Source organism: Accipiter gentilis, chromosome 4, assembly GCF_929443795.1.
Source record: "Accipiter gentilis chromosome 4, bAccGen1.1, whole genome shotgun sequence".
In the NCBI taxonomy this organism is placed as follows: Eukaryota; Metazoa; Chordata; class Aves; order Accipitriformes; family Accipitridae; genus Astur; species Astur gentilis.
The window spans coordinates 18,776,233-19,047,382 of record NC_064883.1 but is presented as its reverse complement, the minus strand read 5'-3'; the positions used below and the strand labels follow the sequence as shown (position 1 = coordinate 19,047,382).

The 271,150-nt window shown below is 39.4% G+C and overlaps 1 protein-coding gene across 4 annotated transcripts; it reads left to right on the top strand.

Annotated features, from left to right (window-relative positions):
• The first annotated feature begins 61,712 nt into the window (after positions 1 to 61,712).
• On the top strand, positions 61,713 to 225,912 carry NXPH1 (neurexophilin 1). 4 transcript variants are annotated; one of them, XR_007505899.1, is made up of 7 exons: positions 61,713 to 62,177; positions 63,135 to 63,296; positions 207,041 to 208,615; positions 213,007 to 213,056; positions 222,166 to 222,444; positions 224,029 to 224,144; positions 225,600 to 225,912. XR_007505899.1 is itself a non-coding variant. In XM_049799253.1 (3 exons), the coding sequence occupies exons 2-3, from the start codon at positions 63,243 to 63,245 to the stop codon at positions 207,800 to 207,802; spliced, it is 816 nt and encodes a 271-aa protein (XP_049655210.1). In that variant the 5' UTR covers positions 61,713 to 62,177; positions 63,135 to 63,242; the 3' UTR covers positions 207,803 to 208,895. The 4 variants fall into 4 exon arrangements, 1 of the variants encoding a protein (XP_049655210.1); XR_007505898.1 differs by having other exon boundaries at positions 224,026 to 224,144; XR_007505900.1 differs by lacking the exon at positions 61,713 to 62,177 and adding an exon at positions 62,206 to 62,429 and having other exon boundaries at positions 224,026 to 224,144.
• The last annotated feature ends 45,238 nt before the right edge of the window (positions 225,913 to 271,150 follow it).

Sequence of the window (271,150 nt, the reverse complement as noted above, 5' to 3'; positions counted from 1 at the left end):
TCTTCCTCCCAATGTTTTCAGAGGCTAGAAATTCATAAGATGTGCTTGCGTTTTCCACAAGGTTGGGGATGAGAAGGGAGCAGGGTACAAACAGAAACTATGCTTAATAAATAAAACTTCTTGGGAAGAGGTTTTATCAATAAAATAGTTCTTCACTGATTACACTTTCATGGTGGTAATATCAACCAATGACACTTTTTCTATTAAGTACAATTATTTAGAAGACAGAATAGTAAATACAAGCTGAAGCTCCCAGATGTTTCCATGTTCTCTTTGATGTGTTCATGAGAGTTGTTCCATCTAAAAAAGAAAATCTTGAAACAGTTATTAAAATATTCTTGCCCATTAAAAATATGAGTCACCTAATTTTTAAAGCTCTCCTGGAGATGTTTCATATGTTAGGAGGATAAAAGTCTATTAAGAAAAAATCTAACAGCTGTTATGCTATGAACTGTAGATGCTGCTTATTCTCAGAAGCGTGAGAATAATTCTACTACATCACAAAATAAATCTTGTAGTACCTTAACTATTGCAAGCAACTACAGAGATTGATTTACTTTCAGCCACTCATGTATTGTATAAACACTTCTATATTAAAATGCATACTTACTGAATTTTCTGAAGGTATGATCCTTAGTAGATATTTGTTACCAAGTAATGCTATGGCTTGGTATCTCAGGTTCCTGCTGAGCACACTCAACTATCCAAACTGCAGATAATTTAAAATATTTTCTTTTTTTTTCTAAAGCATGTTAATGTTCAATTTTGTAAAGTATTCTGATATTTGCTTGCAAAAAACTAAAATGAAGTAATTGTGCTTGATAAACCTTTGTAACATGTGCCAAAGAATTCTTAGTGATACAATGGAAGTAAATCAAGCATCATGGTTTAAATAATCTCTGAGATTTTGACAGGTTGAATCAGATCCTCCAGTGCTGTACAATCTCTTTGCTCTCCAAACAAGGTTATCTTGGCTGTCCCAAGATAATCACGTTGAGACAAGATATTTTTCAGTTCCTTATGACATAAGGACTTAATGTTATTTTTACAGTCCAATAGAAAAAATGTGGCATTGCTTGAAATTGAGGAAGAGAACACTGGTGAAATTTCATCTTCCAATATCCTGAGACCTCCTATCTGAGGGAAATACCTTTACCAATAAATTTTATTTATTTTTTTTTTGTTGCCCCAACAAGACTCATGGAGGCTGCTATTCTGAAAATATTCTTTAGTCCAACTTCAGTACATCTTTGCATTTGAAAAACAAACCACTTTATTTTCTAAAGTGTAAGACAGTTGGGGTTTTTTTTGTTTGTTTTTTTGTTTGTTTGTTTTTTTTTTTTTTTTTTTTTTTTTTTTAAAGTGGTGGGAAATACCAATTATTATTGAAAATTCTATTTTCCAACCCTTTTCATACTAAACTTTTCAAAAGCATTTCACCTCACCATAGGAATATTATTGAGCTGAACTGAGGAGAAAAGGTTGAAGTGTTCTTTTAAATAGAGAAAGTATTTGTTCATCAAAATGCTGCTGCATCTCTCATTCAGCAATGATTTTTCCCCCCTCCTCTTTTGGGAACAGCATGGATCATTTGTCCCAGGAGACAAGCTGTACTCTCAGAGATTCAGTATTTTCTGTTTGTGCTGTTCCTTTTTTATATCACATATATGTGTATTCCACATAACTAAGGATGAGTAGATTTCTTGCATGTTGCTCGTAAGATTATCTTCAGTCTGATTCTTGAGAAGTGGTTTGTTACCCTCAGAATATTTAACAAAGGTGAAAATGTTGTGGACAATTAAACCATTTTGCTCACTAGGTTGATGTGCTGTAGCTCAGCTCATTCCTGCTGAAGAGATCAATGTTTACTTGGAATATACATTAAAAAAATCTTGAGATTCAGCTTCTCTCCTGATGCAGAGTTTGAAAAAAGCTCTTAAACCCCACAGATACTATTATCTCCTGGTTTCAGCTGGGATAGAGTTAACTGTCTTCCTAGTAGCTGGTACAGCGCTATGTTTTGAGTTCAGCATGTGAAGAATGTTGATAACACCGATGTTTCAGTTGTTGTTCAGTAGTATTTAGACTATAGCCAAGGATTTTTCAGCTTCTCATGCCCAGCCAGGGCACAAGAAGTTGGCACAGGACACAACCAAGGCACCTGACCCAAACTGGCCAACGGTGTATTCCATACCATGGGACGTCCCATCTAGTATAGGAACAGGGAAGTGGGGGCGGGGAATCACTGCTCGGGGACTAGTTGGATGTCGATCGGCGGGTGGTGAGCTATTGCCCTGCGCATCATTTGTACATTCCAATCCTTTTATTATTGCTGTTGTCATTTTATTAGTGTTATCATTATCATTATTAGTTTCTTCTTTTCTGTTCTATTAAACCATTCTTATCTCAACCCAGGAGTTTTACTTCTTTTTCCCGATTTTCTCCCCCATCCCACTGGATGGGGGGGAATGAGTGAGCTGCTGCGTGGTGCTTAGTTGCTGGCTGGGGTTAAACCATGACATATTAATAGGAAGAATTAAAATATCCATGTAATTTTGGAGAAATCATATTATTTTGTTTATTGTGAAAGCACAGTAGATTGATTATTTGTCATTTTGAGTTATCAAAAACATGGATCATCTTAATAATTTTAGATATAAAGCCTGCTAAAATTTGCTGGTTTCCCATGATCACTGCTCACTGATTGGTACCACAATAGTTTAATGTGCTGAGCTGCTGCAGTAAAAGATCTGTCAGCTTTTCCATTATCATGTCCTTTTTGGAGAGGATCCTAATTCATTCATTTCAATTCCCATCAGGATAAAACTTGGCTTATAATACATATTATTGGTAGTTTTAAATTCATTTGCATTTGGAAATGCAAAATAAGTCATATTCTCACAGCTCTATTTCTAATCTGTTGCCTCTACAGCAAAAGAATTCATTAGACTGAACTCTGGAAAATAAAATATTCAGGGCTAGACTGTTCCTTTCAGCACAACCTTGATCTGTGAATGATGTGCAATCTGTGCAGCTCGAAGACATTGTGCCTTTAGAGACACTCTCCTCTGGTATATTACGGTCTTGCTTTCCTCTGGTCTGCACCAACAGCTCATTTTAACTTCCTCTATAAGAGGTGGTTCCTGTGCAATGTAAGGAAGAGAGAACCCTGTCTATTCTCCCACCCAATCAATCTGAGTGGTGAAAAATGTGGTATTTACTATTTCTGCATACCAGAATACAAGATCTAAGTAGCCTGCTCATTGGTACAAAGGCAAACCTTTTACACACCTAGCTGGTCTGATAGAGGAACGCAACCCTAATTATCTTTCCTTTTTGAAAATGCAATTAATAATTTTTTCAGCTAGCTATATATTTTTTGTATTTGATGGTGTATGTTATAGGGATGAACAAGTGATAACGGTGCAAAATTTCACTGAATGGATTCCCTGCATTTCACACAATGGATTCACTGTGGCTAAGTGAAAATTTAGAATTTGAGCCCCTTAAGCATTGTTTTCAGGCACTACAGGTCCAATCCAAAGTCTTGATGACTCCAGTGACTGCTAGTTCAAGCTCCTGCTTATGTAATTTTAGAATCTGAGGCCCAGCGAGCTCAGTTCAGTTCTTTAGCAATGTTTTTTTTCATGAGTTCCTTAAAACCGAAGTGAATGCAATCTAAACAATCTAAACCAACATTAATAATGTAACTCAGACTAAACCAAGATACATTTATGATGCCTATAACCTCATCTGTCTGGTTAACATTTCTTTTTTGAACCAGAAAAAACAATGCAGAACCAAATATTTAAATTGAGTAATGTTGAAGACATCAAGCTATTTAGCCATACGAAACATGAAGTATTTAGCCATACCAAACGAGAACTACAATAAAAAATAAATCAATTAAAACCCTCCTCCCTTTGTATTGGTTTTATACCTACCTTTATAAAGCTTTTTTTGTGAGCTACAGAAGAATGTGTACAATCATAAGTATCTTTAGTGGTATTTTTTGGCAAGATCTGCCGACAAGCCCCCCAAGTACCTGTGCCTTGCGGCAGAATCGCGGGGAGGGAATTGCTACCCCTGGTAGAGAAAGGCTGGGTTAAGGACCACTTAGGCATGCTGAACATACACCAGTTCATTACACAGGCTGGGATGCTGGGTGGTGTCAGGGAGAGGGTGTTGTCTATCATCCTGGAGAAGCTGTGATGACTAGGGGAGATTTGTGATGGCTGGAAAAAGGCAAACATCACACCTGTGTTTAAGAAGGGCCATGAAGGTGATGAGGAAGCTGCAGCCTGCTCAGCCTGGCCTCAGCCTCTAGGATGATTGTGGAGCGAATCCCTCTGGAGGCCATTTCCAGGCACTTGGAGGGAAAGAACATAATTAGGAACAACCAGCATGGATTTGACAGGGATAAATCATCCCTGAGCAATTTGATAGCTTTCTGTGATGAACTACCTGGCCCTGTTAGTCACTGGGAGAGAACAGTGGATGATACATGCCTTTACTTCAGTAAGTTTATGTCAAAGTCTGCCATAGCATCCTTATAGCCAAATTAGAGAGATGGGTGGATTACAAGGTGGCTGGAAAACTGGCTTAATCACTAGGCTCAAAGATTCAATGGCTTAAAGGTCAGGTAGCCACTAGTGTACCTCTTCTGAGCTTGATCTTGGTTTGACATTGTTTAATGTCTTCATTAATAGCCTGGATGATGGGGTGGAACACCCTCGGTGAGTTCATGGCTGCCACCAGGTTGGAGGAAACGGCTGATCCACCCGAGGACAAAGCTGCCATATAGGGGCATCTTGAAAGACTGGAGAAAGAGGCTGCCATGCTGCTTAACATGTGTGTGTCTTAACTAGTAGATGCATACACACAGACTTACCTCTGGACACATATTATACAGGAAATGTCTATTATCTATTCTGCAGTATGACTTAATTATGATGAAGTGCTTTAAGTGTAGGAACATTATTCCTGTTGAATAGCACTATTAATTGGTGACATGGTTCAAATCACTGAACACCGCTATGGCCTGCCTGGCACTCAAGATACGAAGTGGAACACCTACCACATAATGCATCCTAAAATGGCTGTGCTGCACCCAGATATAGTCAGATTTGATAGACAGGTTTCCAAAGAGCAGTAATGTAAATGTCTTTCCACCAACTTCAGTCATGCCAGGATTTTACTTCTAATGGTACAATCATGTCAACTGGGTAGAACCTTCGGAGAAAATAGCACAAATTTACATTACATCATGTTGCTCAAAAGCACAGAACAAACTTTATCATAACTAATAAATATATTTCAGTCCTCTAGAACTGACACTACATCAAAGCCATATTCTTCTATTACATTGCTATAAATGTAAATGAATGTACTTAATTTTTTCAGGTATGTGTTTCTAACTGAAGCCAGAATTGACAAAACAGTCAAAAGACATTCTGTGATCCTTAACGTGTCAAGCAAGTGTGGCTGTTATGTGGAGAATCACAAAGAGGGCAGTAGGTCTTTCTTTTATAAAGCTTATACTCAAGTTCAGTAGGAATTGATTGAAAGAAGTCTTAATATGTGGCATGGATGGGAGGCAAGATTAGGTGCTCTGTTGTGGTGTTACAGCCAGTATATCCTTGTAACGTGAATTTTCATTTGTTCCAAATTAACTTCAGTGACTGAGGAAGGAAACTGCATAAGGGCCTTGTTGCCAAGAAGATATAATACTGTTCTGTGGTGAGGAAATGTTCTCTCCACTTCTTCTGAAAAAAATGGCTTATTTAATTGCAACATATAAAACTGCTCCTTTCTATTTCAGCTTACAAGTATGAACTTACCATTCTGGCCTTGTTTAAACTTATTATGTTGTATACTTTTCCAGAAAGATATCATTCTCTAACCCTATCACTAGAAAGCAATAGTATATCAGTGTGAGAAGAATTATTCTATTTTCTGCATATTGGCTCTTTGAACAAAAGTAGGCTGTAAGTATTTTGCATTAACATAGACTTACATTATAGTAAACCTTTACCTGTAATGACAAACATCTCATCTTAGGTGTTTTCAACTGAGATTTAATCAGTTATAACCATTTTTTTCTGTGGTTGGTATTCATTAGTGGAGCTCATAATTTCTAAACTCCAGTCTGCTGAAAATAATTAAATTAGATCAATGGAGTTGTGTTTAATGGCTTGTGTTATGCAGCTCATCTGAAAGGGCTCTAAACATATATTTTCATAAGGTCTGCATTACTCAACTCATTGACCAGAGTGTGGTGATGAGCTAATGCTGTTATTTTTAGTTCCTGCAGGTTTTATCCAAGGCATTTTGGAGATAAAAAGCTAGAAGGAATGACTACACTGAACGGAGAAGTAGGATGCATTACGAATGACTTTTAAGTTCTGTTTTTCAGGAATGAAAGTTAGTCAGACTTGAGTAGTGTTGTAATTTCCTCATTTTAACAACTCCAGTTTATAGCCTTGGGAATATGCCCATTTTCACATTTTCATAGTCTGTGTCCATTGGCTAAAGGAGCAAAGAAATTGCACTACTAGATGAGACCTGTATGCTGTCCTGTGTGGAACTGTGGCTGGCACTAGGGGAAGATGCAAAAAGCTGTACCAGGAGCTAGTTGCAGGTCACATAGATTTCGGCTTGACCCCTAACCCCTCAATTTAAGACCATAACTGTGAAGTTTCCTTATTTCTACCTGTTTGTTACTCATATTGACCATTATAACTCTGATATCACTAGTATGTAGACATGGTTAGGATTACTAGGAGGTAGAATTGAAGTGCCTTTACTGTAACTCTTTTGTTCATTTTCTTTCAAAGAAAAGCAGTGTCAGTATTTTCAGTCTCCCTTTGTAAAACTCCTTCTCTCTTTTATTTCTTTCAGTCTTCTCTGAATCCCCTGTAATTCTGCAATGGTCTTCTTGAGACACTGTGTATGATCAGATGCACACCTGACACGGAAAGAGGGCTATTTCTGTGGCTTATCTAACAGCCTTCTGATATGTTTGGTGATTTTCTCTAGCCCTTTCCTCACACCACCTGACAGTTTGTCTGTTTTTGTGAGAAGAGGTGCACAGTGAACAGAAATTTGCCTTTTTTTCTCCTTACTGTAAAAGTCACTTTTGCCTTTATTACCTTTATTAACATTGTGCTGTAAGAGTACCCATTCACCTACTTTGTTCAGAATTCCTTAAACTTCCCCATCACCTTCTCTGGACTTCATTTATTATAACTGTGTTTCCAAAATGTAAAACCCATATAATTTTTAGATTGACTGCAGAGTCACAGAGGAATGCTGAGTTTTAGGACAGTGCTTTGGATTCTCACATGCAAGGTACCACACAGAAAATGGAAAATGATAACGTTATAAAAATAATTAGCTGTGTTCCATTTCTGGTTGGAATTTTTTAATTCAGAGGAGACTGCGACTGGTCCAAAGGAAACCTGGTTTCCTGACATTGTCTTTGCTCTTGCTAGCCTTGTGTTTTTAAAGATGTTTGAAATTTACATGAAGAACCTGGTTGAGTACCTCTTAATGAACCTTGTTGGCTCAGGTCCAAACTGTTTTAAATAATTAGAAAAGTAAATATGGGGCCCCACAGGATATTTTCAAAGGCACAAAGGACAGTTAAGTAACCAGCTCCCAGGACAAATCTGAGGCTCTTTGCAATTTGAGCCGTTATAAAAACCCCATACCTACACAACTTTACACAAGCAGGAGATTGTGGTCCATCGATACTGGCATATTTCTGTAAACTAAATCTTGAAAGACATCTAATTAAAAAAAAAAAAGAGTGAAGAGAGGGCTGGATCAGTAGATTGTATCAAGATATAAGATTCATAATTACAGCACAGGAAATGGCAGCAGATTATGAAAGATCTTTGGCCTGAAATGATGTAGCAAAAATCTCTAAGCAGCTGGTTAAAGAGGCCTATTAGCAAGTGCCTGAATTTCACCAGACCTTCTGTGTTGACTTATGGTGAACATTTTCGGCTGATGAGAACAAGCGAGTGTAAGGTGGCGACTTTGATTTTTCTTTTGATAAACAGCAGGAAGTGCTAGTAATTGTCAGTTTATATTTGTTAAGCTGGTACTCCATAGCATCAGCCCAGCAAAACCAGTTTCTTTGGATATGTCTAGAAAGCAGAGTGGAGCTTACTAGAAATGCCCAGTCTTGTGCTGGTCTGTGCTTGTGTGCAAACTCTGTATAGTGCACCAAGTTGAGAGATATTTGGTGATGTCTGACTGTGCTGTCATCCTGTAGGCACGGCCTTGCTTCCAAGCTAATAAAAGGAGACAAGTTAACACAGAGCCAGCATTTTGACAGCATCTTGGTACTGCTCTGGTTCCCTTGCTACTTAGTTGTGCTGCTGCTTCTGTGTTCACAGTCTTCGGACTGCATGGTGTAAATATGCCCAAAGAGTAGTTGGAATTTATCCATTTATCCTCTAATTCATTAGTATCGTTGCCAACATGATAGAAAAATATTTTATCTTTGCCAGAATCACCTATTTGATTTGATTCAATTTCTATTCTGGTCTTATATCACGTGCAATTCCAAACCAAATTACATGTGTTCATAATAACCTGCATAATAAGAAACCCACGTGTGTTTTACTGTCATTGAAATCAACGTCTTTCACTTCTAAGGTCCATAAATTTAGATGTGGTGAAACTGTATTGGTGTTAAAATATGACAATTAGTTAACTCCTTTGTTGCATCCTAATGTATATAGAGCAATTCTGTGCAGAAAATCCCAATATAACTAGATTTTGAAATTATTTCTTTAAAAATTAAACATATTGTTACCTAGTTCTTTCATTACATAAAGGCAACTGAAAAGGAAACTTGGACAGAAATTGTCTGATTTCAGGAAATGTTTAATGTAATATTGTAAAAAAATTAATTAAACGATCAATAAAGCATGAGATGGATGGCCTTACTTATATGAGCAAAATTGTAAAGCTATTTTCAGTGAGTTGACATTTGCCATGGTATCTATGATTTATTAATAACGTTGTTGTAATTGTTAGCAGAATAACTGCATTGCTTGAGCACTTAAGACAGCATGACAATATATGGTCTCTTCTGTGTAAACATGGTGTAAATAAAATGGAAGGCAATCTCTGTCTCTAAATAATCTTAGCAGGCAAGACAGAAAAAGGATAGCAGAAAATAAACAGAATTATAGTGTGAGGAAGTGACATATCTGTGGTCCCATCATACATAAGTGAGAAGGCTGAAAATAGAAGGTAAGTCTCTTGAGCCTCAGCCAGCTGAGTCTCAGTCCAGTGGCTTGTTTGTTAGTCTAATCTGTCTCTCACATATCTCTTGATCCCACCTAACTGCAATATCCACCGATCAAAATTTAACAGATCAGTTTTAAAGGCTATTTTTAATACTTGTGGTTGCACAGAAAACCTTCCAAATTCCCAAAACTGTGGTACTAAGGAGGAACTCATACACAGGCTCAAGAAAAACACATTTTTCAGAGGTCATATCCTGACACTGATTTACTCTTGACAGTATCAAGCTTCATGTTGAGTATATGCTTACTATGAACATCTATCTACTTTGACCATATCCTGTGTGACACAGGGTATTGCTCTTCTTGGCTGTGGTGCTTGTTGGCTGACCTCAAAAGTATTGTTGGTTGTGTATTACTACATTACTTCTGCTTTATTCTAAATGAGGAAGCCATTGAATTTCTGTCTTTTTAATGATAAACAAAGCAGTAGAAACTAGTGTTACCCTGGACAAGGCCCAACCAGATTTTTAGCTGGGCAGCCAAAAGGACTTGCTTCAAAATTGACCACAAATTCAAGGACTGATGCATCAATTTGGTGCAGTTGTCTGCTTAAAGATGAATAGGAATGGAAAATAAAAATAACTAGAGAACAAGGGAAACTGTGAATGTACTCATGGGTGGAATTCCTATGAGAGGGAGGGAAGCTTATTTTGAGCAGATGATTAGGTGGAAATCCAGACTTGAAAATTTGTAAGAGGGAAACCCTTCATACTGGCTTCTGAGAAATTTGTGTATGTTCTTTGTTCGCACTTATTATAAAAGAGTATGAGACCATGGAAATAATCTGAGTCACGTATTACATTTCTTTTTCAAATGGAAACAAGATGGCTTGGGGTTGACTAACATTTGAAGGTTTTTGTGGTTGAAGCAGATTAAAGGGTTTTAAAGTATGGGACCCAAAGGACACTTGCATATGAGGATAGGCCAAAAAATTATTTGGGGATCTCAGAAGAAAGGACACAAGTCCTTACGTCAAATTATGGCGTCACTTAAAGCAGATAAGAAAATTAAGAGTCAGGACTCTTCCATAGACACATTTTTGCTCTCTGCCTTACAGGTGCTTCCTGAGGGTTAGATTGTACTGGGGTGTGGGGAGTGGGTTTAAAAGATCGTCAGAAAAGAACACCAGAAATAAGCAAGTTTGGGTGCTGCACCCATCAGAGTGACTGACAGCATCCCTGGGAATTCAGAGTGCTGTGGAAATTGCAGCGTAGCAGCATGTAAGGAGCCTTTCAGAAACTAAATTGCACAAGGACTGGGCTTTTTTCACCCTTAGCATACAGACTGTGTTACAGCACTTTGTCTTTATAAAGCCGTATCTTAAAAGTTATATTCCATGCATTTTTAATGAAGAAAACACTATATTTTGTTTGCATGTTGTGACACAGCAGTGATCACTGGCATTGCAAAACTCTACCTGTGTGATGTGGATGTGCTGAAAGAAAGCCTACACATCATTTCACCACTTAGAATTCGGTATGAGGAAAATAAATGTGTTGCTCAAGTTAATGCCTTGAAAACAGGCATACATATAAATGTGAAGCAAGCATAAAAGTACTATGGACACCATTTCCATTTTGGAGAAAAACGTCACACGTAAAATATGACTGCCAACTCAGAGGAATTGCTATTTAGCTTCTGCCTACAAATACTAACATATTAATTGAATTTCTCATCAGGAAGTTGTTCCTGTCTCCTCATTCACCTAGTGATAATCCATCTGATGTAGCAGTTGCTATGGTAACAGCTGTTTCAACATTTTAACCTATATAAATAATGCTGGATATAGACTTCTTTGCTAACAGAGTTAACTTGTGTAACTGTTAGTCCTCAGAAGAAAATTACTGTCAATATTAATAATAAGATCAAACAAATTTGCAAGAATTTCCTTGCAAACCGGGGAGAGGCTGGTTGTATAAAGCAAGGCTGACACCTGCCGGCTCTTTCTCTTGGACACAAGTGTATTTTCTACATGCAGGACACGTCCAGCTTTATTTAAAATAGTCTTTTTAATTCTCTCTGCATCAGGAGAGTTTTGGTTTTCTAGCATCATCCCCTATTTCTTATTTTATCCTTTTTTTTCTGCAGGTTATGAACAGTTCTTCTATAGGGCTTATAGCTCATATTATAAAACATAAGCATATCCTTAGTAAAAACATGCTCAGAATTGGAGCTTCCAATTCTAACTTCCCAGATTGCTCATTCATAAAGTTTGACATTCAGGACAAATTCAGTGGTGCAAATTGGCTAGTTAGGCATGCTGATGGACTCTCTGCTTCGAGAGTGAATAAGGCTTTTTATATTCCTTTTAAGATACCCTTTGCGATTTTTTGAGGCAGAGAATGAATGAATATGTAACAAATAATCTCTTCCAGGCAGAGCTTATGTCTTATTAAGCATCATGCATATGGCCAGTGCTTAAAAATACCATAAATAAATCCAGCAATAGGACACGCATAAATCCTGTATGATGCCTATTCTCCCGACACTTGCAAGGGCACAGCAAAATCATGGGGGAACTGCAGGTGCACTGCAGCGCTGGTAATTCCTGAAAGCGTTGTGCCTGTCAGCTCTCAAGGGCAGACGGAAAGTCTCAGTGTCATGGAAAGGATTTCTCCAATGACAAGTAGTTTGTACGTCTCCTTTGTGGGGGTATAGCACAAACTCCCTCTGTTTAGTTTTGTAGCTAATGTGAGAGAAAGAGAGCAGAGCTTTAACTGCCCTCCCTTCTGCTCCACTTTCCTTTGAAAAGTGTTCTGCTGCTGGCATTATTAACTCTGAAACTCCCTATACAGCTGTGGACTGCGAGGACTGGCTCTCCTATGCAACCGTGGAAGAGGCACAAAGGTTTCCTTGTGACCACTCGTTCTTTTTGTGTCCCCACAAAAGGCCAGTCACAATGTAGTATGCTGTTAATAGCTGAAGCGCAAGATGTGGTAATGTAAATGAAGCCTGAGCAGCTGAAGCTAAGGTTTGAGGGAAACTGGGGCCTAAATGACTGTGCTTTATCTTTCTTATTGAGTCACTGCCACACGTCTCTTTTGGCTTAATCCCTTCATAGCATTTTATGCAGAGGCACTCCGATCAGATGTTTAAACACAAATTCATTATATGCCATGTATGCTCAGATGTCCTTGCACGTGAATATGACTTTGTTATTACTCTGTCCTCAAGTGTATATTTCACTATGTCACCTGGCCATGTGAATACCGAGGTGTTTTGGTAAAGTGCTTCATTGCAGGGCTGTACTTCCCACTCCTTGAGCTAACAGTATGCTCTTCTCATTAGCATGTATGAAACCGCACTTTTTGGTTTAATAAGGGGTTATTAAGAATCTGCGAAATATCAGTGTAGAAGCAAAGAAGCTGAGCATCATTGAAGCTGTGCGTGCAGTAGAGATGCAAAGAGCTCTGGCTTTTCAAAGAGAGGAGAGGCACCAAAGAGGTGGGGGGGGGGGGGGGGGGGGGGGGGCGGGCCTGAGAAATGTGTGCATGCCATGAATGTCCCCTCTGTTTGTTAGCTCTGCAGCGGTGTCAGAGAAGCTCCTATCTGTGACAGGCAGACCTGACAGACAGCATTGTTTTTGCTGGTTTTATTCCTGCCTCATCTTCCATTTGAGGTTCATAGCTCCCAGTGTCAGGATAAAGTAGGACTAAGTAAGTGGTCTCATGGGTCCTGCTCTTCCAGGGCTCAGGAGTCCAGGATGTGGGTACTACCTGTAATTCACATTTTGCTGGCAGGGACTCAGATGAAAGTGAAAGGCGAGATATTTTTGCTATGATGGTGGCAAGCCACTGTGAAGATTTGTACCTATTTCTAGATACAAAATATGTGGCCCTCCATAGAGTTCCTAATTTGTGTACTTTTCTGTGGCAGCTTGCCAAGGTGAGGGAACAGTAGTGGTACAGGCTGATGCTATAGAGGCTGTGGAAAAAGAAGGTAAGTAGAAAGTCAGTCTTGTTGGTGCTGTGCAAAAATCCCAGTAAGTTCATCATCTGCCATTGCAGAACCGTACCGTTTTAGGACACCTGGCAACCTCACCATGTTGGTTATTATTTTCTGGCAGAGAATTTCTGTTCCTTACCTGACACATGCTGCTAGCCTGGATGTCTGTGACCCTAAAGTGGAGAGCTACTGGACAGAAGCATCTGGGATGACAAGAACCACAGTAGGTTATTATTATTATTATTACAGGAGTGTGAGCATGTGAGGCTAACATGGTCTTACATCACTGAAATTGTAGTTCTCATTGCAAGGAATCGTATACAGCAAGGAATAAATATGGTGGGAAGCATTTTCATCACCAGCCAAAGAAAAGGATGTTCCAAATCTCAATTTCTAGTGTAAATTAGTTTTCTAAATCTCTCACATGCCCTTGAAAACCCCACACCACAAGTTGTCCCCGCCCCCCTTTTCCCCCCCCCCCCCCCCCCCCCGAAGAATGTCTCTTGAGAGCAATTTCCTGAGAAAGCCTGTATATAACTACGTGCAAAGCTGGAGGATCACTAAAGACACAGGAGCATATGGGAGTTCTCTTGTTCCAAGTTTCTGCAGCCTTTCTTCCACTCAGTGACCCTTGAGAATTGGGCTAGAGCAGGCAGAAATATTAACTTTGAAGAAATTCATCCAGCACTGTGTTCTGCATTAGCAGTTCATAATTAATAGTTTTGAATTCTGTATCCCAGAGCAGTTCATAGTTGCATTTTTCTGTTTGCACCTCCATGTCAGCACATCCTGTGTTCCTTCAGAAAAGCAAATATTTTGAAGCAAGCATTACGGATGCTGATACCTCTCAGTTACTCACAGAAAAGTAGCCATCAAGTTACTGTCCACAGGGGTTCCTGAACTCACAGCATCACAGAGTGGCTGAGCTTGGGAGGAACCTCTGGACACTGTCGTGTCCAAGCCACTGCTCAAAGCAGGGTCAGCTGGAGCAGGTTGCTCAGGCTGTGTCCACTCAGGTTTTGAATATCTCCAAGGATGGACTCCATGACCTCTCTGTTCCAGTGTTTGACAACCCTCACCATAAAAAAAAGGTTTTCTTTGTGTTAAAAATGCAAATTTTTGCATTTCAGTTTGTGCCTCACTGCCTCTTATCCTGCCACTGGGCACTAAAGAGAAGAGTCTGGCTCTTTCTTCTTTACTCACCCCTGTCAGGTATTTATACACATTGATAAGATCCCAATGAGCCATCTCTCTAGGCTGAGGAGCCCCAGTTCTTGCAGTGTAAAGCAGGCAGACTAGGAAATCAGGACATCTGAAATCAGTTCTGGAACTGACAATTTTGAGCAAATCGGAGTGAAATTCTGTGTCCTGTCTCTAGAGTAGAAGCACAGAAATCATGACCCAGAAGGAAGATAGGCTAAAGTAGCTTCAAGATACTTTTGTACTCCTTTAACCTTGGATTGCCCTGGGGTCTGGTAAAAGCTCTAGTGTAATCTATTCAGCTCAAACTGTGGTTCCTCTGCAGTGTCCTATGGGGATGTGGAATAGGATTGCATGAAATAGAAATGTCATGGCTGAAATAGCCACAATGCTGTTCCTCTTGTCCCTGCTCCAAACTGTAGCATGCTCCTTACACAAGACCTTGAGAAAGGGTGTTAGGAACAAGGCTTATTGTGTCCTTTCATAGTGCCTCTCCTAAAGAAACCTTTCTGAGTGTGAGGGATTTTTAGGGCCCCTTTAGGCCTCCACTTTGCTTTTGCATGGGTAAGAGTGAGGATTAAGTTTTCTATTTAATCCCTGTAAGTCTCAGGTATAAGAGAGAGACTTGTCCCTAAATTGTAAGCTTTTTGGATCGAGTTTGGATTTTGGGTTGGGTTTGGACTTTATTCCATGCATTGAGCCTAGCAGACAGGAGCCCAGATTTTTTCTGGGGATTCCTATCAGTGCTGGAGAGTAAATAATTAGGACAAATGATTCAAAATCACAGCACCTGACATTGTATTAGGTTGTTTTACTTTTCCAGAGTGGAAAGGGCAGGGGACCAGCAAATGACTCATTTTCGCTATGGTGACTTCTGGTCGTGAGGACACCTTCCAGAAATGTCACTGCAGTGGCAATGTAAGTCCAGACTTCTGGAAACTTTCCCTTAAGAGCTCTCGATTCTTGACAAAGTGGTAACGCTTCCCTCCCCACGCTCCTTGTTCCAAGCTGGAGTTGCATCTCATCATCCTGGTAATTTTGATGCAAGTCATCTTAGCAGCTGCTGAGTTAAGGAGTAGTAAGAGAGTTACATAGTCTTTTAGCTTCTTCTTGTTGGGATACTTTTTGGTCTTTTTACTAAATGACTGTTCCTGAAGTTGGTTTACTTTACACAGAACAGCACAATACCAAGGGCCTTTAAAACTTTTGTAAAGCGGTACACTTCAGCACCTGGAGTTTGATTGTATGAGAACTAATTAAAGATCAGTATACAGGTGGTGACAAAATCAGGCTTTGTCCTTGACCTAGTGACATGTCTGTTCCCCTTCACTTTTTAACAATAATACAGCTACCATATTAAACGTTACACTTTCATACAGTTACTCAATATTTGTCAATATTCCCATTGTTATTCAAATCATATGTCCTACTCATGTATTCATGCAGCAGTTAAAATTGTGATTGCTGGATTATAGCAGCTTTTATCATCATAACTGAATTTTTTACTTTGATTTAACTCAAAAACTTTAATGCTCCATTAATGTATGGTACATTGGATATAAGACAGCTGATGAGATTTGAATGAGCTCGTATCTCTTGATCTTTTCATCTCTATGCGTATGCATAGGATAGAGATATGGTCTTGAAGGCAACAAAAGTTGGAAAGATAATGGAGAGTAAAAGAGTATTTGGAACTATTGATTTAAATATTGGGGAAGGAAAATACTTATAAATGAAAGTATCCTTAAAACCCGATGGTATTGAAAAGACAATAAACACTGACAGCAAAAAAAGAAATAATCGATAATACAACAATTTTGGAGTTGGGATTTTGTTCTTGCAACAAATAATTTCATTCATTTCCAGTTTAATCAGAAGAAATAATTTTCTTAATTGACACTGCAGATAGGTCTTGGTTCTCCATCTGTGAAGGAATTCTCTGCCTTCCCTGAGGATGGAGAAAAAATTCAAATGGTAAATTAGTATCTATGTGAACTAAGACCACTTTGGATTTTTTTTTTTTTTTGAGCCTAACAAATCGTGGACAGAATGGGAGAATCTGTAAATGCTAGTAAAAATACTTCAGCTCTGCAAATCAGAGATGACAAGTGCTGTCTCATCTCTCCATCACAATTATGAGCTACACTAAAAATGATCAAACTGTAATTATATTACCTGTCTGAAAAATTGTCAGAATTGTCATACAGGAAAATAAGATTGCTTTACATCTTTCCTCACTAAGATTTTTCACTAGCCTGTAACAATTTGGAAGGGCAACTTTACCCATGTTCTCTCTCCTTTCTCAGATTTCATGTTTTACACTTTTATACTTTTTTTATAAAGCTTTTATACTTTTAACTCTTGGGATGAAATCAAGTGACCCTCCTGCACTTTGCTTAAGTCCTCCTCTCCACTGGACAGTGACTAGACTGAGTTTAGTGACTAGATCCCTTCTAATACAAGGTAGCAGTAAGAATACAGCAGTTATGGAAAAAGGTTTTAAAACAGGCCACTTAGTCTCCCCTAAATAATGTTTCCTTTTCCTAAAGGCAGGAAGACCTACCTTCTTCAACCCCCACCAGCCAATATCTGCTTAAACGTACCTACATATTTCTAGCTGCCTTTTCCTGGTAAAGAGTTATTAACTTTTTATGTGTTCAGAATTGCTTTATCTCCTGCATTCACGGAGGACAATTTGTGGGCTCACTGGCAGGCTGAGACAGTCCTCCTAGGACTAGTGAACCTCCCGTCACCCAAGTGTTTACCAGGAGGTGCCTTGTCTTCTCACTGACTGTCTGCCTTGCTTGTTGTCCAAACACCATACTGTTTAACCCCCCATAATCACAGAGGAAGTGTCTTGTACTTAATGCCCATATTAAATGTGTATGAATCAGGGCAGTATTAACAGTTTATTGCAGTGCGTTGTCAGTTTGGTCAATACAAGTCATTCAGATAAACCAGATTTTTCTAAAAGATCAGGCTTACCCACCCCAAAGTCTACTGATTTTTTTTTTTTCCAAAACATGCCATAAGAGTCTGTTTTAAAATTCAAGGGGTAAAAATGACTCCTCATTTAATTTGTCCTCTTCCGGTGAGCCAGTGTGTAGTACCCAGCTGGCACACCTATAAGCAATTTCTTCAGTGCTCTCGTTCTGATTTTTTTCAGGCTTCTCTCAGCGGTATTAGGACAGTCTTCATTTCCAGGTTATTCTTTTGGGGTTTTGTACTGAGCTCATGACCAAAGCACCAGAGTGACATGCAGTAGAGCACGGAGCAGCACGAGGAACAGCTGGTGCATGTTTGCTCTCTCACCCTCTCCTCGGGGGGATGAGTGTGCACAGCCGAATGTTTTCTTTGGAATTATTTTTAATACTGTGCTAATAAGAGAGAAGTGAGGGTAAAAGCGATGTGCTTGGTGTTCAGAGTATGGGCAATGAGACTGGTTATGTTCTTATTTTCTTGCTCACCCCAAGCACTGAAAAAACCTCCAGGAAATACCTGTCTACTTCACAGACAGGCTTTACTCTTTGTAGAGAATACGTTATGGATATTATCTCTTTGCTGCTCTAGGGAGAAAAAAGCTGTTGTTTGTTTGGGGTTTTTTAGTAGAAAAATCTGAAGGAAAGCTCAAAAAAAATTGAATTTCTCTGTCTCCAGATCCATAGATGGCTATTTTTTCCAAGGAAAGTGGATGCTCCTAAATACAGAGAGATAGCGCTGCTATTTCAGTGAAGCCAATGACAATTAGGCTTATCTATAGTACAGCCTCTGTGTCTGGAACAAGATGAAAATGGGACAGGAAGCAGCAGTGAGAATTGTGCTTTTGGAAATGAACTTTGGAGCCATTACGTATTGTCCATGGCATCCTGTTTGGAGCAGTAGAAATGAACCAGAATGAGATTACTGTCATTTTATTCTCAGATACTTCTTTCTGTCAAAGGATATTTTCTAAGCTAAACCTTGTCTTTAATCAGGCAAAATTTGATTCCATTGTCCTTACATTTTATCACTATGACAACACAACATGAAATGGCTTTTGGGGCTGGCTATCACCAGCTGCTTCCCCCATCATGTCCAGCGACCAGCCTCCGTTACGGACGCGGCACTCCCCTGAGTGCAGGGTCCAGTGCCTCCCATTGCCTCCAGCAATGCTAGCGTAGCTCTGTGAAGGAGTCTGTGATGAGTCAGAATAATACCATGGACATTTTGACATGTTTATACTTCCACAGCTACTGGGGCACACCAAAGGACTTGCCGGTCTAGAGTATGAGCGTGGGACACATATCTCCAGGAGCTGTGTCACTCCTCACGCCATGAAGGCTCCCGGCTCACAGGGGCCGGGGTGTTACACTAGCCAGCTCGAGTATGAGGAGCAGCCCCTCCACGGCAGCTGAGGCTTCGCAGCTCGGCACTTACCTACAGTTTTGGGCAAGGCGGTGCAGTCCGAGAGAAGCTGCGCCGCTGCAGACGTGCTGCTGTCATCGCCAGTGATAGGCAGGTGGTGCCCACCCGAGCTGCAGTCCTGCCTCCGTGCTGACTTACCCCTCGAGTCTTCAGTTTTCCCAAGGCCGCTGCGCTCCGGGTGCGCAGCGCTGGGCCGACGCAGCCTGACCTCATTTTACTTACTCCTTAACGAATCTGCTAGTAAGCTGATGTTTCTATTCTAGAAGGGTAATAATGATTCTTTCTGGAGTGAAACTTTATCCGTAGCAGCATAATTACAGTGAATTATCTGGGGGTACCGTTCCAAGGCAGCAGTTCCCAGGCACTTGCTTTGAAGAATGTACCTCTGCAAATGTGAGAAGGACGGTTTCTGACAATCCGCTATTGATTACAGAAAATTGTTGAGTTCTAGTTTCACCCTCAAACATTTGTCTCTCTGCTGTCTTGTTTTGGAAGATGAAGCTTCACCGAAACCAAACAGTAGGTCTTATTGATATCGACTCTATTTTACCTAACAGCTCATTTACCCCCTTCCTCTCTGACTGCCTCCCTCCCTTTCCTTTCCTTGCTGCTGCTGGCAAGCTAATTAGGCTGCTCCCTCAAGAAAAATTCATCCAAGGCCATAATAGCCATATCAGATGGAAGCTAGGATAAAACTCTCCACAGTATAGCCTTATAAGTGCCTCTCAGCTTGTCATAATGTTTCCCTGCCTGCTTTCATTTTATTCCTTACTTTGTAGGGAGAATTCTCTCATCCTGTGTTCTATGCAAGTATTAAGTAAATTAATTAAAAGAAATTATGATGTGTGTTTCCTGAAATATGCTCTTTTATTTCCTTTTATCCCTTTTATTTTTATGTTTTAGGTGCTGAATCTCAAGCTTTGTCCAAAAAACCCCACATTGTATATTTCTATATCTTTCCTTTTGTAAATCCTTAACCTTCTGTTAGACTAATATATTAAAATTCTTCAGACACAGGGTAGCAATGTTCATAATCTCCAGTTCATTATCTTAATTAGATCTGTTTTATATTATCCCACAGTTTATTCTCATTACTTTAAAGGTGATCAGCCTTAGAAGGGAATGTGAGCAGAATTTAGTGAATTCTATTGTGGCAACATTTCTATGATCTGGCTTTGGATCTTTCAGGTGCAATAATGATAATGCTGCTGGTGCAGTTAATTAAAAATTGCATTTGAATGGTATGAATATTCATTTTGGGGAATGAACACAGGATTAACTCAAGGGGGGGTAAAATGTCTGCAATGGCCCAAGGATGTGAAGTGAACCTGGATCCCCATTAAAACACAAATGAATAATTAAAAATTATGGAAATTCAAAATCCTCCCACCCTGCAAACTATTAGCAAAGTATTGCCTGGGTCGAGCCTGTCTCCTAAGATGGCAACAGACATTAATGTTCATCCTTCAGTAACAAATTATATGACATATACTTGACATACCGCTCTGCCCAGGAGGTAATACACAGTGCTAAATCTTCATTAAATAATTAAGAAGGGCTACTGGCTTTTTAAAATTCTCAGGTTAAAGTGCTATACCTGCAAGATCTAGGTTACTTTTAATAGCTTTCTGTGGAAGATCAAAATTGCTTTCCCAGAAAGTGATTGTGACATCCAGGATGCTGTTGGGGAGGATACAGACAAGAAGAACTGCTGGGACCTTTGATAATGAAGCTCTCTATACCCAAATCGTCTCTCTGGCAAAACCCAGGACTTTAATATTCTGGACAAGAATGTTGAAAATGTATCTTTCCTTTGTCTTGTGAACAGCACCACTGAAAATATCAAAGTGGTGCCTGGGTTTTTTTTTCCCCCCAAATTTATATGTTGTCATTTTTTCTGAACAAAGGAAACATCAAATAATGAACAGCTTTTTTTAAAAGCTTATCTGGTACTGCAGGATGCTTAAAAAAAATGAGACTACAAACTAGAGATAAAGCCTCTTTGGTGTAGGAACGTTATGTGAAGTTTAATGGGCATTTGCCAGAGAATATTTTGCCGGCTGTTAGCTAGTTGCCAAGGGGATTCACAGGATGCATGTTCTAGAATAAAATGCTGTGCGAATAAACTGGGGTCAGTTAAGGTAATTTGCATGGTGCTTTGGACTGGAGCACCGGGGGCCAGGCTTGCTGTGCAGTCAGAGATAAGTGCACTGATGTGTGTCCTCTCTTTCCTGCATGTAAGCCCTTCTCATGCAAGACACTTCTAGTTTCGGGTCTGCACTAGACATCTGCCTGGGAAAGGTCAAATCCGCTCATTGCTTATCCCATGCAACACAGAATTTGGCCTTCCTTGTGCAAGGGAGAAACAGAAACGTTGTGTCTTAGCGGGGCAAGCTGTATCACCAAATAAAGGAAAAGGGGCTTTTCACAGTGAGAACCCCTTCCTCCTGTCCTCCTAAGTGAGGAAAGATAAAAGTAGAAGGATTCTGCTGACTCTCATGTTTTCTTGTTTATGCTGAAGAGGAGATATGGTTAGCCTTTCTCTAGGGAGGATGTAGCAGGGACATGGATAGTCTTTGAGTCAGATTCTTCTTCTAGTGGAGATCTCCCAACTAAGCTGCTCCTCTTTGACCCAGTGGGGTAGGAGAAGGGAGTTCTGTACTTGGCCTTACAGTTGTTTGTATTCAAGAGGGCATCTTTTTGCTAGTCCCGTGTGGATCCTTTGGAATTGAGCTATAATTTGAAAATAGTATCATAAGAATTAATAAAGGAAAGATTGAAAAGTAACAAAAAGCTAGTATCAATATTTAATTGGATTTTTATTAGCAGCGTTATTTTCTGTATATTAGGCTGGAGAAATGTAATAAATAACTCAGGGTCATTGTGTCTGGATACAGCGTACATAAAAGCCCCAAATCTCTTCGTTTAACTTATGGGACACATTAAGTTTCCTAACCATTAGTGGCTAGTGTCATTGAAGATGCTGGAGGGTCTGTGTGCCTGATAGGTCTGATACGGGTACCACAGTGGATCTACCCCCTCTAGAGCTGCAACTGATTGATTCACTCTGGATTGTCTTTGACATCTTAGTCCTTATACAGAGAAACTATCTGGGTGTTAGGACGCTCAGCCCTTTCTGAAATCAGAGTCTTCAACATCTAAATACTAGCAGAGAGTCACTTAAGAAAATCTCTACCATAGCACATTAGTGCAAATGTATGCCACATGCAAACTCCACTGAGCAGAGTAACATAAGGGCTTAATTTGGCCTGCTAATTAGACTTGAGAAGGAGATTGTGGCCAGGCAGCAGCTGTGGGAGGAAAGAATGAACAAACTTAGACTTTTTTTGTTCATCTGGTCGTGCTTTTCATCCTTGTTTAGCTATCTGGCAATTACTGTGCATATGCTTGTGTTGTTCTTTATCCTGCAAGTGAATGCAGATAGTGAGGAATCGCTGTTTCTTTCCTCCCCCATGGTTTCACCCCACTGTGAAGGCCAGGCTTAAGGTGATAGGGTACCTGGCCTTGCACTAGTGCCAACTGTTTACCTTGGGCTTTCTTTGGAGGAGTAATCGCATTAATTTATTCATGAAATGCCACAGTGCTTAGTTCTGAGAAGAGGCGTGTGCTTGCCTTTTGTACTGTGCTTCTGTTTTGTATATTTTTGTGGAGTTCATGTGTCTACTGCCTGATAGTTAATCCCACTGATAGTGTGGTTTAATAAGAGGAAAGAATGATATGGCTGCATCCTGCCCATTATGCCCTTAGGAAGGAGATTTTTATTTGCTGTCAGATGTCACTGATGGAGCATTTGGCTTCCTTTCATCAAGTGACAATTGCAGTTTTAAGAGTACAGTACAGAGTGCCACTTTAAAGCCAAACATCTCAATTCACAAGTGAGGGAAGGATAAAGTTGTGCAGCTGGAGGATGCTATTTCTTCTCAGCAGCTGTCATTGAAAAGGCATGTGAATTCTCTAGATGTCAGGTGTCATAAATGCTCCATCCAGAGTTTGTCATGTGCCTCATAATATCATGTGAAGTGTTGGATAGAAGTTTCTGTACACATTAAAATTTTTCTCTAGACAAGCTTGCCCTGGGATTTGCTATACTGAAGTTTTAGGAAATGAGGAATTAATATAAGAGAGATCTGCAGCGAACTCTCCATGTTTTACCGGAGTCACACAGCCTTTTTATGTCACTCGGATCAAAATGTGTGACTTTGGTAGGAAAAATGTCCATGACAAGTCCTCTGGCGTTGCCACAACTCCCAAATCCTTAGATATACTTAGAAGGCAACACCTGCACCTTCTAAGGACAGATGCATGTATGCAGCGTTGGCCATGAATTCAAATGGAGAAAAAGCAGTATTCCAAAATAAGACAAGACTTTACACTAGGAAAATGTTATATTGTATACCCTCTGTATACTCTACTAAGAGTTCTCAAAGTTTTCCTCATACACCCCTTTCCCTTTTCTTCCCCTTCTTCACTGGGAGCAACTTCATCACTGGGATAGAAGAAAAGAACAGCTGAAGCCATGAAGGGCATCCAGATCTTTTCACCTGATTTACACTCCTGTCTTCTTCTACCAGGTCCTTGCTTGGAGGACTGCAACGGTTCAGAGAGCTGATGTGTGGATGTGGCTGGGAACTTTAGCTATATGAAGGATCCCAAGTCTCAGGTGTGTGATTGGTACTTTACCCCACTGTGGAGTGGTTCCCAAGTTTGCATATAGTTTGGTCTTCAGAAAGTAGATGGGTGCCGAGTTGCACTCATTTTGCCCCTCTCTTTCTAGAACGTATTCAATGTGATCTGTGCTTGACAGCCACTGCACTATCCACATATAGGAGTACTTACTGTGAGTCAGTGAAGAAAAACATTAATTTAGGAATTGTTAGGTCTGATGCCTAGTGACAGCTGGGGCCAGGAAAAGGTGAGGTTTGAATCTTACTTAGTGATCTGTTTGGCCTTGGACTCTGGTGTTAACATACAAGTTTTCTGTAATGTCCTGTTCCTTTTTGGTTGTCACTGGTTGCCTTTCTCTGCCTATCAGTTATGTCAACTATTGAAATTAGAGCGTCTTTTCCTGTTCCAGCTGGCAGTTGCCAAAGCTATGCGAAACAGAACTGGATATACGGAAGAACACTTTCATTTGTTGTTATGTCAAGTGAAGATGTGACACTAGAAACATAGGGGTGTTTATTGATGCAGGGGCCACTAGGCACTGAGGGCTGGAATTCTGGTCAAAGGAAGCAAACCAGATGGGAAGAGAAGAGAAATCCCCACCTGCCAAGTGTCTCATCATTATACGTGAGTCTAAAGAATAAGAAGTAGTATCTTCTTCCAGTCCATTAGTACCGCTGCACAGGACATTGTTTGATAACATGTGCCTGTGGTTCATTTAATTGAGTTTTAGATGAAGATTATGAAAAAGTTACATACGATGTACCTCACTGCATTGAGTTCATATCAGATTTTATGAGGTAAGGAGTACTGGGCTCCAGTACACTGGTATCCCTTCTGTGCTCATGATCATGGGAGATTTAAAGGGTTTAGATCAAGGCCCACAAGGAGAGTGAGCTATGGAAGTACCAGTAACATCTTACTCATTTTGCAATGCAGATGGCAAGTCTGTGCATATTGTGGATGACTGGAGTAATCATCTGCATGGAAGTCTCCTGAGGAAAACTCGTTATTTCATTTCATGTCTCAACAGGATACAACTGGTTCATGGTTGCACATAGAGACTTATTTTGGATGTTTCCAAAGGCTGTTCTATACCTTATAAATCTTAATATAGTTGTAATGCTTAATAAATACTGCATTTAGATTTGAGCATAAGATTTGTTTCCCAATTTGTATGAACGGTAAAGAAATACTCTGACCACTTGACCACATATCTGGTCTTACAACTTTCTGTGATACATTTCTATTGCATGCTGAGCAAAACGTGACTTTTAAGATGAAAGCATGGTTTGATTTTCATACAAGAGTGACAACGACAGATAGAAAGGGATACAGAAATGTCAATCTTTAGAATATAATGAGAACAGGCTACATTTGTATTATTTCCTGTGCTTAAGTTTCATTACAGTAATTTTCCCGATGAATACATTGCATAGTATGCTATTTCCTTTTCTCATTACCATCTTTGTCATGGAGAGGAGGTTATAGAATCTTAATGATTCAGTTATTTAAGCCTTTTTGATAGTCTCTGTATTTTGAATGACCTATCTGTTTCACCTCTTCCCTAAGGTTACTGAACGTGAGAATAGGAGTTGCTTTCAAAATCAAATTACTCAACAAGGAAAAGGGCAAGGTAGTTCAGATCGTTATTATCACAATTACAGAGATTACAGCAAGGATGAGGAAAAAGAAAGAAGAAAAAGCACAATCTGAATCTTCACTAGCTTTCCACTACAAAGCAGAGCAAACAATAGTAATTATTGTATGTGAGTCTGATGCAAAGCTCACTGGAAATCACAGATCCCCACATACCAGTGCTAAGAGATTGTTCAGGCTTCAGACACTGTCGAATCAGGTGTAGTTCTGGATTTGGGGTGAAAAATCACAGTCTAAACCATGGATAATCACTGACACTGTGATCTTTAAAAGTTTTGCCATCTTGAAAAATGTACAAATGTGATTGGTCATGTCCCTTTGAAATATTTCAGGAATGATAATTTATGAGACTTCTTTTTTTATTCAAATGAGGAGAGAAGAACAGATCCCTCTACATTAGGATCCAAGGTGCTGGCCAGTGACATGGATTGAAATGGGCTGCAGACTGCTTGGGATCCATAGTCCTGGAGGAGGAAAATTTGTATGTGAAAAATACTTAGTGAAAAACAAACATTTGTGTCAAGATGCAATGTTGCCACACAGTGTGACTGAATGGACTCTGCCAGCCAAGTAACTCTCACCATTTAAAGGCATGACTGAGTACTCTGTGGTGCTTCACAGACATCTGAGATACTCAACAAGAACATTAAATGATAAAAACAGAGATTAAGGATTCAGTACTTTCCAGTATCATTAAGACGCTGAATGTGTTCACTGACCATTCTAAATGGTAAATACACTTCACAGGCATATGACCTGTACTTTCTATAAAGCTTGTTTTCCTACAGTGGGCAGGAAGATTGCATGAAAAGACTCATGGAAAGTGCACAAAGAACAAATATAGGCAAAGGATTTACCTGCAAAGAATTTTTAGAGTGCAGGGATGCTGTATTTACTCACATTCTCCAATTTTCATCTGAATAAATAAAGTGGTGTCATGGGACATGCTGCAATACTGATAATGAGTTTTATACTCATTCACCCTGAGCAGTTTCAACAGATATAGTTTGCCTATCAAATGGATTTAAAATTGTATTGCCACCGCCTTGCTTTCTGCACTGATTACTTTTGTATTGCAGCTCCATGCCTCAATAGACACTTTGATTTTCTATATCTGCCACTTTGTTCATGAGTCTCCCTATAATCTGTAATATGAAACCCTTCTTTTTAATACTAAAACTCAACATGTGCTCCTACAATGATTATTAACTTAGGGATATGGCAGCCAAAATGATATTTTGCTTTTTGTTCTGTGGTTTTTTTTGTGTATGTTGGGTGGTAGGCAACAATCCACTTAGTTCAAGAGCCCAGCTTAGTGAAGGAAGCATTTCAGATGTTGTGGGTACAGCTGCAGACATTTCCATGGGTTTGATTACCGTGCTGCACACAGCTATAATAATAAACCTCAGCTACCCTTGGCTTAGCTATTATTTTAAATTCGTAAGATCTGAATCCTAACTTTCAGCATAAAGTATGGCTGCAATTTAACAAGTCTTTTAAGCATGTAGTCCATTTTAAACACATTACCTTAAGAATGAGTGTTAAATGTTTTGCAGGACTGAGGTTTTAAGACTTGGTCCAGTACACTATAGTCTGATTTTTATCAGAAGTGAGTCAACCTCCCTACAATTCTGGATGTTTATTCTTCTTTTTCTTACACTATTTGATGTTATTTCAAACAGGTTCGGTGCAGTTTCCTAAAGAAAGGAGGCTAATGAAATAATTGCTGGATTAATATGTGTGTGGATACATGTGTATTTTACCGTTCCCTTCTCTCATCTCCTTATAACCACTGAATTTTTTGGCCTAGTCCAGCCAGTCTGAAAGAAAAACAGTAGTCTCAAAGATAAATTTCCAAACACTTTATGAAATATGTAGCTGGGCGGAGGCAGAAAGAAGTGGCCCAAGGAAGGGCTGCAGTGTGAGCATAGCCCTGATGCTGGAAAACATACCAAAGAACCCAATTATAGGACCCAAATCTGCAGGACATTGCCTCTACTGTTGCTTTTTTCTGTTGTTTAGTTGGGTTCTAGGGATGACTACAGTTTCTTTTGGAAGGTGTTGGGGTGGTGATGGTAGGTATTTTCCATTTAGAGACTCCTAATAAAAACAAGACTATTTGAAGTTATTTCAGTCCAGTATGAAGAAATATATCAGTGGACTGTGCCTACAATATTCTAATTTCTGGAAATAAATACTTTTACGGGGATGAGAAGTGATAGGGACAAGGAATAAAAAGAGGCAAAGGTAAAATTTGGCTAGGAGAGTTAATTCACAGAATGAAGTTTGGGGTTTGTTTCTTGCGTGTCGGTTTGTTACTTAGTTTTTTTCATTTAAGAATTTCATAATACTTTATAAACGTTAATTATACCTCTTATCTTATGCCACAATTCTGAATTCCAGCCTGTCTTCTACTCTGTCAATAAGAAAACTAAAGTACAGGGAGATTAAGTAGATGATTGAGGGCTCGGCTGCACGTCTCTGGTTATACGTGCAGAGCACAGTGCTCTGAACAAGCCTACTTGGGTACCAGAAGCACCACAGTCATTCTAATAAAATGGTCTTTCTGAGATGAAATTACCCTCAGCAAGTGACTTGAAAGTGTAGAATATATTATAGATATATCCTCAGTCAGGATGAGGATAAAGTCTCTGATTCCAGTATTTATACCTTAGGTGACACCCTGGAATTTTGCCATTTATCTAAAAGAAGACCAAATTTCACTTTTAATCTATCAGAATACACTGGTTTATTGTGCTGGCCCCTGGATATAGGCTTTTAAATATGTACAGTATAAGAAACCTAACACAACCCTAACTCTTCCTTTACAGAAATGTGATATGTGAAGAAAGAATCCCATACACTGAAATGGAAACATAAAACAGAAACCATATATTTCACATTTTAATTCTTTTTGGGGTGTGCTAGCACCACAATAACCTAATACAAATTTTAAAACTAAGTAGAGCATATTGTTTATTTGTAGGCAGAAGAACCATTCACATTTCTCTTTGAGTTCACTCGGTCTTCTGATTTCCATATGCTTCTGAGCATCTACTGAAACACCAGAGAATTAAGTTTTAATATCAGGCAAACATATTCATGTCCATTAAAGCAAAACTGTATACAGTAGTCCTCTTTATGGATTCCTTTAAAGTGGGAGATTTAAAAATTCCTAACAAGAAGACTAGAAAACAAGAAGGATATCAAAGTATCACTTAGAAGAAAGATTTTCTTTTCCAAATTCATATAAGGAAGGGGCATTTATAATTGTTAATCCTTTATTTCCCTTCCCCCTAACTAAATTCAGCCATCTATTTAACTCACACTTCAGGATTTGCATTTAAGCTTGATGGTAATAATAATCAAGCGAGATAGATTAAATTAATATCCTTGCAGATACAATTAGTTTAATAACTGCTATTTCCATTCCCTCTTCATCTGCATTATCACAATTCGATAACATACTACAGTAAACCAGTGCCTCAATGAACTTCCCTCTGTGCCCAGCATGGAGACATTAGGATTTCTAATTTTATTGCTCAGATTGTCATATCTTGCCTTATATAGCACCTTTTATTGCCAAAGGAAACCAGATGCTTTGATATAAAAAGGAATGGCATTTCTCAGAGTTGATATGTATGTACTTCTGGCGTGGACCAGAGACCTTTACCACAGCCACCAGCAATATCATACAACCATTAAAACAGAATGGCCAGAGAAACTGGATCAGGATGTAATAGATTTGCTGGGATCTCGGGGCTTCCAGGACACACAGGACGTACTCAAGTGCAGGTACATGAATACTCATGTATATTCAGGGGTTTTGATACTTACACACCCTCACTGTGAGCTGCTCTGCTTTTATAGCCTGAGTATTTGGGCTTTAGGTGGATAGAATACAGATGGTATGCAGAGGACAAATCTATTTTTTAACCTAGGGCCACTGAGCAGGACCATGAGGCTCCTATTGCAACCATTGCCAACAAACTGCAGCCTCCATGCATTCTCTGTGCTGGAGTTACTGGATTCAAGTGAGGACATGTCCCACACTCTTCAGGATGATCTGTATTAGGTGTCATAAAGAGCTTTTCTGTGATATCTTTTGTATTTCTCAGTGCAAACCAAACACCAGTTATATACATATGTATATACCCTTATCTTGGGTTTCTTTGTGTGTGTGTTTGGGTTGGGGTTTTTTCCCCTTGGATAACTGATTTCTATCTTTCCCATCCAGTTTCTGCAGGATGTGAGGACCCATCTAGGATGTCCTTCTCAGCAGAAAGGACAGATATCTGTGGGAGTTGTGCAGTAGTAATTGTGTTGGGTCAGCAATTTATTAACACTGGCAGTTTAAGCCACCGTGTCCGCAATTGTCCTCTGTATGTTTACAGAAAAGATTAATATATACACATACAAACCTTTCAAGCCCATGTGTGGGCTGGTTAATAGTTTACCAAGTGTTATCAGCTAGCTTAGTCCTCCCACTTAGCCTTGCTCCTGCTGCCGAGTGTGCCTGGAGCCATTTTTAGTGGAAGGGTTATTCATTATGTGAATAGCTAGTGCTTTGGTCCTCGGGGCCTTTCCAGGTGCACTAGAAGGGAACAAGCCGTTTGAGGGTAAGAATTTCAATCCCTCACTCCATCCCAGACTTCTGCATGACCGTGGTCAAATCTTTTATACCTGGCTTTTCATGTATAGTCAGGCTCAGATCTGAAGACTGGCTCTGGGAGCGGAGTTGACAAATCTGAGTTAGGCACCAAATGTATGGGGAAAGTTAAGCCCCTCAGACAGGAATTCCTTTTGTTTATGCCTCCATGTCAACTCATTAGAACAGATAATTAAATCCTTTTCTTCTTTGAAGGTACAGAGAAAGGATAGGGAGAGCAATAGTGCCCATCTTTTATATAGTAGTTGAGAGGTAAGAGCTTTCCATCAGGGAGTAGAAGGCCAGGGTAAACACATTTTGTAGGTGTTTATAACTCTTTGGCTTGACAAAGCATAGCCAAGACCCAAAATAAGTGGGAAAGTAAAATTCATATAGAAGGCTGAACACACTGTGGTTTTCTTGTCATTAATTTCAATAGTTTTTCGTATGAGCACAATGTCACAATTTATTACTTTTGGTGTAAATAGGCTTTTTTTATTCAGCAGTAAGAGGGAGGGGGCATACAAAAATTACATACAAAAGCATTACTTTTTCTACTAATATGATTCCAAAAACATTTGAATGTTGCTGTGCTCGTACACTCTTCTGAAATAGCTTTTGTTTCATCAAGGCCCAGAAGAAGAGCTCTCCTGAGGTAGCTCTGACAGGCTATTTAACTCTGCAGAGCTCTGTGACAGCTGAAGCTAAACACATTCAGCCTTTGCAAAAGAGCTTGAGCATACCAATAATGAAAGAAATGGAAAACAAAGAAGATTTGTAGATCTAAAAAAAAATAAATCCACCCTTTAGGATTTTTTTAAAGGATCATTAATATCATGATTAAGGTTTCTCAGGACTTCTCAGTCTTTCTCTGCCAGACCCTCTTTCCTGTTTTAGGGGTTTTTTTTGCTCCTTTTGTTAGAATGTTGCTTGTAAAATCCATTTTTAAGTGTCTCCTCCTCCTGTCCTTCCTCTGTGTTTCTATTCTCCATCCCTTCTTTAATTTGATGCTTGAAATTATTAAGAGTTAATGGCTCAGGCAGTGACTTCCATTATTTTGCTGGGGAGAACTCATAGAAGGCCCTGAGGACTCATTTCTATCTCTCAGGCAGGGTCTCTTTTTGCATAAATTTATTTCATGTTGAAAATAACAGCCATAAACAGAGTTCATAAATTAATGAGAATTCATAAGTCTACTGAAAAATATTCTCTAGGCCATCACACAAGACGAAAAATTAGAATATGAAGAGTTTTCAAATCTCTCTGCAAATTGGTGATTGACCCCAGAATAAACACCAGGAATATCTATTACTGGCTCCCTTCAGGATCAAATACCACATCTATTTGCTAAAATAAGTTCTATGAATACATCTTGACTTTACATGTGTTTCAAAACTTTAAGAAATAAAAATATTCAAGCTTGAGAGAAAAAAATAATATAACAGAATTACATTGGGCACTGAATTTCTGTTGTCCCAACAGTGCGTGGCTTAGACAAGTTACACTGTCCCCAAAAGGTAATAATTTAATATATATCCGTTGCTTCAGAATGTGTGATCATTCAAGGTAATACAAGTTCACAAAATGAGGAATGGCTTGATTCGTAGCTCAAATTTTTCCTGTAGAGGTTTAAAACCATATGCTACTCTCATTTGACCCCATGTGAACCTATTGATCTATATATAGCCTTCTTTGAGCCTTAGTGGCCTGAGAACATCAAGTGATTCAATATGAAATTTATTTTGATTTGGATGACACTCTTTGGGGACTTGGCTAAATGAATTTCCTATGTATTTGAGATAGCCTGAGAGGAAGAATATTTGGACACTTATTGTGGATCATCTAGTGCGAGGTAACTACTTACATGTCATAACTTGATCGTAGACCTGAGCTTTTTGATTTGGAAACAATCACAGACCTCACTGAAATTACTGGGCGTGACAATCACTGTCTCTTAAGGTAAATGAGAACAGTTACGTGACAGCAGGTATTAAGCAGCAACTGACACAATGGGATTGCTACTACGAACACTGACAGCAGATCCCAGCAGCCCCAAATTTCTAGAAAGCAGTCTCAAGAGCCTAAGGATCTAATGAATAGAGCAGACAATCAGCAGCCAGGAGAAAAACAAGCAGAAAGGACCAGAAAAACAGGAGACAGATATGTGTGGCATGACTGAAGGAAAGCCAAAGGGGAAAAAAGCAGCTTTGGGGGCAGAATGATTGTTAAAAAGACAGATTTAGAATGCTGAAAGAAAAAAAAATAATTACATTCTATTGCTTGTTCCTGCTGTATCAGAGATTTATGCTTGTTCCTGGTAAAGAAAATGGGTTGTACCAGAGCAATCACAGACTCTGTCATCAATTTATCCCCCTAACGAAACAATTGAGAAAACCCCAAATATCTGGTTAACTACTTGGATAAGAAGAATAAGGATATAAAAGAGAGAACAATATTTCCAGCTGTGGAATTTGCTAGATAGGCAGTGAAGTGTGTTGTTGAGCTGAGTTTTGCATAAGAAATACATTTATGTTGCATTTCTAATGCAAATTGCCTGTATTTTACATGGACAGAATGAATTCTTGCTGGCTTGATCTTCAGCTTTTCAAATCAATAGAAAGACTCTAATGTATTTTCAATAGACTTTGGAGCAGGCCCTTCCTCCCATGCACTCAAAATGACTTACAATCAATTTATGGCAAGAATCCACTTCAGAAAGCCTGAAAACTACGAATATGCAGTTTCGTGGGGAAGCTAGCATCAGTCGCCTAAAAATAGACTCAATTTCAATATACTGATCCAGATGCCCGCCTGTGAAGAATTTACTCCCTGTGCATATGCTATCTAGCTTTTAGTGGTTTGAACAAAAGAGGCAGAAGACTATGTTTAAGGAAGAGATGACAAGTGCCTCTTTTTATCAAATGTTCTCTGCACCAAAATGGAAATACTCGAGTTCATTTTGATGACATGTTATTTCTTCCCCCCCAGTAACTTGTCAGGCGACTGATACCAGAATTGTTATAGAGAAATGGATCAGCCACTTACATTCATCCAGATGGGTCTGTAAAGAAACTTTTTATATGGTCTGTTCTAATGCAGTGGCGCTTTTTTTTTTTTTTTTTTTTTTTTCCCTGGCTATATCTGTCCTTTAGGATTTGGGAGTATTTTGCAGCTCCTGGCTGTGGAGGCACCCATCAGCAGTGTCCCAGCTCCTTGTTGAGCTAAAACTTAGAAGAAATACCCACCTCCCTTTGTGACCTCAGTGTCCATGCAAAAAAAAATATTCACGTGCACTGTCTGGAAGGGGGGGACACAGTTTACACCAGGAGGTCTGCCAGTCTCAACAAGCAGGGGATGAGGAGAAATGTTTTTCAGAGTTCCCGTCGCCAGTAATATATAGACTCATAACACTAAATTGGGGGATAGACCATATATGCTAAAACCCTCAGCATTCCTGGTATTTATAAAGAGGGGAAGTACCTGAAAGAGTCAGTGAACAGGGTGGACTAATAGAAAAAGATGGACTAGCAAATCCAAAGAGGCACAGAATATTTTGGAGTTCAAAAGTAGGATAGGAAAAGCTGATTAGGAGAAGAGGTGATGTATTGCTCTGAGGAGGCAGATGGGGGAGTAGAGGAAGAACAATGGGCTGTTCAGTGTAGAAAACTACCTGGAGCAGTTTGTGAACAGAAGAGGAGAAAATGAGTGAGGATGAAGGATTAGTATTCTGTTTTAGGAGCTGATAACTTACTGTTGTGCGTCTGACTCCTTGCAATGTGAAATAAGGGACTTTTGGGAGTCCTGATTGGGGTTGAGAGGGGTCATGGGAGTCTTACGTTCTAACAATGCTTTTCTGTGCTGTGTCAGTTAAAACACATCGTATCAAAGCCATGCTATGAGCAGCTTGATGGGACATCAGGAAAATTGGTAGAGATACTGATTAAAAGGTCCCTGGCAGATTTAACTATTCCATTTTTAGCATTGTAAGAAAATTACAATCAACCTCATAATGCTTTACAAAGACCTCAGTTCAGGGATGAACAGGCAAAAGGACAAAAGTCTTGGTGCACAACTAACAAGCTGTGTTAGTCAGACAGTTAATCCTAAAGCTGTCATGAGACAGAGCAATGCTGGGAATCCTAACCCCGCCAAAGCAAACAGCAAAACTCTGGACAGGGTCACCCCCACCATGACTGTCAGAGAGAGTGATGAATTTCATTGTGAAATGCCTGCCATGGGGACTTGGCACCACAGGTACTTTACCAGATTCCCTAGTATCAGTCCTTTAGGAGGCAACTCTGCCCAGCGAGGACGATGTCCAGAATGATGATGAGAGAGCTGTGAAGGTACCATACACTCACTTGGGTAGCTGACAGTGCACCAGTGAGAAAGCTGTACTCTGGAAGCCAATACAGAGACGATTTTATCCCTTGCAGATGATAGGAAGACATTTCTCACCGCCTTTTGTTTTGTTGATGGAAACCCAAGATTTCTTAAAAGTATCAACCCAACAAATATAAATCTGAAATATACCCAAACATTTGTATACCACTGCAGAAACTGCCAGCATCCTACTGCTATAGACAGGGATTTCATTGAGTCAGTGGAGAAGAGAGCCAGCACCTGGCGTGAATGCACCTGCTAGCAGGGGCTGCCTAGCATGACTTCCTTCCTTTTCTCTCCCTCTGTCTCTGTTTTTAAACCAATCCCCACCATCTCCATCAACTGTTGATGAAGTATGTTCACTGTTTACATCCTTGTCCCTCCAGACTGTGGGAGAGGTGCATGAGGAGATTGCTCCCAGCCCACAGACTGGGTGCTCCCTGACATTTGCAAAATCCTGCTGTAGAATGGCAACCTGCAAAGGATAGAAAATGTTGCACCGAGCCGGGGTTTTAGTGGGATTACATCAAAGTGGCAGCTTGGTCTGTGAAAGGAATGGAGACAGATAGAAAAGAAAATAATGTTGAGGAAATAACTGTGCATTTATACAAAGTGAGGCTTATTCTGAGTATCCTCTCTTTCATCAGAGTAGAAGAATTTTAACAGTGCCGTTTTTAAGTCAGCAAGAGCATAACTGCTAGAGAAGAAATATATTGGAAAAGGAGTGTTCTCCCTATTATTTTTACTCTTCTTTTTACATCCCATTGCATCCCTAAATCTGTTGCTTCTAGCCAGTGAATCTTGGCGTATGCTGCCCCACATGTGCATGCTTTGATGCTGATAGTTCAGCTCTGGCCCCCTCTTTTCTTCCAGACCAGATGTTCTACTTCTCCGTGGTAATGGTTAACATGGCGCTACCTCATTATACACCTCTCTCTGGAAATTATGCCAGTGCTACTTCAGCATCAGCCAAGAGCCATGTAGAATCAATGAGACAGCTGGCGCCCTCCCTGGGGACAGAGTGCTTTACCTTTTGGATTCAAGCAGTCACTGTGAGCTGAGATTCAGGATGCCATGAATGATTTTTCGTAGACAGGTGAGAACAAAAGAGCTTTGAAAACCTACTTCAATAGAATCTGGAGACATGGGGCTCTATTGATTAAAAAAAACAACCCACATACACAGTCCAGTTGCATTTTCATCTTAATTGATTTTTGTAGGAGATGGAGGGGTAAATTCTGTCGAACAGAAGTGTTCATAGAAACCTTTTCTTTACATACCATTAAGTAAGTAGATTTTTGCATGCACAACAGCTGTGTTGTGTTTGCAAAAATCAAATAATTCCCTTATAAAGCTCACAAACTGTAAATTGATCTCTTTGATCTTGTCCACAACATATGCTAATCCTCAAATATCCAGGGAAGAAGAGGATGAGATAATGCAAACAAAATAAACACCTGGTTAATATAAAACATTTGTAAATTAGGATTTGAGGCCAGCCCGCGGTTAGTATATTTACTTTTTTTGGTGGGAAGAAAAAAAGTGTTTGTTAAGACTTTAAAAGGAGAGTTTAAATAGGAAGAATTTGGGTTTGTTCTGTGAAGTCTCATTAAACTTCAAGTTGGAAAATTCTCCTGAAAATAAATGAGAATAGGCCGCACTTAATTTTCTCCCTATGGTGTGTATACCTACTTTCACAGGAGGTACTTGACAAAACCCATCAAGAATAAAGCAGTCAGTTTCTACAAACACTGTATGACTCAAATAGACTGGAGGATTCTCAAAGTAATCCCTAACCTTACTTATGAGACTGCCTGGCTGATTTACAGCATCTAGTTCAGATCATCCTAAGGAGCACTCTGTACATTGTACTACTTTCCCTTACTTCTGACACTGTATTTAATTTAGGACGATAAGGTTAGGGACTGCTCTTTCTTGGTACTTGAAAGTCTCTCAGTCATGTTGGATGCAGCCAGAAACAAGGATTAATAACAGCAATTATCCTTCCAAGGCAGATGAACCTCCAGTGTAATAACTAGAGATGTACCTGATGTCTCCCTCTGCCAGGATTCCATGGAATAACATCTAACCATGCCCATGTCTTTGCTAAGTTTGTTGAAATCAATGTTAACACCCAATTTTAAGCATATTCCCTGGTTTCACTGCAAGGGGTTAATTTTTCTTGGATGGCAAGTCTCCAGGTCTGCAAAACTCAATGAAATAGGAATGAAAGTGCAAGGTACCAATGAAAACTAGGCATCTGCCATCATTTTCATGAGGAATTGCACTGGCTGTGGGACTGCTGACAGAGATCTCTCTGTTTCTTTTTTTCCTTCCTTTGGTATTCAAAGCAAGCACTAGTTTTGCTGAATAGAAAGAAATACAGCTGCGTCACATGTCTTCAAAGTGGCTGCAGGAAAAGACCTGAAAATGCATTAATATGACAACCATCCTTCATGATCGTTTTTATATATCCTGTAGAGATCATGCCTGGCATAGAACGCTATTTCCTTTGAAGAAAAGCACCATGGTTGGTTTTTCTTTCCTGTCTGGATTATCTTTCAACTGCTTTTATTTTGCTTAATCAAAACCAACTTTCCCCTCTCAAAAAATGATGAAGGAAACTGAAACCTCAGAAAACGATGATCTTAATTAATTGCATTTGAAATTTGTCAATTCCTTGTAAATACGCAGGTCATCTGTATACCCACGGTGCTTTTTATCTCAATCCTCTTTAAAAAAAACAGAAAAAAAAAAGGCTTAAACTTCACAACATTCCTGTGAGGCAGGTAATTCTTTTCATAAAAGGATTATTTCACCCTTTACTGAGATACAGGCACCTCCAGGATGAAAACTGTGGTTGTTTAACTGCCTGTAGCCACACAACACAAGAAGTGATGGGACAGGAAATGAAAACCATCCTATCCAATTTAATTTTAAGGAGAAAATAGATAGGCAGAATGTAAGGTTCACAGCTGTGATTTCACCGGAGTGGAGGAAATAATACACCTTAGAGAAAAGTGGCACAGTATCTTTAGTGACTGCAAGTAGCTGACTCTTGGTTTTACACCTTATCTGAAAGACAGAACCCTCTGCAGGTCATTGCTCCTCACACCGTCCTGCAATATCAACCTGAGAATTAGTGTTAGAGGGGAAAATGCAAGCTACAAAATTACCATTTTCCCTTCCTGAGGAATCTAGACATTCCTTAGAGGTTTGCTATGCAAATACCACCTGAGCATCACTGATGAGTTATGATGGTATCACAGTGCAAGGTGTCAAGATGCAGCAGATGTTTAAAAGTGCCATGGCAGAAAAATGCCAGAGGAAATGTTATCTGCCAAAAATGTGTATTCCTTTTCCCTAGAGTCTCACAACCCATACCTGCCTGTTTATCCATAGTTCTGTAGTGATTGGAAAGGTTTAGATGCCTTAGGATCATCTGGATAATTCTCCCCATCTGGGAATGGGCTTTTGCACTCAAGGTACCACCTGAGGATGGAGAAATGAGAAATTACACTTTACAGCCCCAAAGAGGCCCGAAGGTGTAAGCAAAAGTAAAAGTAGTAGCCATGAGGACAAAAATATATAGTTTGGTCATGTTTGATAGGAATAGAAGAAACTGGAAGGAAGGAATATGAGGACAAAGAGTAAACACTTGCTGCATTCAGGCTGTGCTTGTCTTTTTTGACAGTTACTGTGAAGGTGTGGCTGCAGAGCAATTACTTGGTGTGGCTAAAGAGAGAAATAGCTGTGGCCATGAGCAGAGCCTGTCTGATGAGGAGGGCCAGATTGGTGGCAATGGGGTGGGATGAGGCAGGGGAGCAGAAGCAACCTGTCCTTATTACAGCCAGAGGTGTTTGATTTCAAGAAATCGGGATTGCACTCAAGATGTATTTTTGTGAAGGGGAAATGAGGAGGCAGGATATCTTATTCTTATTTGTATACTTGCATCCTTTTCTTCCACTAGATGTGCATGTGACTTCTTCAGCTTTGAATGGTATAGTCCTTCGGTAAGTGGTTAAAGCAGTGTTTTGGACACATAAAAAGAAGCATGAAACCCATTTATGGAAACTCGGCTTTGTACTTTTTTCTTTATTAATAAGTTTGAAAGAAAACCAAGTGTCTTTTTCTGTAAATTATTTGTCAGGAGCCACAACAGCTACATTCAGAGCTTGAATGACCTCTTTTTCTGCACACCTCTTCTATAAATGGTGCATTTATTTCTGACTTCCATGGGTAAACCCAAGCAATCTGCTGTACTGTTTATGGGTGGTCTTCATGCCCCCCACATCAAGTTAGAGCTATTTCCAAGCATCCCCAGGACATTCTTCTTAGATCAGGAAGTCTGTTGGGCTGTGGGGGACAATGGCAAGGTGTGTGTTGTATCACACATGCAGCTTCTACGTGTTCCCAGTGAGAGAAAATGATTTTAAACAGCACAGACTGCCTTGCTTTGTGTTGCTAGGGCATAAAGCTGTCAAATGTTCTGCAGTTTAAGGAGGACAACAGCACTGATAACTGTGGAGATTTCAAATAGATATTGATTTCTGAGTTACATAGAGAAGAGCCAGTGTTATTTATTTCCTGGTCAAAAGAGGTGGGAGCTGAAATACCCATTGGGTGATGAAAATAAAGACCCCTGAGGATCCAGGCACAAAAACGTTGACCAAGTCAGTCTCTGTGCTGTGGAGGAACATTCAGCTGGAAGCCATGGCAGCAGTGTCCACGGCAGCACCATCAGCTGCCTTAACCAGGGTCAGTCCTGCAGCAACAGAAAGTGGGGAGGGCTAGATTTGACCCCACTTCAGTGAAGCAAACACAGCTGGGAGAAGCAACGGCAAACTTGCTTTCCAGTGGTCAGCAGTGAAGGCCTTCCTCTTGCCTACGAGGTGAGAAGCAGATAAAGATGTACCAGGAGAAGGGGAAGAAAGGGAATGGTTCTGCTAATCTCTGCACAAGAAGGAACAGAGATGTGGCCCTGAAGCAGAAACGATACCATGTTTAAAATGGTGGAGAGTCCAAGTTGTACAGTTTTCACAGGACTGCCAAGAGATGAAAGCTAAAGATGTGGAAAATGATGTGTGTTATCCGTAATTCAATTTCAGTATTATGTACTGGAAAGTAGTGATGATACAGTAACCATGGAAAGGTCTCCGGCAACTGATGGTGTAAAAGAATTAGCTTAGCTGTCTTTCCTTTTATTTCATAAATGCCAAGGTCTATCATACCATTCTCTAATACATAGAATACTTGTTTTGAGTCCATGATCCCCTTGGAGGAGATACTCAGAATCCAGCAGCTGAGAGAGTGAGGAGGAGTCAGTTTGCATGAGGAACCTGAAATGATTTCAATGGAGTTTTGCACAATAGACCAAACTAGTGCCTCTTACAGATTAGTCAAGTGATGCCTGGACCCAGAGTGAATCAAATCTCACAATTTCTTTGATGTATAGTCCCATCTCCTTCTCTGCTTTCCTACTATGTGAGCTTCTTTATCTTCTACTCTGTCTGGTACTTTGTTTGCTTTCTCTTTAGAGAGAGAGAGAGAGAGGAAAATGGTCTGAGGACTCATTATCCCCAAGGCAACATTGGAATGAAGACAAGGGACATCATTGTTGAAAGACAGTAAAATGATGGGATGTAATGAGAAATACACTCAGGGAATGCCAGCTAATGCTCACAGCCCTCTCAAGATAGTTGCAGCACAGAGCATCTTGCATTTGTCACAACCAATCATCCTGAAATCATTATGGTACTTAACAAACAAAGATTTTATAGCCATGCCTATTTTATTATATGCAAAATAAAGAATGCAGAAAGAAGTACTGCAAAGGCAAAAGAAATTTCTGATTAAGATCAATAAAAAAATTGAAAAGTTAAAATAGAACTGTGGATAACCTGAGATGTCATTTCATGTGAGTGTCACTTACTTGAGATAACTAGGACTCCCTTTTAAAACAGGTCTTTTGAAGCATATTAACCAAATATTAGCTTATTTTGGAGTTTTACAGGTCACTTGTTGCTACTTAGTTGTTTCCAGGTGATTGCACACCTACTCAGGGAAGCCAAACAGGCACCATCATCAGAAGGTGTAATATGGAAAGATGCTGTGATGTGGTAGCCTGAACCCAAAGGGAAAAGACTCAGAAGAGGCACACTCAGTGTGTTCAGGACAGCACATCTTACATCTATGCGAAGATAACCAAGGGATATTTCAGATCATTTCTGAATTGGAAGCACCATGGGAAGCAAAGGAATGAAAAGCAAAGCACAGAGGTTTCAGTCCTGTGAAGGACAGAGAAGGTCTCACCACCCTTTCAGTACAGCACAGAAGTAGCTAGCTGACACAATTAATACATTTTCTATAAGGTGCAAATACTAGTGACATTTCTGTGTTTTCTTCCTATTATTATTCAGAGCCACACTACCCAGCAGCTGCAGCTTCCAGAGAGTCCAGCTGAGGCTCAGCACTATGAACTAATCTCACTGTACCTTCAGGCATCATTTTAGCTAGCATCACTTAGCTAAGACAAAAGACTGTCTTCGGAGTCTGTCTCCCCTATTTTATGTGGGCAGGAACATGCAGGCAAACTTAGACTCACGAAGAGCTACATGACTAAAGGACAGGATCTGCACACATTGAATGAAGCACCTGCTGTTCTGGCAGCCTCTCCTGCGGGATGAAAAAGGAGAGGGGATTGTTTTGGTCAGACTTTGCAGGTCTGTGGTATGAGTAGAGGGAGGCAAGAGAAGAAGGCAATCTGCAGGCTCCCCTAGACGGTCTGTGTATCCTCTCCCCCAGTCAACATTTTGCTTGCTGGCAGTTCCTCTCCCTTGTCCCTTCCCCACTCATCCGCTCACACAGCTGCTTGGTTGAGCTAACCTACCAATGCCTCACATTTTTACCACTGAGGTATCTAGGAGGCAATACTGCCTTTTGCACAACTTTGCTTATTCCAAACACATTTACAGTGTTTTTCTCTTAGTACTTACTACTCTTTTTTACTCTTTTACTCTCTTACTCTTACTGTCTTACTGCTTACTACTCTTGCTCTTCTCTTTGATTAGAATTGAAGAGAAATTCAGGCAGGCACCTCCGTAGCAGCCCCTGTAACAAGATTTTGGACTACATCTGAACTCATGCAGTCACCTGCCAGCTCCCTGAGACTTTCTTCATTAACCTGGCATACCTTCCTTCCATGGTTTCGCAGAATGATCCACTCCAAGCCAACATCTCTCCTCACTACTAGCATCATTGGAGACATACTGCACACTCAGCCACATCTTTTGCTAAGCCACACACCCCCTCTCACAGGCTGGCCTACCAGCAGTGGTGGGCAAATAACTTGTGTTCTTGGGAACGTTGAACAAACTCTTGCCCCTTGATTTCTTGCAGCTCTTTCCTGATGGCTGCTTTTGCAATGTGCTCTGATGAACAGGTAACATTTTTATAAGGCCATACAGTGGCAGACACTTTCCTACCACTCAGTAGTTCTTTAAGCAGTTTGGCAGCAATTCCATACATGCTCTAGTCTTTTAATGCACTCTTTTTTCCCCTGTTTCTCCTTGAGTAATGTCACTTTCATACAGTCTTTCACTAGCAGCTCATCTAGCATCAGCTGATACACAGTAGTACAGTATTTCCATTTTCAAGAACCTGTTGCTGCACATAATAGGAATCCTTTCATCACACAGCATTCTCTTTCATCTTTGTCAGTCACTGATTCCAGTCCAGTGACCTTTTCACTTCCCTTTACAATGAGCCTGTTTACAATCATTAACCATTTCTTGCTTTCATCTCACTTGCCTCGTCCATTTCCAATCTCTTCCCTTGAAAGGACAGTGTCACATCACATCTCATCGCTGTGTTGTTATCTCTTTATTTGGAACTGGTCTTGTATCTCTTTTTTTTCTTTTCCTTTCACCCCTACACAGTGGTACCTACAGCAGGATCACTGGGAAATTCAGAATTTTGGCACTTCATCTCCCAGTGGAAGAAAGCACAAAGTTAAGACAAGTGAAGCTCAGCCAACATCATGCTGCCACTGCAGATTATTGTTACAGTATTTGATCCAGTGAGATTCTTACAAATTCTTTTGCAATGGTCTCTGAAACATGTAAGTTCAATTTTATGTAAGTAGTGCTAAATACAGCTGTGACTTCTTACTTTTCCTTTCAGTCATAAGCTGTATGTCACACATTCTTGTGTGGCAAAAAGGAGATTTCTGATTGAAGAGCAGCTCAGCATGTTGTTCCTGTAATTAACACAGGAGAAAACTCAAATCTTGGTTCAGAAATGCTTGAATGCCTTCAAACACAGGGATGTTCTGACAGCTGGGTATCCAGTGGGAATTTTGGTTAAGAAATAGATACAAATGGAGTCATTTTTCTTCAGGCCTTTGCTAATGAGGGCAATGGGTGAGTGAAGCGGGCAGCATATAACTCAGCCAAATGGTACACAGTTCTTTTATTTATAATTTTGCTTATTGGCAGCAGTAAAACTTGGAGGGAATGTTGCCAGCAAAGCTACACAGTGAATGTTAATCTATTAATCTATTGATCTATTATTCCTCTTCTAGAAGAGGCCAAATGCTACATAAATTTGAGTTGCTGCTCCACCACACTCGTTTTTGCCATATTCAGACTGTTTGTCATGGTATCCATTTATTTTGATGCCTACTAGGGCATCTCAGTCTAAGAGAGTGATGAAGGACCCAAGACAGAAATCCAGAAGTTGGGGACTTCCAGGTACTGGTTTTCTGCACAGTCAAAGGTGGCATCTAGAGTAGGTCTATGACTACACTACTCATCCACTTAAATCTTTGTGTGGAACACCAAATGGGAAATTGTTTTGCCTGGAATTAGAATGGCAAAGGTATTCCTGAAGTCTTTGTGCATTGTATTATTAACTTATTTTTAACCGGGTGGCTGGGGTGTGCTTCTCAGCAGAATAGATCACTATCCCAGGGAGCTTATAAAAAAGCTGCTTGTTTACATAAAGCAGCATGTGAACAATTCCTCTACGGAAAGCACCTCGGCTGTGTTTGAAAATAACTCCTTCTCCCTGACAGTAAATGTTCCTCGTTCATTCCATATATACATGTGGTGATATTATGTAGATGCCTGTATCTGAGCAAGAGCTTTACATTATCCCTTAGCTGGTGACTGCTTAACATTCATATTGGAGAAAAAGCAAAAGACTTTGAAGTTTGACCTTCAAAGTGATTTTAGATTGGAATTTCAGGCCTTTTTTTTTTTTTTTTTTTTACAAAACAGCTTCTGATTTTGACCATTAAGTAATTTGGACTTTAAGGTTAGGATTCTGGTGTCTGGATGATGTATCTGGAAGGAAAGTCAGGCAAGGGGTTGCCTAGGTATCGTCATTTAAAATCCATGATTAATGATTCCAGCAAGTTAGAGGACACAAGAAATGGGTTTCATTCTCTCTAACTTTAGTTGTGTGAAAAATAGGATCTAACCTCTGTTGGCCCCCCTTCTTCACCCAATGGAGAAAGATAGCATCTTCAAAATGTAATATGCTCTGACTAAAGTAGGTGCCTAATTAGTGCCAAGAAGCTAAATCAAATATCAAAGTGCTCTGAAGCGTCATGTTTGAGTTAGGCGAGATGAATTGCCCTCTGGAGTTTCCTGCCCTGGTCCTTTGACTGTGAAGCCTAGATGGCTAGCTAAGCCCATGTTACGGATGCACGCACACTCAAATCCAACAGGTGTTAAAACTCAGATTTATTCTTCAGTAAAAAGTTAGTTAGAACTCCAGTAACAACAGTGAACTACAGGCTCAATGGTGTAAGGGGAATTAGTACTACACAGGAGACTTAAGAATCCTTGAGATTTAAAAGTGATGGTTTGAAATGCGCATACCACTCCCCTAAAAGCTGTGGGCTATCTCCCCTGAGGAGTTACCTCAGGCGGTGCCCCGACCCGAGAGGGAGTCCCCGACTGCAGACCCGCTGCTCCGAGGAGGACTGGTTCCAACATGTCCTCTGGCAGGACCCCGTTTATACCCCTGTCCAATCTGATCTGTGGTCATTTAATCCCTATTGGCCAAGAAGGTCACCGCAGTGTACCTGACACATCTCGATTGGCCAGTTCAAATTTCAGCCTGCGGCCTCCAGGGTTTAGGGTTTTTTTCCTTCCCCTTCTCCCTGCCTGGAGAAGTTTCATTTCAAGCTGGAGGGATGGGGGGGATGGGGGGGCGAGTGTACTGCCACAGTCCACAGGCCAAAGTTTGGTGGTTACACTTAAGTGCGTAGAGAAGAATCCCTGTCAGAAATGATAGCTATGAAAATACTACCAAACTAGATCAATTTTGTATGTTTGGCTCTCTGTACTGATAACAGTATTTAAGAGTGAGGGATCAACTAAACAGTCCCTCTGAGAGTAAGTGCTCCCGGTTCATGCCCAAAGTGCACAGGGGGATGTGAAGTACATGAAGCATTTTACTTTGTGTCAAAAGCTCAGCAAAACCTTTGGAAATTTCATCCATAGCAGCCTTCTGTTGGCATAATGATGCACCAGGTTAGTTGCTGTCAACAAGTACAAACCACGGTTTAACCTTAAGGCTGGAGCTAGTCATAGCTTCATGTTGAATAAACTAGAGTTTGTTTTTCTATTGAGGTTAGAGTATATTCAAGCCCTTACATTTTCCAGCTTGCAATTCCCTTGTATAACAAAACTTCTCTGCTTCAGTTATTGTTGTGAGAATGAGTTATTTAATATTTGTGAATCTCTGTACATGCTGAATATTAAAATATATGAATACCTCACACAGTTGAGAGTGAAGCACTGTGCATTATATAATTCTGTATTTAAGATCTGTTAAAGTACTGTCATATCACAGACATAAACAGGCTGAAAAGTCTGTCAGTTGTGGCTGCAGCTACGTCCTGAAGGCTACATTTTTCAGCAAATTGCTTCTGCAGATGATTCCATGTTTTCCATAAATAGGTAAATAAATAAAACCCTTAATCCAAAGTCTAGGTTCAATTTTGTTCATAGCACATTTGCCCAGTCAGCAGGGTTCTAGAAGGATGCCCAGCCTTCCTTTGGTGAGGACACACCAGAGACAATCTGAGATATGAAAGAATCCCTTTTGGGTTTACAGAGTGGTCCATGCAGTGTCATGAAGAGACAAAAATATTCACTGCAGAAACTACAGCACCTGGGTAGAGCAAGTAATGTGAAACCAATTTTGGTTGGGAATCATGTTTTACAGCTCCTCAGGAAAAGTTGATGTAATTTGTCCACACATGGACCGTTTTGTAGTGAAGATGTCTGCAGACACACAGTTTCAGGTATCAGTCCTCTTGCAGGAATACAAGCTGTGACTCTGAAAACATTTAATTGTGTGCCTAACGTAGAGTGTTAATAATACCATAGATGCATGGTACTGCTTAAGTGAACAGAATTAAAGCAGGTGCTTAAAGCCCCTAGATTAAATAGGGATCTAAAAAACTTATCTCTTCACACACAGTTGTACTAAAGAATTATATGTTCTGAGTGAGTCTGCAGAAACATCCCAGAACTGCCCACCAGCATTGCCCGCAGGGTCACAACAAACCCCACAGGGACAGCGAGCAACTTTTAGGTAGAAATCTTCAAAACCAAAGTGCTGCTATCAGCCTGTCTCCCCAGATAGATTATCACTAATTTTAAAATTAATTATATTACTTTTCCAGCTCTCCATAAATGGACTGATACGGTTTTGGTTCTGGGGAGCTGAGCTGTGTGTCAGCTGCGTACAGTACTGAAGACTAATTGCTGCACACAAAATTATAACACACAATTAAACTTTGAATGCGGTAGTAAAATGATTAGGTTAGTTTGGGGTTTTGTCTGTTTTTGAATGCTGTTTTATTTTCATAGTGCTCTCCTCTGCTCCTGTATTTCTTCTTTTCTTTGCAACAGTGCCTTTTGGGATAAGGCCTGAATCCTGTTGTAGTGGATCTTCTCTTACACACTTTGCATTACCAATTTCCTGCTTCACTGCTCCTCCACTATGAGACAAGTTTTAAGATTTAGTGATCATATAGCAGAGTTGAATAACAGCACTTCCATTTCCTTTTGCAAAAATTGGCATCTCTCTTGCCTTTGGAGAGCCTTAGTCACTGAAATGCACCTAAACAAAAACTGTAACAGAGAAGGGAAAAAGTGGCATCAGAGTTTTTAACAGTGGCTCTTAGGCATCTGTATTTGTAGGAATATAAGAACAAACAAATTGATGCATTTGCATTCAAAGGGGATTTTTTCAGCTGCAGCAGTTCAGCAGAAATCACTGGGTTTTTTGCTCTCCTCTGCTGGGTAGGTGTCATCTGCTTTTTGCAATTCTACTTTACTAGGAGAGGGATGTAGGAGAGTGGTGGTGCCCTTCATATCTCCTGTTCTCTTCTGGTAATTCACTGCAGTTTTGTCTTTTTGCCTTTTACTTAGGTTTTAAGCATGGGGAAGCTTTTTATGGCTCCTGGAGACTACTGGTTCAATAGATAACTTTCTGAGCCAGGCAGCTGCCGTTGGAAACCTGTCCTTCTGAGGACTGGACTCAGTGATTTAAATGGTTTCTTCTAGTCATGTCTCGTGTGTTTTGTGCACCTGTGCTACTGTAATATAAGGATGACTGGACAGATAAGAGATCTGTTTAGCCTGAAAGTCTGCTTCTGACAGTAAATACTGAAGGAAAGTGTATAAGAGCAAAGTTCTCAGTTTCATGTAACTAGCAATTTAAACACTGACCGACCTAGAAGGGTGCAGCTGGGCTATTGTCACTATTTATATAACACCTGATGGCTCTATCTTTCATTAAGCTGTCTCTTTTTCAGTCCTTTCAGATGAGTGACCTGCACATCCTTTGGGCATGAGCTCCAAAATTCACTTACATCCTGACCTTCACTTGCCTTTAAAAATACTACCTTCTCAGTTCACTGGGTGAGCATTTCTTCTTGTACTGAGAGGAGGAATGCAAAATCATTGCCCGCTTACCTTCTCCACATCATTTTGTGCCTTTGCCATTGGTTTTACTAGCAGAGGAGGTGGTTTGTAGAGGTTTTCCTTATGTGGAAGCTGTAACACAGTGGTGATCTTATCTTTCTCTGCAGCTTTCCTACTTCTGTTAAAGCACTTTGCAGATAGAGTGAGCAGACCAGTGCACAGTCAACAATGGGTATGTAGTAACCATTTGTGAGTGATGTACTCAGGTTTTCTGACCTCTTTGCTCTTTATTTTTTTTTTAAATGCTTAAGATCTATTTGTCTACATAATTTCCACTGACTGTTAAGCTGAAGTTTCCTCATACCTCTTTCCTGAGTGGCAACAGCTAGTTTAGAGCACATGTTTAAATAAGGGTCTACCATTTAATTTACTGACATTGAGCGTCACTTTACATTTTATTACCACTTTATATGCAAGCTACTTTGTAAGTTAGATCCCTTTACAACTCTTCACTGCCATCTTCATTTTTTCCTATCCTGAATAATTCTGTATCATCATGGTGTGGAAATCTCGGCACATCACTATGATGATCCTTCCAGACCATTTGCAAATCTGTTGTGCACTGAAAATGCTGGCACAGATCCCTATGAGCCCCATGGCTAAATCCCTCCATTGTGAAAATTTTGAATTCATAGCAGGACCTCCACCTTCCTCCAGGCAAGCTTTGTATTTTTAAAGCCCTTACAAAGAGAGTTTGACAAAACTTCTTAAGAAATCCACTTACCCCTACTGCACTGCGGTATCCTTGTTTACATGTTAAAGGACTCTTCAAAGAAATGTAGTGGATTTATGAAGCATGGCTTCCCACCAAAAAAGTCACACTGGCCCCTCTCCCACATACCATGTTTATTTCTGTGTCTATATATTCTGTCTGTTACTATAGTTTCTACCAATTTGCCCATGATGAAAAACAGATTTCCTAGGTTCATGTCGACAACTATTTAAAAAAAAATTGTCAGCATACTTAACATCTCTGGCCCTGAGAGCAGTGTGTGTTTTAAGTTATGAAATGGAGTTGGCTTTTCAGCAGTTTTATACAGGAATTCCTTTAGGAGTCTTGAGTGAACGTTATTTAGTCCTGAAACCTGATTTGTTACAACTTATTTTATAATTTGTTCTGAAATCTTCTCTTCTAACATTTCAATTTGAGACAGATCATCATATTCTTCCTCCATATAAAGCACTCTGGTGCCTGAACGTCCCTCTGATCCTCCACCATGAACAACAGTGGAAAAATTCAATAAACATTTTCAGCCTTATCATCTATGAGCATTCCTTTTACATCTTGATCATATATCTGCCTGACTAACTAGCTGGCAGGCTTCCTACTTCTGAGGTGTTTAAAAAAAGCTTTTTATGAAACATTTTTATGCCTTCAACAAATTGCTCCTAAAAATATTTTGGGCTTCCTTGTGGTTTTCTTTAAACTTGCCAGTTTTTATGATCTTCTTCTCTTTTCCTCACTTGGATGAAACTTCTTTTTTGTTCTTTTTACTTTTAAAATCTTTCTTCACCCTGTTGTTTACTATAACTGGCTTGTGATTTTGTTCCTTTTAAAGTTTTTTTGGTAGTTGTTACCAGCTTATTAAGAGCCTTTAACATGACATCTTAAAATAATTTCCACACCATACAAAATTTTTTACCCTTTTGCCTGTAACATTTACATTCTTCTTCCATAGCTTTCTCTTTTTTAGGTAGTTCCCTTTTTGAAGTCAAACACCATTCATGTTAATTCTTTCAACTCCTTTGCTCCTGTGGGCATAGTCACTGTGCATGTAATATAAGGATATATTGTGGCCCTTTTTCAAGCCACTTTGAAGCAAGCCACTGCTTGGAGCTGAGTCAGTAATGGCTTTTTCTTGTGTGGGCTTTCCAAGCTGTTATGCTATGCAATCATAAGTGGGCAATGCCTACGCTGTTTTCTGAGGCGGTCCTGAGGATAGGACAGAGTAGATACCTCTGACACCCTTCTGCACAGCAGCGGTCCCCCAGGACCTTTGAGCACCTCTAGGAAGGTTCTTCAAACTCTTAACAGCTCACTGACCTTGCTTTATCACATGTATTATATGATCTCATCCTGCCACTGTAGTGGAAGGGTCCTGCTTAATTTATCCACCAGTAACCTACAGCAGAAGGAGGGAATGTCTAAAGTGAATGGAAATTCAGGAGAGGAAGTCTTTCCCCAGGGTATTTAGTCCAATGAGGAGAGAGTTTTCATCAAATGCCACACATTTATTCCTTATGACTCCTTACTAAGAAGGCATCCTTGGTTTTTATTTCCCTAGCTATGGCCATGAGCAAAGAACAGGCCCTCCAAGTTAGTCCTCGAGAACACTGTGCTTATCAAGAATATCCCAAAGCTTTGGATGCTCCAGCTCCCAGACCATCTGAGGATACTTTGACACCAGGCACTTAGCCGTTTGCTCTCAGCTGTCAGTTCTGGAGCTGGGCCTCATGTCGTGGACAGGGATATCTGCTGCCTATGAAAGGACCAGGAAATTACAGGTACTCTGGGTGTTTGAATCACCTTGGCATGTCACCATGGAGGTGAGGCAGCTCTGCCTCAAGGGGTTGTTATGCATATAGTCCTTTCTTAAAGAGAATTTGAGTCCTCTGAGGAACAGAGGGGAGAGAGCATCCCTTCAAATAGCATGGCAGTCAGATACCCCATGCAGTTGAGAGGCTCAGATGCCTTGCCAGAGCTGTGGACTTGGTGAAGAGGAATGCCATTTGTTTGGACAGAGAGAGGTATAACATTACAGAGCATTGGAAAGAATATGTGGTTTTTTACAAGTGCTGACTTTCCTTGAGTTTTATTTTAAAAGTTCTCTGTAACTGTTTAGATGAATCAATGACTTGGTTCTAGTTTGGTTTTGCTTTCTTTCTTATATAGATTTCACCTATTCCAAAGAGTTCCAAAAATTAACCTTTTTGCCTTTGCTGTTTTCTCAGCCATGCTTTTAAGTGTATCTTTTCTCTGGCTCTGAGCATGGTACTTGGGGGTATTTCAGAGTACGCTTTAGTCCCCAGCCTAAAAGATTATGTTTTCTGCCTGTGATATTGATACTGTCATGGTCCACAGCTACCATATCCTCTTTGATATTGTATAAGAAACTGTCCAGAAGTCTTCAGATGTCCAGTGCTGTTACATGTGGCGTACAAACCAATGACCAGTTTTCCATGGCATCAAAAACTGGATTAACTGTGTGCCTGACAACTGAATCTTTCCATAGTGTATCTTCTTCGCAATGTAAGCTAGGTTCCTTGTCCTCTGATATCCTTGGTGCAAAAGAATATAGGGACATCCTACGGTTCAGGGAACCCATTTACTGGAGATGTTCACTCCTCTTCAGATGGATGCTGCCCTGCCGTAGGACTATTTAGTAGCACAGGTGCTGTTAGTCCGCTCCTGAGACTGTGCTGTGATGCCTCTGTGAGTATTGGTAGTGCTCTTCTGTCTCCCTAAGTTCCTTCAATTTGTCACATTTACCAGGGCCATGAGCTTGGTTGCTGTGAGTGCACCCCATCTGCTCAGAGGACAGATAATTGTACAGATGATACCTGTGCATTAAGTGAATCAAGTAGCTTCCGCTCTCCTTCTGGTCTCATTAGATAGTTTGCTCCAAGCTTCTACAAAGGAGAGCGTTAATTAAGGGTAATTAATCTACTGTTGCAGTGCCCAGCACTCAAATGGAAAACAAACCACTACCTATTTATCATTATCTCAGACCAGCTTTATACTGGATCCAGGTAAACATTGTTAAAATGGTGGATTTAATTCAAACTAGGAATTTAAACTACCATGCTCAGGGTTTTGCTAAATTTTAGTCAGCAAGAGCTTAAAGTGAACAAGTTCTAAAACTGTAAGTCTGTTTTATGTAAGTACACTCTACCATGCTGGCCACATTTTAAATTTAGCAGAACTTAAAACCTAATTGAAGCATGCAGTCCCCACCCCACCTTAAATTTTAATGTAATGGCCCCTTAAGACACCCACGTTCTGATGTGTACATAGATGACTATTTAGTTAGTATGTGCTTGGCTAAGAAAAGTATCATCATTCATCTTGAGACTGTCCTCCAGATCCGTAAAAGCAAAATGAGATCTGCAAGCCTCAATTTACCTGGGGAGCTGGAGTGATCATGGCCACCTTGCTAGATTTAAACACCATTGCTGTTTAAATCAGGCCTCTGTCAGCATCTGATAGTCTCCTTAAATCTATGTGTGGATATAAAACCATGGACACATCTTATGTCCTCAAGAGGAAGATGAATCTTCTGAAAATGTGCTTCTTACAATTATGTTTTATGATCCTATTACCTTATGAGTGGTACACTACATAAGCTCAGCACCTTTGAAAATGGCATAATATATACTATCGACAGATGACATGAAACAACAGATTTGTCAGCACAGATCTGTAAGGAGCATAGGCTGAAAAGTAAAAGATGGATCTGTCAGTAGGGTAAATGGTTGATTCTCCAAAACAAGAACTGCAATTTAAGGCCTGCTGTATAACGCTTGACTGGCACTGCATGTTCATCTGAGACATAATTATCCAGGATTGATTTTGATCATATTAGTAAATTTTGCCTTAGCAACCTGAAGATTATTTTCATACATGTCTCATATGTGGTTTCTTGGATTATCCAGATTCATGGAAATCAAGCCACTTGATTCCCCTCAGTTTAATTTTTGATGTCCTCCAAACGTCTTTGCCACCGCTGCAGGTCTTGTATAGCTGAGACTGGCAGTTTCACAGTAGGATGTGGGGTGAGCCAGCCTGGTGAACTGGACTGTCTCATCCATGAATCACAGTTCACAGTACCAGTCTGAGCGTGAGCTGGTCTGCACCTATTGCTGGTGTCACTGCCATTGCTGCTGACATCCTTTTGTCCTGTACACTTTTCCTTCTCAAAGACATGCCTTTCTGTCATGGTTTAAGCCCAGCCAGCAACAAAGCACCATGAGGCTGCTCACTCGCTCCTCCCCCTGTGGTGGGATGAGGAGGAGAAAATACAAAGAAAAGCTCGTCTGTTGAGACAAGGACAGGGAGGGATCACTCACCAATTATGGCCACAGGCAAAAACCAGACTCAACTTGGGGAAAAAACCCAATCAATTTAATTTACTACAAATCAAATCAAAACAAGGATAATAGGAAGTAAAAACAATTCTTAAAACACCTTCCCTCTCACTGCTCCCTTCTTCTTGGGTTCAACTTTACTCCCAATTTTCTCTACCTCCCCCCTCTGAGTGGCACAGGGGATGGGGAACGGGCGTTGCGGTCAGTTCATCACACACTGTCTCTGCCGCTCCTTCCTTCTCAGGGGGAGGAGGACTCCTCACGCTCTTCCCCTGCTCCAGTGTGGGGTCCCTCCCACAGGAGACAGTCCTCCATGGACTTCTCCGGCATGGGTCCTTCCCATGGGCTGCAGTTCTTCAGGCACAGACTGCTCCACCCAGGCTTTCCCATGGAGTCACGTCCTCGTTGGGGGCATCCCCCTGCTCTGGTAGGCTCCTTCCTGGGCTGCAGGTGGGCATCTGCTTCCCCATTCACCTCCAGGGGCTGCAGGAGAACAGCCTGCCATCTCACCACGGGCTGCAGGGGCATCACCTCTTCCGGCGCACCTCCTCCTTCCCTGATCTTGCTGTCTGCAGAGGGGCTTCTCTCACAGCCCACTTCCCGATCTGCTGCAGGTTCCCTTCTTAAATCTGTTCTCCCAGAGGCACTACCACCATCACTGATGGGCTCATCCTTGGCCAGAGGCGCGTCCTACTTGGAGCGAGAGAAGCTTCTTGCAGCTTCTCGCAGGACCCACCCCTGTAGCCCCTCCCTGCTACCAAAACATTTGCCACACAAACCCCAAATACTTTCCTGTTCAAAAAGGTTATGACCTCTGTCAACAAAATGGATCAGGATTGTTTCTGGATGATATATACTTCTTAACTTGCAGCTTTAAGACGTCCACTTACTGTTAGTGGAAAGTGCTTACCACCAAAGTACTATGTATATGAGTGCAAGGTGTTGTTGTTGTTGTAGCAATATGGAAGGGAACCATGTCCCATTGCTGTGAGTGTGATGTGGTAACATAGCCTCACATTGCAGCAAGGGAAATAGTGGTAGGCTTGGGAAAGCAGTCTTCACATGAAAGTGGTCAAGAACTGGAATAGGTGCCCGCATGTGGTAATGCCTGCCTATGGTGATGTACTCAGTTACGTTGTGAAATAAGAACAGTGGTTTAAACCAAAAAGTATATCCTTGGTGCTAAATTATATGGTGTAGACATAGAGCAATGCTAAAGTACTTTGACATGACCTGTTACAAAGCCTCTCTGGGAGTCTTTCTGTGTACTGCTTTGGGGCACATCTTTTGAGTAACACCCAAATACTAGCATTAGGTGCGATGGGTGCAACTCCGTACCGGCAAAAGCTGGCATTTTGTTGTGGCAGGGGCAGAAGATTGTTCAATATATAAGATGAAAAACCCTCTTCCTGCTCTCAGTTTGTTATCTTAACTTTATGGACTGCTGCATGCATAATTGGCTGCATATGCTTAGCGATTGGGAAGTTGAATGTTGGATGTGGTTTGCAGTATTATGCTAAGCCACAAGGTGGCACTGGAAGATTGTAATAATCCAGCGTAATTAAGCGCCTTCCCCCCCCCCCCCCCCCCCCATCTTTGACAGAGAAAGCATGAATTTTTACATTAAATGATGTAAACCATGGGAATTGGATATTTCTCTTTCTTCTGATTTTTGGCTTCACTTCCCAGCAATTTTTAGTAAAGTTTTCTCAAGAGTAAAATGGAAATGCATCTGTGTGCAGTACAGCTATTGCAACGGCACAACAAAGTAACTCGACGAATCAACGTCCCTTTGTTTTTAAACATGTATTCATTAATGCTGGTGATCCTGACAGCTGTCTCTCTTTTTGTAGCCAAGTATTCATACCTCAGCAGCAACTGCATGCAAAAGTAGGAATTTCATTTCCTCTGTAATTTCTTTGATATGTTGCCTGAAGCTTTCTCTTCCCTTGTAAAGTAAAGATGAAAACCTATTTCAGGTTTTCATCAAAGGTGAAAGTTCTTCCAAGATTTGTCCATTTCTAACAAAGATTTCACAATATTCTAGTCCATAATATCACTTTGTTTTAATGCCAAATGTAGATTTGGGTATGCAAAAGCAGTTAATTATCATATTGCTATTGCAGGTGAAATTTGACACACTTTCACATAGTTTTACAAAGTATATAGCTCCTTCCCATATTGTTACATTTCTTTTTTATCCCCTAAATACCAAAAATATTGAAGCTGGTTCGTAGTTGAGTAAAGTAACAAGATGCAGTCCATTTGAGTGGGCTGATGTCTGACTGAAGATTGCACTTTACACCTATGACTAAGGGAACCCCCTCTAGATAATAGAAAAATAAATCCTGTTGGGGTCTTTTTAGCCCTAATTACTGTAGTTACAATGTAAAATCCTGATAATGAAGTGCAAACAGCCTTGAATGGTTTTAAAGATATTCCTTGCTGGCCTTAACACCTGGCCACAGGAAATCATTTACTAGGTGAGGGACTTGGACAAAACTTGCCCTTAAAAATTCTTGTCATTGCAAGAGGGATCCAAATGAGACTTGTCACAAAAGCTCAACTCCACCTTGTTTGAAGGAAGTCTCAAGACTTTCAGTTATCTGAAGAAGAACAGACTGGCCACCTAAATTTACGGGCTTAAAACACGAAAGGCAGTGTTGTTTCTGAGTTGTTTCCTGATAGCTCGTTTTGCCTTGTAGGAAAAACAATACTAAGTTATGTCATTACAAAAGGTAAAATATCCCCCTCACTCAGGTTCTGCTACTCACTGAGCTCCTAGCAAAATCAGTGTGGTAGGTAGTTTACAAACCTGCTATGAAGTGAAGGCAATCTGAAAGGGTGTAGAGCTCCACGTATCACACTTAAGATTCGCCCAGGAGCCTGTTTCTTCCTAGCTAAAGGCAGTGGGCAACAGTATTTGGCATGAAGATGCCAGTGTCTGAGCTCAGCTGTCAGGCTCTTCTAACGGAAATAATTTATCCCCTTATCAGCTGCTTTCTTAAAAGAGAATAAGCTTTCTTTTGGACACCAGCAATTCCAGTCATTCACTACCTGTACTTCCCTTCCTGATGTCAGCAGAGCTCTGAGGCTTTTTATTGCAGTGCATAAAAGCTGTAGCCCCTGCCTGGCTCCCCGTGGATGGGTGAGCGCGTAGCAGAAGACCCAGCACTGCTGCTTCTCGGCTTTGCTCTAATGTGCTTGGCACAAAACCCAAGGGATGGAGGGGTGTGTGGAAGGAGCTGCCCTCAGAGCCTTCGATGTGACTGCTCCAGCAGCAAGGAGAGCCGAGCGGCAGTGCAACCTGCCCTCCTGCCCTACCTGGCTTCGGCTGCAGCCACTCCGCAGAGTGACGAGCAAGTTCTCTCTTCAGGACTGTCAGCCCAGCACTGCTGTTGAGCGTACACAACCAATACAGTATGAATGAGAAAAAACGGCAGAGGAAAAGACACTAGGAGATCTCCTTTCAGTGACAGTAATGCTGTGTCATGGAGTTTATTCCTGCTTACAAGACAGTGAATGGAGGACAGTTGACTATGCTGCTTCAGAAGGTGCAGCTACATGATGTCATTTTACCGAGCCAGGATGTCCTACCCTGGCAGGCTTTCAGGGAGAAGTTTTGCCATTCTTCCTCATTCTCCATGGGGTGGCCTTCTGCCCTGAATGCTCAAGGTTTGTGCAGCTTTCCGGCCCAAGCCTTAGGAGCAATGTGCTCCCAGGAGCCCAAGAGCAGCTGCTTCAATGGTGCCCTGGGCTGGGAGCATCCCTCCTTCCTTTGGCTCTGCAGGCAGTCCAAGAAGCCTTCGGGGACTTCCTTGCTTTCTTCTTCACCATCACACAGAAATAAGAGACAACTGCTCTTGCAGACTCACTCCCACATCAATTCCTACTTCAAGACAATTTAACTCTCGTATTTTAGCTCTCTTGCATAAAGCCTTCCCAGCTGACATTATATACATTGTGTTACTTTGTGATTAAAAACTATACACATAGAGATTTTAATAAAACTTTTGTTATCAAGTTTTATTATTTCAACAAGTGTTGCTGTCAGCTAATAATCCCTAGAGTGGCCATCATGAAGTATTCCAATAATTGGATTTTAATTAAGAAATTCACTTAGTCCTACACTGTTTTCGAAATCTAATTATGTATTCAGGAAACTCACCCAAGTTGTGGTATTTTCTGGACAGTGTACAGACTCCTTCCATTACTTTACGTTCTTTTTCTTTTCTTTTTTCTTCTTTTCTTTTCTTTTCTTTTCTTTTCTTTTCTTTTCTTTTCTTTTCTTTTCTTTCTTTTCTTTTTCCTTTCCTTTCCTTTCCTTTCCTTTCCTTTCCTTTCCTTTCCTTTCCTTTCCTTTCCTTTCCTTTCCTTTCCTTTCCTTTCCTTTCCTTTCCTTTCCTTTCCTTTCCTTTCCTTTCCTTTCCTTTCCTTTCCTTTCCTTTCTTTCCTTTCCTTTCCTTTCCTTTCCTTTCCTTTCCTTTCCTTTCCCCTTTCCTTTCCCTTTCCCTTTCCTTTCCTTTCCTTTCCTTTCCTTTCCTTTCCTTTCCTTTCCTTTCCTTTCCTTTCCTTTCCTTTCCTTTCCTTTCCTTTCCCCTTTCCTTTCCTTTCCCTTTCCTTTCCTTTCTTTCCTTTCCTTTCCTTTCCTTTCCTTTCCTTTCCTTTCCTTTCCTTTCCTTTCCTTTCCCTTTCCCCTTTCCTTTCCTTTCCTTTCCTTTCCTTTCCTTTCCTTTCCTTTCCTTTCCTTTCCTTTCCTTTCCTTTCCTTTCCTTTCCTTTCCTTTCCTTCCTTTCCTTTCCCCTTTCCTTTCTTTTCCCCTTTCCTTTCCTTTCCTTTCCTTTCCTTTCCTTTCCTTTCCTTTCCTTTCCTTTCCTTTCCTTTCCTTTCCTTTCCTTTCCTTTCCTTTCCTTTCCTTTCCTTTCCTTTCCTTTCCTTTCCTTTCCTTTCCTTTCCTTTCCTTTCCTTTCCTTTCCTTTCCCTTTCCCTTTCCCTTTCCCCTTTCCTTTCCTTTCCTTTCCTTTCCTTTCCTTTCCTTTCCTTTCCTTTTCTTTTCCTTTTCCTTTTCCTTTTCCTTTTCCTTTTCCTTTTCCTTTCCTTTCCTTTCCTTTCCTTTTATATTTCCTGTACTGCCACTGTAGAAAATTGTCAAGAACTAATGGATGAAATAAATGTGGAATGCAAATACAAATCTCTGTTATACACATTATGTTAGAAAAGAAGCTCCCTATGCAAAGAAGGTTAGAAAGCTTTTTTACTTATTATACTCATGATCTTGAGATCCCCACCCCACCCCCACCCCCCCCTTGGATTTAAAGGCATTATTAATGAGAAAATCCCATAGATAAACTTGGCTGTAAATTTTATTCATATAAACAATAATTTACGTCTCACCTCACCTCAAGTATTTTGGGAAAAATCCTGAGTACGTATGTGCACACTGAGTGCCACCTGGAATAAGTCTCGTGAAGCCTATAGGCTTGCTCATATTTATATCACAGAAGCACTGAGTGATCCAGACACTGCTGTTTGTACATTACCTTTTAGTCTTCTTTGATGCTGAATGTCACATCTCACTCCAACATTGTGTGAGTCCTCATGACATAGCGACAGGAGAAATAATTAAGAACACCATGGATTCAGAGCATTTCTCTTGAAGTGGTTGGAGTATTCCTGTATTTTTCCATATAGAATACAGAGTAACACCACTTCGTGGTATGTCTTCGACTGTAAGTAGGCAGAAATCAGTGTAATAAAAAAAAAAGTCTCGCAGAGATATTTTTATATTTAGAAATATGAATGGTACATACAGTCATATTCTGACCTTGAAAGAATGGAAATAAAATGTGACAAGGGACTCTCTAGTATTTATACTAACCATAAAAATACTCTGTTCAAACATGAAGATTTCCTTGAAACAAAAGAAATCTATTTGAAATGTGAAGAAGGGAAAGGATAAGAAGAAAAGGTCTGATGAATTAATGGTTGACAATATGAAGAACATTTCAGTAAGATTATTTACATGAGTGATATGAGGCATCTGGCCTGTACACTGCATAGTACAAATATAGAAAAGCTGTGGAGGCCATAATCTGTCATTGTAGTGCATATGCAACTCCAGTTGAATTCAATAGTACTTCAACATGCATATAGATGAGATGATACTTGCTTATAGCACAGGCTGATTTTTTTGTTTCAAGACAGCCATTGTTAACACTTTAATATATCCTTTACAGAGATGGGGCAAAACTTCATTGACTTTAACAGAGATAAAATTCCCAGTGGAGGCATTGGCTGTAACCCTGAAACACTGGGGAAAAAATCTGATTAAGAGCAGACCGAAAAATGGTGGTTAAGCTACATCGGTTTTTCACCTTCTTAGACTTGTTTTAGCCCTTAGTACTCTGGCCCACCTTTGCCTTCTTTGCTTTACTTTCTTTTTTCTAGGCAGTAGTTCCAAAATAAGAAACATGGCCTATATGAATAGTATTGCATGGGATTCAGTTCCTTTTACTATTTTTATTTTGTACATAACTGTCCATGTTTAGGCAGTTTAACTACATTGTGCAGTAAGTTCAGCACAGCCATTTGATATTTATCATTACAGCACGGTATTTTCTTCTGGTGCCTCAAGCAATTAAACCACATGCCCATCTTCCATTGGAACCTGTGGCAATTATTAATCACTTGCCATTGTCTTCGGATTTTCTGCTTGTGACCCTTTCAGCTCTGCAAGCCAGGAAGCTATCTTTGCAGTTAACAGGGAAGATGTCTAAAGGTTAGAATGTATTTCAAAGCTTTTAGAATAGTCCAATTACATTTTAAAGTCTAACTGGTCTTCTTTAAAGTCCGTTAGTAAAGCTGGAATTTGTGATTCTTTAAAACCTTGTTACCTGACACTACCTTGCTGGGGACCTTATTGCTAAGATGACAAACAGCATCCAGACGGTTGAAATTAAAATTCAGTTCAAAAAAATCTCATATTCTGCTTAAGCTGCTGTACCAATATTGCAGAATCAGATAAAAGTCAAAAGACTGTGTCCAAAAATCCTAAATGTCAGATTTTCATAAGCATTGCATTCCCTTTGAAAAAGTATCACATGTTCACAGCTGGAATATTTTGAAGCCTGCTTCCCCCCCTCCCCCCTCCCCCCCCGCCCCCCCAAAAAACAAAAAAGATCAATCCAGGCTCCCATATGCTCCTTGCTCCTTTCTTCTGGAGTGACAATGGAGAGAAGGAGCAGTCCAAACAGCATTTCTGAAGAAAAGCTCAGTTCCACTGTAGTTAAAGAATTTGTCCCAGTGGCCTTTGGCTGAGGAGGTCAGCTGAAGAGCGAAGAAACCCTCAGTGAAGCCAATGGGATGTTGGATCAGTCCAACCTGACAGCAAACAGGTTTGTCCATCCTTAAGAACTTCGACTCAAGAGCCTGCTGACAACTCAAGTAGATACTGTACAGACTTCTTGGTCATATAAGACCTTGCTGAATTCACAGGGGGGAGGAAATTTTATCGGGTCAAAGTAAAGAGAAGCCATGCTTGTGAGTCCAACAAAGCCAGGAGTTCCTCCGCAGTGCTCCCCTACATGAGACATAAGGATCTGAATGAGAACTTTCTTCTATTTGGCCAGCTGAAGGAATAATTATTCTCCAAGGACTACTTCCCTGTCGCCTCCAATATGAAGACATTAATGATCAGACCTTGGAGCAGCTGAATCAAGTTACACAGACTGTAGAGTTGAATTGTTCTCCCTTGAAGAGGGGATTGTTCCTTCCCGAAGAAATGATGTCTTCCTCAGGAACATGACCCACTGAAATCTGTTAGACTTTGCTTTTGCTTTTCTACTCCATATTAACCTGGCAATCTCATATCTAAGGTAAGAGTAACAAACCATGCTGCGTCTAAATATTTAGCAGGAGCTTATTGCAAAGATCAGCAGTATGCTCCATGCAGCTTATGGCAAGTTTGTTCTATGCGAAGAGAGAAAATCTCTCTCTCTCTCTCTCTGTCTATCTATGCATCTATCTATCTATCTATCTGTCTATCTATCCCTAGATTGATTGTTAAGTGTGGACAAAGCCCCTCGCTTCTGGGGAAGTAAGAGTGGCATAGATAGGAAGGAGGGAGTTGAGAGGGAAAAGTCAGCTGTGATTTTTTATTTGTTACCCATTTGAAACAAGAAGTCCCTAGGCAGCTTTAGCCTGTACTGTAACGCAGAAGCTGTCTGGAGGGGCAGGGTGACGGTATGATTCCTTGCAGGCTGCACGCTTCTGTGCAAAGCCGTGACGTGAGCATCCCACATGCCTAGCAGAGCGCTGGTGCTGGAGACATATGGAGGTGTCCATCTTCCAGGTGTTTGGAGCAGAAATGGCCATGGGGGAGGCTCTGGTGCAGCTCTTTCAAAGAGTGCTCATTGCCTTCCCCCTCCTTTCCCCGTTCCCCTTTTGCTACAGCGTTCCGAACCGAGACCCCCAAATTAAACCGGTATTTTACAGCTTGGTACCGAAGCCTCAGATTGCAGATGTTAATTACCAGGACATGCTCTGAGGGAAGCAAGGATTTGGCAGGACAACTGAAGTCCTCTTTTTCTCTCTCATTTGCCACTCCGTACAGCATGCTGGCTTGCTTCTTGGTTCCCCTCTGGGAGGTGATAAATCTGAGTTTTGCTGTCGAGGCTGGGCATCTGGTAAGGCTACCCCGTGCTGTTGGTATCCTCCCCTTCACCCCGTCCCAATGTCGCCCCGGTAATGGTACGGTTTGGGGACTGTAAGAGGGCAAGGAAAAACCCCGTAGGACTCCTTGCAAAGAAGAAGAAAAACAAGGTCGATGAGACCTTTCCCTTTGCGTGACAGCTGGCGGGATTAGCCACAGCGCGGGGCAGGGATGAGCTTTCCAGCTTCACTCCGAGGGGCTGTCCAGCTACAGGTTCTCGCTTGCGGGGGAGAAGCAACCCTTTAATCCGAGAGCTTGGCTCCCGCAGCCGTCACCCAGCTCCGCTCCAAGATCCCGCCACCTCAGCGCCTGCCTGCTCGGCGGGCGCCCGCTGCCTTCCCAAGCTAAGCAGCGCTGTCGTTCCACGGGACCCCCCCCCCGCCCCGAGGGAGGTGGAAAAAACTAAAATGGAAGGAAGGGAAGAGGAAAGAGGTGCTCTCCCGGGCTCCGTCCAGGCGCTGGGCAGCGACCCGGCTCCCGCGGGCTGGCGGAGAGGGAAACGGGCTGCGTCCCAGGCGGCAGCGCGGGCAGCAGGGCGGGCAGCGCGGGCAGCAGGACGGGCAGCGCGGGCAGCGCCGGCACCCCGGCGGAGGCGGGCAGCGGCCCGGGCGGGGCGGGCAGGACGAGCGGCCCGGGCAGGGCGGGCAGCGCGGGCAGCCCGGGCAGGGAGGCAGCGCGTACCGGGCGGGCAACAAGGCAGGCAGCGCGGGCAGGGCGGGCAAGGCAGGCAGCGCAAGGCAGCTCGCGCCGCCCGGGGAGGGCTCTGATTCATCACCCCGTTCAGAGCAGAGGATGGGACGCCGCTGAACTCCCCTTTCTCCCTCCTCCCTTCCCCCCTCGCCAAGCGAGCCCCCCCCCTCCTCCCCCCTCCGCCGCTCTTTCTCTCTCCCCAAGCAGTGAGGCTCGGACAGTGCTCGGCTCCGGCGCTTTCTTTTAAGATGATCGGCCAAGGTCTTTGCAGATAGATTTTATCTGAAGTTAAATAGCAGGCGCTCGCCGCTCGCTCGCCACTAAGTCATTTTTAATAGAGACAAATCGCCCTGGACGCCCCGGAGCGCCTGTGCCGCCGCTCCTGCCCGCGCCCCCCGCCGAAGGCGAGCGGGCAGCCCGGGCAGCTCCCTCCTCCCGTAAGTGTCCTGCTCGGCGGAGCCGGAGCGCGGCCGGGTGCGGAGAAGGGGAGGCGAGGGGGGGAAGCCTGCCAGCCGCCCCGCCGCCCTGCCAGCGCCCGCGCCGGATGCACGGAGGCCGCGGGACACCTCGGTGCGGAGCGCGGCCAGGAGACGCGCGGGGGCGGCGGGCTGCGCCGCGGCGCTCGGCCCCTCTAGGCTCGCCCATGGAGCGCCCCGCGGAGCCCCGGCCGCCGTCGGACCCCCCACGCCGTACGTATCCCCGCCGCGGCCCCCCCGCGGCGGCGGGGCTGTCCGCAGGGCGCGGGGGCGGAGGAGGGCTGGGGCCGGGGCCGGGGCCGGGGGTCCGCGCCCGTCGGGGCGCCCCGGGGCGCGATGCCGGCCCGGGGCGAGGCACGGCGCGCCGTAGGAGCGGCGGAGGGAGGTGGGCGCGGGGGGGTGGGGGTACGCAGAGCCTGCTCGGGCGTCCCGGGGGCGAAGCTCGTCGCCTCGGCTTTAAGCGCCCGCCCGGGAGCCCCGGAGCGCCGCTCCCAGCGCCTCCTGCCCCTTCTCGCCTCTCCGGCGCGCTGCCGGGGCTCCGCGGCCAAGGGCCGGGCGGCTGCCGCCCGCTCCCCGCCGAGGACGCGCAGGCAGGCAGGCAGGGCAGGGCTGGCGGTGGCACCCCCGGGCCGTCCCAGCCCACACCACGGGGCTCTCCCGCCCAGTAAAAGGGCTGAGCGCCGGGGAGCGCTGCCTACAGGCGCTCCGCAGCCAGCCCGGACCGTGCAATCACTTTGCTCTGACGCTGGATGAACTCGATTTTAATCGTTTTTTGTTTCCCCCACCCCCATCCACGCACCCCATCTCCTCCTTCTCTCCCGCCCCCCCCCCCCCTTCCCTACACACCTCTCTTCCCCCCTTGTCTCAAGCCTAACCTTGTCTCGTGGTCATGGGGTCTATAATTTCATTTTTGTCTAGGCTGGTGAGAGCTCTGCTTGTTCTGTAAAGTGGATGTCAGGTGGATCTATGTTCTGGAAGGAACAAAGAGGCAGCGAAGGCAGCGCGGGGGAAGTTTGAGCGGCGAGGATGCAGGCTGTGTACTGGTACGCGGTCCTTCTGCTGCAGCCCACCCTCTACCTGGTGAGTGTCCCCGGCCCCTCGCACGGGTCGGGGAGGGGGGAGCTCGGCGGGAAGGAGGCCACCAGCCTGGCGGAGGACGAACAAACTCACGGCAACTACCGGCGCCCCTCAGCCAGCCCTGCCCCGTCCTCCCGGGGTCTGGCCGGGCCGGGCCGGGCCGGGCCGGGCAGGCGCGGGGCTCGGCCGGGGGCTCTCGGCGGGGCGCGGGGCGGGGGGCAGACCGGTAACTTCTCCTCCGCGGGGAAGGGGCTAGCCGCCGGGCGAGAGCAGGGTCGAGGGCTCCCGGGCCGGGTCCCCCGGTGCCACCTGCCGGGCCGGGGCCATCGGTTCCTGCGGGGGCACCGGAGCGCCGCCGCGGGGGCGCCCGCCCAGGCTGTGGGCTGGAGGCAACTTCTTGCCTTCTGGTCCCTCTTGAGGGTGCGAGCCCCTCCGAAAGGGACGCCCCCCCCCCCCCACCCCCCGAGTGCCACCGCGGGCGGCGCGGCACAGGCGTGCAGGCACTCGGTGACGAGCACGGCTAGTATTTTCCGGGTGAAATGTCATTGACTTTCGTCGCAAATCTCCTTTAAGATTACGGGGGAGCACGAGTAAACAGCGGCGTTATCTGCTTTAACACACACTCGATTCCCTCTGCGACCGCAAGGAAGAAAACCGAGGCAGGCTGCTCCTTCGCAGCCCGTGCCCTCGCTCGCCTGCCGTGCATTAAGCCGGCAAACGCTTGGCGGGCGCTCGTCCCCGTGGCGGCGGAGGAGGGAAAAGCTCCTTTTCCAGGAGGCCTGCCGAGAGAAGCACCTCGGCGCCCGTGCCGAGGGAGGCGACGGCCCGGCTCGGGCTCGGGCTCCGGCTCTGGCTCCGGCTCCGGCTCCGGCTCCGTTCCGGCTCGGGCTCCGCGGCCGGCGGGCGCTGCCTGCGCCGCGGCTCCCTGCGCTGGCGCGGCCGCGCCGCCTGGGGGCGCTGCGGGGCAGCGCGGCGCGGCTGAGCGCGGCGGAGCGCGGGGCAGCCAATCCCGAGCGGGCCCGGGCCGGGGCGGGGGCGGGGGCCTGTGTGTGTGTGGGTGTGTGTGTGGGGGTGTGTGTGGGGGGGGGGGGGGGGGGGTGTGGGGGGGGTGTGTAGGTGGGGGGCAGGCCGGGCTCGCGCTCCTCCCGCGGCCGCGCAGTGCCCTGAGCGGCCGCGCAGCGCCGGGGGTCGCGCCCGTCCCGTCCCGTCCCGTCCCGTCCCGTGCCCGCCCGACGCGGCTCCCGCCCGGGGGCCCCTGCCCTCGCCGGGTGGTGCCACGTCTGCCGCGGGCGTCTCTCCTCCCCGCGAATTTTATAGCCTGGGGGGGGGGGAGGGTGCGGGGGGGGGGGGGGGAAGCGGAGAGAAAAGTGCGTGGCAAATAATCTATCAAAAAGCCGGAGCGAGATCGATACGTCGTGTTAAATTTTAAATGTGTTTGCAGGCAGTTAAACTGCTCTCGACTCATTACAACAACAGTGCTGGATTTATTCTAATGCGCTGCAGTCTGAACAACAAGCGCATTAATTCTCCTTTAATTGTAAACTGGGAGCATTTGAAAACCATTCAGTGTGCAAATTATGCTGATTCAATTACCGTTTAGTTACAGACTTCATTACCTGAATGCTGCTTTTTTTTTTTTTTTTTTCTTTTCCGAGGGCTTGGCATTGCAGAGTAAAGGAGACGATTTTCCAGTTTCCCTCGAAACAATGCGAAATATGATTAAAAAAACCACAACGATCGGGAATAAAAGACAAGCTAGGGGGAGGGGATGCGCTCTTCGGCTGGGCTGCGTCTTCTGCCAAAACACTCGGGGGGGAACCACAGGATTTCCCTGTCTAACCCGATTCTTCTTTGAGTCGATACTTCCAGTTTTATGCCAATCTCTCCCTATTCTCTGTATTTCGTGAGTGACTCTGAAAGTTTGCATTAGGCCATCGCGTGATAATAAACTGTTTATTAGCATCGAAGCATGAAGTTTTCATTAAAGCTTTCATGCGGTGCCACAAACCAGCAAGGTGCAGCACTTCGTTGTGCCTATCTGTGTGTGCGCATCGCTCTGGGTGGACTAGAGCAGTTTCAATTAGGAATTAAATTTTCAGTACCCGACCTGTTAGGAAGGGTAAATGAAATGGCAGCACAACCAGCTTCCTATCCAGATTGTTAAAAAATCCTTTTGAGTGGGGTTAATAATATAGGGAAGAGGGAAAATAGCATGTTTCCCCTGAACTAGGCGGTGTTCAGTGATAGGGAACAGCCGCAGCGAGGCTGGGCTGCCTCGAAGTTACTCATTTACAGACACTCGCTGGCTTGTAATTTCTCTTCGCCCAGCAAACACTGGTGGTTTGGGGTTTTTCCCCCCCACCGTTAAACCTCTTGCTAATGAAATCTTGGGGAAAAAAAAGAAGTGCTTCTGCTTTTCTCCCCTCTTTTAATAGAGCCATATGCCATCCAGCCTTATTGCCTGAAATTTATAGAGGTCACGGCCGACCAGAATGAGGAGGAATTTTGCTGGGGTAGAGACGGTTTGCCGTATTATTTTTATTGATAAGAACATTAGTTAGCCTCTGTGAGACATGCGTTTTCTCCTTGTTTTGAACTGTGCAGTGTACTGAAAATGTTAGATTTGATTTGCAGTGGAAGTGCATTTCCTTTGGCCTAAACGGATAACTTAGTACTTATTTGGTAGAATTAGAAGTTAACCTTTCAAGGCTTGCAATTATTTTCTTTCTTTATGTTTAGAGAGCTGCAGAAAGTGTTCAAACAGCTACAGTCGGTCTTCTTTACCAGGAGACTCCACCGCTGTTCTTTCGAAAGCATCTTGGTCCTATTCTAACGGATAATGTTTTCTTAGCTAACAGTGCTCTGCCGAGCTCAAAATCGTCATTAAGGAAGCACGTAAATGTTAAGAAAGAAAAAGCCACCCGGAGATCGTAGACTCTTTCAGGTCTGAGCTCTGTCTGTTTATAAGGACACGGGGGTTTTAGACCTTTCCCTTCATGGAAACCTTCTCGTTTAATTCCCGCCTAGTTGCCGGTGAATTTCCAGTCCGACACCGCAGGACGTTAAAACACCAGGCTGTTTCTTTTAATTTCTTTTTTTTTTTTTTTTTTTTTTTTTTCCGGGTGGTAGCAACATGCTCTGGAAGCCACTACAAAACGCGCGGGCTGCTGGCAAAGACGGCAAGGATCCTAACTAGTTATTTCCCACTAGGACAGGTCAAGCATGGCCCCAAAGGAGAAGGCAGATCGTTTCCTTACCGGCTGCTAAGGAGACCGACCCTTCGGGCGGGTGGGCACCGGCGGGCTGCCGGCCGGCAGCTGCCGGCGGCGCCGGGCGCTCGCCCCGTCCTGCCGCTCCCCGGCCGCCGGCCAGATCCCGCGCTAGATCCCTCCGGCAAAACCGGAGCGCCGGGCGGCAAAATGCCTTGCAGGTTGCAGGATTTTAGCCCCCCAACATGTTCCCAGGGTCTGCCTTCGCATGCTCTGGGGGAGCTGCCCGCACGGTACAAGCGGGGAATGAGAACGTGCGCCTGTTTTGCTGGGATCACCCCGGCTCGAAGAGACTTCGGCTCACTACTTAGGTCCTCCTTACCCCGAGTAGCGGGTAGGGAGCTAAAACCAGCTGGAGTTTTGCGTTGCAGGCTGCTAGGGTAAGGATCCCTCCCCCCTCAGTACCCCCCACCCCCCCCAACCCCCCCCCGGTCTTTCCCAGCAAAGTGTTTCTTCACCGGTGGGTTTGTAAATTAGGATACACACCAGAGCTGACTGGCAGAGCGTTCTAACTCCGTGCAGAATTTAAGCAGCGCAAGAGCAAATGGAGGGGTGCTTTTTTCACCCCCCCGGCGAGGGCTGAGAGCAGGTTGTTTGGGGAGGCGAGGGGGGGACTTCTCTGCCCGGCGCTTTGTGAGATAAGTACAACTGCGGGGCTCCCGGGGCACCTTGTTTTACAGGGGGATGGCACTGGCAGAGGGTCTTGGAAACAGCCCGCTAACCTCCTCCCCGTGCCGGGCTGGGATTTTAAGGTCTGTTCCACACCGTCACTGTAGTTTGGAGGCCTTCTGAGAGCCGAGCTGGGCTTTCCTGAAAAAAATGTCGTGAATAATAGAGGTTTAAAATTGCCCTCGGCGGTGGCACACTTGGTACGATATTTGCTGAGGGAGTAAACTGGGGTTAGTGGCTCCAGAGTTTGTGTACATTTAATTTCGCTCTGTGTCGCACTGTTTGCGGTCATTTCACCCCGGTTAATGAAAGCTATGGAGAACGTGAAGAGATATCACGTGCCGGCGAAGATAAGTTGATTTTTTTTTTTCTTCTGTCTTTTTTTAAAGATAGTTGCTGATTGTGTCCTACTTTGTCGTGGGAGGAAAAAAACCCCAACCCTCTATAGGCAGCGAAGATAAAAGAAAACAAAAAACAAAAGAGGGAGAAGGCATTGTCCTGTCATAATCACCACCCACAGCATTTTCTCAGAGGCTTTTGGTGTTGAAAGCATTCGGGTATTGCTTCCCCCCACCCCCCCCCAAATAAGCGATTTCTTGCAATTTTCAATTTGACGTCGAAGGCGGAGAGGGGGGGAAGAGCGCTTGGCACGGAGGGAGAGAAGTGGCTTTTTGTGCGAGAGAGTTTACGTAGCCTTGAGACGATCCCGCTCCCTCTTTCTAAAGGAGTTTGAGAGACGCTTTCGCAGTGGTGTAGGGGGAATAATTACCCTTTCGGAAGGTAAGGCACGGGAATAGCAAGCGGACTCGGATCTCGTGTAGGCGAAACAAACTTATCTGCTCTCTAGGTTTTTTTTTTTTTTGCTAAGCGGAGGATGGTGCATTCTTTTCCGGGCTTCCTTCCTTCCTAACCACCAGGGACCTCTGCTAGGAGTTTAAGAAGGGGTTTCCCCGCACTGAAATGTCTTTTTCCTGGTGCTTAGTACACACTATTTTCATTTCTTAAATAGCTGGAGAAAGGAGTCTGGAACAGATTTCACCTTTTAAGGAGGCACCTAAATATAATCCAATATCCCCGCCTCTCTTTGACTAGCCAAATCTACCAAGTCGGTACCTAGAGGTATCCATTTTAAGCTCTTTAATATTTCCCTGCATCTCTAAACCGCCATTTTAATTAACAAAAAGCCAATTTCCCAGTCGTCTTGGAAAGTGCGGTGAAGCAGGTTGAAAAACCAATTGCTCGGAATAGCCAGCACTTGGAGAAAATGAATGTGTGAGCCATCTTTCCCTCCCTAGAACTGTCTTCTGTTCTCCCGATTGGGTTTGGGTAAAGTTATGCTGTGATTTATCAGATAGTTTAACACCCAGCTCGCTCTTCTTGTAAGTCAGCATTAAACCACCTCCTGGGTGCTTTGTAAATACAGCTTTAGCATTTTTTTCATGCAGCAGATTGACATGTTGACGATTCTGCTTTAAGGAATGTGACAATAAAGTGGAAAACCAAAGGCTGGCAAGCACTTCATCAAGGATAAAAAGGTTCTGCTGTAAGGATGTCACTCAATTTATTGTGAAAGTCGAATGAATTACGTTTAATGAAAGTGCTCCCCAGATGAATATTACCAGCAATTTCCTGAGTTGGCTCTGTCAGATTGATATGAGGAAATGCCAACCCATATCAGAAAAGATCTCCAATCTCAATTACTATGCAAGCTTTCGAAGAGCTCCTTTTTATTGATATGATATATATTGGCGGATTCTCAATGCTGTGGAAACTGCTCAGTGTTCAACAGGACAGCACATTTCCTAGTTATTGTTTAACCCTACGTTTTTCTGGCTGTTGTTTAAACTTCTGTGAGTGCCCTTCTTTTGGAGGCGAAACCACCTCCCATCCACTTTCCCTTTCCGTGACCTAGTGAGCCCAAAGTTGTTTGTCTGGCAGAGAGCAGGGGTGATGCTCATTGCGGGAAGTTTATTCAGCCTGGATGGACAAAGCCGAAGGTCAAGAGAAATAACTCGGCTGAGACAATGGCGTTGGATCCCTTCATTTTCAGTGTATTTCTAGGCGACAACCCAGAGCATGGTAATATTTGTTACGACTAGCAGTCCCAATATTCCCGCCCTTTCTTCCTCATTCCTCTAGAGGTTCTTCGGGCAAATTAGAAATTCACTAATCCCGCGAAGAGAGAGAAAAGCTCTTATGTCGCCTCATCTACATAAGAATTGACTTTGTGAGAGGCTTTTCTGTTCTATTTTAACTACTGTGACACCGGTCGCTGCTTAGGAGTACAGCTTCTCTTCCCAGAATCCATCTTGCTGGGCTTGCTTGTCATTAAGGGAGGGATTCAGTCAGCTTTCTTCTACCACTTCTCCGTTCTCTTTCCATTTTTAAATCGAAGAGGAGAGAGAGACGGTATCAAAGGACAACTGGGAGGTGCTCGGTGCTCTGCAGCAGGACGGGGACACGGGCACCTTCACACGTGGAGCTGAGCTCCCTGCACGCAGCATTAAAGACGAAGCAGAAAGAGCTTGTCCTTATCGCAGGTCGGGTTAGTTTGGGTTCCCGTTTGCCTGTTACTTACCGGATCCACGTCTAAAACTTTCTGCAGTGCACGATTAGTCCACGTGATTTCTATTTTACTTTTTTTTTTTTTTTTAAAGCGTGTTTTCTCCCCGCTCTGTCGGAGACGCCGAACGTTTCGAGCGGCGGAAGGCTAGTGCGAGCGCTGCGGGGACAGCGGACGAGGGCTTGCAGACGGACCGGGACGAGGCTGACGCTGAGGTGCCCTGCTCCGCGGCTGCCGCGCCGGGCCCAGCCGCCGCGGTCCCGGGCTGCGGCTCCCCCTTGGGCGGCCCCCGGCGGCGCCGCCCCTGCGCCAGCGGCCTGCAGCACCTGGGAGAGCTGCCGGGACGGAGGGGCGGTGGCGCCCCCCCCCCCGGGGGCAGCGCCAGCACCGCGGACAGCGCCCGCCCCGCCCCGCCGTCGCCGCTCGCTGTGCGCTGCCGGGGTCGGCGGCGGCCCTTGGAAACTCCGCTGCCCTCGGCGCCCTGCCGCGGGGTAGTCGGTGTTTCGGGCCGCTGCTGCTCAGACCTCACCCGCAACCCGCTCTGGACTCGGGGGTTTGGCTGCCTGCGGTTTTTTTCCTGAAGGAAGAAGTAGACGGGCGGACCAGCAGATCGATGTATTTACTGTTGCTGCTGACTGGCTTCCTCTTAATGGTGAAGCAGCTGCTTTCTTTTCTGGGGAAAGACTGACCAGAGGGGCGATACGTGAGTGTGGAGGGGAACAGGGATGGGATCTTGGATTTAATCATCTAAGATCCGTGGCAGGGTGAGTCTGGGCATCAGAAAGGCTGTTTTGGGATGCTCGGGTTTGTCTCATTCTATCCCAGGACCACAGCATCCTCTCCTTTTGGAGAGACACCAGAGACACCTGAGAGCATTGGAGTCAAAATGGCCTGTGGGACACGGCTGACACTGAGATGTGAGAGCAGGGAGAAATTAATTAATGACACTTCCTATCCCATGGGTCATGGCAGGAGTGGCTCTCAGACATAGATGATGTCATTTTTGGGGTAGTGGCATTCTGAAAGACCTGTGAAGGGCAGCCAGATCTTGCGCCCTCCACTTGCTTGTGTCCTGGCAGCTGGTGCTCGGGGTATCTCCCAGCTCCCTCTTTGCTTTCAAGAGGAGATAATCGCAGGCAAGTGCCTCCACCCCTGTAAATCCCCACTCACTATTGACAGAGCTGTCTTCTAGAGGTCTGCTGCCTGAAAAGCACTTGTCAATGAAACACTGACTTTTGACAAGGCAGGTGTAAGTGGATGACTGACAGAGAGTCCTTCAATAAAGGAATGTGATGGGAATTGACTAGGCTGAGGGCAAAACCAACCCACGATCCTCACCAACCCTCCAGACAAAACCATAAGCCATTTATTCCTGATCCATACTCTCCTGTGAATATCGGTAGCAATTGTGATGCTTTTGCTAGACATGAACATTTTCCAGTCCCTTTTGATTACACCATGTCCCCATGTGTGGTGCCTGGAAACTGTATTGTCTGCTTCAGAGCTATTGCTTTTATCTTCCAAATGCCACCCTCATTAATGTCAGTGTCTTGCAGTCCAACTAGTGACAAATGTCTCAGGGACGTTCATCTGCCGTGCAGACTGCATCCATCTCTCCAGGTGCCCTGTCTTTTCCTCTCCAAGGAGTGGTTTAGTAATATTTTCTTCCTTGCCCCTGTGTCTGCTGTGAAATGATTTGTCCACTAGTTGGTCTCTGTCCTGTCCTTTCCCATGTTAGTTTTGCCAGTGCCCTCTGGGGTATCACCTCTCCTGTTAATCTGTTTCATCACTTCGATGACAGATTGACCAGTGCATGGAAAGATAATCTGCTCTTTCCACATCTGCAGATTGTCGAAGGGGGACAAATCAGGCTTCTTTGCCTTCTGGGAGCCTACCAAATGATAGTCATACCAGTGCCCTGTTTTCCTCAAATTTCATTTTCTAATCCAGACTTGATGCAAAAACTAAAGAACGAAGAGCTTCGTTGTTTCTTTGTGTGTGTAGCCTGGTTGTTTCTTATTGTGTGCACTTGTGATTGTTCTTTCTTTTTTCTTTTTTTTTTTTTTTTTTTTTTTTCTGAACTTTTGAAAAACTGGTAAGTAAAATAAGCCTATGTTATGCCTTTGTATATTTCCTGAAACTTTGGTGATAGCTGGACAGGATCCCTAGGCTCAACAGACTCCTTTTAGCAGCAGAGCTGACAGCCAAAATAATACCAGGAAAGAAGTGATCTTGTAGCCTCAGTTCTTGGAACCACCTGTGATTAAACTATGCTATCTAGATATATAAAAGATATATTAAAATTACAGTATTTATTTAGAACAAAAAATAAAGTGAAGAGTCACTTAAAATCTAGCCAATACAGCATCCTCAGTTGAAAAACGGAAGATGCTACTTACCTTCCTAGTTAGAACATCTGATGCTTTCATCCAGAAATCCCTGAACTCAGTGATGATTTCTAAACATTCCAGTAGTTTTGCATCTGGCCCTATGAGTGTAGTGCTTCTGCCTGATACTGCATACCTAAGTCAGAAATAACATAAGTAACATTACAAATGATTACTGACTAGCGTGTCTTATGCCCCACAGTATTTCCTGCATTTGTCTTAGAGGTGCATATGAGCCACTGGGTAAAAGGGAAAAGAAAAAAAGAAGACATACTCTAGCCATATATTGAGACCACTATTGAAAGACAAAAGCTTCTGTACAGCAGATCCTATGGCCTGATCCTGCAGTGTTATACAGGATAGGATTCGTATGCAAATCAATGGTTTACTGGTTTGAGAAGGACAGATTCTGTGTCCTGTTGAAGATTAAGTAGACCGTTTCTATCACCGAGAATTGCTTGTCATTATTCAGCTGCCACTTCAAATTGAAAGAGTAATTGGCAGCTCTTAAAAAATTTTAACTAATGAAATTTCTGTTATGGATAGTTCAGACCACCTGTACCATAATATTTATCTGCACAGTCATTTTTATAAGCCATTCTTGACTGAACTTTAGAAAAACAGTTCTTCTGCTAGACTATTTTGTCAAGAAATGTTGTCATAGGTCTTCAGGTATATAAAACTGCTTATATAAAATTAATGGACTGCTTTTTATATTTACAATCTCATCTATAGCATTTGAGGTCTTGCAAAAGAAGGTGTGGACTTAAAATAGGAATAATATTAAAGCTGTTGCACAGTTGTTGCACTGTCAATAGCAATATTGTAAAATATTGGTCTGTTTAAAATCAGAATGTTAGTCTGTAATTTGACACTAGTTTAGAGTAATTTCTGTGGTCACCTTCTGCAGCTACTCTGTATTACTATATACAGAACTTTTTCTTAATGTTTATGTGGGGAATGCTTTGCACCTTGAGAAGATTTTGTAAGCAATGTTGCTAGGTAAAACATAGCAATAGTACTGTAACTTTATGGAGGACAATTGCTGAGTGAACAGATCTTTAAAGAGTGGGGAAATAAGAAGGAGTACAAATACAGTGTTGTGACATAAAAGATGTGCATAATAAATAGTACATCAAAACCTTCACCATTAAAAAAGATGGGCTCCATCCTCTTGCCTTCATCTGCAATGGATATTACCTGAACAAGGCCCACAGTTTTATATTCCTACTTATTTCTTCTCCCTGCTTTCACAAACAGTCCCATTTGCTTAATTGGCTTGCTTGTAGTAAATGGTACTGTAGTACATGTTGCAAACAGAGGTGCAAGAGTATGACTCTTCAGTAACACTACTTTCTAATATGTCAATTATAAAACATTGGGATTTTGAGTAGTTACTACTTGCACAAAGGTTATCCTTAACTTCAGTGGAACCACTTCTGTTAGTGGTCACTTGGAGTGAGTAAGGAGCGACATTGTCTGGCCCTTGATAAGACAGTGCTCTGTGTGAATCATCTCCTGTATCTTCAGCTTCTTTCTACTAAATCAAATAGTGGTACCTCTTGCTGGGTACCTCTTTCCTCTGTGAGCAGCTCTGCTGGCTCTGCTAGCACTAGTCATTGCAATAAGATACTATTCCACAGAATTCTATCAGAATGTAATTTGTGTTTGCATCTTAAATGCACAGAATATTTGCTAGCTAGAGCAGAGTGTGAGTCTTGGAAGAGTTACTGGGTAGATTAGCAGATTGTAATGATATGGTTCAGTCTTTCAGTGTAATGCAATCCAAATAAATATGGAAATCTATGATTAAGTACATTAGAGGAGGTGCGAGTGCCCCTTTTATTCTTCACAATTTATAGAATATTCTGAAATTGTGGGGTTGTAGCAGACACTTCAGAGTACATGCCAATGGTTTGTAACTACTTTTTAGAAGCAAAACACAAGCTTAACTGAAGTCAGGAGACTGAGTCACATATGCTTCAGTGCTTTACTGAACTAGGACCATAAGAAAGTAAATGCAGTATGGTTTTTGCATTTCTGTTTTTAGGATATGAAACTTTCTTCTTCCATGCCAGGAAAGATCACACATCTATATCTTTATAAATGTTACAAAGTAATATTTTTGCCAAGAACTTGCAGAATTTACCTCTGGGCTACTTAGGATCTATTACAGTATTATGCTTATAACCAAACACTACACTACCTGCTGTCCCTTATCCTAAACATATCTTCTTTATTATTATTGGATAATAATTAATTGGATAAAAAATCCATTAATTATTGGATAATAATTATTTTTTTTCTTAATTCTGAATCTTTGGAATCATGACTTGTAACTTATTCTGACTACTGATTCAGCTTCTGAAGAAATAGTCCGCAAAATGTCTTGATCTTTGAAACTAAAATTAGGCTTTTCAAATAGATAATTTGTCCTTTTTTTTTTTTTTTTTTTTGTAAATGTGTTTTTGAAGTATTCAGGCACCACCAATTACTGTTTTCTAGAATTACAAAGAGATGCAAATGGTGGCATATCTGAGAAAGCCATGTGTGGACTGAATGCAGTATTATATCTGTGCTCTAGATTTGAAGTCTAACTGCAACTGATGTACATTTTTTGCAGACCACTGCAGATTTTTTTTCTTTTCAGAAGAAAAACGTACTTGAATGATGACCATGTATGGCAAAAAATGTACCCTTATTTGTTCTTCCACAAGAAACTTGCACGCTGATTCAAGACCATTCAAGACTCATGAGAACTTTGCCATTGATTTCTTAGGTCATAAAATGGTGTCCTTAGCTTGATAACTATTTCTGTTTTTATAAGGTGGTTTGGAATGATATTTCATTACATTTTAGCTTGAGTTGCCTTGTGTGAATTGGCTATTCATAGCTAGAACAAGAAGGAAGAAGTAAGCATTTCTAATAAACATGAAAGAATATGTATGTATGGCTGTGATATTCCTAGCCTTTGGTCCGAGCAACTTAGTCTCCTGTGAGGTAAAAAAGAGCTGGGTGGGCTCTATATGCTTTCATTTCTAGCATTTCTTCTGCCATTGTGCTATGCTTTAGTAAATTTACCCAGAAGAATGCCATCCTGTCTTTGGTCTGCCATGTAGACCTTTCCTTTAGATCCAAGTCCTTTTGTTCTCTGGCAGAATGGCTCACTGGCTACAGTAGTCCTTCATCTAGAGTAATGACTACATGATTTGTCCCTAAACTTTTATGTTTTGCTTTATCCAAGTGGCACAGTGTTAGTCATCTATGTCTGGCAAAAAAATGAATCTGTGCTGCCAGCCGTTATAGGTGGATGATTTGCTTTAGCTCAACAGGTGGAGCTGTGACTTCGCTAGCCTGTTGATTCAGGCTAAAATTCATCTAGCTGGACAGGTACCTGTACGTATTTTACATTACCTAAATTTGCACCTACATTTCCATGGTTTATGGAAAGTCTTTAATCTCCTGACCTGTAAAACACTTCAGGTAATGAGAGGCATATGTGCTTACGTATTTATCAGGAAAAGTTGTTCATTGGTGGGAATGTGATGGTTCTAGGGGCTGCTATGGAAGTTTTTTTCTACCTCAGCTTTGCATATTAATGGGGACGTTAGACTGAGTCTAAGACACTATTTCCACTTAGCCCTCTTTGAGCATGGTCCACTCTGCATGATTGATTTAAGATTAATCCCTGAATTCTAGGAATTTTCTGTGCCTCGCCTTTTTGTTAGGACCTCAAAGACTGTATAAATGTTTGGAATAATCCTTTCTTCAGCATGTTTAGAAAAGTCTAGTTGCATTGGATTTATGTTAATAACTTATCCAAAAATAGCAAACTCATTTCTTGCACATCCTGTAATTCCCATTTCATAGATTACTTGCAACTCCTATGGGCCATAGTCCATGTTGTCTTTTTTTCCTTGATTTAGCTGCAACTGATCATGTGGTGCTTGGAGTAATGGATGAAGGATCATTCTGTGTCGGGAAAACTTATCACAGAAAAACACAGGAGTGGCTTAAAATGAGTGGGGATAATAGTACAATTATCCCCTATAAAAGTTCTCACTCTTCAGGAGCTTTCAATTTACCTGTATTCTCATCCTTTTATATTCATTTTTTGACATACACCTGTGTAAACTTGTGTTGTCTGATGAATGTTTAGAGAGGGATTGTTTCCATACGGATTTGTGCAGCCCTTGGTGAGTCAGTGCTTCAGTCATAATACTAGATGTTCACTAATCCCATCGGAAGTGTTCCTGATACTACACTTAGAGTGGCAAAGTCAATTAGGGGAACAAAGACAATACTAACTGAAGATTTCAAGTCACATCATCTCCAGTAAAGAGATAATAATTGTGATTAGATGAAACAAAGAGCTCCCAGCCAAACTCCAAGGTAAAATATGCTGAAAATATTCACTGAATACTTATGAATAAAAAAAGCAGAAATCAAAATGGGAGAGGCTATTTCATGAACAGAAATGTAGGCTAAATTAATCAAATAAATTGTTTGCCATTAATAATGTGACCAGCTACAGTCAGATTCCAATAAATATGCCCAGTGGGGATGGAAAATCTACCCAACTGAAATTACATTGATAAATTTATCCTAGTTTCCAATGCCTTCTGAGTATGTATTCAGGAAACAAAAGCTGTCATAAAGGTAGCCTGACAGAAAATGGACTCAACTATTTTTTTTAATTGAGATAGTTGTTTTCTTTGACAATGGAAGTAATTTTCAGGTTACTTAAGAATGTTAAATGTATCACTGCTTAGGTATAGAATTCTTAGCAGAAATGTCAGCATAAAAGTGACCTCCAATGGTTATAAAAATAAACCTAAGGTTACGCTCTTTTGTTTGTTTTCATGATAAGCGAACATGATATTGGAGCTACCTTTTTTAAAAATCACATGGTTTGACCTGTTTAGTACCTAAGAAAAGTTTGCTAAGGTGTTGTGGTTTAACCCCAGCTGGCAATTAAGTACCACAGAGCTGCTCGCTCACTTCCCCCCCCCCCCCCCCCCCCCCCAGTGGGATGAGGGAGAGAATTGGGGGTGTGGAAGTAACACTCATGCATTGAGATAAAGACAGTTTAATAGGACAGAAAAGGAAGGGAAAATAATAGCAACAACAGCAGCAGCAGCAACAATAATAATGCTGCTGCTGCTAATAGAATATACAAAACAAGTGATGTGCAACGCAGTTGCTCACCACCCACTGACTGATGCCCAGCCAATCCCCAAGCCTCAGTGTCCCCTGGCCAACTCCCCCCAGTTTATATACTGGGCATGATGTCACATGGTATGGAATACCCCTTTGGTCCATTTGGGTCAGCTGTTCTGGCTGTGTCCCCTCCCAGTTTCTTGTGCAACCCCAGCCTCCACAGGCAGGGCAGCATGAGAAGCTGCAAAGTCCTTCACTTAGTATAAACATTGCTTAGCAACAGCTAAAACTTCAGTGTGTTATCAACATTGTTCTCATCCTAAATCCAAAACACAGCACTATACCAGCTACTAAGAAGAAAATTAACTTTATTCCAGCCAAAACCAGGACATATGGTCGCCTCTGCTTTTGCTAGGGGATTCACTGGGAATGGTAGGGAATGCATGTTATTAGCTCTCATGCCTGAAGAAACAGGAGGTTCATCTGTAATGAAATCCTGTTAGTTCTAATATATGAATGAATCACTGAAGTTGCATAGAAATAAGCACAGTAATCAAAAGGCAATCCCAGCGCAAATTCCTTCTTAGAAATCAAAACAAAATCTCAAAGAAAACAGAATCTGAATAAAGATTCATCCTGTTCGAATTGCTTGGCTTTCACAGCTTTTTCTCCTTTGATGTCTATTTCTACAAGAGTCTGTCTCCTCTAAGCCTGGACCTCTATTTCATTCTTGGCTACTTAAGGATCATTTTCGCAGCATCTGGCCTTATTAGTGACTGAGTCAGTGCTACCCACAAAACTAAGACTGACTTCAGTCACAGGCTTGGTTCAAGCCTGAACTCTTCACTTAGGGTTTGTTTTTGTTTTTTGTTTTTTTTTTTTTTTTTTTCTTATACAGTATTACAGCCACTGAACACAGTACAGAAATATTGCAAATGTCCAATGAAATGACGATGCAGAAAGTTTCTTTTGCGTGCAATATTCTTTATTCTTCCTATTTGTTGTCTTGTATCACAGCTTCTAGGTTTAATTGGTTAACTACTTCATATTCAATTACTTGATAATTACTTCACATCAACCATGCACTCAAGATCTGGCTTGCTTTATTGTGGTGATTTCCATTCATGACAGTCTGAATCTTTGGACATTTTTCAGTGTGCATGTCCTCACTATACAGTACCTTTTCCATGGCTGATCTAGGTCTCACCATAGCACTTTTGTTTTGATCATCCTGGGATCAGCTGACAGCTTCAGTCACATTCAAGGACCCTATCAGTCAGTTGTAAGAATCTAACAACCTGTTGCTAAGCTCTGCTCCCAGATGAATGACTGCACCTCACATTCAGCTATCACTTACAACAGAATCAGTATCAGCTGTGATAGTTAGACTTCTGGGTTATTTTTGAACTTAAATGCCACCACTGCAGCCTAAAATACCATAACTTCTCTAGTAATCTTACTCTTGACTCACAGAGGCACATGAAAGCAAAAACTATGGCAGTGCTGGCCATTGGGAAGTAGTTCCAGCTGGGTCTGTAAAAACAAAAGATATGGTAGGGTCACAGGGCTTTTCCACTCTCCATTTCCTTTGTCCCCAGTCCGGATTTTTCTCATCAGCCCAGTGACTGAAGCCTTTGCTATGGATTTAAGAGGTTCAATTTCTTCTGCTTCAGGAAATGTGAACCCACACCTGACAATTCTGAGGTAATTGCTTTAACCAGTGCCTGGTGGAATAATCTGGGGAATTTTCTTGATTTTGCTTGTTCATTTTATTCTGCTTGGCTTAATAAACTCAGGTACGCCTTCACTCAGGAGACAGGATCTCTTCGTAGGTAAGTTCTGAGACATTTGTGGTACTAAGCCTTTCTCTCTTGCTCTTTGGCCCTATGCGTATGAGTTCATTCATAGTGGAAGCACTTCAGATTTTGAGAGACCTATATCAGAAAAAAAGCTTTATTCTGATGTGAAAGAAATTCTTGAACCAGAAAGCTGAAATTATGTTGCCTTGCCAGCTACCCATTGAGCATATTATCAACAATAAAATAAGGTGCCTAATTCTAGGAGCAGTTTATGCCTCAGAAACGTCAGAAAATGTTTAAGTTAATTCTTTGTCTTCCTTTGGTTGCATGGTTTGGACAGTTTAGTAGTTTCTGTGAACTATGCTTTCAGAAAACTTCTTCCAGCAGGGATATGTGGGTATCTAATTCCAGGTTGTGAACTCTAACAGGTCCTTGGGACAGAGAGAGTGAACACTTCATTGTAGTAATTATAGGCACCTTCTGGATCTAGCCTGAAGCATCTTCCAAAATAGCTAATAGTAAGCATAAGCAGTCTTGTGTTTTCCTGTTTTTAATCTGCTTGCCAGACCTCCTTTATCTTCACAGCTACATCCAAGTCCAACTCTTGTCCTTACTTTTTAAAAAAACCCTGTCAGTCTGTCATAGCACAGTTAATTAATCACTTCTAGAAAGCTGTTTATGTGCCCAAGATTCTGAAGGCTTTTATTTTTCCCTAAGAGCAACGCTTATGGTTAGCCGTGGGTGAACATTGTTAGCTTGAAACAAGTTACCAATTTGCAGGCCACTTCCCTCACTCCCCATCCATTATTTTTAAGCTTATAATTGGCTTTGTTTAATGGTTTGTATCTATCACTCCCCATAAAAAAATCTATCAACAAACTACTGTATGCTCCCTTTACATCTAGCCACCTCTTCATCCTCAGTGCACCAGCAGGAACTGTCAGTAAAAGGATAGGAGAACTTGGCTCCAGTGTCTTACTTCATTGGTCTAGGACATCAGGAGCAAGAATTGCAGAGATGTTCTAGCTTGGTGAGTCTAGCTCTATGGGGTGAAGAAAGCAAACTCTGTTTTGCAGAGCTGAAAATTGTATAGGTTATTCCATGCAAGTAGCTCTGAGGGTTGAAGCATGTAAAGAATATTAGTGATGTTTAGCTGTAAAAGCTGAGGTTCTTCTGGGAAGAATTAGTTAAGACTTGAGATTAAAAACACCCAAGAAACTAGACTGGCTTTGAATGGGCACCTCAGGAAGTGTAAAAATTATATACCTGACAAAAAGGCCATGCCCTACCACATTTCAAAGGTTTTTCTTTCTCCAAAAAGGCAACATTAGGAATTCTCAAAGAAGAACCATTTTTTTCAAAGCAAGATATATTTTCCTGTAATCTTGTTCTCTAAACCATTTTGTGTTGAACTTTCCACGAAAACTAAACAAATATTGAGGCAGATACCTTGCAGGGAAAATTTTACTCCAAGTGGTTAGAGTTCAGCAAACTTACAAGCAACTGAAAAAAGGTCTTATTATGGGAAGTTTCAGGCAAGCTTAATCACAGCCATTGCTAGCAGAACCATCTATAATTTATAGACACATGTACCCTCCTAGGCACTCTGTGTGACAGTACTTTCCAAAATGGTGTTATCCTATAAATACCTTTTATGCTCAGAATGGTTAGAAGAATGCAGTTATTGTTGCTATTTATCATTTCTTTATAACACTGCCTACTGTACAGTGGTTACAGACCAGACTTTTAGTGATAACTTTTTCATCATGAGGTGCTTAGAAAGGGCAGAAGAAATGCTGGGATGTAATGGATAGATTTTTTTTTACTTAATTTTTTTTTACTTTTTTAAATTAAGAGTGGCAGATAGCCACATTTGGTATGCATAGAATGAAAAAAGCTGTTCTTTAAATACTTAAATGTGCAGATTGCATCAAATTATACATAGCTTTGATTATTTTCTAAATATACTGTTCTAGAAGTATAGACATTATAATGCTGTTGGTCCAGAAAAGTGTGATATATTTCTTCTCAAATAAGGCTTTTTCACCCTGCCATCTCTTTATGGGTAGACCTTTTTAATCTGTACAGCTGAAACATGTAGCTTGTTATAGCAGCTCAGACATAATTAGTGATCAGTTTGTGCAGAAACAGCTAAGGGACAAAAGCAGCAGTCTCTCATTATTTCTTATTTCTCCATCTTAAAATAAGGAGATTTTTCAACTGGTAAATGAAAATAGATCACCAATGCCACCAGATCTGGGTGAAATGTACTGGTAGCACAATTAAGAAAGTCTTGCTTCATTTCAGGCTACATGTGACCTTGGGAGAGATTAGTTATGCCTTGGGCCAAAAAAATTTAATGTTTCATTTTGTTGCAATACCATGTTTCACCTTTATGTGGATTTAAAAATGTAAATAAAATTGCTTTCTGTCAATGGTACATGTGAAGGTCACAGTCATATTCACCATGAGTATTCAAAGTGCCATTTGACCCATCATTCGTTCAGTAGATAACAATGCATTCTATTCACTTTCAGTAGTCTAATTTGTAATCATTTAATAGCCCAATATTTTATGCCTAGTTGCTAAAAAGTAAGAAATAAACCTTTAAGCACTTCACTGCAGATTTATTTGCAGAATAACTGTGTATCAAATAGAGAAGTTTTTTAGAATGCCAGGATATGTTGTATTAGAGTCTTGCAAAAATGGCAAGACTGAGTACTATAAAAGATAGGAATGACTAGCAAAAGAGTTCAAGGGCTCTCTGATAGTTTTACTTTTAACTTCTATGTGCTTATCTCATGCAATTCTCTCACAGATCATCTTTGTCGCAGCTTTGGCATAAATTGTGTTCTTCTAACATTGAAAACAAACAAAAGCCACTGTGCCTGCTTTCTAGAGGTGGGGATGGATAAAAACAGTTTTAATTTAGATGATATGGCATAAATGGTTTTTTCTAGTTTTTAAATGGGATTTTTCTAGTTTTGGCAATGCAACGCCTGGGAATAAATGCGAGGTTTGTTTGCCACAACGCAGACTACCCAAGTGCCTGCAGATTTCTCTCTGGATATCTGGAACAGTTGTTGGCCAGAGCTTCAGCCGGTATTAAGTCCGGATGGTTCCCTTGATCTGGCCATATGTGACTATACATACCTTCTGCTGTTGCTTCCTCTCTTGGCTAGCAGACCCATTGTTCTGAAACTGTGTAAGCTGTCATACTTTGAGACAGAAACAAACCCTTAAATGTGAAATGCTAGCATGAGACTTTCCTACATGCAACTAATTCTGCATTTGCTCAGTGCAGAGAATAGATATTCCTTTCACTGGGAATGTGAAAAATATCTTATTCTTAACTATTTCTGTGCTGCATTGTTTAGAGCTTCCTTAGAAATACCTGATATTGTCCATAGGTAGAATCAAGACACTAGATTAGGTGAACTGCTTTGGCCATTACTTTGTTTGTGTATCAAGTGGAACACACTGAATACGTGTTACGATGAGATTATCTCCACCTATTTGAGAGTAACTGGTGAAAGCTAACTACTGCTAGACTTGACAAACTCTTTATGGCAACAGAATTGTGACATAAACCACTTCTCAAACTCTCCCTAGGTATCCATGGGTCTCTAACAAGATCTGACTTGTAGTATTAAGCAAAGACACTGTGGACTAAATTTTTACAAAAATATTCTTAAGTCTTCTGTGGTGGGATTTCATATAGCTTCTTACGTTAGGAGCAGAAGGAGCTGTCAATATGTCTGGCAGTGGGGAACTCAGCACCTCTCATGAAGTAGAAGAGATGTCTGTAAAGAGTTACTCTAGGGAACATACTTGTGGTTCTTTCTTAAAACAGAACTGCATAGCCAGGTGCAGACAACTGTGTGCTTGGTTAGCCTATCTTTTGAGCTAGGGGAACAGGAAGCACCCCTAATCCTGAACATACGTAGTTGAATTAGGAATGACAGTATTTGAGCAAAGAAGTCCTGCCTCTTAGGTGGACTATTAGCATGGCTGTAGCTGTGCACAAATGTAAATCGTTTTAGCTTTGAAATTGCTCACATACAGGCAAAGAAATGCACTTTATTTGACCACACAGATACATCCTTGGTGAGTACTGTCCTGAACCTCAGCATAAATGAACAAGATGAATATTGTATCTGAGACACCAGAGTAGAAGATCCATCTTCCTGAAATTGTCTCATCCTTCCTCTTGTCAAATATCTTTCTTGATCTTTGCTTACGAAGGTATTTCTAGTTTCAATAAGGGATATAAGGGCAATGTTTATTTGTAGCATTCACAGTAAGTTTCAGCTTGAAGGAAAATGTGTGAAAGCGAGCACATGAGTCTAAAGAAAATGATTCTTGTGTTTATTAACCAAGAGGGAATATTTTTCAGAATGGATGTGTTTAAAAGGAGTCACCTGTTAAGCTCAATGAGCTCTAAGAATATGTGCTGACTATAACCAAGATTACTATGTGATTTGGAGAAAAAAAGCTTGTTTTGATTTTTTTTCTTTTGCCTTTTTATTTCAGCCCTTTGAAGAAAAGTACAAGCAGAAGAGAGCCTTAAGGGTTATAAACTGTACTCGCAGTATATTATAAAAAGCGGTAAATTTGGGAAGAAAAGTGTAGTAGTTGCCTATGCTGGACATAGTCTAATCTAAAGCCCATGAGTGAAATAAGTGGGCATTTTTCCCACTGCCTCCAGGCAAGTTTAACAAAGTCTTCCACTCAAAGATTTCTGAGCTTTGTAAAAAGTAAAAACCCACTGCCCTCTTTTCCCCTCTCCCCCCCCCCCCCCCAACAAAAAAACCTCACAACAAACAAACAAATCAGAAGTGCAGGGGAGTAAAAGGTGCTACCTGTTTTGGTCACCTCAAATTTTAGGTGTTAAACTTCAAACACCTACATCGCTTGTCTGACTGACTAAACACAAGGGCACTGGTGAAGTTGGAGGTGGGAAGCAGTTGTCTGCAAGTCACACTCTAACCACGGGCACTCAGCATAAACAGTAATGCTGGATACTGAGTGGGACATCGTACTACAGCTACAACATCTATGTGTGAGGCAATTGTCCTATCTGCCATAAACAAGGACATTCATATATAACTAGGAATACTTCACCGGTTCAGAACAATTAATGGTACAATAGCTCAACACATTTAATCTTTAATTGAAGTTGCAGACCTTATGAAAAAATAAAACAGTGAGGCAGAAATAGCAGAAAAAAAACATTGATTTGTCAGTAATTGATTTTTTTTTTTGAAAAAACCAAACACCCCATGAATCCTGCTCTCATTATGCCATCTCCGATTGATGTTTTGGGATATTATGTGCTTTTGCAACTAACTCATCTGTAATAAAAGCCCCAGAGCAGAGAAATATGACTCAGAAAAGGATTTAAAAGCACCAAACAAAACAGAACTCCTCATGATGCCTTAGAAAGCTATTCATAGCTCATCGTCATTGGTAGAGGCCTAGCAGAAGAACAGTGAACAATCCCCCTTCTTAGTATCAGCAGACCTGTGCCATTATCTTTAGATGCCAAAAGATTTTGCTGTATCTGACTTAGCTTGAATAGCTGGGCTGAGCTCTCTGCAAGTCTTTACACATTACTTATGTGCTTTATATATTATTTTGAAGATAATAGCAGATAAACCAAAGGCTTTTTGCACATGTGTCCATTGTATTGTTGCAAATAAATCCAGGTTGAGTTTTAGTATTAAATTTAGTATTTAGTATTAAATTGCTCATTACTGTGATAAAGAGGAATTGCTTGATGTCACTTTTTTTCTGATATGGAAACCCTGTTAGTGCCAGTCAAGCAAAACACCAAAGCATGCTGAACTCTGAATATGCAAAAGAGGTTGCAGTGAGACTCTTCATGTGTTTAAACATTTGCTTCCATCCTCTCCTGGATTGAGGCATGTGTCCTGCAAAAGCATCTCTGAAAAAGTGGACTTAAGGCTAAATTCTTGTACTACCAGTGAATTAATATTAAAAATGAATTAAAATTTTCTATCTGAAAGATTACATTGCAATACATTTCTTAATATAATACTGCCTCATTTTTCTCTACTGTGAATTAAAAGCTAAACACCTGAACTGTGCCAAAGTTCACATGAGAAACCACTGCCTGAATTGTGTACAACTCTTCAGGCAATAGGCTGAGGATTTAAAGCAGAAAATAGAACTAACAAAGATAACTGTTTATTATTTTATATTGTGTCTTTCTTACACCTTTGTTACCTAGCTTACTGATGTGTAGCTGATCAATGAGCGATAATGATGATTTTGTATGGTACAGAAGCTGAGGATCTTTGTCCTTTAGCAAGGCCCACAGAAGATTTAGGCACTATCCAAAGCAAGGTTTAAGTAGGATAAACGAATGGTAAGGGGTTGGCTTTCTAGCTAGTGTTCACTTATAGTGGATAATGAGAAGTAATTCAGCCCTCAGGTGCTTGGAAGTAAATAACTTATCTGGTGTCAATAAACCCAACTGTAATACAGTTTTAATGCTAAGCCTATTGTAAATTTTAAGCTATTGAAATAGCAGAGAAAATGGTGGAATGACCTTGTGTTACACATTGGTGAAAGTAAGAGGTCTATTTCACTTGCTTTTTGTTTGGAGTTCTGTTTGGCTATTGGTTTTCTAATGTAAACTCTGGTGCATATTACAAAATAACCCTGCTCAGTGCTGGAGAAAGGTGATTGTCCACTACTTGGTAGGAGATTATGAAGAGAGTCCTTGGTTATGTGACCCAGATTCTCATCTGAGACTCCATCTGCTGCAGCTAAAGACTACTTCATTCCCACAGTTCGACAAGATGTGTGTGTGGTTCTTGGTTTAGACAGAAAACATGTCTTTCTGCCTTATATGCTTTTGCTGATGATGCTGGCCAAGCATTGAGAAAAACGTAGACCAGATTTGCCTACCAGCTCAGTTGCAAACCCTTGATATCAGACAATTATAATGGCTTTTGGTGGTCAGCACAACATGTGTAAGTATGCTTGGCTTTACTTTGACTTCTCACAGTTACCACACAGGTCTGTGGCTGCTTCTGCTTGGTCCTTACTCTGCTCGCCTCACGTATCAACCAGTGGAACAAGTCCTAGCTTTATGTATGCATGTACCAGTGTTGTCCATTGCCAGTCTGCACCCACACTTATCCAAAATTGATCAGGAGCTTGGCTGCACCCCACTGCTGTGAAGCCTGCCCAGCTAGCTCCACATGACTCCTCTCCTCCCTTCTTAGGGCATTCAGGAATACATATTACAAAGTGGTTTAATTTGGTACGGTAGAGGACACTTGTGCAGGGAGTGAATACATTCTAAGTGTGCATATTTGTACAAATTCCCGTATTAGTCTGTTTGCTTTAACATAAATACTCATGCAGAAGACAAAATGTGACACCTGGAAAGAGACATGACATATTTGATCTAGTAGTAATGGTTTCCCTTGTTTTACAGAAAGTTTGTTGAGATGATGGCTGCCACATCTCTGCTTCTGTGATTATGCTGGTCTCAGTTACTCTTGCACATTCTCTGAATCAACATCCTGGGCTATGGCTATGCATCCAGTAGCTGAAGGGACTAAAAAACCAAAGATTGTAATCTGTGGAAGATTATCAAGTATGCACATATTTGGTTTGGCTTCCCTCCTCCCCTGTTCCATGTTCTGGTCTCTCACCCTCTCCCCTGCTTGCTCTTCTTGGATAACCATCTGTTGCTGCTCTATGTGGCCATCATCCATGCTTTGGGATGCCATAGATTTATCCTCTCTTTTGTTGTTGCATGTGGGAGGAAGAAGCCTGCCCACAACTTAAGCCATCCAAGTGAATCCTACCAAGTCAGGTGATTGCTGTCCTGGGAACAGGCATGTGACAAAAAGGACTGCCTGTCAAGACGGCTCAAGCACCAGGCCAGACTTGAAACTGCTCAGGTGTTGAGTGTTGGAGGGACGTGGTGGGTGAGTTCAGGGCTGGTAAGGAAGGCTGTATAGCTTAAAGAATGCGGTTTTGTGTGTTCGTTTTTACTGGGGATTTTCCTATTAGAAAGTGGGCTGCCTTGTGTTTTTTTTATCCAGATTGCTGTGCATGATTGCTTGGTCAGATGGTAACCAATTTTGATACAGAGATCTGCCAGGGAGGACAGAAAGTAGCCTTCTGTGAGTCAAGATCAATGTTTCTTTAGATCAAAATTAAGTATAAAGTGCACATACATGCACACATATGAATACATACCAATATATGTATGTGTGTAAGTGGTAATTAACTTGGTCTGCTTTTGTGAAAATCCATACCGGAATAGGATTCTTAGCATTGCCTGTCTTTGACAGACCCTTCAGGTTAGGGCTCAGACAGCTGAGGTGCGGCTGCCCATGAAACTCCATGTTTCAAAATACTACAGGGTGTGCTAAGGACAGGGTCCTTTGTGACAAGTGCCATACTTGCCTTCCAGATGAACCAAGAACACAGAAAAGCACTTCACTCCTTGAAGCAGGGCTGTCAGAATTCATTCTTTGTGAAGAGAGCAAAGTGTGGAGTGAGGTGAATGAAGGTCTTTTGTCTCAGATGACAATAAATGTTTCTAGAGGAATAAAAATGGTGTGACTTGTTGGCATGTAGCTCATCTCCTGCCCATACGACTTGGGAAAAGAACCTTAGCCTTGGTAGTATCTGTTCTCCTACTGCCTCCCTATCTCTTCATGCGGACTCCAAGAAAGTTGCATCCAATGTTGTGTGCACTGTCCTGTGTGCTGTATTTTTAAATCTTGGTGACCTCTGATTACTTGGGATCTTCTCAGTGGGGGAAAACTGTTCCAGTACATTGCAGCATGAGTTATACCCAGGAAAATGATGTAAGCATAGTGCCTGCTGGAGTGCTCTGGCCTGGGTCCTTGGGAAAACAGGTGCTTGTTTGCTATCTGGCCCTCTTGGGCTGCCACCTACAATGTGCACATACACCTGATGAAAGGCGTATAGCCAAGTCCAGTTGCTGGTCTCCTTTTCCTTTGGCTACAAGTTAATCAAGTGGTGAGACTCAGGCAGGGCCAGTTAAGTTGTGTGGTTGGCCCCATGATGCAGTTGTCAAAGACATGGAGAACTCTAGGCAGGGACTTGTGGGAGGACAGCTGAAGGCCTGAGGGCATGTCGGGACATGTGTAGTGTGAGCTCATGCAGGGTGGACGGGAATGTCAATAGCTGCCTACAGGCCTGCAGTATGGGTTGCCCTTGGCAGGAGAAACCTAAGCGAGTGATGTAAATGGCGTCACGATGTTCAGTTCCAAGGCCATGGGCTACTGATTTTAGTGGATTTTGTACTGCATGACAGCCAGGGTGTCACTATGGAATATGAAGGTAATTACATAAAGGTAATTCATTTGCATGTGGTCCCATCGGCTGGAGGAGCTTAATGCCTGTTGGAAAGCACATGTCATTATACTCCTTTAACAGGAACCACATCAATACACTAACCCTTATCTGTGAAATGTTTCATGTTTTTTGCTCAGGATTTGGCCTTTTGTTAGTTGAAGTCCAATTCCTTAGTCAATAAATAACAACAACAACAACAACAACAACAACAAATCTCTATTTTTTAATAATCATCATTTCACAATACCTACACTTTAAGCAGAGCTTGTAGTTTAGATTTCTACATTTTGAAAGGCTGAAAGGCCCCTGTCTCATTCTTTTGAAAGTCAAAGGGAGATTGCCACTAGGCAGTAAGCATGATAGATGCAAAATTTGCAGTTACATCCATTTTCTATCTGATCTATTTTTCTCTCTGCTATTTAAAAAGTAAATGAATGGGGAGATCAGAACTACAAAGGAGTTAACACACCAGTCTAGGGTAAAGCTTTATCTGCCTACCAGGCTGCCATGGCTCACAATAAAGTGAAGCTTCTCTCCTTATGCAAACAATTTAAAAAATTTGGAAGCCTTTGTAGCCCAAGCTGTACAGGGATGCAAGTACTGCCAGGCAGAAATCTTAATTTCAATCGTATGCAAGGCCTGCAGTGTTAACATTCATAAGGAGTTTATGAATAGGAATCAAGAGGAAATTACCTACTTCTTATCAATAGTCACTATTTCCTCTGTCTGCCGAGATGGTTGGGGGAGAATAGTTGGCATCTTTATTATTAAAATGTCAAGTTATTTCTTTTGTAGACTTTTGGAGTGCATGTGTTGTGTTACAGCACAAAGAGTGCACGTCCTCTGAGCACAGGGAACACAAAGTCTATTATACTTTTTAACACTACTGTTATGTGATGTGTGGAACAGAAATAAGCAGCATTCCTGGCTTTCTGCATATAGAAGGATTGCTCAGCTGTTCCTAGTCCCGTGAAGGAGGATCAAGGAGTGAAATACAAGGTTTGCAAAGGAGAGATTTGTAGGAACCCTATGACTGCCTATCCATAAATGCTAGCTACTCTATAATGGAAAAAGGAGAGAATGGGCCCTGGACTCTCCCTGTCCCCTGCAGTGATCGCTGAGACAGGTTAGTAGCTAGGCCTGATTTGCCTTCAGTAGTCATTTTAGAAGGGTGCAACACACGTAGAGTAACTCATGACCTAACACCAGTGGAAATCAAAGGAGGTTTTGGCCCTGTATGCCTTCTTGAGATCTTGCGTATTCAGGATTTTCGCACCACTTCTTGCCAAGGCTGGTGAATTTAGGACACCAATGAACCCATTCATCATTTTTATGAAATAGATGTAGGTGCTGGTTTTCTATACCTTAAATTGCCTGAGGTGAGGCAATGGGCGGTGTTTTCCAGAAAGGGTATATTCTGGCTCGAGGAGATCTGTGAGCCACAAATGGTTAGATGCTCAAGGGAAATGTCATTAAAGACTTGCCTTGTTCTTATACTCTTCCCTAACTACCTTTTGTTTGCTGGTGTTAAAAGTAGACCTTTGGTCTCACCTATCTGCTTGTTCTTGTGTGCTTAGTTGAGTGCTGGTGAATTTGCTTCACGTAACATTAGTGTCCTTTGACTGATGGAGGAAGGAAAATGGTTTTCTGTGCCACATCCTGAGACAGAGTACGGTTACTGAGTCTGAGTCTTCTGATGTCTGCATCCATCCCTTGAAGCAGTAACAAGTATCTGAGCTGCTGCAAGCTAAGTATAATCAAGTCTTTGCAGACAATTCTCTTTTCTGCAGCTAAAATATGCTCATGCAGGTGGATAATCTAATGCAATTTGACTATATTTTCTGACTTAAAGGGAGCAGGTGTCTTATCTAAGAGACATCTGCCTCTACTCTTGAGATTAAATATTCTGGTTCAGCTGATAGAAAATAAAATTGGCAAGCTCTAAAGAATTAACGTTTTTTCTAGGACAAACTTGAGCTTGAGATTGGCCACCTGAAAAATAAGAAGCTCATTAGGACTTAATTTTCATTTACCTTGTTCTTTTGCTGTTCAGTCAGCTTCCTTTCCTTAAAAGTATTTAAAAAATGTGTATTGCTGAATATTCACTGATTCACAAATTAAAATTATGTACTCTATTTTCATACTGCTTATAGTTCTGATATGATATGTTGTTCATCTAGCAGATCTGCATGGTATTTACAACCTCTGTGGGTTTCTAAAGTCACTGTGGAAATTCGGAAATACACAAAGTTCCATTAAAAAAATTTCGTAACATATTATCTGTATTTCAAAGCTTGAATTGAAGTTTCAGCTGACTTTCTCTATAAAGAAGTTCCAGTGTGTAACTGTAGTCATGACTCTTTCCCTGTTGTCATGTTCAGAGGATGACATATCATAGAGGAAATTCAACAAAATAGAAAATATACCCATCTAAAAATGTGGTTCAAACTCATTTTTCCATGCAGTGCATTACAGGTTTCTTTGAAATGTGCTGTTAATTACATTAAAATAGTTGGATATGATTTTCTACTGTTTAATACCAATGCTGACTTATCCCTTTGTTGACCAGAACAAAGATTAGAAAAACACCGGTGTATTACACTTCGTATGAGCATAAATGACTATCTGAAGCCCAGAATGATAAATCAAGGTCAGTGCTTATCTTGCAAATAGAAGACTAAGGAACAGCTGGTCACCATGATTGAGCCTAAAATGAGATTCCTCAGTCTGTGTTTAAACAGTTCAAGTTCTAAGAGGTAGTGAGAATCCAGCATCTCCCATTTTCTACAATAGATGCTGATGGGTGTTTAGTGCTTTTGAACTGAAAATATTTTATCTAAGTACCTTTTAAAATCTATGACTCTCTAGAGATGTCTAACTTTATTTCGGTATTTTAGTACTCCTTGCAAATAAAAGATAGCCCCAGAATTTATTTTTTTTATTTAAAAAAAAAAAAAAAAAAAGCTTGCTTTTCATAGTATAGAATCCAAATTGTTCCTGTATACTGTCATTTTTGAACACAACAAGAGCACAAAGAATAAAAACTTTAGGTTTTGGTCTGCATGTGGATATGGCACTCCTACATGCAGCATCTATTTGCATTTCTATGCATTTAAAGATCTGTACTGGAAATGATGTTGAAAATAACAAAGGCAACCACTGTAAAAGTGAACAGAATAAAATCTTTGGACATGATTATTTTTGCAGTATTCACAATTTATGAGTATGAGTATCAGTTGCAGCCATTTGATGCATTTTTACTTCCTTCACTTCTATTTATTAAAGGGAACTTTAAAAACGAACAGTGTGTCTGTAAAATGCTTATGACTTGTTGTCAGGACATGTTGAGTGACTATAGCATTCATGTGCACAAGGGTAAAGAGGTGAAAACAGACCTATACTAATGTGTGTGGGAAACTGATGCAGTAAATTCACTTCAGGTTGAAGAATTTCTGCTTTTTCAATGTTGGTTCCCTCCATAAGTGTTGCTCCCCTTTCATTGTCCCAGGTGAAGAAACTGAAGTGAAAAAGACTTTTGTCCTCTCTCTCTTTCTATGTAAATGACAAGGTATGAGAAGCAAAATATTGATTTCTATCATGTGTACAAATTATATTTTCACAAATTAAAGTAAAAACACTTCATGAAAATTATTGAAGATGTGACAAACCTATTTATACTCCATTAATTTAACTCTTTAGGGGTGAATCACAGATCTTAAGTAATAAAACACGGAATTAACTAGATTGTTCAATAGTGTAACTATGTCTTTATTACAGTGACAACAAATCACAGTTCTGGTGTTTTCACAGGGTGTTGGTAACACAGCTGTGAAATTTTGGGCTAAACCTTGCCATTTCTTGTGTTCACAATGAGAAAGAGACCAGTTCTCATTGTAGCAGTGGGAAGGGACAGGGAGAGGGATGTGTAGTTTCGGGTGATCATTGGTGTCCTGGTTTCAGCTGGGATAGAGTTAATTGTCTTCCTAGCAGTAGGTACAGTGCTATGTTTTTGAGTTTGGTATGAGAAGAATGTTGATAACGCTGATGTTTTCAGTTGTTACTAAGTAATGGTTAGTCTAAAGTCAAGGATTTTTCAGCTTCTCATGCCCAGCCAGCGAGAAAACTGGAGGGGCACAAGAAGTTGGCACAGGACACAGCCAGGGCACCTGACCCAAACTGGCCAAAGGGGTATTCCATACCATGGGATGTCATGTCCAGTATATAAACTGGGTGGGGGGATTGCTGCTCAGGGACTAGCTGGGTATCGATTGGCGGGTGATGAGCAATTGCACTGTGCATCATTTTTATATTCCAATCCTTTGTTGTCTTTTTATTAGTGTTATCATTATCATTATTAGTTTCTTCTTTTCTGTTCTATTAAACCGTTCTTATCTCAACCCACGAGTTTTACTTCTTTTCCCGATTTTCTCCCCCATCCCCTGGGTGGCGGGGGGAGCGAGTGAGCGGCTTCCTGGTGCTTAGTTGCTGGCTGGGGTTAAACCACGACAGTTGGGTTTGTGAATAGGATTGTTTCTAGTGAGGAAGAGCTCCTGAAGGCAAGAGCAAGTGATTTTTACTTGAATGCATGGCATCCAACTGTACATTCTACACACCTACAGTGAATGTGACACTGTTTTGAAGAGTGTATTATGGTGGCTATTGCATCAGAGACCTTCCTTTCACATATCTTTGTGCTGACCTGATTGCCAAGTGAATTGGTACAAGAATGTGTCAAGGAGGAGCAGAAAATACGTGCAGCAAAGGACAAAACTATTTGCTGAACAAGAGCAAATGGTCTAAAGTGTTCATGGAAATGTACGTCCTGATTTTGTGCTCATATAAGCTGTATCAAATCTGTGGAACCTAAGAATTACTCCCCAGCTTCTGGGTTTCTGTGCATGACCTGGTGATTTCGTCAGTTGCCTTGCACCAGTTTTATTCTTCCTCTTCCTCTCTGTTCCTGTGCTTTCACTTTCCTAGGAGAACGGGTACATGAGCTTTGGGGGAACTTTAATCAGCTTTGGGTGGGTCCCCAACCTACTAATTGTGAACAGAGACTATAAGCTGCACCCTGGAGTGTATTCATTGCAGTCTGTGCAGTCTTTGGGTGGAAGGCCTTGCTTTTGAGCTGTGTCACTGGGATGAACAGCACAAGTCAAGAGGAAAGGGAGGTTGTTTTAAAACACTTCTAATCTCCTGTAGTTTTGTAAGTTGCATGTTCCCTTGACTTCCTTGTCCACCTCCACAAGGTCCCCAAAAGCCATTGTTTAGTTTAGGGATGACCTTTTATCCTGGTCTTTATCCCATTCATTTCCTTTACTCAGGCTATGAGGATAGGCTAGATGCTTTCCTTTGTGTTTCTGGAAGTTCCCCATTTTGAGTAGTTGCCATAGAAGAAGACTGTGTTGTCTTTAGGCATGCTTTGCGCTGATGGGGTGGCAAATGCTGTTCAAGTACAACTAAGGATCGAGGCCATATGCTAACTGTCAGACATGATTATTTTTCAGAACTATACTCGCAGAAGTGAGTCCTTTGATCATATCCCAAAGGCAAGAGCAAGAGGTTCTCTCTGGTCATATTAATGTCATGCTGGTTTTCATTTATTTTTCAACCAAGTTTTTTCCTTACTATGGTGAAAATCCTCATAAATAAATCATGGAGCATTAAATGACTCAGTATGCACTTGCTATCGAAAGTATTTGCCTTTTAATTTTAGAATGCTTTAAAACTTATTTTAGATGACTCTGTGCTGGTATTATATCAAGTGTTCAGTGTTCAACAGCTGTGGCATTTCTGCTGGTTGCTTGTCTCTGCTGAGGGGATGCCTGAAAAAACACTTTCCTGGAGAATCAGTTTCCATGAAGAAGGTTGCTTGCTCATTAATACCTTCTAGGTCCTCGTGTAACTCATTAGTAGATCAGAAGGGGAGAACTTGTACTTTAGCTACCTGAAGTGCTATTGACACAAAGATAGATGGTGCCTAATTTTGGCTATTATAATGTAAGCCCCCCATGACTGCAAAGTTTCCGCTTCAGAAGTTTCTCTTGCGACAGATACAGAAGGAAAATACTTCTCTCAGGGAAAACATGGTGGCATATTTAACATTAACACATGTCCTGTGTTTGCCCCAAAGTCAATGTCACTAGCAATTTCGGATTAAAATTATGAAGTTATGAGCAATATATACCCAGTTAGTGTGCTTTCTTCGTTTCAAATCTGAAAATATGGGAAAACTCTCCAGCTACTAACATAAAGTCATTTATCTTCTTGAACAGAGAGATATAAAGTCTGAAGGTAGTAATGAGTAAATAATATACCCATATGGCTTCTGAGCAAAATAAACTCTTGGTGTCTGTATTTTGAAATGGTTGCCGGCAAGTTAGTTGGCACAAGTTCAAAATCTATATGCAGATGAAGTAGAGCGTTGTGACTGTCTACCTAGCTTTGTTGGACAAATACAGCTGGATGAAATGTTTTCCACGTAATTCAGATGGGTGTGTCACCAAGAAGGCTTTCAGAAGATGATGAGACTCTGAGGTGGAGTGATGGGTGTTACAGCTATGTAGGCTGGATCACAGGTGATGAGTTTTTTGGGTTTTCTGCTGGGTAAGAAAGGATTAGAACAATCACATCACCAGAACTGGTGCTGCCACATAAATATGGCCCATCACATACAAAGGGAGACTGAAACTTTAGTCTTTCAAATATCTATAGCTAACTGCACGTGCAGAAGTGCTACCAAAATCAACAGCATAGCATGTAGAAGGTGTATGGTCATGAATTTTTCTGAAATAAACCAACTGTGATGGGTAGCGTGAGCCTCTTACAGATTAGAAATCAGTAAGACAACAATAAGTTACTGTTCTGGCTTTGTATTTATCTTTTTTTTTTTTTTTTTCCTTTTGTTTCACCCAATTTCATTTGGAATTTGACTATATTTTTCCAAGGACTTTTACCAGTGTTTTATATTCTGTTAGGATAATTTTTCTTGTTTCTTTATTCTCCAATCTCATTTTCTTCCTCTAAGACCCTTTCCCAAGACTTTTTCTCTTAATTTTATCTTTTTTGCTACCTTTTCTCTCTTCAAGGTTTATTTTTGCTCTCTTTTTCCTAGTGTTCCTGTTTCACATCTAGGTATTTGTCTTGGTTTTCTGCTACTGTTTAACACTTTTCAGTCTATTTCTTTCACTCCCACTTTCTAAGTCTTACACCATTCTGTTGTCTGTGGCTTTTGTCCCAGGTTTTATTACACGTGTATGGGAAATTGCAGAAAAGCAACATGTACCAATCACTAAATACAATCAAACACATTTTTTTATGAAAGTCTGTATATTTCAAGAGTACAAATAATAGATTTCTTATCTTGTAGTAATGAGAAAAGGGATGCAGATAGATAAGGTTTGGAATTTTTATTCTGTTTAACAAAATAACTTTTTCAAAACTTATAGCTGTTAGTCCATAGCAAGTGTAGTAATTGTGTACTAAAGCACCTAATAAATAGGATTAGCTTGAGCCAATTGTTTAGGCGTACAAATTGCATCAACATAAAGGAGAATAAGACATTTTTCAAGCTTAAGGAAGAATTGCTGATGAAAGCCCTTTAATGAGGTCTGAAATATACATTCTTCTGATTTGCTTTACTCTTGCGCATTTTTTGCAAGGCTGGTTAGGTGTGAACTACATCATTAGTCTTTAAGAAATGGTCAATTACTGGAAACTGCAAATTAGCTCTACCTGTCAGTGTCTCCAAAGGGAAAGCTTTGCTCATCTGCAATATGGGAAATAAGAGGGGAACTGAATGTCGTGGGAATCTCTAAATCAGCTGTGACAACAAGCAAATCTGTCTTCAAAGAAGATCAAGCCAATAGCCCTTCCTGCCAGAGTAAGGAATTTAAAGGGAAAAATAGGCAAGTTCAGAAGCAGCACTGCAGGATAAGACTTTAATATTATTAACAGGTCAAAGGAAATAACTGGTAGGAAACAGATGAACTAGACAAACGAGGAGAACAGCCTACCTCAAACTTAAGCTGAACCACAAGTTGTATTCCTAAACTGATTTTGTCTGCCTTTTCACTAGCTACTCTCCCAAACATCCTTCGAGGGTCCATTGCCCTTGTCTTCCCTACACTGTTGCAGAATGATCCCTGCAGTACAGTGGCTCTACCTCATGTTTGGTACCATCTGGAGGCAGAGACAGGAAGCAATAGGAAAATCCTAGGGCCTTCTCTAATTTTGGCAACCTAAAATATTCTAACAACAGAACATATCTGCATGGGGTAGGAAATATCAGGGTTTTGTCTTCTAGAGTTTTGGCTAAAGCAACTAGACTAACCTATATAATCGTAGGCATCTACTTCAGTTTGGGAAGAATTTCCTGAGGCCCTACTGATCCTATAGGCTAAATCTCTCACAGCCACCATGAAACCTTAGACACTTGGCGCACATGCACAGACCTACAGGTAGCCACCTAAATTTAGCTCAATATCATCCTCATTGTGAAAGATTCTTGTGAAAATTTCTTATGTCACTTGATTTAGCCATTGCTGGTGTAGGAGATTTGTCTTCAGTATGACCTCACACCAGAAGAAAAAGTGATGCAATATCTCATGTCTGCCTTGCCATTGCAGCAGGCAAAATCGGACAAGCCTGTTTTCCAGCTGAAGTACACTGACTTAATTAGGTCAACTGAGCAATACCACTTTACACTTGCTGATTAACTGACACAGGAGAATAGCAAGATTTTCAGCAAGTCTCATCACTATTGTCATTCCAAAATTTTAAAGAATTGGGACCTAGGGGTTGTTCAGACCTTAGTCTGGAACAAATTTTCTCTTCGGAATCCTGAATTTCCTTGCTGGAAGGGTGCTGGAGTAATAGAAGTTTGTTTATTTGTTTCCCCATTGAAACAAAAGTACTTTTTCATGACTGTGTCTAAGGAGATGCTGTTACTTTGAAAATCTTCTTGTATCAGTCAAATATTCAGCAAATATTCATGTTCCATACCTGGAAATTATGCTGAGGAGTATAATGAATATTTTCTCTTATATGACTGAAAACAGGATGTGGCTTTTGTAGGGCTGTGGAAAATGTTTAAAAAATAACAAAATCCTGCTATTTGACACAATATGGTGTGCTAGAAGAACAACAGATTTGCACTCCCAAACCCTATGGGAATATTTTATTTCTGTACTGGATCTGGTTGGGATGGAGTTAATTTTCCTCAAAGCAGCCTGTATGTTGTTGTGTTCTAGATTTGTGATGAAAACAGTGTTGCTAATACACCAATGTTTCAGCTATGGCTGAACAGTGTTTGCACAGTGTCAAGGCCATCTCTTTCTCACTCTGCACCTAAGTGAGTAGGCTGGAGGTGGGAGAAAGTTTAGGAGGAGACGCAGCTGGGAAAGTGGACCCTAACTCACCAAAGGGATATTCCATACCATGTAAGAGATACTCCATGCCGTATAAAGTCATGCTCAGCAATAAAACTGGAAGTTAGTTTTTCCAAAGTAGTCGCTGCTCAGAGACTAGCTTGACATTGGTCTGCTGGTGGGAGGTGGTGAGTGATTGCCTTTGTATTGCTTGACTTTTTTTTTTCTTTTTTCTTTTTTTCTTCAATTAACAAACTGTCTTTATTGTGACCCATGAGGTTTTTCTTGCTTTTGCCCTTCTAATTCTGTTCTCCATCCTTCTGGAGAGAAAGTGAGTGACTGACTGGGTGTGGACTTAGCTGCCGGATGGGGTCAACCCAACACAATTTCTCATCGGGTCATGATTGCTGATCAATATGGAATGGAGTGTGAGCACTATTATATTTATTTTTATTTTTTTTTTTAAGTGCTGGTTTTTAGCCTGGGTATGCTGCAGCAGATCACTTCCTCAACTACAAGTAATGCTGAAGAGAGGGACTAGGAGCCTCAAATGCTGGAAAAAACAAGATCCATCAGCTATGAGATTTTCATTTGCCTAAGAAAGGAGTCCAGCAGAGCCCCATTGTAGAATGGCCCAGGAAATGATCCACAGCATAAGACTAGCCATGCTGGAGAAATGCTGAAGTTGTATGCAGCACACTGCAGGTGAAGGGTAGCTAACGGTATCTTTTAAGAAAAGAACAGGTTTCTGCCTTTCCCTTTACTATTTTGATCACTTGAATTTGCAGAGGTCGCTGTTATTATGGTAATGGTAGTAGCTACTAATTTGCAGTTGTTTCTAGAAGCTGGTTTGGCACCTCAGTAGAACTGAAAAGAGAAGGTATGTGAAGAGATGGTCTCTTTTTGCTGACAGCTTACAGAGTGAGGCTAGTCTTGGATTCAACAGGCAAACATAAGTATCTGAAAAAACACAAGATGAGACAAAAAAGATTAATATACTCAATAGTAGTAATTTTTGTTAGGACAGAGAGGCTGGAAAGTTCCCTGAACTCCATATGTGAAGGAATGTTTTTATATAGGAATATTAGGAAGTTGCTTCTTTATAGTAGCTTGTCATTATGCATTTCTGAAGTGTTGGGTGTCTTTTAGCTCATCATTTTATAGCACCATGCTTACAGGGATCCCATGGCCTCTAACTTGCTGTAGGAATGGAGAAGCTAGACATCATCTTAGGAACCTTAAATTTCCTAAAAGGGAAATTTGCGCTACTTTTTTTGTCCTATGACACCAATAATTTCTGTTGAAGAGATGTGGAAAATAAGGCTAGAAAGCTAAATGTCCTGGCCAAGGTCAAACAGAAAAGAATGGTAGAGCTGGGATTTAAGCCTGCTTGTCTCCCAGGTGTCTTAACCACAGATCTAATCTGCCATTCTTTGTCTTAAAGGTAATGTATTTTGTAAGTCAAATTCTCAGTATATTACTCCTAAGATGTAGCAGGGTAATAAAAATAATTAAGCAGATGTTCAAATCACTAAATGAGTGTCATTTTTTGTTTGAAGGCTATCCCAATATGAACTCAGATTTTAGTCTCTAGTGAAAATGTCTGATATAATGTTGGGTTTTAACATATTAGCAGAGAGAAGAATATTTAGCTACCTTCAATGTATTCAGCTATTTGATTAATTGAAGGGCTCAGCAGTCAGCGGACATCTCATTAGCCAATTCACGTAGGCATGCTGTGACTATTTTGGATCACATATCCACAATTCAAATTGACAGTAAAAGTCCAATTAAAAAGCAAATGTATTTTCATACATTGTAGCAGTGGTGTTGTCATGTGGCTTGGGTTTTTCCTTTTATTTCATTCCCAATTACTCATTTTAATGATGTGCTCCTGAATGTGAGAAACTAATGTTCTTATTTTAAGCTCTGCTTAAAGAAATTGTCAGGCAACCTTTCCCATACTGTTCTGCTCAGCTGCTGCAAAGTTGTGTACTTTGACTACATGTGCAGAGGTTATTGTGCCAGATGGTGTGGTTGTTTCTGGGATGTGAAGAACCACAGAGAGAACCCTGAAATATATCCCTCATGTCATAAAATATCACTTTAACTGGCTTTTCAGAGATGAGACTTATAGGTAAATTAGGGTGCAGAAAGCCAAATTATATCTAACACTGAATATCAAAAAGGTCATCTGATACATTTCCAAAGGCATTCAATTTATCTCCAGTATTAGACTACTTTTAAAATATTCTTTACTGACATCAGTTTCTTGCTTCAGTCTATTGTCTAAAAGACAGAATGTTAATTTATCCATCAAAATAATAGTTTAAGTCTCTAAATGATGTATTTTGTTATTCATTACACATAAAGTAGAGATTATAAAGTGTATTTGCTAGTACTTCAAACTAGATAGAATTATACAGTTCTACCGAAGTAGTGCAAAGTTACCACAAATATAGGTTTAGTCTGAATTACATCAGGGCTAAAGCAAAGAATTAGGGAGCCGTGGCTGGTTTCCTGTCTACCAAGAAAACAAATGAAAAATGAAATTTTCTAATAGCTTAGGTCCTTAAACGGCCCTTGAACTTTATGAAGCAAATGTCAGTGCTGGTACAAAGAAGTGGGTGGGAAAGGGGCCTCTTTCAAATGTAATAATCCATTCTGTGGAATGAAATCTATTATTAATCTGACCCCCCCCCCCCCACCCCTCCGAGTGAGAACATGCAGAGGATGGTACAACATACTTCCATGGCCAGTGAACTCTGCTAGTTGGTGTAGGTTGGGGAAGTTTAGGATTCTGCAGGTCCCGTTCTGCTTAATCCAAGGGTAGCATCTGAGCTTGCTTGCCTGCAGGTAAGTTCTTGGTCATCCTGAAAGGCTTTGTGAGCCATGCACGAGATCCCTTTTCTCCATGGGTGCTTGTGTTCTGCCAGGTAGCAGCTGAGCTTCAGCATACCAGTGAATTCAGTTTTGTGTAGGAACCCTTGCTCCAGTTGACCACGGACAGTGCCTGTGAATATGCATGTTCTACTTTTTTTTGTTTGGTATATATAATTCCCTTTTGCCAAAGGCTCTTGGAACAGCACTTAGCCATGCCTGCTTATTGGGCTCTGAGAATATCAATAACAGTTGAATGTCAGGGGGGTGGGCAATGAATCTGAGTGGGCTAAATCACAGCCCTATGTGGCATATACATTCCTTAGATTTCAGTGAATAGCAGCTAACATCTGATGTAAACTGCAGTTCCCAGAAACTATTGTAGATCTTTATTTAATCTCCCCACTCAGTGTGTGAACTTGGGCATTCACTTCAGCCTGTGTATCATACAAGGAAGAAAAAGGAACAGAAAAGATTTGCCAGTGACTGTAGACTTACGAGTGCAACATTTTTCCAATCTGTTCTGGGAATTAAAGCTTTTTTTTCCTGTGGCAGTCTGTGTGTAATTCAGGATCCTCACATTTAGATGTTGGCAACATGGTTGCTACTCCAATATTTTTGATGTTTCATGGTCAGCCTCCTTCATCTTCAGCATACTTCAGTTCCTGACAAAACCAGCACATAAGTGCTTTGAGTAGTAAAGTTCCATTTGTAAATCCCCACACAGTGCAGAGATGAACATGGGTACTGTGACCAGAGTTTAATGAGAAGCAGTAGACTGATCTGTTCGCATTGACATATGCTTTTGAAGTTCATCATTCAGCGTCTAAACCAAGCATTTTACTAACTAACTTGCTATATAGATGAAACTAAAAGGTTATTTTGATTGACTTTTTGTCATTTGATACTTTGTCAGGTGAACTAAGAAAATATAATTTAAATTCTACAGATGTTTATCTTTATTAACATCTCAGAACTTACCAGAGGGTTACTTTATTTTTCTATGCCACATAATAATACCTTGCTGCTTTGAGGTGCACTGACTAGTCAGTCTTTTGTGTCTACCAGTATTCATTTAAGTATCATTTATTCATTGTGATTAGTAATCAGATCTGGGTAAGAGAGATAAAACAAATGTAAAAATATTCTGCTGTCTCTGAATTATTTCTTGCTTTTAAGGCAGAGGAAAAGTAAAACAGGTCATCAAGAAATTAAATACATAAAGATCAGAGGTGAGATAATGAGCTCATTTGCATTGCATCAGGATTTGTTTTGAACTTCAAAACATGAGATCATAAACCAGTCAACATTTAAATACTGCCAGCTATATGAAAGACTAAATCAAAATGGGCTTTTTTTTTCTTCCTCTAACAATTATTCTCTCACTGGATGTTTTCAGTCTTTCATTTGGTGGTCTCTGAATGTGAAGTTGTGTCATCTATTCTTTATTTCCTTTTTTTTTTTTTTTTTTAAAATCCAAACAACCAGAAATAGCCGCACAAGTCTACTGTAAATAGCAGTTAGTGGAGAGCAGAAGAATAGAAGAGATATTGGGCAAGAAACAGAATTGCAGTTGTTGGGTTGTTCAAGAAGCTGCTGCTTTAAAAATGTTTTTCTGCTGGTGCAGTTCAGGGCTTTGGGCAAATGAGACTTGTGCTATGTCACAGAAAAAGAGAGCTGAGGTAACTGACCCCAAATACAGTTTCCTTTCCCTCAGTAGATATTTTATAGGCCTTTCAACTTTCACTGACCAGATTATTCTTCGTATCCTTCTGGTAAGGCTGGAGATGGGTTGTACATCTCTTAATTCCCTTTTCCTGATTACTTGGATGAAGCCGCCTTGCTCTTTTCACAACGGTGAAATTCATATTCTTCGCAGAGCCAGGCAAGGACTATGACTGTGTCAGGACTTCCCTTTCCTCTGTTTCCCTGTACAGTTGGCCAAGGCTGTGACAATTTTAGCCTGCTGCGATAAATGATAGCTCATCCGGCTCATGATTATGGTGCAGGAGGGAGCTTAAAGATATAACAGGCTAACCTTTCAGGGATGCACAAATCTGCTCAAATAAATAAAATCAGGAAAGGGCACCATATTTTTCCTTGTTTTTTGCAACGTCTGAAACTAACCCATGCCCTAGCTACCACATTACTATAAAGTCATTCGATTTTCCATTATCTAGGTCATTGGTTCAAATTTGGTCCAAGATGTCAGTTGGCCCAATCTTGTGTAAATTAGACACGCTTGACTAGGGGTACTGTCAGATACTTGGTGACCATTAAGTGGACACACAAAATTACATCTTTGCTTTGCCAGTATAAAAATGGAGACGGAGACAAAAAGCATAGAGTGATATGAGTGAAAAGCAGCTCAGGTGACTTTTTGCAGAAAGCCTAATGGAGTCTCCAGTCAGCCCCACTGATAAAGCTGCTATTCCTGCTTGCAATCTATTTTCCATTGAATATAATCAGCCAAACAAACACAAAATAATCTTGTTTGGTGCAGACTGCTGTGTTGGCACCTGAACAGCACCTAATGTGCCAGCTGCTGCTTTGTTTTGTTTTGTTTGTTTGTTTGTTTCTTGCTGTATTAATGGATTTTACATCACTTTTATTATCCAGTGAAAATATAATAAAGACCATTCAGGATATATGGATGCCATTCAGGTTTTGTGGAGAAATTTGGATACATAGCATCTATTTTTGGAATAGGTGATCTTTGTATGTTTTCACTTGATTACACCTGTACAAAATGTGTGGCCTGTTTACTGCTTTGAGGGAACACTAGGGATCCACTATGGGTTTTGTAAGGGTGCCTGTACACTGTACACCACACTGGTTTACAGCAGGCACTCGGCCGAATTGCTGCCATCACTCTAAAGAATCATTCTATGCCTCTCTCTATCCCCTGTTCCTTTTCCCAAGAAAGCCTGATTTAAAACATGCTACAGTTTTTAGTGATAAGGTGAAAGGAGGGAGGTTTCAGTTTTTAATTGCATCAGCATTTCGGATAATGTCTTCTTTTGTTTGTGTTCACTTTCTTAATGGGCTATCTCAGGTATATCAGTGCCTTCCCTTCCTGCACAGTGGAAATAGTGAGAGAAAATAAAATATTACATTATTTTGACCCATAAGAGACTAATTGGAAAAAACCCTCATAAATGAGAAAGCCAAGATATTTAGGGTTCTGTTAAATTTGGTTGGACAGGCTTGGTTAACAGATCATTTACTTTCCCAGGCCAAATTAGTGTTACTTTCTGAAGCAGGTAAGGGATGAATTTGTAGGACTTGCAAGAATTTTTGAATAGTTGTGGAGAGAAATATCAGAGAAAATCTCAAATAGCTAAGCACTAGTTATGGCCTTCCATGCACAAAATGACTATTACTTATTAAATGATTCTCATAACTTTCACATATATAATAAGCATAGATCTTCATATACCTTTTAGCATTTACAATATCTGTGGGGGTTTTAAAAATCATAGCATAGTAATTTAGATGGGAAAATTTTATTTATTTTGGTTTTGTGTATTGCCCAGAGACCTTCCCTCAACTAATAATCAATTTCATATTTCTGATAAAAGTTTCATGCAGTATTTATGGGCTTTAAAGAGTTTTAGACTGGAAGTGTTTATAAAATACTTTGGAAAAATTCTTGTTTAAAAGCATTGGGATAACAGCTGTCTGTAAAAACAGTGACAACAGCCTTACATTCAGACTATTTTTATGTCTGCTAGCCTAACCCATGTAACTTAACCACAGCTACCCTAACCCCTTGTTCATTCCTTTTTTTTTTTTAAAATAAATTTCAGGAATAAAATAGACAAGTGGTTTATGGCATGCGATTAAACATAAGCAGTAATATAAATAAATATGTATAGAGCAGAAAAATATAGACAATGGTGTGTCAACAGAGGCAAACAAATAGGCATTTGAGTGCATATGCCTACATAGCTTTTTGATATATCAGGATATGGAGCTTTTAAAATCATTATTACCAGTGTTTACCACTTGCTTGCTTTCCAGTCTGCATGGCTTATTGGATATTATAATTTGAAAAGATTATCTTACTAGGGTAATGAACAATAAAAAATTTGTAATTCATCCTAATAAGCTTGAATGGTAACCCACATGCCTTGGACATTTCTAGCCAGGCATAATTTATCCACATCTTTGGCTGTGAAACAGTGTGGATCTTCTTAACCGAGTCCCTGACAGATGGTTTAAGCTTTTTCAGGACTACATTTCCAATCATTTTGCCCATATTGCAAAATTGGCCTTGAAAAAGGGTAAAGAGTTGTTATGCTGCATTAACATCTCTTCTGAATTGCTTGCTGTGAAGGACATGAAAAGGGAAGGAAATCAGAAGAGGAATGTTTTAAAAATACACTTTTGAAAATTACAAATGTTAGCTATGATGATGATCTTAAATTATATCCCTCACCTCAATTTGAATGTGAATGTAGTCACATTATGTGTGATAATGAAAACACAACTTGTTACCTTGTGTCATAAATGATTCAGATGGCATTCATGGTATAAGAAGTGTTAAAAGTGCTGTAATTAGAAAGACTTCCTATAGTCTTAAACCCTGCTGATGGACAGCACAATTGACTGCTATTAGATGAACAGGGATTTCTGTGGCACTTTTCAAGATTTTTTGCTACTCTGAATGGAAAGGCTCAAATATCTGCATTAATTTCTGCATGGAACATGGATTGATCACACGTACTATGCCAAATTTTCATTTTCTTTTGCAGCTTCAGCTGACTGGCTTCTTCATATAAAATGCCCTTCTTTTCTTCTTGCCACCTTTTAGTTTATGATAAAAATCAATGCAAGCTGAAGCCTTCCACAGTCATCTATAAAATGCAATTACTGTACACAACACACAGTAAAACTCCTGTGGTGTATATGTTGAGACATAATTTATGCCCCTTACCTCCAGAGAGGTATTGATCCTACTCTGTGAATATCTTACAAAAGGGCTGTTGAATGCAAGCTCAAGGAAATATGTGGTTATTGGGTCTGATCTATAATTTGATTAATAATGACCTATTTCTTGAACTCTGCTCCTTACTGCACTGTTTTCTGTGACTGAACCTTTTATCTTGAGTATTGGCCCTGCTGATCTCCAGAGGCCACCCTGCCTTGCTGTCCCTCAGGCTCCCTGTGGTCTCTGTGGTCCACACCAAAGGAGCCGTAGGAGAAGGCTGAAATGACCTGGCAGATTTGGTTATTATGTCTTAAATGGCTGGCAGTCTTTGCTAATCCTAAAAGTGGTGGCTGCCCAGCACAGCCTGCACCCATTCTGTGATGGGATCCCGTTCTTAGTTTCCTGCTGTGTATAGGAAGGAAAAGCAATTCTGAATAAATAGTCCAGCAAGGATTCTCCAAGATACAGGGTAAAAACTCCATCACTTAGTTTAGCTCATGGTTTTGAGAGCTGCAGTCTAGCATACAAAATGCCAGGAAAACCCCTCAAGAATGATATAAAACAGAAAATGGGTGGATTTTATGACAAACCTTTCAGCATTCTGGTGTTGGGTAATACCTGCCCAGCGAAATCACGAGAATAAACCCCTTCTGCAAGAATAAACCTCTGTTACTCAGTGTCTCAGCACCCTGTCTCAGGTACATTCCTCAAATAAAGAATTGTTGAGTGGTGTCTCTGACCTGACAGTTTCCATTTCAAAGTTCGTGTTGCTTGAGATGCTGCAAGAATGTTAGCAATTTGCTCTACTATGTGAAAAAAACATTGTGTATTCACAGAGTGAGAGTTCAGGAGAGTTTGATTCGCTTTGGGCAGAGACCTGGGTAGCAGGGTAAGCTTTTCTATTATACGATTACAGTAGATAGTTCAACCTTGTTCTGACATAAATGCCCTGTTTTGGGATTTGACAGAAGTTAATTGCCTATTGTGACTGCACTGTAGTTCATGAATGCCATAGTGGGGCATGACAAAATAATATTTATTGAAAATGAGAAAAATACCCTGTTAAAGGAATACTAGCAATATAATTTAGGCCCAAATTGTTCTAAACTAATTCAAAGTAGAAATACACATAATAAGGGACACGTTTCTTTCCACCTCTTCATTGGTGGAGTTTTCAACAAAGCATAAGCTTATTTCATCAGTTCTGGAAATCTAAAAGTAATGCTTGAGTAGAAGCTGAATAAAAAGCAAACTAAAACACAATAGCCTCATTACACATACAGAAAAATACAAACCCCAAACCAACCAAACAAAAAAACAGGCCAAGAAAATAAACCTAGAAACTCAATTTGATTTTAAAATGCCTTTTGTTTTACTATTCATACTACTATGAAAACCTGGTCTCAGTGAAGTCAATGCTGGTCTACTATTGCATTCCTCAGAGCAAGGATTACAGCTATGATTTCTGCAGCCAGCACTGTTACCTGCTTGGGAAAAGTCTCATCAGGGCTTCTTGTCTCAGTTTCCTCATTGATGAGATGCTTTATGTCTTTCCTTGAAGAAAAAAGACAAAATTGCTTGGAAAAAACAGCTGTTGAGACTATGAAGCTTGACTGTGTATTTAATAAGAGATGAAAGAGTCACTACAGTTGGAAGCAAATCAACTAGTCTAATTTCTTTGCTGAATTAATATTTTTTTCTTGCAATGTATTTTGTAAAGTTTTGTTCATTCTATTAAGAAAAATGGCTTTTGAATATTGAGATGATGTGAATAAAAGAACTGAGTAAAGTTCCTGATACAAAGCCGTACTCCAGCCCAAGCATGGAGTGGAAGTCCAGTCCATGCAGGGCTTTCTGGAAAGCTCTTACACCATGAGTGAGCTTGACTTTTCATTTGAAAAACAGAGAGGAAGGGTAGTGAAGTCAATTTTTTTAAAACTCGGCCACTGCATTTAGGAACTAATAACTAGAATTTATTTTATAAGCTGGAGAAATCATATTTTGGAAATTGCTGAGGGAAAGGAAGCTTGCTTGAATCCAGTGGTCACAGATTGACCAACATCTGCCAATATGATTTAGCCATGAAAAAGGTCAAATGTTCCTGAGGCAAGTCAGGTGAGGTACTTCTAGTGAGATGGGACTGGTACTTTATCTGGAAAATTATGTGCAATTCTAGTAATTCATATTCAAGGAAGAAATAAATGACTCTGGGAAATGCCAAGCCTTTTTGGAGAGGAGACTAAGAGATGGCTTGTTAAGCCTAGTGGAAAGGGATGATGTCTGCTCTGTGTAAATACACCTGGGGTAAATACAAAGAAAGGAGACAGTTTCTTCGGCTAAACAGCAATGTTACCATAAGAATGAATGCCTTGAGATTGCCCATGAGTAAGTTCAGGCTAGAAGTCATCTAGCCATCAGAGAAGTGGCGTCTGGAGCATCTGGCCAGTTGGAAGAGCTGAATGAAGACCTTAATTAGTATTAAGGTGGATTTTGATCAGTTTCTGAATGACATGAGGGAATGTGGGGCCTGTAGTAGCTCATCAGGGTCCTTCTTTTTTTAGCTGTGCATTTTAACTTATATGACCCAAATCCCTCCATTGAAATTGATGCTGATTTCAGTTTGTTTAACTGCATAGCCATATAAGCATAGCAACACTTCATATAAAATGTAAATGACGCTTTGCAGAGAGAACAGATTTTGAAAAAAATCTTTATTACAACCAAGGCACCCTGAACTCACTCTGCCTGGTGAAGTCCTAAGAGAGGGACAGGGAACTATCTGTGATCTTTCTGATGCCAGAAATTCAACTAGAATCGCCTGAAGCTAAAATCTCTCAAGAGAACAGTAGATGAACCAGAGCTTGACAAAATGCAGCCATGTTCCTTCAATAATTTTTTCCTTACTATGCAAACTGCCCAGGGAATGCAGGAGATGGCATAGTGGAGACTATGCAACACTATCCTGTTTGGAGATTTTCTATTAATGGAAGAATTATCAGGCAGCTGGTTAGCTGTGCCACCTTTTCAGCTTCTGGAACGAGACCAAACTAACTGTACTTGCCCAAGTATATTCTAGTTTGGTAAGCAAAAAAAAAAAAAAGAAAAAAAGACTCTATTATTACACAGTAAATGCTGAATAGCCTTTATTTACCTGACAAGTTTGCTCTGTAAGTTGTCATTCATTTGTATCTGAGTTCTGTGGTTATCAGCTTTGGCCAATGTTACCATGACACCAAAGCATAGTTTGGTCTAGCCCGAGTGTTCTAGAAGGGATCAGACAACCCAAATGGTGTTTATCCTCAATTTGACGAACAGCTCATCAGACTGTGCCTGGTCACTGGCACACTGTCTTGTCTGCCACTGGGATTTGATTTGTTTGATCTATAGGATCATGACAGTGGGAGAATGGACCTTCACACTATCTGACGGGTGTCTGGCCAGCAAGGGGTCTTGAGCAGATAATTCCTGACTGGGAAATTAAATCTGATGGGAAGTAATGCTTTACCTACAGCATATCAAAACTTCACAGAGGCGGGGGATAGATAAATGGTTGCTTTGGTCTGTCATTGTCCCTCTATTTTCCCATTCCCCGTTTCCTGACTATTATGTTGCATTCTGGCAAAGGATTTGGATGGTCAAGCTGGAAACTGCCACAGGAGACAGGGGAGTAGTCTCTGCCAACCTGGTGTCTGTCATGATTCTCCCCTGTGCAAAGAAAGTCTGTAGGCAAAGGGGAATTCTTGGGGGCCTTTGCATGCACTTTGCAGCTTGAATGTACCTCAAAGAACATTAACCCTATATTTACATGTCAAACGTTACATACAGATGAAATACACACAGAGTCTGTACTGCCTGTTTCCCTGGTTGAAAGTTCTACCATGTTTCTTCATGCATGTTTTGGGAGTTAGACTTTGGCTATAAAAACATACTAAGGCTAATTAATTTGAAATCCTGGTCTCAGACAGGTCTGAGCTTTGTGACCTAGGAAGCACCTGGCACTTGCTTTGAACATTTATTTTTTTAAATTCCATAGGCTGCATATGTGGTGTGGAATTTAGTCCTTTACAAGATATTTTGGTCTTTTGTGGTCTTTGTCTACCAAGTCCTAATTCATATTAATTTATTTCCTGTCCCATCTCCCACTTCAAGTGCAAAATCTGGATTTAGAGAGTTTTCTAGTGGTTTATAACAATGGGAGGTTGTGATTTTGTCTGCATTCACGCAATGGCAGTTTCGAGTAGTACGTTACTTTGATTCATCTAGGCTTAGGGTACTGACATAGTCTGTTAGTTGCTATGCATCTGTTGATGAGTGATAACTTAACAGAATCTTAATTTTATTACTTTCAATTGTGTGACTGTATACCAGAAATCTTCTGTGTAAACTGGATCAGAAAACAAGGCAGGTATAAAATCTCTGCCTTGTTTCCGAAGAAAAGGCTCGGCAGCACAAATACAAATGATTCTTACATCTTCCAGCCACATTGTGGCAGACAGCAGTTTCCAGGTGTGTTTAGAAGAGTGTTAGGTCTATGCTTGCCTTGAGGACAAGATGCAGCCCATTGGGTTTGCTTGCAAGTGTAGCAGCTACTATGAAGCATATTTTCTCTTATCAAGGTTGACTCAAAGCAAAGTAGTCACCAGGATGTGAAGGGAGTCCAGGAGTAGACTAGCCCTGCACCAGCCTGAGGGCTGTTGCGCTGCTGGGAGCAAAGCCAGGGCAGAGGCTAGAGAAAGGGCCGGTCACAGATGCAGATGCCAGTGCTCAAGAAGTATAAACTGAAACTTGACATCTGCCAAACTAGCCCTCAGAGTGGCCAAGCTAGTTGGCTTTTTTTGGAGGAAATGACAGAAAGTGGCCAAAGGGACCACTAATGGCAATTCTCCAACTACAGGACTAAAACAAAGCCAAGTGAGTATTATGATTGTACTGGTGCTTTCAGAAGAAGAGGCACTGTCAGCAGAATCCTAATTCGGACATTCCTTGTTGTTGCATCTGCACAACCTGGAGGGCCTGAGATTAAGTGTAAGAACAAAATGGAAGCTTCCCCCCTGCTTTTCCTAACTCCATCCCAGTCTGGGAAAATGGCAAAATAAAAAATAGACACCCCCTCTTCCACAAATCTCATAATTCTTGAAGCAAGATGGCCTTCAAATTAGCAACTCAGCCTTGACTGTTGGGCAGCTGGGCACTGGCCAGATGGGTCACCCCCTTTAACGGAGTCCACTTGCTATTACACAGCTTAAGGTAGGAGGTATTTAGAAACAAACCGCAACAGCCCGGCACCTCCCTGGAGTTCGTATTAAACACTGCTAATGCTCACTAACCTCCCTTTGGTCTGCTGCTGTGCCTGGTGCCCGCAGCTGACCTGGCAGCCTTCCATCCTGTGGCTTGCAGACCGACTTCTCTCATCCGTGCCGTGGGAGTTCGGGGGCAGAGGCCTCTGTCCTCAGCCCCAACACCTCTGGTAGCATGCTCAGCTAATAAAGCACCTGAATTGTTGTGCTGCTATCCCAAGGGGAAGATTGATTCTGCACAAAAACAAGCCAACCTTTCTCAGGTTTAGTCAGGTGTCTCTAAAACCCTTTGACACAGTTAAGGGTGACACCTCATGCTAGGAATGAGGGCAAAAAGAGACAGAAAGAAAGAGAGACAGTTTGAATTTAAAGCCACAATGTTTTTGAAGTAAGAAAAAAAAAAAAAAAGGTCTGGGGAGCAGACCAGGAGGAAGATTTCATATTTGAGAAACAAATCTAGTAGGAAAGGAGATTGATTTCTGGGGGAAAGGCAATATGAAAGCTGTTACTAGAATTGACTTTTATTCTAGTACATCTGAAGAGATCCTTTCCACTTTATACACACAGGATGGACCATGTGGCAAATTATAGAATCACATGAGAGCTGAACAGCTCATATTCCTATGACCATCTTCATCTATCATCAGTCCTTTGTCAGGCAGTTCATCTTCTTCCAATTCAGTCATCATCTTAACATCTTAAAATCAGTGTAGAAGGGAAATGTTTCCTGTTTCTGCTCCTAAATATAGAATTTACTCTATAGTAACCTCAACCAAGTATCAAGGATGGACAAGTTCCAACCGTACTTTTCTATATGCAAAAATGTCACTCCAGAGTGCTTTATTTCAAACTTTGGATTACAAAGTGAGCAGTCAGAAAGCTGAGATTCCTAACTGGTGGATCATCCACTCCCAGCCCAGGAGACAATGAAATATAGCTTATGCTTTTATGCCTTAGCAAGCCAGGCGATTCACCACCTAAACATATCTGCTTCTCTCCATTGACTACAAAGGGAGCCCACTATGCCAAGTTCAGTTATAGGTGTTTATTTTGTAGACATCTGTAGGTAGATCAGGTGAGTCATACTCAACGGAGTCTTTGTGGCTTGATGGGAGCCTGGAGTTGAGACCCCAAATTACTAGCACAATCCTTTTCTTATGTTTTGCCTCCAGCTCGGTAAGTGGGAGACTCAACTACTTCGAGACATTGTTCTCATTGCTTGAAAAAGTGGAGTGCAATTTTTCCCTGTCTGCATGTTTTACTTAGAGGGGAGCAGCACCCTGGGGTTCTTTGTTATAAAACACACAAGAGAAGCAGAAGGTGTTATTATTACAGGTGTTATCACAGAATCTGATAAAACATGTCTGGAACCTATTCTTAAAAAATACAATGATATGGATTTTACAGTCTTTCCAGGCAATCTGTTCCGATGCTTTGCTCTCCTGATGTTAGAAAGTTTTTCTAATGCCTAATCTAAAGTTTCCACATTCCATTATTTTTTGTTCTAATCCCTGTGGACATGGAGTGCAATTGATTCCTATTCCTCAGCAGGATACTGTTGAAGTCTGTTATGACATTTCGTCTTAAGTGTTTCATTCTCCAGACTGAACAACTCTGATTTTGTTCAATCTTTACTTGCAGATGACTTTTTCCAGCCCTCTAATCCACCTTGTTGCTCTCCCTGGACTGCTGCAAGAAGTTCACATCTCTCTTAAAGCACAGTGCCTAAAGGTGCCTACAGTATGTTAGCTGCCTGCTAATTCTGGAGTATCTACAGACAAATCTTACACATGATGCTGACTATACAACCTGTGCAATAGTTTTTGCAGGGAGGTGAGATTGTTTATTTCTGTTCAGCCTGTGATCCCCCATAGACCACAAACTGTTTCCTACTGACTCATTTTCCACCTTCTATTTGTACAGTTGATTACTTCTACACAGATATAGCACTTTCACTTGTCCTTACTGAATTGCATCCTATTGATTTCAGACCGCTTCTTCAAACTGTCAGGTTCATTTTTAACAGTGAAAAATGAGGTCTCGTACCTCAGAGCCTGTCCATGCGTAGTTCAGTATGACAACACAGGAGGCAGAAAGAATCACAGACTTTCCTCCACTTGTATTCCTATGGGGTGGCAAGGCACAGTGACCGCATCTCTGCTGGCATGAGCCCATGCTTTGGGATAAGAAGAAGTAATCATCTTCTGTTACAGTAGAGCCTGAAGGCAAGACAAGTTTATCCTACTGTTAGAAAATGTTTCCTAATGCTTCACATAAAGTTCCTCATTCCATTACTTACTGTCTTGGAAAAGGAGAGGGGGAAAAATTTACTCCCACTCCTCAGCAGGAGAACCCTTGTTTTAGGTACTGCATCCATATGAATCAGTAAATGATTCCTGCTCTGCAAAGTTTGTAACGTAAACAGAAGAAACCAGGAACAGAGGCAAGGGCCTTAACAGATAATGCGAAGGTGGCAGATGATATGCTCATTTTTTGGCACTTTCTAGGGAAGGGCTTAGTCTGGTGTTGATGAGAGAAATGGAATGCAAAAATGTAGGGGAAGGGTACACTGAAGTGAGGCAAAATGAAGGGGACTGAGCATGCTAAGGACAACAGAGAGGAAATGAAGATGAAGGGAGGAGACTGGGAGAAGACTGTAGGAAAGAGTCAAAGACAAGCCAAGAAAGTCCAACCTAATCCATGTAACGCTGTCTCTCTGTCAAGAGGTCCCCATTTTGTCTCTGTCAAGCAACATGTCTTTAGCTGTACTCACTCTAGAATTTGTCTTTAAGGCCATAAAACAGAAAAGGAGCATGCAGGGGAATGGAATGGAGAGAGATTATTTAGATGCATTTTGTGAAGAGTGTGTGGAGGTGAGGATGTGTGTCGTGAGCATGGTTTGGGAAAGTGCTAAGAGAAGCGGTGGCACCTTTGAAGCTACGTTCCACACTGAACGACATGTCTGGCATTGTACAGCAGGCTCTTCACAAAAGAAATGCATCCTGTAGATTGGAAGACAATAATGACACAACTAGCTTTTTCCTGCTCCAGGGACACTTGCTGTGGTGTTCTTCCATGCTGCCTTTAAAGTATGCTCCTTCCATGTACGTTGAAAACTCTCTAGCTCAGTGGCTAGAAAATTGCAGTCTATTTTCAGTTGCTGACTAGTTCACTGTGAATTAAAACGGGGTGTTCAGAAGGGTGAAATCAGAACCATTTATAATCCAAGCTCTTTCTTTCGTATTTTTTTTTTTTCATTTCTTCTTCCTCCCCCCCTCTCTTCCCCGACATAATTGGGGCACATTAGCTTCACTGTCTCAGTTCATTAGGTCATTTCTGAAAATTGAAAATCACAGTTTTGTGTTTATTGGTGCCTTTTTACTTGTAGGAAATCATTGGCAATTAAACTACTTCTAAATTTTCCACTGTGTAGAAGACTCCAGAGCTGCTTATATTTCATCAGAAGAACTGCTGGAAATAACAGCTCTGAGTTAGGGAACGATGTTTCCCAAGGACTCTAGCTTTGGTGATTAGAAATGCCAGTGCCTCATGGTGTTGAAAGCCCTCAGTTCTCGTGGACTGCAGAGGGTCCTCTGTTCTTTGCAACATCAGGACCTAGTTGTGAAGTGACAGAGTAAGATTTTCAGAACATGCACAGGGGCATGTTTATTTCTGCTGCAGTATCAAAAACCAGTGCAAGAGCAGATGAACAGAATCTATGGGATATCCAAGGGTAGTTTCTTTTAACTAGGTTGTACTGATGATGCTCTCTGCAGCCTATGATGTTTATAACAGCTAAGATCTGGTCTATTTCTATTTACATCTGACAGAAAATAATAAGAATCAGAAACTGAAAATTTAAAAAGATGACCTGTAAAGAAAAGCACTTACAGTTTGACTGAGAGATGCTTTTATTGAATCTTTATATGGCCTTTACAGAGGAAGAAAAAATTCAGGATTATCTCTGCAGGAGAAACAGTCCAGTGATTTATAAGTTAGAATATTACTGGTAAAGGGGAAATCTGTTCATTTTGCGTTTCACAGTATTTTTACCCCAGCTTCACTTCACTCTTTTCTTTCTTTGTCAGTCCCCCTCATCCCTTTTCCTGTCAATGGTGTCTCTTCCCTCATTTTCCCAAGCTACAATTAAAAATGTCTGCCTAACCTGTGGGACTAGTAAGCCAATTTATTCTATTTTTAATGGTGTATTTGAGTCCAGAAGAACTTCGCTTGCTCATTTTACTGCTTGTTTAAAGATATTCCCAAACAGTCACTGTGAATATGCATGAAAGGCTGTGAGATGGGTTCTTGAGTAGCAAGCTTTTATCTAGGGCTTGTAACTGGAGAAACTGAAGACTACTCTGAACTTTCAATGTGCAGAACACTTTTGCAGAATATTTGCTTTATATTTTAAAGTCGCCGCTTGGCTTACTTCTAAGACTGACTACAGCCTGAGTAGGAACTGCTTGATTGCTAGATATGACTTTGAAAGTAAACATTTTCATTAGGACTTCTGTAATGGACTTGGAAATCTTTTAATCCAAAGTTTTGTTCCTGGAACGATTAGTTGCCTGTGCTGTAGCCTGAGGGAAACTGCCACAAGGGAAAATGATATGAAAAATGAATGTAAATGGAGAACTGTGCCACTACCACTTAAAATTCAGTTCCTTGTCTGTGATGTTTTCAAAGAATACAAAACCATTTAAATATGAAAAAAATCTTTAAATGTGCAATCCATATCAGTCATAATAAATTGGGACTTCCTAAAAGAAAGAATTTGGAAAGATAATTTGCACATTTTGTTTGCTTATTCATTGTAATTTGTTTTCTGTGGAAAATTTCAATGGTCTCAGAAGTTCAGACTAGACCCTCTATAAATGGTTGTTGTGGTTTAGCCCCAGCCAGCAACTAAGCACCATGCAGCCACTCCCTCACTTCCCCCCCACTCAGGGGAATGTGAGAGAGAGTTGGAAAAAAAGTAAAACTTGTGGGTTGAGACAAAGACAGTTTAATAAGAGAGAAAGGAAAAAATAATAATGATAATGATGATAATGATGATGATAATAATAATAATAAAAGAATTGGAACACACAAAACAAGTGATGCACAATGCAATTTCTCACCACTCACTGACTGATGCCCAGTTAGTCCCCAAGCAGTGGTCCGCCCCCAGTTTATATACTGGGCATGACATCCCATGGTATGGAATACCCCTTTGGCCAGTTTGGGTCAGCTGCCCTGGCTGTGTCCCCTCCCAACTTCTTGTGCCCCTCCAGCCTTCTTGCTGGCTGGGCATGAGAAGCTGAAAAATCCTTGACTTTAGACTAAATATTACTTAGCAACAACTGAAAACATCAGTGTTATCAACATTCTTCTCATACTGAATCCAAACCATAACACTATGCCATCTACTAGAAAGAAAATTAACTCTATCCCAGCTGAAACTGGGACAGTGGTGAAATTGTTACTCCTCTAACACCAGAAGATGGAGTTGGCAGTGGGAAATTCAGTTAGTAGTCTGAATAATTCACTTACTGGATAGGTGGTGGTTGGGAAGGTATGTGCAACAGGCATCAAGATGGCTTATTTTCTGAGATATCAATAAAGTTCTGGCAACACCTGGGAGACTCTTCTGGCCAGAGTCTGAACTGTTACCTGTAGATTTGGAAGTGGGAAGGGAAAATAGTCTTCTAGAAATTAAAATTAAATTACCGGGAAAAAGATGCACCTCTAAGCTGTTGAGGATTTCTTGGCTGGGCGAGGGCTTGTGAGCAATCCAGCCGTTAGGTGGGAACGAAGCATAAGTTTACAAAGTGCTGGAGCAGACAAGGACGCTGTGTCCTTGTACGCTGGGAAAAAGGAAGATAAGAAGAGCCTGACAAACAACTCCTGGATGCCGAAGAATGAGATAAGTAACTGCTGGACACCTCGTGAAGAAGCTTGCACAGCCAATAGAGGATAAGATAGCGTCGCGTGAACTGGGGTATTGTACCAATTAGAGTATTGTATAAGGCGCGTGCACAAGCACATAAGGTATATAACTGTGCTAAAAGTTGTAGTAAATGGACTTCACTTGATCACATTGGTCTGTGCGTGATTTCCTCTGTGGATCCTCCGCAACACTAAGCAAGTTTCGTGAAATGTATCCCAGTTTACTGTCACATGCAGCACAGGGGAAGTATTCAAATTCTCAGAACTGTGGTGGGAGAATTAATGTAAAGACAAGGGATTTAAATCTACTCAGAATTGTAGAAAATTTTGAAGAGCAAAAAGCCTCTACAGAAAGTGATGCTTACTCTTTGCCTAACAGGGCTGAAGTGCTACGACAGAGAACTGACAATGTTTAGGGACATTATATAAAGCAGGAGCGGGAGAAGGCTGACAGGTGCTAAAGAGTATTCAGGTCAGACAAAGACATCTGCCAAAGACATCAGTCATATGAGATAAGGAAAATTACAATTGAACTAGGGGAGGAACAGGTGCTGCTCACAAAGGAGTATTCTGGAAAGTTAATGGTATGTCAGAACACAAAGTTAAATAAAAGAGCCAAAAATTTAAATAAAACCTATGTATCTTTGTGCACAGCTCAGAAGGCGTAGTAGGTGAACTTGATTGCTTGGCCACGAGGTAAGGAGGCTCCTGAAACATGGAGGAATGAAAAGTAAAAATAAAATGTTTAAAAATCTGGCTTTGACTATTCATAATGAGTAGATTAAGTCATCAAATGATTGAGTAGTGCTACACGTGAATTCTATATTCTCCAGGGAGGTACGCTTTCTTAATACATGGAAATTCCTACAGAAATACTGGCTTTATCTCACAGATTATTACATTTATTACATCACCAGCATCCTGACCAAACTATTTTGTATGAAAAAACCAAAGGAAATTGATATCAAGGGGTGACTTTGGGTATCTGGTTCTAAACTCTGAAGAATAAAACATACTCTTTTTGTAACATATGAGAGTTAGTCCAATTGGAAACAGCTGAGATGCCAGATGTGACATTGATATAATTAAGCCCGATTTATTAAGTAACCGTGGAGTTGGGAGCACAATATTGGAGGCTACTTTGGACAGCTCACTATAAATCTCCACAGTAATCAGCAAAGAGAAATACATAACATGGAAGAAATAGAAGGATATAATACCATCACTTCATTAACTTAGTACTCTAGCTGAAGCCATATACATATAATCAAGAAGAGGCCAATAGGTACACTGCAAAAATGGATAGAAGCATGAAGCAATTTTAATCTGAGGAAAAAGATCAAGTAATGAATTTTAGAAAAGGAAAAAGACACAATAAAGGTATACAAGATAGTGAATATTAATAAGAAGCTAAATCTGAAGCTTCTATTTACTTTCTAAAGATTTCATCAAAAAGGGACTTTGGTTTGAAATTGAAAGCCTCTGCAATTAAAACTGATAAAAGGAAATACATTTAAAGATAATACTTAATTAACCTGTGGCATTTATGTAGACAATACAAACATCCACAGTACATTAAATAGGAAACAACAAACAAAGAAATAATCAGAGACTTAAGCCCTCAGATGTCAGCATGTTTGCCTACCCGGGGAAAAAGCCTCCTCTGTGGGCAGGTTATTTTAAAAATTACCACTTACTTATTTTGTTTTTTTACTTTCTTTTCTGCATTGGATGCTGTGTAGGTTACTGCAGTATTCGTGGATCATTGGTTTTAGAAAAGAGGTGAAAACTTAGATGCAAAAATGCCCCCTGCAAAAGTTGCATTAAGTACTTTGACTTGCCAGATGCTCTCTGAAATCTCATGTTCCAAATTTTAAAGATAGAATATTTTTAAAGCCCTTCTACACTCATATACTTTTCTATATGAGCATAGCATATACATTTGTAGCATTTTCTTTACTTAAAAAACAGAAAATAATTTGCTGCCCCAAAGTAAGGGACAGTAAAAATAGGTACTAGTTGGTTCATACATGTTTTCATCACTCATATACGTGGGTGAGGGACGGAATGAAAAGAGAAAATGCTATATGTATTTTGTGATTTCTTTGGGAAATGTGCCAACATGTAAAAGAAAGGAAGTGATGGCCTTGACCCGTCTTCCCTGAATCTGAGCATTGTTTCAGGTTTTGGGGTTGCGGCTCCTGTTAAGGATGGCTTGCTGGACTCGTGTGATTGAAGCATACCAATAAGAGGCAGGAAGGTGATGTGATTAGTATCTTATCTGTCCGTCCTTGAATTTCCCACTCCTGTGACCTCGTCTGCATTCACATAGACTGGCTGGGGAAGCGTGCATTGAGGGAAAGGCAGGAGAGATTACAGCAGAAGTCCATAAGGAAGTCGACTCATGTCAAGCACAACACCAGGACACTCTAACTATGCTATTGTGCCCCATGATGAATTCCCTGGTAATGTCTTTTCAGATTACCTGCTGGCTATGGCTTATTTGCATATCTCTTAATATCATTTATGGTTAAGAAAGCATTTTTAATGAGGTTTTTTTTGAAGACCAAGTTAATTTTCCATATCCAAAACCAGATTGCCATTTTTGTAGATAAAAATATGTATTTTAACAACTGTTCTTTTAGATTTGGTTCACACCCTGCAAATTTCAGAGATCACATGTAATAGACTTTAAAATCACATCAGTGTAGGTCATCATTTGGCTCTGTGAGGATACTCAGGGCCGCTGAAGTACAGGAGCCCATGCTCATCTCAGGTATAGTGGTGTGGCAAGCACCGGCGGCTGCTACCTGGGTGTGAACAATCTGGAGGTGGGGAAGCCTTAGTTCTTCCTCGGAGAGAATCAGTTTACAAAATGTAACTGACAGGAGAGGTGTGTGGGGAGGAAGCAATCTGCATCCTTTGAGAGCTGTCATCCCTGAGATGGAGGAGGGATTAGAAAGGGAGCTGTGACTATTAGGCAACACTGTAGTGGAGATATAGCAGCTAAGATTTTCCCATCCACTGGGAATGAGAGGAAATTCTCAGTTAGTCCTTAGCAGAGTATTTTTCTTATGAATGCATTTTTTTCAGTGCATTCTCTGAATGCTTTCAATACCAACCATTTCATGTCCCTGATCTAAGAATCTAACATTTACTTTCACACAGAGTACTCTTAAGAGGGACAACAAAACAATGGGATGGGGAAGATCAGAGCACTAGGGCTAGGGAGATTATTCAGAGATGGCATGGACACAGCATGGAGGAAGACTTTTTTTGCATTTACATCCATTTGATGACTGCTCTACACTGCTAAGGTAGCATAAAGAGGCCTCATGTAAATGAGTCAAACCTACATGGGTAAGTGATTAAATACATTTTAGCTGACACACATTCTTGTAGCAATCATGGCAGAGTAGTTTTAGAATGACTGAAATCAGTCATGATATTGGCATTGACAGCCTGGTTAATATTGGCATGGGCAGCCTGGTTGTCAAAGGGATTTCCTCTGAATGTGTTTGAGACTACCACAACAATTTGCAACCAACCATCCTCCAAGATGGCTGATGGCTGCTCCAGAACCATTAGCCTCATGAGGCTTCTGTTATCTTGGATATTTTGTGGGAGAAAGTAGCAGAAGTCTGCTGAGTGTGGAAATGGGACATATTTCCAAAACATCTGTTGATGTTATATATGCCAAGTAATTTCATTTCAAAATTGTCATGTTTTTCAACATAGAACATCTGTGCTGGTAGGCAGTATCTGTGAAGTGCAAACAAAAATGGAATTAAATATACAATAAATATGCTCAGACAAATAATACTTTTCAGTAGAGAAATAAACATGCAGAGTAACTCCTTTATCAGCTATTCCCTTTTCTCAGGGAATACACTTCTCCATTCAACAGTCTAGCAACAGATCAATATATAGGTTACATGCCCCAAGCAATTCTGGGACTATAAAAGCTTTCTAGCCATGTAAAACAAGTTTGTCATCCAAGCTCTAGCTTCTACACTCTTTGGTACTTGATCTTTGCTGAGCAAGCTGAATTCATAACCCCAAAGTTCTCCACACATAGAGTGAGGCAGGTTTGGTACTTAGTCTGGGAGTCACAAAAACTTATGTGCTAATCACTGGGGTAGTTAAGTCAGTCAGTAGGTTATGCCAAAAAAGAGGAGTGTCACAAGCTACACTCCTCTATCAAGCCAGATATCAGAGCCTGGAATTGCTGTGTACACTTAGGTAGCTCTGTGACATGGGATGTTGACCTCTCATTTGCAGAATGGTACCTAATAAATTGTATAGTATTCCCATGCTGTTATGGAGTCATGAGAGATCTCACTGGCATTATCTCCGTGGATTTTGCATGCTAGGCAGTGCCTTCAACACCAGTTTTTTGGATGAAAGTACTCTGTGCCCTTTCTGTTGAAGCTGGGCTCCTGCTTTTGAGGCAAGTGCTTCAAACACTCAGCTGCTATGTAAGAAGTGAGTACCATCCGCTGCCATGGCTTTTCACACAACTCAAAGCAATCTGAATGAGTTAAGTTTGGTCAGAGTATGGCTAGAAATCTAGGCTCCTCTGAGGTCTCAGACATTAGTACATCTTTCTGAATTGTTAATGAGAGATGACTTATCTAGGCAGCCAGCTCAGTAAAGAGAAAGATGCCTCTGAGTTTCCTCAGTAATACATCTATAATTACCAAGAAGGCTCTTTCCTGAAACCTAAGTGGGTTAGGGAGCATTTTCCTCAATTGCTTTTCTGATTTTAGTAACTTCAATTTTATCTATGTTGTATTTTGGGTTGGAAGGAAGCCTGCCCATGCTCTTTCAAAAGCCAATGTTCCGGCTATCACATAGTGCCTGAGGGAAGGAACGTGAGGCCTAGGCAAAAATGAGGGGTTTTGGCGTCAATAGTGGAGCTCTGGCTCTACTCCAATGTTCTGCAGGATTGAAAGGAATAGTGAATGGAGAAGGCGGCCCAGGGCATGAGGGAGGTTGAGCTACAGAGAACTAGATTTATCAGTCTTGCTGTCACAATTACTGAGGTGGTGGAGCCTCTTCCACCAATGAAGAGTACTGCTTGAAGTATTCCCACTTGTCCTTCTGCAGCAGAAGCATGTAGCTTGGGTTTCTAGGACTCTGCCGTCAACAAAGTAGATAGAGAGGTAATAGCTGGTTTTGTTGTTCCTGCCACTCTATTGACCTAAACAAATACCTACTTGGCTTTTACCTAAAACAAGCCTGCCTTTGACATAGTAACACATTTACTGAGCTGAAAATGAAAATGTGTCCAAAACGTGATTGTTTTGGAGGTGAATGCCTACAAATATGCCTTGGAATTAGGACCAGTTTGAAAAAAAATGCTGAAGCACTTGCTTTATGACAGAGGCATTTACCGTGTGTGTGTAGTAATTCTGTTAAACTCTTATATGGAAGAAAATGGATACCATCCATTTCTTGGAAAATCTTCACAAGTCCTGTTTTGACACATCTGAAACACAGGATTGCAACTTTTCACTTTGAAATAATAATTTTTGCTTATAAATTTATCTTCACATATCGAATATATTTAAAGTCCCATTGATGTCTATTTAAACATTGATTCATGAAGATAATTGGAAAAAAAAGTTCTGCTTAGGAAAAGATTTCAGAATTTTGCTTCCTTGTATCAATTCAGGACAACAGGAAGTTTGTAATCTTGCAATATCTCCCAGGCTGGCAAATATAGCTTACTCTTCACCTGACTTTGTAGTGCAAAATTAAGCAAAACCCGTTAAGTTTTGGTACAGTAATTTAAATATTTAAGCCATTTGAAATGAAACCACAATTTAGTAAAGTGTACAGGCTACTGTGCTGGAAGACATTGTTTGAAAACTATAAACCAAATATTTTTTACTTTCTTTTCCAATCAGCATTGGAGTTCTAAACACGATCAAAGAATGAACCAAGCAAAAAGAGCAAGAAATCAGACTTTAGGACTGATCTTAACAACTTGATTGATGCCTCACAGAGAATAAATTACATTAAGTACTGAAAGTGAAGTTGATATTTTGGAATTGATTCCATTGTCTAGCATAACAAAGAGCAGAAGTATCTTTTACATTGCTTGTACTTCAGCAGTGATTTTTCGGTAATTTCTTTCCTGTCCTTTAAAGCATTTGCATTTGAGTGGACATGATTTTAGCTAAGCAGAATACATTTTGTGTCCCGTTTCTTGTTGGATTTCTGTGGTTTTCACCTGTAGGTGAGTATCAAGTGACTTGGGACTATCTTTTTTCTGTCCCTTGTATAGCCTGAGTTTTGGGTGTCATTTGCCCATTTTTGTTCCAATTAAACAACATTTAGCAGAACAGTGATAGCCAGGTTAGTAACTTTTTTCTTACTTCAGTGTATGTGACATTTTTTTCTGTTTCACCTGCTCTGAATTTATTGTAACAACTAGCAAATGCTCTTTACATATGTTTTTGTTTATTTTCAGTGGTTTACAATACCACTAATTGGTGAGAACTTACTGGTAGTTGAATAAGGCAGATGCTTGAAGTTCATTATCTTTGTAAGGCTGTGCTTTTAAAACTTAATTTTATATCATAGAGATTGTCCATTTCTGATGGAAATTTCAGTGAATTTCATCACAGTCTTTATTTGGTCTCCTACAGTAATTCCGAAAATTGATACCCCTGTGTATTGAGAGGTAGGGTTCACAAGGTCACTTTTCTTGTCTAACGCCTTTGAAATCCTGTCTTCTCCTTCTTTCCCTTCCCTCAGCTTTTCACTGAATCTGAGAGATGACACCTCAGTCTCTAAGGCAATTAAAGCTCCTTTTGGACCTGCATGTTTGAGCCTTGATCCAAATGAACATTAAATAGAAAGCTCATACCTACAGCTGAGGCCAATGGAAAAGGCATTAATTTGCCTGTCTTACCTGAAAGGTTTTGTCTGTTAGATAAGCTGTGAAGAATGAACATCACAGATACGTCTTCAAAGCAGGGCTTTGATTTACCATCTATGGAAATTACCCAGACCATGGAAATCTGGGGTTCAGACCTTTGCTTACTGTCCTTCCTCAAACATGCATCCTTCACCTTTTCATGAAGGGTCTGTTGCTGAAATTTTGTCTTCAGTGTCTCCTCTGCTGTAGTTTGGGATGCTGTTTCTATACACTATATTCTGAGGTGCCCAGTTTGCCTTTGCATTGTGCAGGGAGCCTGTGTTCCTTTGGACTGTGGCAGAACAGCCAAAAAAGTAGGCAGATGCTTAGACTCATGGTTGCTACTTCCCTTTTGTAGACCTGAAATATTAGCAGAAAATTAGCAGAAGTACGTGAAACAGAAGTTCTTAGCTTGTGGCTTGGTCTACAGTCCCTGGGTATGGAGGCTTCCTTTCCTCCATGAAACAGCTTCTTTCTTCGTTTTCTGTTTTTATTTATTTATTTATTTATTTTGAACTGTTGTCACTAGCTTATTGCTCTGTTGAATATAATTGCCCTCTGGAAGCAGCGGGAAACAGCTGAAAACATTTAACAGGAGCTTATAACAGGGAATGTTTTACTACTTCTTAAGAGGGAGGCATGGTGATTTAGATACGGTATGAATAGCTGAGATAAGTGATGTTTCTCATCTGAAGTACCTGCACAGCTACAAGTGTTTTGTTAACTTGTGCTATAAAGAAACCTTGCCACTAGTAGTCAGGGAAAGTTTGGCAAAAGTTATATTTACCTTGGATAGAGAGTATAAATGTCATAGATTGTGCTTTAAGTTTGCTGTTGCCACTGCATAAAAACATTTACATTCAGGATCTGTTCTATTACCAGCAGTTAGAATCATCCTTGAAAATATATTTGTTAGCATAACTCTGTGGTGTGCTGTATGTCAGGTTTATTGATGATGAAGAAAATGCCCTTGATATAGCATTTGTTCCAATTTGTTTAGGTATCAAATCAGTTCGGAACCTTATGTTCCAGGTTTGACATAAATATATCTGCAGATATTATAGAAATGATCCTAAACTTATAGTTCCCAGGAGTTGTTTGTGATGCAGCCTATTCTGCAAACAATATTTGGCTATGAAGCATAATTTATTGGGTACAGCAAAGACTTCCATGCATCTTTCACTGTGTTATGCTGTTCATTGATAGTGTGAAATGTATTATTGATTGCTACAAGGTATTCTGGTAGAGTACTGTGCAAGGACTGAAGTTTACAGATTTATTATAGTATCACGCAGTATGTTTATTCTTGGCATAATATCTACTAATCATATATTATTTAGAAGACAAACATTAGTTTATGAGTGTGAAACAAGATACTGCTTTAGAAGAATGCATATAAATCTTTCTATGGAAGATACTAGCTATTGATATAAAAGGGATTTCTTTTCATGCATTCTAGAGAAATGATGTTTATCAAGGATTATTAAGGTTGAAAAATCAACCCTTCAGACTAGAAGGAAATACCAGATTGTGTATATACTTCCACAGACCTTCAGTCTTTGTAATATGTTTCAATAAACTGCGGTAGAATATACTGATACATTGTAGATGATCTTCAGGTTGGAATTCCTTTATTGAGATGGCAAAATAAGACATGTTCAAAGCAAAATAATAATAATTCAAATTTTAAAATGGACTCACCACATATTAAAATGCTGTTCAGATTGTACATATCCTGGAGTGACCTTCAGAGTCATCTCAGTGGTTACAAAAGCTATCCATGGGTCTAGAGCCGATGTCAAAATTAATGATATTCATTTTTAAAACTTTCATTGCTAACCATTTTTTCACACTTTCTCTTCATTTTTCAATCGAGAAGAAGTGAACTGTTCAGTGTAAGAAGAGGAAACTTGCTTTCTTAGATCTACTGGAAATATACTGGAAGGAACAAGCCAATTTTGAAGACTGCTGTTGAGGAATAAAATTTGCCAGCACTCTAGTGCAAAACTGTATTACACAAAGACTCTTGGCAAATTGGATATCTTTACATGTGTGTTTTTTCACCTCTAATGCTACACTGAGACTTACTAATTTCTTTTCCAGTAACAGATGAATCAAATTTGATCAGAGTAAAAGAAAAGATTTTTGAAATGTAAAAAATATCAATAAGAATTTTCAGACATATAAGTAACTGAAAAAAAGAATGGAGACCAGAACACTTTCTGTGTATGAGAATATGTGTATCTACCTATCTTTACTGCCCACCAGAATAATGAAGAAATTTAACTTCAAGTTCTGGAGGTCTTATGCTCTCTAGAAATAGTGATTAATGGATAAAATAGTGATTTATGGATAATATAGTAAAAAAATTTCATATATACAAGAATGAGGTGCTTTCCTGTTGTGACATTTAATGGTAAGTTTGAAACTGACTTTTGCAATGATATGCTCATGAAGACCACAGCACTCTCATGCAAATATATACCCTTTATGTAACTAAATAGTAAAACTTGCCATCTAGTATTTCAAGGATTTAGCATAAAGTGTTTTGAAGTTTCAGCATATTATTACTGGAAACTATTTTTGGCTTCACAAGTTTTTCTTTAAAGCTTGTTAAAATGAAATCCTCTTTTCCTTCATGTCTAAAAATAAGTATAGGTAAACTCTGATTTTCTGAAGGTCGTGGCGGATGACTGAAATCCTCATAAAACCAGGGTTAGTTATAAGAAATTTCAGACTTGATACAATTTTTGGGTACAAGGATTGCCATGAATTTTGAATACTAAAGATGTTCAGGGCTTAGCTGCATTTCCTTCCTCGACATGAATTGTAGTGTTTATTCTTTACAAGGTGAAATTATTGTGCTTTGTCCAGTGGGCTTTGCTCTGACAATAACTATTATAAAGAAGACCCAGGCATTTCCATCCCCTCAGCAGGCTTACAGTGCCTGAATAACAGCAAAACATGTGTGGCTTTGCTGCATGTAGTGGTTAGGGAATAGTCAACAGAAAGCTCATGCAGAGATGGAAGTGAGGGTCGTGTGTACTTAGAGTGGTGCTCTTAAGGTCTCCATTTATCGTTGCAGAGGGTATGAGGGCTTTAGGGACTGGGAGAAAATGTGGTGAATGCAGATCTACCAGTTAACCTCCTGACAGTGAGTGAGTATATAGGGAGCAGTTGTTATGCAAGATTTAATCATAAGCCTCCAAAAGAGTGAAGCAGGCTGAAATTTTTTGAAGAATTCAGTCTAACAGAGGTGGTTAGAAACGATTGCAAAAAGAAGAAAATCTGACATGTTTGCCTGGCTTCTTCAGTGAATTACTGAATCAATAGATAAAGATGTGGCCATACATGCTGTTTAACTGCATGTCTGATAAGCATTTGGTGGCATGCCAGAAATAAGCTGATCTGTAATATCACAACGTATAGCTTGCATGCGTGAGTCGAAATGAAGTATCTTACATCGGAAAAGTTAGGATGAGAAAGTATAAGAGGCAAGAAATTTTGCCGAATCTGATTCAGGTTATGGTAAAGTCTACATTATTATAAAGGTCACAAAGTGTACATATATAAACACACTTTGAGAAAAATCTGATGTAAAAAAAATGTTTAAATATCTGGATAATCAATTTAATAGAACGAGTACGTGCAGGGTGCCAGTTATTAATGGAGTATATATATAGTGGTGATCAGGAAAATTCTGAAGTGAAGACATTTTGGCACATACATCCATGTTTAATTGATGTCTTTCATTGAGCATCAAATACTGGGTTGTGGGGAAAAACTGTGATCTTAATGAAATCAGTGGCTCCAAGATTGAGCCTCAGACACAAACCCACCTGCCTGTACTGGCAAACTGTGACTGGGAAAGAATGTTTAAAACTTTTCTAAGTTTCTAAACAACTACTATGTGGGCAAAACCTCTCCTTGATCACTCAGGAGCAAGGCTAACTGGTGCCCAGCGTGCAGATGAGATTCCTAGGAAGTGAAATTGTGGGTTGCAGGTTTCTCTGTGTTTGAAGCAGCAGAAATTAAAGGTGACTGGAAGGTAACAAAACACAGGTCAAAAAGAATTAGGACATGACATGTAAGCTTTGTAAAAAGAAGATACAAGGAGCTTAAGCAATGGTAGGGAGGAAGGAATCAGCAATTGATGAAGAATGTTTTGAAGTCAGATATGAAAATCATCTGGTAGGGAATAAAAACTAGTCTGGAATACCAGATATGAACCATGTACTGGTCTGGAATGTTGTTCCCAATGTTGGTACTGTTTTTCAGTACAGATCAAAGAGGTAAATTAAAATGGGGTTAACAGAGAGGAGACTTAGAGGTTTCAATATTTTCTGGTTAAGCAAAGAAACTGGGGAAAAAAAAGAGGATGGGGTAAGACACCATTTGGAAAACTTTCTTATGTTATTACATTTCAAGGGATTCAGCTATTGCTGCCTGAGAAATTCTGAAAGCTCTAGGAATCCCATAAAGCACATTTTGGTATCACATCTCAAATTATTTTTTGGGGAGTTGATCAATCAAGAGGAATTATAAGCTTCTGCTCAGTAGTGACACCTTTTATGCTGCTGCAGAATATAGTCCCAGAAAAAACGAGTGGATCGCCTAGCCTTGTTTTTGACACCTATACCTGTTGTTTGGTGCCAGCTATTTGTGTTATCTAGGGCTCCTTGAAGTCCTGGAAAAGGAAGAGCAAGGGATTACATACATGTCCCATCAGAGAATCTAAAGCTGTTGGTGTATTAAGCATAGCCAGAAACAAATACAAATCCCCAGAGAAAACTGATAATTATTATTTATTTATACCTAAGTGTGTGTTTTTAAAATTAGCATCTGTGCATAGAAGATGAAAAAACCTTTTCATAGTGGAATTTTTTTGAGCATTAGGTTCTCTGTGCAGCAGAAAGAATACCTGTTCTTTATGTCCAAGATGAGCCCTGTAGGTATAAATATGTCTAGTGTTCATGATGAGAGAAAGGGATACTAAAGTGATGTATGAAATGCCTGAGATACTTGGAAATAAATTAAATTTAGTTCCCAGAACCAATAACCTGTGCAGTAATGCAAAAAGTAAAAGAAATCCATTTCACTAAATATTGGTACTGTGAAGATTGCCTGTGAAGTGCTTTCTATAAACGTAATGCAAAATAGAAAGGCACAGCAACAGCTCCTTCTGAAAGGTTCATTCCTGCTAAGGAATAAGCAGAAGCAGAATAAGTGGAAGAAGCAGAACAGAAACATTTCATTGCAGATACTTGGTTTGGTGTATGTGGACTGTGCAGATAATGCCCTAAATGGCAGAGCAAGATACTGTGCGGGAAGGAGGAGGAGTAGTGGAAGTACCTCTTTGATGTTCAAGTCTTAATCTGGAATTGGGTTTGATTTGATGCTTGGAGTGGCAAGACTAAGCCTATGATTTGCAGAATTGTAAAATCTATACTATTACTGGACTGTAATAGAAAAAGGAGCCAAACAGGTGGTTCTTCTCTCAGCTGTACATCAAAATAGTTTAATTCACATTTTGTACTCCTTCTGATTTAAACTAGTGAGCATTATGGGAAAATCAGGCCCTAGAAGAGGAATTTGCCATTGGACACCATTTTTGGATTTAGTTCCAGATCAGATACCTAAAAGTAAGTGTCTGCATGTCAGCTGGGAGTCTAATCAGTATAATCAGCAGGGCTTGATTCAGTTGCTTGAATGAAGTTATCTAGTTCCATTTGAAACTCAGACTTCCCTGCTGCAGGCTGTTGGTCCAGAAGGGCTTGGATTTCCCATGTGTCTTATATCATGTTTACTGTATTTGTGCATCTGGATAGCCAAAAGCACCAATTTTAGGCAACTGAATTGAGTCTGCAGTAAGTGTGGTTACTGAACCCTAAAGATGCATCGAGCCGATCAGCAAGAAGATGCCTGGTCTCCACCGCCTATTTTCACTAGCTCTCCATTGACTACAACAGGCACCTGGACACCTAGTTTGCATGTAGACACCTAAACCCATGTGTTTTAATCCCATGCTCAGTCCTACCCTATGTGACTGGAACAGTGCTTAGGTGCTCAGTTCAGATGCCCATACCAAGATGCCTGGTGCCACTGGAGACACTGTAGGCATCTGTGATATCAGCGTGGCTTTGGCAGAGATGGCACAGGACCTACAGTACACACATGCCCTTCTGGAGTGGCAGCTGGATGCAAGGCAGGCAATCCTAGGCTGTCCTAATGGCAGTAAATACCTGTTTCTAGGCAAATGAATATTGTTTTATCTGTGAAAATCAGAACAAGAGGTTAGCAAGTACCCTAAAATTGTTCTGTCTTTTGGAGCTATAGAATTCCCCCCTCTTTCATCTGTTTCAGAAGAGAGACGGGTTATTAGGATGCTCCAATTCTCCTTTTAAAAAGGATCAGTTTTGTTGAAAGATGTAACTGACATTCAGATCTATTTTTAAAGGAAGAAAATTAATGTAATAATAAGAGTACTCTAAAGACACAGTGATTAAGTCCATACAAAAAAAGACTCTGAAGACAATCACTTTAACAGGATTCAGCTCCAGATGAGGTCTGTAGCCGGAACAGTGCAGCTTCAGTCAGTATCAGGGTTAGGGCCAGGTTTGGATCAGCAGCACCCACCCGCTGCATGGAATTTGGAATCAGAATTCTTTAAATGGTGGAAGCACTGAGGAGGCAACTGTTCTTACAGGATTTTCTATTCTTCTGTGCTTAAATTTTGGAAAAAACCATGGGTTTACTTTAATGAGGTCCTAAACAGAAGGAAAAATAATTCATGTCCAAGTTGGCACTCGGCTTAGAACCCTTAGAGTGGGTTCAGATCTAGGCATTCAAAACTAGTCGCCCTGCAATGCACTGGGATGCGGACATATGTAGAATTCTGGAGCTGGCCAGTTCCTAACTCACATGATTTTATAACTGATTAGCATTTGTAAGTGTATACATAACAATAAAGGATAATGTTGAATTTTTAAAATTGATGTTGCTGCTGCTGCGGTTGTAGCTCGTGATTATGACATCATTATATTTAGCAGTCAAACTTTGCTGCATGTACAATTTAAAAAAGAGAAGTTTGAAACTGTGTCTTAGTGCCTTAAACTGTGGTCTTATGATTATTTCATATGTGTGGTAAAACTTGCTGCTTTGCCCCAGATCATCAAAGCTCCAAGACATATGCTGAAATAAGCATTAATACTGTGTTATCTAGAATAGTAAAAAAAAATCAAAATTGGGTAGTTATAACCTTGCATGTATTAAACCCCACAGTGTTACATTTGCAATGAAGTTTCTACTGATGCCAAGATACAGTATTTTAATGCTATCAAGCTTAAGGAATGTGCAAAGTACATCCTCTTATCTCTCATTGCTAGGAGAAATGGCACTGCTCTAAGATCTCAGAAGGTGATTGCAGGATATCAAGTAAGCAAATTAAAAGGTGGGAGACAGGCCAAGTTGAAAAGTCTTCAGAGGTTCCTGCTGTCAGTATGCAACTTCCAGATAAAGTTGAGAGAAATGAAATCCAGTGTTTTCTGAGGATATAAATCCAAATTTCATCTGATGGCAAGTTTCTTTTTATCAGGTGGCTTTAGCAGCTTTCAGACCTTGGTTCAAGGAGAACTGAAATAATCTGTAAATTATGCTGTAGCTATTATGGCTATTTATTCATATGGTAAAAAGGCAACATTATTCTGTCAGTAGATCACAGCATTCTAGAAGGGATAGAGAAGACCTTGAAAAGCAAATATATTTTCAAGAAGAATATTTCTCTCACTCTCTGCAATAATCAATAGGTTAATTAATGGCCTATTTTAAAAAGTACAAAGATTCTATAATATTGATTGTTTTCATAATTAAAACAAAGCAAATTCTAAATATCAACAATTTTAGTGCAAATGGGTTCATTAACATGCGGCAGAGAACATACGCCTACATTGTTGATACCATTTTTCTTGTTTAATCCATGGCAGCTACGCAAACTGGCAGCACTTAACATGATTATGTCAAGATCTCACACAAGTTAGCTCACAGCCAAGGGCTGACATGTAGAGTCAATACGCCAGGGCTAATTACGTTGATGTCAAAAAGTTACCTTTCTTTGTGCATGATAAATGTTTCACATAGATTAAAGCATGTTTGTGTACTGTGAATTTTACCCGAAAGATTGCGCCAAAAGGTCAGCAATCTTTGATGCAATTTAATTACAATATTGTTGATTATGCATGCCTTGTAATCTGATACTCTGATCAAAGTCAAGTGTGGGATTTGAAAAAGAAGTATGTATTATGACTTTTAATCATCATTTCTGCTAAATGATTATGCCTGCGAGGACTAGTACGGTCTGCATGTTAACCTTTGAAATGAGTGCTTTGGCTACATCCATTGTACTTTGTTTTTGGTAGTTCACAAATTGAAGGCATTATTCTATTCTTTTCTTGTGTGGTCCATGGCATGAGCATGTAAGGAAGAACAGAGCTCCCAGAGATCTTCTTCCAGATTCCAGGTTCAAACTTTTAATATTTTGTTGTAGTAAAAAATGTCCAGGGCTTCTGGCTCTCCATTCTGATTTCATAATGTTCCTTTACTGTTAATGGAAGGCATATTGCTTATTTTGCAGTACTTAAACTCCTCTTTCTTCTTCCTTTGTGCTTAATAATTTTAAAATGAGCAGCTACTTGGTACTGCAAGTGTATGGCCTAGCTCCTGGGAAAAGCATGGATACAAGTGCACCAGAGGATAAACTCCTGCCTTCCTTCATTTGTCTGGTTTGCTTCAACCTTCCTCAAAATTGTACAGCTTTTTGGCTTACCTTCCCAGAAGGACCATCTCTGGACAAGATAATCCATAACCTTTCCCTCTTCCTCTATTACCAGGATGTTTACTAGTTTATGCAAATTGTAATAGTAAGGAGAACTGATATGAAAATACAATCAAATGTCCCACAAGTACCCTTCAACTTTTTCTTGATCATATATTCATTGTGAGGTGGATGTGCAGTTTCTGTAGGTTCATATAGTGCAAAATTGCTGATTTGTCCCCCTTTTCTTGCTGTCCGGTCCTAGTGTAGTCACAGTACTAATTTCTTCTAGGAAAACAACTGTCAGAGGTTGGTGATATGCATGCTGCCTATATCTTGTGCTTGTATTTTTTGTATGCACAGTGGAAAGGGATGCATATAACTGTCGGTTGGCATGCTCACCTTGAACGTAAGATAACCGATATTCCGGAAATAGAAATGTCTCTTTATCCAGTATAAGATTATCAAAACAGATTAATGAACTATTTTTTCTTTCCACGAGTGAGGAACCAACTTTTTATCCTGTTTTGATGGATAAGTGTGTTGTGGCACAGCTGAATTCTTTAATCCCTCTTTCCTTTCCTCTCCCTCCAAGTACATTTCTTCAGTAATGACAGTTCACAGAAATACTCTCCAGAGGGATATAAAATCTTGGCATCTGTATTTCTTTTTGAAAGCAAGTATTCTGAAGAGCTATCCTTGTTGCCTAATGAACCAAAACCCCAAACCTTGGATTTCATTATGGTTATGATTCCTTAACCCACTAGAGTCTCTCATCGAAATGTGGTCTCATTAAGTGAAAGAGACACTGCGCACCACTCCATTAAAATGTGCTAAGTTAACTTGTTGCCTGACATGAGATGAAATGAAAGATAATTATTTCAGATCTGATCCTAGTGGATTGTAGCATACATCATAAACTGGAAAAATGTGTAAGACAGTTCTGGAGGCCCAAATTTGAATGCATATGTAAAGTAATGACTCCAGAGAGGCACGGTCGTCTTTTGGGTGAGGAAACTGGGAAGTCTGTGTCATGGTCCAGATTCAACCAGTGACTTCTCCTGTTGCTTTGAAAAAAAATTGCTGCAGCTTGCATTATGCTTGGTGTTTGCATATGTATCCAGGAAGTGAGGGAGCAAGGAACTTTTCTTCGCATACATGGCCCACTTTACTAGACCTGGGGCATGAGTGCAGGCTCTAGTTTCTTCCATGTGAAGGGACTGCTCCTTGCTAGTGGCAACTGGGAGATCTACGGAATGATTCTTGTGCTTTTGCAAATAGAATGATCAGGTGAGCTGCAACATACTTTGAGATAGTAAACAATGTATTTGCCCCGAGGAAGCTGTGATAAAAGTTAAGGATTGGGAAGGAGAAGAAAATACTTGCAATAGAGTGGCTGAGGTGCTTTGGGAATCTGTTGTCGAGGGGAAATCCAATAAAGATTAGATTTACAAACAGAAAGTCAAGGCTTTGAGTATGCAATTAAGTACCTAATTTCAATGCAGAATTTCTATAACTTCAGCATGTAAACTTAACTCGTAAGTGGGTGTTCAGCTGGCTTTCTACAGCTGGCTATAAGCTCTATGAACTTATGTTTGTAGTACCTGCATATGCAAATAAAACTTATTGTTCTAGACCCCTATTTCATGCAAAACAAATATGGCTTTGGATTTCTATAATGTGCTAAAACTTAGATTATTCCTTCGTAATTTGTTTGAACAGTTCTCTGAAAAGAAATCTTGCAAATTACTTTGTGGATTTCTAGATGCACTAATGATAATGATCAAAAGGGTATAACAGGATGAGGTCTTTATACTCAACTGCTTTCCTACCTCATCTGCAAAGGTGATATCTGAGCATCACACACAATTATTAAAATTTTCAATTGAAGTCCTCTGTAATTGTGAATCAGTAAGTTGGTTCTATTGTCCCGTGTTACGTCGTGAATACTATCAGCATGGTAGAGAAGATCACAAGACAGCGTATGAGAAAAAAATGAAAATTAGCATGGTGTGTGGTATTAAACCACCTCCTTTGCACTGCTGCTTGTCAGAAGTCAGGAAAACATGCTGGACCTCTCTGTCAAGAGTGTTCATGTTGACCCAGGCATCATATGGGTCACTGAATACTTGAATAATTCTTGAATATTTCAGCCCATTTAATTCCTCAAATGCCACTTTAAACATTGTGTACAAGGTTGATACAGCTGCATGTGAGTTCTCTTTTATTTTTTTGCTCACTCCAAGAATTAATTTGACTCTTCCTGTGACTGAGAACAGTACTCCTGTTTGGCTTAAACTGAAAGATTTGCAGGAAAAACGAGCAAACTGGAGAAAGAGTAATGATTTGTACAAAGCGACAGGAGGTCTAAGTCCCAAATCCAAATGTGACATTGCTTACAATTACATAAATAGTGTTCCCGTGCATTTATCCCAGCTATAACCAATAGCTAATAACAAATTATAGAGGCCCAATGTGATTTACACACAGAGGTTTCTATACAAGACTTTGTGTGAATAAAAATGACTATTATTTCTTTTTTTCTATCCAAAGAAAGGAATCAATCGAATTCTTGTGGAGAATATAATTTTCTTCCATTTAGTTTTAAATAGCATTAGCACAGCAATCAGATTTTGAGGTGAAAGATAAATACTTCTGGACCTGGGTCTGAAAATGTACAAAACATTAGACAATAAAGAGAACAACTCCCTTGCCTTTGTATTTCAAAGGGCATTAGCATTTTGCTGTATAGGCGGATAGCTTCTCAAACCGTTTTGCCTCTAAGTGACCTAGTCCATTATTTTTAAACTGTGTTAAATGACCTCTGAATGTTTACAAAAAAAGAAAAGATTTAAACATTAAGATTTAATCATTCTCTTAAAGACACTGATATCACAGCACAATAACACTACTAATTGATGATTGCTTCTGATGGCACTGTACCTTCCACAGTTGAAATTTCAGAGATTATTGTAAATGTGTAACAGTATGGAGAAAACAGTCTAGCTCTGTCAGAGGAAAAGGATATGCAATAGCATTAATCCTTAAACTACATTCGAAAATACACAGGGAGACCAGCGTTCCGTAATTATAAAAGGCAGCAGTAATGATGTGACAAAGACAACCCCGTGTGGTCGTCTCCAGCACTTAGAAAAAGGGAACCAAATAAATAAGGGCAACAATGCCGTTCTCAGAAGTGGAGGAAATGCCTGCCCAGGCAGGCAGGGGAGGGGGCGGCGAGGGCAGGTGGGGGGAAAACCGAGGGGTGCCGCAGGTGTGAGGGTGGGGAGGATGGGTAACAAAGGGAGAGGATGGGTGACAGAGGGAGAGGACGGGAAGGTCTTGGCACGAGGGCTGGCTGCAGTGGCCTCGCGCGCTGCACCGCTGTAACTTTCGCGCTCTGAATGCTGCGTTGTAGACTGCATTCGTCTCATTTTGTAGACGGAAGACAGATTTCCTTTTTAATCAGGGCTTGCTGCAGAAGCCAAGATGAGATCGTGGCTTTTGGTTCATGATTTTTATTTTCTAACAGAGAAGGTTATCTTGTTTCCTTCTTGTATTAGGTCAGAGCACGTATACAGCACCCCACGCGTCTAGTGGCTTTAATTATCCTTCTAAAAGAGAGTGGTTAGAAATAAAGCAAGTAGGGTTAAATCTTTGGGCTGCTACTCAGGTTCCCCTGGTCTTTCGTTGGATAGATTCCTCTGACTGCAGTGAGAATTTGCCTGAGTAAAAAATGAGTAAGAGCTTTTGGTTACAGCTTTAATTACAGAACAGAGCTACAGGAGAAATCAATGTCACATTCACTTAAATTTGCCATATTGGAATATGCTATTGGCCTTGCTAAACCAATGCCCTGCCTTTGTTAGCTGTGCAGATCTGAGACGATCTTGCTGTTTTTTTCACTGTTTCCTTACAGGTGGATTGCTACAGTTCCAAGTAGCTGCAAGATGTGGCAGCAGCTGCTGCCGTTATTGATAAATGGTGCAGCCAGTTCAACTAGGACACACTGAGGTGCCTTTGAGGCAGTGAAATAAGAGGATTTAAAGGCGAAGCCCTAGATAGAGTGATGTATGAAGTACTCAGCCTGCCTGGTTGTGAATGGTTGTGTTAGGTTGATAGCTGCGCTATAATGCGTTCACAGTAATGCGTTACTGAAGGCAGCACTGCATACTTTGAAGTGCCTGGGTAAACACTGTATAGCTGCACCCCTGCTCAAGCAGACCCTAGGGCAGTATCTCACCTGCTTCCCTCCCATTTTGGGGAAGGGATGAGCTTTTTTCTATTTCTCAGGGGACAGCTTGCTCCCAGTGATATGCCTGCTTTGGTTTGGTCTCCCCTCCTTCCCTCTGGCTCTTGGCTTACTGGGGAGACCTGGGTTTGCTGCCCTTGCTCTTCCTCCTACAAGTGGGGTTAAATACGAGGAAGGCTCCTTCCCCTCTTTATTGCCCCGCTTACACAGAGCTGTATTGTATCATCTCACTGGGATCCTTCCTCCAACTTTGAGACTTTGTTATGGGCTCTTGCTGCCCTTTTCCTTTTCTGCCACTTGCAAGTAGATGTTTTTTACTCTGTTTTTATGGGTTTGGATCCGAGGGGAAAAAATCAATAAAACATTCAAATAAAAACACAGTGAAAAGGAAAGAAGGAACCACACACAGAGCCTAAGGATGTGCACTCTTTTGGTTGTAATATACTTGAAAGGCCTTCATATTTCTATGCAAGAGGGAATGATTGCTTTTGAAGGTATATTGAAGGATATTCACAAAAAATGCTTTGTGAATATCAGTGGATGAAGGCTTACATTTGTAGTAGTCAATGACAGAAAAAAACTTGACACAGAAACAACTTTTCAGCTTACATGAGTTACAAAAATGCAGTGCAGTATAAAAACATACTGTCAGTATCTGATTCAGAAGATAATCAGGGAGGAAGCAACCAGCCACACTGAAAAGCCAAACATCGGGATTGATGAGTAGAAAAGAAGACTGTGCCATTTTGCTAGAATACCCAACAGGCTAGTTTGTTTGCACTCGGTAAAACAAAACCTTTTGCTGATATTGTCACATTGTTTTTAGATGACATTTTGAAGTATGCATCCGTGATAAACATGTAGGGGAAATAACCTGTACTGAGGTGACAGGAGATATGATTAGATCATGAGAAATCCAGATCCCTCAGCAGAGAGACAATATTCAGAACAAACTAAGATGCAACTAGACAGGTTGTGAAGAGATTAAGGTTTGCATGACACAAAGCTGCGAGCTGGTCACACAGCATGATATGGGCTTATAAAGCAGGCTTTCCTCCCTCCTTCCAGGAACCTTCAAATCACTCACCCTGAAAGGAGATGATTGCTGAGAATTTAGGCAGGGTGCCTCGCATGCCTACGAGGTCATGGCTGACAAGTGGCAGAGTAGAGCACTGATGTTACAGCACATGGTGATAGAGTGAGACCCAGTGGGGCTGGAGAGAAAGAAGTTCTCCCTAAAAAACATAAACACTCAGGATATTCTATTCTGCTGGTAGAAATCGATCTGGCTTGTACGCTGATTTATACAGTTTGCCTTGGAGGCATGACAAACGTACTGGATCCTCCCCCTTTGCACACAGAACATAGATGTTCTGCTGAGTTGCTGGGACTGTAGCCTTCACCATGACCTGCGATGTAAGGTACCAAAATGTTTGCTGTCAGTATTTCTTTCTCATCCTCAGTTTCACTGTCCTCTTGTGCCATGTTTCCCTGCTTTGTTTCTTTCAATTACACTGCATGGAGTGTTTTATATAAGAGACTAAAGATAATCATTGATACTCTTTCTTTGCAGGAAAAAAAAAAAGAGTTCAACAGTCTGTACATCTATGTTTTGTACCCCTTCTTTGCTTGACTGAAATTTCAAATTAATGTAAAATTTGTGCAGAAGCAGTTTGATAGAGAGCTGTGATTTTTAGTTACTTGTTTCTCAAGTGGTAGAGGTGTTTTCAACAAAAAAAAGTCCTGAGTTTCCATCACTATTTAAACCTCATTACTTAAATCCAAAATGTCTGTAAGAGAAAAGATATTGCATCCAGTCGAATTAAACATACTTCAGATAATGAGAACCAGTAGATTATCAGATGATATATTTATAATCACAACAATCTCTTATCTCTGAAATTATTAGGTCTAATTGCATTTTAAATTTAGGGTCCTTTGTTATATTTTGGTTGTCATGACTCTTCACTGTCATCTCCAGATGTCTCAATAATTGGAAATAGAGTAGGGATTTTACATCATTCCTACAGGGGGCACAGATGAAAGGATCAAGGCTGAAGGGATAACACATGAAAAGAAGCAGAAGGAATTATTAATGCTGAGTCCAACAAGCATTCAGAACAGGATGTCAGAATGGATTGACTTCAATAAAAAAACCTGCCCAAGTAACAACTGAGTTGAATGTGAGTAAGGACCTCAGGAACTGAACTATTGTTTGATATTTCCACAATCACTTTGCACGTCAGTCAGCATTAATGACTGACTGGGAAGCTGACACTGTCTGAAATTGTTCAGTTGTTAAGTATTGGCAACGGTCTGATTAGCCTTGTTTTGAAGGATCATTTGGGGTGTAGATTACCGTCTTTATCCTTGGCTTGTTGACTGCTATGTTCTACTATTTCTCACACTTGTTGCAATCCATTTTGAAGTCTGCTTTGAATATGAATAGTTTGTGGTAGTCTGGCCTTCCCTAACAGCTCTTCAGCATACTCCATCCTCATTCATAACTTATTTAATGATGAATGGAAAACATTTATAACTTATTTGATGATGAATGGAAAACATCAGTAGTACTGGATGTAGCCTGTGAATATATTTTTGTAGGTCTAACAGCATGTCCGGGCTTCTACTGTAAATGATAGAGTCTGAAATTTTTGAAAACTCACTCTTGAATATTATGAGTTTCTTAACCCTAGTTAATTCTTTATGAGCTGCACACCAGGAGCACACAAGTCAGTAGGTGGCAAGGAAAATTTTGCTTTTTATTAGTGTGAGTATTTAATTATAGGTTCTCCATTCTGGTGCAGTTGTGTTCTGGTAAGTGACAATGCAAAAATATTACTTTCATAAACATGCTCCCAGTCTGCATAAGCTATAGATTTATTTATAATAATGACAGTAAAAGCAGGAAATCTTTCCTAATAACAAAAGGGAGGGCTTGCAATAGGACAAGTGATATATAATTCCCTGGCACTGGGGTTTCCCTAAGCTTGAAACGGGTTTGCCAAAGTGTTAGCAGCTTACTGAGTTTCTGAACCTTGGTTGCCTATGATTTCAATCCTTTTCTCTCCCCAGCCCTGCAGCAACCTTTCCTTATATCAGAGGCCACATAGGACTTTGGTTTCCCAACCTATTCTAGGTGAAGGGGTCGACCCAGGGTGCTGAGAGATAACCATGTCCCCCCCACTACCAGTGTTCGCAGCAGCATTTGTTGACCTCTTCTGCCCTGCACATGGCCGTTTTGTGGAGACAGCATCCACCCTTGCCTTTATCTTTATGTGTAAATAATTGAATAATCTCTCTGGTTTATAGGAGCTCTTGCGCCATTGTGATGGGTTGACCCTGGCTCAACACCAGGTGCCCACCAAAGCCGTTCTATCACTCCCCCATCCTCAGCTGGATAGGGGAGAGAAAATATAACCAAAGGCTCGCGGGTCGAGATAAGGACAGGAGAGATCATTCACTATTACCGTCACGGGCAAAACAGACTCAATTTGCAAAACATACTCAATTTATTACAAATCAACCAGAGCAAGGTAATGAGAAGTAAAATGAAATCTCAGAACACCTTCCCACCACCCCTCCGTTCTTCCCGGGCACAACTACCCTCCCGGATTTCACCACCAAGCCCCCCCAGCGGCACAGGGGGACAGGGATGGGGTTTATGGTCATCACACGTTATTTTCTGCCGCTTCACCTCCTCAGGACGAGGGCTGATCACACTCTTCCCCTGCTCCAGCGTGGGGTCCCACCCACGGGAGACAGTCCTCCACGAACTCCTCCAACGTGGGCCATTCCCACGGGCTGCAGTTCTTCACGAACTGCTCCAGCATGGGTCCATTCCACGGTGTGCAGTCCTTCAGGAGCACACTGCTCCAGCGCGGGTCCCCCACGGGGTCACAAGTCCTGCCAGAAAGCCTGCTCCGTGGGCTCCTCTCTCCACAGATCCGCAGGTCCTGCCAGGAACCTGCTCCAGCGCGGGGTTCCCACGGGGTCACAGCCTCCTTCGGGAACCCACCTGCTCCGGCGTGGGGTCCTCCACGGGCTGCAGGTGGATATCTGCTCCACCGTGGACCTCCCTGGGCTGCAGGGGGACAGCCTGCCTCACCAGGGTCTTCCCCACGGGCTGCAGGGGAATCTCTGCTCCGGCGCCTGGAGCATCTCCTCCCCCTCCTTCTTCACTGACCTTGGTGTCCGCAGGGTTGTTTCTCTTACATGTTCTCACTCCTCACTCCGGCGGCAGTTTCTCCCCGTCCCAACTTTTTTTCCTTCTTAAAAATGTTATCACAGAGGCGTTACCACTATCACTGATTGGCTCGGCCTTGGCCGGCGGTGGGTCCGTCTCAGAGCCGGCTAATATGGGCTCGCTCTGTCTCGAACACAGGGGAAGCTTCCAGCAGTTTCTTACAGAAGCCACCCCTGTAACCCCCCCCCCCCCCCGCTACCAAAACCTTGCCAAACAAAACCAATACAGCCATCCCTCTGGCAAAGAGCTGTGTCTGGAGAGAAGGGATGTGACTGAAGCACAGCTAATGTCTGGGTGCTACAACAGGCACTTCAGTCTGGGAGTGGTGAGGAGTGCTACAGCAAGACCAACCCTTTCACTTTGGGCTCCCAGATCAAAGAACTGCAAAGCAAATTTAGCTGCACTTTTGTTGCCATATCACAATTTTTCATGAAGCTCACCATGATGGAGCACTTAAGATGCCGTCATGAAACAGAGTAGTGTGAGCAAACCCTAAACCAGTTCATTTGCTGTGGAAACGAGAGAGCTTGGTTGCCAAAGATTGTTGTTGAACTTTGAAGAAGCAACACGCAATACAGTGCCCAGCCACCTAGTAATTTAACTCTGAATCATAGTACCTCTGTCAGCAGCTGATTCCTATTACTGGCAGGAAACAAGAAAAAATAAAAACACTGCCCATCATCAAAACACACTGTTTAGTAGACCTTCTTGTGAGTCTAGCCATAAGCCCCATTCCTTCCCTTGTAGCAGACTTAATTACATGGGACAAAAGGTACAGTTGGATAATTAGGCAGACCATAAAATAAAATGTTGCATGTGCCTTCCTGTTCTTGTTTTCATGACAGGAGGGTCAGTTCACAGATGTGAAATATCTTTTCCGAAGTTACTTATAATCTGTTTCCTTTCTTTTTCTGGATATCATCACATTCTTGTTTTAATTGATGTTATTTGGACTCTAGACAGATGTTAATTAGGCAATGATACAAAACCTAAAGAAATTAGGTGCTCAAATACAAACCTGTGTCATAGACAACATCTGTCTTCTAGGTAGGCTTAATATATCACAGCTCATGTTTCACCATTGCATTGAAGAATATTGTCTGGGTAATTGATAGATGAGGAAGGAATAGAAGGACAGGTGGAGTACTGGACAATATGTCCAAGGAGACATTTTTCTGGGGAAAGTTTTAGGGGAAATAGCTGTCATGGTTTAACCCCAGCCAGCAACTAACACCATGCAGCCGCTCACTCACTCTCAGGAAAAAAGAAGTAAAACACATGGGTTGAGATAAGAATGGTTTAACAGTACAGAAAAGAAGAAACTAATAATGATAATGATAACACTAATAAAACGACAACAGTAGTAATAAAAGGATTGGAATGTACAAATGATGCGCAGGGCAATTGCTCACCACCTGCCGACCGACACCCAGCCAGCCCCCGAGCGGCGATTCCCTGCCCCCACTCCCCAGTTCCTATACTAGATGGGACGTCCCATGGTATGGAATACCCCATTGGCCAGTTTGGGTCAGGTGCCCTGGCTGTGTCCTGTGCCAACTTCTTGTGCCCCTCCAGCTTTCTCGCTGGCTGGGCATGAGAAGCTGAAAAATCCTTGACTATAGTCTAAACATGACTTAGCAACAACTGAAAACATCAGTGTTATAAACATTCTTCTCATACTGAACTCAAAACATAGCACTGTACCAGCTCCTAGGAAGACAGTTAACTCTATCCCAGCTGAAACCAGGACAATAGCATAAATCATACCTGCTATGATTCAGATTACATAGGCACTCAGCCATGCAAGTGGCCAGCTTTGGAACATAACAGTGAGGTACGCATCTGTAAATTGTAGTGTATTTTATATAGGAACTTCATTTCAAAAATAAGTCTGATTTATTTTTTTAAGAATCAAGCACTTTGACAGGCTCCCTCACATCCTTTCTTTTATGGTAGTGCCATATTTTTCTGCTGATATTGCAACACTTGCACTGCATTTCTCAGCTCTTCAACACAGTTTGAAAAAGAGCTTGCAAAAAATACCGGAAGAAACAGAGTAGCATGGACTCCTCTGGTTTTCCCCTTTCTCTGTCTGTATTTTTTATATCTGTCTCTTGCATTAACACCTTTGAATCTTTTTTCTGGAGGAGGTGGTGGGACTTAAATGTTCTACACAAGCCCTGGCTCAACTAAAAGGACTGCAGTGATACAGGGACACCTATTGGGAGTCTCATGTCCTAGTCACGTTTTATGTGTTGCATCCATACAGGTCAGAGTATAAAAGCTGTTACCTTTTCAAATTGTGCTTTAAAGGTTCCTGTACTATTTCAGACATTGTCAGATACCACTTTGATTTAGCTTACATAGAAGGTAGACTCTCAGTAAGGCTGCAACTTTGGATGTAATTGGTGAAGACAAAATTTCAACAGATTTCAATAGCTTCTTGGTAGTTTCTGTCTTTACCAGTTTTCTTCTGCTTGTCTAGCATGTTGACAAAGCCAGTCCAGATTCTGGCATGAGAAAAATATCCTTTCTTTGTCTTTGAAAGCTCAGACAAAATCTGACGTGGGTTTCCTTGAGTAAAGCAGTATGCGAACTAAGAGGAAGCTTAGTGAGTAAATTGGTTGGAATACGCTTTTCTAATTTTCTTGACATTTCACAATAGCTCAGAATGAGTGGGAATGGACCTAGGTTTCTTAGGCTCACTTTATGGAGATGCCTTAGCAAACAAAGGACACTAAAGCACCCAGCTTTCAGTATATTATCTCCTTCCTTTCCCTGATAAATCTGCCACTGTTATGTCAGTCACACACCTACATTTAAGATGTTATTCCGGTGTTACCTATTTTCTCACAGCAGATGAACTCTTCCTTCATGTTTGCAACCTGCCAAATGTAGCTTAGAGATTTTAAAATGGAATAAAAAGTGACTGTGTTTTCATTGATATTTATGGTGCAGGCTTGGAAGGCAGCAAAGAAGGTAGAAAGAACATAGTGAAAAATAAGTATGCCTTTAATAGTCATTATTTTTTATAGTACAGGATGTATTTAGTAAACAGTATATGTGAAGATTTGACTTTCATTTTTTAAAATCTAAAACTTGGATAGTTTGCTACAGTCATAAATAGTGACGGAGGCAAATGATGTCTGAGGCAGCACCAAGTGAACTGGTGTATTTACAGAAAGGAGTTGTTCTGAGAACACTGCTGCAAGGTGAGCTTTACATATACAAATCAGAGAAAATCACAATTCAGAAACTGTGATTGCTGGTTAAGTATGATGGGATAGTAAAACGGATGAAAAAAAGAGCAAAAAAGAAAGAGAATGTGATTGCCTGACAGCACCATTCCTGGCTAATGGCTTGCAGTCATGGAGAGCACAAGAGCTTCCTACCCCAAGGGCCTTGCAAGCCAGGGCTGGGGGGGAAGGCAGGGCAGAGCCCAGATACCATGGGAGCCCCGCTCTTTACCCGAGTGAGCAGCCCAGGAGAAAGGATAGGAGTGACAAGGCATCCCCCAGTGAGTATCAGAGGATGCTGTGCGGCTGGCCTCCTCCATGCGTCCCCTGGGCTGGGCCACCCTCTGTGAGAAACTTGGCTAAATTTGTTGAAATGAGGGCAATCTCTCATTTTCCACGTGCTCCAGTTCCACCTGGGAATTTACTTAGTTACTTTAGCTGCCTCTCCAACAGAGAGGGAGGATACACTCTCACTGCTTGAACATGGGAGTAAGAAAGGGGCTGAACACCTCTCCCCTCCATAACTCTCTGGACACTTTTCTTAACCCCACAATGCCTGCTTTATTTCACCAACCCCATTTGCCACAGACCTATTTGTTAGTGGGGAGAGACAGCTCCCTCTTGATCTGCAAAAGCATTCGTGGCTGCTCTGATAAACAGATTGCATTTCAAATGAACTTGAAACATGAGAAGATGACAGTTTGGGAAATGTAAAATTGAAATATGAATGGGTTATATGCGACTGTATGTGTGGGGGAGGGAAACGTGATAACTGAGCAGTTTAAATAGCAGGGTTCCCCTCCGTTTCTTTTCTTCCTAGTGCTTGTGGTAAATTACGGGCTTAGTACTCAGACTCCAGTGCATATTTTACCACCTTGTTTCATAAGTCTGAATACAGCATTTAGTGGGAGGACAGCCTGTAATTATGTTGTAAGTTATCAAACAAACTGCAGATGTATAAATGTGAGGGTAGGCTTAACTACTTTGTTTTGAAAGGGAACTTTAATATTAAACAAATGTGTACTTATTGGAAATGGCAGTGTTGAAAGCCTGCATTGTAAGTCTGACTTAATAAACCTAATCTTTCCCTAAAGCTCTGTATATTATGGAGAAGTAATAAGATATCTTGACTAACTTAAATATTTCCTTTCATCTTAGAAAAAAGACCCCACTCTTCAAAGTAATTGATTGTCTGATTTAAAGTACCCCATGTACATGACCAGATTCTTAATATTACCTGTACAGATACGACTGGTTGCAATAACGAGGCATGCGCATGCACAGTAGCTAGTTAGAACATGTAAATTAAATGTTTGTGTGCATTTAGAGAAAGGAAAAGTAATATTTTCTTGCATCTATTTTTAGAAATCCTCCCTGTAAGAATCAATCTTTGACAAACAGAGCTAGATATGAACCAACCTCCACCAAAAAATTGCAACTGAATCTGGGGCAAATATTTAATATTTCTCATGAACTGTGCTTTGTATTTATTTGCTTTTTACCACCTTCTCTTTTCCTTTTTTCACCTTGGACAGAGCAGAAATGGGGAAATACCACATGAAATGCACAATTTTAAAAATAATTCTAGTCCATCTTAAAGGATGATGTGCCCTGGACCTCCTTTTTTATTCCACTTTTGTAGACACAGTAGGTTTGGATCATTCATACACACATCGGTTGAGCATGTGGATAATGGGCACCTTTTCAAAGTTTTCCTGCTCTTTACTGCTAAATATGAATGGGGTGCTGGTATAGGTACTGTACAAGAAATGTGCTTCAAGGATAAAGGTTGCATCAGTTGTCTCACAAAGTAGTTTAAATGGATGCGAATGAATGGGTAGACAAAGTTGATCTCTTCTGATTACCTTAATAATGATAACAAAAAGTCCAGACATTTAAAACTTATTTGGTATGAGAAATACGCAGTTATTGTCAGCAGGTACAAACAGGAATTGGCATGAATTATCTTGAGTTGGTGATTTGGCTATGAAACCCAGGTCATTACTGTGCCAGCGGATTTGTTTATTGTTGGCTATGCATATTTAAGGAGCAAGAAAGCAGAAGATAGTTGTGAAGAAGCAGCATATTGTGCATAGTCCTGAGAGACAGAAGAAAAGAATGAGAGAGGAGAGGAGGGGCGCAGGGAAATGGGACTCCTGTAATTCACATGGCTTTCAGTGAGGAGACTGTCTAGAGAACAGGGGTGGTGGCAGGTGGACACAGGGAGTCCATTCACAACTTGTACTTGAGGTATTTGCTTTCTGCTGCAGTTTGACCTTTCATCTGAATATGTCAACTCACCTGCTGTGCAACCAGCATCCAGAGCTTGCATAGTCCATAAGGCTATGGATATTTTTTGCTGGATCAGGCACTTTATACATTGTCTAATACATAAGGCATGCAAATTGTCATTACAGCCATCTGCAATTTTTTGCAAAGGTTAATGCCTCTAAAGGCATTTTCCTTTTTTGATTAATCCATCCTACAGCAAATAATATGTCTACAATTTCTTGATGGAACACTTCCAATGCCATTAAAGGGCCATGATAAACCAGGATAAAGTGCTCTCATATTTTCTTCTTTTTCTATTAGATAATAGAGATTTACAAAGAACCCAGTTAAGCAGTACATTAGTGCATGACTGTTTTCATTGTTTACAAAAGCAAAAAGTTAAGGACTTGCAACAACAACAACAACAAGTTATAAGGAGGAACAGTTGCATTACTCAACACTTCGACTGAAAACTAGCTCTGTAAATGAGTCTTTCTCAAGACCAAGCAACTGCTCTCAGGAGATCAGGTGACTACTTTATTCATGCTGAATTCAGCAAAAAATGTTTTTTGAGAGACATACCTGATTGCTTTAATCATTAGACCAAGTTTTACCTTCAGTGCCTGCAGCTATGGGAGAACACATTAGATTTGCCAACAACACCAGGAGAACTTTTCTAAGAAGGTCTCAAACCTTCTCAAAAGCCTTTGAAAATTCCCTTTTCCAGTGTCTGAATGATATCTCAGAGAACATACTTGAAGGCATGGTATAATGGAGAGGAAAGAACACCTAGCCTTGTGCTGTGTGTTACAGAGTGCGCAGCAAGAAAAAATGTAGCAGGAATCTCAGCATGTAAGATCTGATTCTGGTGTAATTTGTGAGTCAGATATACACTGAATCTTTTAGGTCTCAGGCTGAATTTGAGGGACTGAAAAATTGGGAGAGAATAAACATTCCATTTGTGTTAATAAACCCAGCTGGTGGGCTTTTGATATAACAAAAGAACAAGACAGCAAAAATATTTTCATTTGAAAAACTGTGTCATGTTAATTTTGTACTTAATTATGCTTATTCAGTTAGGTCCTATGTAAGTTAATAGTAAAGCTCCAACAGTTTTCTATAGGCTTTGTATTGAGTCCTGGGGACCTGGTCCAGATCCTATGTACTTTAGTGATCAAAAGTCATAAAAGTCATCTGATCAACAGGCACAGCTGGTGCATATGTTCTTAATCTACCCTAACTGCAAGATAATGGGATTTACATTAAAACTCAAAGGAAAGTCTAAGCTAAGTGTAGTTATGTTGGATTTAGGGTAATCTGAGAGTTTGCATGTTGAGTGTTATGATGATTCAGGTGATAGTTGTTAACTTTATAAAGCTTTTGTAGCTTTTAGGTCTTAGGTCTGAGCTCTCTGCTTCAGTAAGTTTTTGTAATTGACTCAAAGGTAGATATCACTTGTCTGGAGTCCTGTGTAAGAGTAGGTAGGTAAAGTCTTCTGCTTGTGAAAATGTGCTTGAAAACGGGAACATATGTCTAAATATGTTACTGCTAAAAAGACCTGCTGTGCATTAATATTTGTATTTGGACAGAAAGTAGAGACCTCAGCCCTATAAACCTTTGTGTTAAGTGCTGTTCATGAACACAGCATGAGACAATTTTGTTCTGAGTTACCATGTAATCAAAACACCTGGTTTAGTAGGAAAACTCTTTATTACTTATAAAGAGAGAGCATAAAGTCAGATATACTACAAATTTTCATGATAGAGAACATTTTAATAACTTCCTTCTTTAGCACATGGAAAGTGAAAATGTCCCTTGAAATAGCTTTCTTCTTATTTTAGTGGCAGCTGTGCAACAATTTGAGAGAAGTTAAAAGTAGCACTGTATCCTTTGTTTCACTAATAGCATGCATTTATTGTGCTTTTTCTGTTTTTATTTATGAAGATTTGGTGAAAAGAGGAGCAGGAGTAGAGAAAGTAGGAATTAGGGTTTTTTGTCCAGAGTACAAATTGAGGAGTGAAATGTAGTACAAACATGAACCCATCAGTGACAATCTAATTGGATGTCTTTGAATGCATGAGACTGGCAACAGCTGCTCCATTAATGTATACTTCTATGTAGATACTGAGACACAAAAAAGGTCATTTACAATCCATGAATCCCTCAACGGAGACAATGAAATTGCATTGATATCTTTAACCTCTTTCCCAGTAATCATTGAGATATTTCCCATATGGGCAACTTTCAGTATGAAAATTGTAGCAGTAAAAGTCATCCACATATGCCAACAAACTCTATAAGTAATAGGCCAATAACATGCACAGGCAATCACAGCCACCAACAGAGACAAGCTCACTTCTGCTAGCATAGTTAAGAAGAAAACTTGATGGACATATCAAATGTGTTCCTCATAAGAACATATATTCCTTCCTGAGAGGAAGGGAAAAAGAGAGAAGGCTAACAGAATGAAGAGTTTTTGAGAGCTATTTGTACTACTGCATTAAGAGGCATTATTTATTATTACTCTATGCCACAATATCTGCAAGTAGCAGGGATGAGAGCTGTAAGCGTGAAAGTTCAGAGGGGCCTGTGCTTTGTAGCATCCACCCCACTGTTGTTCTGGAACAGGCGGGGAGAGCCGATATTGCAGAAATAACAATTGGAGAATCTGCCTCTATGGGCCAGGACAGTCTAAGTCCTCTCAGAGGTCTGCAGGTCACAGTAACCAGTGTGTTGAAAACTGCTAGTGATGCACCAAATAAGCATTTTTTAAAGTCAAAAGTATATGGGGAAAGGAAAAAGATGTCAGTCACTGTGATGACTCGGCAGCTGCCCAACAACCAGTAACTAGAAAAGTGCGGATCAGCGTTTGAGAAAAGTTTGTAAAATGAAGTTTTATTGGCTCTTCAGAAAAATTCATCTTGCCAAAATAGTTTTCCTATTTACTTCTCTTGAGAAACTCAGTACTTCGTCTGTATCAGATCCAAAAAAATTGAACCCCAAATCTTCCACAGCTGAATGGCTTTGAAAATCGTAATGTCCGTCAGATACAGTCCTGCTCCTGTTATAACTGGTTGCTAGAAACAGCTTTCTAGTGAGAATGCTTTTCTTGCTTCTCAAACACAGTGTCCTTCCACAGAGACAGATTATGTAGTCTACAGACTGGAGGAGCTTCTCACAGCTTTATGAAAATCCACTAGAAGGAACCTAAAAATCCCCTGAATTTTTGCAATTATGCAATACGAATTTGTAAATTACAAAATTCTTCTCGTTCAAAGGAATTTAGGTAAGGATCTGGGCAAGCAACTAGCAGAGGTGGTAAATGCTGGAAGATTGCCCAACCTACTACTGCTTTCTGTGTACAGTCTGTGTTCTTCTCCAAGACTGCATTAAGTTCTAAAGTTTGTAAACAGTTCACAATTAGTAATAATTTGTACTCAGAGTGAACATCTTTTTCTATTTATAAAATGTTCAATAGAATGCTGTCCCATGCTTATCTTTCCTTCATATCCTAGAATAATCAATTAAAAATGTAATCTTTACATTCTGAAAAATCTTCTGTAGGAGTTTGATATTGGTTGTGAGCCTGTTACATCTGACCGATTAGGCAATAGTGATTGATTTGGAAATTGGCATTCTGCACATATTTTTGCCTGTACAACTTTGGTTCATGATGACTTACAGAAGAAAAACACAAAAAACTAGAAGCACTGATTTAAAAAATCGAAAGGAGATGAATAATTTTGTGTATGTCTGCATCCATGCAAATGGTTATGCTAGACATGGGACAAAGCCAATTTCAACTTTTCAAAAATCTGAAGAGGGTCTTTGCAAAACCAGGGAGAATTGTGAACCATGTACTATTACTCAGATTGTGTGTGTTTCAAGTTTTGAATTTTCTGTAGGTATAGGAAGGCCACTGCACTTAATACTCGACCAAAAGCTTGATCAAATACTAGTCCCCTATTTGTTTTTAGTTTTCTCCATCAACTTCTAGATGATTTGTATGGTTTTCACTGAGATTTGATTTTCTGATTCCTTTGGCTTTTTTTAAAATTCCACCTTGTACCTAATATTTTACATGTCAACATGTGCTATAGGTCCAGTTCTGCAGAGTGCTTTCAAACTATACAAAACCCCTATGATCCCCAGCACCATTCCTGAAGTCATCAGCACCTTGTCATATTAGGCGCTTGTGGTCTGACAGGCAAGTTTTGTTTTAAAAGAAAAGTGCTTCATAAAAACAAACACATTTGATCTTTTAAACTATTTTTAGTTTGTGTCAATCTTCCATGGCCCTGGGCAACATAGGCAAAATGCCAACCTTGGCAATCTTTTCAGACACTCTAATATGCCAAGTTCTGGCAGCAGCACATTTTTATCAGAATTGTTTTCCAGCCTCAGTAAACTGCTTCAAATGCTGGTGTGCCTGTTATGGATATGACATCCATGGAGACCACAATGATTGCAATCAAAAAGTAGCAGAGAAAATAGAAAGAGTTGGTGTCAGTTCTGATTCTCACTATCCCCTTCATCATGACAATAAATTAATATGGCTCAGCTTCTACTCTGGTAAGCCTTTTCCATAAGAACAAGGTATTAGAACCCCAGTGCTTAACATCCACAGTGAAATATTCTGGTGTTACAAATGTAGTGGAAGTGTAGTTATAAAATGCAAAAAAGTATGTCTGTGCAATGTCATGATAAAAATGTACATGCACAGAGGAGTCAAGGAATTCAAAGTGATGATTCTCACAGGAATTTTAACTTAGTCCCCTTTTACCTTGCAGAGAATTTTCTAACACTTCCTTTGCCAGCTATTTTCAGGCCCGCGTGGATTTTGCATTTGCCACGGGAATCATAACTTTGAATTGCTTGACGTTTTGGAGACTGTGAATTTCTTAACCCAATGTCACAAAAATATGATTTTAAAGGGTGCTTTTTTTTTTTTTTTTTTTTTTAGAGTACTTTGCTTCCTTTAAAAAGTAAACATGTAAAAAGCAAAAATATTAAACTGCTTGTGTAGTGTGATATTTTAAGAAAAATGGCATGGTGTTGGAGTTCTTTTAATAACTAGTTGATTGTATAATCAGTAACCTAACTACATCTGTGTCTGCATAATGGTAAGGTTTGATCCAAAGTGCTGAAAAGACACAGAAATTGTTTTGATTATGTTACACACATTTCAGCACTTCCTGGGATGCCAGAATGTATTTTCTATGTGTTTAGTACCTAATGGAATACCTAGAGACTTGTTGACTTCACAGAACTGGATCAGTACCTGAAGCCTCGACTTACTGGTATCTTAAGCGTACTTTTAGTCCTTTTGCATTGGAGCATTAAATCAGGATTGTTATGAATATCATGTTCCACATAGGCCCATAGATGTTGCCCTGACTTATGTTCTAGAAAATGGTGTTTTTATGTGTTAATGCATTTGTTTCTTATGTGCTACTTTGAAACTCAATCAAGTATGAAGTCTTCCCCTTTGACTATATACATACAGCACTTGAAGCTTGCCAAATAACTCTTGTTGGACCAAACAGTATGCAAAAAATAACAAGGACATTTTCTTTAAAGTACAAAAGGCATTTTTTTTCATGAAAAATAGGTACATTTTACTTTATTCATTATGAAAAGTGGTAAACTGTGGCCTGAGCACAAAAATGAAAAAAATCAGCTCAGATGATATTTTTGCTTCAGAAAAACAAAAAAGAAGCACTCAAAATAGGATTTGGCACAAAATTGCCTCTCTGCTTATATTTGCTCTTTAGTTTGCTATAAAAATATGACCTTTTCAATGTTTTCTCCTTGGGACGGGGCTCTTATCTCCTGTTTCCTTTCCAAAGGAGATTAGTGCATTAGTACTAATACATCCTTCCCCGAAAAGAAGCCAGCAGCAGGACCAAACATGATTTCTTCCTTCACTAATCAATATGGTGGTACCATGCTATCAGCTGAACTCAGAGAGAAGAAACAAGCCTATTCTTTGCTCCCGAGGACAGTAGTCTCAATGAAGAACTGAAAGATAAAAGTGGACTACAGAGCCCATACTAATATGCTGCAAGGCACAAATGTTGTCTAATTTCTCAAGTGAGGTTTGACCACCAAACTTTTGGGAACTGTTTCTCTAGGACTCAGTAGACAAGAAGTGACGTTCTCTATGCTTAGTATCAGCTGTTATTGGACACTCTTGTTTGTCAGGGGACTTCAACAGTGCGAGATGAATGGGCCATCCAGTGATATTCTGCTTTAATGAGCTGGCTTCTGAAGGAGAACGTCTTGATCCTATGCAATCATGCAGAGTTAAAGAACAGTACATCTGGAGCAACAGAATACAGCACAAAACTATGCAGTTTTCCAATCCCACACTGAATGAAGCTAAAAGGAGATAGTGAACTATTAATGCACTGTGACATACATCTATTAAAGCTGTTGAATGTCACAAGTAGTTGAGGCAGGTTGTTGTTCTTATATGCTGTGCTGAGGAAGGGATAGAAAATTGTCTTTGTTATTCTTTGCTGTTCATCTTCTGTACATTCTCAGATGTTGCTGACTGGTAAGTGACCTAATTTATGGAAATACAACACTTATGGCAATGTAGTTGAAACTGTTACACTCCTTGTATACTCACTATCTACTCTGGAAAATTAATACTTGAGTAAATTATTGAAAACAACTGAAATGTTCTGTGCAAAGGTGTTTTCTCTTGGCTTTGCGGTTAGAACTGGAGTCACTTGGCATTTCTCAAATCTGCTTTTACCATGCAGTTATGACTCTTGTAATCATAATCCTTTGTCAGATATATCAACTTCAAAATTTCTGTTTGACCTTAAAGACAGAATTAGGGCTTGATTAATATTCTGTGTATGTTTTTCACATTTACAAAATTCAGAATGTAAGAAAATCTTGAAATAGAGTTTTCATAGGAAAATCTTGCAGCAAATAAAAACAGACTATAAAGGAAATGGATGCTTTGACTGTCAGAAACTTCTCATTTATAAAATACCTTTGAAGTCAACTAATGGTGAACAGAAATAAAAATAATTTTCTGTTATCCCAATGCAAAGCATAAGAAAGCAGGCTTTATGGAGAAATTCTCCACAGTACTTCTGAGTGGGGACATGGGAGACCCTTCCTCTTACAGACCAGTAAATTTTAACACAGCTTCTGCATAGCTGCCATTTTATCCCTGAAGATGCTGTTCTTGCACTTCTTCTCCATGGCTGTTTAGAGCAGATGATCTTTACTGCTCAGCCTGGCCATAGCTGACCTAACATCTGTCCCTGCTAATCTACCTGGAGGTCTGCACACATCTTCGAGCCTGAACTCTCCAATTCCTAATTTTTGCAAATTGCACTGTTGCCTCATAGCTCTGCAACAGAAAGAGAAACTAATATTTAGTTTTCATAATTAAATGTATTCTACTTCTGAAAGTAAAGCATTTTTGGTTGCTAACATGCTGTAAATGTGGTGAGACAAAAGTGCTGTAAACTGGAAACAACTTTGCCTAGAAATTCCTCAGCTTGTGGTAATGTCATACTTCAGTGAAAAAAATTAAGATTACCTCTCAACGTGGCATTTGGGATAGGCTAAGGACATTAAACCTGTGTATTTCAACTGACAGTTACTACCACAGGTCAGCTCTTCTTGGGACCCTCACTAATTTTCTTCTGCTCTGTTTGTGATCTTTGAGTTATGGTGCAGTGCAGGTTGCTGCAGAGGGCAGATATTAGTGTGAATCATAAGAAGTCCCACCTGTGTCATACTGTGTCAAATCTAAAGGTACATCTGGCTCTGTAGCATCTGCCCATATAGACAGTGACCAGATGCCTAGAAATATCTACAACAAGCATACAGTCATGCCTCCCCAGAACACATCTTCACTCTCCAACAATTTGGAACTCAAGGACTGCCTCTGCCAGAGGATATAGAACGGTAGTTGTATGATACAGAGACAGAGCTAGGACAACCGAGGTGACTGAATCTTCCTGATGGATGATGGAAATGATGACCAATTGACCAAAAGGTCCGAGTTCAAAGCAAATAATTTCTTCTGCAATGAGATTTAATACAATGAAAATCCTGAATTTCACATTGTTGCTGTTGTTATATATGATAAAGACAAATAGACTAACAACAGAGTCTACACAGACCTTCCTTAAGCATATTTAAAAAAATAAAGCAATCAGTTTGTAGAAGAAAAAAAAGCACAATCATTTTATATTTAACCAATGAGTAAATTCAGTAAATGCAACACTCCAAAATTAATTGCTTATGTTTCTTTCTGTTGGTTTTCCCTTTAACATATCAAGCTAACTTCCCTTTTGTATTCTATGTTGATAATAACACTACAGTTAGAATGCCATTCTGCCAACACAACACACAGTTAGGAGAAATCTGGAATATGGATATATCAGCTGCTGGCTTGGCCATTTAAAAAATCCGTCCTCTCTGGTAAGTCCCAACTGCTGCAGACTGCTTTGTAGACTAAAATCAACACCTTCACTGTGTAATACTCCATTTAAATATTAATTAAGGTCCATCTTTACCAAAGTTCTCATCTGAGGTGATATTGGCAAGTGTTATAATACATGCCTATAAAGTTTCTGGGAAATGAGATTTTGAAAACCTTGGCACTTAAAAGGGTCTTTGCTGAGTACCTTTGAAAAATTAGCTTACATGCCCATGAAAAAGAAGCTGAACAAGTGAGAAGCAAGGAAATATTTTGGAATAGAGAAAACACAAAATGTTCTCTACTTAATTTCAATATTCTATCTTTTAATTGCTAGGGTAATTACAGGAAGGGAAACATTTTCATGTTGTTTTGCAAGGAGAGAGAGAGTTTGTTTTGGAAGATGCTGATGTTTTGCATAAATGAGAAAATCCCAACACTGATGCATTGAAAGCTTTCTTGACGCTGGCTTGGTGGTGTTCAAGTGGGGGTGTAGAGGCATTCACTATTTTGGATATTTTGTTTGACTTCCTCTCTGGCTTAGTTCCAGCAATCTCCATAGTCAAGACTTGAGATTTTGTCATATTCAATGAAACTTACAAAGATCTTATTGCTTGCCACACCTGTGATCCTCATTTTCCTTCAAGCACTGCAATTTTACCTGGAAGACCTGAGTCCATAGCTGTGCAAAGAGGTTGCATGGCTTATGGTGAGCCAGGGTACTTGTCCTCCCATTGCAGAGGTGATGTATGGCTCACAGGGATCTAATAGCTTCCCCTGCCAGAAAAAGCAATAGTGAAGAGCTTATAGAATACTCTTGATTGCTCTGAGTGTTGTTACTGCAGGCCATCTAAGTTTTTCTGTGAGGTGGTACCGACTGCTGAAAGATCAACAAACCTTTACATGCAAACTGTTGCCATCTTTTGCCACAACTATTCAGAGATGGAAAATTGCTGATATTCCACAGCCTGCAGGAGGACTCAACTTCTGCCTCTTTCTGGGTTCTCATCCCTGGAAAGAAGAGCTTTTCTTGTCTGATGGAAGAACCCTTATTTGAAGCTTTCTGAAGTTTTGAGACCCTTTTGGGCTTCCCTGCACCTGTGTGATCTGGGCATTTGGCAGCAGCTCAGTTCCTCAAGGTTGGGGAATGACAATCAATTCTAATCATTGGCTGATGTTGCAAATATGCACTTGGTCCTGGAGGATCTGAGCTTCTGCCAGAAATTACAAGCGTTTAGTAGTCCCCTGGCTAGTGTAAACACTTGCAGCTACTAATTAACAGTAGCTTTTCACTTCCTTGCTCTTGGGAGGACTGAACTGCTGCTAAATAACAGTGCTTCTTCTAAGGCAGTAGTGCTACGTTCAACTTATGCTAGTCTGTGACTAGCGTGAAGAGAAGGGTGGTCCTGCCCTTCCCTCTGATCTTGCCTGCTTGTTGTGCTGGCACTAGTGACCATGTGATTGTGTGATGACTTACACTGAAAACACCCTCCAAAAACTAGAAGTTTTCCTTTGGGTCAGTAAACTGATGTGACTCTTTGCATGGCTCCATTTAGTGTTAGAGCTGATGAAAAGGAGGAAATCGCAATCTGAGACCATGGGAAGGGGGATCATTCTTTTTGACAGCAGGGCAATCCTGGATTGGCTTAAAACATCATGAAATGACCCCTTCAGACCTTGTGATCCCCTCTGAATTACTTCTTGGCTCTCAAGGGACACACAACTCACAGTTTTAGAGCACAGTCAGGGAAGAGAAAGGAACAGATGTGACATGGTGAAAAGGAACAATACAAGAGTGGTTCAGCAGGCACGGGTGGTTTAATGTCTCTCAGAATCACTTGTAGAATTAGTGTGAACCTGAGACTACTTTAACTTCTGCAAAAACTTACTTCCAGCAACCTTTTAAATTAAACTGGTGGATAAGTGGATAACTTCCAGTGGTGCCATGGCTCTTGTGTTTGAATACATTCATCTTTAACCAAAAAGTGACTTGTAGTAAGTAATTACTACAAGGTTTGTTGCTGGTAAAATGTAGCTTCATTTATAGTCTATTTGTGGCAAGGCTGTGCGCTCAGAGCAGTTTGACGGAGCAGACTGGCCCATACTAACAGCAGGAGATTTTTTTTTCTAGAGGAATAATATTTCTATAATTATGGAATTTTGGCTTAAGCGTTTTTTCAGTCATTACCGGAAAGAGTTAAAGTGTCTTATCTCTTGCATTCCTCTACAATGGCTGACTTTGTATAGAACATCTGTCATTTGCTCAGTCTTTATTGCCATTTGTATTGAAGGCAATGATGAATTGCTGTTTCAATGTCTTCATCAGACTGTGCAGATATTTTCTTTGAGCATCTACCCATTTATCCTCAGAGGACTATCTGGATGGTTTAATTGATCTAATATCGCACAATGGCATGTGTCAATCTACTAGCCAGCCCTTTCTTAATATCTCATGCCTGTCCTCTTAATTTGGCTTTAGAGAATGCTACATCATAATGAATGAGTAATAACTACTATACCTCCTGATTGTATAGATGTATTGATTGATTCACTGTGTCTATTAGGGCCTTAAGATTTTTCACAGAGTTAAGAAAGCAATATGCTTCTCTATTTTTTTTTTAAATAACTCTGCATTTACCAAGTAGTTCAGGATAATTTTTGTGACTGTTGCTGCAGGCATGTCTGGTTTCATGTCACATCTCATGGCCATTGAATTTGTGCTGATATGGTTTTCAGACTTTTACCTGTCATATAGTCCTTCTGTATGGCATATTTGTTAGATGCAGCTTATTTTATAGGCTTTTGCCTAACTTTTAATGGATGGAGATCACAGTAACTCTTTTGATAGAAGCTTTGATTCTGTTTCAAGAAGTAATAGTGAAGTCAGTATTTCATCTTTTTTTATGTTTGCAAAACTGATTTTGGTGCAAAATGAAGAAACTTATATTTCAGTATTGGATCAGAAAGAGGGTCTGGATGTCAGTCAGGCTCAGTTAACAGGAGCTATTTTGTGGTCTTCAGAAAGTCTGTATCTGTAATAGGGGATTAATCTTATGGCTAGTAGCCAGCTGAGAGAATTGAAAAAAACACTAAGCTGAATTTTGCATATATGTTTATTCAGTACTCCCAAAAACACGGTGTATGCGCCTCTTCAGAGTAGGAATATAAATAGCCTTTTTTTTTCCCCTCACGTGTTCCCCAGACAGACTTCCCTCTAGTTGGCTTCTGTTATCTTCTTTGTAGCTCCTATCACATTTCCCCTTCACCTAACATGCTCTCTATACTTAGAGCTGCAGATAATATAGCCTAGTGTCCTTCCACATGGAGATAAAGACTTTTGTCTCCAGGTTATTCCCAGATGGATGGGGGAAATAGTGAACCGTAAATCAGCTTCAAAGTCTAATGAAACTATTACACTTTTTGTCTAATCCAGTACTTTGCATTTTGACTCCACAGATGGCTAAATAGTCTGGATTTATAATTTTCTCTAATTTGGTCCAATTTTGTATCCTTAGAAATCACAGCAGATTGCCCATTGCACATTTATGTGGCCATTTCTCCAATCTTTGTACTCCCATGCTCTAGTGGAGATCTCAGCAAAGGTTCTCAATCCAGCTGTGCTTCTATCAATGAAGACGGCCTGTAGCATTATTTTGTTTGGCAGCATTTTGAATTGTCCACAGCTTTGCATTTGAATATGAAGAAGTTGAGTGCAGAATGTTAGAATTAATTTTTACCCTATCCTATAAAAGCAACTACAAAAAAACAGAGCAAGACAACCTTGACAAACATTACACTAAAATGCTCTTAGTTTACCAGAGTGACCTCTAATTCTTCATCCTCAATTTTGATTCAAGAAATAACTGTAGCTGGAATTTTTCATCTGCAAATAATTGCAGCTACATTTTACAGCACTTAGCCTGATTACAGTTCCCACAGAGCTGTGGTGAAGTGTGAGTTGCATGTAGCTCTGCTTCCATTATGGGGTCTGAGTTTATCCTGCATTTTTTCTGATCCAACTGATTCTGAAGAATTACACTGCTCAGGCATATTTTGATGAAATGGTATGTCTTGAAAAACATACCAATTTCTTGAAGCCAAAATTTTTCACAGTAAAGTAAACATTTCAGTAAGCCTAATTGAGAAGATTTCTTTCCTCTAGGGTTGAGCTTCTGATTAAAAACAGTGAGATAGGTGGAGAGAAAGATGAAACCCAAGAGAGCTACTATCTCATAGTGCATTAATGTGGGGAGGGTATGAAAAGAAACTGATAATGAATCTGCACCATATTGGTGGCCAACCACTTTACTCCTCAAGGTATCAGCTCTTCTGGATGTTCTCTGCTCAGTTGTTTTCTTTTATAACCTCCCCAACAGAGGAATCACCTCCCATATTTTGGAAAATCATGTGTTCAAAAAATGGTGGGGCTGAAAGAAGGAAGCTACTCTCTCCCATCTTCTACACTTTGCACCAATTTTACAAGTGAAAAACTTGGATAACAATAATAGGGAAAATACCAATGAAATGTGCAGACATATTGGCAAACTGAGAAGGAACTGGGAGGAAAATCAAAAGAAATTCCTGGCCATGGTTCCACACATGTTTTAATGCATCTTTCCTCTGCTGCTCAGTTTATGTGATTTAAGCACTGAAGGTTATAAAGATGACATGAGAGTCATCTAGAGTCTTGAATTAAGGAAACTGAATTAGATTTACAGACGCTGATTTCTGTTGCTCTAAACCTCTTTTGTCTCTGAGTAGTCAATGTGCTGCTAGATCAACAGTCTGCAAAAACAGGGACAGCAGATACACTTCATAGTACCTCCACTCTACAGCTGAAACCTGTAGCACTAATAGTAAGCTTTGGTTTGTTTCCGAAAGAAAAATATAAAGTGTTTAATGGTTAGAGTGCTTGCTGGAGTACCATATTCTTTTGCTTTTTTGGAAATGCAGGTAGTAATATGTTCTTGACAAGGTTATGAATTTTAAGCTACTACAGTTTTATTTTAATATAACACTAACTCAACTGATCAGTTGAGTACGGAACTGGAGGTGGTTTGTCAGGAAACACCAGGCTGCATTTTGTGTCCTGTGGTCTGCCTGGAGGTTGTGGAATTGTGTTTGGTTTTAGAACTGTTTGTGATTGTAGGTGGTACTTTTTTTTGCTATACATGTTCATGTGTCACATGACTATTCAGAAGTGAGAAAGGAGAGCTTTTGCTATTAAAAAGTTTGTAAGAACCTCCTTCACACTTGGCTGTGTTCGTTCTTCAGTCAAATTCACTACTGTGACACCCTTACTTAAGATGGCTTCCTTGGCTGAAAATGATAGATTGAGAAATCATCCTCCATTCAGCTTGTTTTTACAGATTGGAGAATGGGAGAATGAAATCCTAGTGTCACAACTTTTCCAAAATAATAAACTCTGAAAATAAATGTAATGCAGTTGATACATTCCAGGCATAAAATTACACAGAAAATTATTAATATGATTGTTCTCAAACATCTTTTTATCCTCATATAACAATCTTTATCTCTCTCCTTCCCTTCCTTGTCATCCAACCCAGGCAATGAATACTCACAAAGTCTTTGGTGGTTGGTTTGTTATATCTTATAGAATTCTTTTCTGCTTACTGGATTTCCTATTGAAATTATTCAGTGCAGTGCTTTTTCTTGTCTCTTTTTTTTTTTTTCAAACTGATGGTCACATACTGTCTTTGAAGTAGTCACCATTAAAACCTAGCATTTGCCAGCAAGTATGTAATGCATAAGTAAGGATTTTGTTTAGAACGGCAGTGCAGTGGGAATGTACATGTTGCTACGGATGATACAGCCTGCTCCATCAATCTTGTGACTGATGAGCTCAGGGAATTTCTGATACCAGAAAATTTTTATCCCTTTTTATCTTCAGAGGGACTTGAGTCTTCAGAAAACAAGAGAAATTTTTATGGTCTGAGGTCTGGACAGTCATTTCTGGCATTCAGATGCTGGGACACTTCTGATAGTTTGTTGTATAAGAGGGCAAATATTGATATTTTATAAGGATAGCTCTATGAATACACTATTTAATTGTGCTGCGGGGTATTATGTTAGTACCCTACATTACCTTGCACCTAAGACTCTTTACAGATGTTGATTGCAAAGTAAAAAATCTGTTAGGATTTGAAACTACCAGATTTTAACATAAGCTTAACACCCTTGCATTATCTTTCTTTTCATGTGTGTATAACTTGCAGTGGTAAATATCGACTCCAGTCCCCAGCTCTGCACTCCATGGTATTTGGGTGTCAGTGCTTGAACTACATTTATTCTGTCTGACCTGTTTTCTTGGTGATTGCAGGCTCTATTAACACTGTTTTGTGGAATTCCTTGGGATATGTGGAAACAAAAGAGCTATACAAATGTATACAAGTACAGTATGGTGACACTGCTTATATGTTGATTTTGGCACAACAGCATGCCATTTGGGGGAAGGCAAAGGCTAATATTCAACAGATGGCAAAGTCCTAAACCCTATAATAATGGCTGCAGTTATTTTCATTACTGTCATTTGATGACACGTACAATAGTTGGAAAAGACTTGAACTGGGTAATCACAGCAAATACACTCCAAAGGACCAGATGCACTTCAAACTATCAAAATGGTGATGGATGTTCAGGCCGAGTGCCACTTCTGTCCATATTCCAGGTATATTTACTGCTGAGGACTAGAAGCCACATTGCTTGCTGTCACACACAAGGCTGGCATTTTCCCTTTTGTAGTAATCGGGAACAAAACATGAAAATTGGCATCTATTGTACATAGGGAAATTATTCTGTATTGCTGATATCTCTGTGTACTGTTATCACATATATGATGACATATATTAGTTTGCAAATTTTTCAACATGAAGATGAAAACATTAAAAATCAGAAAATATTTGTTTTGGAAGCTTAAGTAATTTTAAAAATAGATCATAAGCTTCTCCAAATGGTCCTAATAAAAATCATACCAGTTTATGGGAAAAAAGCATCAGTCGATTATACGTCAAAGTTTTACAAGGTTAAAGGTATTTTTGACCCTCTAACTCAAGAAGCCTGTGAACTGTTTGTTATTATACTTATACGGGACTTCCTTTTCATGGTTTAAAGGTTTTTTTAATGATTTAAATTTTTGTGATTTTTCTTTCTCAAATTTGAAGGATAAAATTATGATAATCTGTGCTCTGGCAGAAAAAGACATTGGCTTTTAGAAAATTAATTAGATCATATTTGAATATTCATATTAATACTTTGCATCTGTGTAAAAATAGTTCTTGTTGATTGTCTGGAGATTTAGGAGTGACCTACTATGACCCAGTTTAAAAAAAAGTCCAACAAAGCAGGCCTTTTTCTGAGCTATTCATTACAGCATCTACCATCATGATACATTCACAGGCTTTGACTCAGTTTGTGTTAACGGGCATGCAGTCATCTCTTCATGTTTATTTTATTTTTCTAAAAAAAGAAAAGAAAGTAAAGTCATGTTGCTTTATTTAACAACTCTGTACAAGCCTTCAAACACTACAACAAAGCTGGAATATTTCACATCTGCCATCAGTGATCTAACACTTAATATTAAGACAGCTCCTACTGTGACATGTTTTAAACTGTTTCTTCCCTCTGCTGGGCTAACAACATAATAGGGATCAGGAAAACAGTTCTGAACATGGTATTGCTAAAAACTCTGCAAAAAATTCTAGGTTAAGCCTTCTTTCTGACCCTACCTTCTGTAATTGGTGCAAAGCAGATTGAGAGAACATGCAGAAAAAATCTTGTTAAATCATACTGCTGTTTTGTCAGCTGATATTGAGCTACTTATATGAGGTCCTTGGTGCAAATCCTGATGTATTCATGGCTTCTATAAAGTGGAGCATTAAAAAAGCCATAAACAAGGGGGGAAATCCATAAATCAACCTGAATGGGAAATTGAAATTTTAACAAGACTTTTACAAATCTCCTAATAAAATGAGAGAGGTTGGCCTTTTTTTTTTTTTTTTTTTTTTTTTTTAACTCTACAGCCTTGAAAGGTATCTGGAGCACATGCATCTGGAAAACACTTTCATATTTTTGCAAGCAGACTATGTGTGCATATCTGCTCTGCAATATCAAGGCCACTGATAGCTGTAGGAAAGCACTCCCCAGTGTTCCCAAGCTCCTTTAATTTTAAGCCCTCTGCAGAATTAAGCTGGACATCATCTGAGACCAGCCTTTTAAACTGATTTAGAGCCAATCAGTAAGATGATATCACAGCCAAAGATATAGGATCAGGACTCAGGAATTTACGATTTGTTTCTGTGATGTCCCATGTACACTGGAGAACGTAATTTTGCTGTAGATTATAATTTTAAGTACCTGAATCAATCCCAGAGTAGCTTTGAGATGTTGTGCATTGGAAGCAGAGGCCAGCTCCACAGTCCCTGTCCAACATCCTGCCTGCTCCAGGGGTGGAGAGGAAAATTTTTTGCCGATGGGAAAATTAGGATACCTGTTGCAGAACAGGAGTACAAAGACGCAACTAACCCAGGTCTGAAAGTGTATTAGTGAGTGAGTTTTACCTGCTTATTTGAAGCAGTTTACTAGAGGTTATGAGGAAGTTCCTTTCTTCCTTTAAAAAACTGCAGACCTCTACATTCTAAGTTTCAGTCTTAGTAAATCTGAATGCAGTTCTGCCACCTTTACTCTGGGTGGTCCCAGTGATGATGCTCTGTGATTCTGCACTCAGTGACAGAAGCTAAATTGTAAGCCTGTACCACAGGTCAGAGTCAAGTTATGTGTGCCTCCATCCTTCAGCTGTGCAATAGGATAAATGACGCTCCCTTGATTTTAAAATATTCTAAAGACAAACAAATAATTGCAAACTGCTTGACTACTAAGGCACTGTGGTCTGTGTTAAATAAACAGCCAGCCAGCCAGCCAACCTGACACAGATCAGCACAATCACAAAAACATCAACCAACTATTCAAACAAGCCCTCCTCCCAACTTATCTGAATAAGTCTGAACCTCAGAAGTGTTGTGGGCAAAGGTTATGTGCAGATTTCACCTGAGCTTTTTTTTTCCTGGACTTAATGAGTACCTTTGAGCATTGCAGCCAAAAAAACATTCCATCTGGTGACGGCTTTTGTACAAATGAGAAAAAAGGACATTTTAAGCAAACTTCATGCTCAAATGGTAGGGTTTTTTTTGGTTTTTTTTGTTTTTTGTTTGTTTCATAGTCTGCTAATCTTGCAATACTTTAGAAGCACAGTTTTATATTGTACAGTTCCAATACAAATTAAAAATGGTCATTAGGCCATTAAGAATATATCTGCTGCTCTTAGGTATTGTCTATGTTAAACTGAATGTTTTTGTACTACTTGGAAAGATCCATAAGGATTCTGAACCTATACAAACTTTAATAACAATATTGTCATGGAAAACCTGCTGACCTTTGGTCCTAGTTTTTAATAGATTGGCATAATTGCAGATTCACTTGCTGTGATAGATAGCAGGCATGAAATTAAAAGCACAAGTAATCGTCATGCTGATACTGGAAACCTGTGGCTCAAAGTGCAAACCTGTCTCTATCCTTTTAATTTGTATCGTTGAATAGGATAAAAATCAGATTTATGAGCAGGGGGAGTGTGTGGGAACTATGCTAAACTGATCCAGAGGAATCAGTTTAGATTCTCAAAGGTAATTAGAAGCTCCAAGTTCTGTTTTGATGCTTGCAGACTCACTGCAATCAACAGGAGTTCAGGAGATTGGAGCACTGTTGTGGAACTGGTTAATTTGATGCAATTTGATTCTGAGCTTACTTAAAAAATGGATCAGCTGAAAACAAACTAATACTGAGGCTGTGCGTAAGAACATCATCTCCCTAAGGCAAGATTGAAGTGTAGAAGTCTAGGCTGTCAGATATCTTACGAAGCCAAACAAAGGGTTGCATGAGCGGTATGTGGCCCTGCTATTTTGTGGTGGTGGTGCTTGAACCTGTTTACCAAGAATAATCCTGTATCACCCTTCCAGTGCCCACAGTCCTGAATACTGAAAGACCTCCACTGATCTGTCTCTCCAGTCTCCGTGTCCATTTTCTTTCTTTTTCTATTTCAGTTTTTCTCCCTTTAATCTTCTTCATGTGGGCATCAGTGGTGACAAAGAGTTGTGACTGAACCAGATGCTTCTTCCAGTGCGTGGATGGGGTTTTGGCACATTTAAGGGGTTTCTTCTCCGTATGAACTTGGAAAGTGACTGAGGTCCCCAGGTCTGTGTGTATGTAACCTGCCTCTGGAGGTATCGTGAGCTGCTTTGATGGAGCTACTGATTCTGTATGTTTTTAGTTTTAGAAGTACCCAGGGCCTTCAGATGAGATTGAGGCGACATTGTACTAGGAGCTGTGTAAATGAAGAGTAAGAGACAGTAACTGCCACACAGACCTTGAAGTCTAGACAGCATAAGGCCAAAAGGGAAAAGTCAGTCTTACAATGAAATGATGAAAGTTACAAACCTCAGAGCAACCAAGTTGGAATTAGTGTCTTAATCCCTGAAATTCAGTTCACTGCTACACACTGCCTTGCACACCAAGATGACTCTTATATGGGATGAATGGATGTAGCTTTAGGGACCATTAGTTGCTTGATAGTCCAGGGACTGAAACAATCAGTGAAACCACGTATCTCATCACCTGACCTGTGGTTATTGCCTGTGTGCTCATGCTCACCACAGTATATGCCAAGTAATGTGGGTTTTTTAGTCCTCTGTCATTAGATTAGTATCCAGTTATGATCCCTGAGACTAATGTTGCCTGTGGAATAGGGTAAATGGAGAACTACTTCAATTACCATATCAATATCTTTCCCCCTTTATCATCCTCCATAGGTTGATCTGTTTACCACCTGGGACTGTAATAGAGCTGTCTATAAAGTATAACATTCTAAAATTCCAACTAGAAGTGACATCAGCCTTTGTTACACTAAGGACTTTCCCTTAAACACTTACCCTAAATGAATTTTAAATTATGAAAATTAGTAAAAATTTTCCTCCCAGTTACAGCAGATATACCAGCAGCTTAATATCAGAATATCTATTTCAAATTGCTGCATATAGATAGAATGGGATTTCAAACCTCCACAAACTAAATCAATAATAAAAGAATTTATTTATATCATTTCCTTTTCAGTCACTTTGCATGACATATTTGTAGTGTTGAAACTTAAGATTGGTTTCTGTGTTTTTTTATTGATGCATCCCATGTTTGACATACATAGACAAAAGGTAGAACTTTTCTCCTTGTTCACTTAGGCTATTATTTCTACTAGAAGGGAGAATTTCTACTTTTTAGCCATCTGTCTGTGGTGAGTACTGCTGAAATTCATGGGAATCTTTCCAGTGATAACTACAGCAAGCCCTTGCTAACTAGCTGAAGTAAACAGTCTCTGGGTAGGCAAACCTCTCATGCAGGGTGCCAAACTTCTGAAATTTCTGGCTCTTTCTTTAGCGTGGACTGTGAGGTCTCATTTAAATCTGGAAATAAGTCCTTGAATATCTGAATTTAGGCTCTCAAACTGATCCATTTGAAATAAGTGAGTACTCCTAAAAAATGTGCATTTGCCTACCAAAAGTGTAGTTAAGCTATACGATACACTACTAAAAGACAGATTAGGTAGAAATGGATTACATAGAATTACTGGAGTGTAATCACAAAGTAAAGAAATAGAAAAATGTTACTGTTAATATATCATTGTCAAATTAGGTGGTTATATAGTCATATCCTGCATAGTTCAGTTCTTTTGTCAATGACTTATGAGTGGAATGTAGACTTTGTATGTACACAATGTCTTTAGAAATAGAAAATATTTCTCTGCATCTTTATGTTGTACAGAATCTGAACCCGCTCAATACTTGTTTAGTTTACACTATTTAGAGAGTTTAGAGTTGTCCCACAAGGAAGAAAACAATTTGCATTAAGTGATAGGAAAGAAATAAGAACAAATTATTTCTCTGAATAGATAGATTTAAAATCCATTGTTTGAAAAGCTCTTTTATCATCAGCAGAGTGATGGATTATTTCTTTAAGGGAAAATGGCAGTGATTAGTTATAATACCTGAGGGAACTCAATAAATATTTGCTAAATTAAGGTTATTTATTATTTGTATTCTAGGAGTATCTAGAAGACTCCTGTGAGATCAGAGCCCCATTGTTCTAGGAACTCTGTAAGAACTGCTGCTATCCTAACCAGCATAGAGTCCAAAATAGATGGAAGGGAAGACACGAAAGGGAACAGAATGCAAAGAAACAAAATTAATTGCCTGAGGGCACAATGTTAGCAGCAGAGCTAGGACTGTCATCAGGTAGGTGTCTTCAAAGCCACCCTGGAGCTTTACCTATTGGAGCAGGTACCTCCCCTTCTTATCGTGTCCCTTTTGACTTCCACCCCATCCCTCAGTGGAACAACCAATCTTTAATACCCGTCATCAAGGCCTTACTCAGCTCCTCATCTTGCGGATACCTCGAGCCAAGTCTTTTATAGAATATTTCTGTTTTCTGAGTATGATGTGAGAATAATCTTAATTTCCTTTGAGATGGTTCCTCTATCCACACTCACAGCTCCTCCATTATGCTTAGATAGGACAGCAAGTTTGCTTTAGATTTCTTGAATTCCTCACTTCTTTTGAACACTCTTTATACCTCCCCACTTCTGCCAAGTTTGCCACTGTATCTTGCTGCCACCCTGTTCTTCTGCAGACTCTTATCATTAGCCATCTGCCCTGCTGTTCTTGATTCTCTATAAGTGCATGGTGAATTGTGAGTCAGGGGAGCTTGTTCTTTACTGATGTTTTCCATACAATACACTGCAGCTCTTCCATTAGAAGAGTAAACTATATTGTCTATTCTTTTTCTTCGCTGATCTTCACCTTCTGAGCAGAAAAGGACGTGGAATAGCCAGCAAGTTAATATGCCCAAGAAGGAGGCAAATCCATGTGGACACCCATGTCCTGGATAGTGTCCTCCACATTTTGTTTCTTATGTATGTCCCAAATTTAAAAGGAATTTCATAAATTGCTACTCCAGGCAGCTGAACTAATGAAGTGGTTTGGGGCAAAAGCAAGCGCGTGCAGAAAGCCTGCATAGCGAGCTCAAGTGAGCCTACCCAGGCGAGAGGAGTGCTCTGCAGGGAGTCCCTTCATCTTGTACCAATGTTACTTAGGAGGCAATAAAACAGGGTGGGGGGAGAAGAGTTCTGGAGACAGTGGCCCTGTCATAACATGAATCTTCTACATCTCCTCCAACATTTCCTCTTAGTTTATACATCTATGTGAAATTTTCATCTATTTTTACTTCAGTTATTGCCATGAAAATTGCCCTTCCCATCTGTGTAGCCTGCAGTTCTAAATCCTTAGACCCTTTGGTTCAGGTACCACCTTTGTTCACCAAAGGTCTCCCGAGACCCCAGGTAGGCTGTGCTAGTGGGGATTTCTTTCTGGGAGCACCCATTGACCAAGATCTTCTCTAATCTAGATAGCAATTGAAACACCTTCATGCCGTTTCATAAAAAAGTATTCTTTCCCTTCATCTTGCCTTTAAGAATAGGTCTATGGAGGTCACTTACTTATTTAAAGCTATGCACTGATTGAGTTATGCAGGCAATACCTTCATGTTTGCCTTTTCTGTGCTTCTTCGTCAGTATGAGTTAAAAAGCTAACTGACGGTAGCATTAACCCCAAAGTTTGAGGGTTTTGTTTATGTTACAGTAGTGTACTGTCTCTGTACAAAACCAAATAGTAGTACAGATATTCCTAGAGGCTGAAATAATTAAAGATGGTTTCTGTGATGAATGTTCCCTACAGCTGGCCTGTTGGGGAGTCTGGCTAGGAAAGGCATTCAGCCTAAATTTCTAGGATTTACTCCAGTTGCATCTTACCACTGTGGCTTACCTTTAGCTGTAATATGTTCCATGTTAGAGTTTGATCTTTATATCATCTAGAGAAAAGCTTTTGAGTTCATAAGATAGATGCGTTGGCAGATACATGTTCAGACTTTTGCTAGCAGGTCAGCCTACTTTTTGGGGGGAGGGGGTCTTAACTGTGTGATACTGTTTCTACCAGGTAAACTGTGTAGTTGCAAGTTGAAGTGTACACTGCTGCCTGATGCCACAGACTGATAGGAATCTATTTGCAATTGATTTACAATGGAGGCAGCATTCAGGAGATTATAAAATGAATTTTTCCAGCTGAAATAATGACATAAGCTGGCACTGAATGGATTTCCAAGATAAATTTCTCCTTTTTAGAGATAAAATTCTCAAGAAGAATCAGTTTCTTTTTTTGGCAAAAAAACCCCAGCAACTTCAGAACTGTTGATTTGTTATGTATTGAATCAAAAGTCCTGTAAGTGTCATCTATTCCTGAACCAAAATAACTTGTAACTGTTCCTGAGAAGACCAGGTCTGTGACTGAATCCCTAGACCAGTGCAGAGCTGCTGCAATTCTCCACAGGAATGGAAATACAGTCTGTCATAGTTAATTGCAAGATCAAGATCCAAACTGGGATAAACAACATTTGAACAGAGAAGCATCACAGGAAACAGGATGGGAAGTCTTATAAGCTCACAGTTATTTGTGATGATTTTCAAAATGTCTCTGTTTCAGCTGAACCTCACAGCCCAGGTAGCTTTAGTTAGATGAAGCATATTAGCAAGACAGTATGGGATAAATGGAGCTTGTTGTGCAGGTAGTCACCCTGAGACAGATTCATGTAACTAAACTTAGTTGCATAGAGTCATTTTTGTTGCCTTAGGTTACCCGGATAACTTGGGATATCTAAAAAGACACTAGATGGCTATGTTTAAACACATAATGTATGTTTGACACTTTTGTAGCGTTTCAGATACATTTGGCAACCTTCTGTTAGCTCCATATTCCTGGTTACGTAGTTCCTGAGTGAGCATGCCTTTGTATAGGCAAACTGCATTTCCACACTCTGTGAGAGAAAGGTATCTCTGGAAAAGGACAACAACCAGACATACAAGATATCCCATCTTCTATATTTTGTTTAGTGAGCATTTCCTTCCATGAAGTGTTGAACAAATGACCTGGAACTAAAAAGACATAGGCTTTTATGTGCTTAAAGATATGGTTAAGTACAGTAGGATTATAAGATGTGTAGGTGTGCATTTTCTTTTGCTTTCTGAATACACATCTTCTTCACACCTTAGTGCACAGATACTTTTGAAAATTTAAAAAATTCTGGAAAGCTAGATTCTACTTCTTTCGATGCCTTAATAGCTTGACAAACTTGGCTCATTATTCCCAGCTCTAAAAAACAGGTAAGAACACTTTGTATGTCTCAGAGGTGTTGTGAAATGAAATCCACAAAAGATTTTGGGTTCTTTACAATGTGCATCAGGGACATCCATGTTAGAATGGTAGAGTATAGTTGCAATCAGCACTATATAATTATCCATATGACCTCATCACACAGTTATATTTGACGTGCGACAAAGAACCTCTCTATCGGATTTAGAAATAGAAAAGAGCTGTGCCCTGATAGACTATTGCATAATGAAGTGCTAAATTTTATATAGTTAACTTGAATGTGTTCCATTCCAGGATATGAAAAGGCATTATAAATGATTAAGAACTGGGGCTTCAGCATTTTGTGGTTTCTCTTTCTTGGGGTTCGTGCAAGCATTTCCCTCGTGTGATAGCTTTGAAACCTCAAGCTGAATCTCACTGTCTAAACCCCTATGACTTCAAAGTGAAAATCCAGCTAAAATCTGTAAGGGCTGTGGAACCCAATCACATGTGAGTTTTCCATTATTTTAGTTAAAGTCTAATAGAAGGAGATTGTAAACAGTGCTTACCAGGGAACATGGAAATTATCTTATCTGGGTTTTTACTCCAATGTCCTCTATGGCAGCCATAGTCATAAATTACAGCTTGTGCTCAGGGGAGTCCAGGCACTGCTCCCTTGCCTTGCTAAACCAGTCCAAGAATTCCAGGACATCTAAATGCTGTAGTGGTCTGGAAAGCTGGCCAGCCTTACAGAGAACAGTGTCATTCTTTTGTTAGTCAGAGCAGTCTTGCCAAAAGTTTGGAATTGGGAAGGAAATTTGATTTGAAGTTCAGCTGACATTTTGATGACAAGCTAAATCAAACACTTTATAGCCTTTCCAAAGCAGGTGAGCCGTTCTCGTTTTCTCAGTCACCCTAAATGCAGAGCCTGTTATGTGTAGTTACCAAACCAATGATATTTCTTCTTGGGCATATTGGTTTGACATCAGGTGCAACATTGCTTCAGAAACAATATTGTTTGTGCATTATACTTATTTCATTTGGTTTGCATTTGTGTAGGTGTGTGTACACTGTTATGCAAGTATATTCATGAGATATCTTCTGTTTCTGTCTCTCTGGGGAAGTCATAGCTCCAGGTGATCTGATCTTATGATGTGGAGATATAAGTAAAAAGTACATATAAAGAACGAATACAGAAGACAACTAGGAGGCAGTCAGAATCTAAATGTGAAGTATATAGGAGGATCTCAAAAATCAAACTCTGACAAACAAGTGGTTATTCTTCATGATTCAGCTACATTTGTCCTTAGGCATAACAAGAGTTACTACCGAAGTACAAATATTTGACAATATAGTGAAATTACATAGTTACATCATAGAAACAATAGAAGGTAGTGTCATAAAGGTACATGTAAGAATTCTACATGTATGATAGTATCAGTGTGGGTTTTTTTTTAAATTCAAGTGCTCAGTGTTTCCAGATGCTGTGAAAAACAGGTAGTCTTTCCTAAAATTCAGATTAGTCTAATAGTACAGTGATGGTGTTACTTGTTTAGGTGATCTAACAACACATCTGCATAATTTATATTGTGTTTATACATTTGGATTACACCTCTGAATTTCTACCCTTTGGGTAGAGGGAAACTTTTACTCTTTAGATCAAAACAAAACAAAACAAATCTTTGGATTAACATAAGGATTTTGTTTAAAGCATTGAATTCCTTCTGTCTTAGCATCATCACTATACTCTGGCAGTTTGAACAAGTACTCTGTAAATCACTCTCCTTTTTTTGGCTTATTCAGGAATAGCTAATTTAAACAGTTTCCTGTTTCTACTGAGTTGATTCTCTCAAGAAATACATTTAATCTTTGTTCATAAATGGCATTGTTCATTTGCAGGTACAGTTGATTTTTGTCTAATACAATTTATGTTATTAGATGTGCATTTAAAACAATATTTCTGAAAATATATAATTTTAAAGGAAAAGATTTAATTGAGCAATTTCCAATTTGAATGCTGAAGGATTAGAAAAATCTTACTGGTACACAATTGGGTTCTGATTTCTTTTTTAACTCTTGGCCCAACAAAGACTAGACTTGTTGAACTTCATGGCATTCTGTAAGTTGATCTATACATTCAGTATTTGTTTTAAGAAAGGACTAGAAGTAGCTGAGTTTTATTCTGTTATTTCAAAAGACATCTCAGTTCTTTTCTCAACTGTAATATTCAGTTGTAATTTTCATAACACAGTAGCCAGACATTAATGTAGGCAGAAATAGCAAATAAATAAAAGAACTGGCACAGAGACCTTTCAGTTTTGACACTGTCTTCAGGAAACATTTGTAAAGATCATTATATAGCCCTAGCTAAATGACACTATCTTCAGCTAATTTTTCTTAATTAAAAAGCTATTGATGATCTGTGAAAGGGGAGCAGGGGAAAACTTTGCCTTTTGAAGAAAATGTCATAATAATGAAATGCAACGTGATAGCTCTGGTTTCTACATGTGATTCTTTTCCAAGGTCAATGACCTATTTACCCTTCTTTTGGCTCAGAGATGCCTATTTGCAGCTTTCTTCCTGTTAGAAGTTGTATATTAAAAAGGAAAAAGAATAAGAAATTGTCTGTAGCAGGATATGCTAATATCCAGTAAGAGTATCAGGTGCCTCTTCTGCTGATTTTGAAAGAACAATATGACTCGTCAAATCAAAACTAGTAACAAAAGTATTCAGTCTAACTGGATCTAACAACTGCCTGCAGTAATAATTACTAGGTAAAGAAAAGGGGCATGAAATGGTCATTGAAAACAAAAGGGAAGGCAAAAATTATTCAGGTAGGTAACTTTAATTAAATCAAAAAAGAATAAAGACAAAGTACAGTTGCATCTTACATATGAAAGTTAAAATCAGCCATCAGCAAAATTTTAATGTAATGAAGTACAGTATCAAGTCAAGTCTGACAATAATTCAGAAACATACCTCAAACAAGGTCTGACTCCAAGGGCAGGCCATAAATAACAACCATAACAAAAGAAGCTCTAGCTCAATGAATAAACACAACTCGCTACTGAGTTTATACTCAGCCTGACTCACTATTGAAATTATACTCATGAAACTATCAATTTCAATGAAGGCCAACTGTTATAAGACTAGAATAACACTGTGATGAATCAAGCTCAGATTCTCCTTTCTCCTTTTTCATCACCTTGACATTAAAGATTCTTAGCAGTGCTTGCCATATTTTTCTGCCTCCTCCTTGGTCAGCATTTTATGTAGTTACACAATAGCAGTATAAGAATGGTTTTCCAAGAGATTTGTGAATGGAATGTCTTACCAGAATTCTGACTGTAGACTTTGCTACTGAATTTGCTTGAGACCTAATCTTTCTTTTTTCTACCCTATGCTCTTCATAAACTTCCTACAGGTTTCTACCAGACATTTCCATACATAGTTTTGCCTTTTGTAATCTCATATTGCTGGCAAATTGCATAGGAATTTCCCATGCCATTGTCTACTTTTCAATCATATACACACAATTGTACTGCCCTAATAATTTTATTAGGCAGCTCTTTCACTGCAGTACAAAGACCATGTTGGAAAATGCTATCACACAGTTCTTAAAATATATTTAAAATATGTATGCTGATCATACTACAATTTTTCTTTGTCACTGAAGCATTGAAAATGTCTGATACATAGAGATGAGATTTATGAAATGTTATATATGCATGGAAACACTTGCATTCTCCTATTGTTTGTTGCCTGTAAAAGGGCAAAATCTATATAAAAGTCTTAAAGCTAGGGTTCTATGAATCATAAGTAGAGAAAGCAGACTGTCTCTTTATATTTTGTCTTCCTTTTTGAAATTAGAAGTATGCCTTCTTTCTTCAGTTCCTTTAGCATTTTCACAGACCTCCATATCAAAGAAATTATTGGATGAGGTCTCGAAGATTACAGCTTCTTGTTTTTAACGTTTCAGCAGCAACACTGTCGACACCTGGTGCTTGTTATTCCTAAGAGTTCTGATTGCCTCTTGAATCTCTTCAAAATTTGGCTCAGCTGCCTGGAAAGTGGCCATTTGTTGTTAGCCTTTTCATTCTCTTTATGGAGCTTGTCTAAGTACTCCTACCATATTTCTGTAGTTGCATCCCTTGTAATAAAATGATTTCCATTTTTATCTTTTATCAGACTTTCTCATTATTGATATTCTTTCCTTCACGCATTGATAGCCTTGTAAAATTCTTGCATACTCTCAGCCTCCCTAAAGTCAATCATTAGAAGCAACTTCTCTGCAAACTATAATCCTCTGAATAGGCCCACTCTTGCCTGAGGAACAAATGGGCAATTTGCCAATGCTCACCATCACACCATAGTAAGTATCTCCTCCAAAGGAACTGTTGAAAGCCCTGAATCTTGTATTTGAATTTCCCAGAATATAATATATTTCACCTAGCACACCAAATGCCCTCATGGAAACTGGGGAGAGGAATTGGTAAAATTGAAAAACAAATCTACACTTGAATTAACTCCTACAGAAAATCAATAATGGATATAAACATCTACTTTCCAGTGGGGGAATACTTCTCACAATATAATCCTTCCCTCTCTAACCTTTCAGGCGTGATGCTCAAAAGAAAGGTATGAAATAGCTTCAAAAGAAAATTTTTGGAAGCAAATTTTCTAATGCCATTGGATACTAAAAAGGTAACCCTTATAGCTACAGATTTAATGGAACAGTAATAGTCACCCTTTTAATACCAACTTCCCCATATTTCTTAGCTAATAATCAGGTAATAATTACCTCTGCCTCTCAGCTTATCACTTACAGTCTTACTAAAAATTATCCTATTTCTCAGTATCAGTTAACTCTTCTTAGATTTTTTTAACTGGTTTTTAATATATCTAATTGTTTTCAACCTGTATGTAACATTTCAATTTGTTGTCCTGTTTCTGATCTGAAGGAGGGCTTGTGTAATCACAGTTTGGTCTTTTGTTTTTGACTTCTGGAGGTCATTTACCCCAATCTCTTGCTCATAGCAGAGCTAACTTTGAAGTTAATCAGGTTGATCAGGGCTGTTTTTAGTCCAGTGTTGTACATGAAGATGTTAAAGTCTTTCAAGCACCTACTCCTGTGTTTGACAGCTCTCACAGTGAGGAATTTTTTTCTCATGTTCAACAGGAATTTCTCTGTGATTGTTGCTTCTTGTCTTACATGAAATTTCCTAGAAATCCCATCCTCTCTATAACTCCCTTTTAGGCAGTAGAAATCTGGTAATTACATCCTTCCTTAGACTTTTCTCCAGACTGAACCCAGTTTCTTCAGCCTCATATGTCATACACTTTAGCACTTTAGCCATCTTCATGGCACTCCACTGGATTGCCTCCAGTTTCCTGACATCTCTCCTGTACTGAGGGGTCCAAGGGTGGACATTGTATTCTACATGCAGTTAACTATGTCCTGAAGTCATGAGGGCTACTCATGTTTTTAGTAAATTTATTCTGATTCATTCTCTCCCTGAAGTTTTACCTTTGTACACTTGCAGCTTCTTCTTCAGCCTTTTCATATTCCTCAGTATGACACTGATTACACTGTCACACTGTCCACGTTGCATATTAGTTTGAAGTCACTCATTTACAGCCCTTGGTGTGTGAATATATTTCTGGAAGATGTGCTTTTGTACTGCCCTTTATTTTTCTGATGCCTTTCCTTTCGGTATCAACACATCTGCAATTTAATATAGCAGACTTCAGAACTTTTTTCTGAATTAATACTTCACATTTGTGTGCACAATTTGGATTATCGAAAGACAATGTCTTATATATGTACTCATATATTTTGTATTCTCTCTACTATGTAAATTTTTTTGTCTTACATTTCTCTTACAAGAAAGTCACATGGGTTACAGTTGCCTCCCTCTAGGTTTTTGATGCCAAGAGACAAAGACTTCTGTCTTGACTTAGTAAGTGCATGATCAGTCTAGCTGATAGTAACCCCTTCTGTGCTATTCATGGATATTTGTGAGTAGTCATAGCAGAAAACAGTATTGTGTAAAGGCACTTCACAAAGTCTGTTCAAATTAATCTAGTTTCACTATCATGAAACACTTAGATTCTTTCAATTTCTATTTTATTTCTTCATTTCCTGTGCTAAAACTTTAGAAACTGCAAGTTGTCCTACAGCTGTTGAAGATATTCAGAACATGCATCACCTAATAATCTTTATTTTTCTTCAGTGAAAGTTGATATATTGGTGAAGTCACTACTGAGCTATCTCCTTTTAATCTTAATTGCACGTTTGTCCACTAATAGCTTCAAAGGTATTTCTGTTGGTAGCATATTTAACTGTTCCCATTTCATGCCTTGTAGTCTTTCTTCCATTGTGAATGTAGATTATTCTGTATTTCTCTGTATCTTATCTTCAAGAAGGCTGTGATGTGTGTGCAACTCTGCTTTGGTTGTACTAGAACAGTTTGGGGAACTTTTGGCCTATGTAAGATCAGGTGTTCCACATTTTTAATTCCTAGTCTCTTCCAAAGCTGATGGCTTTTATTCATATTATTATCTGTGTTTTTTCTGAAGCTTTTGGGGATGTCTCCTTAAAATTGTGCTCTGCTGTAGATCAAAGAAGCCATTATTAAATTTCTGTTTCCCATATATGTTCTTTTAAGCTGTAGATCAAATCAATCCTAATCTTCTGTAAAAGTATTGAGCTCTTGGAGTATTTAGCTATGAACAGATCTTCAGATCTGCTAAGCATGCTCAAGGCTTTTCTGTGAACTGAGTACAGTTTATCAACATTTCTCTTGAAATGTAGACAGCAGATTGGGACAGTGTGTTCTCGCAGTGCTTAGGCCATTGCAAACTTACAAGATAATATTACTACACTTTTTCTTGAAATTTCCTTTTCCTTGAAAATTCCTAAAGATGCTACTGTGATGGGATCTTTCAGCTGATTCAGTGTCCTCTGTACCCAATGGTTGCATGTACTGTGGTACATGGTGTGATGTAAGATTCTGACAATTCTTTGTTCATAAAATTTATATTTTTATTGGGCTTTAGAAAATCTCTTCAGTTGATTTTGTCCAATTTATTGAACTGTCCCACTGGATTTGTACTGTTTAGTTATCTATAGGTTTGCTACCTATTACTTCCATCAAAATCTGAGTAATCAAAAACCTTTATTGGTGATGATTTATGCTACCTTGGAGGTCAGTGACAGATGTTTGTAAACAAGGTGGTGCCACAAAAACTGCAAATTGCATGTCTCGGGTTTAGCATAAATATCTTGTCCTGGGCAATTTCTCTAAATGGTTACACTTCTTTCTTCTCTTCTTCATCCTTTGTGTCTATTGCAGCAAAGCTCAGAATAAAACCGTCAAAGGTAATGAGCACTTATTTTAAGTTAAGGCTACATCAGGCAGTTTGACATTTTATACCTATTTTACTTTTCCTCAACTAAATGAGCACTGGTAATGCATATATTTTGTGTACTGGAACAGGTCATGTCCCTTTCTGTCACAGTCCACCTTGTTTTGTGATTGTGCACCCTTGGATGCATAATGGATATATGGCCACTTGTGCATAAAGAAACATAGCTTAAATGAACTGTAAAGCTTTGTGCGTTATTGGACAGCACTTTTTGAACTTTTTTCCCCTGAGTGAATTATTCAAAAGATGTTCGTAAATCGTGCATAACTTTAAATTGGGTCCATAGACTGTAGATCAGGTAATTCATTATCGTCCTTAACTTCATTTGTTACTTGATCACATTGTTGCTTTTCCTTTTTTGATGAAGTGTTTTTTGTTTTTGTTTTGTTTTGTTTTGTTTTGTTTTTTGTTTTGGGGTTTGGGGTTTTTTTCGTATTTATATTATTACACAAATAATGTAAACCAAGGTCTAATATCTTAATCTGTTGTTACTTTACATTTCTTCAGCTCACTTAAATTACCCTTCATGCTGTCTTCTAAGGTCACTTCTTACTAAATCAGAGCACAATTTCAGGTGAAGATGTCTGCTTGAATTTGGAGAGAGATTGAAATTGATATTGATATGAGACACATTGAAAGTGATATCAGGAAAGTGATCAAAACCCACTGAAGAAAATCAGAAAAAGTTAAAGAGAAATTCTGGAAGAGTATGTTTTTTTGTTTTTTTTTTTTTTTTTTTTTTATTTATTTTTTTTATTTTTCCTTTTCCTTTTTCTTTTCCCCAAGAGCATTTGAGTTTCTTCTTAAGGGGACTCAACATTTTAACAGTTTAACAGTTCACTCTGGGTAGCCTACTGGAACCACATGGACTAAGTCAAAAAGTTTGCTAGCAATATTTGTGTGGAAAGCAAGTCCTTACACTGTGAGTTACTGAAGCTGAGCTTCTGCTGTGTTTATAACACACAAACCTTTTTGTAGACATTGCATGGAGTGAAAGTCCATTCTTTTATAACATGTATCCATCAGAGTTGCACAGCTCCTAGTAAGGCACTAGCAGGTGCTGACTATAAGAAACAGAGCTTCCTGATAGGCTACATTATTCATTATTATTTTTCCAATAGATTTCTGATGTTAAAGTTGTAAAGTGTTGAATTTTTCTTGAGATAATAATTTACAATTAAATGGAGACTGGTTGATCAGTGTTGTCAACATGAAATCGAAGGGGGGACAGTACATTTGCATTTGCTGTCTTTGTAGAGTGAGATATGTTAGCAGCGTGGAGCTGCCTCACTCCCCTAGGAGCACAGAGAAACTCCACAGTTGCGATTCTGAAATGCTTCTTGAAAAGGTGAAGATTACACCTGCCCCATGTTGTCTCCAAATTGCTTCTGTGCTAGAATAGCCTCTGGCTCTGCCTAGTGCTTGAGCTGCAGTTCCAGGCTTACCTCCCATGAATGTGCTATGCGATTAATGAACTACTAAATCTCTATGACTGCTTAAATTCTCGTAATTAAGCCATTTTCCCATAAGTCAGATTGATTAAAAGGATAGAACATGGAGTTTAGTCTTTCATAAACCTAACTGATATAATTTGTCAGCTTGCATTATTAATATTATTTGTTTACAAAATGGAAACTCAGAGGAGAAATTTAGTATCGAGTTTTCCCAAAATCCTATCTCACTTGAGCAACTTGTCCATGTCTTCATGTATTTTTGTCTATATAGAACATACAGATGTCAAAAACGAGTAATTGCTGTATGATTTATTGATGTCTGTGGATAATTTGATAGGTGTATAAATTGATACATTTTTCTCACAGATGTACTTCTTGTTAGAAAGGTGGCAAATTCTTCTCCAGGTGATAGACAATTATCAGCTGAACATGTTAATGAATTGTACTTCTGTCTAAAGTACTTTCTGCATATCTGTGTAGCATCCACAGCGATAACATGTCAGACCAGAGAAATAACTACCCTACTTGTGAACAGGGGTTGTTCCTTGAGCAATGCATGTGTATTAGATTAATCTGGTAAAAAGGACAGAAAGAGACAAAGTATAAAAGGAAAAATACAGTGGCTAAGGACATATTATATATGTAGAGGACTTAAAAACCCTCAGTGTCACTCTGAGATCCATGCAGAGGAGGTTCATTCATAGAAAGGGCTCCTTCCAGTGCAGGTGCAGAGCTGCTTTGGGTGTGTATTATGGAGGATTACAAATAACTTTGAGACCTGAGCATGGAAGTGATGCTGAGCTGAGAGGCTGTGAAATGTGTGATGAGAAAAACTATTGCTTTTCATTCTGTTCTCCATCATCAGTGAAAAAAGAATTCTTTCCCTTTCTGAAGGAAAACACTTCCCTTTCCATGGGAAGTGCCAGAGCAGGAGTGTGTGCCTTCAAAAGCAGCAGGACTTGGACTGTACCCAGCAAGCAGTGGCAGTCAGGAAAGGAAGAAAGGAAATCGCTAATCCACAGGAAAGACCTCATCCTTTCCTTGAAGGGAATCCTATTTGTTCTGTCCTAAGGGGCAGGATGGAGAGAAAAAGGGGTTGAACTTCTCTATCCTCTGTGGAAAAAAATGTGCCGAAACATGAGCTTTTCCCTCTTACCCATAGTTCTCTTTTTCAAATATTTATTTCTGAATAGAGGATGAATTAGTCCTTCACTTGTGTGTTCCCTTCTGAAAAGGGAGAGGACTTTGAGGTTATATTATAGTGCTTTCTATAATGACTTGCTAGAAACTAACACAAAAGGGAAGTGTGAACATGTTTTCAGGAGCTAGCAAAGTATAATGAGAAGGAAAAGCCTTTTCTTCTGATTATTATTTATATTATCAGCACCAAAGAGCTCTAAGTCATAAACCAGGACCACATGGGGAGGCTATGATTCAAATATAAGATAAGAGACTACACATGGATCCAGACAGCTAAAGGAGCACAAGAAAACAATGAGGCAATGTTAGTCAGTATGAGAGAAAGCATCTCAGTGCATTATTAGCTTAAACATTTTCTCATGTCTTTTTGTAGGCATCACAGCAAGAGAGTTTTAATGAGGGATTTGAAGGAAGATAATGAGGTTGTGTGGCAGATGCTAGGAAAAAATCACAGAGGAGCTTGTTTAAAAATATCTGACAAATGGGTGATGGAAGCCAACATTATGGCCTAACTGGAGACAGAGCTCACTGGAGATGTTAGGTAGGGTAAAAATCAGAAGGAATTTGAAGATGAAGGCTTGTATCTGATTCTTTAGAAAATCATAAACAGGCATTGGTCAAAGAGGCTGACACTTTTGTTCCATTGGATTCTGTGTGAGGAGATCAGAGTTCACTAGAGGAACAGATGTTATGACGGTGGAGATTTGAGGTGGATTGTGACAGACTGGACAAGACCTTTGACTTTGTGGGTGAATATGAATGGGCATTCATTAAAGATGCTATGCAGAAACATCTACAAAATTTAGACTGAAGTGTATCACATAGGAGAGTATGTGATCTCGATTTCTAAAGGCATGTGAGACAAGTTTTTATAGGTTGTCTTGGTTTCAGCTGGGATGGAGTTAACTGTCTTCCTAGCAGCTGGTACAGTGCTATGTTTTGAGTTCAGTATGCGAAGAATGTTGATAACACTGATGTTTTCAGTTGTTGCTCAGTAGTGTTTAGACTATAGTCAAGGATTTTTCAGCTTCTCATGCCCAGCCAGGGCACAAGAAGTTGGCACAGGACACAGCCAGGGCACCTGACCCAAACTGGCCAACGGTGTATTCCATACCACGGGATGTCCCATCTAGTTTAGGAACTGGGAAGTGGGGGCGGGGAATCACCGCTCGGGGACTGGCTGGGTGTCGATCAGCGGGTGGTGAGCAATTTCCCTGCGCATCATTTGTACATTCCAATCCTTTTATTACTACTGTTGTCATTTTATTAGTGTTATCATTATCATTATTAGTTTCTTCTTTTCTGTTCTATTAAACCGTTCTTATCTCAACCCAGGAGTTTCACTTTTCTTCCCCCGATTTTCTCCCCCATTCCACTGGATGGGGGGGAATGAGTGAGCGGCTGCATGGTGCTTAGTTGCTGGCTGGGGTTAAACCACGACACTGCCTGGTGTCAAGAGGAAGTTGTGTCAGCGGTGCAGTCTGCCCCTCCTTTCTAAGGTGGAAAAGTAAGAATCTTTTGTCTGCATGAGGGCAATAAAAGAAGTTAAAAAATATTACATGCATACAAATGCATGTGCTTGCATACAAAAATACAGTGTGAGTAGTCATAGTGACAGAAACTCACTTCTGTCCATTTTTGTTGGACATACACTTATGTCATCCCATTAAATTTTTTTCAAAAGCTTTAGTTATTTACTTTGAATTTTAAATAACCCTCACCAATAAAGGTTCTGTTGCAAAACCGGCTATACCGAAATGCTTGCAAAAAAAGGTTAGGTTCCCTGAAAATCAGGGGTTTAATACAGATGGTCAAGGCAACTACTACATGCCACAGTTGAGACCAGGCAGTTAATGGGGGATTTGGGAAAAACTAGTGCACACAGTAGATTTCTTTTTTAGCTTTTGTAGAAGAAGGCGGCAAATATGTTTTCTTTGTGGGAAACCTAAACCTATAGAAAGAATCAACATGGGAGAAGACATGCTGAGCTCTTTTGTGAAGTAATTTTAAAGCACTTTGCATGAGAAGTCCATAAAGGTAGCAGGAGTAAGAAACTAGCATAATTAATGGACAGAACTTATAGACATTAAATTAATGATTTGCCTTAACGTTGACAAAAGAGTGGGTGACAGATGCTGGAAATGGATGTAAATTTCCTATGAGAGGAAGAAGAAATACTGAGGGAAATCAAGATCATACCTGAACAGATGATCAGGATATTAGAATGTCTAAAGACTAGCAACGCTCCAGGGGGAGATGGAGTCTCCCCAGAGATGAGAAACACAAGAACCTGTGCAGGTATAGGGAAATCATATTATAATAGAGGGAGGATGTTGGTGGTCTTAAAAGTGGTGACTAGAAAATGGGAGACAGGAAATTACTGATATGTAAGCATCACTTCTGCTCTTGGGGACAGTGACAGCTAAACATTCACCTTCAGAAAGGGATTTTTTGGTTACAGGCAGACCTGACTTAGGAAAGGAAGACATTTAATTATTTTAAGTAGTGGTCTCCCTCAGTTAGATTAAAAGTTAACTAGGGAGAGGGAGACAGGGATGTAAGTGCTGATGATTTTAAGCAGCTTTATCTATAGCACAGTCTAAAAGAGAGACCATACTTTTAAAAGCTTTTCTAGCCGGCCAACATCTCTTTGTATGGGACTTCCTTTTCAGAGCTGGTGATTCCTTGCAATATGTTCTGAGGGTTCAGTGGCACCAAGAAGTCTCTGCACACATCAGATCCACAGTACAGTTGGTGCCAGTTTGGGTAAAATATTGGTCAGTGTCAGCTGCAGCAACCAATGCAAAGTTCAGCTTATTTGTGTAAGGGAAGAGGATTAGCTTCAGGAGATGAAAGAGTCCTGGATTCATCAGGTAATGGCAAACACAAATTGAGGCAAATGATTTCAGCCATTTTGTGAGGATCAGCATAATGATAATTTTCATTTACTAGAGCAACACAAAGAAGGAGAAGCATGGGTGAGTAAAATGATGAGAAGTAATGTTTTGCAGCTGTGAAGAATTTGGCACTATAATACAAGTAAGCAAAATAATTCACACTTGCCTGGGATAGCTCAGGAAGATGGTTCAGCAAACTGGTTTGTACATACCAGGTAGAAAAAGGTAAGAGAATTGTAGGAGGAGCAAGAGAAAGAAACACAAAAATGACTAATCCCCCATAGTAAATCAACATTAATCAGGAGGATGGTCTAGATGAATGAATAGTAGGCATATAACTAATTTTTCTATGTAATGTGTAATAGCAGCAAACAAAGCAAGCAATGTCAAGTATACATAAATACAGCTTTTGAATATGAATTATTTCAGCATGCTATAAAAAAAGATGAAGTCTGTGATTCAAAAAATCTCCATTGTCTTTGTAATTTTAAATTTTCTAGTAATATCTTGATATATAGAGAATGTCCATATAAAAATACATGGACTAATAATTCTGCAAAGGAAAACATATGGATCTGTGTTTATTGTAGTCACAGTGTTTATTTCTAAAGTGAAAATAGAAGTTTGTGTTTGCCACCACACAGGACAACAGTCAGTCAAAAAAACTTGGTGTTGAACAAAATGTCATTAGTCCCATACTTAATTTGTCATTGACCTGCTCTATTTAAATATACAACTGGTTATTATAAACCAGCAACTGTAGCGTGGCTGTGAATACATCCCCTGAGTTTTTCTTGACTAGTGGAAATGTCAAGATTGTATTTTTTTGTCTCTGTTTTCCTAGTACAAAACCTCTCTACAAGACCCACAGTTCTTAACAGTGCTGATTAATGACTTAAGACCAAAGTCTATCAAAGTTAGTGGAAAGACTTCGTTGTCTTTTTGATCAATCCATCTGTCCTCTGGCATTTTGGGCTTGTGACTTTTCCATTCAGTAAGAAATGATCTCAATTGTTTCCTTTTTACAGAACAAGGGAGATTTACTTTTAATCAGACTTCACCAGTGAAGAATTTGTTTCTCAGAAGACACAAACCCAGTTTTCAGAGTCAAAGAAGATTTTAAGGAGTCTGGGGGAGGTGGAAAGACCTTGCTATATGCCTCAGAGAATTTGTGAACGAGCAAGCTGAAAGATCTTGCTTCCTTTTCTGTTTCATGGTTCTGGAATTTGAAGGACTAAACTGGGAAGCTATAGACTTTCCCAGGGAGGGTTGATCATATATCACAAAACTTGAAAGCGACAGAGTCAGCGGGAACCATTGGAGAGATTACTTCATATAGTTTCTTAGTGATGAATAACAGGCTGGAAATGCTGTGATGGGTTGGTGGCGAGAGAGCAGAAAGTCTCCCCGTTCATGAAGATGCACATTTTTTCCAGAGAAAAAGCTGGTAAAAGTCTGCCATCCCTTAATGTTTCTGGCATAAACATTTCTGCTTCTGCTATTAAATAGTTGCAATAGCTTCCTAGACTAAGCAGATACTTTACCATCCCATTGTCATTGCAAACATCAACTGATCACTGATGTCAGATCTGCACCCTTTAAATCTTCCAAGTCAGACATGGTTAGTTTGCTGACAAAAAGAAATTTCCCCATTCAGTACTGTGGAGTCAATAAAAATGTAGCTGTGGCAGAGCAAGGTGCATTCTCTTCTCCCTGATGTACCATAATCATCAAATTGTAAGCTAAGATACAATTCCAGAAATAATGTGGCACATAATAGTTGATGTATGAAGCAGAAAGAACATAGTTAATTTGCAGATGTGAATTTGAGCTTTCATGTCCATCAGACAGGAAAATCTGGTTTTGACTGAAGACTGAGAACATTTTAAAAGGAAGTCACTGATGGAAATATATATGGAATGCAAAAAAATGTTTGTATGGTCAATTTTCTATCCAGATGAACCTTCTTATTTCTCCCTGTCAGCTTTACTGGAACTTTGTATTCATTTCCTTGCTGCTCTTCCTTGTACATTCCTCTGACTGTAAATTTTCTCATGGTTTCTTGTTTTTACAGACATATTCTATTTCCTGCTGTGCAAGAAATGGCACCTCTTCAATGACTTAATATAGGGTTTACCATCCAAAAGACAAAAGTATGTCACACGTCCATTGTGATATTGCATTTCTAATTCTTTCTCTAATCAGTGTTACTCTATGGGTCTCTCCTCATAGAAACAGCTATTCAGGACAACATTTAAAACTAAATATAGTCTTTGATTTTAAGATATCTTTAGGAACTGTACCTTAAGCAGCATCCCTGCTGGCCAGCTACTGTTATTTTGGGATGTAGGAAGATATTGCAGTGGAAGTTAAGGTGTGATCTTGAGTATTCTGTAATAAAAATATACGATCTTGCTTTTTCCCTGTGATAAGTTTTGGTTTATGCACAAGTGGTCTTGACCTACCTTGAGTTTACTACATGCTAAGGACAGGTGTGTGGGCTTTTACTATGGAGTAACTGATATACAGTATTTGAATCTTTTATGACTACTTGTTTAAGTATCAGTGTGATCACAGTAGATATACAGCTGGGACTGCACCTCGCAGATGGCCACATTCCTCTGCAACTTAGATATTTGTACCAAGACATGCCATACTGTCTTCAGCTCATACTTCGCTCTTAGCAGATGGCAGGACTGAGCCCTGGCTAACTGGCTTTGCTAAACTGATACCAGCTTCTTTCACATTTTTCAGAAAAGGCTATGCTTGGATGTTAAAGAGGACATTTTCAAATGTTGTTGTCCAGCAGCAGTAGATTTCAAAATGGAGTAGGCTGAGAATTTCTTGACCAAGCTCTTCTTTATCAAGACTGAGGGTATTCACAGGAAATGTTTTGGTGAGTTTGAGTTTAAAATCTTAAACACATTTGTTTGGCTCAGAAGGAGCTGCTTTATTGCAAACAAAAGAAAGAAGAAAACTTCTGGGTGCAGGGGCAGGTGATGGTAGTATGCCCGTCTCCATTTACACAGTTGGTTATTTTTTGTTCTTCCAGTACAAATCTACTTAAATGTTGGCCATAAACCTTGGCAGCATTTTAATATTGGCTGTGTACTTGTGATCTTTCTCTACTGATGCTTAAAAAGGGCATTGACTCTTCCTTTTATTTGATTTCTGTCTGCAGTTATAAAATTAATATCCCATCCTCATGCTGCAATGAGCTGTGTCAGTGGAAGAGAGATAAGTTTCATTTTTTTGCCTTAAAACTTCTTCCAAAGTTACAAGGAGTTTAGCACATTTACTTTCTCTTTTCAATTTTAACAAAGCCCTTGTCTTTTTTTCTGCATTTCCATTTTATCCATGTCATTTTGCCGCTTTTGTTTTATACTTCACATTTTTTCCACACTCTTTTTTTTTCCCCTTCAAGCCTAGTTTATAGTCTCTGACAGGATTCTTTCTATGCTATCTGCCAAAACATCTGTTCCTTTTCTGAATAAAAAGCTTGCTTCTCCAGAAAGTGTCACACGGGTCCACTCCAACTATAAACCTTCATTTCTCTCTGCAACTTCGCCAATGAAGGACCAGTACTGGGAAGCTTTGTATTCTTGTCTGTCTTGTCTCATTCTTCATTATGCCCAATTCAGGTAGTTTATTGGGGGAAAAATATTGGCATCATTTGGGTTTCAATGTACACATTTCCTTTCAAAATATGCTTTTAGTTATTTGTACTTTCTGTTTTTAATCTTGCAATTATTTCCTGAATTTCTGATCAAAGCAGATATTTATCAGCTTAAAATTGATTCTACTTAATAGATTCTATTGCCTGTTCTTTTCTGCTAGGACAACATTTACATTAATACCCTCACCAAAAATGCAATGTAACTGTCCTTGATTCATCTTGGATTGATTTTTGGTGATGTTACAATTTTGCAGTTAAAGTGGCATTCAGAGCAATTTTGGGTTCCCTTGTGGAAGTTGTGTAACTTTCAGTACTTTGGTTTTGCCATTTATAATTTTTAATGATTATAATAATTCTTATGTAGTAGACAGACTTGATTCTATTGTAAAGTTTACTGACATCTTTAAGGAAAGGAGCTGTAATTGAACAGGTTATGATTTTTATATTGTGTTCCAACGGTATAACAAAATTAATGTCAATAAATATTTTTCATGTTACATTTTATAAATGGTCAATACTAACAATTAATCATTTAAGTATTTCCCCCAAATACAGAAATAAATATTTATTGTTTTCTATGTTGCAAAGTAAAGGAAAAAAGTGGTTTTCTTATGTCTGTGGCATAATTTGCTGTTGATATGTTGCTGAGACCATTGTCTTTTCACTATATTAATAACTAAGAAGAAGAGGGTTTGCTGGTGAATGGTTTTAAGCTCCTGCAAACATCTTGAGCCTTAGTGTGGTAAATAATATGTGACAACAATGGATAGAAAGTTCCCCCTGGAGTAGCTGTTTCACTATTTCAGTCCCCTGAAGTTTAAATTAATTTTCACAGAAATGAATGAGGATTTTTTTTTTTTTTTTTTAAAATCTGCCAGAAGTTTCTTCATCTTCTTCCCAGAAAAACTGTATTTCCATTGTAAGATTTGTAGCAGTTACTTAGGGGTTTCCAGTGTCAATCTGGTATGGGGATGGGGAAACACGCATTCTGCTCCATTGTTCCCTCTTTCTGTTAGACACAATGAGAGTTTCTCCAGGTGGCAGAGATTTGATAAGTGCTAGGAAGCCATGTAAAGAGAATTGCTAAGGAAATTGAATTCAACCCCTCTCCATGGCTCGATCCCCCCTAGAACAGGTGGCCTGGCACACTTGCCACAAGCTCCTGTTGACTGAGTCCATGCAATACCTCAGTCCCCTTGTGCAGGGGATTTGTTTGTGGAAGCTGGCAAGCTGCCTTCCTGGAGGAGCTGCAGCAACAGAAAGAAGGCTGGGAATGGTTCAGAAGTCCTGAATCGTTTCATGGCTCTTGCTGTGTTTTGCTGGTTCTTTGAAGTGCTTAAGCAAGATCGCTGCGTGATTTGTTATATGAAAGTTTGAAAATTCCTAGTCAAGGAAATATTTCCAACAAAACACACTTTCTCAGTCAGCTTTCTGTGCGACTTGCATGTCTCTTGCTGAGATTTTAGGGCAAGACTTGTGAGAGAGTTTTTTCCTTTCTTGGCTTAAATTGCCGAAAATATTAATTTAAAAATACTTTTTTTAACCTGTGTAGGCCTACCCCAGTATGACCAAGACAGCAGGAAAGGGAAAATGTTCTCAGTCCTGACAAACATTAAGTACTCATTTCAGTAAGTTGCTATTGACTGGGTCTGCAGTAACCACGTGGAGCAGATTAAAACTTCCGTCATGCCGATTTAGTTCTGGAGTAACTCCACTAAAGTGCAGTCAACTCGTACCATAAATTGTTTTTATTTGTATACTAGAAAACCAGTGCTTTCTTTTTGTCCCTTGAGGTGCAACCTGAGTGGCTGGTAGCACATCAGACTGGGAGGTACCTTTCATGTGTCCTTCTGTGTGAACTACCTAGCGCCTGCCAAAGTCATCGTGCAACTGCATTTGTGAAGCCTGAACTCAGTTCATACAGGAAATGGCTCACTCCAGTGAAGACATACAACTACTGTGATTTGTATTTACTTTGGAAGATTTACATTTTTCAATGGTTAAAAATGAAGAAATGAGGGCTCTGCCAATACTGTGCAACAAATACAGTGCAGACCTTTGAGCTAGAACTGAGCAAGCTACCTTCTGAACCAGAAAGCACAGAGCTGCATCAGCTCAGTACAATGCTTAAGTTAATAAGCCCTGTTGACAGGTGGGTCTAATTAGCTTCCGCGCAGCATTGTGTCCACACAGTTTGTCTACTTTGAGGGACCTTGCTAGTATTTCTGTCTGAGATATTGATCAGTATAATCTGAGGGCAGTAGGCTCTGCATTCCAGTTTGCAATGATGATGTGCTCTAAATATTACAGAAAGGTAAATGTAACCCATATAGAGAAATCTTCAACAGGCAGGTTTAAAGCAGAAATACGGTTCTAAGCTTAGTCACAAATATGATCTTAAATCTTGTAAAAAAGCAATATATATTGACATACACATGTAAGAAGCATGAATCTATGTGAAAAACAGTACTAGGCACTGGCATTTACAGGAAAATTAATATCAGTTTAATGCCATTTTAATCTGGCAGACAATGCACAGGTAGAACCTCAGTGTTCTTCCAGTTTTAAGCTTGGTAATAAGACCTGAGTGCATGGTACACCGTATTGCCTCTATGTTTCTTCTCTCTCAGCTTATAAATGTTAGTCTGAAATATCATTGAATGTAAATTTGAAAATAACCAAGGAAAAAGATTAGATCTGGAGATAAGGAACTTAGAATAAACTAATCATATTTAGAAAAAAAAAAAATCAAAGGAAATGCTCTTCATGCTGTAGCTTGAAATTTGAGGAGGGGAAAATCTTTTGTTCATCACTTTGCTGTATGATCCTTTTTTACAATGAAATTCAACACAAAGTGAATCTCAGCTGGTTTGGAATTATATTACCATCTGGGGGAAGATTTTGAAACAAGCCCAAACTAACAGATTTTCACCCAGTCCCTTAAGAATTCTAATTGCCAGGAGTTGGGCATTTCTTAGGAGTGAACTGACAGAGCGATAGCATGAGTCTGCAAGATCTTCCTGGCTGGAGATACTTTTTGATTCATGTAGAATCACCTAGAGCTCGGCAGATATTTTTAAAGTTTCTAGTTAAACAGTTCCACCTATACTTCATTGGGAAACTATGGCCAAAGCTGTAATTAATGTTGTCAAGTCTGAGCATATTCTTGATGATGTTGTTGGTTAAAACCAGTGTTGAACAGAGGGAGTCAAGCTGCATGCCTCAGGGGCTCTAGAGTGTACTTCAGAGTCCCTCAGTAGGGATTAGCAATTAAGTTACTAGTTCAAATCCAGGAAAGGTCAAGAGTGATTAACACTCTTTTGTTCCATTGGTTAGTGGGAAACAGATGTAAAATGAAGTGATGATCAAAATCCAATTCCTAGTAGATATTTTACATCATAAACACCAAACTCCTAACGATCCCTTGCTGGCAATCTGCTTAGAATGGGCAGTAATTGAACAGGCACAGAGACTGCCATGCAGCCCTTACTGCCATTCCCCATAACAAAAAGTACTGCCATTTTCGGACTGAAGGACAAACTGGAAAATTGCAGTCTCTCTGCCTGAGCTTTTTGTGTTCTGTTGATATATTTGGATTTCGTTCATTCTGAGTGATATCAAATCATATTTTGGAACACAAATATAGCTGAAGATTATTCGAAGTGCTCTGAATGCAGAAGAACCTGCAATTTAAAACTGACAGGTTTTTGATAATGTTAAATGTATGTGGTCTATCCTCAGCTGGATTAATCTGACATGGATTTGCTGAAAATTTAGTGATGTAGTAGTCAGTGAAGCTGGTGAATGATCTGATTCTGCATCACTCGAAGTACATGATCATACTTGAAAATGCAGGAGTAGTTTTAGAGAAAGTATATCATAGCTACATTATGTGCATTATACATACAACCCCTGCTCTTCTTCTTCTTCTTGGGCACCAAACAGGTTAGAGTTAGGTTTAAGTGAGAGGTTGAATGTTAGGGGCTTAGAATGAGCAGTTAGGATTTTGACTTGGGGCTTTGGCTTCAGGCATTTGGTTAGGGTTACTATCACGACATAGCAAAACTGTAAATTCCAAAGCTTGATATTCTCACAGTATTCTGCAAATGGTGAGTGACAGAATATCTGTCTTGTAAACATGACGTCTTTTAGACCAAATGTGTGTATATTCTGTTCTCCATGGAAAAACTGCTTTGAAATGACCAGAGAAGTCTATTCTATTAATTAATCCAGGATATTACTGGCTAGATGAAAATGCTTCCATATTTTAACAACAAAATCCATAAGATGAATGCACAAAAAATTTTCAGTGGGTGGATAAAATGCTTAAAGAATCTTGTAACAAGTACCAGCTGGACTTTTCTTGCTGCCCTACAATCCCTTGTCTTAGTTATCTGTACAACAAACTAAGAAAGAAAACACTCTAAAGAGCTAATAGCTTGACTAAAATGAGTAAGATGTTGCTGGTTTCCAGTAAGTTTGTAAAAATTATATCATTAGAATTTTATTAAGTAAATTTAAACCAATGGAAAATATTCTTGTTATTCACTAGGTAGCTTATGGACTATCCAGAGCTGCTGTTGACTGACAGCTGAAGGATAAAGAGGGAATTGAAGGATTCACATTTTGGAAGGCAGATTATATTTGTATGATTACTTTCACTTCCATTTTTATCAGAGGAACAAGTCAAATATTTCTTACTACTGAGGGCAGGTGTCCCAGATCCTGGAGAAAACTGGGACTTCTTAATGCTCTATGAGTGGGTTTCAGGCTTCTTGATGACATGGACTTAGTGAGTTCCATAACACAACTCACCTCTGAGCTGACTTTATTTCCTTGAGCCTGCATCCTTTTTAAAACACCTAGTGGCATCTTGTATCTCAACCAGTTAATGGAATCAGTCTTTTCTGGGACATCCTGGATATGACATTGGAAAGAAAAGTCCAGAGATTTGTACTAACCCTTAGCTCTGCATCCGAGTTAGAACATCACCGATATTCTTTTAGCTTTCTTTGCCAAATCTGTTTCAGTGAGAAAGCTCTCTAGGGCAGTGACTATATATGTTTAGTTTCTAATACACTGTAACCCTGACCACAGAGTGGTCCGTGAGCATTGCAGTAATAGTGATAATATATAACACTAACTGTGGGTTTTGAAAGGATATCTATTCTGTGAATGCATTTAAAAGAAACACAAGCAAAAGTGTCATTTACTCCCTGAAAAATGGAACTGCTAAGCATTTATATTTAAATTAAATGCTTTTATGAGTTCATTGAATGTTATTGAGCAAGTATATTATAGAGAAGGCATGTTACCTATTGCCTTAGAATGAGGATTTTATTGCTTTTTCATAGTTATCTTTTGTATCAGCATTTGGCAGGTAACAAATGAAATTTGCTTGCTAAGGTTAAATTGGTTTGTGCTGCTGCTCAGCCACACAGATACAGAGGATGAGACAATGGAAAAAAAGTTATTTGCTTTTTTGGGCAGATATAGGAATATATTAACATACAGTCATCTTGACCTGTCTTTGAAGAAACGTTTATTGTCTGAAAGGCAAAGAACTTAATACCTGTCTGAATCACTCCATTGAAATCCTGCTCATGCAGGAGGCTGTATGAATGGAACTGCAGATAGAATTGGCCCAAATAATTCAGTGCGGTCAGGGTAGTGCTGCTCAGAACAGTCTGAGGTCAAAGCAGAATGAGGTCCAAGTATCAGTCAAAAAAGATGAAGGCTCTCTGGAACTTGGTAGGAAAAGTTTCTGTTTCTCTGTCCGTTTTCAGTACCACTGCATTTCTTAACTCATGCAGATTTGGGACCTGATTCTCCCTGAACCCCAAATTTGTTATACTTTAAGAATATGAAAATATGCTATTGAGCAAATGCTAAAGCCCAAACTTGTAAGGATTCCAGCCTAATTTTTCAGACTCCAGTGTTTTCTTTAAATTTCAAAAAACTTCTGGAAACCATGCTTTGCAGGTTTCCCTTTAGTCTAATTCCATTTTGATAGGCCAGTTGAATTTTTTTACATACCTGAGAAGTCCTTGTGATACAAGGTCAGAATAATAAATTTTATGTTTTTATTCTTTATGTAGGGAAAGTAATATAATGCCATCACTACTTTATTACTCTGCAGTCATTCTGTTACTATGCAACTTACAATATTTCAGCCATCAGCATTTGGAGAAAGTTCATAGGTGTACAGCACTCTATTATAATTTGCCTTTAAAGACTACACTTCTCCTAGTCACCCTGCCTAGAAATGCAGTTATGGATCAAGACCCTGGAGCTAGTTCTGAGGTGAGCTGAAGAGATGGTAAACTGAGAATGCACTGTATTTGCACTAGTATAACCAGTGCTCTATCTCCAGTATTTCTCTTTGTAAGTTGAGTTAATATTTCTTGCTAATTGGAAATGTTTGTGCCTTTTCTGAAGACTGGAAAAGTGTGTGAAGGGTTTATGAAACTGGAACTCGAGTTTTGTTCAAAAAAAAGAAAAGTCTTTCTGTAATTTGGAGGTGTTCAGCAGAAGTCAGCAGGCATAAAATAATCCCAAAAATGTCAGTTTACTAGACCTTGAATTATCTTGTATTCAACTTGCTTCAGTACATCTTAATAGGAATTTAAAGCAATGTATCATCAGAACTACTGTATGTTACAGGAAAGTACTCATAGTCCTCCACAGACAAGCTCACAGTACTGCTCATTATCCTAGAAATTGGTGTGCTGAAGCAATGTTCATGCATTTTCTTCCTAAGTTTTTCGGTTCAGTGTGAAAAACTTAGCAATGAATAACCTCCTTCAACTTATGTGTCAATGCTCAAAGGACTCTTAACTCATCTCAATTTAAATTAATGACCTTAGTGATAGTACTAGCAATTGGACCATGGCTCTCATGAGCCAGATATTTGCATATGGAATTTGATTAATCCTGCTGGCTATTAATTTTCACTTTTAATTAGGTGTGATACTATTGCAGGAAGAAAATACAAGACTACTATCAGGCATAGAAAATGTTGATTTTCTATTGGCTATTCTATTAACTTTTGTTTGGCTGTGCTAGGTTCCCTCACTGTGTCTGTCTGGATCAAGTCAGAAAGGTACCATAGACCTAAAAACCGGTCTGTCCAAGTTCAGGGATAATCACTACAAAGAAGTACGATACTGAAAGAATATTACTAGTTTACAAGAGGCAAAGAAATTGGTGTACAGCATCCCCTTCTAGTACTCTGTAACTGCATTCCTCTTAATGGCATAATAGGTCTCTTGTGACACCTGTGTCCAGAGTCACAGAAAGACCAGCTATGTAAGCAAATGGGGGTAGTACTTTTTCTGAGGCTACTTGGTCTCCCTGCATCCCAGCTGAGCAAATGTACACTGACAGTAGAGTCCTGTTGAGATTTGGATCAAGAATAAATTTTGCCTGGATCTTGTAAATATGTAACATGTGGCGTCTCCCAGTTTCCAGTCGGACAATCCGTATTTCTTTGACATCTCTGCACTTTGGGAGCATTGCAACATGTTTGCCTACATTATAGCCAGGAAAACAGCGTGCAGCACTTGGCTTGCCCAGCAGAGCTGGTGCCCACGTGCTGCTTACTGTTGAGCATACTCCTGTAAGAATTAGCAGACCTTGACAAAACTACCAAGAAAATCTCAACAAAAATTGAGTACCCTTGCAATAGAATAGCTGTTTAATCTTTCCCTTCCTTACCAGAACAACATTAAAGAAACACACCTCTTTCCTCCGAGATGGATTTTAATAGATTTTGATATCCATTGACCGAATGAATGAATGATCAATGCCTATTGAACAAACACAGTTAGAAAGGGAATGTATTGCTGCTTCTGGTTGAAATTCAAAGAGAAGAAAAACCTTCTTCTTTGCAATCACAGAAGACTTCTGAGAAGTCAGTATGCAAATCTAGCAAGGTCATCAGGTGAAGATGAAGGCATAAAAGTTAGCAGGGATGTGCCAAACTCTGACTGAACCTTGGAACGGCTTCCTCTGTGCTTTTAAAATGCCTTTCCTAAAGTATTCAGCTGTTTGCAGTAAGTGAATAACTCATAGTGAACAACAGGCAATTTTAAAGAAAGGAATCTGTACTTTTGCAATAGTATTTCTTATACTTTTATGTATTTCTTATACCTTTTTTATATTTCATGAGCATCTCGTACAGATATACAATTTCTTCGTGTGGGAATGTACACTCTGCCAACATCAATGGGAGTTAAATCTCCTCAAAAGATGTCTTTGTTCAAATTCAGATTTCTAGAATGCACCCATGAATATCTATGTGGAAAGTGACTCAGCTGTATCAACACTTTTCTTTGGAAAAATATGGTAACAGAGACGAGCAACAAACTATTTGGGTAAAATGTGGGAGTATTTTAATTTTATTAAACTTTTACATTAACAGTGGATGACTGGAAACTGTATGTAGAAAATGAGTAATACTAATAGAACATGTTAATAGTGTACAGTGGCTTTGTCCATTATATAGTACCGGGATATCACACATTATAGCCTTTTTCACCTTCTTCAGAAGATATGTCTCCCCATATGAAAATGGACATTTTCTTCAGTGTGTTATATATAAAGCAAACTACAGTGCAAATTTTGATTAAAATGTTGCTCTGTGGCCTTTCATATAAAATCTAATTTTATTTAATATTACTTTCTACATGTATGCAGAAAATGGCAAACCAATATTAATAAAAGAAGGCTTATAGGAATGTGGAATGAGAACAATAGATCCTTGACAAAATTTATTTACCTAGCTAGACTTTAATTTCAAAGTTAGCAGCACTTTTTGATACTGGCATAATACAGGGGTCTTAAAACTCTGTTAGAAATTTTTAACCCACTTTAATTTATTCCATGGAAGTTTAATCCCCCGCTGAACAGAGATGGGATGAATTTTCAAAAGTCATAATCCACTGAAGTAAAAAATCTTTAATGACAACATAGGCAGCAGGCTTCAAGAGTTTAGTTTAAATTCTTTCTAAAAATGTAAAACGTAGGGCAAGAGTTAATAGGATATTTCACACAGTTATATTTCAATCCTTTTCCAAATCTTTATAAATTCACTTGCTTCTCCACCATTAGAAATATTTGGGCTGAATTCCTGCACTTCTAAGGCAAAAAGCAGAAAGCTGTAAAATTGTAATGTGAAGATTTTCACAGTGTATTGTAACTCATTTGGTCCTTCAGTTCACAGACTATTATAAGGGATAGTATAATGTTTTCCAAATTGAAAGAGAAATGATGTTTTACAAACCAAACACCTTCTGTTCTGCCTTAACTAGGCAAGAAAATGAAATCAAGCTACATAATACCACACTATGCTCATCCTTCTGCTCCTCTAGGATTTTTACAAATGGCTTTGGTGGTGGGTCAGGATTTGGTCCATAAATTGAGCCGAGAGAGTCCATACATTTCCTATGTATTCCAAACCCACAGTTTTATGCTGCCTCTTGACTACCACCTTTGGAGCCGCCTAGCTCTGGATTTACCTGTAAGTCAGACACTACCTCCTTTTTTTGACCGGGAAGCTCCTCTAGTGCCAGCCATAAACTTTTACAGCTTTGCCTGGCCTGAGCATCCAGGCACCAAGCTGCTTCTGCTGGAATGCTACAGGAAAAATGCTGCCACCTTTCTATATTTTGTTGTGGCCTGTGGGACAAGAATTTATGTGGCATCAAATGAAGCTAGGAGGTGACTTGTTCAAAACAAACAGGACGTTGCTCAGATAGTCTGAAGTTAAGAGGTGGAACTACTCGTTGGAGGGTGTTTCAGATGCTGGAAGTTTCACAGAGAAACAGGCAAGCGTAAGTGATATTTGTTGAAAGTTATCAAATTCATAGCCACAAATCCAGCTTAATAAGACCTTGATCTACAAAGGCTTGAAGATGGGAAAGATTTTCTGGTAGAAGTATTATATTCTTTCCCTGATTTTAGATTCCTCGACAAAAAACAACTTTTAGCCATTGTTGGATACCTGGTAAAAGACTTTTGGTTTGACTTGCTAATGTTCTCAAGCTCTTAAATTAAATAGATAATGGCAATCACTTCCTTTTTCTCTAGGAGCTACATCTTTGAAGGAAAACCAATGAGATTCCTTCTTTGAAAGACAAGATCAACAGCAGTGCCTGTCTTCAACCCTGCTTTTCAGAAAAAGGGTGGAACATTTCTTAGGGCTGGCTTTTCATTGCCTCATGCCTTGGATCTCTGGTTTTGGTTCTTGATTCAAAGTTCCCAGTCTTTTCCAGGCACTTAAAGGAGCCTGGATGGTTAAGTCTGAGTTTGATTTCCACTCTGGAAGATTGTGAAAGGAAAAAGAAAGTCATGGGTTCATACAAAGAGCTGTACTGCCACAGCTGGGAGGGCAGCACTGGCAGAGTGAAGCAGAGAAAATAACAAGAAAGAGAAAAATATCAGTTAGGGCACTGCTACCAGAAGAAATGTCTCCAAAATTACAGTCTAAGTCTGATTGATTTCAAGTGCCTATCTATCTTTCAAAGACTAAACACTTTTTAAAAGCCTGCTTACTAAACAGTTTCGTGTAGTCAGTAGTGAGCAAAACAGGCTCAGGAAGACTAGTTTTTCAGATTCTAAATACCTGTGAAAATTATTTCCATGATTAAATCAACCCCAAAAGATAACAAAATAGTACAAAGCTACACTATTCTAAGAGGAAACCTCCAGCTGGGAAATTTCCTATATCTAAAATGAGGAGCAATACTAGCAAGTCTGCATACCTTGCTGTATGAGTAGCACAGCACTAGCTTGACCGTGCTTACAGATGTATAGGGAGCAATGGACTTGAACATGACTACAGCATTTCAGAAAGCATTTAGAAAGGGCAATCATTGTCCTGCTTCCAGCTTGCAGCCTTTGTGTTCTCTCCATGGTGTTCTCTCCAGGGCAAACTATGCACCATAGGTCAGATTTTTCTTGCTTACCCTTAGGCATCTAGATTAGGAGCATTTATTCAACCCTTGAAGGTTCATCAATACCTCATGGAGACAGAGGAGGTAGTTTATCCTGCTTCTCTCTCTCTCTCTCTCTCTCTCTCTCGATTATGGAATAAGCCTAGATGAATAGTTTAGACCTAAGACCTGAATTCCAGGTGAATGATGTGATTAGTGAGGTGATTCCCACCCTAGATCATGGACTGGGCTGGCACAGAACATGTTCTGACTCTTTCCCAGCATGTGGTAGTAGGTGGCCATTTTCTTTCATCAGTCTGTTACCATTCACAGGACTCATAGTAGTGTCACAGCTTAGCCCACAGTCAACATGAATGCAAGGGAGAGGAAAGGAGACTCTAAAGCAATATTTGACATAGTAATTCTTAATATTCTCTTTGGAAACCAACCATTGAAGGTGCTTTATTGCCTTTGCATTTCCTGAAAATTTTTTGAGACTTGCTTGTTTTCAGACTTATTTAGAACATGCAACCTGCATTGTGTAGAAGAGCACTGTAAAACTGTAACTTGTGGTAGTTATTTTTCTTTTGCAGAACAGCCCACTGCATCGTCTTAATACTTTATGATCAACAACTGTTAAGAATTATAATGTCTCTAAACAAAGCAGTGTCTTTACTGTTTTATTAGTGCCCTCATCTTTCTGTGGGTACAAATTTTCTCATTAGTCTTTTATTCTTAGTCAGATCTTGAACAGATATCAACTGATATAGGCGCTCTAATTTCAGTGATGTTAAATTTCAGTGAATTTATATCAGCTGTCGTCAGCTGAAATTATATCAGCTTCTGGTCTTACATAACCTCTGTTGTATGAATGATGAAAAAAGCTCAGGTAGCCACATTTTCGTTCCAACAAGGGCCATTCAGAACAAGCATGGTAGCTCATCAATTAAAACAAGAAAACCACAGAATTTAAAGCTGAGCTGAACACAGTTGATAGTATTAAGCTGATTTTTATGAATTCTAAAATATATCTACACAAAAATTGCAGTACCAGTATATATTAAGTTCAGTTTCCTAATTTAAAGACAATACAAAAATTTAACCTTCCCTCTGGTTTTTGTGTGACCAAAAATAAAAATTTTTGTGCTTAAGTGAATGATCCCAAGTGATTACTTTACAAAATATTGTTGAAAACTTCAGACGCTTCGTTTTGTATGGTCAGTAACAGAAGGAGGTCACCATGTGAATTCTGCAGGGCTCTGTGCAAGGACCTCTGCTGTTCAATGTATTTGTAAATGACCTGGGAAAGGTGAGTGAGAAAGTCTGTTGATGACAAAATATTTCAGAGCAGGAAAGATAAGAGCCAACAGTGAAGAATGGTAGAAAGATCTTATCAGAATTAGTAAATAGGCAGTAAATTAAGGAATGAAATTCTGTGGTAGTAAATGCAATGGGAAACACGTGGGGGGGAAAAGAAATCCCAGCTTCATATATAAATAGGATTGAGATTTTTAGGGTTAAGATAGTTTCATGCAAGCATCAGTTCAGTGCTCATTAGTGATCAAAACCAAATAAAGTATTATGAATTAGTAGAGAAAAAAAAAGTGAACAAATAATAGAAGGCCATTTGCCACCATACAAGGCCATGGTTCTGCCACATCTTGAATACTGTGTGCCATTGTGGCCTCCTCATCTTAAAGATAGAACTGGGATTAGAACCGACAAGGCTTCAGAGAAGGACAAAAAGGAAATTCAAAGGTATATTTATAGAATGGCTTCCATACAAGGGATTATCCATGTGACACAGGAGGCTGGTACTCAAGGCTGGAAAGGCGATCAATATTTGGTTACTACTACGAATAGATACATACAGCTGAGGCATATGCTGATGAGCTAGAAGTAAGCTTCTTTAGGTAGCTAGAAATCATCAAATTTTGCACTCACTGATATTTGTAGAAAAAATATGTAAGGTGTAGCAGCAAAGAAAAGTAAAGAGGAGCATGGGAAATTTGGATAGAGACTGAATTTTCCATCTGGAGAATGAAGGGTTCTCCAAAGAAGGTAGCAGAAGCCAGGTTCAAAAAAACCACTTAAGAGGGAATAATGCTGTGGAACTCATTGCTGAAGGATGTTATGGAGCATAGAAGTTTACAAAATATCGGAGTGGACAAATGCACAGAAGAGCAGTCTACTGAGAGTTACTGAAATGGAAAACATATACAGAAACAATATCTAGCAGAGGAAATTAGAAATATTTGACAGCTGGGAAGAAATTAGGGGACTATCATATGCTTGCCACATTCTTGCTCTTCTCCAGGCATCTCTTATAGCTGCTATTGGAGACAGGACATTTTTCTAAATGAGTCTTTGGTTGATCCTGCATAGCCATTTTTGTGTTCTCATTTGACACAGTAGATTGGGATTTACTATTTCATTTGTCAGATTCATCTGAGTTTGCATTTTTTGATCAACCAATCCACATCCTTATTCTTTTCATCTCATGTAGCAAAAAGGCTTGAAAGTTAAAACCAGAGAGGTCTGTTTCTGTGAAATATTAATATGTGTGGCTTTCTGTGTTTGTCCTCCCTTTCCAAAGTGTCAGTTTGTAACAGGTACAAGTCCTTCACTGTGTTTTACTTCCCCCTGTTATAGCTCCATTAACTTTCATTCTCAGTTTCTTTTTTTTACAGCCAAATTTCTGTAGAATACTGGCTTGGACTTGTCTAGCAATTATTCACTGAATAAAATATTTCCACGCCACTAGTAACTTTGTACAGTGTGTAGACAAGTATAGGAAGAAAAATTGTTCAAAGTAGAACAGTAAACTAGGTCCAGATTTTCCTCCACCCATTGCATAAACAGGATTATGAGGAAACTGGATCCAGCTAAAGTTTCCTGAGTGGTGTCCTGCCTTCATAATGGTCCAGCTTATAGTTATGTCCATCAGTACTCTCCTACCCATGCTGTATCTGAGATATCTGACCAAGGAAAGAAAATTCTGAATTCTTTTATACAGAGCATATGCAAACACAGTGCTGCCAAATTCTCACAGTGCTATGCCAGCAAAAACGATCTTGGTTTTGATTAGTTATTTACCTGAAGAGAGAGATTTTCTACCTTGAGTACTAGATTGTTTGTTTACATTTTCATTTGCCCTCAAGTAGTCATACATTCAGAGGAATAAATACATAATTTCTAAACCAATACTGTAATTATAGGTAATGAACTGTAATAGAGCTAGAATAAAAAGAAAAGAGTGAGAAATCAAGAGGGATTCTGTACCTCTTTGAATCACTATTTTTTTAAATCTCAAATTGATCAATCTTAAATTAATGTTAATAAACCTGTGGTTGATTTTACACTGAGAAGAGGGCCTAAATCACCACTTAAGGCTTTCATGGTTTCCCGAGATCTCTTTCCAACTTAGTTTTCTCTGCTCCCAATGTTCAGATTTGACCTGACGAAGCATTCAGGGCTCAGTGTCTTAAAAGAGAACTCCAAAATTTCTGAGACAAATAAACTGCATATCCTTTAGGAAGTCCTAAAAATACTACACATATTCATTAAAATACATTTAATGATCTTAAACATCATCATAAAAAATTCTTCACCCTTAAAAAGGAGGATACAGAATGAATGGAGTATTCTATTTTAATGGAGTAAAAACAGAATTACAGCTCAATTCCTGTGTCTTTTTTAATGATGTTTTGGGATATTGTGCCCAGTGACACCACTGTCTTTGCTCCTTCGTAGAAGCAGAAAAAGAAATGGAATAACAATTTGTCATTATTCTTTGGAAAAGAGTTACCAGGCAGTCAGCTACTTGTACCTTTTTGATATCGGTAAACTTTAGTAGGTGGTGGAAATTCGTACTTTCCATTAAAAGTACAAGACTGGAACCAAAGGTTAGTCTGCCAGGCTTACTGATTGCTTTTGCACTGACATTTGTAGTGTTGGATAAGCATTTCTAAATCTTTTTGCTCCGTACTATTGTTCTATATGGACACTTTTGACATCATAATAATTCAAAACCACTTCTAGCTATACAGTCATGGAGGAAATCGCCCTCCTCAGCCCTTTTCCAACATTGATATATTGCACTGTAGCGGTGTTGTGGGTTAACCCTGGTGGGCAGCTAATCACCACACAGCTGCTTGCTCACTTCCCCCCCCTTCCCCAGTGGGACAAGGGAGGAGGAAAGGAAGAATAAAAGCAAGGAAACTTGGGGGTCAAGATAAAAAAAAGTTTAATAGGTGAAGGATAAGTGAAAGAAGAGAGAAGAGAACAAAACAAAACAACCGATGTAAAGGCAACACTCACCATTTCCCATGGGTAGAATGATGCCCAGCCAGTTCCTGAGCAAAAGATGGCTACCCCCCCAAACCCCCTTCTTTTCCTTTTAATTGCTAAACATGATGTTATATGGTATGGAATACATCTTTAGTTAGTTCAGGTCATGTGCTCAGTTGTGTCCCCTCCCAACCTATTGTGCACCCCCCATAATGTATTCACTTGAGGGGCCAAGAGAGAAACAGAGAAGGCCTTGGTGCTGTGCGAGCACTGTTCAGCAAGAGCTAGAACATTACTGTGTTACCAGTGTTTGGGTCAAAAATACAAACCACAGCACCATATGAGCTGCTATGAAGAAAATTAACACTACCCTAGCCAGGCCCAGCACAAGTAGGCCAAACTTTTCAATGTTTCGTCTAGGCAGGGAAAAGAAGGCAACTCTGGTTATAGTGAATGAATTGATAAGGTAGACTACACAAGTTTCTGAATTATATGCAAATATACTCAAGGAAGAGGACAAAAAAGCCACTATAGAGTTTGCTCTGCTCAGTGTTTTAGCTCTCCATTAGCCATTTTAAATTGGCTCTTTTTCATGCACCACTAAAATAGATCTATGTTTCAGTAAGGTAGTTTTCACACTACTGTGATGGGTTAGCCCTGGATGGATGCCAGGTGCCCACTAAAGCCGTTCTATCACTCCCCTTCCTCAGCTGGACAGGGGAGAGAAAATATAACAAAGAGCTTGTGGGTTGAGATAAGGACAGGAGAGATCACTTACCAATTACCATCACGGACAAAACAGACTCAGCTTGGGGAAAATTAACTCAACTTTTTACAAATCAGCCAGAGTAAGGTAATGAGAAATAAAACCAAATCTCAGAACACCTTCCCACCACCCCTCCCTTCTTCCCGGGCACAACTTCACTCCTGGATTCTCTACCAACCCCCCCCCCCAGTGGCACAGGGGGACAGGGATGGGGGTTTACGGTCATCACACGTTATTTTCTGCTGCTTCATCCTCCTCAGGGGGAGGACTCATCACACTCTTCCCCTGCTCCAGCGTGGGGTCCCTCCCATGGGAGACAGTCCTCCACGAACTTCTCCAACGCGAGTCCTTCCCATGGGCTGCAGTTCTCCACGAACTGCTCCAGCGTGGGTCCCTTCCCACGGTGTGCAGTCCTTCAGGAGCACACTGCTCCAGCGTAGGTCCCCCATGGGGTCACAAGTCCTGCCAGAAAACCTGCTCCGTGGGCTCCTCTCTCCGCAGATCCACAGGTCCTGCCAGGAGCCTGCTCCAGCGCAGGGTTCCCACGGGGTCACAGCCTCCTTCGGGAACCCACCTGCTCCGGCGTGGGGTCCTCCACGGGCTGTAGGTGGAGATCTGCTCCACCGTGGACCTCCCTGGACTGCAGGGGGACAGCCTGCCTCACCAGGGTCTTCACCAGGGACTGCAGGGGAATCTTCGCTCCGGCGCCTGGAGCATCTCCTCCCCCTCCTTCTTCACTGACCTTGGTGTCCGCAGGGTTGTTTCTCTTACATGTTCTCACTCCTCACTCCGGCGGCTGTTTCTCCCTGTCCCAACTTTTTTTCCTTCTTAAAAATGTTATCACAGAGGCGTTACCACTGTCGCTGATTGGCTCGGCCTTGGCCGGCGGCGGGTCCGTCTCAGAGCCGGCTGGTATGGGCTCGCTCTCTCTCAAACACAGGGGAAGCTTCCAGCAGCTTCTTACAGAAGCCACCCCTGTAACCCCCCCCTGCTACAAAACCTCGCCACACAAAACCAATACAACTACTAAGTGCAAAATCTCATGGATTTGCATGATCTTTCCTGTATTATTGCAGCCTTGTGGTTGGAAAGAAGAGAGATGGAAGAAAATTGTGGATTAGTTCATGTAAAAATAAGTGCTGCATTTGCAGAAATTCTATTACACAGCAATGCTCTGTATTATTTGGTATGCAAGTCTCTGAGGATACATATAGCTACTTTCTACAGCACATAGTATACTAACAGTATATGAAAAAGCAGTTGGCTGGAAAATGTTAGTGAAGAACAATGAATTCTAGAGCTTTTTTATTAACCTTTGTGGGCTGTTTTCTTCTAGTGCTTACACAGACACTTGACTAGGGAGGGCAGGTTCAGGCCTTTAATCATGAATGCAGCCAGTTACCCACATGAAAATCACAAACAGAGGTCTCGGGGCTAACTGCATGATGAGAAGTCTTTCAGGTATTACAAAATTGATGACAGTAACAATCAATTGTATTTGTTAGATCAGGTATGAAGCAGTATAGCATGCATGGAATCTGAATCATCCATTTCCATGAAATATACTGGCTTTCAAAAAACCACATGTATTGGATCAATCAGCAACCATTTCAGAAAATACCTCTTTCCTTTCCTGGGTGTTCAGTTTTATACATCTGAAAAAAAGAGACCTTGTCTTTAGAAGGTTTTTATACCATTACATCTTGTTACATGGAACTTGTAGTGTAATCCTATGAAATGTAAATCATTGGATGCAGAAAGGAAAACAAAAGAAAAAAAAGCTGTGAGCAAAGAAAAATATAGTGGTAAGCAATCTGTATCTTACCTACAGATTGCAGGTATGCTAGCTCTGCTAGCTAACTGCTTAGATTCATAGCAGGTTGACAGATTCATGCTAGACAGGCATATTTTTCCTTTTAACCACATTTCTTTTCTTATTTTGCACTCCTTCCCCATATGCCACAGCAAAATTATATTCTGAGTCTCTTCTCTCTCCCTGTGACATCTTCATTGCTGCTTCATTAACCAGTGCACCATCAGTGCATTTCATTACAGCTTCTCTCCTGGCTCACTGTGTTGATGCTAAGATGCAGCTACAAACTGGCTATCAAAATGCTAGTCTGTGTTTTAATCCTTCCTTCCATTCAAAAGAGGAGGAAGTCATCTCTTTGGCAAAATTCTAAATAAAAGCCATATTTTTTCTATTAGCCTTACTGGCCCACCAACCTGAAATGCACCAGGAAGCTATAGTGTGGGATGTGACAGATTTATTTACCTATTTGTTTACTGTAAAAGGCTGGGGGCATACCTCCTATCTGATCAATGTATTAAGACAATTTAGACTGATTTTATGTATGTGCCTTCAACTGACCTTGAAAAAGTACTGAAGTTAATGAAAGCATGCTTCAAGTTCATGATTGTTAGGAAATGAAAAGGCCAGGCTGTGATAGATATCCTCCGTGACATATACCTCCAGTTGTACCAGTAGGGAGGGGACATGATTTAAATAATAGCTGGTTTCCAATGGGTTTCCTGGGTTGGGAATACACTCAATTAATTTTTAAGTGAAGAGAAAGATGTAACTGCAAGTATGATAGAAGCATGTAAATCAGTGCCAGAACACAGAGGAATAAACCAGGCATATTCAGGATCTCCTATGTAGCCATGAAAAGGGAAATAAGAAACTTGATGTCCTCTTCAGAGGACAAATGTTAAAAAATATGGCAGTGCATCCGGTGCGAATTTTTAGAGGGAATGGGACTAAGGGTGTTTTCGGTCCCTTTCCATCCACCCACTGCCCCCTGCCCATTCCAGGCCTTCCTGCTACGCTCTGTCAGAGCTCCCTACCAGTGCTGCATGTCAGACAGCTGCAAGGCTGCATCTGTTCTCTGTTTTCCACACAATTAAGGCAAAGAGAAAAAATATAAATAAAACAAATTGCTCTGACACTAAATTCTGTGAAAAACTATGTCTGAAGTTTATGATTTTGTAGGAACTTGGTGCAAGATTTTGTATTTTTTAAAAATGTGATTTTGCAGGATTTTTTTTACTATTAAACTGGTGGCCCTATTTTATTTTTATTTTTTTCTGTAAATACACAAATGGCTTTCTTGCACAGATCATTTTTTTGTTTGGGGGAGGAAGGTGTGAAAAAAAGAAGTGAAGTGAGGAAGGAGAAATGCATGTCATACTAGATACAGACAAGGCAAATCAGTACCTAATCTGTAAGGGACTATGAGAGAAGACTGTGACTCTTCTTGCATTAACTGAGGTACAGCACACAATACGTACAGCTGTTCACGCAAAACGCATTAAAATTTTCATTATTATTTATATTGTAGTTGTGACTGAAGGTCCCAGTCAAGAACACAGACCAATGTGTACTCATAAAAGGAGTAGGGAAATTATATTACTATTATTAGATTTATAATGACACGGACTCTGAGCATGGTCAGGCTGGCACCACGAAGACAGCACCCTGACAGTGGACTCCAGGGGCAGTAAAAATAAATGAATGTGACTCTGATGGTGGAAGACACAGTCACTTTGGAGAGACAACATTCAAACACGAGTACTTCACTCTGAGATGAGAAACGGCCAAAGAAAGCCACATAAAGACTGGAGGATGACATGGCTGTGTACCTTAGTTTTTGCAGTACTTCATTACATACTCATTACTTACAGGCATCATAATGGAAGTAGATTTCAGGCTGAAGAATAATGCAAATAGCTGGCATTAAATCTGAAGGCCAGTGTAAAAGACGGACAAAGGAGAATTAAGTAATAACTACTTGGAAAGAAGAGGAAAATAGATGTTTCTGTTTTGTTTTACTGAGTACAGAGATATAATTTAATTTATCAAAAAACCCCCAAACCTATGATTTTGAAATCTGATCATTTTGGTCTTGGGTGGGAATGATAGATTTTGTATTACGTATCTCAATATATCCTTTCTTTCTTCTTCCCTTCTTTCTTTTTCAGGTTACCTGTGCAAATTTAACAAATGGAGGAAAAACAGAACTTCTAAAATCAGGAAGCTCTAAATCCACACTAAAGCACATATGGACAGAAAGTAGCAAAGACTTGTCCATCAGCCGACTGCTGTCACAGACTTTTCATGGAAAGGAAAACGATACAGATTTGGACCTGCGATATGATGCCCCAGAAACTTATTCTGAGCAAGATCTCTGGGACTGGCTGAGGAACTCCACAGACCTGCAAGAGCCTCGGCCCAGAGCAAAGAGACGGCCCATTGTCAAAACTGGGAAATTTAAGAAAATGTTTGGCTGGGGCGATTTTCATTCCAACATCAAGACTGTGAAGCTAAATCTGTTAATAACGGGGAAAATCGTTGACCATGGCAATGGGACGTTTAGTGTTTACTTCAGGCATAACTCAACTGGTCAAGGGAATGTATCTGTGAGCCTAGTGCCCCCTACAAAAATAGTGGAATTTGACTTGGCACAACAGACGGTGATTGATGCCAAAGATTCCAAGTCCTTTAACTGTCGAATTGAGTACGAAAAGGTTGACAAGGCTACCAAGAACACACTCTGCAACTATGACCCTTCAAAAACCTGTTATCAGGAGCAGACCCAGAGCCACGTGTCATGGCTCTGCTCCAAGCCCTTTAAAGTAATCTGTATTTACATTTCCTTTTATAGTACAGATTATAAACTAGTACAGAAGGTGTGTCCTGATTACAACTACCACAGTGACACACCCTACTTCCCATCAGGGTGAGGACCAACATGTGTCTGAGACTGAAGCCTGGGGAATAAAAGAGGTCATATGACAGGGCTGTAACCTCAAGGAGGAAGGCCACATCTATTGCCTGGAATGTGTCTACCTGCTGCTGCTGATGTCAAATGGCTGCAAATATGTTAGTGGAAAACAATCTAATGTAATTTTTGCCCCGTCAGCTCCATGTATCAATCTAGTTGTAAATCACTATGGATTTGAAATAAAACCATACACGTACACAAAGACACACACTCTTTTCAGCTCACATCTATTGAGATTCCTGTTAAGAGAGCTTTCATTGTCCGATATCTAAGGTTTCACGATAACCTATCATCAAGCAAAATGGATTAACTAGACAGAGAATGGTTTCTAACACAGACTGTTATGGAAATCTCTTTGAAAGTCCTTTGAGTACACACCAATCAATAATCCCCACTCATGCATTCTACTGCTTGGAGTAGCTGTGCTGGTAAATAATACAGTAGGAGTAAATACTTGTTAAAATGGGAAAAATGTGTGTCTAGATTTCAGTATTCCTTATTATATGAACACAGCAAAGCATCGTGACTTTTTTCCAGCATACAGTAGGCACATTCGAGGTGGTGTTAGGTGGCTCTTTTTCCATGGAGCAAGCCTGTTACTAGTAAAGATGGGCAAACATTTGGAATTTACATGTGGGCAGACATTTTTGGTTTCATGTTTCTCTGACTCTTTAAGCTCTGATTCTTTAAACCTGGTTGAGTTTAGGCCAGCTAAGCTACTTAAAAACTCTCCAACTGATCTCTAAGAAGGAAAATGCCTGGCGGAGAACATGTAAGTTATAAGTGGATGTCTTATCTTTATTACAAAATATTGTAACAAATTCAATATCCTAGTCTTCATTTGTATGAATGGTTTGTATTGTACATAATTTAACCGGTGTTATTTGAGCTGCTTATTAATATTAACTTGTAATTGTCTCTCTGCTTGTTATTGGTTAAAAACAATCAAGGAAATGAAGAATCCATTTTATCAATGTAGCTGTAAACTCCATTAAAAGACAGAACTATGTACAAAGCATTTATTCAGCTAAAGTATTGTTGAAAGCTATACATATACAACATTACAGTCTGTCTGTATTTAGATATTTTATTTCCAGAGAAAAAAATTAACTGTACATAAAAATAAAAAATCTTAAAGTTGAGTTTCAATATGTACTGTGTAGATAGTAGTTTAAATGGCGGATAAGACTCCAAGTCTGACATGCTTTTCCACCTTGTCTCTTTGCATATGTACATATATATACATATATTTATAAATTTGTGTGTGTGTGCGTGTTTGTGCATGTATATGTACGTGTGTGTGTGTGTGCGCGTGCAAATACATATAGACATATGTGTAGAATATATAAAAATTTCTTGGGCCCTATTCTTAGCAAGCAGATGTTATTACTGAAGGGTCTGGCTAACTTGAGTGGAAAAGAAATTTTCCCCACTTGGAAAAGAAATTAAAGGAGCAGGGCTTTGTTTAAAATGATTTATTATCATTTAGAAGTGGGGAATCATAGAGCCGATCTCTATGTACACAGGCCTTGTCTTTGCCTTAACTTAATTTTAGCCTCCTCTGAGGCACTGATCTCTCTTTATGGAATGAAGAGATCCCTTTTTATGGTACAAGGGAATTTTCTTCCTATAAACAAAAAGCTCATAATTTTTGTTGTTGTTGGTTTTTTTGTGTATAGTGGCATACTTTACCCCCAGCATCCAGATAATCAGCAACTATAACAAGTCCATGCCTAAAACAAGGCTGCCCAAAGAAGAACTCAGTATTTCATCTCATATCTTTCAGAATTATCATTCCTAGCAATGCTTTCTTCCTCCTTCCACCCTTCCCCCCAGGTTCTGTGCTTTTATGTCAAAGCAGTGAATGCAGATATGGGTCAGCTTCCAAATATGCACAGTGTCATGAACAGCTTCTCCAAAGTCCCAATAAACACTCCACTAATGTTTCAAGAAGTGAGAAGTTTGAAGCAACTTCCATTTGTGGACCTCTCTTGCTGAAATGTGCAGAACCTAAATGACAATGAAACAAAGCAAATGGATACCATTATTGACAAGTAAACATTTTCCCATTGATGTACGAGTAGGAGAGGAGACTTCCATATTATTATTGCTTTGGCTTCTTCAAACAGATATGCTTGTGGGAATTTCTTTATTATATATGACATTTCCTGGGACAAACTCGTCACCCTGGACCCTGTGTAGATTTGGAGAAAGAAATTGTCCAAGCCATGCAGTCCAGATTTTGATCTCATTCAGGAATATGCTGAGATACAATTCTTTTTTTTTTTTCTTTGCAAGGAATTGTAATTATACAGGTAGTGTTTCCTCATTTGTGCTCTATGGAAAGTAACTGTTCTGAATATAAACCATAAAGTAATTTGTGCTACAGCGAAGAGTAAAATCTTGGCTCTATTAAAGTCAGTGGGAATTTTGCTATTGAGTTCAATGCAAATTTCAGTTTCATAGTATGTAGAATTCCAGTGTTAAATATGATTAGCAATCTTACCAATCTGTATTATGATTGAGCGTTACATGCTTTGTATTCTCATTCATATTTCTGAAAAATGGATGTGAAATACTATTACTGGTACAGATTCATTATTTTCTTTCTTTTTTAAAACTTCCCATAAACATATAAACATATGAAGTATATACATTCTGTTTATATATATATTTATCCACTTTTCAAGGAACATCAATACAAAAAGGAATTATTCATCGTGCAATCGTTCTGATCCTTTAATTGTGGTATTTGGTACTTTATCTGCCTCTGTCACAGTCAGTCATATTATGTTTTTAGTCTTAAGCCTTTGAAGAACTTGCTATTCTTCATAAGCATTCTAGAGTTTGAACTTGGAAGAGTTCTTTTGGTGATCTGGTTGTGAAACAGTGTTCTAATATCAAAATACATAATGTGTTACTTAGGTGCTAGTTCATTGCATTTCAATCAGTCTCTTTTGGAAATATTTCGTGTTTGCTATTTTGTTAAATTATGTTTTGGGTTTTTCCATTTGAACAAGGAATTTAGTGAACATGAATGCGTTAATTCAGTTAAACAATGTATGTATGGGTATCTGGGTCTTGCACATGAACAATGCCTTAATGGAGTGCTAGGCCAGGCAAAAGTTGCCTCACTATAACTCACTAATTCTAGACGTAATAAGGATGTATATCTCCAAAAGTATATTTTTAGGATTAAAGAAGGTTGAGTTATTTATTTTTAAGAAATGAAGAGACTGTTTTTGTTCACCTTTTTTTTTTAACATCTAAAGACTGCTTTGTGTCTTATTTTCACTACATAGAGAAGTCACAAATAGGGATATTTTAATGAAACCAATTACTGCTGTTGCAAAAATACATGGATCATGCACCTGAGCAGAGATCAATATATTAAACTTGCCTTGGATGGATCAGTGATAGAACTTATTTGTCAGCTTCTGTGCTTTTGAGAAAAGGAATCCAGGATATAGCAAACGTGGTTTTACATTGCAAAAATCACTGATCAAAGTTCTAACCAGTGATGGAAAGCTGGGAGACTCTTATTAATTTTATCAAAATACTTCAGCATGGGATGGAAAATATGCTTTCCTCCCTCCTTATGAAGTCACTCGTAAAGTTCTATCCCTTTCTCCCCTTTTCCCTGGTTTGCATGGATAATAAGCAAACTAATAAATTCATCTTTACAATGACCTTGTCTTTCAAAGTTTGCCTTACTTAAAAAGTATGATGTCAGAAACTGTTGAAATTTACTGTACTAATTTACAATGAACTAAGAAATATTCAAACTCGATTTACAGGACAGCAGAATAGAAGTCTTGTAGTGTTCTGGTGCATGTTATCCTAGAGATTTAAGTAATACTACTCCAGGAGTTTAGTCAGAGGGCAGTTTTACTGTGATTAAATCATTACATCCTCATGTGTTCTGAATCCTATGCTGTAACTTGGAATCCTGTAGGAATATAATAAACTACTCTGAAAACAATGTGTTAGAGAATTGTGGAGGAAAACTGGGATTACAAAATATCTGCTACTTTTACAGCAAAACTAATCTAAAGTTTAGGCATCTGATCTGAAGAATTAGTCTTCACCAGAAGACACTGAACTGCAGTCTTAGCATCCTATGGGTCCTCCATGTGCTTCTCTGCCAGAGGTGGTGAAACTGTATCCAACTCTATCTAGCAATGGAAGATAATCTTGTCTCTAGTGATCTGTACTTAACTGTGTGTCTAACGTTTCCAGAGACCTCAAATGGCTGCATCAAGGATCTGTTGTTCTAGGAGCTGCATAATACAGAAATGTATAGAATACCTATCCAGAAATAGTTTTGATGCAAAGAACTCCCAATTTTCACAACAGTGTACTGCAGATTTCTTGTAAATCATGTATTTATAAATTTGAGGTATATTGTTTATGGAATTATTTTTTTGTAAAAAATATGCAGAGTTCTCAAAAATGTACTGTTTTTAAATACTCATATATACATAAATGAAATACAAGCATTCCTGACCCTTTGCAAAACTTCTGATTCCACTGTATCAGTCTGGAATTCATGAGAAGTGAAGCAACTGATTAATTTTGCACATGTTTTAAAACATGGAAGCCTTGATTATAACTTATACTAAAGTCCTTTGATGAGTTACCCTGTTACCACTTCATGTATGAATATTATTTCACAAAACATTTTGACAGTGAAAGCACAGACTATTGTCTAATAAAAAGTTTTTGTTTTTTTTTTTTTTTTTTTAAAAGAATAGTCAGTATCTTACTGAAATTATGCTAAAATCCACTGGTTAATTTATTTTCTAGATAAATTTGAGAAAGTCAGTATCTATGGATAAGGTTAACACTTTGTGCTGTTTGTGAAAGGAGCGCTCATTAAAATTAAACTGTCATTTGTAAAGATACAATAAATTGCAGGACTGTGGGAATATTGTGTTTCCTTGGGTAGTACACACCTGACAGTATGATCTAATACAGTATGATCCCTCCAAAATGGTTGATGCATCCTATGGCTAAAAATAAAATTTTATTGTTTTCTATGTTCCCTGCTAATTAGTTAAAATACTATCCTTATCCAAACTAACAAGGAGATCACTTTATTTTGTACAGAAGTTTATTTTCTCATTATAATATGTCTATACAATTTTTTTATTCTATTTGAAGGGCACAGCTGGTGGATCTCTGCTTCAGCTTGGACTGATGGCCTGTGCATGGTATACATAATTCTAAATCCTTTATCTCAGTTTGCCTTTGGGATAAAGAAACAAAATGTAGATTTTTGTAGGTGCTTTAGATTGGGAGCAAAGCAATAACTTGAACTTTAATTCTAAGAGAACTATAGAGCCATTGTCACAGATGATAGGATTTGAGAAGATGGATGTGTGAGATTTATTCCTAGTTCAATGTGTACCTCAGCCATGTAGCAAGTAGAGATATTACTATGAGGGAAGGTTTTAGTGGTCTGTGAAATGAACTTCTCCCTGTTGTTAACAGGAAATTAGAGGGACTAAAAAAATTTTATAAAGTTGAAACAGTTCATATATGTTAGTGAACATGTGGAAATTAGCCATTTCAAAAAGTAAATCAGATACTTTTTCCGATATTTTATGGAAGGGCTACTGAGTTCTTGGGAGAAGCCCAGTGTAATTACAGATCTGCTCATCATAGAAAATAAGTAAAACCAGAGCTGGCAGAGGCATAAATAACATGAGACTTTCAGTTCCTCATCTAGGTCACAGTGAATCTAAAATGAGATGCAAAAGCCTACTTAGAAACAGGTAACCTGAGGAAAAATGGGGTCACTTACGGAGCGTGAATAAAAAGTCGTATTAATTCTTACAATATCCAATAGCTATAGTTGTGATGAAATTTTTTATGGTGGAAGTAGAGTATTTTGATAGTCATAGAGTGGGGAGTTCTTGAGAATAAAGATGGAATTTTTTGCAAGGATGTTTCAATGATTGCAACATACTCCCTCCAGTGGCAAATACTCTGGAATCCATTCAACTGGTTACATTTAGAATCCAGAACTCTTATTGCTGATGGTGAACAAAACAGAAAAAATAGAGCTTGACTGGCAGGGACTGTGGTGTTCTTGCATTCGTGACAGTTTTATTTGATTGGGGTTTTTTAATTTTGTTTTACTTTCTGATAGTTTCTTTTTTTTTCCTCTCTCTTTTTAAAATTTAAATCTAGAGGTATAGGAGAGGCATTTACCTAGCAATCATTCATTTTAACCCTCTAGGTGTGGAATTCACTCATAAACTGTATGAAACAAACTGATATATAAGCGTGTGACATTAAGTGCATTAATCTCTATTTTGCTAATCACCTGTAGGTCATGCCCAGTTAATAATGTGGACAGTCAGTAGCAGCACAGCTTGTGTGTAAATGAGACTTTAGCAAGGAGATTCCCAAATGAATCTTCCATGACTTAAGAACAATTGATGAAAACTTTTTGCTGATGAGCTTCAGTAAGATGATCTGCTGTACCCCTGCAGAAAACAGGAGTAACAATCTTTTGGATATTTGATGCAAACTTTGGACTGTGTTTTTCTCATAAGGTCACCAGTATTTTCCAGTGCTACCCCATATTATGGGAGGATAATATCTCCTATGCACATCGGAGACTTACTTGTTGCCCAACATCTCTTTAACCAAAACTATTACAGTGAAAAACATTTTATTAAGTAATCTCTCCCCTTTCCAATGAAGTATTATTTTCTCAAGCTTTTTCTACCATTGTTCTACAAGTGTGGAGCAAGTTTCTACTTTTTTTACCTGCAGACTATACTGTTACTGTATTTAGACCCCTGAGAGAAGGTTTTTCCTCCTACTGAGGTAAAAGCATCCCTTTCATTGACTCATGGGAATCTTACAAATTTTCTCCATTTAGATAATTTTGCTAATTGCACCAGTATTACCCGTAAAGTTGCCTTTCATTAACCACTCCAGAAGAACTGTGTTGGTTTTTTTCAGAAAAACTCCCATTTCCTCAGTCTCTATTATAGTTAATCACTACAAATGAATGCAATATTTTAGATGGAATCCCAATGATAAAGGTTCTCATCACCTTTCTGTAATGACATTCCTCCATGTTCATAGTTACAATGGTATCTCTCAGGTCTTAAACGGCAAAAAATTTACTTCTAATGAGCTCTCCACTACTACTTCTTATAGAAATGGCAAACCTTAATTATACTGCTTTCTGGTATTCTTTCTCATTTACCATTTGAGTTTTGAAGTAGCAGTCTTCAGATATCTTAGTAGCTGCTTTTCCACACCACTACTTTCTGCTGCTCTACCTCTTTAGGCTCATTTTTAATACACTTCTAACCTCACAGATGTAAGAATCACCTGTGAACTTCATTAGCAAATTACTTAGACCTACTTCTAGATCACTGATGTGACATCATATATAAGAAATAGTTTATTGTTCTTTTCTGACTGATTTCTGGTGTGCCTTCTTCCCTGTTTGAAGTGATTTTTCTTACCCTACTTTGTGTTTGAAGTCATTTTGCCTGTTTCAGATCACATGTGAGTAGTGCTTCACACTAATGTGTTTTACACATTGGAGTGGATGAGATGATATATAATTACGTATTTTAATGAAATTGAGCTAATGAGATGATTGCATTAACTCATTTAGAAATACTAAGTAACAAGTGGTAGTGGTACTTATAATTAATCTTCAGGTAAAGATTTAAGTATGCCATAAAAAAAAAAGTACGTACTTTATTCATAGGACTGGGAACTGATGTAAAGAAAGTTGTTGCTAGTAAATGTCTAAATATCACTAAAAGGCAAAATGATTTGCTTGGAGGTAGAACAAATCACTAACAACATTTCACACCGTTGTTACTAAATACACACTATTTCCATTTAGTTTCCTGCTATTTCTTGTATGTTTCTAGGTAGCAGGCTAATATACAATTGTAATTGCCAGCCTATTCTATTTGTTCCACCTCCTCTCATTCTCCCCCAGATATCAACATTATTTTAAAAAAGTGTTTACATTGTGTTCCCTTTACTACTCTTATATGTCTTAGAACATCTAATGGCTAGTTGCCAAAAGAAGGCCATTAAATTTCTTTTATCATAATTTCCCCTTTCACATTTTGAATTTAAAAATTTCCAGAACTTTCAGTTTATCCAGTTGGCATACTTTAAATTTACTCTCCACCCTTTTCTTAGCAGGTACTGATTTTTCATCTCCCAGTTTTAGATCTTTTCCATCTGCTGCCTCTGTGGAAGAGAAATGTAGTCAACTCGAAGACTTCTGTATTTAGGTTAGCTGGATCTTAATATAAGATGTGTTGAACCCATTATAACATGCAAGCTGTAAATTCAGTATAGAACCTGTTCAATGATGCAATTTATATATAGATAACCAGGAGGCACATAGAATGCCAATTAAATAGTCAAATGAATAATAAACCAACACATATATATATAAGCATAATTTTATGTATAATTGTAAACATCATGTTTATTTATTTCTCTTTTCAATGATAAGTATGATATTATAATCTCTTTTTACATATATAGAAAGCAAGGAAGATAAGTTAGATGAGGCACTGAAAACTGAGTGGGAAGTGATCAGACGTAAAATTAGAGTCCCAGTAATTTACTCTCAGGTTTCAATCAATAGATGTTGCTGCCCTGCAGCTAATTGCAAAGAATGTGTTTAAGCCAAGTAGAGGCCACTAGAGGGTCTACATTTTAGCGTGACTGCTATAAAGAGATAAACGAAAGGGAGTTGCAAAGCTGTCTAATTCTGATCTCCTGCCCAAAAAAAAGCTTCAAGAATGCTTAGACCACACTTAAAGATGTTTGTCTAAACTATGAATTGTTTGTAGGACTCTCCAGTCTGCTTGATTCCTTGTTCTTTCAAGGTAATCTGCCCCAAAACTCAGCCAATATTTCTCAAGCCATGTATTCCTGTGCCCTTTCCCCAAGGGAAGCTACTCTTGATCTCTCTCTCTCTTCTCCCCCTCCTCTGCCCTTAGAACAGGCATGTCTTGATGTTAGAAATGAAAGTAATATACCCATTTCTCCTTGCACCCATTGTTGACCTGCTCTTGCATCCCTCAGGATGGTATACTTCAATGTTTCCAAACTTCTAGTATTGAAAATCACCATTCCAAATAAAGCAATTATTTCCTTCCAAATCCCCTTGGACTGAAAAAATAAAAAGGAGTTTCTTTTATAGCATTCTTTTACATCTTTGAAGGCTGTTACCAGACTCAGCCATCACCCATAGTTTTTTGACTAAGCGGTCTTGGTTCTTATAGTATGTTTGACTGCATTCCTATGCCTACTCTCAAACTTCCCTACCCTTTCAAGTGTGGAACTCCAAAGAAAACAGAGTATTCTGGCTGACGTCTTACCAACAGTGAGCAAAGCAGAATATGAATAATTCTCTTCTGTTTCTTTCTATATACTAGTAACAGTGCTGTATGTAATACCAATATCATAGTTATTTTTCATCATTTATCACTGACTATGCTGGTTATGCTGACTACAACTTGCTCATGCAGTAATGTTGTGTAACCTGTAATTCTACATTTTCTATTTGTGTATTTGATTTTTTCTGCCTGAGGGAGCATTTAAACTGGTAAACTGCAGGAAGATAGGGTACAAATTTACAGCACACTAGCTTTTCTATGCCAGCTTCCCCTGTGGATACTTGTAGCCTGCGCTACTGCCGGCTCTGTGCAACATGTGGAGTAGACAATATCACACAGAGCTATACTTACTGCTTAGCAAGAGTGTCAGCATGAAAAGTTAGTATGCAGCAGCAAGTAAATGCATGCTTTAGTTTGCTGTACTAACCTGCTTGTGTAGACAAGCCCCAAGTGTAGTACGCTGCACTTGTCTCTATTGAATTTCCTGTTATTGATTTCAGACCATTCCCCCCATTTATCAAGATGATTTTGGTATTCAATAATGTATCTCTCTCCTCCCGTTTTCCCTTTCAAAGTTACAACATCAGCTTTTCATAGTCTTTAATAATACTCTAAATCACTGCAAGATGGCATAGGTGGGGTCTTAATGTTGTCAGAATAACCAAGATGGCATTTTTACAGTTACCATTTTTAGACTACAATCACACAAGTTTAAAGAAATGATTAATTGGGGACTAAACAGAAGACTCACCAGATTATTCAACAGAAGAGATAACTTTAATGTGTTGAGAGAATGAGATACTTTTATCATTTATCTGTTTTTGGGAGGAAGGAAGGTCATAAACTTTAAACCTTAAGTAGATTTTTGTGTGTAAAGTCAAGGCAGAAAAGTGTTTTTCTTGGAAATAGCAACAATTAATAAAGGCCTAATTCTTTCTCATATTAATGAGTGAAATAATTCTCCAGAGGAGGATATTTGTAGTTTCTTTGGGATTTATGCTGAAAGTTCCTAATGGATTAGAAATAGCTGTTAGCTCTGGCCTGTTAGTATGTATGTGTCACAAACACAATCTTTGCCTGGATCAGAAGTTCCTGTTTGGGTAAACAGCTTTTGTATAACTGTAAGACAAACTCCTACATTTTAATGGGTACCACATGCTTAAGAGAAACTATGCAAGGTTGCATTATATGTTAATACTGACATCTCATCAAAACAAAGATTTTAACCTTTATAAATATTATTTCATTTTGTTCACCATTAAATTTTGTCATTTAGTTTTCAACTGAATTTCATCCTTCTTTATAAAATTTTAACTACAAATATTTGGAAGACAAAGCTCACCTACAGCTACTCTTTACACTGTTTTAGTATTAACTGTCAGGTGTCTGTTTACGTCTGGTTCTAATGTGGCTATCATAACATGTGGAGCAGAGACAGACTGTGCCAGTGCTCTGATTGGAATGGATGTGAGGAGGAAGCCATATGACTGCATTAACGCACTCCTCTGTGCTAATAAACCTCTGTGATGGGTTTAAATATGAGACCATCACCTAGGTGATACAGTTACACTGCTTTTGGGCTGGAGGGAGGTAAGTTCACTGGGTAAGTGAAGTCTGAAGTCAGTTCAAGCCTGGCTGTAAAAAATACATGAACAAATTTGTGGAGACTGGTCTGGAACCAGGGAATTGATTTCATTTAACACCAGTCTCGTTTCTGCAGATTGCTGGTAACAGAAGTTTTCTGTTTCTTCTTCTCCTGGCCTGTTGTCTCCAAACACTCAGTCTTATCTTTTTCTCTGAATCAGATCTCATGACAGCTGCAGTATAAGTTGAATCAGCCCTAAGTCCTTTCTTTCCTTCAAAGAACTGAAAAAAGGTTTCCCTTTTAAAATATACAGGGTTCAACCTCACTATTCCTATGAAAACCATCTGGTTACAACACTTGCCTAGAAAGTGGAAGACATGAATTCAGTTCTCTACACTGTCAACTTCTTCACTGTAGTTGCATTTTCTAAGGCTACAATTCCTCTTCTCTTCTGTTCTATGTGCTCTGGAAAAGCCTACCAGATCGAACACCTCCAAGGATTCAAGAGGAGAAATGTCTCAGTCTTAGGCATATGTTAGGTATTCAGATGTTCATTGTGGTCACTACTTAAGCAGAGCAGGAGCCTTCAAGTGTCCTGTAGTTTTACGGTTAAAAATTGTGAGAAGCGTAAATTTTACTTCCTCTCCTTATAGACAACAGCTGAACAAGGGCAATTTTGGCCTGAAGTCTTTTAGGGAAGGGGTCACTGGCCAGTCATCAGCTAAACAAGAATTTTGTGAAATTTTGGGTTCAGTGTCATAAGGATAAACTTGATGGGCTTCAAGGTGCATTTGGCCTTCTGCGAACCTAACCTCTACAGCTTAATTAAACAGAGGAAAGACCATTTACTTTGCAATGGAGGTCAGTGTCTCTTTATTTACTTGTTCACTGATTAGTCAATATACTCAGAGTTTATTTGCAGTTTTGTTCACTATTAGAACTAAAATACCAATTATTCTCAGTTTCCTTACAGCCTGACAAGCATAAATTGTCTCATTTCCTGCAGAAATTCTGTTAGAAGTGGGTCCTTCCACTCCTCAGTTATTTATATTTTGTTGTTATTAGTACTCTTAACCATCAGCCTAAGTAGGAGGCAATGTGGAACTTTGCTTTTCCAAGGACTATGCTGCTGGGAGGAGACAATGACTGCTGAGCAGATCTTCCGTGTAGCCCTGCATCATCTCTTGCATCCATACAGTCTCTTCTCACTTGTGCTGCTTCCTGCTGTACGAGGAAGGAAGATAGATCTTCCACCTTTTCCTACCCATGGCTGTTTCTGCATGCCCTGTGTGAAGATCCTCACATTTCTCCCTGTCCCCTTCACCACTACTCTAGACAATTATGTAAGGGCCTTCATTGTACATATTCCACTTGAAGAAAAGCCATTCTGCTGAGAGATGACAACATTTCTTCATCTACAATTACAGGTCATTGTTTTGAAGTTTCTGAAAAGAGTTATTGAAGAGCATCATTATTGACAATCTTTTCCTTGTATGTTTGAACTACCAACTGCCCTTAGTGTATTGAAAAAATCATGTACGGACAATCTGAATCATGAAGAGTAGTTTGGAAGGTCTGTGGACTGAAAAGAAATTGCTGGTTATAAGAGAATTGTCTGTAAACTCTGTCTGTCTGCTAGTTATTTGAAGTAACCTGACTGGGCATCATCTGCAAATGGGTACGATGTGTCTGATTTAAGAGTTGGCATTTTCTTTTGTGTGTATTTTCAACTATGGAATGAGATATGATGTTCTACCATTTCACTGTTCAGGCAAGTCACATTGCATCATTTTCACAGAGGTCATAGTTACAAGGTCAAATTTGCACTCTGAGGTATTCAGGTCATCTAAGTATTCACATTGGGTCAGGTTTTGGTCTGTATTTCCTGTCATTCTTTGCTTAAATAAAAACACTGACATGATTCCAAGTACTTGGTTTTGGAGCAGTCTCAAATGCATATCTGACTGTTCATGTGATGCCTAACTTCAAGCCCACTGAAACCTGTGGCAAGATTCACACTGGTGTCACTGGATTTTCTGTCAGGATTTTAGTGAATACTACCACAATGCAAAGACATCTCAGGCTATGTAAAGGTGTAGCTGTCTCATAGACTAACATTACTGAATCCTCTCAATGAGATGGAAAAGATAGCCGAATCAGTCTGTTCTTTCTCTGTTTTTGTGAAGCAAGGTCTAGTGAGTGGATATATTATTTCATGGCTTGTCTTTCTCATCTTCAAAAATAAACACCTCTTCATCCCACTCCTAGGGAACATAAAGAGTGTGGTCTTGATACTGCAACAGAAACAGTTCTACAAAAGGTTCTGTCTCCCTTCAGACCATTGCAAAAAGAGGAATGGGAATAATTGCTTTTTGACATTCGTCATATGGTTATTTATTTATTGCTTACTATTTATTACTTAATATTTACATAATAGGATTTATGATCTCAGCCATTGTGCAGCCACAAACACAGAGAGCATCTGTCCCAAAAACTAGCTAAACTGAGATGGGAGCTTGAAGTTGTGTATTATGGATGATAAAAAGGAAGGTTAGGGAGGAAGAGAAGTAAAAGGAAATATGGAGGTACTGCCTAGTATCTCAAAACTATCTAAGTGCTGCTGCACCCTATTGCTAGGACAAAATATGTATCTCGTAAGTATGCTCTAAACTGGTCTCATCAAACACCTGATACATTGTGGGTTTGTAAAATGAAAGCCTCAAGGATAAGCACAGGTGTATACAGTAAAGCAACGCTCAAGAAAAAGGCAATAGAATAATTGTGAAAAAAGAAATCCAGCATGAGAGCAACATAGAAAAATAGAAAAATATGACTCGCCATCCTATTCCAGTAGCTACAGGGGGGATTTCTGTACTGTGCTCCATTATATAGTGTACATATACCCTTGATTTTGAGCCTGGTTTGGTATCCACTTCTATTTTCTGTACCCATTCACCTCACAGGTCTTCCTGCCCCAAAAAGAAGACACATCTAAGTGTGTCACTCTGTGTAACTTAATTACTAAATGGCCTGATCTCATCCTGACTGGAAGCTAAACTTAGTTTTGCTGCAGTAAGGGACCCTGCAGAACACTACTGCCCATATTGCAGATTCAGCCTGATTCTCTCTACCACAGTATATGGCAGTCTTCTGAAATCCTTTTCTAAGATGCTTAACCATTATCTTTGCACCTTGCTAACATAAGGCTTCTTGCCACTAAAGACTCCTAAAGGCCACCTCAAGGTTAGATATTTGCTCTGTTGAGCACAACAGTACTTCAGGAATTGTCTAAATGGTCACAGTGTGACACTTGTACATTAACCTTCCCAGTGCTCTGAGATGCTCAGACTGGCTCATGCCAATAAATCCAGCAAGATTTGTTAGAAGGGACACAGTCACATACAGACCTGTCTAAGTGGCTCTAGAGTTTCAGCTAGCTTTGATGACTCCGCCTTGGAGCTGGTGTGTAACAGTCACTGCCTGCCAATGGAGACTGGCCATAAATCCTAAAAAATTGGTGCTAAGGATTTATGCACTTGAAGAACAGAACTTGCAACATTATCTTCTGGAGCACCTTCTATCAACTTCCAGCAATGTGTCATTACCCAGGTGAGATAGTAAATGGTCTCATTGCCTTAAATTCCATGGGATTGCATTTAGCCTATAGGTAGTAAAAAATGCTCTACTACATGAAAGGACTTATGGATTTTTTTTATTTTTTTTTTTTTCAAATCAGATACCTGCTACCAGACCTGCTTTCTTTATTGACAGACAGAAGCTGCATGAATTGATAAGCAACTTCTGTATCTGTGAACTGCTGGATATTGTGGTACACTGACTACTTGAGTTATACTGGGGTAATTTGGCACATATCATGTAGAAAACACAGTAAACTGCTCACTTATGGTTTTGCTATTTTTATTTTTTTTTTTTCAGAGCAATGTAATTTTCTTTTCTGAATTCATTCTACTTACACTAAACTTACTGTCTATTATCCATTGCAGTCCTTGTGATTATCTGGATTTTTAGTACATTTTGTGGCAGAAACCATTATAAAGCCTGAAAACATTTCCATCATTTATGTATATCCAGACAACTTCAACTGATTTTCTTCTAATGCAGGTTTTCTCCTTCATAGCCCTAAAGAATGTTTGATATGGGTTTGACAACATACTAATTTTAATGTGTAATAGAAGTGCTGCTGTGAGTGAGCACACTGTCAGTTTTGTAAAAACATTCAGCACAGCCCACATTTGGATCTGTATTTTTGATACACAGAGTCTAAATACTGCATTTCCATTGAAAATCATCTTTAGAAAACATATTTCAGTTCATTTCACACTGTGTTAATTGTGTAACACACTGTAACCATTACCTTTTACCAGCCACAGTTGCTCATCTAATGGGAAATTATGACTTTAACAAGGAATTATTAGATCTGTTTGATCTGAGAATGCACATGTGGACAATGGGGGCTGCTGGCTGGAACATGCACCATTTTCTCCCCCTATGAGTACATAATTGAATTACAAGTCTCATTTTAGGAAGAAAAAAAGTGTCAGTAAGCCTTATGTTTTGTTGCTTGCCCTGCTGAGTGGCAAATTTTGTTTAACATTACTAAATAAATATGAGGCATTTAGTGTCACCTCAACCCTCATTTAAAATATGTCAGATTTTCTAAATGGAAAGCAGGTAGGCAAAACCGTTTTTATTGTAGGTTAGAAAAATTTGGACTACTTTTTCATTAAATACTGCTACAACTTTAAAATTTGATACCGGGGGTCATCATCTCAGAGTTTTACTGCAAACAGGAGGAACACATGCAAGTATCAAAAAGTGATGTTCAACACTGTCTAATGAGAAAATTGTTTTTTTCAACAGTGTTGCTTTAAATAAGATGTTCCTGGTTTTGTTGCTTGGGGAAGTGAGAGACTTACAGTCTTGTAAGACAAAGGTCTCATGGCAACATAAGCCCTGCCATTGCCATCTACTCTTTACTGGTAGAATAGTCATTATTTTTGTTCTAGAAATTGAGAAAGAGAAGTGAAATGCCACTCTAAAATGACTTGGGAACCTGAAGTCCAGTTTTCATAAGTCACTGAGAGACACAGGAATTTTGGGAGGTATACCCTGCACTGCTGTGAGCAGAAAAGCTAGCTCTCTTTCCTAATTGAAGTTTCTTCCATTCAGCAGCTATACCAGTTTCAGCAGGGTTCTTAGTCGAAGCAACCATCCCATTCTAAGAGGGTAAATACACTTATTGGAGTGAACCTGAACTATGTGACTACTCTACATCAGGACCTGAAAGGGTGACTACCTCTGTGAAAATTCCCATCACAAGCTGTAGTTGTAGCCCTAAGTCTCCTTGACAGTAATTTGCTAGGGCTTTCAAAATAGTTCAAACTTCCAAAATAACAGATAGTTGCTTAGATTCATTGTATTGGCACTGCTGCTGTTTTCACGGCTATAACTACAGCCCACCCTCCCAGGTGTCCAATTCAGTTATATGTATAGTCTCTTGCAACTGGCAGCAACCAAAGCACTGCTGCAACTTTCCCTACTGATCAGCTGCTCAGAGCACTAGCTCCAGCCTTGAAGCCTTGAAGATGGACTATTACAGAAGCTGGGAGCATCTAGTTTGTGAACGATATATAATTCACATAAAGTGCCTAACGCTTTCTATCCTGTAAACTCTGTAGCAGTAGGGCCAGATTAAAGTCCGTAACAGCTGGAACATCTGCGAAAACAACAGCCAAGTGGCACCAGCTGTGTCTGAAAGAGGTACCATAAATGGGAAGAGAGATTGAGAAGCCTAATTTCATGTGAGATCCACAGTGGGACAAGTTATCTGTCTTGGTATTATCAAATCCAGCTCCTTAGGCCTTCCACTCCCTGCTCCCACTCTTCCCATGACCTCTATGTGATGCATCCTGAATGCCTACATAGCAGCTTAGTCAAATCTGCCTAGGACAACTGGGACCCTCTTTGATCAGCTAAAAGATGCCCAAATCCTTCTAATAATGGTGCCACAGATGAACATGCCTTTAGGTGGCCCTGTGGAAGTCTTTTGGGATAAGTGTGAGGCTGTCTGTGGCCTGCAGCGCATACTAGGCTTTCAGGTCAGCACAGCTTATGGAAGTGGGGCTCAGCAGATGCAGACCTTGTAGCATCATTAAGTCCCAAGAGGCCAAGTTACACATGTGAGGTGGGATGTAGCTGAATTTGGGCATTGCAGGCCCACAAAAGGTGGTACTGCTGAACTGTGATCCCAGTTCCTTGTGACCTCTGTTTTGTCATTCCTCCCACTCCCCTGGTTTCACAAGCCCATATTTGCCAAAACTGGTCTTGAAAGCCCTTGTATACTTCCATTATTTTCCGAAATGAATGTGAGATACCCAAGTCACAGAATCAGAATCACCAAATGGTTGATGTTAAAGGGACCTGTGGAAATCATCTTGTTCAACCCTGCTCAAGCAGAGTCACCTAGGGCAGGTTGTCCAGGACCAGGTCCAGATGGCTTTTGAATATCTCCAAGGATGTAGAATACACAACCTCTCTGGGCAGCCTGTGCCAGTACTCCATCACCCTCCCAGTAAAAGTGTTTCCTGATGTTCATATGGAACCTTCTGTGTTTCAGTTTGTGCCCTGTTCTGTGTCTTGTTCTGTCACTGGGCACCACTGAAAAGAGCCTGCCTCCATCTTCTCTACAGTCTCCATTCAGATATTTATGCACTTTGATGAGATTCCCCCTGATTCTTCTTCAGGCTCAACAGTCCCAGTTCTGTGAAGTCCCAGTATCATATGAAGGATACTACAGACCCTTAATCATCTCCGTGGCCCTTCAGTGGACTGTCTCCAGCATACCCATATGTCTCTCGTACTGGGGAACCCAGAACTGGACCTAGCACTCCAGACGTGGCCTCATCAGTGCTGAACAGAGGGGAAGGATCACATCTCTTGACCTGCTTGCAACAGTCCTCCTAATGAAGCCCAGGACACTTAGCCTTCTTTGCTGCAAAGTTGTTGTGGTTTAAGCCCAGCTGGCAGCAAAGCACTACGAGGCTGCTCACTCACCCCTCCCCCACTCTCTGCCCCGACCAGTGGGATGAGAAGGAGAATCAGAAAGGAGAAAAAAAGGAGGTCGAACCTTGTGGGTTGAGATAAGGAGAGTTTACTGGGACAACACAAGGAGAGAAGTTACAATAAGAACAATAATACTCATAAAAGAATATACAAAATGAGTGATGCACAATGAAATTGCTCACCACCCGGAACCTGATGCTTTGCCACTTGCCCTGCTGTGATACCACTCCAACCCCCCAGCCTACTCCCCAGATATATACTGAGCATGGTGTCACACGGTATAGAATATCCCCTTGGCTAGTTCGGGTCAGCTGTCCTGGCTGTGCCCCCTCCCAGCTTCCTGTGAAAATTAACTCCATCCCAGCTGGACCCAGGACAAAGGTCAAAGTCACTTATTCTTACAAAAATGTAACTAAAGGTACACAAAATGTTATGTTTTTTCACTCCTTGCCTAATCTTCCAAACCCAAATAATGAAATATTGTTGTGCATAATTTTATTTTTTAATTTCAAACCAGCTGAACTAGGTCTTGAACTCAGTGAAGAACAAGCAAAAATCAAAAGCTGTGTTGAATTTCAGACAGTACTACGCTGTGGTGCACCTTTACATGTCAGGGTGCTGCCATTTGCTTCAGTGAGACCAGCCCTGTATGGATAAGGCCTCCAAAGTACAAGAAATTACTCCATCCTCTGTCAGCCCTCTTTATCTAGACCTATATGCAAATAATGACTAGCAATGCATTTTGAAAGTTGCTAAGTGATTATCTGAATCCTATTTAAACCCCAATACGTTAGTGCTCGCAGGACAATTTGACTCATTTCAGCAGATCTAAAATGCCTACATCTGTTCAATAGCAAACACCTTGGATTTTTAGTTCCCCAAGACATGTAAGCAAAATGAAAAAGTGATAGAAATATAATCTATGTATCTCAACAGTTTATTTACAAAAGTCTCTAAAATTATACATTTTGATATCAGGTCTGATTTTCAGTAAGGCAAGGGTCTCACACCCACCTCATAACCAGTGTTGGAGGTTACTGATATTAACCATTCACGACATGCTGTATGAAAAGAAAGTACCTGACATTTCCACATTCATTGAAGGCAGCAGTTAGTGGAATCGAGCTACCTCATTGTTCTCTTTCAAGGCTACTATGCTACCCTTTGAATATGAAGACAATGTAAAGGCATTCTAAATCCAGTACAATATTGTATTTTCCTTTGAAATTTGTGTTATTTTGATTCCTCTCTCATTCTCTGCATTGGCTTTGAGATTCACTGCCTCTTATAGTATCAGAAATGTCACTGCATTTCTGGGCAGCTGAATGGAAATATTTTTTTTTTAGCTTTGATTTTTCTTCATTGCACTGTTATTTATTTAGCTTGTATGGTGGAACACCGATAAATTGGACTTTGCTCATATTCCATATCACATTGGTTTGAATTACAACACTCAAACCTCCCAGTAAGCGAAAGCAAAACTGGAGAGATTACACCTTTGATAAGATTACAATCCCCTCTTGTAAGTAATATTAAAATTGACTCTCCGAATATAATCAAGAATTTGTCCAGTTATCTTTAATTGATCTCCCTAGAAAGATAGTACAGACTGCAAATGAAATTGCAGTACATTACAAATCAAAGCAATAATATAAAATCAGAGAGTAAAACAAAATGGAAATTTGTGCCTATCTTGGACCTTAAAAGTTATAACTTGTCTCTAACTGACAGGAGAGGTCATGTCCTGTTTATGGAAACAGTAAGTAAAGTGAGACATCTAGGACAAGACAAAATGACATATTCCATGTCAAGATGTTGAAAAAGGTTTTCCTTCTTTGTGGGTGTGGTTAGGCTTAATAAACCTATGAAGAAAATCTGGAACAAAAGTAACATTTCCATAAATGTTGTCTTAGGCATTACCAGTCACAGTGGATTCAAGATATTTAAATTTCATTGCTGCCTTTATTTGAGATCATTCCAGTACTCTAATTTTAGCTTCCTGCTGCATTTTCTGCAAGGCAGTAGTCTGGAGCCCCAGGCTCCAGCTATTTAAAAAGTTTGAAATAAGTTAGACCAGTGGCTTATAGGTAGGTGTTTGGAAAGTGCCTCAAGGTCCTTTCTTTTATGAGGTATGTGCAGAGTCCTGTAGTCTTTGCAGTCACAATCTTTCTGGATGTGGTTCAAAATACTGTCCTAGTTTCAGCTGGGATAGAGTTAACTGTCTTCCTAGTAGCTAGTACGGTGCTATGTTTTGAGTTCAGTATGTGAAGAATGTTGATAACACACTGATGTTTTCAGTTGTTGCTAAGTAATGTTTAGACAAAAGTCAAGGATTTTTCAGCTTCTCATGCCCAGCCAGCGAGAAAGCTGGAGGGGCACAAGAAGTTGGCACAGGACACAGCCAGGGCACCTGACCCAAACTGGCCAACGGTGTATTCCATACCATGGGACGTCCCATCTAGTATAGGAACTGGGAAGTGGGGGCGGGGAATCACCGCTCGGGGTCTAGCTGGGTGTCAGTCGGCGGGTGGGGAGCTATTGCCCTGCGCATCATTTGTACATTCCAATCCTTTTATTGCTACTGTTGTCATTTTATTAGTGTTGTCGTTGTTGCTTTCTTCTTTTCTGTTCTGTTGGGCCATTCTTATCTCAACCCATGAGTTTTGCTTCTTTTTCCCGATTTTCTTCCCCATCCCACTGCGGGGGGAGTGAGTGAGCGGCTGCATGGTGCTTAGTTGCTGGCTGGGGTTACACCATGACAGATACACAGCCCTTATTGATCCCAGCGTGTGCTGGTGGCCTTGCACAGGTTTGGCCAACTCTTGGCATTTTCAGTTCATAATTTCTTACAGGTTCAACAGGACCTCTGGTCCATGGAACATACCGGTTCTTGTGAGACTGTCACATGCTGTGTCTCAGCATGCCCTTTTAATCTCTTCAGCCTGCTGTTTTCCAGTTATTATTTCTTCATCTGTACCCATAGATACCTATAGAAATTATTCACACACACTCACAGAGAAGGGGTGATAATTTTTCTTCACTAAAAATTTGGCTACTTGTGTAAGTGCGTATGAAGAATATGGTGAAGAGGTTTTCCTCTTCAGCCTGCCAAGAAGTGATAACCAGGTTTATGAAATATCTTTCAACAGTATTGACATCTTTTGCAGATGCTGTTTATGCTAAATCTCTCCAGTGAAGTCACTGACAGGTTGAATTATATATTTATAAGTACTTCTAGCTGTGTGTTTATGTTTACATTACTGTGAGTGCATCTTAGTAAGTCACTATTTTGTAGGTTATGAAGTGGTTGCTTCAATTATTTTATGCCTTTGTCATATGCTGTGTGTTGTTGTATGTGTATGTATATAAAAGCATAAGGAAAAATGTGTAAATACATGGTGAAAATCTCTTTGATTAGTAGTGCATTTACAATGAATAAATGTCCTGTCTTACTGCAAGTCAAAATGCTTAAATACTTGGTGTGGTATGCTTAATATAATTATTCATGATCTCTGCTACTTAAGCACTTAAACTCCCCAGGCCCTGGTCCCGTAATGTATTAGATAGTGTGCAAACCATTAAATCAGCTGAATAAGAACTTTCTTCTTTTGCCCATATACTATCAGTGATGTTTCTCCATGGATAAAAAGAGGAATATTGTGTTCAATGTATCTACATACAATTACAAGTGCAACACAACCACACAAATAGTTCAATATCAGATCCCCTATTTCTGTTAGATACAGGATTAAAGGATCATTGAAAAATTCAGGATGGAAGAAGCCTTCTGCTCATGGTTAACTATGAGCTCAGCCCAGGATACTCAGGGCTTTATCCACTCAGTTCTTGAAAATCTCCAAGGACAGAGAATGCCCAACCTCTCTGGGCAAATTGTTCCATTGTTGAGCTGCCCTGATGGTGAATTTTATTTTCCTTACAGCCAGGCTGAACCTCTGTTATTCCAACTTATGTCTATGTCATTCTTCCACCATGTACCTCCAGGAAGATCCCTTTTTGATACCCTCCTTGTAGGTTCTGGCATTCAGGTTCCCCCTGAAGCTATCTCTTCTCCAGGCTGAACAAGCCCAGTTCCTGCTGTGACAGTAAGCTGAATTTTTGTGCAGTCATGACATTATTGTACAGAAACCTGTAGAAAATATATTTTTTTATATTATTTGACCGAGGTTCACACTCACATTGAATGCAATGTGCTGAAAGGTCAAATACTGCTAAAATAAATATTTGTCTTAATTTTTTTTTTTTTTTTCCAGTAAAAAGAGAGTTGAGGGAGAAGTTTAGAATGGTGAGAATGGAGAGTTCTTTGTTTTTTTGCTTCCTATTATTATGAAAACCATGAAATTACAAACAGTAGCATAGCTGACAGCTATGATTACCATCCAGAAACAGCAAAGGGATCTTTATAAATTATTCTGAGTCATAGGAAAGAAGTGAAATCCATACCTGAATGGCTGACAGCCATTACAGGTCTGTGAAGTCCTACAGTCTCCATGATGGAAAAACTCTCTTAGATGCAAAAGGCACCATTTGCCACAGTTCCTCTACGAGGCTCCTCCGGCAGAATTTTGAGAAAAATTGCAAACTATTTGAGCTGGTCATTCCTTTTCAAATCTTTTCAGATTCTAATTTAAAATGATTATTCAGCAAATGTAGTTATTCCTTTCTGGTTCACTAACAGACAAGCTAACACTGATTATCCAAATCAATTCATAGTTCCTTCAAATATTATTTGAAACAAATTACTTGATGTCCAAAACAATTTTCACTCTATACAAAATACACAGAGAAAACAACCTTTGCCTTGAAGAGGTCAGAATCAAATCTAAAATGGGTCCCAGTGAATGCAATAAACAACAAGGCAGGGAGAAGAAAAAATTGAAAGGATAGGGGTGAAAAAGTTTAATAGTTTCATAGCTTGCCACACACACACACACACAGAGAGCTTGGTAGTTACAAATCATGTAGAAGTTTTGCTTTGTTTTATGTGCCTGGCTAGAAGGTTCATTTCCTGTCAGTATGTAAAGAAGCTGACGCCAGTGAAAGTGCTACATGTCAGTCCAGAGGTTCTGAAGTTTAGCTGGGAGAAAGGTGTTTCCTCACATGCACTGTGTGGCTACAGTTGTTTTTCCATTTACTAGCTTGATTAAGCATCTGACTATATGAAGCACTGCAAGGGTTCTGAGTGTTAACATCCTGTACAAATTATAGAATTTACTTAATGCTGTAAAAGTACTCGCATTTTTCTCTCTTTCCATCTGCATTGTTCTAGTTATCTGTTACATTAGACAACTTTGTTTTTAATGTTGTCAATATCACACTGTACAAACCACAGCTCAATGCAGTTCTTGTGTGTGTCTTTGTTCTCATATCTAAAATTTGCTATGGTTTATTCTTTAATATCTATACAATGAATGAGGCTTTTCCATTCAAGGTATATTAAATCAGTTTTGTATCTTTGGTCTGTCAATACATTTAAAAAGAATATTCCACTCTTGCTTTTGCATTTCAATGAATTATTTGCAGAATGTCTGCTTGTGGTCAAAGAAACTTTCAAAGTGAGTGATGGCATTTTTATTTTGCATGTTAATCTCAGTCTTTATCAGAAAGCTGGAAGTGTACATTAGATTAGTGAAGATGAAAGACCCTACAATGGACACTCCAAACTCCTAACAGCAGTTGTTATATCTACAGTTCAACTCAAAAAAGTAACATAAAAGTCCTATTAAAAACGTGCTTGCCAAAATCTCTAGAGGACAAACAATACAAAAGGTGGGGGGGAGACAATGACATTCAAGGTTTCTGTGGGGTCAGATTAGACTGAAGGCAGAGCCTTCAATGGGAATATTAGGCACCTTTAGCTTCCCAGTTATAGACCGGAGAATAAGTACTGCTAAAGATAGTAGGACCTGTATTTTTTTGCATGTTATACTAACAGATTCCTTAGCTGAGTAATCATAAAAACAACAAAAGGGCATGCTATTTCCTTTTGATAAGTAATAAAGATCTTTCATGAGAGTCAGTCAAAGAAGATGACTCAATAATAATAGAAAGATAAACAAAAGCAGGTTTATGATCTATAATTTTAAAGGAGAACATTGAAGACTGGAAGCAATCTGGACAGAAAAATCTTAGAGGACCCTTAGCACCTGCAGGTCAAAGATGCAAAAAATGTCTTGTATCAATAGCTTAAATGAGGAAAAAAAAGCTATAGGAAAAGACTGAATTCAGGAATATCCTCTCCAAAATGGAGTAGATGTGTATTGTACAAAAGAAAAATGTCAGCTGCAAGCATTAAATAATTCCATAAAAATCAACCGGAGAATTACAAATATTTTACCACACGTAGCACCATAGTTGTGGAAAAAACTACTGACTTGGTGATGTGATCTCAGTAGTATGTTGTATAAAAGATTTGGGTAATATTTTAAAGAAATAAAAAATTAAAGACATGAAGGAAAGCAGAAAAAGGGATAATATATTGAAACGATCTTTGAAGATGTGTCAGTTTGTGAATGCAGAGGAAAACTGAATAAACTTGAGAAGTGTTAACTTCTATAGGTTGAACTTTGAGCAGTTAAGAATACTAGTTAGTGAAGTCATTGAAGGCAGAAAACCTCATGGAAGAATCAGAATCTCTAAATCAGAGAATACCATTTAAATTTTTGTGTTCATGAAAGGTAAAATTGTACTGGAAAATGTACAGAGAAGGCTATTTGCGTGGGCAAATGAATCAGAAGTCTACCTTACTGCAGATTACTAGAGGCTGGCCTGTTTGGTATAGAAGATGAAGCCTGAGAGGCACATAAATATCTTCTACATTTATTTTGAGGGACTAAAAACCAGAGAAGGATTAAAATAGTTTAAACAAAAAGAAGACTTTGGCAAAACCCCCTCCAAATAAGCCCTTCCTGGAAGGGGTCATTATAACAGGTGGCAGGCAACACTAACAGAGCTGTATGGTTTCTATACCAGTGCTAGCCTGTTGAGTATGCAGTGTAGATAGATCACAGAGGAGATCAGGGCAGGGATTATATTTCACTGCACCTGTAAGTCATTTGAATGGTAAGCAGCTATGCAAGAGAAACAGAAGACACAAAGGATTAGTGCAACATTTGGGACTGTTTTCAGGTTTGACTTGAACGCACGGCTATACCTAAGGAGGCAACGGTACTCCAGGTGGAACTTTTACTGTGTCTTCCCTGAAAAGATCTGCCAGGCCTTGGGTGATCTTTCTTAGTCTTCGTTATACATTTGGATGGAAAAAGATGCTCTTCTGTTCAATTGTGTTAGTCCACTTGATTTTAGTTAATGTCATTGCAAAGCTGGGCTAACATATCTGAAGTCATGTTAATTGACCATGTTGTCATGCCCCTACCCCTGATGTTTTCTCCTGAGGCTAACTGAGCCTGAAATGCAGTAGCCTATTTTATCAAGGGCTTTTTAATTGGGTTAAAGTCTCCTGAGCAAGCAGTACTGAGAGTTTCACTTATAGCCTGAACAGAGGGCATAAATAATGAGTGCAAAACTTTTGCAAACCTTTTGGTACTGGATGAATTTCCCCTTACAAAATCCCCTTCTCAGCTAAAAAATTAAACATAAAAATGGGTCTTCTGCTGATTAATTGTATTTTAGAATAGCTAGTAAGATGTAAATTGGTTTCAAAAATTAGGCTTCTGAGGGGAAACTTTGATTAAATCCCTAGAAACAATAAATCAGCTATAAAAATAAGCAAAATAAGACAGTTGGGGGTTTGTGGTGGTTTTTTTTGGTTTTTTTTTTTGGTTTTTTTTTTTTTGGTTTTTTTTTTTTGTTTTTTTTTTTCCGTATGGATGCCCTCTTGTGTGGGAAGTAACACAGATATAATATTGGTATAAGACAGAGAAATAACATTTACAAAATTACAGCCATACTTTATGAATGCATATTAAAATAAATCAGTTGTTTGTTACACTCTGAAAATGACAACATAAAGAAAAACTATTCCTTTAATTTGAAGCAACATTATCTTTAGCAACAGTAGTTCAATGATTTTGTTCTTATTTTTAAACAGCCAAAGCCCATGGTAAATAATTGATAATATAGATAATGGAAACATATTGTTGTCGCGTCCCAAAGTTGGAGCGACTCAGGTTCGTAGATTTCCTTTGTCAGAACTAAGGTGAAACAACACCGGGGGAGTTCAAAGAACAATTCACATTTATTCAGCCTAGCTAACCTTGCCCAAGTACACATGAACTTATCAATATGAACCTTGCAACATGTCGTTAAGCCGCTGTTTGAGAAGAGAAGGAAGGTGTAGAAAAGAAATGGAAAAAGGAACATGAAACGTATCAGAAGGAGAGCCCTCCCGTTGAGTCACGAGGTTCAGAGCAGACCCCCTTGCTTTCTCGCCTCCTCAAAGAGGAGCTCAGGGGCAGCTAGATCCACTCCTAGTCTCAGACTTGGTCAATGGTTTATGTTTAAAAGGATGAGGTGTAGGGACTGTGGAAAAGAGAGAAGGAAAAGAGGGAGAGAGAGAATGAGAGAAGAAAAAGAAAGAAAGTAAGAAAGAAAGAGAGAAGAGAAGGGTTTCACCAGTCCTGGATCCAGTGTTGGTCCAGCTAACATAGAGATCCAGGTCCAGAGGGCACATGCTGAGAACTCGTTCTCAATTCTTTTATAGTGTGTTGGTCGATGGTCTCGACATGCGCAGTTCCCATTCCCGGGGTTCTCTGGAATCGGTCGGTGAGCTTTGGGGCGGCGGGGTTCATTGTGGAGTTGCCTCTCTTTTCCTGCTGGCATGACCACTTAAGATAGAAGCACAGTCCCATCTTCTGTGGGGCCTCCTCCTCCAGGCACATATGCTGTGCTCCTTCTCCTGGTCACTTAAGATAAGGAATTGCGGCTTTGGAGAAGTGCGGTCTCACCCTCCGTGGAGCCCTCTCCTCTGACCACATTGTCCTGTTCACAAAACTCCAGCATTTTTACAGAGGCCGTTTTCTCCACCAAAGTTCTTTAACGAATGTTTGAGACATTAACTATGATTTGTCAGACCGTCACAATTGTAAAGTGATGTCTTTATTTTCCATGATGGAGCAACTTTGAAGAAATGCACCCTTGGAAGGTATCTAATAGTTAGCAGCCATTTTCAGGTATATCTAAATTAAATCATATATCTTCATTAATTTCCCTGTTAAACATTCAAAATTAAACCTCCATTTTCTGCAAGAACACCAAAATCTGAAACCACCTGTGAATTATTATAATGCCATTCACATAAATTTTATTAAAATCAGAACAGCTTTCTGCTCTGATGACAAAGATGACAACTATGGATAAGGTAACTCATAAAAGGTGTATATGGCATTTTTGGTTCCTTAAAATTGCTTTTTATTCCCAGTGTATATTAGGATGTTAAATGTTCTTTACCTGCATTGGAAATATACAGAATGCTGGGCGAAATGAAGAAAACAGTTTATTTCAGGTGTCAGGCTCAGATTTTTTTTTCTGTGTTGGAACAAGATGAGTACAACATGGTCTAGGTCATAAACAGAAATCTCAGGTACTCCTTTAGCACATATTTTAGATAATAACAGTGATTATTTGTAAAATAACTGATAGGGTCCTGGAAAAGTCCTAGTAAACCCATAACAATCATTTCTAGATGGAGGATGGTTTAAGACATAGAAAGGACACTAAAATTCCTATCACATGATGCAATCAAGATAAATCTAAATGGTCATATTTAAGTAGGTATATGTTTTTATGCTTCTTGGTATTTGAGACTAGGTTTTTGTTTGTACAAACAATTTATTTATTTATTTATTTTTTTCTGGAATCTTGCCTAAAGTGTTATTATTCTAGTCAAATAGAGTTTTATCTAAGTAATTTTGAATTTTCTAGGAAAATACTTCCTGTCATCTCTATGCCAAAGGTATTTGTATTACCTATAGCTAGGTCTGTCACATCGGCTGAAACTAATAAGGGTACCGTAAAAAGTGATCTCACCAAAACTGACAGGCTCAGTGAAATTCATTTACATAAGTGGAATTGAGGGGAAATTTTTGTCTACTAAGAAATGGAGAACAAAGATCTAGAGTGGACTGGAAACAAGGACAGAGTAGAGATAAAAGAATGAGATCATTAGGTCAAGTCCTTCAATCAGCTAGTCTATTTTTCAGACCCAGGCTCGCTCACTGACAAAAGTACATTATTACTCTTCAATCACACCTCAAGTCTGCAGGCCTCTTGATGTCTAGAAACTTTGAATTGTTTTGCATGATTTATGCAGTCACATTTCAACTTAAGAACTTCAGTCTACTCAGCAGCCAGTAACTTACAGAAGAAGTAGATGCTAGGGTTAAAGCCAGACCAACGTCATCCTATTTTTCACATAGATTTTTATTTTAATTTTTGAAGTCTAATCTCTTTGTAAAAGAGGTAATATTAAAAATGCTATGTGAAAAAATTATGTAGACAGAACCAAATCTGCATAACCAAATTGAATTAATTAGAAAAAGCCTTTATACCCTACACTCGGATTTAATAGGACTTTGAGGATATGTAATCTCTGAGAGATAACAGTTTTGAAAATAGGAGGATTATTTTCTAGTTTGAATTTGTAAAAATGTTATAAATACCTCCTGCCACCCCCACAAAATGACAGTCAGGTAAACGGCGATATATCTGCACATGCATGGGGTAGAATGAGACAAAAAGGTCCATCTGCAGATCCATTGTCCACTCCCATTAGTCATCTCATTTAGCAAACTGAACGTGAATCATTTGTGTCTGGCAGCTCTTATGCAGAAAAGATCACAGCAATAACATGAGATGTTGAAATGCTAAAAAGTCATCCTCCCAGGAGGGTTTTGCCAATTAGGAGAGGACTGAGAAGCCTGTGTTACGAGAAGTAACTCAGTATGGCTCAGGATCAGAAATGGGAAAGAATGGTGGGAGGCAGAACAAGAAAGAAAAGCAGCAAAAATATATAAGAGGAATCTGAGACCAAAAAAAAATATCTAAAAAGCTTTCAACACTGGTCTAGCTGGTTGTATGAACTGAAGTGTGGAAGCAGGTTGTAAAGACCTTGATCATTGGGTGGCTGCACTTTGTGCAGCTGTGTGGTGCGGGGATTGGGCTGAGGTAAATGAAAAGCTATGAGTAAAGGCATTTAGGAGAGGACCCCGTAACAGGAGTACAGTGTTGAGCTTCTGTTGAATGCTCTTTCAGACTAGTATGTGTAGCCTTGTATCCAAATGCTTCAGAGTCTCATGTGGATTATCTGTCGAATATTGTGAGATAGGGAAATAACATTATTAACCCTCCAGGGAAGACCAACAGAGGAAAAAGAGAAGCTAATTGCAGAGCAAGGAATTGACTCCTAAGTCTCCTACTTGCTTCTCCAGACATGGATCATTCTCTTTTTCTGGATTTTCTGTCTTGTATCTTGTGACAATGACGTATATCTTTCAGAAATTTGCATTTATGTCTGCTTTAGAGTGGAAGATGATAACCTGGTCCAGACAAGAATATTATTGCTATTGAATTTTAGACAGATTTTTAATAAATACTTTGTATTGTGTGGAGACATTTCAAGTACCACAGCAAAAAAAAATCTCATGGATGAAACTGAATAAGGATTCAGATTAGAAATATGTAATTGGACCTCTAAGTATGCAGTCAATACGCTCTAAGATTTAGCCACTCACCAAAAGCGTAGCAATTTGGAATTAATTTCTGCATTTATAAGGAGTTAGAAGAATTTCCCTGAAGATGTTAGACTCTGGACAGACCATGGCAACCTTTGAAGACCCTAAGCACATAGATCATGCTGCTTTCCTATTCAGTCCATGCTGGCAGTTGTGGAAAATGATAGATACCCAAAGCTTTACAGTCTTCAAAATACAATTAAAATCAAAGTCAGAACAGTGGCTGAGTCCCCAGCCTAGAATAAACCAGCTCCAGTCACCCTGTATGAGTTTATCATAGCGTGGACATCGATGTGGGTAAGGACATTAAAGTTATTTAGCTACAGAATTCTTAACTAGTTGCAAATTTGATTAACCTTTTAAATGTTTGCTTTCAAAACCGGGATCATTAAGGTCATGCCTCCTTCTAACACCCAGTGTTTCTTTCATATTGTTCCAAAAAAGAGAAAATTATTTCTTCACAGTCTCAGTTGTGCTTAAATACAAAGTATACAGGTTGCTTACAACTGCTGGAAATACCCTGGATTCCCTTGTTTAATACGAGATACTATTCTCTGAGTGATGAAATAAAGCTGTGAAATACAGCATTCCCTTTGTATGAAAAAAAATGGTTTGGAATATTTTTGTGAATGATTGTGGTAAATCTGTTTCCCCTTATTGTTTTCCCATGAAAATATTGTTAAATCTAAAAGCTAGGGATGAATTTCAACAGGATTATTCCTTTTTTATATCTGAGGAGCATTAGTCTTTTCTGTTTTTCACTTATAAGTGCTCTGCTTAAACTCCTCTGTTGTCCATTCAAGGAGCAGGAACTATACCAGGAATCCTGGATGAAAAATAATCATGTAGCAGAAAAGATGATATAGTTCAGACATTACAGTGGGTGACAGTGCTACATGTAAAAGCATTTTTTTAAATGGTTTTGAACAGCAAGAACACTCTGTGAGAGTGTTTATAGGTTTATATGCAGTTCACAAAACTCTGTCTCGGCTACAGCCATGGCTGTGGATTACGTTACCTAAGCCTATTGCCATTCTTGCTGTAAGCTGCCCTCCTTATCTAGTAGTAAAAGCTGCAGTCCTTCTGTGGTGCTTAGACAGTGCGTTAAGGAGGCAGGGAATTACTTGGGAAAGTCAGATGCCAGCGTTTACTTCAGTGCTGTAACACTAGGAGCTTACGTGTGGCCAGTAGACAGCTCCAGTTCCCTTCTACCTGTACACAGAAGCACAATGTGCCCTGCTGCTTGTGTGATACAAGCTCACCCTGTTATGTGATGTGACACTCAGTTGTATGTCTGCCAAGTGATGTGACAAAACCATGTTTTCCCGTTGCATGACCAAAGTGGGAATACAGTTAGATCCGGTGGATGCGGAAAGGAAGGTTTTAGCCCTTACATTGACTCTGTCTCTTTGTGCTTCTGTTGGACATAGACATTTGAACCCTGTGATCCAGCACTACCTTCCTTAAGCAAATCTGGCACACCTTTGTACATTATCCATGTAGTCCAGAGGCTTCTTTGCATGGCTTTCCTCCAGACAGGAAGCCTGACGAAGACAGAGCAGATGAAGCTCTGAGCTTGGCACACCCAATTCTTGTTTTCTTAGTTTGAAATAAATCTGCCTCATCATTTTTTTAATATTTAAAAATAAAAAGAAAATAGTTAGGCATTTAAGATACTTATTCAATCAAACTAGTGATCTGTGAACCAAAAAATTCCCCTAGCAGTATTGCTCTGATGAATTCCAGTGGCTCCCGGGGGCTACCAGAGGATCAGCTCACAATACTGCGGACTTCCACTTCTCCAAATATGTCTTGTAGCAACTCACTGCTGTAGTCTCCAAAGAAACTAGAAAGCTGTTATTTCTCATATCACAAATTAAAAGAGGTGCATTGTCAAGCGTGATCAGTATTACATTTATTTGTATTGCATAACTTAACAGATATAACGTGATAGAAATTTTATGTATTTAGTCCTGGCTCTGCTGTTTGAAAATGTGGGCTGTTGAAATCATGCAGAATTGGATTTTAGGGAAAAAATCCTTGCCTTTTTATCTCAAAGGAGGTGAAATAGAGTATTTATTTAAACAATGCTCAAATAAGCTACATTAATGGCAAAAAAAAAAAAATATTTGCACAAAGTTTAGATGTCTGAAAACTGGATGTTTAAGTCAGAATTAAACATTTGAGACTCCCTTTATAGCAAATATAAACAAAAATAGCTACTCACAATTAATCTGATCCATCTATGCCCATTTTAGGGAGATAAATGATTGTCTAGAAGTATCTTTTTTATCTCCACTGGCTATAGCAGGATCTTGGGGTGACTAGCTCAGCATCAGAAACTAAGGTTTGCGTTTCTTAGTAGGGGGAGATAAGTCCTCCCCATTGATGAGTCCTCTAGCTGATACCCTGAATAAGGAACAGCTTCATAGCCCTCTCCAGGCTCACTTGCTCCTGCTAAATAGTAGAACTGAACTCAAGTGAAGTTGATTTGGTTCAGTTCTATAATGCTGAAGCATTGTATTTAATCTTACTCACTGGAAAGGAAGAAAAAAAACATTTATTGTGAGTTTGGGGTTTTTTTCCTTTTTTTTTTTTTTTTCTTTTTGGCAACACAAATATTACTTTGAAAATAAGGTTATAGCAGGATAACTTTTTAATATAGAGCTGATCTAATTAACTTCAAATGGCAGGGGCTTATTCTTCTGGAGTGGAAAATCTGATGTCCAATCCCTCTTTTACTAGAAAATAATGAATACTCTAACTGTGCAGCATGGTGGCAGCTATGAAGATCTGCTTTGTTTTTTAAAAATCCAGATTTCAATCTTTCTGAGGGGATAAATGCAGAAGGAGAGTAATCTCTGGTCTCTCACAGGAGTGTCATTAAACTGGAGAAATATATTTGGCATGTGTCTTTTTCTTACCTATTACTCCTACTCAAAATTATCAAGAAATACCTCTCTACTTTAAAGTAGGCAGCGAAAAAGAATGAAAACATGTGTAAGCATCTTTAGTATTCATCATCCTGTAATAAATTATCTTTCTTTTCCAATAGAATACGGTTATTTCAAATTAAATATTTGCTAGCTACTGAGTCTACAGCTGCACTTTGCTTTTCAAGCAAAACTTAAAATGCAACAATTTTTGTCATATTCAGGGAACTTACAAGCTAGTTGGCCAGATCCTGACATTTGGTCTTTGCTTTATTGTTCTTTAGGTGCCAGTTATGGTCAATCCATTGTGTTTAAATTGTTGGCGATCACTGTCTCCCTGTTTTTCAATTGACAGCACACAGCAGGAGAGAATTTCAAAATGTCTGGCAAACTCATTACTCCTCATAACTACTGCTGTGCTCAGCTAACTGGAGTTGTGGCAGCATAAGCCTTAAATGGCTGACAGCATACTAAACATCATATTCATTAGCTTTCTTTTTCTTCTTTTTTTCACACTTTTCCTATTAAAAACTGCTCTCAGAAGAAGCTTTCAGTCACTTGAGTGAACAGCAAATCAAAATGTAAGGTATTTTAAAAGGAAAATTAATGTTACAGTATTTTCTTACATAAAAATTTCTCTGCATAACATGTTATGTACTGTAGAAATACATTCTTAAACTGCCAATTTATTTCTTCCCAAATGCTAAACAACACATAAGATTAACAAAACTGCCTATGCATCAGATTTTGGGATAATAGTAAAGAAGAGACACAGCGTCTCCCTACTGTGATAGCTTTATGAAGTGACATACAGCTGAGGCACCTCCTACAGATAAATCCCAAGATCCAGGATGTATCAAGATTCCTGTCCTGCCCATACACCAAAACTCACTGCATTATTCCATTATTTGGTGGTGGTTTTGCTTTGTTTTGTTTTGTTTTGTTTTTCCCCAGAGAGGGTTGACTATACCAAGAAGACATTGGGAGTGCAGTGTATGTGTTTTCTATGGAATGTTTTCTATGGAGTCCAAATGCAGAGACTTTTTGATCACCAGAGACTGCACCCTGACTCTCTGCCCCAGACTGTGAACATAGGATGCAGACAATCTCAATCATCATCAGAAACTGCCAAAATGGTCATGGAAATTGAAGGTGGATTGATGGGACTGAGGAATTTTCTGTTACAACCAGCTCTTGAAGACACTTGTCAGGGAGCCCTCTGAAAAGGAGTCCTTCAGTTAGCAGCAGAGAGATCTGAATGGACTAATGCTCATGACCACACCTTTATCATAGCATCCTTCCTAAAAGAGATTTCCTATTTCTTGCCTCATGCCTCAGACTTTTCATACATGGTGTTTTTATGTACAATTCTGTATGTCTGAATTTTCTTCTTTCCAAGCTACATTGCTTCTCCCAGTACAGAAGGAACACCGAGGGGACTGGGTATCTGTAGTTTCTCTCCCACTGGGGAACCAGAATTTGGTAGTGCAGGTGATAGCACCGTGTTAGTGTAAAGAGAGCAAAAAACCATCCCTTGCTTAAGTTCCTTTTACTGGCTTTGCTGACTTGGTAGATTAGCTTAGCTTGAAGGATGCTTTCAACCAGGGGGTTAAGGAGACACTTCTGAAGTAATGTTGGTTTTCCTTTTTCCCCATATTTCAGCAGACTTCTTATGAGTTTGTACAGTGATGCCAAGGCGATTCTTTGGCATTTGGACATGGTTGAATGTTAAATTTTTAAAATTTTCATGTTAAAAAATTCTGGTGGAGAAATTCCATGAAGTTTATTACAAGTGAAGACACCTGCATGTAGATATAGATATAATTTAGAGAATTGGAGATTGATATGATGGGAGTGCTTAAGATACTGACAAAAGAGATCAGTTCTGGGCTTTGAAACAAAACATTACCAAATTAATTCACTAACCCCCCCCCATTTTATGCCAATGGTTTGTTCTTACAAATTATTAGCTATTATCACTGCATCTACAGAACTGCTAGTCTTTAACAATTGCTTCATAAATTAGCTGAGTATCCTTCTTGTGTATTTAGCAATATGTCCTGCCTATTTACAGTCTCTTGTGCTTATCTTGTTCTTACAATTTCTTGTTACCTGGATCCCTCTTACATTCAGCCGACACTTCTTTGCCCCTTTGCTGTCACATTGCTCATATACTTAGGTAAAGTGCACGTACAGAGTGTCTGCCTATGACATTGCAGTCTTACAGCCACTGTTTTGGCTGCATATCGAATGAAGGGGCCTTATTCATTTACCAACAAGTTGAAAATGAATCAGATTTCTTCTGACACTTCTGTTTATGGTTGGTATGACCCTTTGTCACCTCATCCATCCAATAAAATTTTCATTAACAGCAAGAAGCTGCTGCTTTCTATTGCATAGTTGTGCAAAACCATTATAGGAAGTAATTCTTAATAGAGATGCAAAAATACTTATCAATAAAATAATTCTAATTTATTTTGGGGGAATTTGTGTTATTAAACTCTTTGTTGTGTACTTACTGACTTGAAGAGACACTCAGTTTTACATATGATACCTAAAGAACATGAATATCATGGTATGTAAGTACGATTGGGCAGTATTTGACTACCAGTTTATTGAGATCTGCAGCCTAAATAAAGGAATGCTAAAAGACTCATACTTCCTGTCATCCATGAAAAAAAGAAAATGCTAGAGAAGATAGTACTTTGTTATTCAAGAAAGTTTTTACTGAATGTGCATATATTTCTACAGATTTTAAACATGTGTTAGAAATCCTTTCCTGATTTACTTTTCTATATAACTTAGCTCCGTTTTAGGAACATGTATGTGAACTTTGATCATTATGATTTTTACTTTGCAAAAAATACTTAGCAGAATTACCTGATGGTGAGTCGTGTGGTTACATGGGTGGCCTCTGTGGGAGGAGGCCAGGGATTGCCCCATGCTGGACGCAGCCAGTTCTGGCCAGCTCCTCCATGGATCTATCACAGGACACAGTTGAGCCAATTAGCAAAGCTGGTGGAGCCTCTGTGAAAACATATTTAAAGGAAGGGTAAAAATGCCAGACAAATAGGAGTGAGGAAAACCAGTGAGAAGCAGCAGTATGAACACAAGGGTCAGAGAAGGAGGAGGAGGAAATTCTCCAGGGCCAGAGCAGAGATTCCTCTGCAGCCTGTGGAAGAGAGGTATTCTCCTGCAGCCCATGGCAGGACCATGCTGAAGCAGATATCCACACTGCATGGAGGACTCCACACTGGAGCATGTGGATATTTCCTGAAGGAAGTATGGTTCCTGGAGAGCCCATGCTGGAGCAGATTTACCCAAAAGGACTGCAGCCCATGGAGAAGCCCCACACAGGAGCAGGGGAAAAGGAAGGAGCAACAGAGAGGAACTGTTATGAACTGACTGTAAATCCCTTATTCCTCATCCCCCTGCACTGCTTGGGGAGGGAGGAAGTAGAGAAGTCGGGAATGAAGGGGTGAAGTTGAGCCTGGGAAAAAGGAGGGATAGAAGGAAGGTGCTGTTTTAATTTTGTCTTCATTTCCCACCACCCAAGTCTGTTTCAGTTGTCGATATTTAAATTAATTTCCCCAAAGTCAAGTCTGTTTTGCCCCTGATGGTAATTCGTAAGTGATGTCACTATCTTTATCTCAACCTGCAAGTTTTTTTCATCTTCTTTTCTCCCCCAGCAGAGGGCATGTGAGAGCAGGGGGAATGAGAGAGGCTAGGTGTGTATCTAGCGTCTGGCCAAGGTCAAACCACCATAGTTGGAAATGACAGGTTATACATCTGTCGTGGTTTAACCCCAGCCAGCAACTAAGCACCACGCAGCCACTCACTCACTCCCCCCCATCCAGTGGGATGGGGGAGAAAATAGGGGGAAAAAAAAAGTAAAACTCCTGGGTTGAGATAAGAACAGTTTAATAGAACAGAAAAGAAGAAACTAATAATGATAATGATAACACTAATAAAATGACAACAGTAGTAATAAAAGGATTGGAAAGTACAAATGATGCGCAGGGCAATTGCTCACCACCCGCCCACCGACACCCAGCCGGTCCCCGAGCGGCGATTCCCTGCCCCCACTTCCCAGTTCCTAAGCTAGATGGGATGTCCCGTGGTATGGAATACACCGTTGGCCAGTTTGGGTCAGGTGCGCTGGCTGTGCATGAGAAGCTAAAAAATCCTTGACTATAGTCTAAACAATACTGAGCAACAACTGAAAACATCAGTGTTATCAACATTCTTCACATACTGAACTCAAAACATAGCACTGTACCAGCTACTAGGAAGACAGTTAACTCTATCCCAGCTGAAACCAGGACAATTTACCACTTTGATCAAAAGAAGCAAATCATAAGCTCATACCAAAGAAAATAATTCATCTTTTAAGATACCAGTTGATCTCACAGATAAGTATAGTCTTACCCACCCAACAAAATAAAAGTGACTCAACAGACCAAAGAAGAAAAATTTCATTACTTACAGTAATTCAAGGGGGACATTCAGAATAAGTATTATTACTGGGTACTAAATCCAAATCAGTTACCTGGCTTTTTGTTTCTTACTTTTGTCTTTCTTTGATGATAAAACCTCATTTTAAAACATAATAAAATTCTAATTTTTATAAGGATGCCAAAGGATTTATATTTTAGACAACACTGATTGTTGGGGTATGTTTTACAGAAACTCATTACTTTTAACTTATTCATGTTCTTTCTCTGATGGAAACTTTAATTGTTTCTCAACTATTTAAGATAAGGCTCTTTTGAAATTTGTAGTTAAAAATACCGTATGTCTAAATGTAAACCATTGCATAAACCCTTCCTGATTCCATTGCTGCGTGAATACTAAAAAAAAGTGCCTACAATATAACAAGGCCATCTGATGTTATGACTGGATAACTAAAAAGCCATTTAACTGTAAAAAAAACACACCCCCCAAATGAACCCCCAAAACCACTGTCATTTGGGGAATTAATTAGGAACCTGGCAATGCTCAAGCAACCTCCTTTACCAAACTAAAAAAAGACAAAATCCATCTTTCAAAGATGAAAGGTAAATGAGAAAAAAGAATGCCTTCTCAATTGTCCATTTAAATGTAAAAAGGCCCCTTAGGAATAATTAAATTTTTAAAAAAAACCCCACTATTTTGAGAACAGAGAAATAAGGGTGTTTGGATTTATTTGAAACATAAAATTCAACTCCTAATGGGCCCTGGGGAAAATAAAGGGAAATAGCAGAAAACAGACTAAGTAAAAGGGCAAGACCTCCAACTTTAAAAAGATTGTCAGAACTTCCTGCCAGATAAGCAAAGGCAAAATGACAGAGATGGTGAAACAAAATTATAACCCTACTATATAGATCACCAGTTCATGAGCTTAAATTGCTAACAAGGCAACCTAAAAAAGTGTTAAATGAATGAAAGTATGACAGCATTTAATTCTGAATCTGGGGAAGACTGGAAGAGCCTTTCTTTCCTTCTTTCCTGAAGTTATGGAGAGAAAGGGATATAAAGGTCCCTGAACTGAATACAGAACACAGTCTGGTTCCTTCTTTAGCTTCACAATGCTCATCACAGCTACTTATTGCTGCTAAGTCTGACTCACAAACAACTAAAAATGAGTTTATAACAAAGCATTGCTAAATACCACGAAAAGCTGGGATAACAATATGACTGTACTTAAAAGGTTGTGTTGACATGTACTTTGGCGAGAAATACAGTTATGACTTCAGCATGAATTGATAAAATTAATTTGAAAGACAAGTTCAGGGAATTAGGTTGAAATGCACTTGAAATATTTTTCATTTAAAATTGTTCATGCTAACTACTCTAAGTGAAGTGATCTTTGTGTATTATCATTCTAACTATACTTTGTTTTAATTTTCTACCATTTCTTAAGCATAGACTTGTCAAACTGAAAATGTAGAAGTGCTGCTATTCATCCTCCAGGTGATATAAATTAAACTGTTCGTATAGCTATTTGGATGCTCTGAGAAATGCTTCTGTGACACACTATGTCAGCAAGTACATTTTGATCATTGGTCATAGCCAAGATTTGAATGTGATCATTGGTCATAATCAAGACTGGTCATTGTCTTTAATGTGGTGTCCTCAACACTCGGTAAGTGACCTCTTTATGACTGAAAAAATAGTCATTTTTAAAAGGACATAGGAAAATTGAAATGTAAATTCTTGTTTCTTTAGACTTCAATTTCTTTTTACAGAAAAGAACTTGGCACTCAGTGAACTGGAAACCTGCTGATCACATGAAATGTCCTTGTCTGATCCTGCTTTATCTGCTCTAGGTGCTCACAAGAAACTAAATCCTTGGGGTTTCAAAAGGATGGGTGCTGGTTTTGAAGTGTCTTTCAAGGTAACTAGATTAGATTATTAGCTACTGAGAAAATGCATTATATTCTTTAAAATCAGAGTTTAAAATCCAGAATCCTGTATCAGAAGCTTAGGTTATATGGGAAGATGATCAGATACCTTCAGATGATATCTAGGGCAGTTAGCTTTCTTAGCTGCCAAGAACTGGTTGGGATGAATACAGAATTCAGGGTGCCTCTGTAACTCTTCAGGGAGGTTATGGGTCAGGGCTGCTAAGAACTAGAGTCGCTACTGTTTTGGTATACATACCTGGAGCCCTCTCCTAAAGATAGGTGCTTATCTCTTGCCCTTTTTTTCACACTTCCTGTTATAACTCCTTCATCCCCTTCCTCCTTCTCTCCTTCAACCATTTCAGGGAGCTCTAGTTTTGAATATGCAGGTGCACATAGAGACTGGAGTTGGATATGTAAATTGCCATATGTCCTGCTTAGGTGTTAACATCTCCTTTTGAATGTGGAATCTGCCAAAGGTCCTTAATAAGCAACAGCTGAAATCCAGAAACTAAAGATGTCAGAGAAAACTCATCCTAAATTTCCATGAAACCCAGATTTCACCCAGGTGGTATTTGTGCCCAAGTCCTGAGGTTCTGGAGTACATTGATAGAATCTAGAATGTTTTAGAGCTGAAACAAACCCATTCTTTTTAAAATTTTAGGTAAGGCCTCACCAGTAACTTTAATTTTCTCTTCAGATTTCCTTGCAGAAGAAAAGAAATGTCTCTGACATTTTTCTCTATCTATACAAACTACAGATTTTACCACTCCTGTTTAAAAACTGGGTCCTGATATTGCTCCTGCCTTATACTTTTTTTTTCCCAGGGTAATTTCTTTGCTGTTAGATGGTTCACATTCACTAGGGTAATGTGTTGGTGACTGAAGCCTCGAAAGTTCAAATGAAGCTATACAGATTATTATATTTTGAAGGACTATAAGATAGCTTTAATACCAAAAACATGTACTTTGGAATTATATTACAGATTAAGAACATCATACCACATCTTCTGAAGATCAAATGCAATATCATCCTTAACCGATGTAGATCTTCATATCTTCAAGATAGATCAGTAGTACTATTCGGCTTCACACCAGCTGAGAATCCAGCTGCTGTGTTCTCATGATCACATAAGATTTTTCTTATCTGACCAAAACACTTGTATAATTCCTATTCAAAACCAAATGTGAAGTACATTAAAGATGAACTGAGACTGGATTGTACTTCAGGCACCTGGAGCTGCCTTTTTTTGCTACTAAAAATTCTCTTTACTTATGGACACTACAAACAGTGTGGATCTGTCATGATTTTTACCTTGCTGCCACAAAGTTTTCACTGTAAAAGCTGATATTGCAGCAGCACAGATGTCACAGAGTATGCTAATCAGTAAAGAGACATTTTGTGATTTCTTTTCCATAAGTGTGTTTCATAGGGCAACACTTGGGAATTATGTAATTTAAGATGCTGGCAGCTATTGGTTCTGGGATTGATTTGATGTTTAAATAACAATTTTGTTTCCTCAAAATTTTGATGTGCTCAGTCACAGTGTACTGCAACTTAAGCAAACAGATCTCAGTCCTCCTTACACTAATGTTTTGTCACTGCTTTCCGTGGGAACAGGGTTAGACTTTTGATTCAGTCATTCTTTTTCAAAGGAAATCTAACTCCTGTGTTTGACAGAGACACATAGGGTCCTGGAATTTTAGTAGCCAGGGAAATGAAGATCAGTTGTATTCTCAGTTGATAATTTTGAGTCTCAAGTTCTAGATTTTGTACAATGGAATAGAAGCAGAAGTGTTCGGCAGTGGAGACTTTGACTTCAGTGCTATACACACCAACTATATCCCAACTTTATGTTTACATCTGTATCACTTTGAAAAAGTATTAGTTTCTGTTCCTCCAAGGCCCATTTGTAGGTGTGTGCTATAGGGTATACCTTATATTAGCAATTATTTCCTTGGCTAATCCTCAAAAAGGGTAGAAAATTACTTAAAAATTAGTGACCTTAAATTTGCCCCTCCAATTGCATTCTCTATGACATTTTAGTCTAGTACTATATTTATATCCTCTTTTTGATTTTAAGTTTTTTTGCTATACAGTATTTTAAGTTTAATCAAAAGTCAACTTAGAAAGGCCATTCTGCCTAAGGGATATTTTTCCATTAAGTATTTGACATATTGGTGGCCTTGAGGGATTATTGGTTTTTGAAGAAATATTAACAGCTGGAAATTTGCATTTTAATACAGTTCTCCTCAACTACTCAAGCAATTTTATTTTTAAGACCTGTGACAGGCTTCAAAGCCTTAGTTCTAAAGCAATCTTGCCAAGTAGTAGCTAACATAATTTTACTACAAGTGATTAAGTTTCCTAATAGGTTTTCCTTTTCAAAATCTTGTTTGAGGTGTCTGTGAAATCAATACCAAAACTTTGTGATTTGTACAAGAACTAGCATTGCTAATTTGGCTGAACTAGAGGGAACTGGAAAAAGAACTCCCCTCAAAATGCTCAAACCCAAAGAAAAAGAAAGTGGAAACTAAACCAAAACATCACAGTCATACCATAATTATGTTCTTTAAATTGAAGGAGGATGAGAACATCTGTAAATTGGTGTCCTTGATGAGTTTGTTAAAATTATGACTATACAAATAGGCTATTATAAACATTTGTGTTGTTTACTGATATCTGTGGCTTTTAGGCAAATCAGATTCAGGAATAGGCATTTAGAGTAAAATTGGAACACACTGCACACTATGGAACTGCTGATGCCATCACTATGAACATGGTGTCTGCCCCAGCTGCCATTCAAATGAACATGCCCATTGACTTCATGCACTTTGTGTCAACCCAACAGAGAACTTACGAGTCAATGACAGTTTTGAAAACGGGTTGGACAGAGTCAGTCTTTCCTGACATGTTAGTATTGCTGGTTGAAATTAAACACACCAAGTTTGATCAAGTAATCATACATTAGAGTATGATAGATTTGTTTTGAGAATGAAATTACTTGGCAAAATTTGGATGATATAGGAGTTTAGCTAAATCTTTAAAATTTAGAATATAGTTAAACCACATCTGGTTGCAGTTGTAGAATGGAGAAAAAAGGCACTAGCTTGGAAAAACCATTGCCAAAGTTTTCAGTAATTATGAAGTCCAGTGTAACTATTATCTTCAATGAACTCATTTCAGAGGAAATATGATGTAATTTCTCTTTCAGGAAAAAAAAAAAGCATACAAACCTAATCAAAAGTCCACCCTAACTGTTGGGAGCTTTTCCATTGACCTTAGCAGATCTCAGATCAGGTCTGAAATTTATTATTAGAACCCAAAGTATTTTAAACAGAGGAAGTAAGCTTTCTGCTTACTTTACTCGCTTCCATAGTAAGAAAGGCTTTTATTTATAACAGTGTGGATAACATAGTCATGGTCTCATTGCAGCTGAAAGTCTATCAACTGATTATTCTGTTACATTCAGTAGTTTACATAAGAACATGGAAGAGCTTCCCTAAATATCACCATGGAAATTCTACTGGATATTTTGGGAAAAAAACCACGAAACTGACTACATTTCCAAACCAGACATTCATGAGTTGGTTACCTTTTGAGTTTAGTTCCAAAATAATGAGATTATTTGTTTTTAATGAATGCATTTTTTGTGTGTTTGCCTTTTGGTTTCTGAATTTTAATTTTCCATTCATAGTATGAAATACTTAACATTGTTTACTCTCCACAACTTATTTAACTGATTTCCCCTTCACCGATGATCCCCTCTCCATAGTCTTTCCCAAAACTGCCAAATCAGTCCTGGACCCAAAGCACCCACAGTAAGTCTGAATTCAACCCCCATATCTGCCCATACACTCAAATCAGCATCCAGTCCCTTATTCTGCCCCAAACCTCCACTTTGATTTCTCCATTAACTCTTCCACACTAAAAGGCCTGTGTGGCCTTCCACAATGGAGTGCAAACCTAGAGATTAATGTTGCATTGAGTGTCTCTCGCCAGTCTGCTGGTTGCCATCTTCTAATTCACGTATGGATTGAATGTCTGCAGTGAGGTGAAGAAACAAATATGGAAGTAATCCCTAGAAGGGTTAATATGCTTTTAATCCTGTTGGTCCCATATAATGATATGCCCTGGTAGAAGGAAAGGGACGTTTACTTTAGAGCCTGTCTCAGATCGTGGCTGGAATTGGATGCCTCAGAGGGATGGGCAAGGAATACTGTCGTAATAATCTGGATTAACCTGCTCACCTGTTTGTTTTTTTTTCAGATGTCCTCAAATATTTTTTTTGTCTAAACAAAGACTCTTCTGTTTCTTTTATACATGTGTTTCTATGTCAATGTCAACTTTTTCAAACCGTAACAGCTCAAACTGTGATGAAACTGGTTTATTCTTAAGGCTTCAGTAATGCCTTTTGGATTCCATAGGCTAATTCAGAACTGATAAATGATAGGAATTATAAGAAGTGTTTCTCTGCCTCAGTTTTAAGTGAATTTTCTCCTCTCACTTGCATTTTAATTTCAAATCCAATATCACTACCATTATTCAGAGCAAGGTCAGAAAAAACCCCCTCAATTATAAGTCAAAAATTGTTCTGAAAACTGTGTGGAGATGAGAAATTTTAGGATATTTGGCAAACTCTCACCAATTTAGAGAAAAGAAAATCTAATTTAAATAGGTAGAGGTGAATCCATTTCATGTAATGACCTATAAAAGGCTGTTTAAAAAGAAATATGACTGTCTACACTGCCGTGGGCTCAGTAAAAAGTCCTCATTGATGTAACATGAGTTTGTATGTGGGGACTGCAGTTGTACTTTGAAAATTATGTACGTATCCCTTTGGTATATTTCCTAAAAATGAATAAGTTTTAATGTACCAGTAACTGAATACATCCCAACCCCCCAAAAAGTCCTTTTAAACTGGTAATTATGTAACAGAATCTGTGCTGTGTCAAACTTGGTAAGACCAGTGTGTTGATTCAAACATCTCAGGCAAATAAGATACACACATAAGAATACGATTACAGCTAGAGGCTGTAACTTTATTAACCTAATTAACATAATCATAACTGGGGAGATGCAAAACAGCTATTTCACCCAATATCACTACCTAACAGGAGTCCTCCAGAGTACTTTTACCTAGGATATATCAATCAAGTTAGTAATGAAACAGCAAACTTCATTTACATTCCTCAGCAGCTGACAGCCAAACCCTTTCCTGTTTTCTTCTTGCGTCAGAGATCAAGGTGAAGAATGTCTCAGCCTATGCTTAAAACTTTCCCATATACTGGGGCACATCAGCCACTAACTTCGAAAACATTTGAGACCGCTGGAAAATTTTTCCCTTGAATCACCTTGTACCTTGTAACATAAGGTCCAAATTTCAAATTGGCAAAAACTTCAGGAAAAACATATTCTAAAACAATTGCCAGTAGGTTCTTGGGTGTGTGAAACAGGAGAAAATTTACATTGCAGAAAATTAATTTCTAGATACAATAGAGGACAAACAACACACAGTACAAAACTGCCACAAAATTCAGGAATCAAAGATTAGCTATAACTTAGAAATGCAGAAAGAACTAGAGACAAGACAGATTTGCTTAGTAAAAGCTAAAACTTAATGGTAACATTGAGCCCAGGTAATGGTTTAGGATGCAGGTGTAGAAAAACTGGAGTCATGACTGATTTTACTTTTATGTAATAAGCTACAGTTGAAGTATCTTTTATCAGTAACTCTAGGCTTTTATTTTGTTAAGGATATCCTTATTAAGGAAGACCTTTATAATGTACTATGACAAATTTTATTGGTCCAAAAACCCCAGAAACTAAGTAACAGAGCTTACAAAAATTATACTAGAAAAATGACAGGGTTTTGGTAGAAAATGCTGAGGCATTGGAAGCGAACTTTCCACATGAATGTACCTGTTTGTTTTTTGTTTTTTTTTTTAATCAGGAATGATTTCTCTTATTCAGCATTTAATTTCTGCCAAAACTAGAAAAAAAACAATCCTGTCACTGCCATGCACCAGCAGTATTAAAAAACAGACCTCAGATCTTTGCTCTGATTCATCTGGAAAGAAGGACTTGAACTTGCAATTCTTATATCCCAGGGGAGTGGCACTTAGCTGCTGTCTCTTCTGAGGGGAGGCTCTCTATTTTTTCCATAAAAACCCTTCAGAATTCTCAGTTTTGGCTTGATGTGGAGTAACCACAGGCTAAGATAATAATTTCCTACCCAGTTCTTCAGTGCTCATGCCTTTGAATGATATTTAACAGCACTTTTCCTTAAAAACTAGCAAATATTTACAAACTCCTTCCATAGCAAGTCTAAACTCTCAGAGTCAGTTGAAGTATTCCTGGATTTAAGACCCAATTCCACAGGCCTAAGACGTGAAGAAAGTCCTGAAAACGTAGATGAGGATTTGTTTTTCCATATACAGGCAGATGAAGTGGTTTTCTCTAGGAGAGTTTAAATCATTTTGTCACAATGCTCCATATTTCTGTCCTCCTTGCCCATGGCCACTGCAGCCATGTTCTCATCTGCCTTGTTTGTGTTGGGTCTGATGCTCATATGATCCTGCTGAAGAATCTAAACAAGGCAGTTAAGAAAATAAAACCAGCAGTGGAAAAAAAAAAAAAAAGAATTGTTTAGATATAATTGTCTCCTTTCTTTAAATAAAAATATTTAAGTGGAAATCCTTGTATTGGGTTTGCATGGCAAGGTTTTGGTAGTGGCAGGGCTACAGGGGTGGCTTCTGTGAGAAGCTTCTAGAAGCTTCCCCTATGTCTGACAGAGCCAATGCCAGCCGGCTCCAAGATGGACCTGCTGCTGACCAAGGCCTAGCCCATCAGTGATGGTGGTAGTGCCTCTGGGATAACAGATTTAAGAAGGGGGAAAAAAGTTGCTGTGGCACAGAAACAGCAGCTGGAGAGAGGAGTGAGAACATGTGAGAGAAACAACCTTGCAGACACCCAGGTCAGTGAAGAAGGAGGAGGAGGAGATGCTCCAGGTGCCAGAGTCCCCTGTAGCCCATGGGGAAGACCATCGTGAGGCAGGCTGTCCCCCTGCAGTCCAGGAAGGTCCACGGTGGAGCAGATCTCCACCTGCAGCCTGGGGAGGACCCCACGCCGGATCAGGTGGGTGCCCAAAGGAGGCTGTGACCCTATGGAGAGACCATGCATCGAAATTAATCCTGCTGAAGAACTTGACTGTTCTTAACTCCTGGGCACTGCACAAATGATACTCTAGAGACATCAAACTCATTTCTTTTTTGTGAGTTTGTTTTTCAAATGCTTTCTTAGTTTGAGAACACCAGACTTACTGGAAGCCATATCTGTGATTCATGCAAGACTTTTATTTTAAATTCTGATAATTTACAGTTCCTTTTGAACCTGCGTAAATTGATTCCACGTGTACATGATAACACTATTCTGTAAATAATTTTGCTTCTGTAAACTTAAGGATGTGAAGTTTCCTAGATATTGTAGAGGTCTGTGATATCAGTAAGTCAGTTCTGACAATCACAAGTGACAGGTGATTGAGCAAGTGACAATCTCTGGTGCTCTACTCTGTGACCAAGATGAGCAACATAAAATTAGTTAGAGTTTTCTTTCCAGGGAGTTTACTAGAATTTTTCTCTGTGAAAAGAATCCAATTTAAAAAAAAGAAAATTTACCCCAGTTGGATTTTCAGCATCTCACAGTGCAGATTTTAAAAATACTCAAGGAAGATAGAAGTACAAATTCTGAAAACTTAGCACTCATTATCCTAAATACTTCAGTTGCTTACAAAATGTCCTTAATGCCCTTGGTGAGAAGGAAGAAGGAATGGACGTTCTACAACTTCTACCATGTCCATAAGCAATGATTAGACATTAACAATCGTTATATGTGATGAGAATCTGGCTACTTTACAGAGTGTGCTTATAAGGAAATCATACATATTGTGGATGTTAGCTTATAGAAAAAAAGTGAAGTATGTTATTTTTTCTTATGAACACATTACTACTCTGTATTAAAAGTATGAAACATTACAGGAAAAAACACAGGTGGAAAAAGAGGTATCTTCAGTAGACATTTGTAAGACATTCTGTGAATAAAAGAAGATGCATAATTTACTGCAGCCTCAGGATAGCTATAAATTATATTCAGACAAATCACTATTTGTTCTGTTATTGTAGTGAAAAATTCTCCTAGCAACTACTGTGCCTTACTGTATCTGTTAGTTAATATACAGAACATGCTTTCTTAAAAGAATGTACACAAAAAGATGACAAAGATCTTTATCTTTTTTTGGCAAAGCCCACAAGGTAAAATGGTTAATTTTCAGTTGAAAGAAAAAAAAGATCTTTTAGTTGCTCTAGACTATTTGGATGAAAACGTAGAAAAGAAAGATGTAATGTGTGTCAAGAAAAGAAAGAAAAGGGCAAGAAAACTGCTAAAACAGCAATAGAGCAGAAAACATAAACCCATATATTGCTAGGTAAGAATTAAAATATTTAAAAAAAAATATGAAAAAAGTGGTAATAAAGCCTGAAATAAACTATTTGAATCATTATATAGAAAAATAAGAAAACAAAACAGTACCAGCTAGTGGTACAATAAACAGGTACAATAAAGAAATGTTTGTGTATATGTGTTATAGGTCATCTGACTTGGAATGGAAAATTCCTACATCAACTCTTGAAGTGTTAAAAACCAGAAGCTACTATATTCATGAGGGACTTAACAATAACCATTTTGAAACCCATTAGGTAATGAAGACAGTAAAACATGAAAGTAGTTCCTAGAATACAGAGAAGACAGCTTTATGATCCAGAAAGTAGAAAATCCATCCAGAGGAGAAACTGTCCTGGATCTACTTCTTCAATAGGGGGGAACTAATTGGGAACGTGAGTATAATACAGAGCTACTTGCATTACTCACCATATGTATCTGATTGTAAGAAAGTAAATCCTGTGGAATAAAGAAACTGAAGAAATATGGCACAGCAGAGAAAGGATATGAGACAGACTAGAATACGTCTGTGCCAAACTGTTAACCCTGCCTTGCAGTTCTAGGGAAAACAGTGTACAAGTTCCAGGAACATGCAGAAAGGAACATGCAGAAAGTTGTGCTGTACAGCAATGATGCTTGACACATCACTGATGAACCAATACTAATGGTCACCCGTTATCTACTGAGTTGTTTCTCTCCTGCAGTTTGCAGCATTGTGTCACTATAGTAAAGTTCGCACGTGGTGAGTTACGTGGAAGACAACTAGTCACAGCAGAATGGAACATGATGCAAGCTAATTTATCTGGGTTTGTAATTTAAGCTAAATTGTTTTAAAATAATATATGTTATATAAATCTATACTACACAAAGTACAGCATTGAAAAGTTTTCTGCTGTTGCTTGACCATCAGGAGGATTAATACGGGAAGAGAATAACATAAAAGAGTAGAGTCTGGAGCACTGAAGCTCCTTTGCAATAGCGCCTTCTCCAAGAAGGTCTCTAGCACTGTTTCTAGTCTTCATTGGCTATTTGACTGGGTAGTCTCTATTCCACCCTGTCTATTTTCGTTTACACAAAACTCAGGAGAGTCAGACAGGACAATTTATAACCTTGCAGTACCAGTAACTAACATAATAACCATGAACTTTGATGGACTGAAAATTCTCCAAATTAAGATGTAAACTAGTCTGTGTAATGTAGTTGTGGAGGACACAACAACAGCCCAGCTATTCAAAGCATCAAGAAGTAATCTGGTAGTCTGTTCATTCAGCCAGTGTAACTGTTGTGCTCTTACCAATAGCACAGACAGTTTTCATCTGTTGCTGATCTATGGAGGTAATCAGTCCAGGCAGGGTAAAGACAGTGAATTCAGTGAATAAGACTCAAGAGAGAGCGAAGTTGTGTACCCAAGAAATGGATTAACTTCTAAATTTAATTTTTTAACTGATTCCTCATAGAAAAATTCAGTTTGGAAGGGACCTCAGGACATCTCTATAGTCTAACGTCCAGCTCAAAGTGGAGTCGCCTATGAGGTCAGACCTGGTTGCTCAGGGTCAGGTCAGGTCTTGAAAACCTCCAGGGATGGTTGACTGCACAGCCTCTCTGAAAAACCTGCTCCACTACTGGACTGACCTTATGGTGAGAAAGCTTATTAGTGCACCCTCGTTGAACTTTATGTGTTTCAAATTATGACTATTTTTGTTTCAGCCATCATGCATTACTGTGAAAAGCATGTTTCTGCCTTCTTGGTTATTGCTTTGTAGGCCCTGCCAGGCTGCTGTTAGGTCCTCTCAAGCTGTCTCTTCTCCGGGATGAACACGCGCAGCTTCCTCAGTTTCTCCTCACAAGGAAAGTGCTCCAGCCCTTGACCATCCTGGTGGCTGTCCTGTAAACTTGCTCTAGTTTATCAATGTCTTGTACCAGAGGAACAAAACTGGACACAGCATCCAGATATGGTGTAACAAATGCTGAGCAGAGGGGAATAATCATTCCCTTTGAGCTACCAGCTGTGCTCCTGTCCATACGGTGCAGGACACTGCTGGCCTACTTTGCTGCAAGGGCTCACTGGGGGCTCATGCTCAGCTCACCGTCTGCCAGCCTCTCCAGGCCTTTCAGCAGAGATGCTCCCCAGCCCGTATCATTACAAGGTGGTCTCCCTTCCCACGTGTGGGACTCAGCATTTTTCCTTGCTGAATTCCATTAGGTCCCTGCGGCCCATTCCTCCAGCCTGTACAGGTCCCTTTGGACAGCAGCCCTACCCTCGAACCTGTTGACTGTCTCCTCCAATTTGGTGTCGTCTTCAAACTGGGCATCATTTTTTCTCTTCCTCCAATCTTTCTTTTAAGTAAATTCATTTAGGGAAGGGCTGCCTATTGCACGGCATGGTGTGAGGTGCCTGGCTGAGGGATCTTCGAGGGCCATCTCAGAAACCTCAGGGCTTTCCTGTTATTTCAAGGCCTGTATTTGTCGGAGCACCTACCACCCACTTGTATGCTTAAATCCCTGGCTGAAAACTCTGTGGACAGATTATGGGAGAGTTGTGCTCTGTGTCAGTTCTTAGCCCAAGTGGTGACACTAGCCACTGTGAGACTGGACTGAGGAGAGAGCGTATATTCTGAGGAACTAGGTACAGTGAAATATTAAGCACAGATAGTATTTACTCTAGCTTTGCAATGGAAAACTTCTGCAGACTCTATCATAGTTTCTTGTTTTAAAAAATCTCGAATAATTTACTGAGCATTAAGGCCACGCTGCCTTCTTATTTAAACCATTTATTTTTTATTACTCCTAACCCATGATGTTTTAACCCTGTCAAAAATTTGACCTCATTATTCAGCTGGTTTGACTAGCTAATTTGGAAGAGGAAATCTGGCAGAAAAAAACTGAAAAAAAAATCAGCCATTTTTCACTTTTTGCCTCAAGCATGTAACTATGAATGATTCATAGCACTTCTTGCTCTGTGACAGATTCATTATTAAAAGTTTATTTAATTATCAATACTGTGCTCTACTCTATTAAGAAAATCATATTTTATATTGACTATTACTTGTGAATGAAGTTATCAGTGTCATTCAATCCACTTGGAATCCTGAACATCTGTTTCATTAAGCTGATAGCGTTTGTTATCGACATGTTTAATGAAATATATTTTCCAAGGGCATATTGGCAGTTTCTCTGTGTGTTAAAAGAACTCTCTGGTGTAAGCTGGTATATATGATACTGTGTGTCCTGTTTGTTGCTGTCTGGATATTTGGGGTATTTTTTAGGCTCAAAACCACTGGGAGATTTTACTGCAGTGCCCACTTCAGTAGTGCCAGATTAATTTGTTTCATTGCTATCTTCACTGCAAACGTGTGACAAGGAACACAATGATCTCAGCATGTAAATTATATCTGGACATACAAAATAAAGGGATTTATTATCTGCTGTTAATGTCAGTTGTTTCCCGTTTGCCTAAATACATTAAAAACATATTATGATGTTATGGATATTATGCAAACAGTAACATTAACATTTTTTAATGCATCCTTCTATTTTTTCTTCATTCTATTTCAGATTAGTATCCATTAGCATTATCAATGTTTTATCTCTTTTGTGCTGGAAATTAAATTCTACATTAGAGAAGGTGGATAATGTTAAATAGGATGTGAGAAATGTTAGAAAATTTCCAAAATACAAAAGCTTCAATTTTTTTTTTTATTTAAGATTGTTTTCATGCTCAAATGATATTTTCTGCTTGTTTTCATTATTTTCAATAGTTTTTATGTTGGAAAATACCCAGGTGAATAATTGGCTTTTTCTAAACAGAGGTTCCAAATTTAATTCAAAAGCTTTCTTTAAAAGCACATGGTACAATTACAAAAGAATGTATTTATTTATTTACTTTAAATATACAAAGCACAAGGAGATCAATGATCTTTTTGCTCACTTCAGTGGACTAGGTCTTACACTGATTTCAGTTGCCAAAATATGTTACATTATGAGGAATCAATATTCTGTCTATATTTAATGTTGCTTTCCATGCCAAGACAAATTTTGTATCTTGCCATTAAGCATTTTTCTCTCTCAAAGTTCAGACATATAATTGTGGCTTAGCAAGTGCTGTCATAATGTTGATGCCATTTTAGAGATAGGAAAATGCAGGAGGGAAAGTATTTATGGTATTATTTTGAAATGTTTACATGTTTCAAGTCTTCTGAGGTTTTGGTGTTTAGGGTTTATTTTATTTTATTTTATTTCATTTTTTAAATGTTTATTTTTATTGTACCAGCTTTGGAAAAAATCCCACTGTAATACAGACCAAATGAAATAAAGAAAATGCAAGTCTTGATTTTTTTTAATATTTTTTTTTTAGTAGTCTGCAAAGGATTAGTGTAGTAACTGGCAGAAACATAATGCTTTATTTTGCAGGTATGAGTCAGTCTTATGATAAATCAGGTGACTGTCTTTAAAGTATAAAGCAGTGTTTAGAAATAGTGATAAATTAATCTGCAGTTAGAAACACATACAGCTTTCTGTCTTGATCAGTACAGCCCTACTCAGTAAAGATCAAGCAACAGTTCTTATAAGAACTGTTAATATTGACTGCTCCCTGAACTTTCATCTTCCTCTCTCTGAGTCTACTGAAGAAGGCAAATATCACTAGAAGTTACATTTTTTTTTATTAGAATCTTAAAAAAAAATCTCCATGTTAAGATACCCACCCAACCTCAGCGAATGAGACAATTTTTCCCCTTCATGATTGTTTACTATATCCCTGATCAGAGATGGCAAGAAAAAATTCCCTTAGAAATGAACTGCTTTGTGGGACTGTACCAGTATGGGACATATCTTCAGAAATATGCAGAAAGACTCTTTGGATCTAAATACGATATTCAATCAAAAATAGAGATTCAAGCCACAATAACATATAGCATAGAAAAATGGAAGAAAAAGACTGGGAACTTGATTCCGGGTATTCTATAAGCTAAATTACTATTATAATTCAAGTATATACAGACAATCCTTGTTCTGGCATTGGGACAGTGACTGTTTATAGGTCAGTCTAGCAACTCCCAACTAAAACTTTCAATGAGTTCTCATTCTAGCTATCGTTCAAACCAGAAGTTTTGAGTTTGGTATCTCCCTCCAGACTTCTGTGAATACATGTGTTTGTGGTATGTGGTGAAAAAAGATCCCAAATTACCATATATTTTCAAAGTAGTATGAAATCAAGCAGTTAAGGACTTCATCATAAAACACAAAGCATTGCACTAGCTACAAAGGTATAATGTACAAATTTAAAGCAGAAAGTAGAAGCCAAACACACTCCAAACCCCTCAAACTCTATAGTTCTACTTTTCACATGGTATAACATAAACTAATCTATATGAAAATCATTGAATGGTAGCAATGGATACTGGAACACAGTATCTTAAAATACTTCCTCCGTTTCTCCCTCTCAAAAAGAAAATTCTGTTAATTTTCACACTGCCTTGAGCTTGCCAAACTCATCACAAGAGTCAAACATCCACCAAGCTAATATCATATGGAACCAGACCTTATCAAAGCAACAATTGGCAAATGTGTCCATTGAAGCCAGCACAGTCAATCCTTTCCCCCACTATCCCAGAATAAACATCAGAATTCATGAATATAATATATGCTCCCTTCCAGTGGTACTTCTGTGCCCAATTCCACAGTGAAACTGTGCAGGTGAAGCAAAGCAATCACTTTGTGTCAAAATGGATTCACTTGGTCAACTAACACTCAGCAGGAGAAAATTTTTAACAAAATAGCTATTTCTTGATCTATTAGTTCTGATGTTTAACAGAGAACTGAAAAAAAAAAATAGCAAAGCAAAGCAATGTCTTTAAATTAAAATTATAACTCTGACATATACTGCAATTTACGGACTTAATTGTGATACTGGTTCTCAGACACATTCCAGTCTCTTCTCTTGTCTTTTCTGCTTCATACTTCATTATTTTTTACCTGTTAACTAGCTTGTCCTTGCAGATCATTCAGTATAATGGTTTGACTTAAATCTGTTGTTTCAAACTGTGATTTATTTTTAGTTTGCTGCTATTTTGTTAAACATTGGGAAATAATTATATTTTAAAGTCTGTCTGCTACTTCCAGCTACTTCATCTGATGCACTAGATGATACTGCTTTCTTCTAAAATTCTTAGCTGCCGTGTACTTATTATGTAGAGTTTTTTACAGCACCGGAAGTTATTTTGTACCACTGACAATTCAAAACTAAGAAAGAGATGTCAAGAAACATCTGTCAGAGACTACTCAGCAGGCAACTTGTCAGAGTGCTGTTTTGTAATGTGAAGAAAGATATCCAAGTTCCTGGTCTGAATCAGAAACTGCTTGAACTTAGGTCTCCCAGCATTCAAATGTTTGTTCCGATCCGTAAACTTTTGACTTTATTTACGTCATTTGTCTTTGAAACATTTTGAAGATTTTAATATAAGCCTAGTGTGGAAGAGTAAGGGAGAAGAGAAAGAAACAAATTCTTTCTTTGTGCTATTACTACCTGAGTCAATATATCTTTTTCGCCACACAGTTGTTGCCACTGGGAGAGGCAAAGTCCCTTTTCCAGCAGTTCAAAGTGCATAGGTAGATATGAGATGTGAATATTCACTGTGCCAGAAGTCTCATTTCACTGCAACAGCAGCCTCCACAGTGATACTCTGCAACTGGTGGGATGGATGGATAGTTGCAAGTGGGAGGTGACTGAGGATTCAGCTGAGGATTATCTATTCTCACTTCACTGCAAAACACTGTGTTGGGATGGTGCATGCTTAAAAGTTCTAGTTGCTAGTTCAGAAGTCTAGAAGATGGGGAAACTATGTCTCTTTCCTCCACAGCACACATTCTCTGCAGAGCTCCTTGATTCTTACATTTTCCCTGGACAGAACAGTAACCCTCCAGACGCAATGTCCAGCCTCAGCAGGTAGTTTTATTTATTATCCATATTTCTGTGTCCTTCCAGATACTTTATTAATCTTAACCCTTATATTTATTCAACCATAGTTTTTAAAGAAAACTTTCACACATTTCAGGGCCTGGATTTGCTTTAGGCAATGGCTCCAAACTGGTTTGTAGTGCATACAGACTTTAACAAGTTTATCTTAATGTATTGAAGGAGTTGTTCTTAAGGTTCAGTATATATTATCCATTTCTCTCACAAGGGGGAAAAAAATTAAACATTTTTTTTTTCCATTATGCCATAATTTTTCTTGATGATTTATATTGAAATTGAGTTTAAATGTAACCAAAAGGGAGGGGAGAAAACCCCCACTCAATTAATGAAGTATGTTTTGAAGTAAAATACATTTCAAACTCACTTATTTTATGGAAGATGGTTTTTTTTCTTCCCTGTGTGAAATTTGTCTTCCTGGTTAAACTTTGCACAGTGGAACTCAGACACACCCCACTGAGAGCATTAACTATGTTTCAAAATAACTAGACTGTTTAGAAATGGTCTCTGGAATTCTCCTGGGAAAAAAACCCCACATTGATAAGTCTGCATCAGTGTAAAACAAACACATGAAAATATGGCCCCCCCAAAAAAATAGTTGAATGTTTTTCACCCTTTTTGGCAACATTTACCTAGAACCCACTTTTTAGTCAGATTTTAAGAAAAAAAGATAAGATTTTCCTGACACAATCTGAATTTATCCCTTGGGTAATATTATATCTGTTGGACTTAGCATAAACAAAATATTTATTTTTATTTGCTGCAAATGAACTATGAATCTCCCTCTTTCTCTCTCTTCTTCCATACTAAAATTTTCTCTACATTGGAAATAAATAAATTGTTGGCACCACATGAACTGATTTCTTCAATTACTTTATGATACAGATATGGTTTACTAGAACAACCTACAGTATAGGCTGCTGATTCAGCAGAGCATGTAGGGTTAACTAAATGTTTTGCTTCAGTACATTTATACTTATTAAACCTTCACTTATTGCAGTGAGCCATTTTTGATTAATGTTGCTATTTCTGTTTGATGGCTTTGCCGCAAGGTCCTCACTATTTTATGAAATATGTTGCTGCTTAAGTTTGTTTGATCGATCAACTCCCAAATCAGATAGTTATGACAATTTACAATTAACTTTTATTTTTGACTTTTAAATATAGTTGATGTGTTCTTTACAACAGGTACTTAATCTGTGAATTTACTGTCACTTATTTTCTAAATATTGACTTGCTCATGTTATTTTGGTAGATATTAGGCATACAGTATGGTACCAGGAAAATGATACAATGACCAGTCAGTTTAATTTTAGGAAACTTAATTAAAGTTTGTGCTGTACTTTGTGCGGAGAAGTACCACATATTGCACTTGCAAATGATTATGATGAATTAATAATTAATCTTTGTGATGAACTGGTGATATGCGAATTCTAATACATATTTCTGGGGAAAGTAAATAATAGATGTAATCCAGCAAACAACAGAGAAATGATTTACTAATCTTACATGTAATGGAAACTTTGTTCAAAATTTCAAAGTGACTGCAAGGCAGGAGGTCAGGAGCTAATGGCTGCAGTGAGCTCTACTAGCCAACTCCCAGAGTAAAGTTAGCCTAATAACACAGTATGTCTAACATACTTGTGAATCTGCTAATTTTAAGAGAGCTCATCAATATTTTAGCAGAAGTAGCGAAACCGTTTTCACTCTTTTCAGATTCCCTAACTGTATCATAAAACAACACAAATGCTATAAAGCCTTCTTGCTGAGATGTTCAAAGCCTAGTTCAGCAGCATCCATACTACAAATTGACAACATGCAGAGTTAAAAATTCATTAACTCCCAGAAAGAAAAGATCATCTCATTTTTAACTTTAAAAAATGGGGCAACTATTACTACTCCTTATGGAAGTAAATAATGATTTCTTGAGAGCAATTTAAAATGGTTTAAAAGTGTTTGACAAAAAAAAAAAAAAAAAAAAAAAAAAAGGATGACATTAAGACACAAGTAAATCTGTGCCAATTTACTTCAGCAAGTCCCAGAGAAAAAAGGAGATCAGTTCTACACAAATACAGCTGCTAACTATAAACTATCACAAGTATCTTAGAAATAATGTGGAAATAGACTGATAGTGATAATCGGTATCATTAAGTCAAAATCTCAGATGACATGAATCATTTCTTCCCTCTTCTCCTTCTCTCCAAAACTAAATCTTAGCCACCTTTTTTTTGTTTGTTTGTTTCTTTCGAAGATAATACATTAAGCAAATGAGCTGATAAGAAATTGAAATTCTAATAATGGAGAACATAAAGGATTTGGTCAGGATCTCAGGAATCTGAAATAGTAAAAAATAAACCTACTTCTACATATATTTCCCCAGATGGTTTTCATTTTTGCATTCAGTCCATGAATTTTCTGGGCCTTTCATACCCCACCCCTCAGCCTACGTGATTTGTAACATTGTCCTAACTTGGTTCTCAACCCTCTTAATGCTGGCTGTAATGGTTTCCTGTTTGCAGTTAGTCAAGCAAATTTCAACTAAGGTATTAACTGAGCAATGCTTAGCCAGTTGTTTTTTTTGTTGTGGGTTTTTTTGTTGTTGCTGTTTGCTTGCTTCTGTTTTGTTTTGGGTTTTGTTTTGGGTTTGGGTTTTTTTTTTTCCAGTTTGGTGAGTGTTTGCTAATACTGGTTAAAGGAAATATATCCAACATTGACACAGTTCTTTCTTTTAAGATGATACAATGAGTCAGAGACTCTTACATTCTGTGGTGGTCATGCTCCTAGAGGGAAAAATGCTTTTGTCTGGTAAATCTATTAGCAGACTAATGAACACATTTATGTTAATAGCATGTATTGCCAAGGGTTGAATAATCTATTGATTTCCCTTAGTTGAACTACTTATTTTTCCACTTACATCTCTTACCAGCTCTGTGTCCTAGTTTGTTATGCTGTTGTCCATGCTGAATCGCACCTAATACAGAGGTTCCTTGGAATGACAATGAGGTTACTGGTAAGGTGAGGATTGCTCAGGGTGGGTAGCTGGGTTGCAGTGCAACCCCAGGTGAATCTTCAGTCTCCAATTCTGTCTTATCTAGTCTCTTTAAGCACCGTACATCTCATTTCTAGGTGATTACTGTAGTGTAGGAAGCGTTTCAGGGGGGTTGCATAGTTACCTCCTACTGCATAGGGAAGGGAGGCAAAATAGTGTGAGAAATTACATTAAAGTTAGTTGCTCCTGGCCTCTTAGTTGTGGGAAATGCTGCCTGGGTCTATGCTGCAGGACACAGGTCCTCTGAAGTAGGTCCCGAATTCCTGATGCCATGAATAGACAGACCGAATTCTTCAGTCTCTCTGATTTGTTTTGTAAGGAAATTCAGATACATGTGCACAGAGGAAAGAAGGTTGCTCTATGGAAAGGCCCATGGAGGGATTGAGCAGAGTGTCCAGGGAAAGCAATTGCCTTGTAAAAAAGCCAAAACTGAAGTGAGCGCCACTGCTTGCCAAAGGGGATTATTCTTCCTAGAGATTTTTGTGAGACCAGTATTTTGTCAAGAGAGCACGTAAATGTTAAGCACAACTGCTGCTGGAATGGTTTATCTACAATTATGACCCCCAAAGCCACCAGTGTAGAAGATTTTAAAATATTATCCTAAATTAGATATATGACTCTTGCTTACGAGTAGAATACCTCTAGCCATTATATCGGATAATTAAATAGCATTCCAATTAGACAACCTTAATGAAGTATTTCAGAGACAACATGTATACATCCTCATTTTCTCTGGTGTTTAAGAGGCACAAGCGAATAGCCAGTTGCACAATATTGTGTAATAGAAGCTGGCTTTTGTAAATATACGTTGTTGTGAATCTATATTTGTATATAAATGCATAAGACTTAGGAAGGCTACAAAAGTAATCAATACTCCATTGTCACATTACTTATCTAAGGTTATGCTTTATGGGATAGATTTAGTATTTTGAAACAGATCTAAGACAGAAAGCTCAGGTAGCTGAAGGTTACTATTCATGTGAGGCTTTGATATTTATTTTTCTGCCAATGAGGACCATATGTGTTCTGCTAATCACTTAGCAGCTGAGACATTACAACATCCTTAATCTTCTTTAATTTTTAAGGGTTAATAATAAAATGTTAATTTCCAATACAAAGCAAATGGAGGCTACTGCCAAGTTAGGATAAGATGTTAACATAGCAGAGATACAGTTTAGAAAACACAGATTCTGTTCTTGATGCTCTTATTTCTTGGCATAGTTGACAGAATAACATATGACAATCAGTTTGAGTGATTTTTTGAGAGGGCAGGCTATTATTTTTCTTATGGAATCATGAAGGGTAAGTGATTTCTCTTGTAACTGCAGGGCAGGTTTTGTGGAGATACATGACCCAAACCATAATAAGACTCAGTGAAGGGCAACAGTGTAGGGAACAGGGGCCTTTATTGTCCAAATTGCACTGGATTACAGATGGATGGATTAGAAACTTTTTTCTGATGCAGTACTTACAGATGGTGTGCTTTAGTTGCTGTGCAGTGCATGGAGTGAAAAGATAGATTTGTTTTTTAGAGTGGGACACTAAAAGTGATTACATCAGTCTCAACAGTTGTGAATTGCTTCAAACTCCTAAAGAAGTCAATGCAAAGCTACTGTTCCTGTATTTTCTGCATGAAAGAATGACAGAGTCAAGACTGAAGAACCACGGCAGATGATAGTAAAGTGTCTTTACTATTAACATGCTTCATTAATTTCTTTCTGAACAAAATTATGATATTGCTAAATATATTTTCTTAAAAGAGTATTTTAAGGTCTAGCAATCTGTCCTTGTTTTTAGTGTTTTTAAATCCTCAGGTTAAATTCTAAATGTACAAGATACTATTATTATTTATTACTCCTATTTTTCAAAACATCATTGTTTACCTTGCTAATTTTATATTCAGTTTGGTCAAGCAATGCAATGCTTATTAGTGTATTAAAACAATAGCACTGAAGCTGTAAATAAGTCATCCCCCCCCCCCCCCAAAAAAAAAAAAAAAAGAACACAGATGAAAACAATATGATAAAGGTTGTAATCAAAATAAATTATGCCTTGGGAAAAAACGTAAATTGCACAATTAGGCAATACAATAGAATGTTCCATAATTAGGTGCAATACAAGTGTAACCATCCTTAATATCAGTAGTATGCAAGCCTTTCAGACTTCATTAAAGAGTTCCATTGGAACATGTGAATAATAGGATTAATATAGCCATGGGCACTGCTGGGTCAGCTGGCAATAGATCAATCCAAAACGTAGAGCATATTAAAAGGATTATAGATTAGCAATTAGATGGCTTTTTCATGAGCAAGGAATAGTTCCTCAAGCTTTGCCAAAGGTTAACAGAGATAGGATGTCGATTTTTCCAGTTTATAATCCAGTAAGAGCTTTAAGGTGAGGGGAGTTATGGCATTTTCAGGATGGTAAGAATGATATGAACAAAACATAACAAACCTTTCAGGATCAGTGGCTTGGCTTTGCAGGGAAACTGTTCTTACGCAAAATGTAGGATATAAATATCTACTGTTAAAAACTACATCTCTAAGAAAGCAAATTTCAAATGAACTATCTGAGAGGTCAGAGACAGTCTTTAAGCCCTTATCTATAGCATTCAGTTTGAAAACATTTGTTGCATTTCAGAGAATACATAAATAAGTTCTCTAATTCAAACTCTACAAATCAATGTTCAGTATTACTAACACTATACACCACTGGAATTATAGTTTGACACTTACTTTTAGTTTGTCAATAACACAGATATCTAAGAATTTTTTTATAGCTTCCTGATGAAATACTGGATGGCAATATTGGTATGTTTTCAGCTGCATAAAGAGAATGTAGTATGTGGAATCAATATATATTGATCACAGAGGAGCTGAGTCTCAACATTTCTAAAAATCAGGTCACTTATTTGGATGCCTCAATGTACTCATACTTCAGACGTCTAGCTCTGAAAATATGGGCTTTTGTATAAAAGAAGACAGTAAATGTATTGAAAAAGATGAAATAGACATTCAAATGGGAAACAAATCACAGATACCTGGAAGTAGAAGAATGATTAACAGTGAATAATTTATTCAACAAACTTAAACATTTATGTCTGCTCATGAATAAGTTTAACCCTCTCATTATTCAACTGCCTTGTTATCTTTCTGTAGAGATTTTGGGACAGAGGTCTGACTGTTGATATTTTGCTGTATCTATTAGTTACTCTGTAAGAAATATGTTGGTGAATTTGCTGGGGATAAGCACATTGCAATAAGCAATTGCCTGAATAATGTCTCTGCTAAAGAATAAAGTTTAAGAAGCAGAAATATTTGCAAAGTTTGTGCAAAAAAATGTCAAGGAATTTCTTAAAAAATATTTTCTTTTGAAGTATTAAGTCTCATGGTTGTCCAGGTTACATGACATTTAAGCTAATTAAAAATACTTCTTAATAAATGAAGCCAGTCGCAGCTGCAAACCTTTTCATAAATTGTGTAATATTGCATGAAGCTGCACTGCCCTCACTATAACAACAACCCCTGTAGAGATCTGTGGGTTGGATGAAAGGTTTAAAATGAATTCTCCCTCCTTATTCTGCCCAAACCAGCAGCTTTGTAGGGGCTGTAGCTGCATCAGGTAGTTTTCTGGATGATTCATTGTTTTTTAATAACAAGAACTCTCTGGTGGAATCTGTCTCTCTGAGGACCTGAAAAACTCTGATGCAAACTCATTCTCTGGTTCTGAACGCCTCTTTAACGTGCCAGCTACATTTTCTTGGTTCTATAGTAAACACCTTAACTTTCTACATAGAAAAGATTTAAGGGATAGAGGATTATTTGTAATAAAAACATGATTTTTTAAAAAAATACACAGTATTACGTTCTAATACTGGGGATGTACAATAATATTTTAATCTTGGCTAACCTCCATTTTTCATAATCACACCTGGCATTCAGAAAAGCAGAAAAGGCAATATTTTCTATTAAAAAAGTTTAAATTGCATTTCTGGCTGAAATCTGTATAATTACTACTTTGACTTTAGCTAAAGTGTACTGGAAATTTTATAAAGTAGGCATTTCTAATTACAATGCTTTTCAATTTAGTTGAATTGTGACAGCTGCTCTGATTTTGACAGACAAGAAACGAAGTGTTTGCGATGCAATGACAGCAACATCCACGACACTAATTGCAACTTTTGTTGGAAAATGTCATGAATTACATTTCAAATAGGATCCAAACATAAAGATGGCTCTTCACTCATTTTACTTTGCAACAGAATTCTGGGACATTAACATTATTTTTGTTTTAGACTAATAATTCATTGCAGCAACTATAGACACTGATACGGGTAGCAGCCATCAATGAACACTAAAACAGTCCAGTCAACTCACTGGCTTTATCAAACATGGTTTGGCAGCCACTGCTCTGAGCGACCAGAAGAATGGTGTTATATGCCTAATTAATTTCTTTTTTAATACAGTAAAATAAAGTGGAAACAAGCAAAAATGTCTGTGTGATCTTTTCATCTTAAGACTGTTTAAAACCTGAGATGAGGTTGCAATTATTTCTAGAACTGGGGCATCTATATTTTTTGTCAAAATCGAAAAGTGACAGTTGCTAAAGATGGAATTTTCTTAAGCTCGTAAATAACATAAGAACACAAGGCCCACTGATTTTTCTGTGTGGTGTGTGCTTCTAAATTTACTTTAGTTCAGACTTTTTAGAGTGTTTAAATACCTTGCGAGTTTTATTTTCACATTTTATGCCTTTCAGCTTAGGTTTTATTATTTTAATCCACCATTAAATGGGATGCTTTTATAAACCTCACTATGAATCTTACTCTTCCTTAGGTGCCAACATACCCATATAAATATGTCCCTCATAGAAAATCCTGCCTGGAACATGCTGAGGTCTTGCCCAAGAGAATTAAAAATGGCAAGGAAACATATCTTCCCGAGCCCAGTATTACTGCTTTGGGGATAATTGATAATTCCCTTTAGAGTCTGAAGAAATTATATTGTCCGATCTTTATAGCATTTGTCAACACGTATATACTATATGCTTGCAAGTGAACAAGGATAGAAAAAACATTCAGGAAATGGAACATTGGGATTTTAGCTGTTCAAAAGCTGTTTTTGAATTGGAATTGAATTTACAGAGCATTTTCATCTTGGGAAAGATGAAGGTGGGGAAGGGGAGACAAGGTTAAGTTTGTGAAACTGATACAGAGATGCAGAGGTAGCTTTCACCTAGGCTCAATAATCAATGCATTTTCCTGAGGAGTGTTTTGGCAGGACTTGCTTCTGTACACCCCAGTACTTGAGAGAATTTGCGAAACCTGCCTGCACATCCCATAGTGTCCAAGTACTCTTTATGGTCAGCCCCACGTTTTCTACTTTACAATAATTCTGACATTATGACAGGTCACAGTATTAACATTTTTCCTGTGCTACATGGCATTTCCATATGTCCTGACAGAATCAGGTCTTTCTGATTTATGTCTTCTGTAATGAACTGAGATTACCATAGCTGCTTATTGTTTAACTATCAATGCATTATATCTCAAGACCCCTGTCTGTTTTCATCATTTTCTTCCTTGCCAGCTCACACAAATGTCTTTTTAATCTGTCACCTTCTCACATTGTATAAAGAGTGCAGACCCCTGGAGAGGAGCATGGGAAATTCCCTCTCAGCCCCATCTGTACCCT

Bases quoted from the DNA above. Each gene is read 5' to 3' on its own strand.
- NXPH1 (XM_049799253.1), top strand. From the start codon at position 63,243: ATGCAGGCTGTGTACTGGTACGCGGTCCTTCTGCTGCAGCCCACCCTC. The intron at 63,297-207,040 runs GTGAGTGTCCCC...TTTCTTTTTCAG, and splicing joins TGCAGCCCACCCTCTACCTG to GTTACCTGTGCAAATTTAAC.